At 47.2% G+C, this 288,358-nt stretch overlaps 5 protein-coding genes, 1 non-coding gene and 1 pseudogene across 13 annotated transcripts; 2 read left to right on the plus strand and 5 right to left on the minus strand.

The window, feature by feature from the left end:
- Nucleotides 1-58,802: 58,802 nt before the first annotated feature.
- Nucleotides 58,803-66,324, minus strand: RRM2 (ribonucleotide reductase regulatory subunit M2). Its single transcript, XM_043469366.1, has 10 exons — nt 66,085-66,324; nt 65,913-65,987; nt 65,416-65,559; nt 65,014-65,130; nt 64,244-64,377; nt 62,535-62,629; nt 62,292-62,425; nt 61,124-61,228; nt 60,926-61,039; nt 58,803-60,847 (listed from the first exon to the last, which is right to left on the minus strand). The coding sequence occupies exons 1-10, from the start codon at nt 66,181-66,183 to the stop codon at nt 60,695-60,697; spliced, it is 1,170 nt and encodes a 389-aa protein (XP_043325301.1). The 5' UTR covers nt 66,184-66,324; the 3' UTR covers nt 58,803-60,694.
- A 29,053-nt stretch (nt 66,325-95,377) lies between these two features.
- On the plus strand, nt 95,378-113,538 carry CYS1 (cystin 1). Its single transcript, XM_043469367.1, has 3 exons — nt 95,378-95,756; nt 108,134-108,186; nt 111,443-113,538. The coding sequence occupies exons 1-3, from the start codon at nt 95,436-95,438 to the stop codon at nt 111,546-111,548; spliced, it is 480 nt and encodes a 159-aa protein (XP_043325302.1). The 5' UTR covers nt 95,378-95,435; the 3' UTR covers nt 111,549-113,538.
- Nucleotides 113,539-116,923: 3,385 nt separating this feature from the next.
- KLF11 (Kruppel like factor 11) lies at nt 116,924-129,902 on the minus strand. 2 transcript variants are annotated; one of them, XM_043469368.1, is made up of 4 exons: nt 129,684-129,902; nt 127,207-127,476; nt 124,674-125,643; nt 116,924-119,573 (listed from the first exon to the last, which is right to left on the minus strand). In XM_043469368.1, exons 1-4 carry the CDS (start codon nt 129,726-129,728, stop codon nt 119,293-119,295), a joined length of 1,566 nt encoding a protein of 521 aa, XP_043325303.1. In that variant the 5' UTR covers nt 129,729-129,902; the 3' UTR covers nt 116,924-119,292. The 2 variants fall into 2 exon arrangements, with proteins under 2 accessions (XP_043325303.1, XP_043325304.1); XM_043469369.1 differs by lacking the exon at nt 129,684-129,902 and adding an exon at nt 129,385-129,417.
- Nucleotides 129,903-158,029: 28,127 nt separating this feature from the next.
- On the minus strand, nt 158,030-158,102 carry TRNAE-CUC. The gene has a single exon. It is a non-coding gene; the product is annotated as a tRNA-Glu (tRNA).
- A 342-nt stretch (nt 158,103-158,444) lies between these two features.
- Nucleotides 158,445-211,004, minus strand: GRHL1 (grainyhead like transcription factor 1). Of its 4 annotated transcripts, none has more exons than XM_043469373.1 (16): nt 210,933-211,004; nt 206,883-207,069; nt 204,312-204,382; nt 201,519-201,906; nt 200,389-200,465; nt 198,819-198,975; nt 197,986-198,097; nt 196,899-196,993; nt 177,610-177,768; nt 173,641-173,728; nt 172,230-172,369; nt 171,141-171,178; nt 168,125-168,216; nt 167,702-167,787; nt 164,036-164,100; nt 158,445-160,056 (listed from the first exon to the last, which is right to left on the minus strand). In XM_043469373.1, exons 2-16 carry the CDS (start codon nt 206,946-206,948, stop codon nt 159,942-159,944), a joined length of 1,749 nt encoding a protein of 582 aa, XP_043325308.1. In that variant the 5' UTR covers nt 206,949-207,069; nt 210,933-211,004; the 3' UTR covers nt 158,445-159,941. The 4 variants fall into 4 exon arrangements, with proteins under 4 accessions (XP_043325308.1, XP_043325306.1, XP_043325305.1 ...); XM_043469371.1 differs by lacking the exon at nt 210,933-211,004 and adding an exon at nt 210,184-210,348 and having other exon boundaries at nt 173,677-173,728; XM_043469370.1 differs by lacking the exon at nt 210,933-211,004 and adding an exon at nt 210,184-210,348.
- Nucleotides 211,005-228,140: 17,136 nt separating this feature from the next.
- TAF1B (TATA-box binding protein associated factor, RNA polymerase I subunit B) lies at nt 228,141-280,464 on the minus strand. 4 transcript variants are annotated; one of them, XM_043469374.1, is made up of 15 exons: nt 280,135-280,464; nt 278,337-278,435; nt 274,679-274,766; nt 272,443-272,540; nt 270,646-270,741; nt 268,337-268,490; nt 262,266-262,422; nt 257,826-257,925; nt 242,019-242,166; nt 238,286-238,463; nt 237,690-237,736; nt 236,863-236,953; nt 232,556-232,626; nt 231,803-232,025; nt 228,141-228,576 (listed from the first exon to the last, which is right to left on the minus strand). In XM_043469374.1, the coding sequence occupies exons 1-15, from the start codon at nt 280,447-280,449 to the stop codon at nt 228,372-228,374; spliced, it is 2,070 nt and encodes a 689-aa protein (XP_043325309.1). In that variant the 5' UTR covers nt 280,450-280,464; the 3' UTR covers nt 228,141-228,371. The 4 variants fall into 4 exon arrangements, with proteins under 4 accessions (XP_043325309.1, XP_043325310.1, XP_043325311.1 ...); XM_043469375.1 differs by having other exon boundaries at nt 280,236-280,372; XM_043469376.1 differs by having other exon boundaries at nt 280,118-280,235.
- Nucleotides 244,453-244,793, plus strand: LOC122442082 (annotated as a pseudogene).
- Nucleotides 280,465-288,358: the final 7,894 nt, after the last annotated feature.

A 288,358-nucleotide genomic window follows, 5' to 3' on the forward strand; every position in this document is an offset into this window, starting at 1 on the left:
TGGTGATGGACAGGGAGGCCTGGCGTGCTGCAGCCCATGGCTGAACACGACTGAACAACTGAAATGAACTATATGTATTACTTCATTCACTCTTCAGAAACAATCTGTGAATAGATACCACTGTTGCCCCCCATGGTTCAGTTGGGGAAACTGAGGCAAGAGTCAAGGATGGCCATTAGGAAAGGAGAGTGGCCAGGCTGGCCCCGGGCCCCAGGCTTATGGAATAAGTATGTGTGTGTTGAGTGAGTGAGTGAATACTCCAGAAAACCTTGTGGAGCTGGCTTCTCCGGAGGCAGCGTGCTTCCAGAGCCAGGTGTGGGCGGGTGTTTGGCTCTTCCTGATGGATGGGTGACATTTCCCGGGGCAGCGACAGGAAGCACACCTGTCACTACTTGGGTAATTACTGCTCCCTCGCTGGCCTTTCAGCCAAGCTGCAGCCCTGAAGAGTCATCGCGCTTTCTCCCGCGTTCTCAGCAAGAGGCAAAGGAAAGCTTAGGAACAGAGGGGGTGAAAATCTGGGTCGTTTTGCATCGTCCGGAAGAGAGATCACAGCTTCAGAAAATGGACCAGAGACCGAGTGAGGACAGAGACTGTGTTACGGGGACGTGGATCCCAGAGGCCCTGAGGCGTGGTGCTGGGTCTGGAGCACAGGTCAGGCCGACCTGGAGCAGAGCCAGAATGGATGGCAGATGTCCCTGGGCGGGGAGGAGGGGGTCACTCCTTCCCCATCTTCTCTCTTTTGGGAGGCCAGTTGAACTGTTCCTCCTGATCCTGATCTTCCTCTCAGGCAGCCAGAAGGTCGGTGGCAGTGTCAGCGCTGGACAGTGATGGGGGGTGGGGGGTAGTGTCCCGGGGGCGTGTGGTCATAGAGCATGTGCTCTCCTGGGGCCCCTGTCAGTACCCCTCTCTCGCACCCCATGATCTCCGTGGGATCCTGACCTTGCATCCCATCTGGCCCCAGCCCTGGTTCACCCTCCCTGGTGCTGGCATCTTTCACTCCCCCCACCCCCTGGCCCTGAAGTCCAGCCCCGGTCCCAGTGGGCTCAGCCCCCTCTGTGGTTGTTGCCTGGTACTTGTCTGCCCCCCACCGCACAGCAGACCAAGGCTGCAGTCTGTTCATTCTTGGACCCTCAGCACTCACATGGGCTCAGCCCCGTCAGGCCATGCTGGGTGGAATAACGGATAGTTCTGGATTCCTTAAACCCCACCTGACAGCCAGGGTACCATGGTGGGGGCCCTGGGCAAGCTGTCTTATGTATGATCACGGTTTCCTAATTTTCTACCCCCAGGAACACTCCAGGTCCCTCTCTTCCGGTGGCTGGTTGCCACAGAAACTCTCTCACACAGGGGGTCTGGGTTCCTATGGGTCTGTGCTCATCATTGACATGGTTGCTTCCTGGGAATAAACCTAGCTCTCTGCAAGGAGCCAGGAGAGACATGGAAGGAAGGAGAGACCCCCCACCTTACTGCTCTGAGACCCCCACCTTACTACCAATGCCTGGGGTTTGCCATCCACTGGGGACCATGGATCACCCAGGCCCCTCCTGGCTGCCTTTCTGCCCCCAGCCCTCTGCCCCTCCAAGGGTCTGTCCACAGGCCCTATTGTTTGAGTCTCACATGAGGACACAGGTCCAGACGCAGCATTGCCCAGGCAATGTGGTGTCAGAGGAGAGGCCCCCAGTGGTGCCCCCAGCAGGAATCAGCAATTTAGAAGAGAATTTTGAAAGTTGAAAAGAACTTAAAAGTTACAAGAAATTCATTTCTAGGGATTACCTTCCAGGGAGTGGGAGCAGGAGCAGGGCCCCCAGCTCCTCTAAGAGCACAACCCTTTCTGTCTTGTCCCTCCCTGAGTTTGTTCCAGTCCACACCTCACCAGCTGCTGGTCACCAGTGTAGCCTGCACACAGTCGTGGCCACTGGTGTCCTCTGACCTGCCGCTCCCCCACTGACCCCGGCTCTTGAAGGGCACCTCTGATCTCTCAAGGCAAGAAGCAGGCCCCAAGGTGTGTGCCATCCTGAACTTCTCCCTCTCCTTGGCTCTGCAGGCCCTCCACCCCCACGTCCTGTTGACCTCGTCTCCAGTGTCTCTCAGATCCGCCCTTTACTCTCCCGTGTCCACTCCCAGCACGGCCATCCTGGGCCACACGCACCTTCAGCTCTCAGCCGGACTTCTTTCCTGGACTCCTCACACCCTCTCTGCCCCGTTCCGATCTGTTCTCCAGGCTCCAGCTACAGCAGTGTCAACTGGAATCATGCTGAATTCACAGATCCCTGCAGAGAGAATGGACACTACAAATTTTATTGGGTTTTCCAATGAACGCAGTATGGTTCTCTATTTATTTAGGTCCTCTTTCATTTTGTTCGTGAGCGATCTATAGTTTCCAACACACAAATCCTACACGTGCTTTGTTAGATTTGCACCCAAGTATTTCATGTCTTGGGAAACTATTGTAAATAGCATTTTATTCAATTTTTTATTATTCATGGCTAGTACATTGAAATAGAAATGATTTAATTTTTCTTTTAAAATAATTATAGATTCACAAAAATTTGCAATGATAGTACAGAGGCCCTCTGAACCCTTCACCCAGTTTTCTCCAATACTTGTATCTTATACACCTTGTATCTTATATTTCCCTGGTGGCTCAGACGGTAAAGCATCTGCCTACAATTCGGGAGACCCTGGTTCGATCCCCGGGTCAGGAAGATCCTCTGGAGAAGGAAATGGTAACCCACTCCAGTATTCTTGCCTAGAAAATCCCATGGACGGAGAAGCGTGGTAGGCTACAGTCCAAGGGGTCGCAAAGAGTCCGACACGACTGAGCTCCTTCGCTTCACTTCTTACGTAACCAGAGTGCACTATCAAAACTAGGAAGCTGACATTGGTACAACTTGTGTGTACAGGTCTACGTCATTTTATCATATGTGTAGATTCACTCTCAAGATACAGTGAAAGTGAAAGTGTTAGTCACTCAGTGGTGTCTGACTCTTTGCGACCCCGTGGACTGTAGCCTGCTAGGCTCCTCTGTCCACAGGATTCTCCAGGCAAGAATACTGGAGTGGGTTGCCATACCCTTCTCCAGGGGACCTTCCAGACCCAGGGACTGAACCTGAGTCTCCCACATTGCAGACAGATTCTTTACTGTCTAAGCCACCAGGGAAGCCCCCTCAAGATACAGAATGAAATACAATTGATTTTTGTATATTGACTTTCTATCCTGCAATTTTGTTAAACTCATTTTTTAGTTCTAGTGAGATATCTTTTGTAGATTACTTGGGATTTTTTACAAAGATAATCATGTCATCTATGAATAGAGGCAGTTTTCTTTTGTCCTTTTCCAGCATGGATGATTTTTTTCTCTTGCCCTATTGCACTAGCTAAGACTCACCCTCCAGGGCTTATCTAAGGTATCTTTGCTCCCCTTGACTCCCCAGCTGGGTCACGTTCTCCCCCCAGATCACCGTGGGCAGCCCTCCTCTGCTCACAGCACCCACAAAGGCCAGGACTCAGCATTCCCCAGGACTCCTCCTGCCTATCCTCTCTCAGAGTCGCTGCTCACTCTCTTCTTTCACCCCATATCCAGCCTTCCATCTCTGAATCCCTCCCAGCCTTCTAGGACCATCTGCGGGCTCTCTCCTCCATGCAGACCTCCTCGACACTCAGCAGCTACAATTCCTATCTTCTTCCTCCATGCCTACCTGACAAACGTCCCTTGAATTGCAGCTATTTCAGATCATAGGCTATCACACCTGGCAAGCTCCCTGGGAGCCCAAACCACGTCTCATTCTTCTCTGTAGCCCCCACCATTGCCACAGGGGCCTTTCTCACTGCCAGCCTCGGCAGATGTTTGGAGGCTGAAGGATTAGAAATAGATGGCAGGTTGAAACGGCAACCACCACTGCCATCACCCTGGGAGGAGTTTTGGGGGGCCACTGGCCTCAGAGTCTTCAGCTCTAATTCTCTCCATGGACCACGGTGTAAGAGGCAATGTTACGTGCGTTCCCATTGAAGACAGACACCAAGAGGTTAAATAAATAACTTGTTCAAAGTCATATCCGGGGTAGAACCAGAACATGAACTCAGGCTTTTGGTTTTTTTGTTTTTTTTTTTTTTTCTTTTTTTTTTGCTTTTGGTTTTTTTGATTTTTGTTTTCTGATTCTAAAACTTGGGTTTTTCCCACCACACCAGGGAGGCTGGGAGGAGAGTGAGAATGCGGGTCTATGATGGAGACAGATGGAGGAGGGCAAGACGGGGGGTGCTGGGGGACGCAACAAGGACCAGAGTCTGGACACCAGCCTCAGCCCCTGAGCAGGAGTCCTGCTGACTTTGCACCAGGTGGAGGTGATCAGAAGAGAAAGCATTTAGGCCACAAGGATGAGCTCGGGCCAGGGCCACGCTGGGCACTGGGAGAAAGCCGTGCTCCTCACCCGCCAGGGCTCATGGTTGGATGGGGACATGGCCACGTGCATCCAAAACCACCAACAATGCAGCAGGATGCAGAGATGTGCTGCTCGCTCCAGGAGCTGCAGGGGGACCTGACACCAGCGTCCGCCCTCATCCACACACACGTGCCAACCCAGGCTCACAGCAACCGAAAGCAAGAATCATCATTTCCATCCCACAGATGACCAAGCTGCGGTCCAGGCAGGATGAGGTCTTTGCCCCAAGACATGGAACTGAATCAGATTTGCCTTTCCTTCGGAGACCTTTCCGCACCTGTCCGGGTGGACTCTCTCCAGGACCAGTTCTCCAGGACCGACTCTCCAGGACCGATAGCCCTGGGGCCGGGTCCATCCTGGAGGCTCGCAGCCTCCTCTTCACAGCTTTCCCCACTCTCTTGGTTACAATCCCAAGGGATTTGTTGCCCTACATCTCTCTCGTCTTTTCCTTTCAAAGATGAGTCATAAGATGAAATGAGGTGTTTTGGAGTAAATGATGATGGGCTTGAATTATTCAAACTCCTCCAGATTCTGAAATGAGCATAATGTGTTTGTGTTTGGCATTAAGCATTGAAATGGGCTGAGGGTTCACAGGATTTATCTTAATTTGTGAAATGCCTCTTGGTTGCATAATCCAGCCCAGGGCCTGCGTGAGATAAATGTTTAGGGGACATCAAAAGCAGTGCCCACTTCCCTGCTAATCCCCTGTGCATCTTTTTCCCCATCAGTTTGACAGCCCTGGCTTGGTTGTTGGCAGTTTCCCATTCGCCCTGATAAAGTGCGGCTCCATCCCTCGGGTGCAAAGTGGGGACTTTGTTGCCCGCTTTGCTGAGATCATGGTCTCAGCTGCTGCCAGGTCTGCTGCTGCCCATGAAGAACTTAAAGTTTAAAGTGAGGGTGGACAGTTGTCTCTTGTGTAACCTGAACGTGGGTTTAAAGAAGGAGATAGAGCCCCGCTGTGTCTGTGGCTCACAGGGCCTGCGAGGTCCCCCGACGTGAAGTGGGCACCAAGTAATATCGGCTAGGATTGGCTTGGTGCTGGACAGAATTTCCTGGCCCCAAGCAGAAAAGCCAGGCTCCTGAAGGTGCACTCAGCCTGCATCCTGAAGAGCCCGCTTGAGGGGAGCAGCGAAGGACAGGGAGCCATGAGGCAGGTTGAAGCCCCCCGCGTCCAGCCCTGTGAGGAGCTGGCGCCATCCCAGGCCAACGGGAGGCGGACCCCCCTTCCTGGACACAGCTCTGAGGCAGGAAGGAACACGGGACTTTCTAGCCTCATCTCCTGCACTTGCATCTCTGGCCAAGGCTTCCTAAACAGCCCAACCCAATGGGCCCTGGGGGACAAGAGAGTCATTGCCAAGTTCATCCAGGCTAGCCCCCAGGACCCAGATGGACAGAGAAGAGCACAGAATGGACAGGGGGTGAGGGCTGGCTGAAGAAGGAAGGGGCCTGGGCAAGTCCAAAACCAACACCCCTGCTTGGGCTTCCTTTGGAGCCCTCAGAAGTCTAGCAGCTGTCAGAGCAGAGAGGGGAGGCTGGGGCAGGTCTGCATGAGAGGGTAGTACTCTGTGTGTGTGTGGGGGGGGGCAGTGCGGAGGGCTGGGCAGGGACAGAGGTCGAGAGGTGGTTACCCCTCATGCAGGTTGTCAGAAGGAGGGGTCTTTAAGTTGGATGCAAGTCAAAGAGGAAGGACCAGGAACTATGAAGTTGGGTCCAGGGTCTGAATGCACCACCTCCGGGCACTTCCTGCCAGGATGGAAGCAGGTCCCCCAGGACTCACCCCAGACAGGCTCAACCACCTCTCAGGCTTCCCCTGCTAAGTGGGTGGAACTGCAGAGACCAGCCCCCGGGGGCCCAGAAGAGGGTGCCCAACTCTTTGGGTAGCTCTCCGACTTCGGTTCTAACTTCCTGAGGTTGCCTCTACACCGGAAGGATTAAAAACCCTGGCCACAAGTGGGCAAGCCTAGGAGCCAGACAAGGAGCCCTTCACCCCAAGCCAGGGTGTTTCCCAAAGCATGTTCCCCAGACCTGCAGTACCACAAGCTGCTGTGGGAAGACAGGGTTCTGCAGTCACATAAGTTTGAGAAGCACTGACAACTGCTGCCTGTCACAAATTTCCTAGCCTTCTAAAGGTTCTGATAAGTCCTGAATGGAGGCAGGGAGGACTATTAAGCTCTGTTGAGCTCAGCCTTCCACAGCCACGTTTGACCACAGAACCCTTTCATCACAGAGCATCTGTGGATACTTTGGACACTGCTGCTGTAAGAAGCCCTCTGCTAAAGAGCAGCTGCTATGCCTTTGAGCCATCGAAACCCTTGTCACCGTGGCCTTTATCTCCCTCATGCCATCCCTGAGCCTTCAGAGAGACCCGCTTACAGAATCTGGCCCCACTTGGCTGCACAGTGAGGCTTATGGGGAGGCGCCGTCTCTGCGTACAGGCTAAAGGGCTCCTGAGGCACGATAACAGGCGGCAGCATTTGTCCAGGCCACAAGGAAGGTGAATCTCCAGGGAATGATTAGAACGGAGACAAGAAACCAGCAGCCCTTCCCACATGGACAGCCTCCCTCCTCTGCAAGCTGGTGTCTGGGCTACTCGCACCACGCGCACAAGGCAGCTGCTATCCTGGAGGGTGGTCCGGGGTTCGATCGGAGGGAGTGTAGCACTGGCTTCTTCTAGGGTCCTGCTCCCCCATTTTCATCAAGGAGTCCTCCTGCTCTGGCCCACTATCATGGGCCTGGGCAGGACAAGAGGTCAGTCCCTGAGCCAGACCCGGTCCAGGACTTGAGACCAGGACCCCAAGGCCCTCTTATGGTTTCTGCCTCTTTGCCCCCCAGGCAGGCAGGTGGGCCAGAGTGGGCTGCAAAGAGGCCCCTGGGTCCTGGTAAGGAGCAGTGACTTGGGGCCTGGACTCTGGCCCCTGAGATTGCTGAGAAAGGGGGCGCCTTCACCCACTCTGCAATTCCCAGCCTCCCTTCCCCCTACAGTAGGAATGGCACCAACTCTGTGCCTCTCACTCCTTCCTCCCAATGACCCCCACTACAGATGAAGGGAACATGTACCAAGTGACATGTTGGTTCCAGCTCAGGTGCGTGTGGCTCCAAAAATGGGGTTCTCCTCCATGGCCCCCCCACCCCTCCATCAAGGCCTCCATCAGCCCACCGCCCCCCACTCTGCCTGGGGCAGCCACAGAATGGGACAAACCAGAGAAGCTCAGTGGAACAGCTTCAGCCCAGCCTCCCACCCTCCCCGCTTCTGAGCAGTTTCGGGGAGCTGCAGCCTCAGGGAGTTCAAGTTCACTCAGACGCCCGCCCACCCCTACCCGGCTCCCTTGGGGTCCACCTCCAGGTGTGTCCACTCTGGCCTTAATGAGATCCTCCGAGGATGCAATTTTCAGGCCTGACACCAGATGGCAAGAAAGCCAAAAGTGCATGCAGAGTCCTCAGGGGTCAGTGGTCATCAAAGGTCATTTCTGCCATTCTCCTGCCTCTACATTGGTGGGCCTCCACGCTAAGGGTGTTCCACCTGCCGCCACCTGCTGTCAGTACCATGGCCGCCCTTCCACCTGCAGTCCAAGGCAGAGAATAACAGGAGTCCCCCACCCCAGCAGTAAGCGGGCCCTGGAGGTTTGGGAGCTCCCACACCCAGGCCTGGGGACAGCCATGGCCTTCTGTTTATTTCCCAGTGTCCTGGCTTCCTGTTTGTCCTCCAGACCCACGAGGGAAGCCTGATCAGTGGGACCAGGCCTGGACGCTGCATCTAAGCCTCAGCTGTGGCTGATCCCTGCACAGTGTAAGTGAACTGGGTCTCCCCAGTGCTCAGAAACCCTGTAGCCAAGAAGGCCTCATCTTTTCTCTCCTGGCCCCCTTCACAGTGCTGAGAATCAGCCTTCCCTTTGTGGGCAGAGACCCCACCTCCCTCCAGGCACCCAGCCAACAGCGCCCCGCCCTGCTCCGCTCAGTCTGTCTGGGTCTAGCTCACTGTCTACCCAATGCCGCCAGCATGTCATAGGCCACGGCACTAAACCCCCAACACTGACAGAGATTGCTATGGCACTGTGACCTCTAACAGATACGATCTTATTAATCTTCCACAGCAGCATGGGAGGTTCAGAGAGGTTAAGGAACATGCCTGAGGTCATGCAGCTTGTAAATGGCAGAGCCAAAGTTTCAGCCTTGAACAAGGCCACTCTGCCCCTGGAGAGTCTCAGCGCTCTGTTCATCTTATCCCACAGAGCTGACAAGCACAGGCAATGGCTGAACTTCTGGAAATCAATCTGTGTTACTTTGACCTGAAGCATAGCTGGGAAGGAATTCAGAGGGCAAAGCCAGGGTCCTGTGAGGCAGACTGCTCTTCTCACAATACCCTTGTGTACCAGGAAAACCCAGCAGTGTGTTCTTTGTAAGGAAATGTTGGGTTACTTTCCCTCTACAGTTAGCAATGGTCCTCTTGGTCATGAGTGAGTGGCCACAGTGTTGCTCTGGCAAGAGCAGGTGAGAGATAGGACCACAGAGAACAGGAAGTGTGCTTGGAGATGTGTATCATCATCACCATCTCCAGCAGCACCATCTCCATCATCATCACAACCATCTCCATTAGCATCACCACATCTCTATCACCACTGTCTCCAGCATCACCATCTCCATCACCACCATCTCCATCACCACCATCTCCATCATCATCACAACCATCACCACATCTCTATCACCACTGTCCCCAGCATCACCATCTCCATCATCATCACAATCATCTCCATTACCATCATTCCCTCTGTCACTGACCTTCAGCTTTCATTGACTCCACTGAATCCCTCAGGCCCCAGCATTCACAAAAGACAATAGCGAGGAGAATGTATGGAGCTCAGATCTAGACATCAAGATACAGTTCCAGAAGACTCAGGGCCCTTTGTCCCTCTGGCCCCATAGTTCTTCATGGCCACGGGCTTCCTGTGATCCCAGTAACTTTCATGGGCTCCAGTGGGTGAGACCCTGTGCTTCCACTGCAAGGACTACAGGTTGGATCCCCGGTCGGGGAACTAAGATCCTGCAAGCTGTGCAGCACGGCCGAAAAAATAGAACTTCACAAGTCCCCCACATGAGGAGAGAAAAGCCAGCCTCTGCCTCCCACCTGCCCTGGTCCTTCCCCTGGCTTCCACAACAACCAGTCCTACTTCTGGAAGCTAATTTGTTATATGACCAGTGCCGGCCCCCTCTCATGTGCATGAATTCATATAAACTTGACAGAAACCCTGCAAAGTCTTGGGCCCAATGTATTAATACTTAAGGCACTTATGCACAGGGAGTTTGGGTAAAGCGTTCATGGCCACCCCACGAGTGAACGCTGCAGTCACAGCCTTCATCACAGTACTCAGCCAACACCGCTTCCTACAGTGACCTTTGTGGCCCAACCGGCCCCGCACCCATCCAGCTTCCCAGTGGCTCTGGGGATCCCACTTTGAGAACAGGTCCAGCCGGAAGTGATGAGCCAAAAGGTCAGAGGCACGGAGCAGGGGGCTCCCTCCCCCTCTCCATCCCTAAATGTCCTCACGGAGCCGGGCTAGCAATGAGGACGGAACGGGGCTGACATTTGTCAAGCCCCTGTGTTGTGGCCAGGGCATCAACCCATTTAATCTTCTGGACAAACTGAGGAGGTGGGAGATACCATCCCATTTTATAGAGAGAAATCCGGCTCAGAGAGGTGAAATGACTCACCCGGGGTGACACAGATACACACGCGCCAGAGCCCCTGCCTTTCCAGCTGTCTTGGTGACCCTCCACCCCTGCAACCTGGGATGCACAGACACACCCTAAGAGCACCCTGTCTCCCCAGATGCAGAGAGACTTTCTCTCTGTTGTTTCCTGCTGGTTTGGAATGACTGAGATTGAGAGGACCCTGGGGCTGCATTTTACCCTCTCCTTCAAACTCCTCCCGAAACTTGTCAAGACCCTGGAAGGAGGGGGATGGTGTCATCCCCGCTGCGGCTGTCAGGTCAAGGAGCGGCAGTCCCACAGACAGAGCCGGGTGCAATGGGTTTCTATGACAACCGAGCTGCAGTTGTCCATAATTATAATTAACTTGAGAGTTGCTCATTCTCCTGGACCCTTCCTGGAAGGGAGGAGGCTGCAGTGGGAAGCAGGGGCCGGTGATTCTCTGAGCCTCCAGGTCACTCCTGGGTTGGGAGCCTTCAGGGCGTGGGCCATCCAAGGTTGGGGGGCACCACTGAGCTGGGCAAAGACCCCCCCAGGGGTGACCCTGCCACCCAGCACCACATCGACCTCCTCCAAGCTCTCCTTGGGGAGCTCTGGGGGCCAGGGGCTGAGTTGTGGGCACTGGGCCGGCCTGACCTGGTGTCAGAGCACAGCCTCGCTGGACCTGAGAACACAGAGCCCTGAGGCTTTCCTGAGACCCTGTGGAGGCAGGAGTGGACCAAGGGGAGAGAGCGGTAATGGCCGAGACAGCCAAGCCTCCTGACCCCATCCTGCCTCATCCAGGGCGCAAGGAATAAAACTGAAGGCTGGTGTTCACTGAGCCGGGCCCAGGCGGAGCCCTTTGTCTGATCCCAGGAAACGTCTCCGCCACCTCTCAACTGTCATCAGACCTGTTGGGTAGGCGAGCCACTGAGGCACAGAGGGTTGGGATGCACCAGGCAGCCTGATCTCTGCCTGCACCATGGGACCTGACCCCCTTTAACTGTCGTCCATGTTGGGGTTCATGGAGGCTTTAGTTAGAAACAGAGAAAAGACTCTGCTTCCAAAGACAGGAAAATCAACATCATGGTTCAACATCCCCACTCTACAAATAAGGAAACTGAGGCTGTGGGAGAGGTGAAGTGACCTGTCTGAGATCACACAGCTCTGGTCAACACATCAAAAGGTCAATTCAGTCATCCATTCTAACCACTTATACCTGTACAGTGATTCATAGAAATAGGATTTTTAAATTTAGTTTTTTATGGAAGTATAGTTGCTATACGTTATAAGTTACAGGTGCAAAATACAGTGATTCACCATTTTTAAAGGTTATACTCCATTTATAGCTATTATAAAATATCAGCTATATTCTCTATGTAGTACAATATATCCTTGAAGTATATACCTAATAGTTTGTAGTCTTAATCCTCTACCTCTCCGTAGCGCCCCTTTCCCTCTTCCCACTGATAACCACTAGTTTGTTCTCTGTGTCTATGTTTGCTTTTTGTTTGTTACATTCATCAGTTTGTTGTGTTTTTAATTGTGGGGTTTTTACATGTAAAGTTATGAAGATTTCTGCCAAGGTTAGGCCAACTCTTCTTGACTTCATAACAACGGTCAGGCTGTGCTGAACTTGTCTCTGTCCAGCACCCACTGCTTCAGCTCAAGGGAACTTCATCGAAGACAGGGGATGGGAGGAGAGTCAGCTGAGCTGCCTGCTCCCCAGAAGATGAGACTGAGGGTCAGGGTGGAGAAAGGCAGGTTAGGGGAGGCTGGGGAGCACAGGGAGACAAAGGGACAGAGAGACGAGGTTGAAAGGCAAAAAAAAAGGCAGGCTCTGGGACCTGGAAACTTGTATTTGCAGGAATTTCTCATCCTCAAAAAAATATTCAAGGTTATTTTTTTAAAAATGTATCCAGGCTATTCAAGAATATCGTCAATCATATTCTTAGATGAAATGATAGCTCTGGAATGGCGTCACGGTGATCCAGATTTGGGATAGAAGACGATGGAAGGGGCAGGACCAGTCACCGCTGAAAGTGAAAGTGAAGTCGCTCAGTCACATCTAACTCTTTGCGACCCCATGGACCGTAGTCTACCAGGCTCCTCCGTCCATGGGATTTTCCAGGCAAGAATACTGGAGTGGGTTGCTGTTTCCTTCTCCAGGGGATATTCCCGACCCAGGGATCAAACCCGGGTCTCCCACACTGTAGGCAGACGCTTAACCATCTGAACCACCAGAGAAGCCCCAGTCATACTGAGCCCCATCGAAAAGAAAGTGGGGCATGGGGCTCACCGCACCATACTCTCTATTGGCACATGTGTTTGAAATTTACCCCATGATTTAAAAAAAAAATCCTTTTAACAGTATGTAGTCAGTAAAGTCCAGATGTTTTTAACAAATAGATTTTTGTATCTAGTTTTCTTTATAAGAAGAGTAGATTAGTAAAATGAATGCTGTCAACTGTCCCTTCTCAGCTTCTCCTTCTTTGCCCCTCCGCAGTTTTTCCCTTGTCTCTCTCTCTCTCTTCCTCTCTGAGTCTGCCCTCGCTCTCTGCTCTCCATCTCCTGCCTCCTCTCTCTTTGTCTCCCCTCCCTGCCGCCCCCCACTGCCTCCATCCGGGAGTCAGCAGCCAAATTCAGCAGCTGCATACTGATTCTCCTCTGTCTCTCCTCCAAAATACTCCTTAAAATACTGGCACAAAAGAAAAATAAAAATTAGTGAAACAAACATCACAAGAACCTTCCAAATCCACCCTGTCCTGGCCGATTTGCTATGAACATTAAGCTTGATGACTTGGCCGTTTGTCCACTGGTGAGTCCCTTGTGGGTACACTGGCTGCTGCTGGGCTGGTTCTCACGGCAGAGACAGGGCTGACCCTGAGCTCCTGTCTGGAGACCTGTGCTGTCCTGACACCTACAAATGCTACGAAGCAAAACTGAGTTCCATTAATATGACCTGGGAACATGCCCTCCTTTCCTGGCTTAGTTTTCGCATCTGTAAAGGAAGTGGGAGCCTGAGATGGTCACTAAGCCCCTCCCTGCCCTGGGAGGTAATGTCCCCCGTGCTAACCTTGTTGCAGGGATGGTTGCACTTACAGGGCTGATGGTGTGTTCTGGGAGACTCCTGGGAGAGCTCAGAGCTCCCCTCGGGCCCTTCCCCAGCCCACTACACGGAGTCATGGAGAGAAATGGGAGGCCAGGAGGGGCTGCACAGAGGTTTCAGCTCTCGCCAGGCTGGTGCTGCAAGATGAAACCTCCTTTCTTTTTTTCTTTTTTTAAAAGTCAGTTCATTTATTTTTGTCTGTGCTGGGTCTTCCTTGCTGCGTGAGAGCTTTCTCTAGTCATGGTGAGCAGGGCTACTCTTCACTGTGGTGCACGGGCTTCTCATTGCTGTTGCTTCTCACCGACTCAATGGACATGAGTTTGAGCAAGCTCCGGGAGTTGGTGATGGACAGGGAGGCCTGTCGTGCTGCAGTCCATGAGGTTTCAAAGAGTCAGACGCGACTGAGCGACTAAATTGAACTGAAAGCACAGGCTCGGTAGTTGTGGCACACAGGCTCAACTGCTCCGTGGCATATGGGATCTTCCCAGACCAGGGATCAAACCTGTGTCCCCTGCATTGGCAGGCAGATTCTCATCCACTATACCCCCAGGAAAGCCCCCCCAAACCTCCTTTCAACTTAGCCCTTCTGTCTGGGTCCCTTTCACCCACGCCAGTCTCAGGTCACAGGAGCAGCAGAATATTCCCAAGTGTGAGCCTCCCAGGTGGGTGACCAGCTGTCCCAGTTGGCTCAGACAGAGGGTTTCCCACAATGCTGGATTTTTGGGGCTAAAACCAGGACAGTCCTGATCAGCCTGGGCAAGCTGGTTATGGAATTGTTGGTAAAGAGGCATAACAGAAGGGAAATAAGTTTAAGCTTATCATGATTGCCCAGCTTAGGGAGATGAGGAAAGCGAAGGGTGTTTATGAACTGCAAGTCCTGTGATTAAAATAGCAAAACCCCAGGCCTGTGCCGGTCAGTGAGACCCGATCGCAAGAAGGTTTGCATTCCTGATGATACTAGATGTTGTCTGAGCCAGAAAAGGCAGCGGCACCAATAGAAAGAATCCTGCTTCTCTGAGTCAAGCAGCCAGTGAGAAACAAGATTTTTCTCTGCCTGTGGGACAAGGAAAGTGGCTTACCCAGGGAGGGTGGGGGCCAGGGGATCCTGGCCCCAAGGGATCTGCCGCAATCAATGCTGCCTGGATGCCTGCCTGAACTCCTCCAACTTTCAGGGGTCACAGCCTGAGGCCACATTAGCGCTTCCAGCCCTAGGGCACCTGTAGAACCTGAAATCCTTGGACCCATACACAGAATGACAGGGTGGTGGGGAGCTGATAACTGCACCTGTTTCTGCCTACTGTACTCAAAACACAGACCTCCCCTACTTTTGAAAGAGCCCGCATTTTACTGGTTGTTGTTCAGTCGTTCAGTCGTGTCTGACTTTTTGTGACCCCACTGACTGCAGCATGCTAGGATTCCCTGTCCTTCACCATCTCCCAGAGTTTGCTCAAATTCATGTCCATTGAGTCAATGATGCCATCCAACCATCTCATCCTCTGCCACCCTCTTCTCCTCCTGCCTTTAATCTTTCTCAGCATCAGGGTCTTTTCCAACAAATCGACTTTTCACATCAGGTGCCCAAAGTATTGGGCTTCAGCTTCAACATCAGTCCTTCCAAAGAATATTCAGGGTTTATTTTCTTTAGAATGGAATGGTTTGATCTCCTTGCAGTTCAAGGGACTCTCAAGAGTCTTCTCCAATGCCAGAGTTCAAAAGCATCAATTCTTCAGTGCTCAGCTTTCTTTATGGTCCAGCTCCCACATCCACACATGACTACTGGAAAAACCAAAGCTTTGACTATATGAATCTTTGTCGGCAAAGTGATGTCTTGCTTTATTAATATGATGTTTAAATTTGCCATAGTTTTCATTCTAAGGAGCAAGCGTCTTTTAATTTCATGGCTGCAGTCATTGTCCAAAGTGATTTTGGAGCCCAAGAAAATAGTCTGTCACTGCTTCCACTCTTTCCCCTTCTATTTGCCATGAAGTGATGGGATCGGATACCATGATCTTAGTTTTTTGAACGCTGAGTTTTAAGCCAGCTTTTTGACTTTCATCTTTCACTGTCATCAAGAGGCTCTTTAGTTCCTCTTCACTTTCTGCCACTTTTTTTCTGAGTGGTTATGTGAAATCAAATCTTCTGTCATAAAGACCAGATAAATTCATAAAATTCCCTCCAGTTCTTTGTTATCACCACTTCCTTTTTTCCCTGGAAAATGGGAATGCATAGGTGGTGAGCTGCTTGATCTTCTCAAATTAAGTGGACCTTAGTCAAAATGTAGGACCAATTATGGTCAAAGCACCAAACTTATGAACTGCTATTTTTGTGGTAGATTAAAACAGACTCTATGGTATTCAATAACCCTGCTCACCCAGTTGTCATCATGACCCCAGGGTGGGGAAGACGTTGCAGGTGGCACAGAGGCACGTAACCTGAGCCCACCAACACATACCTATAAGGGTGGAGTCGCCCCTGCGGTGGGACTGGGAGAATCCAGAGGGAGGGACTGATATGAAAACGAGTTATTTGATGCTGAAAAAAAGATTTCATGAAAAGCAAGGTGTGATGTCCATCAAACATGAATCCAGAGGGAGGGACTGACATGAAATGAGTTATTTGATGCTGAAAAAAAGATTTCATGAAAAGCAAGGTGTGATGTCCATCAAACATGAGCACAATCTTAACTCGAGATCACCCTGAAAATTAGAAAATATTTTGAATGGAATAATAAACTCCTCCAGCTCAAAACATATATAATGCAATTACAGCAGCACTTGGAGGGACATCCCTAGCCTTAAATGCAGAGAGGCAAAAGGAGTGCAAAGTAATGAACTCAGATCCATCCCCAGAAATTACAAAAGGAACAGAAAAATAAATCCAAAAAAAGTAGAAGGAATAAATAAGATAAATAACACAAACTAAGAAACAGAATCACCAAAACCTGAGGTTGGTTTTCTAGAAAGACTGAACAAATGAAGAGACTCCTGCAGGCACTGATTGAGAAGAAAAGCAATGAAAGTTTCTGCAGGCAATTGCAACTCTGCCTCTTACGAGTTATGTGTCTTTGGGTGAGTGAATTAACCTCTCCAAGCCTGCTTCCCCATCTTAAAATGGAGAAATATAATATCTGCCTCACCAGCTATTATGAGAATTCAACGCAGTAATGTGTCTAGGTCTGGCAGGTATTAGAAACTAAATAAATCATAATAGCTATTGTTATGGTGGTGTTGGTAGTCCCACATGTTCTGTCAGAGACCCTAAGTGCTACAGGAAGACAGCAGATGGAGCACCACTTCCTGTCAAGGAGGAGTCCTGGAGGAAGGACTTCCAGGCTAAGCCTCTAAGATTAGGATTTAGTAAAGGAAGGAGAACTATGCAGGCTAACAGCATAGTGGGCAGGATGCAAGAGACTTCAAGACCTCAATTGGTCACTTACCCATAAAATCCAGCTTGAGGGGAAGAAGGGCCAAACCAGAGGGCCAAATTCATCCTGGGTGGTGGTGGGGGGGCGGTGGTATGCTCTGTGAAGCACTGGGCTGACATTTGAGGCCAGTGTTGAAAATACAAATGGGTCTGGCTCATGGGTTTCATGCATTATGCAGCCAGGGTAAATAATGAATGACTTGGAAATTTTCTTATTAACCATTTGGTTACGGATGTCTCGCAGGATGTTGAAAATGCAATGGTCTTATTCAGCCTGTCTCTAGGGTTAAGAGAATGATTTAATCATAATTCTCTGAGGCTGAGACATTCTCATGTCTCATGTCTCCACTGAAACATTTTCTGCTGGAGACAAGTGAGCAAGTTTTCAACAGATGAGGTCAGTTTTTCCCAGAAGAAAGTTCTTACCAGATTCTGTTCACTTTCTTGAAGGACTCCATCCATACAAGAGGTGACACATACTCTGTGTTTCCCAGATAAAGAGAACTAGGTGAGTCTAGAGTTGGATTGTTAACCTGTAAATTCCCAGGTCCTGCCTCTGCAGAAAAAGAAAATTAATCCATTATGTCCTCTGCCCAAGGAAGGTCAGCAAATGGGGACCCTCTTGGAGGGAGGCTGGCGGAGTGAAGCACCTCCCTTGCCTGAAGGGATATCTTCAGACCTGGGTTAGACAGAGGGGGGCTCTAATCTCCAACACAAAGAATTAGGAGTGCTCCCCCTGGAGAAGGGCATGGCAAACCACTCCAGTATTCTTGCCTGGAAAATCCCATGGACAGAGGAGCCTGGTGGGCTGCAGTCAGTAGGGTCGCACAAAGTCGGACACCACTGAAGCAACCTAGCACGCACATAAGCACCAGAGGGCTCATAGGAAAGTCTTCCAGGTCACAGGAAAAGTTCTCGTTAAAATATGTTATCAGCAGTCACCTATGACTTGGGCTCCTTTAAAAATAGTCAGGAGGGGACTGCCATCCCACCCAGTAACTGCACTCCTGTGTGAATTTATATTCACACAAAAATCAGCACCCGGATGTCCAGAGAAGCTTTATTTGCAACAGGCGAACACTGGAAATAACCAGATGCCCTTTAAAGGGTGAACGGTAAGCTCACCCAGAAGATCTGTGCCTCCAACACTCGTCGGACCCAGCCACCTGGTGGAGCTCCAGGAAGCCACACTAAGTGCAAAAAGCCGATCCCAGAGGGTTACACACTGCTTCGGTCCATTTACCTCCAGCCGTGATGACACAAGAGGAAAGATGGAGAACAGAGTCGTGGTTGTCAGACAGGTGGGGGTGGGGATTGGGTGGCGCTACGAAAGAACAGCGGGAAGGAACCTTATGACATTAGAACCCTCCATGGTGTTGGAGCCACTGACATACCCAGGTGATAAAAGTATATAGAACTAAATAAACACACATGCAAATACAAACAAAACTGGGGAAATCTGAATGAGATGGGTAGACTCTACGGATTGTCCTATTGTACCCATAATGTGTTACACTTCAGTGCTATGGTATGCGTACTAAGTCGGTTCAGTTGTCTCTGACTGTTTGTGACCCCATGGACTGCAGCTCGCCAGGCTCCTTTGTCCATGGGATTCTCCAGGCAGGAATACTGGAGTGGGGTGCCATACACTCCTCTTCAGTAAAGACCTTTAAATAAGAGAAAAAGCACTTCTGCCTCAATAAAGGAACAGAAAGCCGCACAATGCCATGCTAGCAGGGTTTTCTGTTTATATTTGGATTATGAGCATATTTTCCTCTGTATGTATGTCTCCCTCCTCCCACGGAGACGTCAGGCATCTCCATCTCCTCCCGGCCTTGCTCTCCTTCTCTACCTGAGATTCCAGGTGAAACTCCAAGGTGCCCCAGAGCCTGAGTGCAGCGGTGCTGAGAGGGGCTGCTCTCTCCAGGGAGGGGTCTGCACTAGGCGTGGCCTCTGCCCAAAGGAGGGAGGGAGGGCGTGGGCTTCAGAGTAGACCGTGGAGAAGGGCCGCCCATCGCACCGAGGGAAGGACCCAAGTGATAGGCTGACCCGAGGACCAGTTTCTGCAGCAAGAACAGCTCAGCATCAGCCACTGGCGAGCCTGTTGGGGATGCAGTGGGGAGAAGGGGACCCCAGAGAAAAGGAGGGAAGTAAAGGAAGGGGATCAAAGGAGAGGGAGAGAGAAGGGGAGAAAGAATCGGAGCCACACTCAGCTACACCCCCAAAGTCCAGGTGGCTCTCCCTGCGGCCCTGGAGGGGGAGGGGCTAATGCTACCGTTCTCCCCATTTCACAGATGAGGAAGCTGAGCACAGAGTTGAAATCACCGCACTCAGGACATAACTCTAGTAAGTGGCAGAGCTGGCTTTATACCCAGGCAGCCAGAAGGGCTCTGCACCTGCTTTAACCCTCTGCTGTTGCCATCTTGAATCCTTAAGCATGTTTGAGCCAAGGGCTCCACGTTTCATCTGGCAAGCTATGTCTCCAGTCCCGGGTGCGTTCATGAAGCAAACACCCCAGGGTCTCCCCGCAGCAGGAGGACATTCTAGAGGCCGTGCCAGCAGCTCAGAAGAAAGAAGTGAGGATCTTGACCACAGCACAGGGAATGAGCATCCGCTGGACTGGCTGGAGGGCTGGGGAAAAAGTCACCAGTTTTTCTTTAAAGCTTGAGAAGCATAACTCAATTCCTTTTACAATTTTATTACAGAAAAAGTCTATTGGCCCCAGGAGCACCCTGCTCACAGAATTGAACTAAAAACAGAAGGATGCTCGCTGTGTCTTCCTCAAGCTCCAAGCTGCTCTGTGTTCCCATCGGTCACTGCCAAGCAGAGGGTGGAGAGAAAGCCCTCCTCTCCTGCTGTGGCCGGCCTGGCTGCCCTGAGGCTGGAGACACTGGGGGAGGCCCCCGCGGGGGCCAGCATGGTTGCAGCCTCAGCTCCATGACCTCTCATCCCCAAGAGTGCTGTGGGGGACAGATCGGCTCTCCCACTCTGAGCCAAGAGGCTGTGCGCAAACTCGTCCGAGGCAAGCGAGTATCCAATCAGGGTCTAACCCAGGTTCACCTGACTCTAGAACTCAGGCCTTGTTAATGCACCTTGCCCCTCTCTCAATATAGTCATGCTCAGACACATCAATAGGGACTTCCCTGGTAGTCAGTGGCTAAGATTCCATGCTCCCAAGGCAGGTTCGATCCCTGGTCGGGGAACTAGATCCCGCTTGCCCCACAACTAAGACCTGGGCAGCCAAATAAATAAATATTTTTAAAAATGAATAAATAAACTACAATTCCTCAAAGGAGCTGTGGTGACTCTCTAGGCCTTGGCAGATGGGGGCGCCCCGTCTGGAGGGGTGTGGGCCCCACACCCCCTGCCACCCACGGCGTTCCTCTGGGTCTCCTTCCAAGACGGTGATCACCCTGCAACAGGACTTTCTCCCGAGTCCTCCCAGGTCCTGCCAGGCTGGGGACACCCTCACAGCCTGCTGCACTTTCCTTTCATCCAAAGTCCTCAGGGCCAGAGCTTCTGTCTGTTTTGTTCACCACCAAGAGTCTGTGTCCACTTGGAGCCTCACACACAGTTCAGTTCAGTTCAGTCTCTCAGTCGTGTCCGACTCTTTGTGACCCCATGGACTGCAGCACACCAGGCCTCCCTGTCCATCACCAACTCCCAGAGTTTACTCAAACTCATGTCCATTGAGGCAGTGATGCCATCCAACCATCTCATCCTCTGTCGTCCCCTTCTCCTGCCTTCAACCTTTCCCAGCATCAGGGTCTTTTCAAATGAGTCAGTTCTCTGCATCAGGTGGCCAAAGTATGGGAGTTTCAGCTTCAACATCAGTCCTTCCAAGGAATATTCAGGACTGATTTCCTTGAGGATGAACTGGTTGGATCTCCTTGCAGTCCAAGGGCCTCTCTCAAGAGTCTTCTCCAACACCACAGTTCAAAAGCATCAATTCTCTGGCGCTCAGCTTTCTTTATAGTCCAACTCTCACATCCATACATGACTACTGGAAGAACCATAACCTTGACTAGATGGACATTTAGGCAAAGTAATGTCTCTGTTTTTTAATGTGCTGTCTAGGTTGGTCATAACTTTTCTTCCAAGGAGCAAGCATCTTTTAATTCCATGGCTGCAGCCACCATCTGCAGAGATTTTGGAGCCCAAAAAAATAAAGTTGCTTTTTGTTTCCACTGTTTCCCCATCTATTTGCCATGGAGTGATGGGACTGTACAACACGATCTTAGTTTTCTGAATGTTGAGTTTTAAGCCAACTTTTTCACTGTCCTCTTTCACTTTCATCAAGAGGCTCTTTAGTTCTTCTTCACTTTCTGCCACAAGGGTGGTGTCATCTGCATATCTGAGGTTATTGATATTTCTCCCAGCAATCTTGATTCCAATTTGTGCTTCATCCAGCCACAGGTGACACTTAATTTTTTTTTTTTAAATGAGAAAAACTAGTTGAGTGATGGTAGCCCTGGGGAAGTGTCCATGACCACTCCTGCCTCTGACTAGCTGACCGGCTGACCTGCTCTGATGCCCAGGTGAGGAGGACACTCCTCCAGGGACCCAGGACGTCACTGCGCTAGTCCTGACACAAGGCCCAGGACCGCTCCTCCATGGCTCCCATTACCCTTCTGCTCAGGCCGGTCCAGCATCACAGGCCACATCTGAACAGTCAGGGTGCCAGCCCGTGCCCAGCAGCCTGCCCAGCCCCGGCCCCCTTCACGGACAGCCTCCTCTTTAACAGCATTTACGGAAATGCCCTAACCCGGCAAGAGAGGTTTGGGGACTGGACTGGAAGCAAGACCTCAGAGGCCACCCAGCACACGAATCACAGCTTCCCCATTCAGAGCCACCCAGCAGCCAATTTCTTTTCTCCCTCTGGAGCATCTTCCCTACTTTTCCACGAAGCTCCATGAGAGGGTTGGTTTTTATTCTTTCCTTTATTTCCAGACAGAGCATGAGATGGTTGAATGGCATCACTGACTCAACGGACATGGGTTTGAGCCAACTCTGGGAGATGGTGAAGGACAGGGAAGCCTGGCGTGCTGCAGTCCATGGGGTCACAAACAGACACGACCAAGCGACTGAACAACAATGCCTTCCACAGCCCTGGGGACAGAGGCTGTCTGTGTGGAAGGCAGATCAAGCCACTTGTGAGCCATGGAAGGGTTGGGCCTTGATAGCCTGGAAGCCCCATCCTCCCCCCGTCCCCGGTGTGGGTGCTGAGCCCAGTGGAGGCCAGCACACATCCGCTCGGGGCAGACAGTGCCCTGGGGTGACCTCTCCCACCCCTCATCAGGCCTGGGCCTGGCCCACTTCTCAGAGCAGCCTGTGGCCCCGAGGTACAGCCCCTGGTTCGCAGGCTCTTTAATGGATGCTGTCTCTCCAGGCCTCCCACTTTGCACTGGCTTTTTATTTTTATTTTTTTGCACTGGCTTTTTAGAACAGCATCTGATTTCTAATCAGGCGTTCATCTCCCGGGCTTTCAAGGGGCCGAGTCTGGGAGGGTGCGGAGCCTGAGTCTCGCACTCTCTCTGCTGCCCAGAGGCTTTTGGGCGCCTCTCAATTCCTTCCAGTAGGAAGGCAGGTTGGAGGGAAGGAGCCGGCAGGGGAGAGGGAGGCCCAGACCTTAAATGACCCATCTCACAGCGGGGCCTGTGTCTGTCCCTGATAACAGGCCCAAACTGACTGCAGCCACCCAGGGAAGCTGGGCTAATCAGCCACGCAGACTTCACCAGGGGCATCTCCCCCTGCCACACACACCCCAGACAGGGAAACCAGACTGACAACACAGTCCGTCCAGCCACCTCTTCCAGCATCAGTAGCTCGGACTGAAAGCCCCACTCTGATTCCAGCACCCAGGGGCTGAGGAGGGGCTGCCTGGTTCCCCCACCGGCTGAGATCCGAGCCAGTCAGGGGATTGTTCAGCAGCCTGGCCACAGGAACTGTTCTTGGGAGGGAAGCATGTGTTACCACGATCTACCAGCCGACTCCCCGATCATGATATATTCATGCTTTGTGTCTCAGCCACGTGTTCAGCCTCAACAACAAATTCCTAGTTCCAGCCAAGGAGGAAAGGTGACAGATAGTTGGGAGAGCTGCAAATGGATCATTCTGGAAGATGGGTAGGGTGACAAGGGGTTCCAGCAGGCGCAAAAGCTCCTAGACAGGGAGTCTGGGGTTTCCTGAGCCCTCCTAAGAGCGGGAAGCCTGCAGAGAGGCAGACCTTGTTACCGAGTACAGGTTTGCTCTGCTTACTGCATGAAAGAAAACAAAGTGAAGTCGCTCAGTTGTATCTGACCCTTTGCGATCCCACAGACTGTGGCCTACCAGGCTCCTCCATCCATGGGATTTTCCAGGCAAGAAGATTGGAGTGGGTTGCCATTTCCTTCTCCAGGAAATCTTCCCGACCCAGGGATCAGACCCGGGTCCCCCGTGTCGTAGGCAGACGCTTTACCGTCTGAGCCACCAGGGAAGTCGCTTACTGCATGAGAGGCCAATAAATCCGAGATGAGGTGTTAAGACAAGGAAGGGGCTTTATTCGGCTAACCAAGAAGATGGCAGGCTAGTGCCTCAAAATAACCATTTTGTTGGGGTTCTTTTATGGATCAGAGATGGCAGGTGAGGGAACAAAGTAAAAAGACTTTTCAGTCCGTGCACATTTCCCCTAGAATGGCAAGCCTCAGACAGGGGGATGTGTTAGTTTCACTTCCTTACCGTCCTTCAAAGGGTGGGCATACAGGGTTACTGCTGGGGTCAGGTTATCTTCCTGAGGCAGGCCATTATGTCTGCCTACAATAACAAAAGCAGCAAGATGAGGGTTAAAATCACCTGTAAAAGAATGAAACTAGAACACTTTCTAACACCCGTACACAAAAATAAACTCAAAATGGATTAAAGATCTAAATGTAAGACCAGAAACTATAAAACTCCTAGAGGAAAACATAGGCAGAACACTCTCTGACATAAATCACAGCAAGATCCTCTATGACCCACCTCCCAGAGTAATGGACATAAAAGCAAAAATAAACAAATGGGACCTAATTAAACTTAAAAGCTTTTGCACAATGAAGGAAACTATAAGCAAGGTGAAAAGACAGCCTTCAGAATGGGAGAAAATAATAGCAAATGAAACAACTGACAAATAATTAATCTCAAAAATACACAAGCAGCTCATGCAGCTCAATACCAGAAAAATAAATGACCTAATCAAAAAATAGGCCAAAGAACTAAACCGACATTTCTCCAAAGAAGACATACAGATGGCTAACAAACACATGAAAAGATGCTCAACATCACTCATTATCAGAGAAATGCAAATCAAAGCCACAATTAGGTACCATCTCACGCCGGTCAGAATGGCTGCTATCAAAAAGTCTACAAACAATAAATGCTGGAGAGGGTGGGGAGAAAAAGGAAGCCTCTTACACTGTTGGTGGGAATGCAAACTAGTACAGCCACTACGGAGAACAGTGTGGAGATTCCTTAAAAAACTGGAACTAGAACTGCCATATGACCCAGCAATCCCACTGCTGGGCATACACACCTAGGAAACCAGAATTGAAAGAGATACATGTACCCCAATGTTCATCGCAGCACTGTTTACAATACCTAGGACATGGAAGCTAGGACTGTTTATAATAGTTAGGACTAGATGTCCATCGGCAGACAAATGGATAAGAAAGTTGTGGTACATATACACAATGGAATATTACTCAGCTATTAAGAATGCATTTGAGTCAGTTCTAATGAGGTGGATGAAACTGGAGCCTATTATACAGAGTGAAGAAAGTAAAAAAGAAAAACACCAATACAGTGTATTAATGCATATATATGGAATCTAAAAAGATGGTAACAACTATCCTATATGTGAGACAGCAAAAGAGACACAGATATTAAGAACAGACTTTTGGACTCTGTGGGAGAAGGCAAGGATGGGATGATTTGAGAGAATAGTATTGAAACATGTATATTACCATATGTGAAACGATCACCAGTCCAAGTTCGATGCATGAAACAGGACACTCAAAGCCGGTGCACTGGGACAACCAGAGGGATGGGATGGGGAGGGAGGCGGGGGGGGGGGGGTTCGGATGAGGGACACATGTACACCCATGGCTGATTCATGTCAGTGTATGGCAAAAACCACCACAATATTGTAAAGGAATTAGCCTCCAATTATAATAAATAAATTGATTTTAAAAAGAAAGATGAGGGTTAAAATCACAGAAGCAGATCCAGCATGAATTCAAAATTAACCTTTCCTAATTGCCTCCTCACCCCGTCCCTCCAGGACAAATTCCCTCTAGGAACAGACTTCATCTGAGCCTGGGACACACAGGGCGCTCTCCTGAGGAGCCTTATCGGCAGGAGGAGTAGGTGGGTTTCCCTGTCCAGTGGGAGAGTGATCGGCAGGCCGCCTGCAAGGCGGGACTGAAGCTGCTCCCCTGGGTTCACTCACTTTGGGTTACTCTCAGTGGGGAGGGGGCAAGACCCAAGCTCAAACTGGGTGTCAGCCAAGGCCATTAGGGCCCTCGGGAGCTGGGAAAACCTGACTCCCATCTCTCTTTGGTCCTGAAGTCAAATTCGTTTCAAGAATTTAGACCCCCTGGGGCCTCCAGGATCCTGCTTCCATATCTCAGGGGTCCAGGAGTGAAAAGCAGCTCAGAGAACCTGAACTTCCAGTTTATTTACACAGCCTTCAGGAGCCAGTGGTCTTCAAGAGGAGTCTGGAAAGGGCATTTGTTCCCTGGTGGCTCAGTGGTCAAGGATACACCTGCAATGCAGAAGACACAAGTTCAATCCCTGGGTCTGGAAGATCCCATGGAGAACGGAATGGCAACCCACTCCAGAATTCTTGCCTGGAGAATCCCATGGACAGAGGAGCCTGGTGGGCTACAGTCCGTGGGGTTGCAAAGAATCAGACATGACTGAGCAGGGCCTTTCTTTTTTGTTCTCATGCCAGCAAGCCTCCAAGTAGCAGCAGGCCCTGCCAGTCTCAGAATGTCCTCTGCTGGGAGGGCCTTGGTCTCCCCCAACAGCCCCCCAGCCCCCGACCCCCCACATGCTCGCCTTCTCATCTTTTACCGTCTCTGCCACAGAATGCAGACTTGTCTCATACAGAGCATCTTTCCATCTTCTCTGTTGAGTTGGTACCAAGGACATCTAGGCCTCAACAGGGCATACGAGGGCCCTGTTGGAAACAAAGACAGTCCTTTTCTTAACAGCAGTATTGGAACCAGTAGTTAATTCAATACGTCTTTCCTTCTTGTCCCACGTGTATGTATGTGCATCAGTTAGTCTCTCAGTCATGTCCGACTCTTTGTGACTCCATGGACTATTAGCCCTCCAGGCTCCTCTGTCCATGGGATTCTCCAGGGAAGAATACTGGAGTGGGTTGCCATTTCCTTCTCCAGTGGATCTTCCCGATCTGGGAATCGAAACCTCGTCTCCTTTGTTGGCAGATGGATTCTTTACCACTGTGTCACCTGCAAAGCCCACATGTGTATAACTGTACCTAAAAAGGGGGCTCCAACCTGAGAAATTATAAAAAGAATCCAGTAGTCAGGGCGTAAAAGGCTGACTGCTTACTGATGAATGAAATAGATAAATAAACAGGTACAGAAAGAAGACTTTTGGGAGTTTCCATTATCAGACTAAAGACAGATGCTTCTGGGAGGGGAGCTGCCATAAATCTCCTCCCTGGGCGGGTGGGGATTCCCTCCAGGAAAAGACACAGGACCACTTGTATAAACAAAGTGGTAAGTCATCAAGCTGTCTTATCTCTTAAAGCCTGTAGGTCTTCCCTAAATAAACTCATTTTTTTCTTTCTGTCCCTCCCCTCCCCCTACTGTTGAGTGTACAATCGCCTGTCTCCAGTTATTAAGCCACTTCTTTTGTGCTCGCATCTGTATGTGAATCTTTTCTCTTGTTCATCTGTCCCCTTGTCAGTTAAAGTCACAGGCCCCCCTCCTCTGAAGCCAGATCTATAGAATGAAAGTTTTTCCTCCTGACAATTTGATGTGTCACTTTGGGAGCTGTCTCCAAGAAAGCCCTGGAGACAGTTCCTCTGGGCAAGCAGACATTTGGCCAAAGGGCTTAGCAAATGCAAGGAGACAGAGACAGGGCCTTGCGTGGGAAGAAAAATCAGAACAGCCACAGTCATCTTCAATTTGGAAAATGGGAATGGGCAGGCCATAAACAAGGGCCATGAACTACACTGGGGGCACACTGCCCCTGGAGCCAGGGACACCGGCCCCGAGCCCATCTCTCCCATCTCTGTCCAGCCAGCCTGCCTCCTGCTGTCCCCTGCCCTCCCCTGTGATGGACAAGCAGGCTCCAGCTGCTCTGATCCATCCAGGAGAGCTCTGGCTGCAGCCTTGACCCCATGGACACCCTGCCTTGCTCCCCAGGCCTCCTGCCCAGGCGCTCAGCTCCTGTTTTGCTCCAGTTCCTCCTGGCCCAGAGAGGAGAGGGGCAGAGACAGGAGGCAGGAGACCCAAGGGAAAGAGGACCTTCACGACTGCTGTGTCTTGGGCCCGCACCTGCCCAGGACAAGGCATGGCCTGTCGGTGGGGAAGATCAGCAAGACAGGATCATCACCTTTGAGCCCCGAGGGCCCCCTGAAAGCAAGCCCACAGACATACACCCACCTTGCACTGCCCAAGAGGGTGGCCGCCTTTGGAGGAACTCCAGACTCTGGCCTGCCCTTGCTCTCACCTGTGTAGGACATGGGCACTTCCTTTCTGGGCCTGCGTACAGAGCAGATATCTGTCCATCCTCATAGCCTGCAAGGCCAAAAGGTGTCTGGGAGCTGAGCAGTGAGGTCCAGGAGAGAGGGGAGGGCGCGATGCCTAGGGACGCCTCCTCCCAACCCACGTAAGGGATCTGCTCACAGGCTCTCATTCCTTTCTCACCCACTTGCTAATTCATGCCTTAATCTGCCCATTGCTTCCTCTAACAACCATTTGCCGGGTGTCTACCAGGCGGCAGATCTGGGGAAACCGAGGCAAGTAAGACTCAGTGGCGAAGGGCATAGTGGAGGGACGTGCTGGCAACCAAGTTCACAGCTGAGAGATGCTCCAGGGGAGCTGAAGGCAAGGCCGGAGACCTCACAGGGGAGGTGGCATCTGAGCCCGGTTCGAGAGAAGCTGGGGCAGGCCTCTGTGACAGGTGTCAACACACGTGCCTCGGACAGAATTGTACATCTGGCTCTTAAGGCACAAGTTCTCATTCCCACTGCCATCTGCCCCCAGCGAACAGAGGGATGCTCTGTGAGAGACACACTCGGGTCTTTACAGGGCGAGTGGACCCCTCCAGGCCTCACAGGTGGGGAAGGCTTGCCCCAGGAGAGATGGTGGGCACACCGGCTCCTCCTGACCGAGTCCACCTGGCAGAATGTTCAAACACTGCAGGGTGCAGCAGGCATGGCAATGGGGCCTGGAGGGTGTCTCTCCCAGCCCCACAGGGTGGCGGACATGCTTGGGCTCCAGAGTCAACAGAGCCAGCCTGAGGCCCCAGCACCACCCAGCAGGCCTCAGTTTCTCCAGCTGTAAAATGGGATCATAAAGAATCGTCTTCCTCTTGGAGCAGTTTGGAGGATTAATGGAGACCAAACGTTTCACCCACTTGCCATGCAGGGTGCCCTTGACCCTTGCCTACCCCAAGACAGAGGCCCTGGTCTCAGGCTGCGGGGGTCCAGGGAGGACAGAGGCTGTTAGGAGCCAGTGGCTGATATACGTCGCCAGGTTCGCAGGAACCTGGGGTATGGGGGGGGGAGGGGGGCGGCGGTTGGTCTGAAGGAAGGAGTGCAGGATCTAGAAGACGGATCGCAGCCTGCATTGTGGGGATCCAAGGAGCTCCCCCCACCCCGTCCCCCGCCACTGTTGCCCCCCACCCCCTGGGCAAGCCACTCTGTCTGCCTGGCTCTCTACCCCACCCTTGGCTCTGCAAGGCCTAGTTAATTTAGAGGAGTCATTCTAATCAATTAGATGAAGTGTAAAATAACTGCTCTCTGCTCTACTCAGGAAATGGGGTCTGTCATCTTTAAGGCTTTATTGAAAAGGCATTAGGATGGAATTGTGTGTTCCTGGCAGGTAGGCAGCGGAGAGGGCTGGGGGAGGCCGACGGACAGAGATCCCCTGGCAGGGAGCTGCCACAGGCCACCCTCCTACTCGGCCCCACGGGTAGAAGGACCGCTGGGCCAGCAAGCCCACCGGCAAACTCCCTCGTGCCTCCCACCGCCCTTTCCACCTTCAGACACCGTGGGCTGTGGGAGGGCCGCTGTACTCGAACTCAGCAAAGTGAGCAGAGAGAAGTCAGCAAAAAGAAGCCCCAGGGAGCCACAGGGCACACGACACACACCCACAGTGAACAGGGTGAACAGGGACCCAGCCGAACCCCAAGTCCAATCAGCCGCGTGTCCTTTCCCGTCTCTTCAGGGGGAGCATCCTCCCTGACCTCTTCACCTCCTTCATCTGTTGTGGTTTGCCTCCACTCCTACCACGGGTCACCCAGGAGAGGATGCTAGTCACATAACCCTGAGTGCCTGTTGGCATGATGCTGTTTACAGACCTTGTTTCAAACCATTTTATATCATGTAGGCGTTACACTCCTTATCTCTCGTGTCCAAAAGGAGCGGCTGGGGTCAGGAACAGTGGGTCCCCTCTGTGGTGCTGGCAGCCCAGTTAACTTCGCCCAGCCTCCTCCCCGCGTGGAACGGGGCCCTGGGGACATCAGCTACCTGGCCACGTGTCCTCAGGGGCCACCGTTGCTCTCAGCCATGCCACCCTCTGGAAACTTCATCGCTCAGGATTCCACAAAGGTGCTCAGTGGGAAACGCGTATGGCGGCTCCAAAATTTCCTTAAGAGTCAAGATTAAAAAGTTAAAGTTAGTTGCTCAGTCGTGTCTGACTCTTTGTGACCCCATGGACTAACGCCCGCCAGGAGCCTCCGTCCATGGAATTTTCCAGGCAAGAATACCAGAGTGGGTTGCTATTTCCTTTTCCAGGGGATCTTCCCAACCCAGGGATTGAACCCAGGTCTTCAGCATTGCAGGCAGACTCTTTACCATCTGAGCCACCAGGGAAGCCCCACGTCGAGATTAAGATAACCAAAAGATGAGACTTCCCTCCGGGTCCGGTGGCTAAGACTCCGGGCTCCCATTGCAGGGAACTGGAGTTCGATCCCTGATCAGGGAACTGAATCCCACATGCTGCAGTGAAGATAAGACCCCGAGTACCACAGCTAAGACCAGGTGCAGGCAAATAAATAAATATATGTAAAGATAACCGAAAGAATAGAGTGGCTGTCTTCTGAACGGGAAGAATGCAAAGCCTCTAGTTCGAGAAACAGCCAAAGGATAAAGGACAAGGACAAAGACAAGGAAGATTCCTCTTGTGGCCCAGGTAGCCTGTTCCCACGTGCGTGCCGAAAATGCTGGGGCTGGTGTAGCAGCTGCATCTCACCCCTGGGGACCAGAGGAGTGGCTATGGGGACCGGGAGACCCCTGCAGGGCCCTGGGCTCCCCACAGCAGACCTGGGTCACCTCTAGGACCAGTTTGCTAGCCACACCCACACCTAGCCCCTCAGTTTCTGCACTGGAAGAAGAGGGTCTATCTCTTCTATCCAGGTGTAAGTATTCAAAATAGTTAACAACTGACATGATCCAGCACAGACCAATAGCCCAGATGTCAGCCTGGCAGCCTCGCCGTGAACACTGGCTGGACCTGAGCCCTGACTCTCTCATTCAGACGTGTGGGAATAGAGTCATCCCCCTGTCGCCTGCTGGCACACGTGTGGCTCAGCGTGACCCTGAGCCATCATATAATAAAGATGATGATGTTAAACTCTGTTGAGTACTTACAAAGTGCCAGTCCCTGTGCTGAGTATAGTAGTTCCCATCACTTACCCATTACTTACTTAAGTGGGTGTGATCGTTATCTCTACTGAGAAATAAGGAAACTGGGGATCAAAGTGATTATCACACAGCCGCTGAGAGGTGGAGCCCTGATGCAGGCTCAGGCATCCAACTTCAAGGCTGGGGCCCTGACACTTGTTTGCTTCTCTTTATTTTATTTTTTTTAAATAAGTATTTATGTATTGGCTATTGCTGGGTCTTAGTTGAGGCATGTGGAATCTAGTTCCCTGACTAGGGATTGAACCCAGGACCCCTGCATTGGGAGCATGGAGTCTTAGCCACTGGACTATCAGGGAAGTCCCTGTTTCTCTTTAAAAGAAAATAAAAAATGAAATATGCACCCTGGACTCCATTCAAAAAAGGTAGGAAGGCACATCCTCTATTTTGAAAATGCCGTCTAAACAGCCACACACTCACCCAAGCTTTCATTATGGGAAGAATGAGCTTGCGTGGACCCTAGTTTCCAGATGCTGCAGCAGTAATAACAAGCATTCATGACCCACCGGGAGTCAGGCCACTGTGTACCACAATGTACCTAGCTAAGAAAAGGTTTGGGAGAGGTTAGGGAGCATCCCTAATGCCACAGAGCTAAGAGGAGACACAGCTGAGATTTGAACTGCTACCTCTCTGAACTGGAAGCCCAACAAGGCACTCAAGTTAGAATTAGAAATTTTCAGGACTTCCCTGGTGGTCCAGTGGCTAAGACTCTCCGCTCCCAACGCAGGGAGCTCGGGGGTTCGATCCCTGGTCAGGGAACTAGATCCCACATGCTGAAACTAAAGATCCTGAATGCTGCAACTAAGACTTAGCACAGCCAAACAAGTAACTTTTGGGGGAAAAAAAAAATTAGAAACTTTCCTCCGGTCCAGGCAGAGAACTGGGAGGGGAAGGAGGAGGGTGCAGCCATGGCTGAGAAATGGCCAGAGGACCGGGCCCGTGCTCTCCTCCAGCCCTTCCAGCACCATCTGCTCTGGACCCCTCGGCTCCCACCTTTCGTTTCCGTGATGGATGGTTCCATCCGGTCCTTTGGCACAGCCCTCATTCTGCAGACTCAGGGAAACCGAGACTCCACTGAAACCCTCAGCGACTGGCCCACGGTCACACCACCCACCCCTGCAGTCTGAGTGAGCAAAGCCCTCCCTGGTCCAGCCCGGGCTCTGCTCCCACCTGATGGCTGAACCCAGCCACCCCCCAAAGGCAGGCCCAGCAGACGCCCCACTTTTTTCTTGCTGTCTTTTCTCCCAGTTCTGTGCCCTTTGGTTCTCCTGGGAACAGGCTGTCATTCACCATGATTAGCTCGCTTCCCCTCTCGCTGCAGCCAAGAGCTAATCGTCCTGATTTCCTTCCAAGAACGGTCTCTCTGAATAGCCTTCACAGGCACAATTAGGCAGGTTCAGCCTGGCTTTCACACTCCAACTCTGTAAAAAAAAAAAAAATCAAATCAGCCAGGAAGCGGGGCCTCTCGGAAGTTCTCTGAGAGCTCCTTTGTGCAGGGAACAAAGAGCACACATAATTACCTGCTTAGCTGATGAGCACTGGACCCCAGAGCCACGCTTGCAGCAGAGCGGGGGCCGCCAGCCCGCCCCCACCAAGACCCGGTCTCTCGCCCGCCCCATCAGCAGCTGTTCCTGGGGGCAGGCGGCCGAGCGCACCTGCCGGGACGTGCCGTGGGGATGGCGGTGCCCTCAAGGGCCCCTCCCCGGTCAGGCCTGGCCAGCTGCGACTGCAGGCCATTAGTCAGGGCCTGGAGAACCCCTGATAGTTCAGTTGGTAAAGAATCCACCTGCGATGCAGGAGACCCCAATGCAGGAGGTTCGATTCCTGCATCAGGAAGATCCACTGGAGAAGGGATAGACTACCCACTCCAGTATTCTTGGGCTTCCCTGGTGGCTGGTAAAGAATCCACCTGCAACATGGGAGACCTGGCTTCTACCCCTGGGTTGGGAAGATCCCCTGGAGAAGGGAAAGGCTACCCACTCCAGTATTCTGGCCTGGAGAATTCCATGGACTGTATAGTTCATGGGGTCACAAAGAGTCAGAAACAACTGAGTGACTTTCCCTTTCCCTTTGGGAGAAACCCAGTCATGCAATGCTGGAGCTGCAAGGCTAATCGCCTCATTGTCATGATGGAGGACCCGAGGTCAGAGAGGAGAGATGTCCTTCCCAAGGTCATGAGGCCAGTCCAGGCCGAGCCCCTGCTCGGAACCCAATCTTCCTACAGGTGTGCTTGCTGTGCTGACCATACAGCGGGTTTGAGACGCACAGTCATCTTGGCCAGAAAAAAGCAAAGGCTTCCAGCCAAGTAAAGAAGATCGCCTTCCCCACCAGACTGGCACATGCCTCAAATTGTCGACAGGCCGAGTAAACTGTTGCCAGTACTTTGCATGGAGACAGAGAAGGGGGTCCTTTATCTCCATGTGGAGAAACCAAGATCCAGAAGGAACTGGTTCAACTCAGATAGCCAATAAACGGCAGAGCCAAGACTGCTCCTACGTCCCCTGCTCCCTGGACCAGGGCTCCCATCAGATATCCGTCACTGCCAACTCCCAACGCTGCACCTGCTGTCCTAACGAGACAGCATCTTGGGTGACTCAGACAGCCCATGCCATTGACAGGTGGTTCCAGACCGTCTAAACAGATTTGGAGACTCAGAAGCTTGGGAGAGACCAGTACAGGCGAGAGACCCCTGGCGATCACTCAGCTCCTCACTGAACTGTGTACCTGGGCGAGTTCCTCACCTCTTCACACCCCTGCGTGCATGCAGGGAGGGTCATACCCTCATGTGTTTGGGAAATGCCACATCGTATTCTTCTCCTAAACCAGTAAAGGCTCTGAGCAGTCCTGCAGGAAGGAAGCCTGATGAACTGTTTCAGTCCAGTGATCCCTAAATCTCATGCCTCCTGGACCTGTGGTTTTTTTTTTTTTTTTTTCCCTGCCTGCACTAGTAGAATACTGATTTGGAAAACATCATTGCAAGCCCACCTGTCCATGAGGTCCTCATGGAAAGACCCTGCATCCCATCTCAGGATTCCCAGCACAGAGGCCCCAGGGTTGTGAGTGGGACTGAAGGGGAGAAAAGTCTCAAGGAGGGTAGCCCCAATCTTGTGAGAATCAGAGGAGCAGACCCTAAGCAAACACTGCCAGCTGAGGGGAAGGAAGAAACAAGGAACTCGGAGTGCATCCCTGACGCCGAAGGGCAGGGAGCAAGGAAGAGCGAGATGCTGTGGCCCTGGGGTCCCCTGGCTGTTGCTGTGGCCCCCTGGGGTCCCTTGGGTGTCGCAGTGGCCCCCTGGGGTCCCTTGGGTATTGCTGTGGCCCCCCGGGGTCCCTTGGGTATTGCTGTGGCCCCTTGGGGTCCCGTGGGAGTTGCTGTGACCCCCTGGGGTCCTTCGGGGCTGAGCAAGAGACACCCAAGGAGCATGTGGTGACCACTGTTCACAGCTCCTCCACCACTCAAGCTTGAACTAAGGCCATCTCCGCTCACTGGAGAAGTGTTGCTGTCTTATTCGGAGCCACAGATCCCTTTGAGAATGTCACCCGCCCCCTCTCACCTCTTAGCACCAGCTGTGACTAAAAGCAGGACCAGCTTGATCCCCATTTGAAACTGACATCTGTCTCTTGGCCAAAGAGTGCGATATAAGTGACCAATTAATGGAAGAAGACAAGAGAGTTTCATCCAGAGGGCTGAGGCCCTGCCAGCCCCAGGGGCACCACTTTTTATGGGGCACTGTTCTAATCACAAGCGGGTCCTCCGGAGGTGAAGGAGCGGGGCGTGCCCAGGGTGGGTCCACGAGGCCTCAGCTTGGGAGGCCAGAAGTACCTGCCATGCCCTCTGCCGGGAGCAGCCGGCCAAGCTCAGGGCAGAGAGCTCAGAGCTCTGGTCACACACTAGGCTGGTTGTTATTCAAATTTAAATCGGCCTGAGAGTTCAAGAGGCCTTACTACTCCGGACACAGAAAATGAAATTAGTGAGCAGAGCCCACGGTTGCAAGCTATTTTCATTCTCTGGATAAGGAATTTTGGAGGTGGGAGGGTGTCAGATCCCAGGGCAGAGTCTAAACTGATCTGCTTAATCATAGGCTGATTATGTGCAGTGAGGAGGGTGGGGGGAGACACAGAGGTGGCTCAGGCACAAGCCCCCTCACATCCCAGAGTTCAAGAGAGAAAAGGACAGGCTGGGGCTGGAAAGATACAGCCACAACCCCTCCTTCACACTCCCATATCCCCAGGGGTGGAAATGATGTAGTGAGATGATGTCAGGTTCACAGGTTCAAATCCTGGGTCGGCCACTTACAAGCCACATGAATTTAAAACATAAAGAGGATGAGCCAGAGATTATTAAGCACTCGTCTGTGCCAGGATTGTGCTGACTGCTTTAGGTAGATCATGCAACTGTTCTCCCAACCACCTGCTGAGACCTACTGTTGCCATTTCATAGATGCGGAAACTGAGTCCAGAAGTTAAATGACCTGAATGTCCTGGTCCTTGAATCTTTTTTTTCTTCTATAAAGTCAAGGGAGTCACCCCATCTCCAAGGCTTAAATACAATAACATTTACAAAAATGGCCAGCACCGTATTTGACACGCAATAATGTTCTTTTCTGAAATGCATTCATGTGTTCATTCATTTATCTCTTTATTAATTCATGCAACCTCTTATTTAAAATAAAAGGGCCAGCAATGGTGCCAAGATGCCGACAGCAGGCCCTCCATTAGGCAAGGGCATTACAAGTCCCATTAGAATGTACGCGTGTCCCCCTCACCTCCACCCCACCACGTCAAGCTGGTCCTTACTCCTGAGTAAGGAGTAAGACTGAGCATCAATCCCTCTCCCAGGATTATTCATAATTCTAAAAATGGGAACACCAAAAATGCCAATCAAAGGTAGAATGAATAAACTGTGGTGCATTTGGTGGGATACTCCCTACAGCAACAAAAAGGATATACCACAGCTACATGGAAATGTGGATGAGTCCCACACATGTGACACTGAGCCAAAGAAGCCAGATGCCAGAGCAGATGTCATGATTCCGCTCGTGTTCAGCACCAGGCCAGGTGAGACCCACCTCAGGTGATAAGAGTCGGGACCTGGCCATGCCGGTGTGGTGGGGTCACGCCCGTGTGGTGGGGCCACAGGGCCCGGGAGGGTCTTCCTCGAGCTGTAGCATTCTCTTTCCTAATTCTGGAGCTGACATCCCAATGCATTCACGTTGTGGAAAGGCAATGAGCTGGGCTCTTATGCGGGTGCATTTTTCTGTATCATGAAACCTGGTTTTAAAAACGTGTATTAGACACCGCACGGTGGCACTGTTATAGACTGTGAGATGCCTGTGTGTGATGATCAGAGGGGTCAGGACTGGTCAGTGAGTGTCCAGGACATCAGGGGAGCTGGGAGGTGGGGGAGAGAGGAGAGGAAGGCTCAGTCCAGGGCCCGCAGGTGTTCAGAGGTCAGAGGACCCAGCAGAGGAGACAGAGAAGGGGGCTGGCGATGCTGGTGGGAACCCCGGAGTCCGTGGAAGCCCCTCGGAGCACTTGCTCTGGGAGTCAGGGAAGACAAGGACGGATCAAGGGCCCATGTTTGGGTCTCACAATGTGAAGGTCACCTGATAAGAGCATTTCAGAGGTGAAGAGGGGACAAGAGCCAGACTACAGCCTGCTGCAGAGAAAAAGAAAGTGAGGAGGGGGACAAGACCCAGCAGATGCTGTCTTCCCAGGCTCACCTCAATGCTGCCGCCTCCAGGAAGCCTTCCATATGGTCCTTTTCCTTTCAAGGCCACACCACTTTACAGTCACTCATGGCTGTCCCCACCATGGGAGCTGGGTGCTCCCCCAGAGCAAGGACTGTCTCTTTGATCCCCCCGCATCCTAGCACACAGCAAGCACTTCAGAAACCTTAGTGCCTCTCTCTCCCTCCTCAGATCACAGAAGGAAGCTCTGAGACTTATCCAAAACTGTTCTCCCATGTTATGAGTCACCCCTCCCCAAACAATTGTTTTTGTACTGCTGTGCGAAGATTATTAGTATAATGATGAGACCTAATATTGCATTAATTTGGTGGTGAATCATATTGTCACAGTCATTAACTCAGCGATGGCAATTTTGTTTTAATTTAATCCAGCTCCTTGCGCATTCTGTCAAAACCTCCAAAAATCACGTAACCCAGAACCTCGTTTCAGAACAGACCGAATATCAAATTTATGGAATTCATGGAAATCTGCCTGCAGTGATCATTCTCTGGAGTGAGGAAACCCAAAGACAGCAGGCAGACAGGTGAGCCCAGGGCAGGGCTAACAAACTCTCCCACCTCCCACACGAGACCCCCTCCACTTCCTCTAGACCCCAAGGGCCTCAAGGGCAAGAACTGGTTGGGATTCTCCTCTCTGCTCCTCGCCAGGCTCAGGGCAACAGCCTGCAGACAGCACGTCCGTGCTCCAAAAGCAGTGGGAGAGCAGCCAGGGAATGGAGGAAGGAAGGGCCCAGTGCCAGCAGCACAATTTTTAGTCCACAGGAGGGACAGACGAGATAACGTGGTTCTCTCTCCAGCTCACATCAGGACCCTGGCCCTACTCCAGGCTGCAAAGGCTGGGGAAAAGCTGACCAAGAGCCTGGGGTGACAGGAATTCATCTGGCTTTTCACTACTGGGCTTCACAGTCTCCATGCTTGAACCAGGCATGACCTCTTGCTTACTAAGTCACTAGTGGCTGAAACTGGTTGGCTGTCCTTCAGGAGCCTCTCAAGATGGCACTTACCCCTCGACTGACCCTACTCACTGCTGCGCTAGAATCAGAGTGAAGATTCGCTTTCAGGGAAGACTCACATTAGCCAGACTCGTGTAACTGATGTATAAACCAGAGCCATGTTTTGTTGTTGTTGTTGTTTTTAAACGGACAATGAGCAACTGAGGTGTGACAAGGATTGGGCTACTTTCTCCCAGAGATGCAGTCCTCCCTGTCCTCTCTCTGGACAGGGTCACAGGGCCTGGGAGGTCACAGGGTCACAGGACCCGGGAGGTCACAGGGTCACAGGGCCTGGGAGGTCACAGGGTCACAGGGCTCGGGAGGTCACAGGTCACCCAGCACAGCACCTTCCCCTGGCCCCTGCCCTGCTCTCCTCTCTTGCTCCCTGAAATGGAGAGGGCTTCCAGGCCCTCTAAGCTGCTGAAGCTCCAGTTCCACTTTCTGCTGAGACCACTGCCTTTCTTTTTCATTGTAGCTCCTCACCCTGGGGCTTTGGGGGAGAAAGTCCCAGCCCAAGCAATGGGCTGAGCTCAGCAACTGCCCTCCCTTCATCCCATCCTTGTGTCCAGAACCCAGAACAGTCAAGGCTCAGTAAACACAACTGAATGAGTGGATGAATGAACTGGCGAGGTTCCTTTCTCCCTTCCGGCAGGTGAGCACTTCTCAGGAGTCAAACAGACCTGGGGTGGGGGGTGGGGGGCTGTCTGCCTGCCCTCCAGACGACCAAGATGTGCCTCATCTGAAGAAACACAGCTGGACACCCACCACCAAGCTGCACGCAGCACAGCCTGCCCCTTTCTTCGTTCACAGCGCTCACTCAGCTTCCTTTAGGTCCTCCAGGCCTGTGAGCTGTTCCCCTCTAAAACGACTGTGAAGTCTGTCCCATAACAGACTGACTTGAATTTAAGAGTACCTATCCTTCCAAGGTTTAGATGGGCTCCTTAGGGTGCCCTCAGGGCTCTTCCCAGGCAGACCTCAGCCAGTGGAATCCAGTCCTTGGACAGCGGGGTGGGACAGGGGCTTTGGATTCAGATGGTCTGGTTTAGAAGATGACCTGTGTGACTTTCTACAAGTTGAACAACCTCTCTGGGCTAAAACTTCCTCATTCTTAAAGCAGAGCCAGTGAAAATGTGATGGCATAATTACACCTCCCTGGGGGCACAATACACTTCCCTGGTGGCCCAGTAGGAAAGAACCCGCCTGCCAATGCGGGAGACCTGGGTTCAATCCCTGGGTCAGGAAGATTCCCTGGAGATGGAAATGGCAACCCATCCCGGTATTCTTGCCTGGGAAATTCCATGAGCAGAGGAGCCTGGAGGGCTACAGTCCATGCGGCCTCAAAGAGTTAGACATGACATAGTGACTAAACAACAGTGAGGGCACAGTGGAGGGTCATGTAACCCTGGCTCAGCATCACTCCCCCACTGGGGGCACTCTGGCTCTCGGCGGACTCTGCAGTGTCCTGGAGGAATCCCATGCACTGGGGAGGACTGGAAAGAAGAGGGAGGCGTCACCCAGGGAAGGCCCAGTGGCTCCTGTTTCCCGGGCTGCTGCCGGTCAACTGAAAATCAGAGGCATTGAGGCAGAAAGAAAACACCTTGGGCTGAAACAAAAGAGGGGAGAGAATCAGAAAAACTGGAGGAAAACTCCAAAAGCCAACCGCAGCGTGGGGTGGGAGACAAGATATTCTGCACTACTCTTGCCTTTCAGTGAGGAAACTGAGGCCAGGGAATAAGCTGGAGACACACCCAGGGCTAGCCCGTTTCCAGCCCGTGTCCCTCCACTCCTCTGGGTTGACTCATAGCTGACCGGCTGGATGGACGGAACAACTGAGGGACTGAGTTCCTTCTGCTGCCGGACAAAGGCTCCGAGAGAAGAAAACCCAGCCTAGGAAGTCTCACGTGGCCAGGTTGCAATTTAACACATGATACTCAGATATGCCAAATATTTAGCTTATTTATTTCTCTGCAGTTTATCTTACCATTTTCACCAAACTCCACCCATCTGGAGAATGTAAACTTACCAATTAAAGAAACCCCAGCGGAATGGGGCCTTGCAGCTCAAATATAGCAGAGGAACAGGAATATCTTTTCAAAAACTGTCTCAAAGATGAGTACATGCGTGCTCAGTTATGTCCGACTCTTTGCGACCCCCGTGGACTGTAGCCCGCCAGGCTCCTCTGTCCATGGGATTCTCCAGGCGAGAATACTGGAGTGGGTTGCCATTCCCTTCTCTAGGAGATCTTACCGACCCAGGGATTGAACCCACATCTCCTGTGTCTCCTCCATTGGTGGGCAGATTCTTTATCATGGTGCCATCTGGGAAGCCCCATCTCAAAGACAGCCATATGCAAAAACAAAACAAAACAAAAAACCCTACCTTATACCATATTCAAAATTTAACTAAAAAATGGATCATAAGGCTATATGTAAAGACCAAGTTTCTTTTGTTTTGTCAAAGAAGATGCCCACACTCAAACTGCAGAATATGTAGAAATAATAATAAAACACCCCAAACCAGACCCTACAAGATTCAGCTAAAACAGTCCTCATAGGAAAACCTGTGCTCTTAAAAACTTATATTTAAATTAGGAGAACAACAACAACAAAAAAAGAAAGAAATTATAAATCCAAAGCTGGAAGTAAGAAAAAAAACAAAATCAACCTACGTGAAAGGAAAGAATACAAACAAAAGTGAACATAATGGGTTAGAATAGCAAGGCCCAGGAATGTCCTTCCTGCACTAGTGGGCATAAAGCATTACCTTCCCCTCCTCCTCCTCCCTCCCCTCTGGGCTCACCAGCACCTCAGGGCCTGCTCCACCCCTCCAGCCCACCAAAGCTGGCCCATCTGAGGAGGAGGGGATGAACACACACCTGGATGGGGGCAGGGTCTGGGCTGCCAGGCCCCCAGCAGAGGATCCACCCAGTGCACCGGCTGAATGGACCACCCAGCAGAGAGTAGACAGAGTCCACTCACTCCCCTCCCCACCCTCTAGAGCAGTGGTCCCCAGTCCTTATCGCACATCAGGTCTGCCAGGGAGCTTTAAACATGCCCAAGTCCTTCCCTCAGAAGCTTGAATTTCATCTAGTTGCAAAGTGAAAGTCGCTCAGTTGTGTCCAACTCTTTGCAGCCCCATGGACTCGTCCATGGAATTCTCCAAGCCAGAATACTGGAGTGGGTAGCCTTTCCCTTCTCCAGGGGATCTTCCCAACCCAGGGATTGAACCCAGGTCTCCCATCCTGCAGGCAGATTCTTTACCAGCTGAGCCACGGGGAAGCAGGGAAGCCCAAGACACTGGAGTGAGTAGCCTATCCCTTCACCAGGAGATCTTCCCAACCCAGGGATCGAACACAGGTCTCCCATATTGCAGGCAGATTCTTTACCAGCTGAGCCAGAAGGGAAGCCCAGTTGCAAAAGCCAGGAGCAAGTGGGGAGAGGCAGCCCAGGACACAGAAAGGAAGGTGGGTGTGGGAGCCGCCCTGGAGCTCAAACCCCTTCTGCCTTTATGAGCTGTGTGACCTCAGGCCAATACGTTGCCCTCCCTGAGCCTCGGTGTTCTCAAGTGGAAGAAGCGTCCCAGATGATTTGGGAGGAGATCAGCAATAACACAGGTAACTGTTTAGCTCAGCACAGGTACCTAGGAGCATATGACAAGGCAAGCTGGCATCACTGGCCCCACCTGGGCAGCCTCCAATTCCAGCAAGGCAGCGGGGCTCCAGGACCACCTGCCACAGCTGGGGAGTCACAGAAGCCCCAGGGGGAGATGCTGGCCTGCAGACATGGCTGCCATGGACCCACAGTCCCAGCCTCCAGGAGACTATTCTGGTTCCAATTCAGAATGCCTGGCTCCTGGCTCAATGGGCTTTGTCCCAAAGATGTAATTTCTATTTTGATTCCACTCGACATTTAATGAAATGACTTTCAGACACCACGCAGCGTGTCTGAGTTATGAAACCACATCTTCTGGATCCCGTACTCAGCCCAATCACAAGGCCCTTCTTGTTGCTTCAGGAGCTGCCCCACATCACCCGAGGGGGCTGAGAACACCCTGGGGGGGCCAAAGCCTGCGGCGCGGAACCTTCGTTCTGTCTGATCAGGGCCCGGGCCCGCGTCCCCGCCGGCTAGACCATGACAACAGCCTCCATCCTGCCTCCTGCCCCCATCTCCCTCTCTCCAATCCATCGCTGTTCAAACTGAAGATTAAAAACATCCAAGGAGACAGGAAATCAATTGGGAGGGTTGCAAACAGCACTGTCAGAAAAACAGATCAGAGAGAATAGGGTAGAAAACACTGGAATGTATCGGGCATGGCAAGAGTGATGGCTGATGCCAGGACACCCTGCCTGTGGGGTAGACACCAGGCCCCCGTGAATTGAGAAAACTGAAAGACACAGCTCTCATCCATGACCCTTGATCTTTCTGAAATGCACACCTGAGCATGTCACTCCCCAGCTAGAATTCAGTGGGTTTAGTGACAGAGTTGAGATTCCTCAGCATGACATCAAAAGCCCCCCAAGACCCTCATCCCACCCCCATCCCCATTAGAGAGCAGGGGTATCCAGGCCACCCAGCTCCCAACCCCAGAGGACTCAAGGGCAGGACCTAGTGAGCAGGGCATGACGTCATAGGTCATCTCCTAGGTGATCCCAGTCCACCTGCTGACCTCCTCTGGGCTAAGACCACTTTCTGGATTCTACAGAAGCAAAGATATGAATATTTCTGGAAGCTTTCTATTCAAAACAAAGTGGTGATGGTGGCAGTGGTTCAGTCACTAAGTCATGTCCAACTTTTACAACCCCATGGACTGCAGCCCACCAGGCTCCTCCATCCATGGGATTTCCCAGGTAAGAATACTGGAGTGGGTTGCCATTTCCTCCTCCGGGGGATCTTCCTGACCCAGGGATCAAACCTGGGTCTCCTGCATTGCAGGCAGATTCCTTACCACTGAGCCACCAGGGAAGCTCCCCCAAAGAAGTAGAGGCCTTAAAATTTCTCCATGACTTGGCTATTAAAAGGGCTTCCCTTGTGGCTCAGCTGGTAAAGAATCCGCCTGCAATGCTGGAGACCTTGGTTCGATCCCTGGGTTGGGAAGATCCCCTGGAGAAGGGATAGGCTACCCACTCCAGTATTCTGGCCTGCAGAATTCCATGGACTATACAGTCCATGGGGTCGCAAAGAGTTGGACATGACTGAGCAACTTTCACTTCACTGGCTATTAAAAATAGGAAGGCAGGCAGCTGTCTGTAGCTGGAGCCCTGCCCCAAGGCCCTGGAAACCTCTAGAACCACAGGGATGCCAAATGCTACTCTGCCAGCAGCTTCATAAAGCCTAGTTGCCACCATATCACGTGAACATCTGGACAAGCCCAGGTTCCAAGAGAAACTGAAAAAGAAATAAACTGAGGACTTCCCTGGTGGTACAGTGGACAGGAATCCACCTGCCAATGCAGGGGACACGGTTGGATCCCTGATCTGGGAAGATCCCACGTGCTAAGGAGCAACTGTGCACCTCAACCACTAAGCCTGTGCTCCAGAGCCTGGGAACTGCGACTACTGAACCCGCCTGTGTTTTGCAACTACTGAAGCCTGCACATCCTACCGAGAGAAGCCACCTCAACGAGAAACCCCAGGACGGCAACTAGAGAGTAGTCCCTGCTCACCAGTCCTAGAGAAAAGCCCCCACAGCAATGAAGGCCCAGCACAACTAAAAATAAATAAATTTATTCTAAAAATGAAAGAAATTGAACGTTAACCACGGGTCACTGACCCCTAAGGAACCCGAGGTCTCAGGCGCTGGCTGGTCTGCATTCTCTCTGAGTCCTCAGAAGGGTGCATGGCCAAGGAGCTTGAGGACACCTGCGGAAGGAAGTTCAGGTCCCCGGCTCTAAAGGCTTGAAGCTCTGCTCACAGGACAGTCTCCAGAAGGCCCTGCGAGTGCAGGGGAGGGATGGCAGAGACATCTACAGCTTGTGAGGATGCAGGTTAGCCCTGAGAGTAAGCAGGGAGACTGGCTTGCCAGGTGGCGCTAGTGGTACAGAACCCACCTGCCAATGCAGGAGACATAAGAGACACAGGTTCGATCCCTGGGTCGGGAAGATCCCCTGGAGGAGGGCCTGGCAACCCACTCCAGTATTCTGGCCTGGAGAATCCCGTGGACAGAGGAGCCTGGCGGGCTACAGTCCATGGGGTCGCACAGAGTTGGACACGACTGAAGCGACTTAGCACTCAGCACTCATGAGGGGGGACGGTGCGGAGAAAGAGGCCCAACCATTATCTCACTTAACCCCTACCATGTGCCCCCGAACTCTGGCCCGCTACTGAGTCACAGACAGCAGTTCCTCCAGGTCAGTCACTAACTCTCTCATTCATTCATTCAACAAACACTCGAGAGAATCCAGAACGCCAGGCCTGTGCCCGATGATGTCTGGCGGTACTAGGGCACGTGGCCCCATCCCTGCCCTCAGGGCACTCACTACCCGAGGGACTGGGGAGTGGTCAGGAAAGGGACCGACAAGTACCATTCTGTATTATAACCACTCAGAGCCATAGGCACACATAGGTGGCCCCGAGCCCAGGCCCACGGTGTCTGAGTAGCACCATGGGAAAGAGACCTGCTGGACAGGTGCTGAGGTCCAGAAGCCCTGAGGCTCGGTGCTGGTCAGATGGGGTGAAGCCAGCGGGTGCCTGGGCTACAGTAGTGCAAGCGTGAGGGAGGCCCATCCTTTGATCAGCTTTCTAAGAGATCACCTGGAGGCTACATGGAAAACAGATTGGAGGAGGGCAGAGTGGGGGAAGACTATTTTTTGGGCAGCTCCAGAATCACTGCAGATGGTGACTGCAGCCATGAAATAAAAATATGCTTACTCCTTGGAAGAAAAGTTATGACCAACCTAGACAGCATATTAAAAAGCAGAGACATTACTTTGCCAACAAAGGTCCATCTAGTCAAGGCTATGGTTTTTCCAGTGGTCATGTATGGGTGTGAGATTTGGACTATAAAGAAAGCTGAGTGCTGAAGAATTGATGCTTTTGAACTGTGGTGTTGGAGAAGACTCTTGAGAGTCCCTTGAACTGAAAGGAGATCCAACCAGTCCATCCTAAAGGAAATCATCCCTGAATATTCATTGGAAGGACTGATGCTGAAGCTGAAGCTCCAATATTTTGGCCACCTGATGTGAAGAACTGACACATTTGAAAAGACCTTGATGTTGGGAAAGATTGAAGGCAGGAGGAGAAGGGGACGACAGAGGATGAGATGGTTGGATGGCATCACCAATTCAATGGACATGGGTTTGGGTAGACTCCGGGAGTTGGTGATGGACAAGGAGGCCTGGCATGCTGTGGTTCATGGGGTCGCAAAGGGTCGGACACGACTGAGGGACTGAACTGAACTGCACTGAGAGTGGGGGAACTGTGAGCATGAGTGCGGCCATAACCAGGAGGGATGGCTGGGATCTCCACTAGGAGGGGCTGCCTGGGAGCCTCCAGGATGATTCGCCAGGATGGTGCGGAAGAGGGTGCAGATGAGGGAGACGGTGGCGGGGAAGGCTCCCCCTCCTGGCCACAGCAGGAAGAGCCACTCCACCAGCTTGGATCTCTGACCTGGAGAGTTGGGGGCGCGTGGAGTGAGGAAGCTGCGGATGGTGAGCATCTTGGGGATGTAACTTGGGGAGTGGCAGTGGAACGCCCAAGTGGAGGTGTCTGCTTGCGTGTTAGGTCTGGAACTCGAGAACCTGCGTCAAGGTGAGAGTTACGACTCCACAGACAGGCGTGTAGAAGGCCTGGGGAAAAACCCTGCAGGAGAGACAGGAGAGGGCACCGGGAGGGGTGGGGTGGGGGAGGCAAAGGGCACGGAGGAGGGGCCCCCACAGCAGAGCCCAGAGGACACAGGTGAGAACTGAAGGGGCCACAAGGGGGCAGAACACGACAGACCTGAAAGTTCAGAGCCACTGCGCTGGGTTACCCCAGGCTCAAATGCCAGCTCCTCCCCTTGCTGGCTGTGTGACCTCCCGGAAAAAGCTGGCTTAAAGCTCAACATTCAGAAAACCAGGATCTCTGCATCCGGTCCCATCACTCCATGGCAAGTAGATGGGGAAACAGTGGCAGATTTTATTTCTGGGGGCTCCAAAATCACTGCAGATGGTGACTGCAGCCATGAAATTAAAAGACGCTTTTACTCCTTGGAAGGAAAGTTATGACGGACTGAACTGACCTTCAGGAAGCGACTTAACCTTTCTGGGCCTCCAGTCCCTCGCTTGTAAAGGGATGGTGTGAGGAGCGAGTGAGTCAGTATATGAAAAGTACTTGGAATAGTGCGTGAAAGTCACTCAGTCGTGTCCAACTCTTTGCGACCCCATGGACTTACAGTCCAAGGAATTCTCCAGGCCAGAATACTGGAGTGGGTAGCCTATCCCTGCTCCAGGGGATCTTCCCAACCCAGGGATCGAACCCAGGTCTCCCGCATTGCAGGCGGATTCTTTACTAGCTGAGCCACCAGGAAAGCCCAAGGATACTGGAGTGGGTGGCCTATGCCTTCTCCAGCATATCTTCCCATCCCAGAAATTGAGCCCAGGTCTCCGGTATTGCGGGCAGATTCTTCACCAGCTGAGTGACGTGACGTATCAATGTTAGGGAAAAGAAAGCAAAGGCCCAGTGTCTCAGGGACATAGTGTCAGGGGATGAGGTGGGGAAGAAGCCAGACTGCGGGGGAAACAGGCAGGGATGGGGGGACGGGAAAGGTGGTGGAAACTGCAGAGGGCTGGATGGGCGGAGCAGGGAGAGATGAGCTGGCAGACAGGAAGGGATGTCGCCCCTCCAAGGACAAAACCCAGGAAGGACAAAGAAACCCAGCCCAGCGCCTGGGAAACCTCCTGGGGGCCCAAGCCCTGACCCGACCCCTGCCTGGTGCCCTGGCAACGCAGGCTGATGGGTCACGAAGGCTGATCCTGCCTGCCCTCCCTCCGTCCTCCCCACAGCCCTCCTGCCCCAGGTGAGACCACTCGGGCCCAAACCGCTCGCTTCCTAGGAACACGGATTCTTGAGTCCCCAGACAAGCAGGGGCCCATGGGGCTGGGGGGAAATGCTTGGAGATCCACGGTGTCCACGAGCCACGTGGCCCCACTGACCACACTTCGAATAGCAGAGGCTGGTGGGACCTGGAGGGCTGGGCCAGGGCCAGGTCGGGGCAGAGGTGCCCTGTGAGGGGGACAGACTCACCGCTGCCCCCCAGCAATAGTGGGGGCACCCACAGAGAGGGGGAGCAGGAAAGCACCCCGGGGAGCAGGTGCAGGCCTACAATGCCTGCAGCCGCCCGCCCCTGTGCCCTCTGGACCTGGCACGTCCCCCTCGCCCTCCGCCAACCACATCCCCCCTCCTGCAACCTGCTGTATCCCTTTTCCCCCTGGCCTCCCCTGGCTGCCCTCCTCCTTTGCCCCCTTCTCCAGCCTCATGGGGCAGCGCTCAGCCTCCTCTCCCCTTGTCTACACCTGTTTCCTGACTTCAGATCCCACCTACCCATCAAAGCCCCCGAAAGGGCTGTCTCCAGCTTAGTCAGGCCTCCTCCCTGAGCTCCTGTCCCACCTTCTCACCTGCCTGTCCAGCTCCTGCTTGTTCACGTGCTAAGTCACTTGCAACCCCATGGACTCTAGCCCACCAGGCTCCTCTGTCCGTGGGGATTCTCCAGGCAAGAATACTGGAGTGGGTTGCCGTTTCCTCCTCCAAGGGATCTTCCTGACCCAGGGATTGAACCTGTCTCTCCTGCATTGCAGGCAGACTTTTTACCACTAAGCCATGGGGGAAGCCCACCTGCTTGTGTACCCAGCAGGCACCTCAAAGGGAACCTGCCCAGGACAGGCCTCTCGTGTGTCCCTCCGGGCACCCTGCTCTGGCTACGTCCTCTGACTCTCAGCTCACACCACAGGCGGCCCTGGAGCTAATCCCATCCGCTTTGTCTTAAAAATCCAGACAGGACGTGGCCGCACCCGCCACCCCTCCGTTGCCCTCCCCATCTGAGCAGATCACATCATGTCACCTGGGCACCTGCAACTGCCTCTGAGCGGATCTCTGGCCTCCACCAGGGCATCCCGGCCAATGGCTGACACGTGGAGAAACAAGAGTGCTCCTTTGACAATGGAAGACTGATCCCAAACTCCCCACGTTCCTCATCCCATAACAGAGAACAAAAGCCAAACTCTCTCCCTGGGGTTGCAAGGCCCCACGCAACCCTCCACGCACAGACACCGCCCCCCACCCCGCCCACTGACCTGATCCTGTCTCCCACCCCTCGTTCTGCTCTGACCGCACAAAGACAACGGCGGTTCCTGCCACAGGGCCTTGGCACTTGTCTGGCGGCCGCCAGAAACGTGCTTCCTTCCTTTAATCGTGTGCTGTGTCCCCCAGTTCCTCCTCCCATTCCTGGGAGAGAGCCCTTCACTGACCACACACCGCAAAGAGCCCATGGCCTTCCTGGCGCCCCCCTCCTGCCCTGGTCTTGTCCAGAGCGAGGCCACCGCCTGATGTACCGCAGAGAGGTGAGTCCCGGGTCAGCGGGCTTTCTGTCTCACCAGCACATGCTCTGCGCCAGGGCCTGGTCTCCCCGGAGCCTGGACCAGCAAGGGTACACAGCAGGGCTGGGATTAATGGCCTCCCGGCCCCAGGCCTCACCCCTCCTCCAGACGGCTAGGTCTGCCTTGCCTGGGCTCAGTGTTTTTGACCCTGGACAAGCTCCCCGACTCCCTCCTGCTCTATCCTTCCCAGGTGCATGGAGGGGGCTCCTCCCCAGCCCCCTACTCCCCCCTCTCCGGAGACAATCACACTTCCTCTCTGTGACCTTGGAACACAGGACCCTAACTCTGTGCTCCCGGACCCCGGGCTCCCCCCATTCAGTCACGCCATGATCTGTCTTCTAGCTACCTCTGCTGGCAGCAACCAGGGATGAGGAGTTGGGTCCTGCCCAGAAGGGGCTGGCAGTGTCCCCGGAGAGGGCCTATGAGCAAAGGGACACCATCCTAGCACAGCCCACAAAGGGCATCGCAGAGCATGGCTGGCTGGCACCAGCTGTCTGAAGCCCTGAGGGGCACCCAGTGGGGGTGGTGGGGGCAGAGGGCGCCGCCTGAAGTCAGGCTCCACCATCTGCAGACTGAACTCCTGTGAGCTTGGGTTGTACACAGCGGAGAGGGACTTGGCTGGGCTCAATCCTCTCAACTGAAAGAGGCTTCAGAGCATCCCCAACCCTCCCCCAGCCAGCCCTTGTGACAGAAGCAGCAGGCTCCCGGGTCCCAGCTAGATCCAGAACCTTCTGAGCAGCATTGAGACGCCACAACAGAGGAGAAGGTGCACATAGGAGTCACCAACGCAGCTTAGCAAGCGGCAGCCTGGGGTCCTCAGCCTCCATGTGGCCAGCACTTCCCGCCGCAGCTCCAGGGCTGGGCCCTCTGCCCTGAGCTCCTCAGGGGCCAGGACGGCCATCTACCTGGTAGATGCAACTGCTCTTCAATCGAAATTAAAACAGAAACGCAGAATAGAAAGCCAAACGGCTCTCCCTCCCACCACTCTGATTTCACTTCTGCATTTGTGATACCCTGTCTTTATCCAGATGGACCCATATTTCTAGATCACTTATGTCACTGTAACCACCGAGCACATATAATTTTCTGTTTGGCTCTTTCATTTCCCATTACTCTGGAACCAGCTTCCCGTGTTGCGACACAGCCTGCATATTTACCATGTGTAATGACTAGTTAGTACTCCACTGGGTCCATACCCCGTGATTTATTTTAACCATTCCCCTTCTGCTTGACATTTAGGCAATTCCCAGCTCTAGCTCGACTTGGAGATGGAAGGCTGAGTCCCCTGTTAAGAGATTTTGGAAAGAATGGGAGGATGCAGCCTGTCAGCTGGCGTCCGGGGAGACATTCCACCTGCAGGGGACATGGAGGAAGCAAGTCACGGAGGCCTGCGTCCACATGTCACTCACAGGCACAACCACAAACCCGACAGACAGCAACCCCCTCGCCACCCTGGTCCGTCCCCCTCCGGCTGGCTCCATATCTTTCCATGGCTCCCCGTGACCTGACCGCTGGGGCAAGTAGACCCCCCTGAGCCTGGCGCTCCAGGGCCTGCCCCAGCCCTTCAGACTCCTCTCTTCTCTCCCACCAGGTGGTTCACGCACCATCTCTGCCATCACCCCCCACCCCCAGACCCACACAAGGCCCGGGCTGACCTCTGCCTCGGCGCGTAGTGTCTTGTCATTGCTGTGCCGGCAGAGGTCACTGGCTCTATGGGAGGGGACCCTGAATTGCAGCATGTATCAATTTCCATGGTGTAAATACCAAAAGCTGATTCTGAGCTACCAAAGCGATGTCACTGGATGTCATGGAATTGCAAAGAGATGCCCAGTAACATGCAACAAATGTAGAGAGCCCCAGACGCACGGAAAATGATAGCAACATGTAATAAGATAGACTTTTGAGTATTGATCATGCTTCTCTTTAATATAATTTATTAAATGGCAAGTTTATGTAATTTAATTTTTAGTAGAAAGGCAAAAGGGCAAAGTGGTTGTCTGAGGAGGCCTTACAAATAGCTGAGAAAAGAAGAGAAGCAAAAGGCAAAGGAGAAAGGGTAAGATATACCCATCTGAATGCAGAGTTCCAAAGAATAGCAAGGAGAGATAAGAAAGCCATCTTAAGGGAACAATGCAAAGAAATAGAGAAAACTGAAGATACTAAGGGAAACTTTTTTGTAAAGATGGGCACAATAAAGGACAGAAATGGCAAGGACCTAACAGAAGCAGAAGAATTAAGAAAAGGTGGCAAGAATACACAGAACTGTACAAAAAAGGTCTTAATGACCCAGATAATCACAATGGTGTGGTCACTCATCTAGAGTCAGACATCCTGGAGTGTGAAGTCAAGTGGGACTTAGTAACCATCACTAGGAACAAAGCTAGTGGAGGTGATGGAATTCCAGCTGAGCTATTTCAAATTCTAAAAGATGATACTGTTAAAGTGCTGTACTCAATATGCCAGCAAATTGGGAAAACTCAGCAATGGCCACAGGACTGGAAAAGGTCAGTTTTCATTCCAATCTGAAAGAAGTGAAGTGAAGTCGCTCAGTCGTGTCCGACTCTTTGCAACCCCATGGACTGTAGCCTACCAGGATCCTCAGTCCATGGGATTTTCCAGGCAAGAATACTGGAGTGGGTTGCCATTTCCTTCTCCAGGGAATCTGAAAGAAAGGCAATGCCAAAGAACGCTCAAACTACCATACAATTGTGCTCATTTCACAAACTAGCAAGGTAATGCTCAAAATTCTTCAAGCTAGGCTTCAATAGTACGTGAACCATGAACTTCCAGATGTTCAAGCTGGATTTAGAAAGGGCAGAGGAATCAGAAACCAAATTGTAACCACCCACTGGATCATAGAAAAGGCAAGGGAATTCCAGAAAAACACATACTTCTGCTTCACTGACTATGCTAAAGCCTTTGACCATGTGAATCACAACCAACTGTGGAAAATTCTTAAAGAGATGGGAATACCAGACCACCTTACCTGCCTCCTGAGAAACCTGTATGCAGATTAAGAAGCAACAGTTAGAACCAAACATGGAACAACAGACTGGTTCAAAATTGAGAAAAAAGTATGTCAAGGCTGTATGTATACTGTTACCCTGCTTACTTAACTTATATGCAGAATGCATGAGTGCATGCTAAGTCACTTCAATTGTACCAACTCTGCAACCCTATGAACTGTAGCCCACCAGGCTCCTCTGTCCATATGATTTTCCAGGCAAGAATACTGGAGTGGTTGGCATGACCTCCTCCAGGGGATCTTCCTGACCCTGGGATTGAACCTGAGTCTCTTATGCCTCCTGCACTGGCAGATGGGATTTTTATCACTAGCACCTCCTAGGAGCCCCCATATGCAGAGTGTATCATTCAAAATGCTGGGCTGGATGAATCACAATAGAATCAAGATTGCCTGGAGAAATATCAACAACCTCAGATATGCAGATGATACCACTCTAATGGCAGAAAGCAAAGAGGAACTGAAGAGCCTCTTGATGAAGGTGAAAAAGGAGAATTACAAAGCTGGCTGAAAACTCAACATTAAAAAAACTAAATCATATCATCTGGTCCCATCCCTTCATGGCAAATAGATGGAGAAAAAGTGGAAACAGTGGCAGATTTTATTTTCTTGGGCTCCAAAATTACTGCAGATGGTGACTGCAGCCATGAAATTAAAAGATGCTTGCTCCTTGGAAGAAAAGCTATGACAGACTTAGTGCATTAAAAAGTAGAGACATTACTTTGCCAACAAAGGTCAAACTGTGATGCCGGAGAAGACTCTTGAGAATCACTTGGGTGGCAAGGAGATCAAACCAGTCAATCCTAAAGGACATCAACCTTGAATATTCATTGGATGGACTGATGCTGAAGCTGAAGCTCCAATACTTTGGCCACCTGATGTGAAGAGCCGACTCATTGGAAAAGACCCCGATGCTGGGAAAGATTGAAGGCAGAAGGAGAAGGGGGTGACAGAGGATGAGATGGTTGGATGGCATCACCAACTCAATGGACATGAGTTTGAGCAAACTCCAGGAGATAGTGGCAGACAGGGAAACCTGGCATGCTGCAGTCCATGGGGTCGCAAAGAGGTGGCCATGAATTAGCAACTGAACAACAACATCAATAATTGTTAACAATGGCTGTAATTAACAATGCTCAGTGCTATGGGTTGCATTGAGCCCCCTTGCCCAAAATTCATATGCTGAAGTCCCAATCCCCATTACCTCAGGAGTGATGAAGGCTACATGAGATCTTAAGGGCGGACCCTGATCCAATCTGACTGGTGTCCTTTTAAGAAGAGAATAACACACACATAGATCGAGGGACAACCACAGGACCACACTGTGGGAAGGTAGTCATCTGCCAGCTAAGGAGAGAGATCCCAGGAGAAACCAAACCTGCCAAGAACCTGATCTTGGACTTCCAGCCTCCAAAACTGTGAGAGAGCAAGCGTCTGTGTGCAAGCCATCCACTCCGGGGTGCTTTGTTGCGGTGGCCCTAGCAAGTGAAGACACTCAAAAAATTCCTGAAAATGTACTAACCGACTCCCAAGTGGGTACTTGCTGGCTCCAGCTGACCATTACTGACCATCTACCACTTTCCTGTTTCCTGACTTGATCATGGATCCCTCAAGAGTAAGGTCCTGCCTCACTCAGAGGTCATCAAAACACTTTTTAGAAAGAGCCAGAGAGAAAACATCTCAGCTGCACACACAGCACAACCTCTGTCGCAATACATAAACAAGCCACGTGGCCATGTGCCGGAGGAAGCATCCAGTGGGTGCTGAAATGTAGATTTCATATCATTTCTGTGTATCATGAAATTTTATTCTTTTGATACATTTTTAAACATTCTTAGCTCAGAGTCTGTAAAAAATAGGCATCGGACCAGATCTGGCCCCGGGGGCTGGTGTTCTGACCCCTGACCTTCAGTACGTCCCTCCCCCAGCAGAGGGAGGAGGGCTCGGTTAATGTTTGATGAACCAGGGAGGGATGGAATGAAGGTCCACCAGCCTGCCTGGCATTTCAGTCAGCCAAGTCCCCTTCCGGGCAATGTCAGGAATCTTTTTTTAATGCAAAATGTTTTTCTAATGTGCCAAGGGAAAAAGAGCTTTCTGAAATATAAATCAAATCTCTCTCTGCAAGGCAGACCCATCCCCTCCTTGCTGCCTCTAACATTCTAAGTGATATGTCGTAGAAATAAAATCCAGTAACTCTTCCATTAATAACTTCTGTTTACCGAGCGCCTCAAAACTATGTCACATCAAACCTAAGGAGACAGAACTGCTGATCACTGGTTCCCGGGGGGTGGCTGGGGCAGAGGGGATGAGGGGAGGGGCTGCTGATGGGTGACGAGGTCTCTTTCTAAAGTGGGTTGTGTTACCCAACTCTGTGACTATCCCAAAAACCACTGAAATTGTATCTCTGTAAAGCTGTTTGAAAAACACACCAGGACTGGAGTCGCCTAATTCTCACGGTGACAGTTTCTAAATCCAGTCTTTGCTGCTGCTGTCCCTGCAGGGGACAGGAGGGAGGCCCCCTGGCGCCCATCTGCAGGCCTTCCCAAGAGGAGTGCATCGTTGCGGGGGCGGGGGGGGTCCCTGGGGTCCCACAGGAGAGGCTGCCCACCCCAAGGGGAGCGAGGGGAGGCACAGCGAGATCTCACACAGGCAGCCAGGCTTCGAGGCACCTTCTGGAAACAGCTGGAGCCTTCCCATTTTCCACCCCTGAGGGCGGGGCACTGCGCCCATTACTAAACCTGGGATTCAACCTTCCTGGTGCTTCATTGAGAGCTTATTTGTGGGACTCAGGCAGAAGCCAGCCAAGAATGGCTCCCAAGCCTGGGCCAGTGATGACTTTCTCTGATTTACATACAGGGAAGCAGGCCACAGGCTCACGGTGGCAGGGACAGGGCAGAGTGCAGCCCGCCCACCGCACCAGGTACACAGGGAAGGCAGGACGAGGACACGGGCCCCCGGACAAGGTCCCTGAGCAGCAGGAGCAGCTCCAGAAATGCTTCTTGGGACCAGCATGGCGGCCTGGGTGCCCGGCCTCCCAAAAAGGAGAACCATCACTCCCAAGGGGTAAAGGGATGGAGCGTGGCCATGGGGCCAGGACACGTGAGTTCCAGTCCTGGTCGGCCACTGTTTTATCTAAGTCCGGTTCCCAGCAAGGCAGGTGACCTGCCTGTGCCTCAAGGCTGTGTCTGTAAAATGGATCTAATTCTCCCTGCCCCAGGGTGATTGTGGATGACAGGAACTCAGGGCTGTTGTGAACTCATTGGCTTACTTAAGGGAATAGTTTGGGTGTGGACTTCAGGCATGGCTGGATCCAGAAAATGAAGTCTCAACACTCTGTTTCTCTGAAAATCAGCTCTTCTCCCGTGTGTGGGGTGCACTGTCAATACAGGCCTGCTTCATGGTTGCAAGGTGGCTGCAGCAGCCCCAAACCCTCTGTACCCTAAACCCCAAGGCCTGGGGGAAAAACAGGGCCTCCGCTAGTTCAAATCAAATGCAAGCCCTAAGCCTGGCCCTGGCTGGCAGTAAACCAGATCCTCTTTTCAAACCATCTGCCCACGGTGACTGTGGTCACAGGACTTTGACTGTGAGCAACCAGGGTCATCAGTGGCCTCTGGTGGGAGGAGGGGGTAACCAGCCTTCCAAGGCTCTACCCACCCCTAAAGCAGATTCCATCTTGCAGAGCCAGGAGGGACAGCAACACCGCCCGCCACGTCACAGAGGGTGCAGAGTTAGAGGTCTTCTCTGGGTCACGGGAAGCCTCAGGCAGGGCTTAAACTCTCCGGTCAAGGGCCACACCCAGGAAGCCTCAGCTCCAACCCCCAAACTTGGAGGGCCCTGCTGTCTCCACACCGGCCTGCTACCAGCCTGGCCTCAACCCCTCACCTGGCTTGTCCCCAGGTGAGTGTGGCCAAACTGCAAATTTGCCCTGCTCACGTCACGAGCAGTGATGGGTCACACCTGGCCAGCCTACACTTGCCCCAGAACGCTGCTCTGATGGTACCATCTGGATGTGGGAGGATGGGCATCCTTGGACTCTGATTATGAGGACAAGCCAATTCTGGAAAGTTACATGACTACCTCGCCATTGACCCCCCTATGACTCCCTTTAGACATAAGGTGTCCTTCCATCCTGCCCTCCACGCCTGCTGTCCCTCCCAACTTCATACCTACTTTCAGGTGATTCCTTACAGCTACATCCCTGAGGGTCACTAATTCACCAGCCATGTCTAATCGTACTAAGCAGGTTATTTTTTAAAGCTGTAAGAGCTTGAATCCCAGTAGTATTGTATTCTTAGAAATTCTAGCTGGTTCTTTAAAAATCGGCCTGTTATTTCTTTATAGTTCTGTTCTTTGCGGTTTGATTCACTTTTGCCTTTGATCACGTGTGTGTCAGTCGTTCAGTCATGTCCAACTCTGCAACCCCGTGGACTGTAGCTCACCGGGCTCCTCTGTACAAGGGATTCTCCAGGCAAGAGTACTTGTTATCTTATTAATCCACATTCTTGAGATGCTTATACCCATTGTTCCTACAGTCATGTGGCTTGTTTCTTTGAATGTTTTTTTAAAAATAGTATTTTATTTAACTTTATTTTATTTGACTCCATCGGGTCTTAATTGCAGTACCCCAGCTTCTCTCTAGCTGTGGCGCACAGGCTTAGTTGCCTTGCCACATATGGGATCTTAGTTCCCCAGACCAGCGATCGAACTCACATCCTCTGTATTGGAAGGCGGATTCTTGACCACTGGACTGCCAGGGAAGCCCTTCCTTGTACGTTGTTATGTGGGAACCACGCACAGCTGGGTTGGGGGTATGCATCTCCAAGTTTCTAGACCACGCAGGCCTACCTAGGGTTTTGCCTTTTTCAGAGTCCAGAAAGATCAACACCCTCATCCTCTCCCCAGGGCTAGTGGGATTATTAGACTCTATTTCTGTTCAACTTCCTGCTTTGTGCAGATGTTTTGGTTCTAACTCCTCCTATGGTGCAGATCAACCCCTCCCAGCTAACCCAAGGGTGTTTGGTCCTTTACCCTGATTTCTCTAAGGAACCAACAAGAGAAATTGTTGGTTCCTTAGAGAAACCAACAGGGCTTTTCCAAGCAGTCTCCCAGGGTCACTGTCTTTGTTCCCAGCATCTGAGAATCTTCCTTTCTTAGGAAGTCAGCAGCCATTTAACTTTTGTTTATCACTGGGAGGTGTCTGAAGCAGGAGGGTTTTCAGGCACCATCTTGCTGGAGCCACACTTTAATCTTTAGAGCCAAACTATGGTTTATCCAGTAGTCATGTACAGATGTGAGCACTGGACCATAAAGGGTGTGCGCCGAAGAATTGCTGCTTTCGAACTACAGTGTTGGAGAAAACTCTTGAGAGTCCCTTGGACAGCAAGATCAAACCAGTCAATCCTAAAGGAAATCAACCTTGAATATTCATTGGAAAGTCTGACGTTGAAGCTGAAGTTCCAATACTATGGCCACCTGATGTGAAGAGCCAACTCATTGGAAAAGACACTGATGCTGGGAAAGATTGAAGGCAGGAGAAGAGGGCGACAGAGGATGAGATGGTTGGAAGGCATCATTGACGCAAAACTCACGGACATGAATTTTGAGCAAACTCTGAGAGCTAGTGAAGGCCAGGGAAGCCCAGTGTGCTGCAGTCCATGGGATCGCACACAACTGAACAAGGTGGTTGTAGTTACTGAATCCACTCCAAGGAATGACTGCCCAGAGAGTACAGCAGGAGGCGGAGCCCCCTCTACAGAAGGGGATGGAGTAGATAGGGTCCAAGCAGAGTCTTTGCTGGTCTGAATGGGCCAAGCCATGCAATTGTGTGGCCTCAAAGCTGCGGTCACTCACTGAGGGGCTGGGATTGTCTTGCTCTGCAGTTAAGACATTATCAGGATCTTGATCCTACTGAACAGCACCCTGGCCAGAAAGGGAAAGTGAAAGTCGCTCAGTCGTGTGACTCTTTGCGACCCCATGGACTGTATAGTCCTTGGAATTCTCCAGGCCAGAATACTGGAGTGGGTAGCCTTTCTCTTCTTCAGGGGATCTTCCTGACCAAGGGATTGAACCCAGGTCTCCCGCATTGCAGGTGGATTCTTTACCAGCTGAGCAACCAGGGAAGCCCAAGAATACTGGAGTGGGTACCCTACCCCTTCTCTAGCATATCTTCCCGACCCAGGAATCAAACCCAGGTCTCCCACATTGCAGGCAGATTCTTTACAACTGAGCTATCAGGGAAGCCCCTCCCTGGCCAGAGGGCACTTATAAATACCATCTCTGCAAGGAGCCAGTCCTCAGGCTGGATCAAAGGCCAGGCAATGCCTGGCAGGCAAGGGGGGGCTCCCACCACTGTTATGGCAGCCAGGCTGGGCCACACCAAGGGAGCAGAACCCCAGGGATCAGGAGTGATTAAATGTGCCTCCTATGTAAGTGTTGGGGCTCAGTACATCTGGAGCCCAATCAGAAAGCACATCCAGGGAAACCGGAAAGTGGGATCCAGGCTACTAGGTTTTTTAAAGCCCATGGGTGATTATAATGTCCACCAGAGTTGAAAACCACTGGTTTGAACCATATAAAGTCCATCCCAATGTCAAATGTTTCAGAATCTCCCAAGGTAAACTCATTAAAACTGTGGGCTCCCTAGTTTCACCACCAAGATCAATGCAGCAAAGGCAGTTCAGGCCCAGTGGTCTGACTACACTGATGCAGGTCCTCCAAGTGAAGTATGGGGGCTGTATCTGAGGGCTCCGGCAGCCAGCATAGGTGGATCGCAAGAAAAAACATGACCTTGGGCTGCCCGCGTGGAGGCTAATAGTTGATGGTCCTTAGAGCACAGCTGCCTGGAAGTATCTGATGGTGTTTTGGGGATAAAAGGCAAAGCTCCCCAAAGAGACTCCTCCAGGACATAGAACACACTTCTAACCACTCCAAACGCCAGCACAAATTCAATGGCATCCACCAGCCACTCCAAGGGCATAATCCTTGGAGGTTGTATGATAAGATAGTTGTGTCTCTTGTGACTTTGTGGACTATAGCTCACCGGGCTCCTCTGTCCATGGGATTCCCCACCCAGGGACTGAACGTACTACTTCTGCACTGGCAGGCAGATTCTTTACCACCGAGCTACGAGGGAAGCCCAAACTCCAAGACAGAAGTGGCTAAAATGTGTGCCTTCTAAGTGAACATTCTTCATAGGAGTACAGGGAAGGAATCTCAGTGCAATGAAGCAGAAGAAAAGCAGTTGGGAAGACTCATCTGTAACCCCACCTCCAGCAGGGAAAGCAGTATCTCCACACTCCTAAATGCTCCCCCGCAACCAGCATCCCCATCGCTGTCTCCCCTGGTTTGGCTCCAGAACTGCATCCTCATCTAATTGGGATTTACTTAGGCACCCAGCTTCGGCCTGAGGGGTAAACCTAAACCTCACAGGGAGGGCTTTGCCCTCAGCCCCACCTCCGACACCCGGCGGGGAGCCTGCCATTTGCTCAATGAATAACTGTACATCACCAGTGGGGATACAATGAGTAATTCATTAGTTTAAGAATGCACAGGTGAAGGGAAGTGGGATTGCCCCAGGAAAGGGCATTTACAGACAAGAGGGACAGTCTGATGAGGGCCAGCAAAGCAAAACCTAGTCCAGGAGACCCAGGCCCTGAGGTGGCTCACCCGAGGCTGTGAGCCAAGTTCAACTCCCTTGTTCCTGGTTTCACAAACCCATGTGCAGTTCGGCAGATGCTTCGGGGCATCACCCTTCAAGTGAACCTGTTTCCCACAACTTGTGCTAGAACAGCCACGACAAAGCCCCCTCCCCAGAACTGCAGAAAGCAAACGAACCCCTACACAATATTTATGAAATACTTTCTAGTTTTTTCTTCCTAGATTGAAACACAAGTGTTAACAAGGAACTGACACAAGAACAGTTTTATTGAAATCACTGAACACTTGTGCAGTACTCAATATTAGGATTTTGAGACGTTTTAGACAAAATCTGTTTTCCCTTGAAACAGATGAAGAAACCGGATCCTAATTGGTGGAAGTTAATGCTTGTATCACACAGCTAATGGGAGGTAGAATCCTAAAATTTGCTTCCAACTTCCACCTGTACCTAACCATGCCAGCTAAAGTGTTTATTTTTGTGTTGCCTACGTTTAAGGACCATATAATCTGGATTAACTTTACAACAATAATTTAAAAGATAGAGAAGGATCCCATATTACAGAAAATTTTAAATCGACTATTTTACCATTTATACAAGGAAGAAAACTGACAATAGGACAGGCCAGTGGTCAGCCAACACACAACACAATGTGTTAACAAACAGCCGAGAGATTGATGGGTGTCACTTATTTCCTTCCATATTACATCTTGCCTTTTTTGGAGGGAGGAAGGAATAAAAAGGCAGATTGATTCAAACCAGCCCTATTAAATATACCAATTAAGTTTATAGTTTCTTTTCTGAAATTAATATTTGAGTGGAACATGTACTAATTATTCACATAACACTAGTTTTCTACTGCAGTTTAAGAATCCAGCAGATGATGCTAAGGTTTACGCAAATCCTAGAAGTCATTGCACTGAATGGTAACTACTCAATTATGAACTGGAAAATAATACTGGGTAATTATTTCAAAGTATAAACTACAGATATAATATTAAAAAAACATAGATAGTAGAAAACTTTTCTAACTTATAAGTATAAATGGTTAAGTCAACAGTACCTACTTACAAATTTCACAAAATCAGAATAAACACTCAACTTTTAGGAGGGGACATTTCAGTCCTGCCTTTACCACTTAATAGGCCAAAGATATTATATAGGTGGGTCCTATCATTCAAGGGTGATTTCAAAACCAACTTACAATGTTAATATTATATCTTGGATCCCTGCTAAGAAGACTCTTCAAGGATCTTTCATACTAACTTGAAGTTGAGGAACATACAATTTGAGAAACTAAATGATACAGCCCCTCCCGCACACCCAGGTAACCTACAGTGAGCCTGGATCTGAACTTTAGTTCCTAGAGATCTCTCATCTCTTATCCTGGGATACTCAACCTGGGCTCTACAACAGGACACCAACCTGTGTTCAAGGGGGCACCACCTGGCTGATACTAATACCTAGGCGTGCACAGGATTGAGTCAAAAAAGCGCTTCAATTTAATTCATTCAAGAAAAGAAGAAAAATAACATGCTTAGTTTACATAGGCTTAACCTACTCTGGTCACCTAGTAAATCTTGAATTGGCTCCCACTATTGGTAAATAGAATACTTTTGCATTTGGTGCAGAAACCAACAAATTTAGGTAAAATCAAGCCTTTACCCTGACAGTTCAAACTATGTTTATTTGTGTGTAAAGTGCCAGTTTTATATACAAATCATAAGTAAACTTTAAAATCTGCTCAGAAGCAGTGAGTCTGATGTCTTCCTACAGTCTTGTGGCAGTTACTCTTTAATCTTTCCGGATCAAACTCGCTGGAGTCCCTACACTTGGAGGCCAAGAAAGCGGCTGTTAAGAGGCAAAGTAAGTCCTGTTCAGCTAGCCTGCTTGCAAAAGCCAAACACGGACCAAGATCTTTCAAGAACTTGAGTAGCTTTTGACTACTTTCCATCTAGGTGACCCCACTAGCATTAACAGGATTGATTTTGAGGTAGCTACACAGTGCTAAAGATGCCATTAGTGAACATGATGGACAATTCATGGTGTAGCTCGTTGATATGGTTCAAGTAGCTGATTTTTTTCTTTTTTGATGAGAAGGAAAAAAAAAAATCAGCAAGGTAAGAGCACATCTTCAGGTCACTTAGAAGTCGGCATCCAAGGTAAAGGAATTCTCCGTCGGACTTGACATCACTCCCATCCTCTGATACTCGCCTACTCTCTTCTCAAAGAAGTTAGTCTTCCCCTCCAGTGAAATATTTTCCATAAAGTCAAATGGATTTTCTACTCTGAAAACCTGAAAAGGTTCATAGCAAAACGTAAGCACAGAACACCGGTTTCAGAAAGAACCAGAGGGCTACCCACAATACTTTACCTTGTTAAAGCCCAGCTCCAGCATAAGTCTATCTGCCACGAACTCGATGTACTGCTTCATCAAAGTGCAATTCATCCCAATGAGCTTCACAGGCAGGGCCTCCGTGAGGAACTCCTAGGGGCCAGAGCACAGCTTCTCAATAAAACGGAAGCATTAAGAGGTCTTCTAGCAAGCACAAGGCCTCCCCGTGTTACCCACCTGTTCTATCCTAACTGCATTGACGATTATTTCTTTTACTCTCTGTTCTGAAGGTTTGTGCAACAGGTGTTTGAACATAAGGCAGGCAAAGTCACAGTGCAAACCCTAGAAGAAAAAGGTTTAAGGTCACCAACAGAGCAGTAGACTTCTATCATTAATATGGAAGAGGAAACTGTTAGGCTGGCATTCTTGTTAGACATCCTATGTGGTCAGACTAAAGCATTTCAAATGTCAAGGGGAAGATGACTCAACAGCTGTGTCACCTAGGCAGGCTTGGCCCCCCAGGGCCCCCTAGAGGACAGTGAGACAGGTCTGGTCCTCACTCCTCTGTGGTTGCCAAGGAGTGGGAGGAACTTTTTCTCAGCATTCTTCCTTCCTACAGCCCTGAGCTCTAACATTCACCACCACTACTTTCAACAGGAAAGGCAAAACTCCGAATAGCCTGGTTAGTTTTTAGATTTATAACCTAATGTCTGGGAAATCAGTAATAGTAATGCAATTTCAAGTGAATCAAGTCTGCAAAAGTCTTAGTGCATTAAATCCCAAGTAAAGTTGATGGGAGTGGTTTCCCTGATAGCTCAAGGGTAAAGAATTCACCTGCCAATGCAGGAGATACAGGTTCGATCCCTGGGTTAGGAAGATCCCCTGGAGAAGGGAATGGCAACACTCTAGTATCTCTTGCCTGCAAAATTTCACGGACAGAGAAGCCTGGCAGGCTACACAGTCCACAGGGTCGCAGAGTCAGACATGACTGAGAACACACACACCCAGACAACGCTGATGGGAGTTATACAGAACATCTGGGCACCTTTACTTTCCTCTTTGGCATTTTAATCCAAGTGCATTCAAAGACATACTGGACCAGAATGGATTCACTGAGATGTTCTCTAACTAGTTGAAGTACAGAAGGATCACACAGAAGACCAGGTAGAAATAATATTACTTCCCCTAAAAAAAAAATTCCATACATAGAGAAATACCTATGTATACTGAGAATATGAGTAAAATAATTTCAGCAAATTATTTCATTCTCTGCCAAGATGCCTATGGTTGAACCCACAAGTTAAATGTGCATTTAAGGCAATCTCACATCTTGGGTTCCCTTCAGTGAACACGGGGTTGTAGGTGTTTGGGGTGCAGGTCAGCCTGTTTTCTGAATTAGACCCACCTCATCTCTGCTAATAAGTTCATTGGAAAATGTGAGGCCAGGCATCAGTCCTCGTTTCTTGAGCCAGAATATCGATGCAAAAGAACCGGAAAAGAAGATGCCTTCCACTGCGGCAAAGGCTACCACACGTTCTCCTACAGTTAAAAACAAAATATTTCTGTATCTGTCTGTGTTCATAGGAACAAACCAGTAACATCACTTAGAAAATGAAGCTCAGGGGTAAGTAGGGCCAAGGTCCCTTACCATACGTAGCTTCTTTGTCCCCAATCCAGCGCAAGGCCCAATCTGCCTTCTTCTTCACACAAGGCATCGTCTCAATGGCGTTGAAGAGAAATTCCCTGGTAGGCACACACAGATGATCAGCCATTCTAGCAAAGACTTCTAGTATCAGCTTCTAGGTAAGAGCACTGGGACCAAGACCAATTTGGGATTCAAACTGAAATGTTTTCTTTTTACTGGCTTGCTTTTTCCTCCAGTGTTTTAGAAAAAATATCAAAAATCCATTTGGTTTATGTGAATAAAATTTAGGTACCATTAGTTCATACTGAGCCCCACAACCTCAGTCTGTTACATCAAGAGCATTGATTGGTTTCATTATTTCAAGTTCAGGTGATAACAAGGTCCACAGGCCCTATCTTTAAATTCAAAGAACTGCAAAAGCTTAACTGCTAGGACTACTTAAGCTATGTTGACCATTGTCTCCCTAAACTGATGCCCTAACCGCCTACACAATATCACTGTGCCAATTATTTGGGCCCCAAATGCCGTAAGTATATAATAAAATAATTGAAGTCAATAAACTAAACAACCTGTGATTGCTTTCACTTTATAACTCTGCTACATCCTTGATCCCAGGTCAGAAGAGCAAACCAACTGGCCCTACACTCACCCAGGTCTTCCTCATTACCCTCTTCCTCCCTGCGCCTACTTCAGGAGTCCAGAGATTCCCCAGCCTGTCCCAGTGAGCTTGTTTCCATCAGACCTTGGGCTCCTTTTATTCTCTTTCCTTGCCTCTCCCTAGCTTTCAAAGCCCAACCATCAGGCCATTCTGATCCCTCCCTTCTGGTAATCTATTCCAATCATGCCCTACCTTTACTTTCTTTTCTCATTTCTGTCTGCAAACATGTTCAAATCATTTTACAACCGCCCCCCAGCCCCCACAAAGAGTTTCCTCCATCCTGCCGGCCTTTCAAGTCACCACTCATTTATTTTCCCTCTTTACTTTCTTCCACATCATCTACAAAAGGCTACTCCTCAGCTTCACCAGTTCTGTGCTACACAGGCTCTTGTCCTGAAGCTGACCTTAGTATCCAAGCTACTCAAACGCCTATTTCTAGTGCTCCCTTCCTCTCCAGTCAATCCTGACAATGTAAAATAGGCCCTAAGCTACTTACATTTGTTCTCTGTTATCCCAATATATACTATCATTTCAGGCAAATTGCTGTGTGCCTGAATTAATTTCATGGTTCACTGCTGCCTCTGTGCTATTTATTACGTAATTCCTCCACTTATATTCCTAGGTCTTATTTTCTATATTATGTTGCAAGCCCCTTAAGAGGCTGGTTTTATCTTCAACTTTGCATCCTCCACCCACTCCACCCTGCGCCAGCCTCACACTGTAAGTTGACAGATTTGCCAGACATGAAAACTATCAAATCTAAGTTTTTGCTCATCAGACAGCCTCATGGAATGTTTTCTCAGAAGGCATTAGATTGGATGTTCACTAGTATGTTTCCAGCTCTCAAAGGATGGAGTAACCTTATAACTGTTTTTAGCAATTGACTAGTAAAGTGAATTTAGGCCTGTTCTTAAGAGTAGACATGACCATGGGTGCTAGGAGTTTCTTTGACTTACTCATTTTAGAGTCATTTTTCTATCCCTATACGATTTCAAAAAGTAACAACTAGTAATCCTAAATAAATATGTTGGCATATCACCACCCAAATACTCACCTTTCTTTGGAATCTTTAATGTAAGTGTCAATGAGGAGACTATACATTTCAGAATGTATGTTTTCCATGGCAATTTGGAAGCCATAGAAACAACGTGCTTCGGTAATCTGAACTTCTTGGCTAAACCGCTCCACCTAGTGGTAAAACACAAAGATCATTTTATGGAAAATCTACCAGCAGCAATTCAGTCAAAGAACACTGGTTGCCTCACACTTCCGTTTTTGTATCATTATAAGCTAGACATAGTAATTCATTTTCATTCATTGCAAGGAGGATGCACTCAAGACATATATGCGACCAGTTATTAAAAAAAACAGCAAAGCCACAAAAAGGAGAGCAAATAGATAGTTACTAAGGTTCTGGATCTATTACTATCACTTAGTTAAGTCGCTCAGTCGTGTCTGACTCTTTGTGACCCCGTGGACTGTAGCCCATCAGGCTCCTCCGTCCATAGGATTCTCCAGGCAAGAATACTGGAGTGGGTTGCCATTTCCTTCACTTAACATTGTCTTAACATTGTTTCTGTACAGTTGGGGAAAAAAATACCATAAGGAAGAAAATAACTGCAAAGTACACTATAGAACAGAAAATGCCATAGAATATAAAACCCTGGTTTACAGATATAGATATATACATATTCAGTGTGCAAAATTTTAAAAGACAAAAAAGAGAATTGTTAGTTCTCACATAAATCTTGAGTAAAGGTACTTTTTCCGGGGGGGGGCGGGGGGCGGGGGGGCGGGGAGGGGAGGGAGACAGGGGGAACTCACCAAATTTTCATTTACTATGCCATCACTTGCTGCAAAGAAAGCCAGCACATGGGAAATAAAATATCTCTCCTCAGGCTTCAGGGCTTCCCAGTGCTGAATGTCCTTGGAAAGGTCCACCTGAAATACAGAAGTTCACAAAGGGTTTAAGCCGGCAGGACCTTCACACATATGCCTAATGGTTCAACTTTAATAAGTCTACTAGCACCACCTGATTTATATACCCCTCCCATATTCTGTCAATTTGAACATCTCACATCCTGAGTGGACAACCATTCCAAATAGGGACAGGGAGGACAGCAAAGCATATTTTAAACATGTTATAGCCGGCCCGGCTGGGGTCTTCCTCTAGAGAGGCAATGGGCAAAGGGTCTTTTAAGTCTCCTAGTTGCTGCATCTGATTACCTCCTCAGCTGTCCAAAAGGAAGCCTCAGCTTTCTTATACATCTGCCAAATATCATGGTATTCGATAGGAAAGATGACAAAGCGGCGGGGGTTTTCTCTCAGAAGTGGTTCGTCCTCCACACTGGGGGCAGATAGCTTAGGGTTCTGTTGGGAAAGGAAAATGTAAGGGGAAAAAAATGTTAAGTATAGGGCGAATCATGAAACTGTCATTTCTTTTTCAAGCAGAATACCTCCAATGATCAGAAATCCCATGGGCCTGAAGGTAAGTCGGTTGTCATACTTGGATTCTATAGGAATATAGAGAAATAGGAAATGTCCAGATGTGCAATGGTGCTGGGGAGGGAGCAGACTTTGGCGGGAAGGCAGCGCGGGCCCAGGAAAGGTGGGTAGGGTTTGAGAGCAGACAATGAGGCTTTGGCGCCAAGCAGGCTCCGCCCGCACCGCCTTGCGTGCAGCGCCCCCTCGCCGCGCGCCCCCGCCGCAGCCCACCTACTCACCGGCTCTGAGGGCTCCTGGAAGATCCTCCTCGCGGTCTTGCTGGCCAGCACGCGGGTCCCGCTGAGGGAAGGGGGCTGCAGGGAGGTGCATGGTCAGAGGCCTGCCCGCGCCCCCACCCACCCACAGGACCCCGCCGCCCTGCCCCCGACCCCCGCCCCCCGGGGCGCTCACAGTGTTCTCCTTGTCCGCTAGGCTGAGCCCCTTCAGGGGCGAGAGCTGCTGCTGCTGCGGGTCAGCGATGGTGGCGAGCGGGACGCGGACGGAGAGCATGGTGGCGAGAAGGTCAGTGCGGTGGCGCTGCGCGCGAGTCCCGAGAGCCCCTGCACGGCCCCGCGGGGGAATATTTAAAGCCCCAGGCGCCGGCCCAGTGGGCGAGGCCACTTCCCCATTGGCTGGATCCCGGCTGGCCCCGCCCACCCCACACAGATTCAAGCGCTGCGCGGGAGCTCAGTCTGGCCCCCAGGCCCTGCCCTCCCGGGACCCCCGGGCACCTGCCCCTCCCAGGCCTCTGGGGGGCCGCGAGCGCCGCCGCCCGCCTCCCCGAGGACCTCCTCGGACAAAGGCTGCAGCCCCTGCGCGCTCCGTGCGCCCTGGCGGGCTCGCGGGCTCTCTCGCGCGTCCCCGGAACGGTTTGGGATTGAATGAAGCAACGCGATTGGAGCCCGCCGGCCCGCGAGCGGGAGCGAATTCCCCACCCCCGCGGAGCCCCACCTTTCTGAAGACGTCCCTGGAACCCGGCTCTCGGTTCCGCGTAAATAGTTTTTGCAGATGAGCTTGGTACGGAGGCCCGTAAAACGCCCCTGGCTGCGAGGGAGATGTGGCTGCGGCGATCTGGATACGTGTGTGTACCCGGGTGGGGGTTCCAGGTCCCTGAGGTCCGGCAAAGGTGGGGGCTGGCCGGTGGTGACCGCCTAACGGTTAGAGCCGCGGAACTACAGGGTCCCCGGGGTGCAGTGGCTGTGTCCCTTGGACACGTCATCTGTTGTCCCCTCGCTGGTAAAACGGGCTTGTAGCCATATCTAAGCTGCGGGCTTTCTAATAAAACGAGAAGACTAAATGAGGTAATTCATGAACAATACGAAGTCCATTGTAAACCTTCAAGCTGATAACAGAGAGAGAGGGTCTTTGGTGAAGTTTCCCCCTGAAATCTCGTCCTCAACGTCGACAGTGTTTTTAAAATTGCAAACTGAGCGAAGATTCAGAGAAAAAGTTCAGAGAATGATTTAATAACTAGGACTTCATATACTGCTGTAAAAGTGAAAAGTGAAGTCCACTCAGTCGTGTCCGACTCTTTGCGACCCCATGAACTATAGCCTGCCAGACTTCTCTGTCCATGGAATTTTCCAGGCAAGGATACTGGAGTGGGTTGCCATTCCTTCTCTAGGGGATATTCCCAAACCAGGGATCGAACCCCCGGTCTCCCGCACTGCAGGCAGACCTTTTACGTCTGAGCCACCATGGAAGCCCAAATAAGCCCATTTACTGCTTACTGGGCCTCAAAGAGCTTGAAGAGGAGGTTGAAAACCTCCATTGGGGTGATGGTGGAGACATAAACTTAGTAACATTTTAATTTTACTTTACACTTGGTCTTTCAAATTTGCCATAGATTTTTGCCCTGCATGTGGCAAAACGCCAGAAATGACTGATGAGACAGAAGTGTTAGGATCCAGGAAAGAAATGATTAACCAGGATAAGCTCTAACAGCGCACACACTCAGGGCTGTCACTGAGTGAGGCTTGGACTTTGTACAATGTCTTTTCTAGATACAATACTTTAAAGAGGTGAGGGTAGGGAAGATACCCTCCCCACAGAGGTCTATTTCTTAGAGTACTGTATACTGTGTTTAAAGTATTCTCTAAGCCTGAGAAGAAAGATCAGCGACCATCACATCTCTTAGACAAAGCAACAACTAAAACTTTGGTCTCAATCATGTGTTTGAAAGCAACTCACAGACATTGTCAATTTCCCCGTTGGCATGTACCTCCAGAAAATGGGTATTTTTATTGACAGATGTGATCATAGCTTTATCAGCCATAAAACTAACAAAACTATCGAGAAGTCCTTGGTATCCTCTAATACATGACTCACATTCCGACTTCGGGTAATTCATATCCGACCTGCTCCTTTTGGTGGCTGCCCCAGACACCATGTGCTTTTTTATAAGCTCCTGCTATATAGTCTGTGCACGGGTACCATAAAGGATCACTCTGAGAGCCAGAAGCTGCGACTTCATTTTCGGCTGAACAGCCACGAGGCAGTGGGGGTGGGGGGCGGTAAGCCGCCTGCCTTACCGTCGCCTCCTCCCACCTCTGAGTCATTCCGGCATGTCCCGACTTCCCCCTACATCGGGTTTTTACTGCTCTCACTTTATAAAGGAGGAAGCAAGGGCCGAAGGCTACGTGGCCCCGCCGAGGGGTCACACAACCGAGTCAAGGTTCTGGTCTGCAGTGGCCCCGTCCGTCTCTTTGCCTGGGTACTGTAGAGAGAAAGGGCCCCGGCGGGACCAGGTCCGGCCCAGTCCCCGGAAGAGAGAATGTTCCCGGCAGCCGCCAAGCGCTGAGATCCGCCTGGGATCTTGCCCCTTTTCCCTTCCGCGCCAGTTTTGACAGCTACTCGGCGACTGGTCCACACACGGAGGCTCCGCCCCCAACTTCCGGGAGACCGTGCTCATTCATAGCTTTGGGATCCCACGCCGGCCACCGCAAGCCGCACCCCGCTTCCGCCGCCCGCCCCCCAGTGGCCACGCCCCCCGAAGTCGCACTTTTTTTTCCGCCTGGAGGCGCGTGAGATGAGGCGCAGTAACATCTACCCGGCCCCTCGCTCGCTCCACCCCCAGGCAGCAGCGTTAAGCGTCAGCCCACCCAGGGAGCTCAAGTGAGTTTCAGGGAGCTCAAGTGAGTTTCCCGATGCCGCTCATGCCTCCATATATACCTGACATCGTGCTGGAGACTGTCATAATAATACTAATGACGATGACCCTATAGCCGCTGGACCAGGCGATTTACACTTTAATCCAGAGACAGTGGGAAAATAGGTGTTTTCAGCCCTGTTCTTAGGTTGAGACTAAGGCCCGAGAGGCAAGGAGGCTGCCAAGGTCACACAGCTCCTTTCACTGCACAGCTGCAACTTTTCTTTCCCAACTTTTTATTAACAGTATTTTCAACAGGGATTTCCCTGGTGGTGGCCCAGTGGATAAGAATCTGCCTCCCAATGCAGGGGACTCGGGTTCCATCCCTGGTCCAGGAAGATCCCACATGCCTTGTAGCAACAGAGCCTGTGGGCCACAGCTACAGAGCCCACGTGCCCTGGAACCCAGAGCTCCAGAACAAGAGAAGCAGTGGCAATGAGAAGCCCCTGCTCCCAGCAACTAGAGAAAGCCCCCGCACAGCAACCAAGACCTAGTACAGCCAAAACATAAAACAATAATAAATAAATGTGTTTTTTTTAAGGAATGTATTCTACAGGGATTTCCCTCATAGTCCAGTGGCTAAGACTCCAGGCTCCCAATGTAGGGGTCCTAGGTTCAATCCCCAGTCAGGGAAGTAAATCCCACATGCCGCATCTAAGACCTCACACAGCCAGATATATATATATATTTAATATTTTCAACATACAGAAAAATGGGATGAAGTCTACAGTGTTCACCCATCATCTAGGATTCAACAGTTGTTTCTCTTTTGCCCTATTTGCTCCATCCCGCTCTACAGGTATGTGACACTTTGTTTTTTTCTGGATCATTTGATGTGGGTTATAGATATGACACTTCACACCTAGATATTTCAGCATACTGCAGCATGTAGCTCCTAAAAGTATCCACATTTTCTAACATAACCACAATACCATATTCAGACCTAAGAAAACTAACATCAATTCTCTATATCACTTAATATCTAGTCCATAAGTCTCTTAATTTGGTTTGTTCATTTTTGGTGCAGGATCCTATTAAACGCATGCATTATAGTTGGTTATTGTGTCTTTTTAGTCTCTTTTGATTCGAACAACTCCTCCACCTTTTTCCCCCATGACACTGACTTTTCAAAGTCCAGGCTAGTTTTCCTGTAGACTGTCCCACATTCTACATTTACCTCGTGTGTCTTCACATTATCATTTAACTTGTTCTGCTAATCCTGTATTTAAACTGAAAAATATAAAGGCTTTATTAGATTAATTTATCTTTTTTGCATGTGGTAAAATATACATAAACTAAAATTCACTATTTGAACCATTTTCAAGTGCACATTTACAGCATTATACAAACATTGTCACCATCCATTTCCAGAACTTTTTATCATCTCATTAAACACTAGCTCCCCATTCCTCCCTCCCAGCAATCTCTTGTAAAAACCATTCTATTTTCTGGACTTCCATGGTGGTGTAGTGGTTGGGAGTCCGCCTGCCAGTGCAGGAGCCACAGGTTCAGTCCCTGGTTCAGGAAGATCCCATGTACCACCGAGCAACTAAGCCCATGCACCACAACTGCTGAAGCCCTATGCACCCTAGAGCTCTTGTTTCCCAACAAGAGAAGTCACTGCAATGAGAAGTCCACTCACTACAATTGCCACAATTAGAGAAAGCCCTCACAAAGCAACAAAGACCCAGTGCAGCCAAATAGAAATAAAATTATTTTTAAAAATTCTACTTTCCATATGAATATAAGTGCCTCATGTGATTGCATTCTTACAATATTTGTCCTTTTGTGTCTAGCTTTTTAAATTTAACATAATGTCTTCTTTTTTTTTAATAAGAGAAAATAGTCTTAGGTATTGCCTTATTTTACAGCTTTTTAAAATTGAGGTACAGTTAACATATAATGTTATATTAGTTTCAGGTGCACAGCATAATGATTTAGTATTTGTATGCATTGCAAAATTATCTCCACAATAAACTAGTTAACATCTGTTACCATCAGTTCAGTTCAGTTCAGTTACTCAGTTGTGTCTGACTCTGCAACCCCATGGACTGCAGCACACCAGGCCTCCCTGCCCATCACCAACTCCCAGAGCTCAGTCAAACTCATGTCCATTGAGTCATTGATGCCATCCAACCATCTCATCCTCTGTCATCCCCTTCTCCTCCTGCCTTCAGTCTCTCCCAGCATCAGTTCAGTTCAGTTCAGTTCAGTCGTTCAGTTGTGTCTGACTCTTTGCAACCCCATGAACCGCAGCATGCCAGGCCTCCCTGTCCATCACCAACTTCCAGACTCCACCCAAACCCATGTCCATCGAGTCAGTGATGCCATCTAACCATCTCATCCTCTGTCGTCCCCTTCTCCTCGTGCCCTCAATCTTTCCCAGCATCAGGGTCTTTTCAAATGAGTCAGCTCTTTGCATCAGGTGGCCAAAGTACTGGAGTTTCAGCTTCAGCATCAGTCCTTCCAATGAATATTCAGGACTGATTTCCTTTAGGATGGACTGGTTGGATCTCCTTGCAGTCCAGGGGACTCTCAAGAGTCTTCTCCAACACCACAGTTCAAAAGCGTCAATTTTTCGGCGCTCAGCTTTCTTCACAGTCCAACTCTCACATCCATACATGACCACTGGAAAAACCATAGATTTGACTAGACAGACCTTTGTTGCAAAGTAATGTCTCTGCTTTTTAATATGCTGTCTAGGTTGGTCATAACTTTTCTTCCAAGGAGCAAGCGTCTTTTAATTCCATGGCTGCAGTCACCATCTGCAGAGATTTTGGAGCCCCCCAAAACAAAGTCTGTCAGTGTTTCCATTGTTTCCCCATCTATTTCCCTACATAGTTACAAATTTTTTTTCTTGGGTTGAAGACTTTTAGGATCTACTCTCTTAGCAATTTTCAAATATGCAATACAGTATTATTAACTGGATATGCATTACACCCTATGACTTGTAGCATAATGTCTTCAGCATTCAGCCATGTTGTAGCCTGTGTCAGAACTTCATTCTTTTTAAGGCTGGACAATATTCCCCTGTGTGGGTATCCCACAGTTTGTTGCTGAGATTTCCTTTCTGCAGTCATCGGGCCCTCCCCTCCATGGAGTTCTTTTGTTTCCCAACTGCTAGGAAGCAAGTCAACCTTCCTCTAAACCGAGCTACATATGTGGCTCTAGAGCACCTCCTTTCTCTTCCTGAACTTGCCACCCCCCTTTCAGACCTTCTGGATGCTCAGACTCCTCTGTTGAAAACACATCGTTGGGAAGCAGGAAGATGGAATACTCTATTCCAGGCATGACTGTGGGCTGTGGAATTTCGAGAGCGAGGCAGTAGCCTGAGGGGTGGGGTTGGGTCCACCTCCTTCTGCCCTCCAGTCTTTCTGCCTGATGCCAGAAAACTTGCCAAGGGATGTCCCCCTCCATATGTCTATCTCCTTTGAAAATGCACCCCCCATCTTACCCCGGGGGGGACCCCATGTTTCCCTCCCTCCTCCAGGCTGGGCCTTTGCTTGCTCTCCTGGCTCCAGAGCCCTGCTCTGGTCTTCCTGGGCCCAGGTCAAGGCCCTTCTCCAAAGGCTGTGGGCTTGCCCCTTCCAGGCTATGTCTGAAAGACTGACTTGAAAAAGAAAGAAAAATAAGTGTCAGGCCATGATTGTGCAGGTCTAAGGTTAGTTTATTTCTCTCCCCAATTCAGCTTCCTGTTGGCTTATTACTGAATAATTTCTTCTCTAATGGCCTCCTTCCCTGAATAAGGAGGCCATCATATTGACTTTTTTCTAAGTACAATGGTGTGTGTGTGTGTGTGTGTGTGTGTGTGTGTGTGTGTGTGTTTGGGAGGATGGGGGTGCAGCCAGCTTAATGTTATTCTGAACTGGTAGACTGAGAGCAACCTAAGCAAATAGGATTCAATTCCTGCTTTTAGCGAGCGTGTAGGAGGCTGGGGGCTTGCTTCCCTGATGGCTCAGTTTGGTGAAGAATCCGCCTGCCAATATAGTAGACTCAGTTTGATCCCTGGGTTGGGAATATCCCCTAAAGAGGAAAATGGCAATCCACTCCACTATTGTTGCCTAGAAAACCCTGTGGACAGAGGAGCCTGGTGGGCTACAGTCCATGGGGTTGCAAAAGAGTCAGACATGACTTAGGGACTAAAAAATAAGGGGGCTAGGGAGGGGAGGGGGAAACAGCAGGGTCAGCTGCAGCACAGAAATAAAATATCCTAGGCCACTGCGCACCGTCTTAGCTAAATAACAACTTCAAAAGAGAGAGAAGAAAAGCCCAGGAGAATCCACCCAGCAAAACCCTGACAATTCACTTCCTGGAAGTTCAGATGCTTTTAGACCAGATCAGTATAGTGGAATAAAGGGCCCAACACTGGATTCAGGTCTGCATTTGTGTCACTTCTTATTCACTCGATGACCTTGGACCAATCACTTGACATTTCTGAGCCTGTTGCTCTACTGATAAAATGGGCATGGTGATTTCTACACCACAGGGTGCAGGGTGAGCCTAAGGACTAAATGGGGTAAGATATTTAGTTCAATCCTTGCCATTTAGCCAGTCTCGCTGACCACTCTTAGCTCCTTGGAACACAAAACTCAAGTTATTACAATGTGTTTTTCTTAGGTTCCTAGTTCAGTTCATCTCTGGGTCATCAGTTAACCACACCCCTGGATTTTCTATTCCAGCTCCTCTGTCCCCATATTCTTTTGTCTCCTCCCTGTCACCACCACAGTATTCTTCATGCCGGTGAGCAAAGCAGAAGCAGCCCCTGTCACCCAAGCCAGAGGGCCCTGATGTACCTGCTAGCCATCACAAGTGGGGGCCAAGTTTCCTCCAAGGAAACGAAAGGGTAACTCATTAGGAAGAGGGAACCAGGCCCAAGTGTCTCAACTCCACAAAGCCCCTATGCCTCCTCACCTAATTCTTACTCTCCTGAACGTATCCACCCCCTGACATTCCGACCTGAGTCCTGTCCTAACTAGCCAGGTCTGATGACATCCATGCTAAAGGGTGTCACCTCTGGACATCCCAGCTACAGTGCGTGCCCGGTCTGGGCAGCAACTTGACTGCTCTCTGCAGGCCTGATGTCTGTGTTATGGGGCTGCCCCATCCCTCCTCAGCTTGTCATTGTCTGCTGTGCCCTCTTAGGTCATCAGGTTGAGCATGGGGATGGGGATGAAGGAGGCAGTGCCCATGAGTGGGCACACAATGGTTGAATTAAAAGAATGAGGAAGAAGAGGCATCATGGCGTAGAGATCTTGAACCTAGACTGTGAATCCCAGCTGCACCAGGAAGCACTTCCAGCCTGCAAGAACCTTGCACTGGACCGAATTCAAGCACAGCCTTGATCCCGAAGAACAAAGAGATACATGAAGGGACTTGGGTCAAAAGCCCAGGAAAAATTGTGTGCTTCTTCGTGTCTAACTCTTCACAACCCTATGGACTGTAGCCTGCCAGGCTCCTCTGTCCATGGAATTTCTCAGGTAAGAATACTGGAGTAAGTTGCCATTTCCTGCTCCAAGGGATCTTTCCGACCCAAGGACTGAACCCATGTCTCTTGAGTGTCCTGCATTGGGAGGCAGATTCTTTACCACTAGCACCACCTGGGAAGCCCACTCAAAAGCCCAGATTTTCTCCTATTTAATGAGCAGGAGGACCTCTTTGAAATTCACCTTTTCATTGTTCGAAGAGAACTAGCATTTGCTAAAGAGAATATCTCTTCTTGGAAGAAATGCTGCCCACAGGCTTTCTCTAGTTGCGTCTAGCAGGGGCTACTCTCTAATTGTGGCAGGCAGGCTCCTTGGGGCAGTGGCTGCTCTCCTTACAGAGCACAGGTTCTAGGGTACCGGCTTCAGTAGTTGTGGCTCGAGGATTACTTATCCTCATGGCATGTGGGATCTTCCTGGACCAGGGATCGAACCCATGTCCCCTGCACTGGCTGGCAAATTCTTAACCACTGGACCACCTGGGAAGCCCTGGCCCTACCCTTTTAGTTAAAACTTTGAAATTAATTTATGTGCAGCTCACCAGAAGTGGGCAGGAAATGGTTAAGCAGGAAGAGCCCCACCCCTCCTCACCCCAAACAGTTGGAGCCTTTGATGTGGGCCTCAACCACACCAAAGATGGGAGAAGAATTTAGGCAGTTCTTGCCCCCACAACCTGGCGGAACCCTAAATTTCAGACAAGCAGGGCATCAGCCATCCAGACAGAATCAGGCAGCAAGCACAGCACAGGGCTGAGAACAGGGCTTTTCTCTTTGCTGGGGTAGCCCCTAAAAAATGAAAGTAGCATGGAAATTGGAATTGGAAAGTAGCATGCTCCTTTGTACACATGTAAGCTGATCTTAAAAATTCTTCGTGGTAAGTTAAAGTAGTTGCAGGGAATGTCATTGCCACCATGTGGCACAAATATCAGCATCTCAGAAACAGACAATGTGTTTCTTAAAATCCCAAATCCACAGACTTCTGTAGGCTTCTCATGTTTAAATTCTTGATCTTTTCCTTCTAATCTCCAGTGTTGGTGGTATGACTTCCATTCCAGGTGGCTCAGGGGTAGAGAATTGCCTGCCAATGGCAGTAGATGTAGGAGATGCTGGTTTGATCCCTGGGTTGGCAAGATCCCCTGGAGAAGGAAATGACAACCCGCTCCAGTATTCTTGCCTGGGAAACCCCATGGACAGAAGAGCCTGGTGGGCTATTGTCTGTCAGGTCGCAAAGAGTTGGACACGACTGAGCAGGTATGCGCATGTAATCCAGTGTATTGTTTTTCTTTTGAAGTTAGTTTACTTTGTTCACCTGGGAAGGGTATCAGCTCCCTGGGGTAGAGCCAGCCTTGGAGAGCTCTGAAGTGGGTGGGTCCCCCTACATAAGTCAGCACCTTCTGCATCCTCCTGGAAGCTTCACCTTCACCTCCAGGGAAAAAGGAGCCCCAGCCAGAGGAAGAGCTTTGCAAGACACACGTCCCCTGGCTGGGGTGGGGTGGAGGGGCTAAGGGCGGCGCCCCAGGCTATGCAGTTCCTATGTATGCTTTTTTCTTCCAGTTTCACTGAGATATAGTTGACATACCGCACTGTGTATGTGTAGAGCACAATGAATTTTTTTTTTTTTTTGCTTATGAAAACATGTATTTCATGGAACAAAACATAATTTAGGAAATGCTGATATAAAAACACAGTATAGGCTCTAGAATCAGGCTTGGTGGGGACACACCACAGCTGTGTGACCCTGGGAAAGTTACAAAATTTCCCTGGGTCTCAGGTTTCAACCTCAAGGAGTTAGGAAGACTGATCCTGCCTATCTCAGCATCTCCAAGTTGTGCATGCTCCGTCATGTCCACCTCTTTGCCACCCCATGGACTGTAGCCACCCTGCCCCCACCAGGCTCCTCTGTCCAGGGGATTTTCCAGGCAGAAGACTGGAGCGGGTAGCCATTTCCTACTCCAGGAGCAGAATGATTTTTGAAACCATTTGATGTCATTTCAGGGGCTCTGAAGAGCTCCTGTATCCCAGTTCTTTATGTCTCAGAGACAAAAAGAATTCAGTGAGAGGCAAAGTGATAGATAAGAAGTGGCTTATTAGAATAAGGTGCTTGTAAGGTTTACAGTCGGGTGGGCAAAGGAATGCCACGCCCCCAAGTAAAACCTACAGTTTTTGTTTTTTTTTTTTTTTTTTTTTTTTTTTTTTTTTTTTTTTTTTTTTTTTTTTTTTTTTTTTTTTTTTTTTTTTTTTTGTTTTTTTATTTATATTTTTTCTTAAAACCTACAGTTTTATAATCAAAGGAAAAGTGGGGAGAGTAAGAACTTCTTTGTCTTTCTTGAGTAGACGTCATGCTTCCATCATCAGCTCCTCACTGGCCCGTCTCCCCAGTGGTAAAACAGGCATAATAACAGTGTTTAGAACCTACCTCATAGGATGGTTGTGAGGATTAACCTGAGTTACTACATATAAAATACTCAGGACTAAGTTCCTGGAACATTGAAAGCAACAAGTGAGTAGTAGTTGCCATTATTGCAGTTTGTCTAACCAGCCCCCTGTAACAAGTATGCAAGCCATCTCCAGTTTTTTACGATTATAAATGATGCTGCAACGTGTATCTTTGTGTTTCCTAGAAGCAGAATTACTGGATCCAGTGAGGTAAACGTTTAAAATTTGGATAGGTGCCACCAAGTTGCCGGTTAGACTGTTGGCCAATCCCTACTCTCACTGGCAGTGCCTGGGAGTGGCTCTTGCTCTGTATCCATCAGTCTTTATGGATGGAGACTCAGATTTCCTTGTCTTAATCTGAATGTATTTGATTATTAGTGAGGTTGAATGTAGACATATGGACATTTATATTTCTTCTCTGAACTTTCTGATATTTATCCACATATAGATTGAGCTATTTATTTTCATGGTGATTTATAGGAGCTCTATAAGTTTTGAATGCCACTTCTTTTTCATGTAATATATGTTGCAGTTATATTTCATGACTTTTCATTTACATCTTTTTTCTCTTCTTTTCCTAAATGATAAGTTTCTATTTTGAAAGAATTCAAGACACACAAGAAACTGCAAAATTAGAACAGGGTTCTTGTGTATTTCACCCAGGTTCCCTTCACACCTTACACAACTATGGTGCATGTTAAAACCAGGAAGCTGATCCTACCTTACACAACCATCGTACATTGTTAAAACCAGGAAGCTGGCACTGGTGCAATCCTCTTGAGTAAATTATCAACCTTGTTTGATAATTTCACCAGTTACCACATGCACATTTTACCAGTTACTACATGCATTTGTATATGTGTGTGTGTACATGGTTCTTGGAAGTATTATTGCATGTGTAGATTTGAATAAGCATCACCAAATCAGGATGCAGAACTGTTCTGTCACCAGAAGGAAACTCCCTGGGCTAGTCCTTAATAGTTGTCTTTTATTTTTTAATATATTATTTATTTATTTATTTTTGATTGCACTCAGTCTTCGTTGCTGCCTGCAGGCTTTTTCTAGTTGCAGCAAGCGGGGACTACTCTTGGTTTTGGTGTGTGGGCTTTCATTACAGTGGTTTCTCTTGTTGCAGAACACCGGCTCTGGGCGCGTGGGCTTCAGCACTTGGAATGCGTGAGCTCAGTCCTAGTGGCATAGGGGCTCAGTTGCTCCACAGCACGTGGAATCTTCCCGGACCAGGGATCAGACCCGTGTCCTCTGCTTTGGCACTGGGTATCACCAGTGTTTTATTATTTCAGCTGTTCTAGTAGGCCTGTAGCATTGTCTCATCAATGCTACATGCCTATTTGAACACGTTGATCTGAGTTACTTAGAAGGTCAAAAATGTTAATTATCCATATTGGTTTGATTTCAGCTTGGAATATGTTTTAGTTTCCACTCTCTGTTTTTATTGGAGTAGTTTGGACATTCTTTGGCATTGTGATCAGAAGACGTGGCATATTTTTCTTCCTCATTTAAAAAAATGTCTTTGGGGGACTTCCCTGGCAGTCCAGTGGTTAAGACTTCCAGCTTATGATGCAAGGGCCACACGTTCTATCCCTGGTAGGGGAACTGAGATCACATGTGTCACACAGCCAAAAAAAAAAAGTGTTCTCAAGTACAGAGAATAATCTAATTTTTTATTTTTTGAACAATTGCCATATTGTTTTCCACAGTGGCTGCATCATTTTATATTCCCACCAAGAGTGCACAAGGGTTCCAACTTCTTTATCTCCTCGTCAACACATTATTTCACTTTTTTTTTTTTTAAAAAAAGAGGGACTTCCCTGGTGATCCAGTGACTGGGACTCTGAGCTCCCAATGCAGGGGTCTTGAGTTAGATCCCTGGTTGGAAAACAGGATCCCACATGCCGCCTCCTGAATGTGACAGCTAAGACCCATCACAGACAAACAGACAAATATTAAAAAAAAAAAAAGTTGTGGTTTTTATGTACATTTCCAGCATTAACTTTTATAGGAGTATTTTAATAAGTGGACCATGTAGAGTTTGGAACAAAATTGATACTATTATCTGTTGCATATCACATGACACCATTCAGTGAAAAATGTTGACAAGAGACCAGATTCATGTGAGGTGGACATGGAAACGGTGGGGGCCTTTGGAGCCAGACACCCTGAGGCAGATCTTCCCTGCCACCTCCTGGCTGTGTAACTGGACAAGCTGCTTTTCCATTGTGTTTTAGCTCCCTCATTTGTGAAATGGGTATCCGCACTGCAGTAGGATGTTGTGAGGCTTAAGTGAGGATCCACGGCAGGTCTGACACAATGCCTGGTGTGCTGCGATCCTCACAAAATGGTAGCTCTTACAATGCTTGTGAATTTGCTCCAGGAGTTTCCAAGGCCCCAGCCCCGTACCCCTCACCCAAAAGGCCCACTGCCGCGTTGCCCAAGGAGACCGGGGAGGCGTTGCTCTGCTCTCTCTGCCTGCGTCTGATGGGAGGCTTATCTGGGCTCAGCCCCAGGCAGCAGGGGGGAGATTAGACAGGTGATGACTGGGCCTGACTGATGCACATTTTCAGAAACCTGCAGAATCACACTTAGGGTGGGTAGACATAACCCAAAGGGGCCAGAAAATGTCCCAGGAAGTAGAAGGATGAGGATGAGGTCATGGAGAGAGTGCGGACGGGGGCCAGGATGCCAGGGTCCCACACTCTGTGGGGATTCTGATGCCCTTTGTCTTCACCTGTCTCATCCTGCGCAGGGCAGAAGTGCGAGTCCTTACAAGGCCCACAAGGCTCGTGAGATTTAACATACAGCTCATTCCAAACAGTGGCTTTCCAAAGAGCATCAGTCAAGGTCCACAGTCACTCCCACTCCCTCAGTTTAGGGGCAGGTGACAGCCCCTCCGCCTCTCCCATGTGGAGGTTCTGGGAGCCCCCTTGTTGTTCTTCAGTCCCTAAGCCATGTCTGACTTTGTGACCCCACGGACTGCATCACGCCAGGCTTCCCTGTCCATCACCATCTCTCGGAGTTTGCTCAAACTCATGTCCATTGAGTCGATGATGCCATCCAACCATCTCATACTCTGTCGCCCCCTTCTCCTCCCACCTTCAATCTTTCCCAGCATCAGTGTCTTTTCCAATGAGTTGGCTCTTCACATCAGGTGGCCAAAGTATTGGAACTTCAGCATCAATCCTTCCAATGACTATTCAAGGCTGATTTCCTGTAGGATTGACTGGTTGGCTCTCCTTGCTGTTCAAGGAACTCCCAAGAGTCTTCTCCAGAACCACAGTTCAAAAGCATCAGTTCTTCAACACTCAGCTTTCTTTATAGTCCAACTCTCACATCCATACATGACTATTGGAAAAACCACAGCTTTGACTAGATGGACCTTTCTCAGCAAAGTAATGTCTCTGGTTTTTAATATGCTATCTATGTTTGTCATAGATTTTCTTCCAAGGAGCAAGCATCTTTTAATTTCATGGCTGCAGTCACCGTGCGCAGTGATTTTGGAGCCCCCCCAAAATAAAATCTGCCACTGTTTCCATTTCCCCCCCATCTATGTGCCTTACTCAGCTCCAACAGGGATTCTTGTCCTGGAGAAAGTATCCCACTAGTGGTCAGCAGGGGGCGTGCTTGGCCTTTGGGACGCAAACAAGTTTTTTCCGCTCAAGGCTGGGAGCCAAACAGAAGGCAGCCTTGCTGCTCTCCAGAAGCTGTGAGAGTGACTATGATATGAAACATGACAGAAAGAATAAGACGTGGAAGAAGGAAGCTCAGGCCTCACGTGCCGAGGCCGAGAGCAGTGGCATAGTCGTTCATTGTATAGAAGACACCAGGCCATGTGTGTATTACAAAGGAGACATTTTAATCCATGCATAGTCAGTTATGGGCTTCCCTGATAGCTCAGTTGGTAAAGAATCCGTCTGCAGTGCAGGAGACCCCAGTTCGATTCCCAGGTCAAGAAGATCCGCTGGAGAAAGGATAGGCTACCCATTCCAATATTGTTGGGTTTCCCTTGTGGCTCAGCTGGTAAAGAATCTGTCTGCAATGCAGGAGACCTGGGTTCGATCCCTGGGTTGGGAAGATTCCCTGGAGAAGGGAAAGGCTACCCACTCCAGTATTCTGGCCTGGAGAATTCCATGAACTGTATAGTCCATGGGGTCGCAAAGAGTCGGACATGACTGAGTGACTTTCACTTTCACTATAGTCAGTTATTAATGTGGTTGAGGTCAAGAGCATCAAAGAGATGATTCTGGAAGCAGACAGACCTGTGTTGAATTCCTCTCCCTCACCAGCTGGTGACGCTGGGAAGCTGTGCACTCAGTGTAACAGGCACCTGGTTAAGATGCTTCATCCGTGGGCTTCATTCAGTCCTTACAGCAGGACATGGAGCGTGGAGGAGGGAAGCGGTGTGAGGCATATGCCAGTTGTGTGACCCTGGGCATGGCATTTGCACCTTCTCCAGGCCTCAGCTTGATCATGCCGAAGGGTGGCATTTAGACCGTCATTGCTAAGGGTAAGCTTCCTTGGTGGTGCTAGGGGTAGAGAACCTGCTTCCCAGTTCAGGAGGCATAGGGAACACTGGTTTGATCCCTGGGTAGGGAAGATCCCCCAGAGGAGGGCATGGCAACCCACTCCAGTATTCTTGCCTGGGGAGTCCTGTGGACAGAGGAGCCTGGAGGGCTACAGTCCACGGGGTTCACAAAGAGTCGAACATGAATGAAGTGACTTAGCACGCACGCATGCTAAAGGTTCTTTGAGTTCTGCCCTACTTTGCTTTCTGATCCTATTGATACGATGAGTCTGGAGCCAGCAGGCAAAACCAAGTTGTCCAGTGGTTAAGAAGTAAGAACAGCCTGTCATGGCTGCACTGACCAGCGTGTCCCCAGTGAATGTTCACAGAACTGGGATCAGCCTTAGGCTGATTATACATCCTCAGTTCAATTACCAAACTCTTCTCATGAGCTCTAAGGAATAATTAGCTTTTTCTATTCATTCTCCGGGAAAATGTACTTTGGATTTTAAACAGTCACCTTTTACAAATGCATTTGAGCTCACATTCTTTGAGTGCTTGTTATGGGCTAGACGCTCTTCTGTGCTGATGGCTTGGTATGCATGACCACATTTAATTTTATTCACTTCTCACAGAGGCTTGATGAGGTAAGTACTATTAATGCCCATTTGATGGATGAAGAGACTGAGGCACCATGAGATTAAGCCACAGAGATGGTGTCAGAGTCACACCTGAGTGTCTCCATTTCCAAGGTGCCACTGTTCCATAATGCTGACACTTGAGAACAGACCCCATTTCTGGGTTGGGCTTGGCAGAACCGTGTGCATGTGACATATTTCTGCTCTGGAGAGACAAACACCTACAACAGAACAGTTCTGTGAACAGTTTGCCCATGCTTGTCCCTGGAGAGAACAAGTGACTCTTCTCATACTAATTGCTGACTTGGCAAATAGTTACCAAGGGCCAACCACTATTCTAGATGCTGGGGTCACTGCCAGGGACAACACAGAAAAAATCCTGGCCCTGGGAGCTTGTATTCTAGCAGGAGAAAAACAGAAGCAAATTATCAACATAATTAATAAGTATATCAAATTGTATGTTAGAAGGAGAATGGGCTATGGAAGGAAAATAGAGCCAAATAAAGAGGATCTAAAGTGTAGGAGGGGAGATTTAATTTAGAATAAGCTTCCTTGTGATAACGAAATGGGAGGGGATACTGCAGGGAGTGAGATATGGATGGATATGAGCTGTACAGTTTTCTGGAAGAGTGAGGCAGACACAGTCAGTGCAAAGGCCCTGAGGTGTGTGTGTTTGGCATGGCTGAGGATGAGCAAGGAGTCCAGGGAGGCTGGAGAGAAGTGAGAGAGGGCAATGGAGGTGGTGAGAAGGGGCCAGATTCTAGATATGAAGTCAGAAGGCAGCACTAAGGGAATTGCTGGTGGTTTAAAGGGGGGTTGTGAGAGAAGAGGAGTCAAGGAGGACCCCCAAGTAACTGAGTAACTGGAATAATAGGGAATTTGGAACGATGCTGTAGCATTAAGAAGAGGCCAGTTCTCCGAACTTACGGTTGCTAGGGGGAAGGGATAGTTAGAGAGTTTGGGATGGACATGTACACACTGCTCTATTTTAACTGGACAACCAAGAAGGACCTACTGTATAGCACAGGGAACCCTGCTCAATGTTATGTGGCAGCCAAGATGAGGAGGGAAGTTTGGGGGAGAATGGATACATGTGTATGTTTGGCTGAATCCCTTTACCTGAAACTGTCACAACATTGTTAACTGGCTATACCCCAAACAAAATCAAAAGTTGTATTTTTTTTTTAAAGAAGAGGCCAGTTCTCGTCTCTGTTGTCCATGGTCTCTCTAGACCTCTGCCCAGTGGTCTGGATGGCATGGCTGCGCCAGAATTAGAAGGGCAAACACACAGGCAGTATGACAAAATTATTTCACACTGTGCCAAGATACTGAAGCCAGCACCTCCTTTTATTTCCATGAAGAAAAATACACAATTTTAGAACCTTTTTATTTTGAAATAATTTCAGGCTGATAGAAGATATGAATTGTACAGTTTCTATACTGCACCCAGCTCCCCCTACTGTTGACATGTGGCATAACCACAGAAAAGTTTCAAAAATAAGACATCAACTTTGGTGCAACACTGCTAACTACACTGCAGACTTTACGCAAATTTCCAGAGTTTTGCCCCTTCTGTCCTTTTTTTTTTAACTTTTTACTTTATATAGGAGTATAGCCGATTAACAGTATTGTGATAGTTTCAGGTGGACAGTAGAAGGACTCAGCCATACATATACATGTGTCGAGGGAGTGTGTAATTTCCTTGGTTCTGTCTCACCACAGCAAAAATTTGAAGCGGCAGACGTGTTACAGTTCGGTTACAGCTCAGTTTTATTTGGCAAGCAAAGGAAAATACATCCTCGAGCCGGGAGGGCGGGCTGACCCAAAGGAGAGAGCGGTTCAATTTTGGCTCTTCTTTTTATATGTTTTTTTCTCCTTCCCCTGAGCCTGGCCTATGTAAATTGGGCTAGCCAGGAGGGCTGTGTGTTTCACCTGAGGTTCTTACTCGGGTCCTCGGACCATCCTTTTTCTATTTTGGGGGGCTTTTCCCTCTCTTTGTCTTTTAGCAACTGCTATTTTGGATTCCTTCTTCCTATTCTAACTACCTAACACATGGATTCCTTCTCCCCTCCCCTCCAGGCTGCCACGTAACATTGAGCAGAATTCCCTGTTCCCTGCTGTACTGCCATTTTTATGATACAGGGTTCCTCCCTGAGTTTTCTGTCACGTCTCCTTACTCTCCTTCAAATCGAGATGGTTTCTCTGTCTCCTTGGCAGTTGCCTGGCACCTCTGTCCTTTCTCCTTGGGCCCCAGGTCTGGACAGGAGTCTGGGGCCAGGGTGGAGCTCCAGTCAACCACCAAGGGAGCCCACCCACCCTCCAAGAGAGGAGCAACCCCAAACTGGGTGTCTCCCTGCCCCGGGCCACCACCCCGGTCCCCACCTCACACCCGAGGACCACCAACCCCCCTGGTCACCACGGCCACTTCCAATCCACAGAGCTGGGTCTAAGAGGCAGAGAAACATCCCCCCACCCCTTGTGTTTCCCCAGCAAAACACAGATGGTTAAGGAAAGGGAGGGTTCCTCGCTCAGGATCAAAGCACTGACTCTGAAATTTTCCCTGAGGCTGAAGAACATGGCCAGTGAGGAGAGGCCCTCCTGCACCTCCTCCTTAGCCCCCACCCTCCTCACTCCCCTCACCTCATCTCACCCTGACCACGGGAGTCCCGCCCCCGCTGTGCCCAGCCAGACAGTAAGCTGCTGCAGGCGCCTTTTGGAGCTGAGACACAGGGGTGTTGCTGGCACTGTTGAAGCCAGGAAGAGGCTGATGGCCCGGTTACCATGGCAACCAAAGTTTGCTTTCAGAGCAGCTGGTGTTCAACTCTTGCTTGGACCTAGAGAGGCATGAGGTCACGGCAGTGGTCGTGGCGACTCCAGGCACAGTCAGATGAAGCTCTCGGGGTGGGGGGCGGGTGCTGGAGTGGGTATTCGGGTGCCAGGTCGAAGCTAAAAGATGGACTGGGATCTCACCAGGGTCTGGAAGATGCTGATACACCCTGGTCTAGGAAAGAGGCTCCTCAGAGGACAGAAGCACATGCTTTAAAACTGTCACCAAAGCCGTTTGTGTCACCGTCTGCTGCTCTGCTAGTTAGGGTGGCTCGTTGGTAACGGAGGGACAGCCAGGGCCCAGGTGCCTGGGTTCAGCGTTAGGACAGGTGTTGGGGGCCAGTAGGGATTTGTAATGCAAGACCACCGGAGGCTCCAGCACTGATTAACTGTGTGACTGTGGGCAAGTGTCTTGGACTCTCTGAGCCTCAGTGCCCCATCCATCAAACGGAGGACCACAGAATCTACCCCATGATGCTCCCAAGGGTCAAACCATCAGAACCTCACAGAGTGCCCAGGGCATCGTAGCTCTCAGTAAACAATAGCTCTGGAATCTTTTCCTGGGGACCCCGCAGGAGCCACTTTTCCTTCTTCAGGACTCCGTTCTGAGCATGCCCTACCCGAGGCTCCCTCAGGGCCGACCCCACACCCCAGCCTTTGCTGTGTGCTCCTCCTCACCGTGGCTGCCACACGTGGAGGACCGCGTGCTCCGAGTGGCAGAATGACATCTGTCTGTCCCGGGAGCGGGTGACGGTCTGGAGCTGGAGAAGCCATCATTTAATTTAGGATTTCATTTTGTACCAAACGCAGGATTCTTTTTAAAAAATCAGGGTGCTGCCTTCCCCACTATAGCAGTAAGCTAAGGACCAGGAGGGCATTGGACCAGAGGGCACCAACTCTCATTTCCCTCCTTACGCCCCGGCATAGCATAGGGAGCATCCATATGTCCTTCCACATCTTGATCCTTTCTCATCTGCATTTTGGAAACTCTCCTTCTTTTAACACCCAGCTCTAGTGCTTTCTCCATGATGCTTTATTGACCTCTCCTAGACTTATTAACTCATTTATGTTGTCTTTCCTCAGTATTTATACCTGTTATGTCACATTTCTATCCTTATTTTAATTTTTGAACACGGCTGTCTCCCTCACTGGTCTCTGAGTTCCTGAAGCCAGGGACTATGAATCATTTATTTATATATTCCCCAAGTTTATCACATGGTAAAAGCTTTACAAGTGCTTATAGAGTTGAGTCAAACTGCATTTCTGTGCGATATATACTTGTTCAAACAGACTGAGTTTCTTTTCTGGTGATTTCATTTTGGTGTAAGTTTGCTTTCAGTTTAAATAATCAAAACATATTTGGATAAGTATTCCTGAGTAGATTAAAAATAACTCTTAACATATTCCTAGGGTAGATACTTGCAAAAACTTGGAAGACTTTTTTTTTGTATAAAAAGATTTTTATTTGTCTCTAAATAAGAGAAAGGACAGGAAGGGAAATGCTGATAACATTTTATCTGTAGAGAAAAAATAAAATCTAGAAATAGAAAAAAAGAGGTGACTTTCAGATCTCATTTCTGGTTCACACACAAGAAGGAATTTAAATCTTAAGATGGTTTATTTGTCTACAAGAACCTTTTCCCTTGGGTTTCATAACTCTACAATCTCACCTGGGGCCCCAAGTGAGCACGCTGAGTTAGGTATGAAGGCAGAAATAAGTTACTAAAAACTGTAGGTGGTTAATATTAACTTCCTTTTCTTTCATGAATAAACTCTATCATCTGGGACGAAACTCAGAGCACTTTCAACTAAACCAGGGCTCCACGCACTTTGTGTAAAGGGCCAGATGGACATATTTCAGGCTTCATAAGACAAATGATCTACAAGTCTTGAACCTATGCCCTCCATAGTGAAACCACAGAGTCCTAACCACTGGCCCACCAGGGAACTCCTTTTTTTTTTTTTTTACAAATGGTCTTTGAAGCAAACTTTCATACATTAGAAGTGTTAACCCTTTGAGAAATGTAGGAAGCGTTAATCGCCCAGTCGTGTCCGACTCTTTGCAACCCCATCGACTGTAACCCGCCAGGCTCCTCTGTCCATGGAATTCTCTAGGCAAGAATACTGGAGTGGATTCCTCCTCCAGGGAGGAATGCAGGAAAGGAATCACTAAAAAGATACATGTGCGTGCAGTGCTAAGTCACTTCAATCATGTCCAACTCTTTGTCACCTCATGGACTGTATGTAGCCTGCCAGGCTCCTCTGTCCGTGAAATTCTCCAGGCAAGAATACTGGAGTGGGTTGCCAACACAATAAACTGTTAACAGTGATTATCTTTGGAGACCTGGATGGCCTGTGGTGTAGAGCATGCTTTATTTATACATTTATCTTTCTGCACTCATTGTCCTTTTTTTCCTCTGCCATGAGCATGCATGCTTTGTAGTCTAAAACACTAGTTAATAAAAAGCTATGTTAAAAAGTGAGAAAAAAAATGTAGGAAAGGAAATCTGCCTCTTTTATTACTCAGAGATTTTATGTGACTTATTGTATTAGTCAGGCCTCTCAGAGTAACAGAACCAACAGGATACTTGTGCTCCGTCGTGTCCCACTCTCTGAGGCCCCATGGACTGTAGTCCGCCAGGCTTTTCTGTCCATGGAATTTTTCAGGCAAGAATACTGGAGTGGGTTGCCATTTTCTCTTCCAGGGGATCTTCCCGACCCAGAGATTGAACCCATGTCTCCTGCGTCTCCTGCATTGCCAGGTAGGTTCTTTACCACTGATCCACCTGGGAAGCCCAAAAGAATACATAAAGAGATGTATATAAGAGGACACAGTACAGGAATTGGCTCACAGGGTTATAGAGAACAAGAAGCCCCACAATCTGCCATCTGCAAGCTGGAGACCCAGAAAAGCCAGTGATGTCAGTGAGTCTGGCTCTGAAGGCCTAAGGATAAGGACGGCTGGTGTCCACGGGCAGAAGACAATGCCCCAGCTCAGGCAGAGAGCGAGAATCTTCCCTTCTCCCACTTTCTGTTCCCTGCAGGCCTTCAACTGCATTGGTGAAGGCCTCGGCTATATTGAGTCCACTGACTCTTCTTGAAACACCCTCCCAGGCACAACCAGAAATAATGTTTTGCCAGCTATCTGGGCATCCCTTAGATCTGTCAAGTTGGCACATAAGATTAACCATCACAACTACCATTAAAGTAACTTTTACTAAAAATATATATATATACATATATATATATATATATATATTTAAGACTAACTTGATTATTAAACATATTCATGTTTTAAATCCCCAGGGAAATAGTGGTCTGTGAAAACTACAAACCTGACTTTTTTACTCTCTAGGACACCACCTCATTCACAGAATTGAGTGTCAATACTTTTATATTTGGGGAGATTTTTTTTTTATTTTAAAATTATATATTTATTTATTTGGCTGCACTGGGTCTTAGTTGTGGCACATGGGATCTTCCATCTTTGTTGCAGCATGCAGGATCTTTAAGTTGGGCCATGTGAGATCTAGGTCCCTTATCAGGGAACGAATCCCCTGCCCTCAGCATTGGGAGCTCGGAGTTTTAGCCACTGGACCACCATGGAAGCCCCAAGTGTCAATGTCTTTACTTTAGAGTATCATTGATGGTAGGCTGGATTATGTCACAGGAAGAAACAGCCCCAGTGGAACTGGCTTGGGACAACCAAGATTTAGTTCTTAGAACTCAAGATGAGTTCTTTAGCTCATCCATCATGAGCAGGATGCTCCAGAACGCTGACTGACAGAGCTGCCACCAACTTGAACCAGGTCCGTCTCCACGGTGGAGAAAGAGAATTTGAGGGGCTATTTCAGCAGAATTGACTGCTCTAGTACATAAGTGACACACTCACTTTTTCTCACACGAGATTGTCCCAGGACCATCCAGTCCCATGAGGGGAAGTCATCCCACTCCTACATCCAGGAGGAAGCGTTTGCAGAGCAGTACTGGGGACCACCAGATACTGCATTCTAGATCTACTATAATTCTCCAGCTTTCTTTCCTATCTGTGACCAGACTAGTTTGTGAGAACATGACTGGGACTTTGTGTTTTGATGCTGTGTGAGTGTGTGTATAGGGATTGGGAGAAATTCTTTGACAAGACAGGGTAAAAAGCTTAGTTTAAAATGAAGTCATTACCTTCATCACTGAACTACTTGAAGTTCTGGGTCAACAGTGTCAGAGGAACTGGTGCAGCCTTGATGAGCCCATGCTGCCCTTGTCTAGGGGGATGCAACTCTGCTCCCCGGGGGACAGCTTGGCAAATGGAACGTCGCTGGATTGCAGCCTCGACATGCTGCTTGGTCTGGTATTTTTGTTCCATGAGCAACCTGTGCAACCCTACATGGAGGGTGATCTACTTATCTGCTTGAAAATTCTATGACCTGGAAATACCCCAAGACCCAGGCAGGCAGGGATGGTTGGTCACCATCCCTGCACGGTAGCCCTGGGTACCAGAGTAGTAGTTCCTTCTACTCAGAGGTCAACTTGTCTATTCTGCCAGGTTTCTCATTTATTTGGGCATAGTTAGCATAATGAAAAGACCTTGTGGACTAGAGAGACCTGGGTTCAAGTCCCAGCTCTGCTATTTACTAGCTTTGAGAACTTAGGCATCCTGCTCTTTTAAGCCTCAGCTTTGCATCCATAAAACAGAGGACCTCAGAAGGTTATTGAGAGGCTCCTTCAGTGAGTTACAACCTGGAAGGGAACTGGGGCAGCCTCTTAGGAAGGGGCGGTCGATGGCCTAGAGGAGGAAGTTGTGTTCCTGAGAGCCTTCTCAGCAGGAGGACTTGTGCAAACAGCTCACCGGTGTTCATCAGGAACAGTTGTGAGCAGGCTAGGACTTCAGCTCCACTTGACAAGTTAAAGAGCTATGAACAAAAAAGTCAAGAGATGTAATGTTTAACCTGAGCTTTAAGCAGAGACCTCTGTCCCTTCAGCTTATTAACCCACTACTTCATTCTCAGGTCTCCAGTGGGAAGTGGGGAACTGTATGTTTTTCCAACTCTCTGGGACCATAGGCTGTTTCTGTTCAGAATGGACCATCCAAATAGGACAACTTCCACGTTGCAGAATCGCCATTATTGGTGACAACGTTTGAGCTTAAAGTGGGACATTTCAAGTATGTTACTCTTTTTAAAAATGTGTTGGAAAAAAAAATGTGTTGATTTACTGGCTGCATCAGGTCTAGTGGCAGCACACTGGGTCTTCATTGTGTCATGCGGGATCTTGGGTTGGGCGCATGGACTCTCTAATTGTTGTGTATGGGCTCAGGAGTTGTAGCACAGGCTTAGTTGCCCTGCACATATGGGATCTTAGGTCCCCGAGCAGGGATCGAACCCACATCCACTGCATTGCAAGGCGGTTCTTAATTACTGGACCACCAGGGATGTCCCATGTTACACCCTCCTTTTAGCCAGTGGTATTGCAAAGGTTGACTTCTGTGATAAGCAGAGCATGTCAATGGCCACGTTTGCACAGGCTTCCTTGCCCCCTCCCCACCTCCCCTCCTGCTACACAATTTCCTCAGGGTGATCAGTTTAGTTCAGTTCAGCCGTTCAGTCGCCTCCGACTCTTTGCAACCCCATGGACTGCAGCACGCCAGGCCTCCCTGTCCCTCACCAACTCCTGGAGTTTGCTCAGACTCATGTCCATCGAGTCGGTGATGCCATCCAACCATCTCATCCTCTGTCGTCCCCTTCTCCTCCTGCCTTCTATCTTTCCCAGCATCAGGATCTTTTCCAATGAGTCAGGGTGATAAATAACCCTACCAAAGCCTGGAACCTGAGTGTGCTTTGAGTGGCCTCCAAATCTCCAACTCAAAACGATGAGTTCATGGAAAGGAGAGTCAGCCTGTGGCCTCTGGGCAGCGGCTCTGCTAGGAGAGGGGACCGGGCGCACCAAGGCCAGCAGACACCGAACTACGCAGTCAGGAGTCCGCCGCCCCGGGGAAGGACGGCCCTTCCGCAGGAGCCATCACCACAGTTCAGTGGGCAGGTGTGGGCACCTGAACCTGGGGGAGCCCGACTCTAGAGTGACCATCAAACACCCACCCCCGACACACAGCTCCACACTCCAAGTAAAAGCTCAGCAGGAAGAGAGTCTTCCTCACACAGAAGCAGAGTGAGCCATGCCGGCCACCTGGTCCCCTTTCTTTATGCATGAAGGGGTTTGGGGGTGATGCACCATCCACAGGAGGAGTCCCAAGCCTCGTCTGTTAGAAGGCCGACCCCCGTTTCCCCTCCAGCCCCAGACAGCATATCTTAGGTTGTCACTTCTCTTCCTGTTTCATCTGGCAGCTCTCTACCGTCAGCTTTCCATCTTCCAAAAGGGTGTGGAAATCTCTCATTTGTGGATTTCTCTCCCTTTTTCAATTCCTTCCCCAACTCCCCCTCCTTTTTATTCTTTTTCTGAACTTCCTTTTTTAAAACTTCAATATCTTAATTTTAGAGTCACAAAGAACAAGAGAAGCAAATTCTGCCTGCTCTGTCCTTTTGAACTAGAAGCCCGGAGATGTCTCTTTAAGCAGTGAGACCTGGTCAACTAATGGAAAAATCTGCATCAGGAATCCTATTTCCCACCTTTTGTTCAAAAGGATGTAAGTCACCCAGGTTTTACTGCAGGGGGTCAGAATCTTTTACAGTGTTATAGAATGGGCCAAAGCAATCGTGATGCTAACATGCCAGTTCTGAGGACTTAAGATATGTGTTTTTTTTCTATTTTTTAATTTAAATATATGTTTTAAAAATTTTTATAATGTTGTGTCGGTTTCTGCCATACAACAATGCAAATCAGCCATCATTATACACACATCCCCTCTCCCCCTCCCCTCCCCTCTACCCCCTCCCCACCCCTCCAAGGACATCGCAAAATGCAACTGGGCTCCCCAGCTGGTGTTGCACAGCAACCTCTCACCAGCAAGATATGTTATTTCTGAGTAAATATTGCAAAAGGGTTCTGTAACTCATTAATAGTCCTTAATGAACGGTGTTGACCCTCCTTACAACTTTTCCTACCCCTCTCTGTGGGGAAGCCATGAAACAGGATGCAAATCCTTGGAGCTTTGCAAGAAGACAATAGCAATTATATGAGATGCTGCCCATTGAAAGGTATCAGCAATAATTGATAGCACTGTGGCTCTCTCAAGTTACTGATTAAGCATTAAAAACTGAAATCTGGCTTGCCTGTGTTTCAAATGCTGTCTCATTTCTCATCTGAATACAAACATTATCCTTCTGCATATTCATAATGACCTGCACCCACACAATATCTCTCTCCTATGTAATAGCTTGGGATGGGCAGGAATGGTGGGAAATTGTACTGGTTCTCAGGAGGGAGAAGAGATCTGGAAGGTCCTGGAAAAAGGGAACTTGAGTGTGGCTTTGAAAAGGGGGCAGGTTTTGGCAGCCTACTGCAATGAGGGTGGTCCCCAGGCTGCAGTAAGGAGGGGACCTCCTTCATCTCCAGATGCCAGGCTAGTCCCGTTGCCAAGAGAAACATCACTCAGGAAACATCTCCTGCAGAAAGTATCAAGAACTGCAGTTCTCTCCGGAAGTTTACTTTGTTCATTGCAGGAAGTTCTTATTTTCCAGGAGTTTAAGCAGACAGCTCCCAAGCCGGGCCTCATCTTCCACCCCCTCACCAGCCACCACTTCAGTCACTACATAAAGAAGTCATAAAGTAGTGACTGATACATAAAGTATCATACATACATAAAGTATCATACATAAAGTAGTGACTGATGAACCTACATGCTGGGCAGCAATGGAGACACAGACATAGAGAACAGACTGGACACGGCAGGGGGTAGGGGTGGGGGGTGGAGGGAGGAAGGAGAGGGTGGGATGTATGGAGAGAGTAACATGGAAACATACACTTTACTGTATGTAAAACAGATAGCCAATAGGCATTTGCTCTGTGACTCAGGAAACTCCAATGGGACCTCCGTAACAACCTAGAGGGGTGGGATGGGGAGGGAGGTGGGAGGGAGGTTCCACAAGGAGAGGACATCGGTATACCTATGGTTAATTCATGTTGATATTTGGCAGAAACCAACATGATATTGTAAAGCAATGATCCTTCAATTAAAAATAAATTGATTTAATTATATAATTATAAAAAAGAAGGTCTTTAGCTGGAGGAGTGTGGCTGCCAGGATGCTTCCCTAAGAGGGATCAGACCCATTTTCAATGTCCCAATATTCCTTTGTCTCTTTGGGACAGAGAGATTCTTGTTTATTTCTAAATATGATCTTAGACAGCCTTGGTCATGTGGGAAAATTCAGGCTGTTTGCTTGTTATGGGAAGGTGCTAATAAAATCAATCTGGGTTTTAAGCATGAATAAATGGAAGCCAGTCCTGGAATGTGGCTGATTTTAAATGCACTCTCAGAGTGGAAAGAATACAGGCTTTGGCAGTTATGCTCACTGAAGCCCAGTGAGCCAGAGAAGTCTGGGGAAACAGGGTTGGGATCAAGAGCCATCAGAAAAATCAATTGCCCTGGGAGGTGAACACAGGGAGCTCTGGATATATTTAAACTATGAGTCACATGACTAGATGCTACTTAGGCAGAAGTAAAACATGTTTTCCTTTAAATGATTAAACTTAGTTGAACTTAGTACAAGAAAAATTTCTTTTCCCTGTGAATGTTTTTTTCCCCAGGCTTAAAGAACTTCAAGATGAGATTTGTTTTCTTAAAGAGAAAGCTTATATCTATAGCTTCAAACTAGATACATCTGTGGACTCAGAACACCCAAATGACACCAGATAAGGTAGCCCATCTCCTGCATCTGGATGGTTAAGACAGTACATTTTAAAAAAAGAAAAAAAAAGGGGGGAAGAGGAGTTACAAATACTTCCTTAGTCTCTTGATAGTAAAACATGGATATGGACTTGACTCTCCTGTTTATTCCATTTTCTTGGGCATAAAGTTTGCAATGCATACTCCTGAAGTGATAGAATAATAAAAGTTCAAGACTGCGACAAGGAGAGGTTAGCCAAAATTCACCTTAACAGTTATTCTGCAGTCCCATCTGGATTCAGATTAATGTCAAGATGGGAGTTAAAACTCACCATGTTGGAGCTGTCTTGCTTTGGAGAGGTTAGATTTTTTTTTTTTTAAATAAGTGACAAAGGGAGAGAAAGAAGTCTTAAATAAAATGCAAGCACAACCAACAATTACACCATCAGGTTTCGGTTTGAACTGGACACGTCTGGCCTGTTTGCTGTTCTTATTTTGGGGTTGGTTCACTTAAAAAGAATAAACGTTTTTGTTCTTTCTTTTTTACTATCCAGTGACCAAAAGCTAGAATTAATTATGATCAGTACCTACTGGCTTTTTACCTGAGGGAAGAGAGAATGCTTTCTGTGTCTCCTTTTAAATGTTTTCTTTCTCAAAAGTGGTTACGTTTCTGATCATGGTTTCTAATGAGGCTCGGCATTCAGGTACCAGATCGCCTTTGGGGCAGGAGCCAAGGGGCAGGAAGCCCAGGGCACCACTGCCTGCTACTCGCGCCCTTGCTGAAAGGCTTGAGGGGATAGTCGGTCCGAGAGAGTCGCCCCCTTCCCTCCTGTCCTGTCTTAGGTCTGTCCGTGCGCGCGAGGGAGAAGGGCAGAAATGGAAGGGTGTGAGGCCCTGCACCTGTGTCGTCTTACCCCATCCTCAGAGGCATCTTTACCGTCCGCCCCCCACCCCTCAACTCAACCTTTGAGGAACAGGAGGCTGGGAGAGGTGACGTCCCCATGCGCTCCACACTGGAGCTGGGCCGGAGCGTGGAGTCACCTCCGCGCGCATCACCACCGCAGGCAGGCCGGGTTGGCCTCTGCAGTGCTTTCCAAAAAGGAACGAAAAAGGCGGCCGAGTTAGCCGGAGCGCCGGTAGGAGCCCCAGGGTGATCAGTTCTTAACTGGTTGCGGGGACTAGGAGGGTCCCTAGTCCCCAGGAGCCAGGGACTGGAGGGCAGGCCCCCGCAAGGAAGCGGAGGACCCAAGGTGGGGAGGGGCGAGGAGGAAGGAGTCGGAGGAGGAGAGGACGCCGCGCACCAGTGTCCTCGTCCCCCAGCCAGTGCCCCCAGACCCGGCCCTCGCTCCCAGCCCCCGGCCGCCGGCTCCCCCAGAGTGCACACCACCCCGGGTCTCGGCCCCCACCACCAGGCCCAGGCCAGCATCCCGCTCTCAGCCGCCCCCGGCCGCCTCTTCGCCGCGGGATCTCGTCCCCAGCTCGGCCCCTCCTCCCGCCCCCGGCCCGGCTCAGCACCCCTGCCCCAGTCGCGCCCACTCGCACGTTCCCCCCGGTCCCGGGCTCTGGTTGCCCCGCCGCGACACCAGGCCCCGCTCTCCCCGCACCGGCGGCTTCGCCCCGCCCCAGGCCTGGCTCGCATCCCCGCCCCCAACCGCGTCCCAGACCCGGGATCACCTCCACCCCCGGAGCCCCGGCCCGGCGCGCCCCCCGCACCTCCCCGCCCCCGGTCCGGCTCGCATCCCCTCCCCCAATCGCGTCCCGGAACCGGGATCACCTCCATCCCCCACTCTCGGCCCGGCGCGCCCCCTCCCCTCTCCCCCGGCCGTCCCGCTCCCAATCGCGTCCCGGGCCCGGGATCTCCTCCCCCCCGCCCCCGGCCGGGCGGCGCGCCCCCGGGCCTCCTCCCGCCCCGCCGCCGGTCCGCTCCGCCCGCGCGCCATGGGCAGCGGCAGCAGCCGGAGCGGCCGCGCCCTGCGGCGTCTGCGCAGCCCCGACAGCCGGCCGGCGGGGCCCGGCGGGGCAGCCCCGGAGGGCGGGACGGGGCCGCCGGTTTCTGCGCCGGCGGTGGCAGCGGCCGGGGAGGAGGCCCCGGAGGCGGCGGCCGGGACCGATCCCGGCCCCGCGGCGCCCCCCGACGGCGGGGACGAGACCCTGCGTCTGCTGGACCAGCTGTTGGCCGAGTCGGCGGGCTGGGGCCCCGCGGAGCTGGCCCCGCGGGGCCCGGCGCTGCCCAAACCCGCAGCCGGCGCCGGGAGCCCGGTGAGTGTGGGGGCCGCGGCGCCCGTTCCCGCCCGGGGGGGGGTGTCCTCCCCGCCGGCCCGCACCCCGCGCTCTGTCCCCCAGCCCCTGGCGCCGTCCCGCCTTGCGCTCCCTACTCGCCCCCCTTACTCCCACCGCCCCCGGTCCCTGCCAGACTCCCTGGGCTTGCGCGGTGCCCTGTCCCCGCTGCCCTGTGTCACCCACCGTCTGGCCGTCCCCGAATCCCACCGGGGTCTCTTGCTGATCGCACGGCCTCTCCTTCCCAAACATCCCCTCTGAGTCTCTCTGCCTCCTCTGGGTGCTGGTTTAACTGCCTCCACCTTGGGGGTTGACAGGCAGCAGGACAGGGACCCAGACATCTCTTAGCAGAAAAGCATCTCCTGGGCTTTCTTCTGGCCAGAGGTCACCTTTTGTTGTTGTTGTTGTAGTTTTTGTTTTTTAAACTGTGGCTCCTTCCAGCCTAGGTAGGAGCTGGCCAGGGGGCTGCTTGTCTCTTCAGTACCTCCCTCCTCAGCCAGCCTCCAGGGCACTGTCAGAGAAGGATCCTAGGAAGTGGGACCAGGAGCCAAACAGTGGTAGCAAAACCCCGCACCGCACCCGACAGGCACATCAGGATCTTTGCCACTTTGCAAGTTGTCAAGCACCTCGCACCCTGCTGGCTATTTTAAGATGCTGTGCAATTTCTTTTTGGCTTCCCTCTTCTTTCTTCCAGAACACTTGTAATAACATCCCTGCTGTTCTAGAAAAAAGACAATACAAATGAGCACTCTCTTTTGGCAATAGTCACCACTCCCGCAGAACTGAATGAAGGACACCGGTATAGCATCAGCGCTCGGGCTTGAGGAGGATGTACAAGACGGCCCCCTGCCCTGGAGTCCCACAGGCTCTGCTTAAGACTGTTGGGGATGGGAGGGAAGTATCTTGGGGGCAGCCACCAAGCAGGAGAAAGTGGGAAGCTCCTCCCCGAGGTGGAGGTGGGGAGAGGTGGAAAGGACCGAGCCAACCTGGACGGTGCAGGGTCTTCCTCCCCTGATCCCCTCCTGCCCAAGCCCTGCTACCCTCCCAAAGTGAGCTGCAGCAAGAGGGACCGAATTATATAACAAGATTCCTTTAGGATTACATCAGCGTTCCGTTATATAACCCTCAAAAGGGATAAACGGTTGAGAAATTTGGGGGAAATTCTGAGGTGGCATGGAAGCAATCTTTGTGTTCAATTTTCAAGTACTTTGGAAGTTTCAGAAGTGAAAATGAAAACAGAAAGAGAGTTTCCCATCCCACCCCCTGTCCCACCCTCATTGGCTGAGTACTGTAACAACTCCTAGGGTGCTGGGGCTGCCTTATTCACCCTTTCAGTCACTTCTCAGGTATTCTTTGAGCATCTGCTGTGTGCCAGGCATCACTCTGGGTGCTAGAGATGAACACAGATGGCACACAGTCTTTGCCCTAAAGAAGTTCACAGTGTAATGGGCGAGAAAGATCCACAAACAGAGTGGAACACCCGTGGGCAGTCCGTCTAGAGAGTCCCCTGGAAAAGTCACATCAGCATCCCAGCAGGACAGGGCTTGACCTGGATCTGGAAGGATCTATGGCACTAGCTGCGCAAACAAGAAGAGCATTTGGGCAAAGAGAATCCTGAGTACAAGGGCAATGGTGGTCGGGTCACATGGTACCCAGGGTGTGGGTGCTAACAGTGGAGTTGAAGAGGGTGGGAAGGATGAATGCCAGGCTATAGACATGTCATGCTAGAAGTGTTCTGGGCTGAGGAGTTTGGACTTGATCATAAAAACCTTGGGTATTTTGAAGGGCTAAGAGTGGTATTTTGTGTCTTAAGAAGGTTAGGCCAACAGCCATGGGGAGGACAAACTGGGCCTAGTAAGACAAAGGGCAAGATGGCTAATGGGACTGCTGCAGCAGTCCACAGGAGCAGGTCCTGAGTGAAGCAGGGCAGTTAGAGGGCTGAAGGGGAGATGGAGTCAAGAGACATTAGGAGGTGAAGTCCCCAGCCATGTTGCTCTTTTGTGTGTGGATAGTATGTATCTTCTGTGCCATAGATATTTCTTGAATAAATCCAGGAGTCCTAGATTACTATAGCTGAATGGATGCTCCCGAGTCCTATCCATTCTTTTCAGTTCTGGGGAGACTGAGTAAAAAGGCTGAAGGTTCTTCATGTCCTGGCTCTAGAGGTCTCAGGTAGAAAGTTAACTACCTGTATGGCCAAGTGTAGGGGCTTCCCAGGTGGCGTTAGTGGTCAAGAACCCTCCTGCCATTGCAGGAGACATAAGAGACTCAGGTTTGATCCCCGGGTCAGAAAGATACCCTGGAGAAGGAAATGGCAACCCACTGCAGTATTCTCACCTGGAGAGTCCCATGGACAGAGGAGCGTGGTGGGCTGCAGTCCATGGGGTTGCAAAGAGTTGGACACAAATGAAGTGACTTAGCATGCACACATGCATATATGGCCAGGTGTGGAGCCTTAGCCTTTCTGCTTTCTAGTTTATGCCCTTTAATTGGGTCTCTGGCAACTGCACATTTTCTAAGAGTCTGAGTTATTAATAAATAGGTAAATAATGCTTTCTCTGTTTTATAAACAAAGCCATTTCAGTCCCAGAGAATCATCATGCTCCCAAAACCACACTGCCAGTAAGTGGAGGGAGCAGAGTTTGTAGCAAGTCTGCCGGGCTCCATCAACAGACAACCTGGAATGTTCCATGCCTTTTTCGTTTTCCAGGTGTCTAGCACTTCCGATGCTCTACTTACAGCGACTCTAATGCCTGGCCCATTTTTCTTTACCAGATGACTTTTTTTTTAAACATTCAGTAATCCCGAGTGTTCCTCAAGCAATCTCATCAGAACCTTTATTTTGTCTGATAAAGGTTCTCCACCTTGCGCTCATAATATGCCCTGAATATCATTTTTTGCAGCCTCCTTGTTCATTCAGATGTTTATGTGCTTAGGGGTCATACCATTTTTACTAAAAGTTGTGAGACTCCCAATTATTTACTTAATACATCTGTCACCAGTGTCCTTTTCTTTGAGCGTTTTCATGAGCCTGTGCATGTAAGCATATTGCTGGTCATCCAGGGGCAGAGGCAGAAGAACAAAGAGAAAAAAGACCCAGAATGAGGTCTGGTCCCTGTCCTGTACCAGTTTTGATTTCTGCTAAACAGAGGGTTCTGCGATTCACTTATAGTTGCTCAGAAACTGTTCATATATTGTAATACAGCCACTATTTACTGGGGCTATTCAGAGAGCCTGCTCCTAACATCCAGTGTTTTACTTAATCCTTGTCAGAATAGGTCCTTGCCGAATTGCTGTCACTTTCCCCTAACTTCATGTCATAGGAGAGGGGAGAAGCCCCAGAGAGGCAGTTAACTTGGCCAAGGCCATGTAGCTGGAAAGAGCGAGTCCGAGTCTTTCTGAACACACTCTCTGCAGAGCCCTAATTGTATATTAGAATTTTTTTCCAGCACTCAGGATCTTTAGTTGCAGCATGTGAACTCTTAGTTGCGGCACATAAGATCTAGTTCCCAAACCAAGGATGGAACCCGGGCCCCCTGCAATGAAAGCACAGTACTTAACCACTGAACCACCAGGGAAGTTCAATTAGAGTTTTGACTGAGCCAATTTGCCATCAGGAGGGATTATCACTTGTTCCCCAACTCCTCTGGGGCTCAGTTTTTCTCTGAAATAAGTCTCCATTCCCTGGGTCTAGGAGCCTTCCCCCATTTCCCTGACTGCATAAAATGTGTCCCAGTCACTGAATATGAGTCCAGCCCAGCAAAGGTTATGCTTACTTGTAAGTGTTTGTTTTTGAAGTTAGAATAGGTAATATACATGTGTGTGAGAAAAATTTTGTTCTTGGCTGTTCTCTCCAATAAAAGAAAACAAAAATTTTAATGACCTTACTTATGAAAGGATTTCAATAAAGAGGTGAGCCCTATAATTAGCTTCACTTTACAATTGTAAAAGAATGTTTGCTCATTGTAGAAAAGTGAGAAAACTATATATATATATATATATATATATATATATATATATATATAAAATATATAAAGGAGATAAAGATTTCAGAATAGACTCTGCAGATATTACTGATAATATTTTGATGTAGTTCCTTCCAGTTTTCTCTGTCCCGTTTGTACATATCTTTTATGTCAGTAAGAACATAGTGTGTGTGTGCTCATTCCCTTAGTTGTATCTGACTCTTCGTAGCCCCATGGACTATAGCCCACAAAGCTCCTCTGTCCATGGAATTTTCCAGGCAAGAATACTGGAGTGGGTTGCCATGTCCCATACGCATGTCAAAACCTATCAAATTGTATTATTTAAATGTCTACAGCTTGTCCCATGTTAATTATATATATTATTGATATGTGTACATATATGCGTATAAAACTGTTAAAACCTAAGAGTTAAGAACAAGAGAAGCAGGATATAAAGGTAGTGGTTTAGTCACTCAATGGTGTCGCACTCTTTGCAACCCCATGGACTGTAGCCTACAAGGCTCCTCTGTCCATGGAATTTCCACATATTGTTAAATAAAATATGCACTGGATTTTCTACAGATACTTCACTTTTTTTCCAAAACCCCTAGTTGTAAGAGTCAGGGGAGGCTTTAAGAAATCATCTTATTCATTTCTTCCACATATGCTTCCTGCTTCTCATTCTGCTGTGGTGTGGTGTGGTTCAGCCTCCCCAAGACCTGGAGTGATGACACATCCCACACTCACACTGAACTCAGTCCGGTTCCCGTGGCCCCAGCCCAGGTGCCACAGCCTCCCTGGGGTGGGACAGAAGTCTGTCCTACCGACCAGGAGAGGCAGGCAGGCAGGCAGCTGGCTGGAGGCGGCAGCTTGCTTCTGCACTCGGCCTGGAGCAGCCACCAGGGGCTGCTGTGTCTTTGCTCTTCATCCAAGCTCCTGCGAAGCTTCCACCAGCTGCATCTTCTGGGAGATCCAGGGTGGGTCAAGCTGGGAGGGTGTGTAACGCGTTTTGCATCTGAGTCAAGTTACAGACACATTAACAAGAGAAAGAACCACACATGCAAACCACAAGCACAGAAAGAAACACAGGTGAAAAAGTGAAAGAACAGAGGTGAACTGTCAGGAAAGTTATAAAAGAAAGAGTATGGTCTTCCGTTTGAGTGCAGCTTCAGGGTGTCCAGTCCTCGTACACAATAGACCTCATACGTCATTGCCATCTTGGTTGGCCAGCAGCATATCCTCCTTAGTATTGAGTAGAACAGCTCAGAGAAGTGGAAACAGGCTGATGATGCAAATGTTTGATTCCAATCTGAGCAGTCTTTCACTCAGTTGCCTTTTTTTTTTTTTTTTGCTGCACTAGTAGCTTATGGGATCTTAGTTGCCCAACCAGGGATTGAACCCAGGCCCTCATCAGTGAACGTGTGGAGCTCTAACCACTGAACCACCAGGGAAGTCCCTCAGCTGTCCTCCTGAGGGCAGAAACTATATCTGAACAACCCTTACAAAATCTGGTGATGAAACGGAAAGCTCCATCTGGTGATGACAAAAGCTGGTTCCAGCAGAAATGGTCAGGAAAGAACTAGGGTCCCTACTGGATGACTTCATGAAAAAGATCGCTGAAGAATGGTTGGGTAAAAAGCATTACTTTTCTTCTGTGTTGTCCCTGAGACTATAACTAAGCTCAGAGACTGAAAACTGCAGGGAGGCAGATTGGTGTCAGTAAAAGAGAGCTTTCTTATATGCCTGAGAGAACTGAAGGTAGGATCTCAAAGAGGCTTCATATTCATAAGAGCATTATTCACAATAACCAAAAAGTAGAAGCCACCCAAGTGTCCCTTGATGGATGAATGGATAAACAAAACATGGTATATGCGTACAGGGGAATATTACTCCACCCTAAAAAGGAAGTAAGTCCTGGCATAGGCTACAACATGGATGAACCTTGAGGACATTATGCTAAGTGAAGTGAGCCAGTCACCAGATGACAAATATTGCATGTTTCCACTCAGGTCGGGTGTCCAGAGGAGTCATACTTGTAGGACAGAAAGCAGGATGGTGATTGCTGGGGGTTGGGGGGTGAGAGTTGTTTAGTGGGGACAGGTTTCAGTTTTGCAAGATGAAAAATTTGGGAGGTTGGTTGTAAAACAATGTAAATGCACCTAGTACTGAAACGTACATTTAAAAATGGTTAAGATGGTACATTTTAGGTTCTGTGTATTGCACCACAATTAATTTTTTATTAAAAATAAATTTAAAAGAATTTTCAGACAGTCTGAGCTGCCTGAGCTGAAATGGTCTGTTTCAGGAGGCAGAGGAGGTGAGCATGTGTGTGTGTGTGCAAGTGTGTGTGTGCGCAAGTGTGTGTGTGTGCAAGTGTGTGTGTACAAGTGTGTGTGCATGCAAGTGATTTCCTCTGCTTGCTCTCGTGTTCATCACCCCCTCTTCCCACTGTGAATTCCTTGCTGATGTGGGAAACATCTGCTCTTCATCTTTGCACTCCCCAGAGGCACAGTGAATTTTCAAAGGAATCTTTGGGGAACACTGACTCCCCCTGGCAGGTCTCCAGCGTCCAGCAGATCCCGCGGCCCCTCAGGTGTCCCTGGATCGAGTCTTTGCACCTTTGCTGGGTAGCCCGACTCCACGTGGAAAGAAGACCAGGCGGGCAGGGCAGGCTCTTCTAGCCAGGGCATGGGACCCCTGCAGTAGCGGGTTGACCACCATGGACCACGCCACGGGGCCTGTGTGGCCGGATATACCCAGGGTCAGCTCGCTTCTGTTCACCACCTTGGGTAACAGTTCCCAAGAAACACTAGTTTCTCAGGGAAGAAAGTGCTGTCCTGAACCTCTCAGGCCTCGAACACAAGATCTCCCCTGGGCTCTCCTCCTCTCATGCCTTCAGGTTCTCTTCTCGCTGGGCTGGGTCAGAGGCTACTCTGGGCTGGGTACGGGGTCAGATGTTTGTCATGGTGTTTGCAGGTATTATACTAAGGATGAGACAGACAATCTGCCTTCTCTCTGTGGCCCTCAAGGCTATGTACCTGTTACACAGATGAGTAAACTGAGGCTCACAGAGCCTCACAGTCCACCCAAAGGCACATCATGATTAAATGGCAAAACTGGGCCTTGAACCCTTTTCTGCATTGTGCTATTTTTACTCTTATGCCAACTGCTATAGAGACAAACCCAGGATTATGACTACCCATCAAAGTGACATTCAATCCGATTCAGGAACTATTTTATGTGTATTGTGTGCCCTGCTTAGAGATCTGTAAACTTTAGGAGAAATGATATTCTTGTTGAGGAGGATTAACTGATGTTAATGATAATGGCGCTGGGTTTTTCTCTAGTTGTATCCTCATGTTAGTTTTTCCTGCCCAGCTGTGGGCTGCTCTGGGCAAGGATATCATATCCTGTATGGGCAATAGAACCTGCGCCCAGCAGGGAGTTAATGAATGAAGACTTATTCACGGCCTTTGATGACTCCACGTATTTGCATATGCTGTTCCTCATCCAGGGTACCCTTCCCTTCCTTTCCATCTGGTAAACTCCTAATCTTTCAAAACTCCAGCTAAAATGTTATTCTTGCCACTCTTCTCGGAAGAGTTTTTCCCATTCAAAGTTGGTTTTCCCTCCTGTTGCAGAGTGTAGGCTTTCCCAGCACCTCCCAGCACCTTATAACTTGGCTATAGAATTCATCACGTGGCATCACATTGCATCTTTATGAGACTCGCCCCATGCGCTATGGGCTCCTGGAAGACTGGGTTCTTGACAGCCACAGTCTGTATTAAGGATGCTGCTTGTGGCAACGGGGATCTGTTGCACAAAGCAGGCTGATGTCTGGATGGGCCGTGGCCTTGCTCAGCTTCACGGGTCAAAGGCTGGATTCCATAGTGCCGAGTGCCTTATACTGGGGAACACGGTGAAGAAGCTTATTCAGACAAGCCCCTCTGCTGAAGACAGTTTAATATTCTGGGTATAATTAATGTGGTAAGAATGTCTTTGAAGCATAAAGTGGCTCATGAGACAGTGAGGAATTACCAGCCCAGATCTAAGGAAGGCAGAATCCAGAGAGGCAGGTGACAGACCCATTGGGCTGTGCTTGCCTCAGGTGAACGTGGGCTTTGGGGCTGACAGTGTCCAACAGTAAAGGGGACAGAGTTTAGGGCCCAATGACAATAGAGACTAAGAGTAGATCCTTCGCTCGTACGTTCAGGACCCTCACGGGACTACAAGGCAAGTGTCACAGCACAGAACAGTGCAGGAGGGTACAAAAGCCACAATCTAGCTGTCCCTTAGGTCTGCAGCCCCAATTCCCATCACCTGGCTGGTCCAAATACCTGAATCTGTCCAGTGCAGTTCAGTTGCTCAGTCGTGTTTGACTCTTTGAGATCCCATGGACTGCAGTACACCAGGCCTCCCTGTCCATCACCAACTCCTAGAGTCTACTCAAACTCATGTCCATTGAGTCGGTGATGCCATCCAACCATCTCATCCTCTGTCATCCCCTTCTCCTCCTGACCTCAATCTTTCCCAGCATCAGGATCTTTTCAAATGAGTCAGTTCTTTGCATCAGGTGGCCAAAGTACTGGAGCTTCAGCTTAAGCATCAGTCCTTCCAATGAATATTCAGAACTGATTTCCTTTAGGATGGGCTGGTTGGATCTCCTTGCAGTCCAAGGGACTCTCAAGAGTCTTCTCCAACACCACAGTTCAGAAGCGTCAATTCTTCGGCACTCAGCTTTCTTTATAGTCCAAATCTCACATCCATCCATAACTACTGGAAAAACCATAGCTTTGACTAGACAGACCTTTGTTGGCAAAGTAACGTCTCTGCTTTGTAATATGCTGTCTAGGTTGGACATAACTTTTCTTCCAAGGAGCAAGCATCTTTTAATTTCATGGCTGCAGTCACCATCTGCAGTAATTTTGGAGCCCAAAAAGATAGTCTGTCACTGTTTCCACTGTTTCCCAATCTACTTGCCATGAAGTGATGAGACCAGATGCCATGATCTTAGTTTTCTTAATGTTGAGTTTTAAGCCAACTTTTTCACTCTCCTCTTTCACTTTCATCAAGAGGCTCTTTAGTTCTTCATTTTCTGCCACAAGGGTGGTGTCATCTGCACATCTGAGGTTACTGATATTTCTCCCTGCAGTCTTTTTTTAAAATTTATTTGTTTTAATTGGAGGCTAATTAGTTCACAATATTGTGGTGGTTTTTGCCATACATTCATATGAATCAGCCATGGGTGTACGTGTGTTTCCTATCCTGAACCCCACTCCCACCTCCCTCCCCATCCCATCCCTCAGGGTCATCCCAGTGCACCAGCCCTGAGCACCCTGTCTCATGCTTCGAACCTGGACTGGTGATCTATTTCACATATGATAATATACATGTTTCAATGCTATTCTCTCAAATCATCCCACCCTCGCCTTCTCCAGCTTGCTGGATTTAATTTCAAGTGGGCCCAGATTGAGAGTGCCCCCTAGTGCCTGAACAGAGCAAGTGTAAGTCCTCCCTGGAGGAAGGTATCTTCCTGTCAGGCCTCAGAGAACACCCACAAAGGATTTTCAAGGATAATGAGCATCAGACAAGAAAAAATAATCAACCACCCAGAGAGTTGTTCCTGGTGGCTCAGACGGTAAAGAATCTGCCTGCAATGTGGGAGACCCAGGCTCGATCCCTGGGTCAGGAAGATCCCCTGGAGAAGGGAATGACAACCCACTCCAGTGTTCTTTGCCGGAGAATTCCATGGACAAAGGAGTCTGGCAGGCTACAGTCCGTGGGGTTGCAAAGAGTCAGCCATGACTGAGCAACTAACACTTTCAGAGAGCCAAGTGAAAATCAGAAGAAACAAAAACAACAAAAATAGACTTGTGAGGGCCTCAGTTATTTATTTGGATTACCAAAGATTATTGGCCAACAAAGGTCTGTAAAATCAAGCTATGGTTTTTCCAGTAGTTGTGTACGGATGTGAGAGTTGGACCATAATGAAGGCTGAGTGCCAAAACATTGATGTTTTCAAACTGTGGTGCTGGAGAAGACTCTTGAGAGTCCCTCAGACTGCAGGGAGACCAAACCAGTAAATCCTACAGGAAATCAACCCTGAATATTCATTGGAAGGACTGATGCTGAAGCTGAAGCTCCAGTACTTTGGCCACCTGATGCGAAGAACTGACTCATTGCAAAAAACCCTCATGTTGGGAAAGATTGAAGGTGGGAGGAGAAGGGGACGACAGAGGATGAGATGGTTGAATGGCATCACCAACTCAATGGACATGATTTTGAGCAAACTCGGGGAGATGGTGATGGACAGAGAAGCCTGGCAAGCTGCGGTCCATAGCATCAAAAAGAGTCGGACACAACTGAACAAAAATAACAATGTTAAACAATCCACCTGCACTGCAGGGGATGCAGGAGACACAGGTGCCATCCCTGGGATGGGACGATCCCCTGAGGAGGGCATGACAACCCACTCCAGTATTCTTGCCTGGAGAATACCATGGATAGAGGAACCTGGCAGGCTGCAGTCCATGGGGTTGCAAAAGAGTCAGACACGATTGAAACGACTGAGCACACATGCATGATTTGTGAAGAAGGACCTATTGAAAGTGACCTAGCATATTTGAAAAACAACCAAATAGAGCTTGTAGAAATAAAAGATACAATAAACAAAATTAAAGATTCTGATGGTTTGGGTGAACAGGAAATTAGAGATTTAGAGAAGATCAGTGCCCTGGAAGACAGAGCTGAAGAAATGACCAGCACAGAGAGACTGGGATCTGATGAAAGACAGCTTGAGGAAAAGCCACAGCAAAACTAATACTATATTTGAAATAATTAAATCTTTCCCTTTCACTACAGGAACAAGGCAGAGATGCCTATTATCATGACTTGTTTTCAAGGTAGTACTGGATGTCCTAGCCAGTGCAGGAAGGCTAGGGGCAAAATATGTAAGGATCAGAAAGGAAAAAAACTGAATGGCCATAATTCCCACATAACGTGAATGGGAAGAAATTAAGTCCAAAAGAATCTACAAATAAATTATTAGGGCTAATTAAGAGAGCTTAGTAAAACTGCTAAACATGAAATGTATGTGTTTCAATCGTATCTCTGCACAAACAAGCAGGTAGAAGATAAAATTTTATTTGAAAAAAGATATTATCTAAGTATCTAGAAATTGGTTTAAAAAGAGGTGTCTATGACTTCTCCAGGGAAAATGATTAAGATTTCTTAAAAGACATTAAAGAAATCCTAAATAAATGGAGAGATGTTCCTTGTTTATGAACTGGAAGGCTTGTTATTATAGAGATTATGACACAGGGAAGGGGGAAGGAGAGGGCAGGGTGAATTGAGAGAGTGGCATTGATATATTTACACACTGTGTGCTTCTGTGCTTAGTCGCTCAGTCGTATCCGCCTCTTTGCGACCCCATGGACTGTAGCCCACTAGGCTCCTCTGTGCATGGGATTCCCCAGGAAAGAGAATACTGCAGTGGGCTGCCATGCCTTCCTCCAGGGGATCTTCCCAACCCATGGATCGCACCCAGGTTTCCCGCGTTGCAGGCAGATTCTTTGCCATCTGACCCACCAGGGAAGCCCATATCTATGCACTGCCATGTATAAAACAGATGGCTCGTGGGAAGCTGCTATATAGCACAGGGAGCTCAGCTCGGTGCTCTGTGATGACATAGACAGGGGGTGGGAGGGAGGGAGGCTCAAGAGGCAGAGGATATATGTATACTTATAGCGGATTCACTTCATTGTACAGCAGAATCCAACACCACACTATAAAGCAATTATACTCCAATTTTTAAAAAAAGATATCAAGTCTGCCTGAAATGATTTGCATATTGATTCAACCCCAACAAAACCCCCAAGGGGGAGAAGCTGACTACAACACACATGTTTGGAAGTGCAAAGAACCAGGACCAGTCCAGCTTCATCTGAAGCTGTGGTCATTGAGACGGGGCGGTGCTAGCGACAGGACAGGCATAAATCATTGGTAGAATTTGCAGACAGACGTGTGCAACGCCCGTGCACTCCTGACTCCGGACAGACAAGGTGTAGCAGAGCAGCAGGGCAGGCTGCCAGGCAAGGGCTTGGATGGAGGTCAGGACCTCCACTCCCAGAGTGAGAAGTGGGGGCTTGCTAGATGGTAGCTCCCAGGGAGGAAGGTCTCTTAGTGTGAGCTGTGTAGGTCACTCCCCTCAGCCTCAGCTTCCTACCTACAGAACAGGCAGTTGGAGTTAGACACCAGGGGAGACCTTCCACTTTCCAGTGCTCGTTTATTAGCTGTGGGTTGAACGCAGTGGCTCTCTGTCAGCAGGAAGCCAGTGCAAAGGCAGGCTGCAGCACCGACAACCTTCTGATGCCTCTTCGGTTTGTCCTTCTCAAGGTGTCCCCAAAGCAGAGAGCTGAAGACCACCCAGAGGGCAGCCATGTCTCTGAGTAAGTATGGGGCAGGGAGGTGCATCTCTGCAAGAAATCACAGCTCCCCTCCCCTGCCACCCCCCAGGCACCTGCATCTCTGCGCCTGCCATCACTCATTCACTCGGAAACTGTGTGCAGTGCTCATCCGTGAATGAGGTGCCGTCCTGGCCTTCAGGACTTTCCAGCCTAGAGGGATGACGGGTGGGTCCCCAGTCACCTGGGGACCAGGTCACATGTAATCCTATTACATGTTAGCAGGAAAACACATTTAAACCCCCTGGAAAGTGTCAGCTGAGGACTCCAGGCTTCTGGTGTCGGCATGGCCCTGGGCTGTGTGAGGATTCCCAGGGCCCCCAGAGCACCCTGCACCCGGAGGCTGGGCTGGGCTGACCTGGGCCCCGGCCCATCTGCCCTTGCTTTCTCATCTCTAAGGAGTCACCGTGATGGCCCTTGTCCCTGGGACGCAGGGGATGGTGGTGCTCAAGACCATGGATGTGAAAAGCTGTGAAAACGCTGGCTCAACAGCTATTTTTATTACCAATTCCAAATGGTTGCGGGGCCAGAACCTTGCTGGTTTCCCTTATTTAACAAACATTTGCAAAAGCCTTTCCCAGAAGAGTGGGGTCTCTTCAGATGGGCTCAAGGGAAGTCCAAGAGAGGACAGAAGCAGCCGGAGGGCTCATGGAGGAGCTGAGGCTTCAATGGCTTGGAGGACGAGTGGTTTCACCAAGGAGGGCAGGAGCGCGCCAGATGGCCGGAGCCACAAGCAAGGTGTGGAGGTGTGAACAGGACCCCGATCACAGGCTGATGGCATTTAGAACAGGGTCTAGGGGAGAAGGAGGGCTGAAACCAAGAGCTGTGGGTGGCCTGGCCTGCAACAGCTTGGAGCGGGGTTGGGTTCCCAGCCAGAGATGGGCTGGGTCACGGCGTTGAGAGCACCAGTTCCTGGCCACTAGACAAGTGGTCAGTGACAAGGACCCTGGCCCTTCAGCTTTGCAGGAAAAAATATCCACAAAGACGAAAAGTAGTGAAGCAAGTCAAGTATTTATTAGCAGGGAAAAGAGTACAGTCCGTGGATAGATACAGGCGGACTCAGCGGGATAGTCCCTGAGTTCCTGAGCAGTGCTCTCATAGTAGTTTGAATTACTTTTATGGGATGGTGGTGGTGGTGGTTTAGTCGCTCAGTTGTGTCTGACTCTTCGGGACCCCATGGACTGTAGCCCATTAGGTTCCTCTGTCCATGGGGTTCTCCAGGCAAGAATACTGGAGTGGGTTGCCATTTCCTTCTCCACATAATAGTAGTAATAGTGTAGTGTTAGTCGCTTAGTTGCATCTGACTCTTTGCGACCCCTGGACTGCAGCCTGCCAGACTCCTCTGTCCATAGGACTCTCCAGGCAAGAATACTGGAGTGGATCGCCAATGTTTTCTCCACTTTTATGGGATATTTTCTTCCAATTTTCCTTTGGCCAATCATGCTGATTTGCCTGGTTCACAGTCCATATTTTGTATATCTCAGGATCCTCCCATATGTGCACAGGTTTCTCTTAGCCAAGATGGATCCTACCAGAAAGGTGTCTGGGTAGAGCATCCCTTGACATTGCTCCTCTTTTGACCTCCAAGGAGCCTTTTCTATGCACGTATGGTTGGGGAGGTCTCCTGACTTTGGGAATGAGAAATACGTGGTTTGTGCAAGGTCCAGCCTCCCCCCTTAATTGCCCTGCTATTCTCGTCTTGGAGTTTCAGAACATAGAGAATGTATCTCAATTGCTTTACCATGGGGAGGGGGCCCATCTGTTTCCTGCCTCAGGGCCACTGCTGTTAAGTAGGAGGCTAGGTGCGCACAGGGCCTCCATCGTGGCCCTGGAGGTGGAGCGGTGAGAGCCTGTACACTGACTCAGCCTCCCGCCAAGGCCAGAGCCTCCCTCGGCAGAGTGGAGCATCCCTACCCATCCTCCCTGGCAGCCCCCTGCCCCTCACGCGTTCTGCAGACAGCACTGGCAGCGCCTCACACACCAGCTCCAGGGGGGCTCGGCCCCGTGGGCTCACATACGGGACCGGGCGCCGGGTCCCACTGCAGTGACCAGCTACCAGCGGCCAGCTCTGCTCAGCTGACCCGGAAACCCGTGCCTATGGCGATGCTGAGGACACGGGCCCATCCTGGTGCCCACACTGCTCAGTCCCAGCTGCGTATTTTTACTGATTGTAAAGATAACTGGCAGTGAATTTCAGTGAATTTCATCAACCCAAGGACGTTAGGAGGATTAAATTCCGCCTTGAAAGAATTAGCTATTTATTCTTATTTTGAAACAAATAGGTCCCGTCCCCTCACATGCACATTCCAGGATGTCCTTCACCAGGAGTACTTCATTCATTCATTCAGTCCCTCAATAGACTTCGGTGGGAGCGTGCTGAGTACTGCCCTAGGCCCTGGGCTCAGGGCTGGGTGACTCCCAGGCAGGTCCTGGCACAGTGACTGGAAGGGGAGAGTTTTGCAGGTGTGGTCAGGGCTGTGCCCTCGGGGAGCAGGCTCTGAAGCCACACAGGCCCTCCCCAGGGTCTGGACTGCCGGCCCCTTCCCTCCTCAGGGGAGTCTGGGGTCACAGCGAAGTCCAGAAAGCCAGAGAGGGCATGGGCTGTGGGTCGAGGCTGGTGGGAACCAGAGTCCAAGCAGTGGGACGAGGAGCCAGGACTTGGTCACTTAATACACTGCCCAGTGGGTGGGGGGCCTGGTCACGATCCAGAGGACCCCAACGCCGAATGCTGTCCTGTAGGCGCAGCTCCTGAGAGAGCCCCTGAGGGTGCAGACACAAGGAGTGAGTCAGCCGATAGAGAATCTCAACACAGCTCACCTTTCTGAGGGCTCTGCAGGGTGCAAGATTCAGGGTCACATGCCGTCCATGCATGGTCTCATTTATGCCTCAGAATGAACTTAGGAATGCAGTTCCATTTTAGAGAAAACTGTCACTAAGCTAGTAAGTGGTGGAGCTGCGATGCAAACCAGGTCTTTCGACCCCCAGGCCCTCACCCTGAAGCACTGCAGTCACTGGCTTCCTCACAGGGTAAGGCCTTGGGTTACACAGCAGGAGATGAAACCGAAGAATGAGTCAGGAGCTGCTCATGGAAGAGATTGAGGATGTGTCCCCAGGGCAGAGGTTTTCAGTCTGAGTTTGAGGATGGATCAGAATTCCATCCACGGCAACTGCAGCTGTCCAGTAGAGATGTGGAGTTTGAAGGTAACATCTTGCTTTCCGTGTCTGTGTTTCTCACCCACAGGGCCCCAGGCAGCTGCCACAAGAAGCCCGAGAGGCAGTCGGCTATCACATATGACTACTCCGAGGAGGAGCTGATGGCCAGCATTGAGCGGGAGTACTGCTGCTGAGGCCGGTGCAGCAGCCGCCTCACTGTCACCCAGCAACCAACCAACGTGCCATTCCTCCCAGACCCAGCCCCATCTGACCAGAACTGGCTGGGGGCGCACGTTCCAAGATCTTTCACAACTGGCCTCTTCAAATCCACATTCAGACAGTTCTGAACATGGCTGGCTGCTGGTCATTGTGCTTGCTGGCAAGAGATGATCAGCCGTGCAGACCCAGGCAGAAGGAAGGTGCGAGTGCCGGGGAGAGCCATCTACAAGGGTCTCTCGAATCCTGAAACACTTTCCCTTTCTGATGCCCACTCGCCACGTGCTCCAAGGGAGGCTCATTAGCTGAGTGTGGCTCAGACACGAGGCTACAGGGCCTCACACGTGTCCCACAGCGCCCCGGGGAGGTCTCCCACTGGAGGGCACATCTAGGAGGTATGCCTTGCGGAGCTGGAGGGAGTCACCCTCAGGTTTGTGAATGAGTCTCATGGAGATGTTGCAGATTCTGATTCCATGGGTCTGGGGCACGGCCTATGAGTCTGCAGGTCTCAGCAGTTCCCAGGTGAGACCCAGGCTGCTGGGTCCCAGCTGCGCCCAGAGCGGCAGGGACTGAGCCCAAGCCTTCTGCCTGGCTGGATCTTCCTTCCCTGGTGCCGGAGGCCGCTCAGAGCCACAGCCCAGCCCCCTCCCCAGAGAGAGGCATGTGCGCCTGCAGTGTGTGTGTTGTGGGGGGACCAGAGCCAGAGTCCCCAGTTCTGATCCTTGCCCTCGAACTAACCTGCAGTCACTTCCCCACTCTGGGCCTCGGGGTCCCTCTCTAGAAAGTGAGTCCCAGAGGTGTGTCCCCCACCCCCCTGCTCTGACCATCTGGGATTACACATCCCAGGCGTCCTTGGTCTCCTTGTTCCCCTGGGGGCACGGGACTGCCTCCCCTGCTGGGGGTGAGCCCCAGTCCCACGTGCTCAGGGCCACCTGCCCTTCCACCTGGTAGAAGGAAGAAAATCACAGCAGTGAGGCCAGAAGAGCCTTAGAACATCTCCAGTGGACAAATGAGGAAGCCAGTGCCTTGTGAACCAGGGGGCCCTTGGGGGAGACCCGCAGCCTGACTGGAAGGGAGGCCCCTGCTGTGGGCCCAGCGTGGCTGCTGTCTGAAAGTTCAGGGTAGCAGGCGATAAAGAGCCCAGGAGGGGGGAGACCTGGGAGGCAGGCCCTCCAGAGCAGCTGGCCAGGACGTGGGTAAAAAAAGAAGGGCACGTAGAGGGTACCTGTTCGCCTCCTGAAGCCAGAACGGGTCTCAGCTTGTCCAGTGTTCCCCACCCACGTACAGGTGATTCCTCCACAGCGTCACCTGCAAGAGCATCTCAGGGCTCGAGGAACGGCCACCTGGCACCGTGCCCAGGCCACAGGCCTGCTGCCCAAATGGGCAAACAGGCATTTCCACAAACCTCTGTGACTTGGCAAGGGTGCCTTTGATCAGATGTTTCATGGCAGGGAGATTTTAAACTTCGAGGCTTTGATGGAACCATGGATCCTTCCAGCAAATGCCCCAGAGGGTTGGCTCAGAACCTCCCCCAAACCAGAGCTATTTCTCATCCAAGCCCAAACCATTTGTTTTGATATGAAGATTAAACCTGTTATTATCATAATAATACAGATACTTCTTTTTGAAGTTAAAATTTTGTTTCTCCCTACTAGACAGATCAGGCCTTGACTTTAACAATGTAAATGTTTAGTTTTATATCATTCATTTGGTGAATTAATTCAGCCAGAAAGTTGACACCCTGTACTTTCCCATGGAAACCTCATAAAACCCTTCACGAAACAAAAGCATTAAGGAAAAGAATTCCTCATGACATTTGATGTCACCAATGGGGTGAATACACCTCATCAAAGCTGAGAAGTCACAGCGGTCATTCTCAGGTCTTCATATTTTTTTTATTCCCCCAATTCAGGAAAAAAATGTGTCTTCTGGATGGTGTTTGACAATAAAGCGGCGTGTCCCAGCTTTGAGGTGTTGCCACCCTGTGTCCAGGGGAGGCAGGCCGATCACGCTTGGTGGTGGGGAATCGGGTGCCAGCCTGGTAGCAAGTGCTTCTTGCACTAGGCATGTGGAAAGGGCCGCCTGGGTGCCCCGCGCTGCTCCGGGCTTTCTCTTGGTCGCTTGGTGTTGCCTCTGAGCTGCAGCTTTCTGCCGTGGAGCTGAGTGTGGGATCTTCTCATGGACACAGGGAATGTGGCTGAAACAGAGGCAGGAAGAAAAACGTCTCTGTGTTGAAAGTGACAATGACACTTTGATGTCCAGAAAAGTCTCAGTGCCACAGACGTGCCTCCTGCTTTGTGTGGTGGCGGGTTCCTCTAAGAGGCTCCCAAGCGCAGGAATTTAAAAAATGCACCCTGTCCCCGGCTCTGAGAAATGTCGTGTCCTTCCTCCTGGGGAGGGAGCCATGGCCCTCATTCTGCCAGCCACAGGCCTTCTCAAAGGGGCCCTGCCCAGCTCAGGCTCCCCATCCTCACCTAAAATAAATTTTTCCCAGGACACGCCCCTTGATGTGCCAAAGTCTCAGGTCTGATTCTCACTGGGCTGCCATTCTGGGTGGGCTGAGATTGCAGGGGAGGGTGGATGTTCCCATGAGCATCTGTTCAACCCACATTCATTCTCATTTTCTGAGCCCCTGCTGCTTTGAGTCCGGCCCTCTACGAGATGCCGGGGTTCCGGTAGCAGTATCTGGTCCCCACCAGTGAGGACGCACTGATTCTAGTGAGCAGAGGCACACTCATCAGTGCTCCAGAAAAGCTTGTTGTTCTTCAGTAGCTCAGCTGTCTCTAACTCTTTGCGACCCCACGGACTGCAGCCCTCCAGGCTCCTCTGTCCATGGGATTTCCCAGGCAGGAATACTGGAGTGGGTTACCATTCCCTTCTCCAGGGGATCTTCCCAACCCAGGGATTGAACCTGGTTTTCCCGCATCTTCTGCATTGGCAGGCAGGTTCTTGACCTCTGTGCCACCTGGGAAGACCCCCCTTGGTAGGGATGTCCCTCAGCAAAACCGTCTGGGCACCTCCTGTCCCAGCTCTCGTGGTCCACACACACATAGCCATCTGCCCGGGTTCCAATACCGAGCAGGGGCCGCGAGGGGTCAGGTACCCAGCACACCAAGCCCGAGGCCCAGCCACTGCCCTGGCCCAGCGCCCGCACCCTGTGGGCTTCTCCACGCAGCCTTAGCCTTGAGCCCCGATCCAACCACATTGGGTCGCGCTTTGAGAAGTGATGCAAGTAATGACTCCTCAGCCCAGAGGATGGACACGCGCCCCTGTGCACACGATTTGCCTTCGGTGTCAAGGTGTTCTCCCCGCTAGACACACCCTCTGTAGATCTCCTGGGTTTTCTGGGCTGTTTCTCTACCTTGGCACCCTGCCCCACACCCCATCACCTTGGCATCCCTGGACCCTCAGCTCCATCTGCTCAGCTTGGGGACTCTGCTGGGTCTCTCCTGAGTTCCCGTCCCTGCATCACAGTCTGGCAATTTCCTCAAAGCCGCAAATCTGGGCAGTTACAGGGTGCACCCCATTTACATCCTGTCTCTCAGGGTCACTGTCTTTCATGAATGACCTAAGGTCTAGTTCCTAGAAAACTCTCGTTTGATAACTTTATTTTGGTTATGTTGGGTGTGAGAGTATATTTGGCTTTTCCTGTAACTCCATCTTGGGTAGAAGTGTGAAATTCTTATTACTATTACGTTCATCTTTAAACTGTCACAGCCTGGCCAGTGGGAGCCCTATGCCATTTAGCAGTCCCTGACACCCTTGATGGCAGATGGCAACAGAATACTTTAAGCCCATTCTGTTATATCTATGCTCCAAGCAGTTACCCTTCAAGGATCCCTGGTTGCTTTTGGTAAACAACTAGGGCTTTTTCTTCTATGTGCAAAATACAAGTGCCAGACCCTGAGACAGGCCCCTGCTCTCTACCTAGTCTTCACTTTATAAATAAAGAAACTAAAGGTCCAGTATCTTTCTCAGCCAAACACAGCTAGATGGAGTCAGATCTGCACCCAGGCCTGTCTCAGGTGCTCCAAGGTTTTGCACCTGAACAGCTAGGACAGACTCCCTATTATTTTTAAAGACAGTGGGGTCAACTGTTAGAAAAGCAAGTGTCTGGGCAGGGGGAGTTGAGGAGTTTGATCATTTATAGGTTGGGATGCTGGTTAGACAGGTATCAAGCAGACAGCTGGATATAGGAATTTGAAGCCAGGTGCGTAAGTGTAAAGGAGACAAAAATGCAGGGGTCTTTATGGTACAGAGATCATTTTGATCTAAATCACAAGGTTGGAAAAGCTCACCAAGGTTGTGAAGAGAGTACAAGAGGGGTCAGGGAGAGGAACGAAGACAGAGAAGGAGCGGTGAGATTAACAGGACAATAGGGTGGTGTGGTTTGCAGGGGAGCCATCGACCTTGTTCAGGGCTGCTGACAGACGAGCCTGAGGACCAGGAACCGAGGCCACTGGGCCGCCTCTGGTGGGGTGTGGACACACAGCCCCAGCACAGTGGCTTAGCAAGAACGTACTCACATTACTTTGCCAACAAAGGTCCGTCTGGTCAAGGATATGGTTTTCCCAGTAGTGATGTATGGATGTGAGAGTTGGACCATAAAGCTGAGTGCCAAAGAATTGATGCTTTTGAACTGTGGTGTTGGAGAAGACTCTTGAGAGAGTCCCTTGAACTCCAAGGAGATCCAACCAGTACATCCTAAAGGAAATCAGTCCTGAATATTCATTGGAAGATGGACTGATGCTGAAGCTGAAACTCCAACCCTTTGGCCACCTGATGTGAAGAACTAACTCATTTGAAAAGACCCTGATGCTGGGAAAGATTGAAGGGGGGAAGAGAAGGGGACGACAGAGGTTGAGATGGTTGGATGGCATCACCGACTCAATGGACATGAGATTGAGTAAACTCCGGGAGTTGGTGATGGACAGGGAGGCCTGGCGTGCTGCAGTCCATGGGGTCGCAGAGTCGGACACGACTGAGCGACTGAACTGCACTGACTCCAGTAGCAGGCGTGAAGGCTGTGGCTCCTGGATGTTCTTTGGAAGCCTGGGCTGGGGGTGGGGGGAGGGCGGGAAGCGACTGCCTCCCATCCCCTCTTGGCACACAGAGCGCCTGAGGACAAGGCTCGCGGGTTATCCGGCACCCATGGTCCTGTTCTGCCAAGACCAGTCCCGACGTCAGAGCGGCCAACACGGAAACTGCCTCTTCACATGATTTCTTTCAGAAAGAATCCTCCGAAGAACCCGAAGGCCGAACAGAATCCCAGAAAACAAAGATGGAGGGTGGTAGTCAGGCACTGGGTACATCACAGTACAGTGAAACAGTACATCACAGTTCAGGACACAGGTCCAGTTTGCAAATCCAAAGAGTTTTATATGATTCAAAGAAAAGAGTTACATCACACATATTCATTTAAATAATATGTCAAAGTCTGTTACATAAAACATAATTCTGAAACATTTAAAATTTTATCATTGAAACTACTTTAAAAGGCTCAAAGTCAAAAAAAGAACAAGCAAAACTGCTTGGGCAGTAAAGTGCACTAGGGGCCGTGCCTCCCGCGTGCTCCTCCGACGCCATGGCGCACGGAGGGACCTCATGCTGAACACGCCCTGCGAGGCTCTGGTTCTCACGTTGTGTTTTTCAGGTGAAGCTGTTTCCCAACTTACAATCTTTCCATCAACAACAGAGGGCCCAAAATGTTTACAGAAGGTATTTCAAAGTCTCATCAGGAAATGGAAGTGTAAATCAAAACCTTTTTTCCTTTTTAGCACATCTATTCTTCAAAAACGACACTGTTCAGAGAATGAACTTCATTCAGTGTGACAAGCAACCACTCAGAGACGTATTATGCACCAGAACCTTAGTCGGACCAATATTATTTTGTGTTAGCTATGAAAAATATCCGAATTTAATGCCATTTACAGCATACACATAGCAATGTTTATGCTGATCTAGGGCATGAGTGGGAGAAAGGATGGGGTGGTGGGGAAACAAGAGCTATGTACATTGAATTCTGGTTCTCTTGTAACTACAGTATGTCTCATGACCAGTAGGAATACTTAGCTATAGAAGTGACCAAAGACACGGAAGCCTCTGAAACACAGCCAGCACTTACAGACCTGTATGTCAATCAGCAGTTGATACTAAAGAGTAACTTAATGGGTATCAAGTGACATACAATGAATGACTGGGTGAGGGCTATCAAGACTAAAAAAGACCTGAACACAAAGCCTAATGGTACTTACTCAATATTTCACCTTACCATCATTTTAATAAAGGCAAATGCAAATAAATAAGCAGCAAAGACAGAATCTGATTACATACAGCATGATAAAAACCATTCCCAGGCTCAAAGGGCAGAGCGACATTGCCATGGTCCTTAGACATCTTCTCTTGCCTGAGTTCCCAAGGCTGCCCAGTGGAGGCAGTCTCAGTAGCTTCCTGGACACCGGGGTGCAGTCTCTACAATGCTGGGACCTGTGCTCTGGCTTCAGTGAGGCCCGTGGTCTCTTCTCTAAGCAAAATACCCCATTCCAAGTACTGTTCTGTTTGATCAAAACAACTCCTTTCCAACGATGTGAATGAAAGGACAGCTTGGTAGGATTATTGCTGTTTGGTGTTACTGACATTCCTCATCACCAATACTTAATAAACAAAGGAATTGGAACACGGCAGCTGGACCGCACACACAGCTACTTCACCTCACATAAGCTTTCCTTCAATGAAAAGTTCCTCCAACCACTAAGGACATCTTTTTCTCTAAGAAGTGATTCTACCCACAAAACACTTGTGTAAGGCCACAGCAAAGGAAGTCAAGGGGACAGAGCAGCTGGGTCTGACTGCTTAAGTCATCTTTTCTTGGTGTCTGAGGTACAGACAGGAGACTGTGAATTGACCACAGACACTAAGATGCTACAGCAGCTCTCTGCTCACTGTATATCTACCGATTATTTTAAGCTCATCTCTGGGGCACAATCTTCACAAGTCACACCACAGACACAGGTGACTAAGTTCTACTTAAAGAAAATTCTAATTCCTTGGGCTACATAAAGCCTTAAAAGAAACTCTTGTCTGGAATTTCCCTTGAGAGTATTAGGAAGAAGCTGCCTGCAAAGGTTTTCCCCCGCACCCATTTCTTTAAGAGGCCCCTATTCAACTAGTTCTGATTTTAAAACCTCGTAGATCTAAAAGGCCTGATTGAAGAGCTATAAATTTTTTTTTTTGCCTGAATAATGTGCCAACTTTACCAAAAGCAGGGTTATTATAAAAATGTTAAACACTGAAAAGACTGTAAAATCATCTATATAGAAATCAGTGATCTGAGAACCAACAATATAAGTATCTTTTTTATAAAAAACAGTATAAAAATTAGTACCCTGTCTCAATCCTACAAAACAGGAATAGGAAGGTTGTAAAAATCCAAATTTTGCAAAATTTATTGCCAAACTGTGTGTCTAAATGCTGGTGATTTAGATTACCAAATTTTCTTCCATTTCCTTAAAAGAACTTCTGAAACTACAAAAGATACTTAACAGGGTCCCAACCTAAAAAAAAGACAAGTTAACATAACGTTCATCAGAACCAGCTCCCCTGGCCCTCAAGACAACTTTTTGTTGTTGTTTTTGGAGAGAAAACCATCACTTCCATGATTCCTGAAAAAAAAAAAAAGGCTTTGGAAAATTCCCGTCCATCACCCACCCCTCTGCGGCCCTTTCAGGCGGAGGCCGGCGCATGCTCCGGCGGGCCCCCAGGGTCCTCCGCGGAGGCCACTCTGTTCAGCCTGCCGACCGCCGCCTGCCAGCCGGGGACCCTCTTGGTGGCCACGTGGCGCCGGGCGTGTTTCGTCAGGTGGTCGCTGCGCATGAAACGCCGGTCGCACACTGGGCACACGAACTTCTTCTCCCCAGTGTGAGTTCTGCGGTGGCGAGAGAGTTCATCCGAACGAGCAAATTTCTTGTCGCAGCCGTCCCAGCTGCAGCTGAAAGGCTTCTCTCCTGAGGGGCGAGAAAACACATGAGAAACGTAAATGCCCAGCACCTTAATGGACACGTTAGGTCATGTCGTTTTAAAATTCTGTTCATGAAAACCTAAGAGACAAGTAATCCCTATTATTCCGGTAACAGGTTATTTGGAAGTCAAGAAATTGTCCAAGACGTGTTTCTTCCTGCCACACCTAAGACGCAACATGTCACGGCCCCAGGATGTTGAATTAATCTAATCTTTATTGTTATCTTTGAACATTTATTTTGCATTGGGGTGCAGCCGATTAACAATGCTGTGATGGTTTCAGGTGAACAGCAAAGGGACTCAGCCACACTTATACATTTATCCATTCTCCCCCAAACCACCCTCCCATCCAGGCTGTCACATAACTGAGCAGAGTTCCCTGTGCTGTCCAGTAGGACCCTGGTGCTCATGCATTCTGAACAGAGCAGTGTGTACATGTCCATCCCAAACTCCCTAACCATTCTGCCCCCCTGGCAACCACAAGTTCTTTTTCTACGTCTCTTTCTGTTTCGTAAGTAAGTTCATTTGTATCATTTCTTTTCAGATTCCACATATAAGGGACGCCACACCATGTTTTCAAATTAAAATCTTTGACTGTGAACTTGGGGTAGGAGGAAGATTCTTGAAAACAATTCCTAAAAAAAATAAAAGAAGAATTCCTTTGCTCTCTGAAGCTGCACATCTTTAAAAAAAACCCTCCCAGGACCTTCACGACTTCTCAGAATCATTAAATCCATCTTCATGTCTGTTATTACACTGATGATGAGGTTAATTACAAGACTGGTTAGAATTCTAATAGCTAACTTCTTGTTGTCACAAGCCTCATGCTTCTGTCATTCACTTCATTTCAGAGCACCTGGCAGGTGTCCCACCTATACTGTGTCTCCCTGGAGGTACAGAGGCGAGCCAGGGAGCACCTGTCTGCAAAGTCCTTCTGGGCCTTTCCAGCCAGCAGGAGTGCGCCCTTTCCTGCCTCCCGAAGCCCTCACCTTGACCAGGCTGTGACCATCATACACTGCTTGTGCAACCTTGTGAACGGATATGTTAAATGCTGTTGGGGTGCTGTCATGACCTTTCCTCCTAGAAGGTTTACGACTTGTCTAGTGCATCCATCTATGTAGTTTAGCCCCCCGGCACAGCAGTTTGTATGATAGGTGGTGAATAAATGGTTCTGAGTTAATGAGTGCTGAAGAGACATCAACTAAATATTTGGTATTTTCAAAGCAGATTTAACAGGAAAATTCGGCATCCCAGTGGTTTTTATGAACCACTCTAAAAAAAGGGCTCACACTTGTTGGATTTCAAAGACCCCATGTTGAAAACATAAATAAAGTTACCCGTTTCCAGGAAACCACCACCGGTGGCAGCGTATCAGGTGGCCAGATGTTGGAGAGAGACAACCCTTTGGTGTGGGATTTATAAAGTGTCCCATGTTTTCAACTTAGCAAAAATGTAGCCTTTGCCCACTCTACTTTATCCTAGGAAAACATTTTCAGGTTGGTACAGTGAAAAATCATCTTATCTAACGTAAACTTAGCCAAGGTTTCTATTTCTTACAAAAACTCCAATTCAGTGTGTACAAAGTAGCACCGGAACTTGATTCTTCAGAACCTTTATGGTTACTGACACTTAAGAACTTTGGGAAACCTGAAGACAGCTTGCTTGATCACCTTATTTCATGCCATCCTGTCAGTATTTCTACCAAGGGAAGCTGACCGAATGAACAGTAAGACATAATCCCACTGCATCCCCAGATGTGGAATCTGTGTTTGGACGTGATCTGAAGCTCACCTCAGTAGTGTCAGTGAGAAGTAGAGCTTGCCAAGTCAAGGAGCCCCTTAGAGATACCTGTTCACACTGACCCTGCAGCACCAATAATCAATCATGACTTACTAGAGTCAGGCTCCTGTGACAGACACCGAGTGTATATTCAGTGAGATCAGACAAGTATACAAATAACTAAAACACAAAGGAAGAACGTAGTGAAAAACAGAGCAAACCACTAGGGGCAAAGAAAGGAGGAGAGATGAGGAGATACTTTAAGAACTGGCTCTTACAGGGTTTTCAGTAAGTAGAGATGGGCAGAGGGTGAACAGGGGCATTGTGGGGCTGGGGAGAGAAGGTGAAGCCAGAGAGGCAAATTCTTCATGGGCCAGGTGTGGGGCTCATCCCTGAAGCACACAGCCCCTCCACAGCGGGGAGGGTGGTAGAGCTCCTATAAGGCCTGTGTTCCAGATGCAACTTCATTCTGCAAGTGGGAGCTACCACGGTTCGACTTTTAATGTGCGAATTACAAACCGCTCTACCTCAAATGCATCTCAGAGTAAACTGCCATAACCACTCTCTTCAGTTCAGCTTTTCCTCAGCTGTATTCCATAATTCACTGCCGTCCCCCAGGCCACCAGCAGACACCTGGGTTCCATGATCAAGAGCGCTTATGAAACACATCTTGACTACAGAACCTGTGACCTCTTACTGTGCTTTCATGTATGAATGTATGTGAATCTTTGTAAGCTGAGTTTAGTGAGCAGACTATTTAGCCACAGGACCCTTGAAAACAGAACTGACACTAACTCAAAGAGTAAGAGAGCCACCGAGACACTCAGGCCAAATCAATCAAAAAACAGAAGTTCCATCTACCAGCAACCTCACACCCCAGATAAACAACATGGTAGCCACCAGCGCCATGCTGCTACTGCTGCTGCTGAGTCACTTCAGTCGTGTCCGGCTCTGTGCGACCCCACAGACGGCAGCCCACCAGGCTCCTCCATCCCTGGGATTCTCCAGGCAAGAACACTGGAGTGGGTTGCCATTTCCTTCTCCGATGCATGAAAGTGAAAAGTGAAAGTTAAGTTGCTCAGTCGTGTTGGACTCTTCGTGACCCCATGGACTGTAGCCCACCAGGCTCCTCCATCCATGGGATTTTCCAGGCAAGAGTACTGGAGTGGGTTGCCATTTCCTTCTCCACACCAGCGCCATGTAGCTATATAAATGCAAACTCCATGAAAACGTAAAACTAGGTTCCTCAGACTGTTCACATTTCAAGTGTGTGTCACTGGTAGCTACCCTCCTAATGACCAGAAAACTTTCCATCACTGCCGAAAATCCTTCTGGACGGAATGAACAGGACTGTAGAGGTAAGAATATACAATGGAAAAAAGACAATCTCTTTAACAAGTGGTGCTGGGAAAACTGGTCAACCACTTGTAAAAGAATGAAACTAGAATACTTTCTAACACCATACACAAAAAATAAACCCAAAATGGATTAAGGATCTAAATGTAAGACCAGAAACTATAAAACTCCTAGAGGAGAACATAGGCAAAACACTCTCCAACATAAATCACAGCAGGATCCTCTATGACCCACCTCCCAGAATATTGGAAATAAAAGCAAAAATAAACAAATGGGACCTAATTAAACTTAAATGCTTTTGCACAACAAAGGAAACTATAAGTAAGGTGAAAAGACAGCCCTCAGACTGGGAGAAAATAATAGCAAACGAAGTAACAGACAAAGGATTAATCTCAAAAATATACAAGCAACTCCTGCAGTTCAATTCCAGAAAAATAAATGACCCAATCAAAAAATGGGCCAAAGAACTAAACAGACATTTCTCCAAAGAAGACATACAGATGGCTAACAAACACATGAAAAGATGCTCAACATCACTCATTATCAGAGAAACACAAATCAAAACCACAATGAGGTACCATTACACGCCAGTCAGAATGGCTGCTATCCAAAAGTCTACAAGCAATAAATGCTGGAGAGGGTGTGGAGAAAAGGGAACCCTCTTACACTGTTGGTGGGAATGCAAACTAGTACAGCCAATATGGAGAACAGTGTGGAGATTCCTCAAAAAACTGGAAATAGAATTTCCATATGACCCAGCAATCCCACTGCTAGGCATACACACTGAGGAGACCAGAATTGAAAGAGACATCTATACCCCAATATTCATCACAGCACTGTTTATAATAGCCAGGACATGGAAGCAACCTAGATGCCCATCAGCAGACGAATGGATAAGGAAGCTATGGTACATATACACAATGGAATATTACCAAGCCATTAAAAAAATTCATTTGAATCAGTTCTAATGAGATGGATGAAACTGGAGCCCATTATACAGAGTGAAGTAAGCCAGAAAGATTAAAGACCAATACAGTATACTAACGCATATATATGGAATTTAAAAAGATGGTAACGATAACCCAATATGCAAAACAGAGACACAGATGTACAGAACAGACTTTCGGACTCTGTGGGAGAAGTCGAGGGTGGGATGTTCTGAGAGAACAGCACTGAAACAGGTATACTATCAAGGGTGAAACAGATCACCAGCCCAGGTTGGATGCATGAGACAAGTGCTCAGGGCTGGTGCACTGGGAAGACCCAGAGGGATGGGATGGGGAGGGAGGTGGGAGGGGGGATCGGGATGGGGAACACATGTAAATCCATGGCTGATTCATGTCAATGTATGGCAAAAACCACTACAATATTGTAATTATCCTCCAATTAATAAAAATAAATGGAAAAAAAATAAAATAAAAATTACCAGAAAATGAAAAAAAAAATAATAGGACTGTAGAGAGATCACTAGGTCACTACAGTTAGTTTTCTTCTGTGACTTCTGAGTTAAAGCTATGAATTTTCAAAAATAAAAAAACGAAATTTCTTTAAAGTTCAAATATTCTAGAATTTTCCACACTTTGGAGAGCTCTTTCCCCACAGTAAGCCTAAGTCGCACTGATAAGTGTTTAGTGAACGTGAACAGACATTTTCTAAAATGCAAAGAAAAGCGTCCATTGCAATATGAAGAGAAAGAGAGTGCGTGAGCCTCACCCTAAAAGCCTATCGATCACAGGTTCAGAGAATGACACTACAAATGGAAGGTTCTAGAAAAACCACTGACAGATGTACTAACTTTCACCGTAAGACGAAGAAGGCTTTTCAAAACCAAAGAAAAATGGTTACCTCCTCCAATGGGTTCCAGCTTTGCTCCCACTAAGAGAAGGCTGGATGTGTGTTTCCTAACCACAGGATCTGACCTCCCCACACCCTACCTACCCTGCAGTACTCACCTGTGTGAGTGCGGAGATGAGCCTTGAGGTGGGAACTTTTGAAGTAGGTTTTCCGGCAGCCTGGGAAGTGGCAAACATAGTTCCTCCTTCGGGAAAAGTCTACCTGAGGGGCACAGCTCTGACTGGATGCAATGAACACTGGAGCAGGCGCAAGGGGCAGGAACCTGGAGTTCCCAACAGGCATGCTGCCGGCTGAGCACGTGGCAGGCTGGGGGAGGGGCCCCTGGGGCAGAAGCAGCATCACGGTTCCCTGAGGCACAGACGGTCCCACGAACACAGGTGGGGGCGCGGGAGCCACGTGGGGCAAGACGGGCTTGACGAGCCCCGCAGACACCTGGGGAGGTGGCTTTAGAACAGCTGGTAACAGGCCACTGGGTCCAGTCACAGGGATCATTTGGCAGAGGACAGGGGGACTAGGAATGGGGACGGAAATCAGAGGGGTGGCTTTCCTTGCCAAGTCGTTTTCATAACTCTTTGGTGAGCAGGTCTGAACTGCAATGGGCCACCCTGCCTGCTGGCCTTTATCAGTGGGGATCAGGCCACTGGACTTGTGCGAGCAAGGTTGACAGGACACTGAGTTCATGCTAAGTAAACTGTCTGTGAGGTGCATGTCCTGCAAAGTTTCAACGTGCCCCAGGAACTGTGCTTCTCCTTCTGTGCAAGCTGGAAGCTGGTGTTCTTGAGTTTGGGCGGTGGGACAGGAGTGGTGGGCAGGAGCAGGACTCCCGCCAGCGTGGCCAGTGATACCCGTCACCATGGCCCTGCAGGGCGGGCTGGCAGCTGACTCCAGCAACTCTGGTTTTGGACCAGGCAGGCCCCCCTCCGCCGTCCTGCTCAGCACTCTGGCAGCCCCAGCAGAAGCTGGGGGGACCACCATGACCATGGGGGCTTTGGAAGCAGTTACTTGGGAAGGAACAACTGTCCCTGTCAATGGTTCCAGGAGGTCAGGGCTCTGAGGAGGAGTCATGCACTTAAAAACAAACAAACAAACAAAATTACCACGTGAAAAGGTTGTTCTGGTTAAATTTTAAGAAACTTACTTTGATCATGTTGTCTCCCCAAGGCCTTTACAAAGAAGTATCTAGAAAAGACTGGTCGAGGCCTGCTCACAGTAGCACCCAGTGGATACAAAGGCTGCATCAGCTGCTCTACTTCCTAGCTTTCTCCCCTTTTCCTGCCCTCTCTCTCAAAGGCATCCATTTGCTCAGTTGTAAGATAACCAATGCCATGCTTGGCCTTGCATATCAACAGAAATGGACAATTTAAATATTAGGACTACAAATGAGAGAGAAAAATCTATGTTCAAGATGAGTGCTTTACATGATAATTCTAGATTCTCAAAAAACTTTTAAAAATTCTAGTGGAAATCATCACACTTATCCATCAATCACACATGTATCCTGTGCCTACTGAATGCAAAGTAAAACCTAACTGAATGATCCCTAAAAGGTCATGTTCCAATCAGGGGTTCTGTCTAAACCAAGCCTCTCTTTGTGTGACAGACCCCCTGCTGCAACAATTCCCACTTATTTTCAGCCTCCGAGTGGAAAATTCCAATGCCAAATAACTTAGAGAGCATGAGGCAGGGCACTTCAACCCAGGTGGGTGGGGGCGTGTGTGTGTGGTATGGTGTGTGTGTGTGTAGAAAGGCTTGATGGAGAAGTGGTATCTGGGTAGAGGTGGAGGAGAAAGGAGAAGGAACCAGCATAAGCTAAGACCTGTATGTCTGTCATGTGGACACACATGGAAAGGACAAGAAAGTGGACACAGGGGTGACCAGGCATTGGGGGCTGAGCCAGAGGAACTGTGTGGGGAGTGGGGGGCCCAAGGCAGACCGGCACTTCACCCTAGAGTCAGACCTGTCTGGGTAGTGAGGCCCACTACCTGGACAACCCTCTCTACTACCCACAAGTTCCTTCTCATCCCTCCATGTCAGTTTTCCACACTCCTTTCAATACAAGCTTCCAGCCCAGGACAATCAGATTATAATCTTCAGTTTTGTTGGCAAGTGACAGCTCCCAATGTCTCCAAGTTGACAAGCAAGTTTTCTCCGGGAACTTCATAGCTGTAGCAAGTTAAGAAAACCAAAACCAGTGCCTGACTGCACCCAACTCACCCAAGAAAGAAGCTGGCTGCCACAGAGAGGCCAAGCTTTCAATCCAGCTAACAAAGGCCACCCGGCACCAGAGCACAGGCCTTCCCCAGCTGCAGCAGTCAATCCTGATCCTGGACTGGGGTTATCTGCGGGAACCGAAGCCCTGCCCTGCAGTTTCCCAGGAAAATCAGTACACTTCGCTTTCTCCCATGAAACTGCAGGTTTCAGTCGCTGGACATTTTCACCCCATGGCTACAAACTACCATCAACAGAAAGCTATTTTCAAGAGAAAAAGGAAGTTTTCACCCTCTGGACCCACACAGCGGGAAGACATGAACTTGCTAGCCAGCATCAGGCAAATCTACCTAGGATCTCTTCAGCACATTTAATAAACGTACTTCAGTCATTGCAATAATTGCTCCTCTCCTTCCGTCTTACCAGAGTTGATAGAGAATGGAAGTCCTTTGGTAGCTCGGGTGGGGCCGTGTCCATGTGCACTGACGTGGTGACATCCCCAGAGTCAGAGACAGGTGTGAGGGGTCTGATCTTCAACAGGTCGGCTTTCTGGGATCTCTGACCCCAGGAACTCATGCAAACAAGAGCCTCCACAGCTTCCATATCATTCTGCTCCAAGATACTGCATGTGGACCTCTCGCTGTCGTGTCGCTTCCTCTCCAGGATTGACTCACATATGTCCATGATGTCAACCTAAAGGCAGAACAACAGGATGGCTCCTCAGTCCCTGGAAACACAGGGAGGGGCACCCCGACAGACAGGATGGGGACGCGCAAGGCAGCCCGGCAAGCACCATGGGCAGCATGTGGACGCACACTGGCTTTCAGGAAGGATGCCCACAGAACACCCGAGGACCACCGAGCCCCAAGATAGCATTCTGCCGAAGGGAGGAGGAGGAATGAACTCAGCTGGCCAGTGGCTTCCACAGGAAACTCTGACGCTTAACAAAGTTAAGCTTTGTTCCTGTCTTCCGTCAGTAAAATGAATAATAAGACTTATTTCTAGAGGTGTGAGCCTGTCTAGTACCTAACTATCCCCGGCCAAGAAGAAAAGACACCCATGGCTCAGGTTGGCTGAGATGAGAGCGCCACGGCTGGCGAAGCCACCCGAGTATCCCCGCAGACGCATCTGTGACAACCCTGGAGGATCCACACCAGGCAGGGCATCCATTGCTCAGCAGAGCTCGGGGCAGGAGAGCCTGTGCTGTTCGGCTTGGGTCCCCACACCCGGGGGCACCAAGTCACTTCTGAGGCCACCAGGCCAGCGAGGGGACGAAAGAAAGTGTAAGATCCGCCACCAGCCCGGGGCCTGAGGGCTTTCCAGCGCAGCACCCTGTCTTTTTAAGCAAGAGAGGGGCAGGAAGAGACTGGAACGGATCTCTTCCCAAAGAAACTTTATATCTATGAAGATACACACTTCTAGTCATTTCAGTTGCTCAGTCATGTCCGACTCTTCGAGACCCCATGGAATGCAGGACGCCAGGCCTCCCTGTCCATCACCAACTCCCCGAGCTTGCTCAAACTCATGTCCATCACACTGGTGATGTCTTCCAACCATCTCATCCTCTGTCGTCCCCTTCTCCTCCCGCCTTCAATCTTTGCCAGTACCAGAGTCTTTTCCAATGAGTCAGTTCTTCGCATCAGGTGGCCAAAATATTGGAGTTTCTTTCTTTCTTTCTTTCTTTTTTTTATAATATTGGAGTTTCTAGTCAGTTTGCCTCAATATCCCACCTGTCCTGCCCAGGTTGCCCCCCACCCGACCGCCAGGACCCAGGTAACGCTGCTGCCTTTTACAAAGCTTCGACCCGCCGCTCCGGGCCTCCTCGGAAGGAGCTGCAAACTCACAGACGTGGGGCCTGTCGCCTGCTTGGCGAGGAGGAACAGGGCGGTGCGGGGCCCCCGGACCTCTCTCTCGGCTCCTCAGCGGCCCGCGCGGTTCGACGACTAGGCCCCAGGTGCAGCCAGCGAACTCCGTGCGACCCTCAAGCCTGGACCGGAGCACCCCCGGGGTAGAGGCGCGGCGCCCCGCCCCCCGCGTGCTGCCTTCCCACCAGCCCTCGCCCCGCCTCCACCTTCCCGCCAGCTGTTGCCCCGCCCCCTCGGCCTTCTCACCGCCCCAGGGCCGCCTTCCCAGTCCCCGCCCCTCCCCCGGCACCCCGCCCCCTCAGCCCTCGCCCCGCCTCCACCTTCCCGCCAGCTGTTGCCCCGCCCCCTCGGCCTTCTCACCGCCCCAGGGCCGCCTTCCCCCAGTCCCCGCCCCTCCTCCGGCACCCCGCCCCCTCAGCCCTCGCCCCGCCTCCACCTTCCCGCCAGCTGTTGCCCCGCCCCATCGGCCTTTTCACCGCCGGCGGGCCGCGTTCCCAGTCCCCGCCCCTCGGATAGCACCCAGCCCCGCTCATGCCTTGCCCCGCCCCCTCGGTATTGCCCCGCCCCCTCGGCCTTTTCACCACCTGCGGGCCGCGTTCCCACAGTCCCAGCCCCTCCGCCGGCGCCCCGCCCCCGCAGCCCTCGCCCCGCCCCGCCCCTCGGCATTGCCCCGCCCCCCGCAGCCCTTGCCTCGCGTTCCCGCCGGTCGCGCCCTGCCCAACGGCCCCCTCCTCACCGGATCTGGTGACGTCATGGCTGGAAATAGCCCCGCACCCGGGGGCTGGCAGGGCCGGGCCGCTGCGGCAGCGCCGGACAAAGCTGTGCGTGGAGCGGCACGAGACACACGCCCCCTTCCCGCCCCTCCCGCCGCGGCCTCACACGGCCGCCGCCCCTCCCGGCAGCCGAACCCGCCGGGGTTCCTAGCTGTGCGCGCGCGGCGGCGGCGGCGAGGCCCCGGGCCCTCCTCCACTCGGCGGGCCCCCACAAGGCCTCGCGTCCCCGCCTCGCCCCTCGCGCCGATGGGCGGCCACTCACCACGCGCGGCGCGTCGCCCGGGCCCGCGGAGCCCGGCGTGTGCATCGTGCTGGCGGCCCGGAGGCAACAAAGCGCCCGCGAGGCAGGAGCTCGGGGGCTCGGCAGCTGCCGCACGTGCGCGGCGGGCGGCGGCGGCGACCACCCGGAGCACCGGCGGCCGGCGCGCGCCTCCGCCCGCCCGCGCGTCTCTGCCCTGGCGCGGCCCTCGCGGCGCGGGCGGGGCGGGGCCGGGGCCGGGGCCGGGGCCGGAGCGGCGCGGGGGCGGAGCGCGGAGGCGAACCAAAACACGCCCCGCCCTGGAGGGGGCGGGGCCTCAAGGGCGGCAGCCAATCCTCGCCCGGCCCGTTCGCCGCCGGCCAATCGGCGCCGCGCCGGGCCGCGTGATCAGAGCCTGGCCGCGGCGTGATCGGGCAGGGCGGGACGCGGCACGTGTTTTGGTCGCGGCGACGGGGCGGGGCCTGAGGCCCTGGAAAGTAGGGGAAAGGTCCCGGCGGCGGCGGCGGCGGCGGCGGCGGCGGCGGCGGCGCTGGCCCTGGGGTGCGATGTGACTGCCACGGCTGCGGCGGCCCGCCGGGCGGCCAGGCGCTGGGGACTGACCGCGCAGCTGGGGCCGGGGCAGTCCCTGAGCCTAAGGAGCTGGCTAGGGAGAAGGTCTGCGCTTAAAGGCGTGGGAGGGGGGGCACTGCCCGCAGCCTGCTAGAGCGCAGGTCCCCACCGAGTGAATCCGCACAGTGGAGGCGGCTCACCTAGAGGCCTCTACCCAGATTTTGCTTTCTTGAGCCCCAGGTTACGTTTCCTGCATCTGCTCTTTGCAGCAGATGTCCAGAGCCCAAGCTTCTAGACTTGTGTCTGCTGGACGCGCCACCCTCCCCCCATCCCCCGTCTCCAGGCAGCTCCGTGCTGCAGCTTCCGCTTAGTTCAGGGAGAGTGGGGAATTGAGGGCAAGACGGATGCCCACCCAAAAGTCACCTGGTGAAACCCATTCTCCCCAGACCAGGTGTGAGCGTCACTCCCCTCTGGGACGTCTTCAGGCCTGAATGAGAAATGCCAATGCCCCACCCCCACCCCCGCTCCCTTCGCCTACCCCACCTCCCACCAGCATTTCGGTTTCCTGTATCTCTTTGGGTGTGGTTTAGCCATTCGGCAGCTCAAAGTTCGTAAAGAACAGGCTCAGTTTATTTGTACTCCCCCCGCAGCCTGCAGCGAGGCATGAGACCACCTTTCATCCACTCACGTGACCCATGCTTGCTGAGCTCGGATATGGGTTGGCACAGTTCACGGTCCAGAGGCCACGGTCAGAAAACCTCGGCCCTAAAAGCTGAGAGCAGGTGAAAGGAAAGGAAAGGAAACCTTCCCTGTTGGGACTGGCTCCTAGGAAAAGAATCCCGGAGCCTAAGGAACAGGCCACCAGAGCACCAGGCCCTCCGACTTGTACGGATAAGTAAGCAGATGGGGCCCAGGGCTCTGGCCAGCTTGTTCCGCGACAGGCCTGCTCTGTTGGGCAGAGGGATGATAAGCTGGCCTCCGGCTTCTGTCCATTTCATCTTCAGGTCATTCCCAGTACCTTTCATGGCCTGTAACCTTTCTGTTTCTTTAGTTATTTGTTGACTGTCTCTCGACCAGAAGGAACCCTCCTCCCAAGTAGTTAGGGACCCTTGTCTGATTCACCGTGAACCTCCGGTGCCAGGTTCAGTGCAAGCACAGTAACCATTGGTTGAATGAGTGAATGAAGGCCAGCACCATCTCCCCCACACCCACTCGAACCTTGGACATCCTGCAGACACCTCTAATTCAATGTCCTTGAAACAGAATTTCCGTCTACCACAGTCTGGATTTCTCATCTCCGGAAGGAAACCCACCAGGTACCTCATCCCTTCATCCAGAAATCTGAGTCACCTTTGACCCTTCCCTTACCTACACTTGCTTTCTTCTGCCAGTTACTTTGTGTTGTTGTTCTTCCTAAATACCCCTCAAACTCTTAACTTCTCTCCATTGCCTACTCCTGCTGTGCTTCAAGCCACCATCTTTTCTCCTTTTCTCACCTGAATTATTCCACTGCTTCCCAATGGGTCTCTCTGCCCTTAGCTTCATCGCCTGCAGCCTGCCTCTCATCTCACTGCCAGAATGATCTTCCAGAAGTAGAGATGTTATGAAACCCTCAGTTTGGAATCCAAAGAGCTATGGGACTGAGGCTTACTCCTTAGGTGGGACTCCATGACTCTGCGTAACCAGGCCCTTGCCAGAGCTTCCTGCACCATTCAAACCAGTTCCCCAAATCCTTTTCCCTCCTGACCCATAGCCCCAGCACAGAGTCCCGTGTCCCCTACACCACATGAAGTCACTCTCTTCTACTTTGTAAGTGGCATTCCCTCTGCCTGGAACACCCCTTCCCTTCTCCACTTTTACTCTCTAAGACTTCAGTGTGACTCCTCAGTGAAGCCCTTCTTGACCCCTGAATGGCAAGTCAGCTCAGCCAGGTGCTAAGTGCAGGATTTTGAGGTCAAACCTGGATGCAAACGCCAGCTCTGCCAGTGTGGCCAGGCCACATGGCTGGCTTTGTCGCTGTAGAAGAGGTGGCTGCCGCCCTCTGGAAATCTACAGTAGCAGCTCCTCTCACCAGCAGCTCAGTGCCTGCTCCCTGGACAGCAGGCTGGCTCAGGGCTCTGCAGGCATAAGGCATTGTCCTTCCTATATGTGTCCATGTGACGGACGGACAGGTCTTATGGTCGTCCCTCCTCCTTTCTCCACCACTTTTACCCAGTTGCTGCTTTTCCATGACGCCTTTGTATTCATCCCCGCACACACATGCACAAGCACGCGCGTGCACACACACACACACACACACTCACCCCAAGCTGAGGTTGCTGCCAGACCCCACATTCTGGTCCTTCTTATAGTCAGTGAGATATTGACATGCTTATAAACTGAAGACAGGCACAAGTCATTCACTCTGAGCCATCACCAAATCCCTCATTGGCACCAGGCCCCACAGTGTCTAGGGGAGGGCGCAGTCCAGCAGGCAGACTGGGCCTCCTGTATACAACGGAGCATGTTGCCACCAGCTAGACTCCCACCACTTCTCTTGGGTCCTCCCAGAATCTGTGTATATACAGAAATACTTTTACACAGAGGATAATGATCTATGCACCTGCTGAATCTTGCTGGCTGATTTCACAATGCGTCTTGGAGGCTGTTGCATGTCTGTAAACAAAGATCACTCTTGTGTTTTATCATGGTTAAGTAACTATTCCGTTATGTGGCTGTTGTACTTAACCACTCCTGCTTTAATCACCAGGGAATTTAGGCTATTTCCAGTTTTCCAGGACATCATCCACATGCAAGAATAATTTCCTAGAATTGGAATTGCTGAACATGCCCTTGGATTTCTTTTTTAAAATAATTATTTGGCTGCACTGGGTCTTAGTTGCAGCACATGGGATCTTTAGTTGAGGCATGCTAACTCTTAGCTGCGGCTTGTGGGATCTAGTTCCCTGACCAAATATTGGACCTGGGCCCGCTGCATTGGGAGCGTGGACCCAGCCAGTGGACCACCAGGAAAGTCCCTTGCATTTCTTTTCCCATTTTTTTCCCCTTTTGATAAATTTTGTCAAAGTATAGCTTAGATATCAGAAAATGCAAAAACTTAGATGTATGAGGCAAACACACATGTGTCATGGCATGAAGCTCAAGAAACAGAGTGTTAGCAGAGTTGTAGATGCCACCCAGGATAATGCCTGTCTTGACTTCTAACACCATCGGATGCCTTTGCCTGTATTGAAACTTGTATCAAGTGAATCATAACAGTTTGTTCTCTTTGAGGTCTGGCATGGAGTTGTGTGTAGTTGAGATCATTTATTATTCTTGCTGTAAAATACAGCACGATCTATCCACCTGTTCTTCTTCTTTTTTTTTTTTTTTTTGTTATGTAGGAATTTTATTACTGACTTGACTTGAAGGCAGTTGTTTTATAGAAGACTTTTTCTTTGTAAGATCCCACTTCCCACATCTTCCTTTCTTGGCTGCATACTTTCTCATGTTCTTGATGATGTATTCTTTTTTTTTTATTATTTATTTTTATTAGTTGGAGGCTAATTACTTTACAATATTGTAGTGGTTTTTGCCATACATTGACATGAATCAGCCATGGATTTACATGTGTTCCCCATCCCGATCCCCCCTCCCACCTCCCTCCCCATCCCATCCCTCTGGGTCTTCCCAGTGAACCAGCCCTGAGCACTTGTCTCATGCATCCAACCTGGGCTGGTGATCTGTTTCACCCTTGATAGTATACCTGTTTCAGTGCTGTTCTCTCAGAACATCCCACCCTCGACTTCTCCCACAGAGTCCGAAAGTCTGTTCTGTACATCTGTGTCTCTTTTTTTCTGTTTTGCATATTGGGTTATCGTTACCATCTTTTTAAATTCCATATATATGCGTTAGTATACTGTATTGGTCTTTATCTTTCTGGCTTACTTCACTCTGTATAATGGGCTCCAGTTTCATCCATCTCATTAGAACTGATTCAAATGAATTCTTTTTAATGGATGAGTAATATTCCATTGTGTATATGTACCATAGCTTCCTTATCCATTCGTCTGCTGATGGGCATCTAGGTTGCTTCCATGTCCTGGCTATTATAAACAGTGCTGTGATGAACATTGGGGTGCACATGTCTCTTTCAGATCTAGTTTCCTCGGTGTGTATGCCCAGCCACCTGTTCTTCTGTCCATTGGCATCAGGACTGTTTCCAGTCTGGGGCTGTTAGGACTAAAGCGGCTTTGAGAATTCTGATACCTCAGTTTAGTTCAGTTGCTCAGTCGTGTCTGACTCTTTGCAACCCCATGAACCGCAGCACACCAGGCCTCCCTGTCCATCACCAACTCCCAGAGTTTACCCAAATTCATGTCCATTGAGTCAGTGATGCCATCTAACCATCTCATCCTCTGTCGTCCCCTTCTCCTCCTGCCTTCAATCTTTCCCAACATCAGGGTCTTTCCAAATGAGTCAGCTCTTGCATCAAGTGGCCAAAATATTGGAGTTTCAGCTTCAACATCAGTCCTTCCAATGAACACCCAGGACTGATCTCCTTTAGAATGAACTAGTTGAATCTCCTTGCAGTCCAAGGGACTCTCAAGAGTCTTCTCCAACACCACAGTTCAAAAGCATCAATTCTGCACTCAGCTTTCTTCATAGTCCAACTCTCACATCCATACATAACTACTGGAAAGACCATAGCCTTGACTAGACGGACCTTTGTCGACAAAGTAATGTCTCTGCTTTTTAATATGCTGTCTAGGTTGGTCATAACTTCCCTTCCAAGGAGTAAGCGTCTTTTAATTTCATGGCTGCAGTCACCATCTGCAGTGATTTTGGAGCCCCCAAAAATAAAGTCAGCCACTGTTTCCACTGTCTCCCCATCTATTTCCCATGAGGTGATGGGACCAGATGCCATGATCTTAGTTTTCTGAATGTTGAGCTTTAAGCCAAGTTTTTCACTCTCCTCTTTCACTTTCATCAAGAAGCTTTTTAGTTCCTCTTCACTTTCTGCCATAAGGGTGGTGTCATCTGCATATCTGACGTTATTGATATTTCTCCCGGCAATCTTGATTCCAGCTTGTGCTTCTTCCAGCCCAGCGTTTCTCATATGTACTCTGCATATAAGTTGAATAAGCAGGGTGACAATATACAGCCTTGGCATACTCCTTTTCCTATTTGGAACCAGTCTGTTGTTCCATGTCCAGTTCTAACTGTTGCTTCCTGACCTGCATACAGATTTCTCAAGAGGGAAGTTAGGTGGTCTGGTATTCCCATCTCTTTCAGAATTTTCCACAGTTTATTGTGATCTACACAGTCAACGGCTTTGGCAGAGTCAATAAAGCAGAAATAGATGTTTTTCTGGAACTCTGTTGCTTTTTCGATGATCCAGCGAATGTTGGCAGTTTGATCTCTGGTTCCTCTGCCTTTTCTAAAACCAGCTTGAACATCTGGAAGGTCATGGTTCATGTATTGCTGAAGCCTGGCTTGGAGAATTTTGAGCATTACTTTACTAGCATGGGTAGGTGCATTTTTAATTGAGGGAAATTGTCAAATTGCCCTAGCAAACATGCTTTTGTGTCCATTGACCCTGTCAAAAATAAGCTGGAAAGACGTTCCCCTATGCTTCACTAATAATGTGCCTTCTCAAATATTCTGACTTCTACCAAGCTAAGTCGAAAAAATGACAGCTTGTAACAGTTGATTGCATTTCTTTGGTGGAGTTTTCTTGAGGGTTTTTCATGTATTTAAAAGCCATCATGGACTTCCCTGGTGGCACAGTGGATAAGAAAACGCCGGCCAGTGCAAGGGTTCCATCGCTAGTCCGGGAAGATCCCACATGCCGCAAAGCAGCAGCCCATGGATCACAACTGCTGAGCCCCATGCTCAAGGGCCTAGTAGCTACAACTGATGAGCCCCTGAGCCGCAAGTGCTGAAGCCTGAGCACCTTTGAGTGTGTGCTCCACAACAAGAAAAGCCACCATAATGAGAAGCCTGCGCACCGCAACAAAGAGTAGCCCTCACTAGCCACATCTCGAGACAAGCTCGCACACAGCAAAGAAGACCCAGAACAACCAAAAGTTAATGAATTTTTAAAAAGAGTCTAAAACAAGATATTATATTAAAAAAGCCATCTTGATTTCAAAAAGCTCTTTGATTCTAATCAGCCGTGAATTGTGATCAAGTTAGTTTTCATTGTTTGGTTATGAATGAGAAAAATAAGTGCAAGGAATGCATTTTTTTCATATAGTCAAGTACAGAAGGACTATCATTTATTCAGACTATCATTAATTTGTTATTAAACCTGTTTTTTTTCTTGTGAGATGTCATGTCTTTTAGGAAGAGCTGGTGATAGTAGATGGTACGTCATACTCTAACTTGTGAGAACAAAGCACTGGCAACCCTAAGACAGCGCCCTCAAAATTGTTCTGAAATTTTATGGTCAGTGAAATGCCCACATCTGGGAATTTCTGGACTAGATGCTTCCGAAGCGCCATTCCACCTTGGATTACCATGGTTCTACAAGGGCTGGCCCTCTTTTCATGTTGAAATGGAAGGAGCTGATTTGAAGGCCTAGTCAGAAACAGATGGTTGGCACTTCACCCTGCTCTGGGCCTGGCAGCCACGAAGAGTCAAGGACCCACAGCAGAGGCGGTGGGGGCGTGGACTCTTTCTTTCTCCTGACCCTCAGCATCCCCTCCTTGGGTTGCAGACTGGCTGGCCCAGGCTCTGCCAGCCCTTGAGTATTTCAGTCTTTGGCCTGAGCCCAGCTGCAGAGCCAAGAGGAACAAAGCGAGTCTGGAGACTGCTCTCCCTGCCCGCAGTGCGGCAGGGTGGGTGGGAGGACAGGGAAGAGCAGACTTGGGAGGGGAGAGCTGGCCGCCTGTGAGGCCTGAGTCCAGCCCATCCTTCCTGCTTTTCGTCCTGGCTGAGCCCACTGGCTGGAAGCCACACAAGGACCAGAACATGCTATAAACCGACCAGTCGCTTTACCCGCAAGCTGGTTGACCAAATGACCTCATCGATGATTGACTAGTGGATGATTCATGAATCACTGACCCACCAATCTCCCACCTGTTGAGTGACTGACCCACCAACCTGACAGCAGGCATCTAACACCTTTGGTTTCTTCATCTATAAAATGGGGCAGAAACTGAGGACTAGGGACGTGAAGCAGCCGTGGCTGGCATAGGTGGAGCCAGGCTCATGTCTCAGACTCATGGCCCCTGCTTCTTTCTCCCAACCATCTCCTCCTGCAAACGGGCCCTAAGAGCACTTGTGAGTTCGAGTGGACTTGGGAGGGGGCCTCTGTGGCTCCCAGCAGACAAAGGGGACAGTCAGCTCCTTCTGTACGTGCTTGTGTGCACACGCACACACACGCACACACACACACACACACACACTCCTTCATGCTGTGCTCTGTCGTCTCTGTGTGTCCCCAGGAGGCCAGGATACACATCTGTGTATTGCATCTTCAAACCTAAGAGGGAGAACTGGGCTCTGTGTATGTCAGGCCCCTGGTCCTGGGGTAGAGTGGCCACGTAGTCTACAACCTGCACCATTTGCCAAAGGAGAGCTCCAGGGTGGGACTGTGGGCACACTGGGCCCTTGGAGGCTTCCCTTAGGGGACGATGGTGGGGTCTTGAGAGAGCGGGCTGGGCAGCCTGTGGAGCCGTGGGGAAGGAGGGCCCTGCTGTCTGCCTGGTGCAGGGGGACCGTCGGGGGGACCAGACCCACCCCTGCTCTTTGGTCCCACCATTTGGCAGGAAAGACTGACCCATGAATGAGGACCGTGTGGGGAGCGGGGGAGCGGGCAGGCAGAGGGGACCTTGCAGGCTCTGCCTGCGAGCTGGCGGGAGGGCTGTTTCCGTAAGAGGTTATCGGAGCTGGTGTTAAGGGACACGGGGGAGGTAGCTGTCCAGGGAATGGAGGTGCCGTCTCACTGCTGATGACACACCTCACCTGTGCATATGCAGAGGGTGCTAAAGGTGGAAATAGGCTTGGCAGAAGACCTGAGACCTGGGGAGAGTAGCCAGTCCAGCGGCTCTCACACGTGAGCAGCACCGGTATGCCCTGGGGGCTGTGTCAAAACAGAGTGCTGGGTCCACCCCGTGTGTCTGATACAGCAGGTCTCCAATGGTGTCGGAGAACCAGCATTTCTGATAAGTTCCCGGATGTTGTTGCTGTCACTGCTCCAGGGACCCAGCTGCGAGAAGCAGTCCTCTTGTCCACCCTCCTCATTTTGTAGGAAGAGAAACAGACCCAGAGAATGGAAACCACTCATCCAGATCACTCTCAAATGACCAGAACCCACACATCCCGGCTCCATGCCCTCCACCACCTTACAAGGCCCCCTGCATGGATGCCACAGGGCCACTGTCCTGAGAACAGCCAGCCCCAGAAAAAAGCCCTCGGAGGTCAGTGCAGCATTAGGCAACAGCACAACAAACCTGCTGGCCGGGCGGGCAGTCTCCCAAGTGTCCTGTGGCCGCCCAGCCTGTCTGCCTGGCCAGCGGCCTGTACCTGGGTGTGCTGCCAGCCCGGCTTCCCCAATGGTCCAGTGTGATGCTGGCAACAGCCCAGGCGGGCAGCAGGGTCAGCTGGACAGCAGCTCGACACATTGGCAGAGTGGCCAGTTGAGAAGTGTCTCGCAGGGGGCTTGTGTTGGCCCTGCAGGGGTCCTGCCCGGATGCCCGCTTCTGACTGCTGCCCTCCAACAGTGCCAGATCCAGCCTCAGTTGCATTATATCACCTCAGTGGTCCCAAGCTGGCATGACTCAACATAGGAATGGATTTTAATCCTCGAAGGAGCTGTCAGCTTCCAGCTCAGAGCTGAGTACAGCGGCACCAGGGGGTTTGCCGCCATCCCTCAGGTGGGCTGGCCCTACTGCCAGCCGCTTCCTGGGAAACCAGGGGACCCCTGGGCGGCAGCTCCTGCTCCCCATGGCTTCTTCTCTGCCCTGAAGCCCCTCGTCTCCCCCATGAAGCCCCTGACCCAGGTTCAGGCAGTGCCCCTCCCCCTCAGTGTCCCGTGTGGCATCTCTTTGGTGACAGTTGCTGTGTTTACCACTTCCCGTCTATCTCTTTCCTGAACCCAGACCTCTGACCTCACAGCAGGCCCATGTGGACGGGGCCAAGACAGGAGTAAACTGCTTATCCAGGATGAGTTAGAAAATGCCTTGTGCTTGGTTTGCCTGGAGCCCCTGCCCCGACGCCTTTCCAGTTCCGTGTCACTGTCGGATCCCCCGGCTCCCTTGCGTCCCTGCCCATCGTGGGCTCTGAGGGACACACTGGCTCAGGCTCACAGTGTGCGAGCCGTCTTCACTGCCTTTCTATCTCCCTCCTGCTGGGCAGGGATGCTGAGTGATGGGAGCCTTCTCTCCCGGAACCCTGACTCTGCTGGGGCCAGCACCATGGGAGCCTCCAGAGACCCAGGGCGGGGAGATGGGAGGACTTGACCCCTGCGCTCAGCTCCCCGGGGCAGGGACAACAACAGGCTCAGAGTTTTGCTGTTTCTGTTGAAGTGCAAGCAAGTTCACATTGAAGCCTGATGCTCTGTCAGCCACTGGGAAGAGATGAGTGTGACACACTTCCAGCTCTCATGGACTTAGCTCAGTACCTGTGTGACCTTAGGCAGGTTGCTTAGCCTCTCTGAGCCCCAGGTTGCTCTTCTGTAAAATTGGGATGGTAAAATATTTACTTCTAGGAATGTCTTGGGGCTTACATGAGCTGATGCTTATGTAACTATTCGTCAAAGATGCCTGCCACATGACTATTCATAAATGGTGATTAAAAAGCTGTCTTGTGTCCAACCAGTCCATCCTAAAGGAAATCAGTTCTAAGTATTCATTAGAAGGACTGATGCTGAAGCTGAAACTCCAATCCTTTGGCCACCTGATGTGAAGAACTGACTCATTTGAAAAGACCCTGATACTGGGAAAGATTGAAGGCAGGAGGAGAAGGGGACGACAGAGGATGAAATGGTTGGATGGCATCACCGACTCAATGGACATGAGTTTGAGTAAACTCCGGCAATTGGAGATGGACAGGGAGGCCTGGCATGCTGTAGTCCGTGGGGTCGCAAGCAGTCAGACACGACTGAGTGACTGAACTGAACTGAACTGATAAAGGAGGCTCACAAGGAAAGTGGTGATAACGGTGTTGCTGTTCAGTCGCTAAGTCGTGTCTGACTCTTTGTGACCCCTGAACTGCATCATGCCAGGCGTCCCTGTCCTTCACCATCGCCCAGAGTTTGCTCAAACTCATGTCCATTGAGTCGGTGATGCCATCCAGCCATCTCGTCCTCCGTCGTCCCCTTCCCCTGCCTTTCTACAGCGAATGGGAATATGTGTTAGGATTGTAACAAATCGCAGGAACTGCCCTGCGAAGGGTGAGCTCCCCAACTTGAGATGCGCCCACACCAGACAGGGCAGAAATCCACTGGGGTGTGGATTCCCGCCGACAGTGGGCTGGCTGCTGGGGCCCCAGGGCCAGTCCTGAGATTCTAGGGGCTCAGGGCCACACTGACTCCACAGCCTTGGGTGGTTCCTCCCAAGGACCCCTCGGTGCCTACAGACTGTCTTACTGCCCACGGCAGCCCTTCCTCACAGGGAGCAGCAGCCTCTGCATCGGCGTGTCTTTACCAAGCTCTTGCCTAAGTGGCCACACTGTCTGCTGTTAGCAGGTACCACAAGTCCTCGAGAGGCAGGCTTAGCTTGGCACCCCGACTCCAGCATACGTGCCAACCGGGTAAGTGCAGAGCCTGCCAGGGAGTCATTCTGAAGATCATGCATGGCCTCACTTCAGGGGTCTACCAAGTTGGTGGCCCCACTGGCTGGCCAAGGATTCTGGGAGAAACTCAAGTTCCTCCTCTGCATTACTTTGACCGGCTCATGCAGGGGTTAACCCCCAGGGCAGTGAGCCTCAGCAGGAAATCCTAACTCACCAGCCCAGCCAAGCCCTCCGGGGCCTTGCTTGCCTTCACACTTCCGGACTGCATCCATGTGGTCCACTCCGCTCGTTTCCTCCCGGGCTCCTTTACGGGGCTTCCTGAGGGCTCGGGCCCTCCCCACCTGGACACCTTAGCTGTTGGGCTCAGGAGGAAATTTGAGGAGCCATGGTGTCTGCCAGGTGACATAGCTCCTCCAACCCTGTGGGAGGATGGCTTGCCAGGGTCTGGGCCCCCGGCCTGGGCAGTGATCACAGACCTAAGGAGGCCTGAGTCTCTCCTGAGAAGGGACCTCTTGACCTCTGCTTTGTATGATCTCCAGGCCTGACCCCAGATCTTAGGCTGCCTGAGTCAAGAGTGGGGCATGTGGGCTGTAGCGATGATCTCTTACACACACACATTTACAAACGCTTTCCCCTCGTTTTCGCCTCATGATCCCCTAGGCAGGGACCACTGTCTTTAGGAGGTCAATTTCTTCAACTAAAATGGGAGCAGTCACACTTCCCTAGCAGGGTTGTGTTAGGTATTAGAGGTGATGCTCACAAAGCATGGTCCTTACAGGGTGTCAGATGAGCCCCCATCCAGAGAGGTGATTTCTCTGGTTTGGCTGGGCCCAAACTCCCCCTCATGTCAGACCCATTTATGATGCTGGGGGAGAGGGGGAACTTTTTATTCTATGTCTGGGGGAGAGGGGGCAGCTGGGATCCCCACACTGGGACAGCACCCATCACCCTGGACGTGGGACCCCCAGAAACCCTGGCAGGGGCAGGGGCCAGAGTCCCCAGGAATAGAGGAAGGCACCCAGATCCCTGGTGTAGGGCAGGAGGCCACTGAGCTTGCACCCCCAGGGTGGGCAGCCAGGTGAGGAGGCCAGGGTGTCAGGCCGGCCTCAGCTGGGATGGTCCCAGGGCACTCTCGGAGGGCACCCCATCCTACAGCCAGGCCTTTGAGCTGTTTTGGACACACACGCACTTCATTGCTCAGCCATTTCAATTTCTTTTTGGCAGTGCCATGCAGCATGTGGGATCTTAGTTCCCCGACCAAGGATCAAACCCACGCCCTGTGCACTGGGAGTGTGGAGTCTTAGCTGCTGGACTGCCAGGGAAGGCCCTTAGCTGTCTCAGAGCAAAGCTGGGAGATCATGCAAGCTCCCCACCCTCCGGCTTCCTGGCTCCCTTCACAGTTCCGGGCCGGGAAGGAAGGGAGGAACAAGGGTGTCACAGGCCCAGAGCATTACTCAAGGCGCAGGCAGGTGGGAAGGGGCCCTGGAAGCCTCTGTTCCCGCAGGGCCCTCCGAGGGCTTTGTCTGGTACCCCGAAAGCAGGAAGCGCCCCACCCTGGGCAATCCCTCCGCAGCCTCTGGGTGGGCCTGGCCCACTTCCCCTGCCGAGGGACACACCCGGGCTGTTGGGCTCTGCAGCCACTGGGGAGAGGTTAGCGAGGCAGGCTCCTTTTGGCCCCAGCCTCTGGGGTTTCCCTCTCTGGGGTAGGAGAGGACTGGGTTGGTATGGTGGTAGTAGACTGGCAGAAGCACAGATAAAATAGTCCAGCCAGCCTCTGTGGATTCCAGCAAGCATCAGCTGAACCCCAGATGCTCTGGCAGTCCAAACTGGAGAGGAGGGTTGGGAAGCATTTGTTCCCAAGATCACACTCCATTCACATGGAGATGCTGTTCTTCCTTCAGAAGACACAGAAGGGTTCAACGACCCCCACTCCCATCCGGAAAGTGACATTCATTCATTCATTTCAACAGACCCTTGCTGATGGCCAGCCCGGAGCTGGTCTCAGGGTTCCAGAGAGTAAGCCTTGCTGGTGTCCCAGAGTCCACAGTCCGGAGGACATGGGGTGACCAGGTGTTGGAGGCTGGGCCAGAGGAACTGTGTGGGGAGTGTGGAGCCCAAGGCAGACCAGCACTTCATCCTGGGGTCAGAACCCTGCCTCTTGGCCATGTTTGAGCTGAGCCTCAAAGAGGAAAGAGAAAAGGAAGCCTAAAGGAGTGTGTGTGTGTGTGTGTGTGTGGTTGGGTGTGGGTGTGTTGGTGTGGGAGGGAGGGGTGGGAGGCAGACAATAATTTGGGCTTTTTTTTTGTTTTCTGCTGAAAAGTATACCAACATAAGGGCTTTCCAGGTGGCACTAGTGGTAAAGAACCCGCCTGCCAATGCAGGAGACATAAGAGACATGAGTTCAGTCTCAGATCTGGGAAGATCCCCTGGAGGAGGAAATGGCAACCCACTCCAGTATTCTTGCCTGGAGCATCCCATGGACAGAGGAGCCTGGCGGGCTGCAGTCCATGGGGTGGCAAAGAGTCGGACGACTTAGCAGCTAAAACAACAACGAGTGTGAGATTTCCACATACAGTATATTATTATTAATATGTATTATCATGTATGATATATGTTGTGTAATATTACATATATATATGGAGAGAGAGAGAACATGAAAGATACTTATTACAAGGAGGTGACTTGCACAATTGTGGGAGCTGGTTAAGTGAGTTAGAAATTCACAGGACAGGTGGCAGGCTGGACCCTCTTGTGCATGACCTACCACTGCAGACACAGGTGGAATTTCTTCTTCTTCAGGGTGACCTCAGCTTTGCTATAAGGCCTTTCGCTGGTTGGAAGAGACCCACTCATATTACGGAGAGCAACCTCCTTTGCTTGAAGCCACCTGACTGTGGACATTAACCACATGGACAAAATCCCTTCCCAGCAACCCTCTAGGTTAGCGTTGATGGACTAACTGGTGATGAGAGTCTGGTCAAGTTGACAGGGAAGACGAACCATCACACCCAGAGGCCGAGAGCTGCTGAGGATCTGGTGGCGAGAGGCAAGGGGCAGTCTCAGCCTCAGTGATCGCAGCTTTCAGGGGCCACCAGCCTCCCCCAGACCGTTGCCCTGGTTCAGTCCTCCCTGCTCCTGTCCCTCTCCCTTTAGGCCTCTGTGCGTGTGTGTTGGGCAGTGGTGGTGGGGTCTGGGGGGCAAGGCAGGCTCCCCCGTCTCCAGGGCTTCACACAGATGTGTGCCTTTTGCTCCTGCAGACCCCATGGAACCCAGGGGCTGAGCTAACAGCTGGTGCTCAGAGCTGCCTCCTCTGGGCAGCCCTGGCACCCTGGCCTTAGAGACAGCCTATCTGCTGCTCCCGAAGCATCTGCCTGCCCACAGGGGGAGAAGAGGAGCCCCAGTTCTCACGCTGAGGGCCCTGCTTCCACACCACAGAGGGCAAGAAGCAGCTGATGCAGGGCATAGCCCAAGTTCTTTCCCCATGTGCAACAAAGAAGCACAGCAAACAGACAATACATGCCAAGACATGTGGGCTCCACTAAGGTAAGGCTGAGCTGGAACTCTGAGTGCCTGTGAAAAAAGGGCTCCTGGCCACACACGTCACCTGCCTGGAGCCCACTCACCTCCAACCTCTGTGGTTGTCGCCTGCCAGAAGGAGGAGAGCCACGGTGGCCTGAGCCGGCTGGCACCCCGAGTGTGCACACCCCCTCCAGCCCACGTTTGGTGGTGTCATATCGTAGCTTGAGGTCAGCCCTCATGAGAATACTTACACCACAGAAACTGGAAAAGTGAAAAAAGTGTTAGTCACTCAGTTGTGTCCGACTCTTTGTGACCCCATGGACTGTATAGCCTGCCAGGCTCTTGTGTCCATGGGATCCTCCAGGCAAGAATACCGGAGTGGGTTGTCATTTCCTTCTCCAGGGGATCTTCCCGACCCAGAGATTGAATTTGCATCTCCTGCATTGGCAGGTGGATTCTTTACCACTGAGCCACCTGGGAAGTCCTTAAGCTAGATTTACGAGAAAATAAAAAGAGAATTCAAAAGTCAGAAATTGACTAGAACATCAGTCGTGATAGCATTTGGGTAATGGGATTGACGGTTTTATGAGTGACTGAAAAAACTATTCTTAAAACTTTATTCATAAAAACAAGTAGTGGGCTGACCTTGGCTCTTAGGCTGTAACTTGCTGACCCCCGGTCAAATGGGCATTATTGTAGCTGGATCACGGTTACATAGGAGTTCACCACACTGTTCTGTCTACTTTTGCGTATGTTTAGTGTCTTCCTCAATAAAGTATTTAAATCAACAACAATTAACAAAAACGACTTTCCTTCCCAACTATCTTTAAGTTTAATTATATATTTTTTATCCAATTTTATGGAGGTGTAAGAGAGTTGGGACCAAATCCATCCCGAATCCCCGACTCCTGCCCTGTGCTTCAGGGTCTAAGCGGGTGTGGGGCTGCGGTCACCAGGCTCAGGCTCTCTGGCCCCTGCTTACCTCTATATGCCTCGGTTTCTCCATCTGCATCTCAGGCTGTGGCTGGGGCTATGTTTTCACCTGGCCCTGCCACCTGGTCGTGGCTCTCTGGCAAAGCCCCCCATCCCTGAGGGGTCACGGGCCTGACGGGAAGAGAAGCACTATTTCTGTCTGTCTCAGGGACAGGGTCTGGACAGTGAGGATTTGGGGAGCCCTGTGGCGCTGTGACCCTGGATGAGGAGCCGAGAGTTGGGCCTGGGAGTGTTCAGGGAACTCCAAGCAGATGACAGAGGCTCGAGCCGCCAGGAGGGTCCTGGGAGGAGGACCACCCACAGCGTGGGCAGCGTGAGAACATGGGTCACTGAGCCTGCCCTCAGGACTGACGCCTGAGAGAGGAGGACATCAGGGGCCGAAGGAGCCCAACGGTGGCGGGGCAGGTGCTGGATGGAGGGGGGCACCGGGGTGGTCCAAATCCTGCAGGCCTGCGACCAGGCCCTCCCTGCTCACTCGTGCCGCCGTCAGGCCCAAGCCTGAGAGGGGAGGCAGGAGCCGGCCGCACGTGATTCCTGTTGGCTTCGGGGACCTGGAAGCATCTGGAGGCTGGATCGGGAAGTGGGGGAAAGGTCAGAGCGTCGCGCCGGCGGTGGCCTCGCTCCAGGGCCGGTGGGCGGAGGATGGCTGGCGGCCAGCTGGGCCAGACACCCACAGGCCGGCCCTGGGCTGGCTGTCAGCCACCCAGGGGAGGCCGCACGACCTCGAGGAGGCCAGGGCTGCATCTGCTGTGCTGGCGGGCGGGTGGGCGGAGGCCCCGGGGCTGCTGCTGTCTCTGACCCAGGCTTCTGCAGCCTCGGGGACTGACTTCACAATGGGAGGGCTTTCTGGGGACAGAGACTCAGGTGGATGGGGGTGCGATAGGGGATCCATGGATGTGAGGCCCCTCAGAGCTAACCGTCCATCCCTCCATGCAAAGGGCAGAGGCTCTTGGAGGAGATACGGGACAGAAAGGAGAGGTGGGTCAGGGCTCAGTTTGAGAGTTTCCCCCCAGTGGGTCTGTCCACCTCTGTTTCCCTGCTAATGGGCCTGTCCACCCCTTCCAGGCTACTGCGTGCAAGGAGAGGAAGCTGATTGCCCAAGGAACCAAGTTTTATTATCGAAAATACTCAGTTTCAGCAACAAAATAAATTGTAAGACATGAGAAGAAATAAGAAAGTATGGCTCATACAGAGGCCCCAAAAAAAGAAAACCCATTCGATAGAAACTGTCTCTGGGGAATCCCAGTCTTCCCAGGTGGCACTCGTGGTAAAGAACCCGCCTGCCAATTCAGGAGATGAAGGAGACACAGGTAAGATCCCTCGTCAGGGAGATCCCCCAGAGGAGGAAATGGCAGCCCACTCCAGTATTGTTGCCTGGAGAATGCCATGGACAGAGGAGACTAGGGGTCTGCAGTCCACAGGGTCGCAAAGAGTCGGACACGACGCATATAATCAACTGAGGAATCCCAGACGTTGGCCTGACTAGATGGAGACTTTCGCTCAGCTATTTCAAATACAATCACAGACCTTCAGGAAACCCTGTCTAAAGAGTAAAGGCACTTGGATCATGTCTCCCCAGACAGTACCCTCCTGGGGTGGGCCGGCCCGGGGCCACCTGCTCCTCCTGCCGACCCGCACCTTCTGTGGGCTACCCAGAGATGGTTGCCATTGGAAATCAGAGCTGGGGGTCACTAGATACCCCTCACGGCCCCCACGCAACCCAGAGGGAGTGGGAAGGGAAGCAGCTGGTTTAGACTGAAGGGGCGTCCAGCCCGCTTCTGCCGAGCTGGGCCCACCCAGGTTGGAGGACAGGCTCCATGAGAATAGAAATGGAAAACGGGAGTCAGCTATGGGGAGCAGGGTGGAAACTGGAGAGGAGGGTCACAGCCATCTTCAGAAACCCGGTGCCTTGTGGCTCTGGGGAAGGCCACAGGCTGGCCAGCCGTGTCCACTGCTGTATGGTGGGGCCTGGCCGCTGAGCCTCTCTGAGCCTGTTGGTTCCTCTGTGAAGTGGATGAGGACGCCCGCCCTCCCATATCACAGCATGGCCTGTGAGAATCAAAGGCAGAACCGACCCTAAGGGCGGTTCCTCCTCTCCCATGGCTTCTCCCCCGGGGAACCCTCCTGGAGGGGAGGAGCCTCTGTCCCTGGGGCACCTTCTCCCTTGGGAGCCGCAGCCTCCAGCCGTCGTGGCCTGCAGGATGTTTGCCTACTCTTATCACAACCCACATGCACACAGCAGTGGAGAGTTCCGTGTGGGCGCCTGGTAACTGGGCCATCCGTACTGGCTGCCAGGCTTGGGCTGGCCACTGCCCCTGTCTGGCCCAGCAGGATGTGGACATGGCAGGGTGAGGTTCGGGGGACCATCTGGCTTGCTGAGAGGTCCGGAACTGCAACAGAGAGCTGACTTAGCCTCAAAATCTCAGGAGGCCAAGAGGTTTGTCCACCTGGACCACCTGAACTGCTGAGCCCAAGATCTGGGTGCACAGGCCGCCCGCAGTGCCCACCCTGGGGACAGGGTCACTCCCGACACCACCCAGGGTGGGGGCCCAGGACAGGCGGTCAGCACAGCCCCAGAGGAGCGTTCTTTGGCTTTGGCTGCAGGTCTGTGCATTTTTTGGGTGAACAAAAGTTTTTTATCATTTAAGAGCAATTTTGGGTTTGTAGCAAAACTGAGAGGAAGGTACAGAGATTTTCCATATATTCGCCCACCCGGCTCACATATGCCCAGTCAACCCCTCACCCCCATGATTAGTGGGACGTTTGTCACCATAGATGAGCCTCTATGCTACATCATTGTCCCCCTGCGAGTCTATATGATGATTCACACTCGGCGATGCGCATTCCACAGGCTTGGACAGCCTATAATAGCATGTCAACATGTATCCATCATTACTGTATCACACAGAATATTTTTGCGTCCCAAGCATCCTCCGTGTTCTGGTTTTTCATCCATCCCCCAGAAACCCTGGGAACCACTGCTATTTTTACTGTCCCTATTGCTTTTTTGCTTTCCAGAATGTCATACAGGTAATGTAGCATTTTCAGGTTGACACCTTTCCCTTAGTAATGCATTGATTTTTAGCACCGAGTAACACTCCATTGACTGGATGTATCACAGCTGATTTATTCATTCATTTGCTGAAGGACATGTGGGTTGCTCCAAGTTTTGGAAGTAATGAATAGAGCTGCTGTAAACATCTATGCACGGGGCTTTGTGTGGGTATGTTTTCAGCTCTTTTGGGTAAATACCAAGGAGCGTGATTGCTGGATCATATCTATGGTAAGGGTACGGTTTTGTAAGAAACTGCCGAACTGTCTTCCCAAGTCGCCGTGCCACTTTGCATCCCCGCCAGCAACATCTGGGGGTTCCTGTTGCCCTGCATCCTTGCCGGCATTTGGTGCCATCTGTGTTTTTCTGGATTTTGGGCATTCTCATGGGTGTGTGATGGCATTTCTCGGTTGTTTTAATTTGCACTCCCTTAATGTCAGATGATGTGAAGCATCTTTTCCTATGTGTATTTGCTGTTGACATGTCCTTTTTTGGTGAGGTGCCTGTAAAGGTCTTTGACCTGTTTCTTAGTTTGGTAGTTTGTTTTCTTATTATTGAGTTTTTAAAGCCCTCTGTGTATTTTAGATAGCAGTCCTTTATCAGACATGCTTTTTGCAACTGTTTTTTCCCCCAGCCAATGACTTGTCTTCTCATTCTCATGACATTGTCTTTTGCAAAGTCAGCGTTTTAAAATTGAATGAAGTCTAGCTGATTAATTATTTCTCTCGTGGTTCATACCTAAAAATTCATCATCATATCTGAAGTCATCTAGATTTTCTCCTGTGTTGTCGTCTATGGATGTTAGGGGTTTTTTTGTATTTATATTTAGGCCTGTGATCCAGTTTTAGCTAAATTTTGTGAAAGATTTACAGTCTGTGTATAGATTCATCTTGGGGAAAAGATTCTGTATCTGTTCCAGGGGGCAAAATCCACTTTCCTGCCCTCCTTTAAAGTGGCCTAGACAGAGCAGTCTGCGTGCTAAACATCCTGGTGAATTTTGAGCTTCTGGGATCAGAAAGGTTCATGCCTTGCCCCTGCAGAAGGTTATTTCCAGGGAGAGACCTCTCTTCCCGCTTAGGTAGCAGGTCAGCTGGACTCTCAAGCGTTTTCTCTTCCTATAACTAACCCCCTGGTCAGCAGTTGAGTTCTTAACATATGGGATGGAATGAAGGAAAGAAAGAAGGAAGGAAGGAAAGAATGAAGGCAGTGGGGAGGGAGGAGGAGAGGGGAGAGAGATAGGAAGGAAGAAAATCCTCAAAAGAAATCAAGAGTAAAAAAAAATTTTTTTTGTATTACTTTAGTTTTTATCTTCTATGCTTTTCCTGAAAAATAAGTGAAAGTGAAGTGAAAGTCACTCAGTCGTGTCAGACTCTTTGTGACCCCGTGGACTATACAGTCCATGGAATTTTCCAGGCCAGAATACTGGAGTGGGTAACCTTTCCCTTCTCCAGGGGACTTTCCCAACCCAGGGATAGAACCCACTGGGTCTCCCCCATTGCAGGCGGATTCTTTACCAGCTGAGTCACCAGGGAAGCCCTAAGTAAATGTGTGGGTGCTTTTTTTTTCAGAGGAGAGACGTGACCAGGAGTGTCTGTGTCATTTGCTGTCTGGCCTCAGAGACTTCTGATCGCAGGGGCTGGTGTACGCATGAGTGTGAGGCAGCTCCCCAGGGCCCTGGACTTAATTTTCCACAAAAAGCAACAGGAGAATCACACATGGAAAGGAGTAGAGGCCAGAAGTAAAAACCCACTCAGATCCTTGAAATGATCTTCTTTCAAGTACATAATGAAACCTGAACACAGGCATGCTGGCTGGGAATATTTCTGGGAAAGAAAGTCAAACTTTCTTTTCTAATCCCTACAAGAATCGCACCCCACCCCAGGCCCCAACCCCAGGTGCATGACTCTCCAAAAAACCTGCCTAGCCTTCCTCAGCATTTCATACTAGAGATCGCGAGGGAGCACCTCTTCAGTAGTATCATACAGGAGAACATGCAAAGGAAGAACAGTCGGAGGACTTCCCTGGCTGTCCAGTGGTTATGAATCTGCCTGTCAATGCAGGGAATATGGGTTCGCTCTCTGGTTGGGAAACTAAGATTCCCTCATGCCTTGGAGCAATTAAGACCAAGTGCCACAACTACTGCTGGAATCAAGATTGCTGGGAGAAATACCAATAACCTCAGATATGCAGATGACACCACCCTTATGGCAGAAAGTGAAGAAGAACTAAAGAGACTCTTGATCAAAGTGAGAGAGGAGAGTGAAAAAGTTGGCTTAAACCTCAACATTCAGGAAACTAAGATCATGGCATCTGGTCCCATCACTTCAGGACAAATAGATGGAGAAACAGTGGAAACAGTGGCAGACTTTATTTTTTGGGGCTCCAAAATCACTGCAGATGTTGATTGCAGCCATGAAATCAAAAGACACTTAATCCTTGGAAGAAAAGTTATGACCAACCTAGACACGCAAAGAGTCAGACACGACTGAGCGATTTCACTTTCACTTTCACTTTTCAGACAGCATATTAAAAAGCAGAGACATTACTTTGCCAGCAAAGGTCCATCTAGTTAAGCCTATGGTTTTTGCAGTAGTCATGTATGGATGTGAGAGTTGGACTATAAAGAAAGCTGAGCGCTGAAGAATTGATGCTTTTGAACTGTGGTGTTGGAAAAGACTCTTGAGAGTCCCTTGGACTGCAAGGAGATCCAACCAGTCCATCCTAAAGGAAATCAGTCCTGAATATTCATTGGAAGGACTGATGTTGAAGCTGAAACTCCATTACTTTGGCCACCTCATGCAAAGAGATGACTCATTTGAAAAGACCCTGATGCTGGGAAACATTGAAGGCAGGAGAAGAGGTTGACAGAGGATGAGATGGTCAGATGGCATCACCAACTCAATGGACATGAGTTTGAGTAAACTCTGGGAGTTGGTGATGGACAGGGAGACCTGGCGTGTTGCAGTCCATGGGCTCGCAGAGTCGACTGAGCAACTGAACTGAACTGAACTGCCACAAATAAGGAAGCCCGCATGCTGTAAGTAGGACCCGTCACAGCCAAATAAATAAAAATTTTTAAAAAGGAAAAAAAGAAAGAACAGTCAGGATCACAAAGTCCCGTGGTCTGTGATCCAGTTATCTTACGGCAGTGGAGCCTTTCAGTCATTCAGTGGAAGTGTATTGATCATTGTATCAATCGGGGTCTCAAGAGGAATCAGATGACACATTCAAAATAGTGCTATTCAAAGACAGACAGTGAAAAAAAAAAAAAAAAAAGACAGACAGTGGCAGCCTGGAGGGGTAGGGAGTTTGGAGGAGAGTGGATACATGTAGATGTATGACTGAGTCCCTGAGCTGATCACCTGAAACTGTCACTGCATTGTTAATCAGCTATATTTCAGTGTAAAATAAAAAGTTAAAAAAAAAAGGGATTGTTTATCAAGATGGAATGTAAGCGGTCCTGGGGGACAGTTTGTGACCTGCAGTGAGTAGCAGCTTACCCATGAAGGAACAAGGAAGTGATCCCATCCTTGAGGGAAAGAGCATGTGGAGGAGACCACGTGCTTGGGGGTCAGCCTGCTTGAGGTGGCTTGTGGGGAGTCAGAAATCAGTCCCCGACCTTAAGGTTCCTGCCCGAGGCTCTTCTCCCTGACCATACAGGCTGCGTGGTCCCACAGGTGTGTCCCCGGGAAGAGAGCTGGGCGGAGGTGAAGGATGGGTCTCAGATGGCTGATACAAGACCCCCGCGTAAGGGTCCACAAGGCACCAGCATTCCTAGAGGCTCTTGGAACTCATTAGGGACCAAGTCAGACAAAACCCTTGTTCCGATGGAGGGGACATTCTAGTGAAGGAGGTGAACGACAAACAATAAGCATAATAATCAAGTAGAATATATGGTAGGTTAGGTTACTTCCCGGGTGGTCCAGTGGCTAAGATTTGGCACTCCCAGTGCAGGGGGCCTGGGTTTGATCCCAGGTCAGGAAACTAGATCCCGCATGCCACAACTAAGGTCCTGTAGGCCAGACTTTCCTGGTGGTCCAGTGGTTAAGAATCCGCCTGTCACTGCAGGCGCCACAGGTTCGATCCTGCTCTGGGAAGATTCCACTTGCCTGAAATGTTGAATTTCCCCAGTGGCTCAGTGCTAAAGAATCTGCCTGCAGTGAGGAGGCACAGGCAACTCAGGTTCGATCCCTGGGTCAGGAAGATCCCCTGGATCAGGAAGATCCCCTGGGTTGCATGGCAACCCACTCCAGTATTCTTGCCTGGAGAATCCCCATGGACAGAGGAGTCTGGTGGGCTATGATCCATGGGGCTAGAGAGTCAAACACTACTGAAGCAAATGAACACAGCACCTGGTAGGTTAGAAAGCAACAAGTGCTATGAAGAAAGAAACAGAGAAGGAGACTGGGGGGCAGGGGATGAGGGGTGGGGAGCATGAACGGGGAGGACCTTCACCCTGGAGGGGTGTCTTGATACTGGATCACTGGACCCCCAGGAATTTTAGAGACAGACCCCTGAATTCCTGTGGTTTTCTCCCCTTTGCACACAGGTACTCACCAGTTTTCCGGAGAAGCTATTTCCTGCCATTTCTATTTCATCAATGGAATGGCAAGGTGAGCGAGGTCCCCGCAGACTAGACCTGACTGAGGGCTGGAGACTCAGGATACCCCTGAGCTCCGCAGCAAAGGTGTGATGTTGGTCCTGGCAGCTGGAAGTAAAGCGCTTCTGATGGTCTTTTCTAACAGTTATGGAGAAAAAAATACTTGCTGAGAAGGGCAAGCCTGACACTCAGCCTGCACTCATTTTATTAATGCCATGACATCCCTTCGGGCTCATAAATAGGTCTTTCTTCCTGAGACTGAGATTGGGCAGGTATCTCCAGTGGAGATGGGCGGAATTTCAGCAGTGGAAAACTGGTGGTTTATTATCTGTGTGCTGCTGACATCATGTAACCTTGTGAGACATTGCCGAGCAGTATCTTCGGCAAGAGGGCCAGGATGGCTGAAGAGGAATGGGGGGCAGGGAGTAGTGAGAAGTGAGGTCAGAGTGTGAGGGCCGTGGACCCCATCCACATTTAGGGACCTTGGCTTTTCCTCTGAGTGGGACAGGGAGCCGCTGTAGGGTTTTAAGCAGAAGAAGCTTAATCTAGATTCATATTTTAGAAGAATCATTTCCTTCTAGATTGAAAATAAAATGAATGTGGAAACAATGAGTCTAGTTGTGTTGCACTGTGCTAAGTCATTTCAGTCGTATCCAACTCTTTGTGACGCTATGGACTGTAGCCCACCAGGCTCCTCTGTCCATGGGATTCTCTGGGCAAGGATACTGGAGTGGGTTGCCATGCTCTCCTCCAGGGGATCTTCCTGAGCTAGGGATCGAACCTGCATCTCTTACGTCTTCATTGGCAGGCTGGTTCTTTGCTACTAGCACCACCTGGGAAGCCCCGATGAGTCTAGTTAGGCTACTGCAAAGACACAGGTGAGAGTTGAGGTGGTGAGAGATGATTGGACTCTGGATATATTTTGAAGAATATAACAACAGGGTTTGGGGAAGAGACTGGATACAGGATGCGAAAGAAAGGGAAACTGATGATGACTTCAAGGCTTTTGTTCAGGGCAACTAAAAGCATGAATTAGCATCACTGTTTGCTAGTGAACTTCTTTATGCCAAGCACCGTGCTAGACTTCAGAGCGGGGTAAGAAAGCATGGTGTGTACCCCTATCCTGCCCCCCTGCCCCTTGCCCCCTGCACTCCTGTGCTCTGGAACAGGGCCAGAGAGGAGAACGGACAGACATCTCAACAGGTAACTACATAGGATGCTGGAGAGGCCAAAGGAGGGTGTCCACACTTCAGCGGGGAAAGTGGAATGCCAAGGAAAGGTCTGAGTTGGTGATGGGTGAGCTGAGTCTCAGAGAATGGGTGAACATGCTCAGCCAAGGCAGAGAGGAGGTCTCCAGGAAACGGGACAGGGAAGGACTCATTTGCTTGCAGATATGCAGATAGCGTGGACTCACGAGCCAGTCTGGACAAGCCGTCCGTTGTTTATCCTGACAACTCTGCACTGTTGAAGAGTGGCTGAGGGGTGGGTGGGCTACATACCGGTGAGCAGGAAGCTGTTTCAGCAGTGGAGAAGTGGAAGAAGACAAGCCAGGCCCAAAGGTCTGGAGTGGATGCGGGGACGAGAGAGGTGGCAGAGTCAAAGGTGACCCTGCTTTCCGGCTTGGGTGCCATGTACAACAGGAACCATGATGAGGAGAGGAGCTCAGTTTGGGGTACGAGCCGGGCAGAGAATGTCCAATACAGTTTGGATCTGGAGCAAAAGGGGGAGGCTGGATTAGAGAAAGAAATCCGGGAGTAGTCTGTGCTCAAGACATTAGAATCTGAGGATGGAGAGGAGATAACAACAGCACTTCCAGGGCAGGTGTGAGGTCATAGAGAGTCAGCCAGATGTAGGAGAATCAGAGGATGCTGCCTGGTAAGCGTGTCTTATTCTTTTTCTGACCCGTGTCCCCTCTCCAGTCTCCCCAAAGCCCTGATTTCAATTTTCCAAGCTGTGTGGTTGAGGGGAGGAGACTTTTTTTGGGGGACCTAATGACAGTTCACCAGTGGATGGATAAACTGAGATGTTCTGATCCAAATGAATTTCAGGACATTTGCTGGGAGTCCTGCACCTCTGGACTTGAACCAGGAGACACATGGATTTAGGAATTGTTGGCAGTCATCTCGAGACCACACAGGGAGAGTAAAAGTTAGGATGGAGCCCCTAAAGGAGGCAAGAAATTAGGCTGCCAGTGACATCAAGGTCCAGGACTAACCTGGGCCACCTTCAGTTTCAGCGTTAGGAAAGCAACACATTTCCTTTATTGTTTAACCAGCTTGTTGTTTCTGATTTTGCAACCGAAACTTTCTAGCTGATATACCCGTCACGAAAGCCAAAGAAATTGAGAAGGTTTTCTTTATGGTCAAATATCCGAGAGAGAAAGAAAAGATGAGCAGCTAGGTCATCCGCAGCCTTGGCTGGAGCATTTGCAGTGGACGCAGCCATGACAGTGGACAGAACTGGTGGTTTGGAGTTGGACACACTGCTTCTCTCCCTAGCAGTGCGATCTCCTGGGCCGCAGCTGTGAAATGGGGCGACGCCCACTCACTGGCCCCGGGAGGATTCAAGGAGACCATCCAGCATCCGGCACTGAGCTCATTGCACGGTGTGGCAGGGACGGACGTCAGGCTGCCCCGGGCTGAGCGCGTAAGAAATGAGGAAGCGGGACCATAAACAGACTAGTCCTTCAAGGAGGTAAACACAGTTCACAAAGAACAAAGAACAAACAGCCCCCAAACAAGAAGTTACACTCCACTGCCCTCCAACAGACACAACGAATCAAAGCACTGAGACGTCAAGAGAGACTCGTACTCAGCCGTCAAGAGAGACTCATACTCAGTGGGCAGGAATGAAAGCGATTCTCTCTGGATAGCAGTTTCATAGTCTCTACAGAATGTTTACTGACCACTGTCTCTGACTCGGTACTCCTCTGCTAAGAATTCACTGTGCAGTTCTACTTCACAGGTATGGAAGGACAGACCTGTCCACACTTTTTTGTAGCAATGTTTGCAATGGCAAAATCTTGGTCTAAATGTCTGTCGGTAGGTACTGATTTATTGTTCAGCCACTCAGTCGTGTTCCACTCTATGTGACCCCATGGACGGTAGCCCACCAGGCTCCTCTGTCCATGGGATTCTCCAGGCAAGAATACTGGAATCTCCTCTAGGGAATCTTCCCGACCCAGGGATCAAACCCACATCTCCTGCATTGCAGGCAGATTCTTTACCATTTGAGCCATCAGGGAAGCCCTGGGTACTGATTAGATGGCGGTCATTTCTATAATGGAATACAATGCAGTCACTAAAAAGAATTCATGTCTAAAGAATAGTGATAAATGAAAACACCTGCAAAGAATAGCATGACCCTACCTGCAAAATAATATGCACAGTGCACCTGAGTTTGCTGGAGGACTCTGGTGTGGCCTTGGAGAAATGGATGGCTGGTTCTCTCTGGGGCGTCGGACTGGGTGTCAGAAAACTCACCTCTCAGAGAGATGCTCTCATGGAGCTCTTCTCATTCCTTCTCATGGCATGTGTTTTTTTTTCTTGGCATGTGTTACATTTATAAAATTTTCTAAAATTTGACTAAAAGATTTGAAGGGGGTGATGGCTAAAGGAGTTCAGGATCAAAGGTGTGTGTGTAAGACAGGAGTGATCGGAGCAGAGAAGGGACTGTGGCCTGTTGGTGAACACCTGCTGTGACACCCTTGGGGCAGCGAAGGTGTGGGTTCAAGGCCTGGCCACACCGCTCACCAGCCCATGCTTGTACACTGGTGGCAGTGCTTGCAGGTGAGACACAGATGTTGCTGATACCAGATGACAGTAATATGCCAGCTCCACAGGGTGGACAGAGGACAGTGACCTTGAACGACTGCACACCTGGTTGGTGGGAGCAGGCATGGTGACCCCACCTCTGCACCTGCGGGCCGCATGCACCCCCTGCGACTCCATCCCCATGACGTCCAGTCAGCTCCTTGAGACCCCCCCCCCCCATGATGTCCAGTCAACTCCTTGAGACCCCTGCTTCTCGGGCGCTGCTTTGCTGACTGTCACCAGGTGAGGCAGACCATCCCCACTGTGTGCCGTGGGGCCAGGTCCAGCCACGCTCACTTCTGAGCTTCTGACTTCTAACCCGTCTCCCTGCTGATGTCCTGCAAGGGGCGGGGCTTGTCAAGGGCACCAGCTTGTCACCTCATCATCGCAGGATCATTGACTGAGCACCTGCCACGTGACCAGCACCAGGCGGGGTGCCAGCGATCCAGGGAGACAAGAGGCTGGGGAGGGCGGCGGGCAAGTTAGGGTCACCAGGTGCGGGGGGTGTGTGTGTGCAGGGTCAGGGGACCTGGGCTGGGGGGGTGTGTGTGTGCAGGGTCAGGGGACCTGGGCTCTCCACTGGGGAGACGGGAGAAGCCCCTTGCCTCCAGGGCAAAGCCAAGCTCTGAGACAAAAGGCAAAAGCTAAGTGACCGAGGGAGAAAGAAAAAAAGATGGAGGGAAGGCAGGAAGTGTGAGGGGCCGGGGCAGCAGAGTCCAGGAAGGGTCCCCTGGGAAAGGACACACAGGCCCCACCCCACAGGCTCTGGGGCCTCAGGGGACCATGGGCGGGGTCTCCCCCTCAGGAGTTCTGACCTGTGGCCCCAGGATTAAACCTCTTAGGGAGGTTTCCTGTAACGCCTGTGGACCTCTCGCTCTAATCCTGGGGCCACAGGTGTTGCAGGAAACCTCCCTGGGAGTTACTTCATTTGTGCGATCATGTGTTCACTAGGAATATACTTCAGTGTCTATCACATTTAGGCCCTGGATTACTGGCGTGTACTTAACAACAGCCGTTTGATTTAGAAATTCTGATGATCTGAAACATTACTGGTAGATTTTTGTTCCTTGTTTTTGGCCAAGCTACACAGCTTACAGTTTCTTACTTCCCTGACCAGGAATGGAACCTGGGCCCTCGGCAGTGAGAGCGCAGAGTCCCAACCACTGGACCACCAGGGAAGTCCCTGGTAGATTTTTAAACCAAATGTTTTCTGTTAAGCTTTAAACTAAGAACCCTGAGATGTCAGGTCTGAAAGCATTTACCTCAAGCTTTGGTGGTTAAATTTTGGTAGTAGTTAAAAACTCAGTTGGGTCTCCCTCGGTTAACAATTACTCAGATCGTTTCAGACCCTCTAAGGCAAGACTAAGAAGGAAGGAAGCGAGTTTTCCCAAGTTTACATGCTGGGAAACAAGGAGAAAACACGAAGGTGATTCTTTTCAGGTCTGCTTTTTAAGATCACAGATTCTGCTTTTACTGACTAATGAAAGGAAAAGCCAAGCTAAATAACAGGAAAGGACGTATTACGAAATAGACATATAAAATTTAATCCCTTTGGTTTAAAATACATCTTCAATTATACAATTAAAAACAAGACAAAATCAATTTCATAAAACAAAATACAAAATATTGTTATATGACCCGTGTCCCATAACATCTTATCTTAGAAAGCCAGCAATTTAGTTCACATACTTCATTAGAATATTTTAATGGAAAATGTAACTATCAATCCTATGTATACAAATAGCCTATTCTACTTCCCTGAACCTAGAGATACCTGCGATTTTTATTTCCATTACAAAATTACACTCTTTAGTATTTGTATATATTTAAACACGTATAAAAATGTTCCCCATAGTAATACAGTCTCATAAACTCATGAATGCTTTTTAGAGATGTTAGCATACAAGACCATCAAAGCCTGGAGGTTCTGAAACGTGATAAAACAGAAGTCATTTCCTGTAGCACAGAGATCTGGAAGCACTCCATCCCGAGTTGCACCTCCTGGTTCACGGTGACGACAGTGTGTGCCGTGATCACTGTGTTTATTCCCGCTCGTATCAGTCGGGGACACCTGACTAATAGGAGCAGACACAGCAGACGTGAGCTGCAGCAGTGCTTTTTCCTTTACTTCATTTGTTAAACAGTGCAGACATCCAAATAACAACCTTCTCAAGAGTGTGCAGCATCTCTGTCATCTGAGGTTTTGCTATGCTACGGAATGGTGGCTGTGTTTGGGAAAACCCAGAGAAAGCGTATGAGCGGGGTTCACGAAGCACAGCATGCTACCTGCTGGGTGTAGGTGGTCAGAAATAACTTATCCTCTCGTCTCGAGAAAGTCCTTAGGGTAGACCTCATCGCATCTCTTCGCTGTATGTACAGACACCACATGTATATATTATCTATTTATATAAGACAGGTATGTACACATTTACAGACACAGGCCTTCAAGACGTATTGCACTTACATACACGCAGCTTTAGCCTGACGGAGGCACACTGTCACCGTTCGGGTTCTTCATAAGAGAGGCAGTTGATATGTTCAAGACAGTCGCAAAGGAAGATGTCGGTAACCTGCCCTGTTGGAGTAAACACTTACTGGGGAATGAGAGGCCGAGGAGAGAAGCGCCCCTGTCCGTTGGGGGCACCCCACCCGTGACCTGAGGCAGTCAGAGTCACATCGAGTCTGACGTGCACCCGTGCTGAAGAGACAGTTCCATAAATAATGTAGCAGATATCCTAAAGGTACCCAGGTAACCTAGCAAATCTTGGAACAAAGTTCCACTTTTAATCCTAAGTATTTATAGCAGAAAATTCAAATATGCTTTCTGGGGTCATCTGAAAAACGCCAATGCAATACATTCAATGCTATCTCCAAGCCAAAAGCAGCGCCACCTCCAACATCCACTGACATCCACCCACATTTGGAAGGTGGCTGACTGGCGAACCTGTGGCCTGCCAACCCCAAAGGCCCAGGTGACAGCTTCGCTGAGCTTGCTGGGAGTCGTGGACGTGGCGTCCTCAGATCTCAGTGAGGGTGAGCTTGAACGATCCCCCAGACTCTTCCATCTGCAGCTGGAAGGTGTCTTCGTTGGAATAATGCTTCACGATATTGTCGTCCATGTTCACCAGGATCCTGGAAAAGGCAGATGAGACAGGCTTGCTCACTCCTGCCCGCTCTGCAGTCACACCCAAACTTCACAGCTAGCGCTGCCACTTGCTAACTGTACCACGTGAAGCCAACTAGTTACACTCTCTACGCCTCACTTTCCTCATCTGTGAAATGGGTATAATAGTAGGGTCAATCTTATATGGTTGTTGAAGGGGTGAAATGAGCAGCTCGGGTAAAGCACCTCACGTGCAGGGTGTATGATAAAGAAAACACGCTAGCTGGGTTATTATTTCCGTGTGCAGTAATCATTCAATAAACAGTACTTATTACAGTGAACAAAGTCAGTCTACAGAAGAAGCACATGGTCCAGCTACAGAAGGCACATCAGTCAAGTCAACCTATGCTATTAGAAGCCATAGCTCCCTGACGACTATTTTCCCCAGCAAGTTACCCTCAAAGTTTAGTCGATCTACTATCAAGGCCAACCCTTCCCACTAGACCCATCGAAGACATTCCACATGCTTTAGAATTAAGCCAAAGAATGCTTACTCTGTACCCTGCTTACCCAGGCCAAACAGTACTGACACTTAAGTAACACAGTTCTAAAAATATTAACTTCTGAACAAAGAAGCAACATTCCATGATTGAAAACATGACTCTGGGCAGGAGGGTGGAGGGAGATGGAGCAAAGGCTTTGATGTTGGTCAAAACAGAACCTGAAGCTTGGCCTTGGCACTAAGATGCCCCCTGATCCTGGAAAAGCCTCCTAGGCTCTCTGGGCCTCAGCTGCCTCATCCAGAAACTGAGTAGTAATCCCTGTCTTAGAGTAATGGTAACATGGGAATTAAGTAACACACGTGTGCCTGGTCCAGCACCCAACTCATGATGGGGGCTCAATAAATGGGACAGCGACTGTTGTCACCCTTGGTAAATTTTATCATGCGCTCTAGAATTCGGAGCCACTGCACTGCTGCCAAGCATGGGAGAAGCAAAGATTCTACTTGGAAAAAATCCACAAAGATGCCCTAGAAAAGTAAATCAACTTTATGTGGATAATCTAGTAAGAAAAACTGTAGTTTTGCACTGATATTTCTATAACTCGTTCTTGACTGGGCACAAATTCAGGTGGACAAAATTAATTTTCTATGACACTGACATTACTCAGAGGTTCTGTTCTATGACACTGACATCACTCACAGAGGTTGTTCTACAACACTAACATCACTCAGAGGGGCTGTTCTGTGAGACTGACATCACTCAGAGGGGCTCTTCTGTGACACTGACATCCCTCAGAGGGGCTGTTCTGTGACACTGACATCACTCCTAGTCTCTGTTCTATGACACTGACATCACTCAGAGAGGTTGTTCTGTGACACCGACATCACTCAGACGGGCTGTTCTGTGACACTGACATCACTCATAGTCTCTGTTCCATGACACTGACATCACTCCTAGTCTCTGTTCTATGACACTGACATCACTCAGAGGGGCTGCTCTATGACACTGACATCACTCATAGTCTCTGTTCTATGACACTGACATCACGCAGAGGGGCTGTTCTGTGACACTGACATCACGCAGAGGGGCTGTTCTGTGACACTGACATCACTCAGAGGGGCTGTTCTGTGACACTGACATCACTCAGAGGGGCTGTTCTGTGACACTGACATCACGCAGAGGGGCTGTTCTGTGACACTGACATCACTTAGAGGGGCTCTTCTGTGACACTGACATCACGCAGAGGGGCTCTTCTGTGACACTGACATCACGCAGAGGGGCTCTTCTGTGACACTGACATCACTCAGAGGGGCTGTTCTGTGACACTGACATCACGCAGAGGGGCTCTTCTGTGACACTGACATCACTCATAGTCTCTGTTCTATGACACTGACATCACGCAGAGGGGCTGTTCTGTGACACTGACATCACTCAGAGGGGCTCTTCTGTGACACTGACATCACTCCTAGTCTCTGTTCTGTGACACTGACATCACTCATAGTCTCTGTTCTATGACACTGACATCACTCAGTCTCTGTTCTATGACACTGACATCACTCATAGTCTCTGTTCTATGACACTGACATCACTCATAGTCTCTGTTCTATGACACTGACATCACGCAGAGGGGCTCTTCTGTGACACTGACATCACTCAGAGGGGCTCTTCTGTGACACTGACATCACGCAGAGGGGCTGTTCTGTGACACTGACATCACTCAGAGGGGCTCTTCTGTGACACTGACATCACTCCTAGTCTCTGTTCCATGACACTGACATCACTCCTAGTCTCTGTTCTATGACACTGACATCACTCAGTCTCTGTTCTATGACACTGACATCACTCATAGTCTCTGTTCTATGACACTGACATCACGCAGAGGGGCTCTTCTGTGACACTGACATCACTCAGAGGGGCTCTTCTGTGACACTGACATCACTCCTAGTCTCTGTTCCATGACACTGACATCACTCAGAGGGGCTGCTCTATGACACTGACATCACTCAGTCTCTGTTCTGTGACACTGACATCACTCATAGTCTCTGTTCTATGACACTGACATCACTCATAGTCTCTGTTCTATGACACTGACATCACGCAGAGGGGCTGTTCTGTGACACTGACATCACTCAGAGGGGCTCTTCTGTGACACTGACATCACGCAGAGGGGCTCTTCTGTGACACTGACATCACTCAGAGGGGCTCTTCTGTGACACTGACATCACTCCTAGTCTCTGTTCCATGACACTGACATCACTCATAGTCTCTGTTCTATGACACTGACATCACACAGAGGGGCTGTTCTGTGACACTGACATCACTCAGAGGGGCTCTTCTGTGACACTGACATCACGCAGAGGGGCTCTTCTGTGACACTGATATCACTCAGAGGGGCTCTTCTGTGACACTGACATCACTCAGAGGGGCTCTTCTTTGACACTGACATCACGCAGAGGGGCTCTTCTGTGACACTGACATCACTCAGAGGGGCTCTTCTGTGACACTGACATCACTCATAGTCTCTGTTCTGTGACACTGACATCACTCATAGTCTCTGTTCTATAACACTGACATCACTCATAATCTCTGTTCTATGACACTGACATCACTCAGAGGGGCTGTTCTGTGAGACTGACATCACGCAGAGGGGCTGTTCTGTGACACTGACATCACGCAGAGGGGCTGTTCTGTGACACTGACATCACTCAGAGGGGCTGTTCTGTGAGACTGACATCACGCAGAGGGGCTGTTCTGTGAGACTGACATCACGCAGAGGGGCTGTTCTATGACACTGACATCACTCAGAGGGGCTGTTCTGTGAGACTGACATCACGCAGAGGGGCTGTTCTGTGACACTGACATCACGCAGAGGGGCTGTTCTGTGACACTGATATCACTCAGAGGGGCTCTTCTGTGACACTGACATCACTCAGAGGGGCTGTTCTGTGAGACTGACATCACTCAGAGGGGCTGTTCTGTGAGACTGACATCACTCAGAGGGGCTCTTCTGTGACACTGACATCACTCAGAGGGGCTGTTCTGTGACACTGACATCACTCCTAGTCTCTGTTCTGTGACACTGACATCACTCAGAGAGGTTGTTCTATGACACTGACATCACTCCTAGTCTCTGTTCTATGACACTGACATCACTCAGAGAGGTTGTTCTGTGACACTGACATCACTCAGAGGGGCTATTCTGTGACACTGACATCACTCAGAGGGATTGTTTATAACACTGACATCACTCAGAGGGGATGTTCTATGACACTGACATCACTCAGAGAAGCTCTTCTGTGACACTGACATCACTCAGAGGGGCTGTTCTGTGACACTGACATCACTTACAGAAGGTATTCTATGACACTGACATCACTCAGAGGGGCTGCTCTATGACACTGACATCACTCCTAGTCTCTGTTCTGTGACCCTGACATCACTCAGAGGGGCTGTTCTGTGACACTGACATCACTCAGAGGCTCTAAGGCTGCCAGTCAGCACTCACCCTTTTTTACATTTCTTGAAGATTTTCCCAATCTTTTCTTGGGGAACATCATATTTGTCAGAGATCTAAAAGAACAAAAAAAATAATATTACAAAGTTCTATGTTCATGACTTGACAAAACAATACATTCACACAGTGGTACAGACACTCAGCTTTCTGTTTCTCACATATGCACACACAAAGACACCGATGAGGACCTGTCTATCCTGGGGAAGGGGGGCTACCTGCCTTTGGAGAGAGCTGGAATCAGGGGTCTGTTGCTTCCCAAAGTCACAGGTGTCACAGCTCTATTATATGGCCATGGTTTTTTGAAATTAATACCTTACAGAGCAGTGTTAGGTTTACAGAGAAAGTACAGAGCTGCTCTCTCCACCCAACATCCGTGCACTGCACTTGTCCTGTCTGCTGAGCAGATGCTGTTGCAACAAGAAAACTAAAGTCCTCTGCCCACCTCTCTGAGCTGAGCGCTGCATGCGTGTTGACATCCATGTGTGCCCCTCTCTTGAGCTGGGAGCTCCATGCGTGTTGACATTCATGTTGGCCCCTCTCTGAGCTGTGTGCTCCAAGTGTGCTGACGTCCACGTGGGCCCCTCTCTGAGCTGGGAGCTCCAAGTGTGCTGACGTCCACGTGGGCCCCTCTCTGAGCTGTGCGCTCCAAGTGTGCTGACGTCCACGTGGGCCCCTCTCCGAGCTGCAGGCTCCATGCTTATTGACAAGCATCCTGTCCAGGCACTTTACTCAGCACACAAAGGCCTCACTCTGGAGTCAGACACGCCTAAACGGCGTCAGTTTTGACTCAGTTTCCACTGGCAGGTGACCGTTCTAACCCTTGGCCTCCTCTCAACAGGAAAGAGAGACCCTCACCTCACATACCCCATGACTATCGTGGGATTAAGGCGTGTCCAGCACAAAGCAGGAGTTCATTTCAGATATGGAATCACCGGAAGGAAGGAACTGTGATTCTACAGCTCAGAAGGAACATCCAAGGGCCCTGGCCACAGCCAGGCCGGCGCCTCGCCAAGGGCAGAGCCTCTTTGGAGGGCAGTGGGCTCTGGCTGAGGCGTGGCTGCGGGCCCCAGTGCCAGCCCACCTCCCCTCCTGACCAGGGGCGCGGGGTCCACACAGTGCAGTGAGCTCTGGAGGTTTCCTCTCGGACATGGAGCTGGTCTGCACAGGGAGGGGACAGCTACTCCAAGGACCAAGGGCTGATCCAGTCTAGGTCAGACGCTGTTATCTGAGCAGCTATCTAGACTGCTCCCACCCAGGGGTTGCCGCCCTGCCTACCCTCAATCTGAAGAGCACGCCTCTGGGCGGCCCTGAAATCAGGGCCTCAGAAGACCAGCCTGTAGATCACTTTCAATCTAACAAAGATATACCATACACATCGAACCACATCCAAGATGCCATCATACACATGCACCTCTTTTCGGTACCACTGGACGATCACTGTGTTTATGAAACCCCCAGCCCAGGAAATGGGAGGCTGGGATGAATTCCTTAAGCGCTGTGAATGAGTTATATTTGGCACAGTGAGTCCCAGTCTTTTCCACACTCTCCTCTCTCTCCATCATCAGGAAGTGAGGAAGGGCTGTCAGGAGACAAGGAAGTCGGAGGAACTGGGATAAGTCACAGGAAGCCGAATGACCCAGAGCAGAGGGCGACAGGTGGCGCTGGGGGCCGCTGGGCACCGTTGGCTGAGGTGTAAGCGAGGAGCCGCCGTGGCGCCTGGTTCCCTGAGACTGAGCAACAGCACCCCCTGGCGGCCATCCCCTGCACTGCCTCAGTTCTCCCCACAGCGTCCGTGAGTTCAGTCCAGTTCAGTCGCTCAGTCGCATCCGACTTTGTGACCCCAAGGACTGCAGCACGCCAGGCCTCCCTGTCCATCACCAACTCCTGAAGCTTACTCAAACTCATGCCCATCAAGTCGGTGATGCCATCCAACCATCTCATCCTCTGTTGTCCCCTTTTCCTCCTGCCTTCAATCTTTCCCAGCTTCAGGGTCTTTTCAAATGAGTCTGTTCTTTGCATCAGGTGGCCAAAGTGTTGGAGTTTCATCTTCAGCATCAGTCCTTCCAATGAACACCCAGGACTGATCTCCTTTAGGATAGACTGGTTGGATCTCCTTGCAGTCCAAGGGACTCTCAAGAGTCTTCTCCAACACCACAGTTCAAAAGCATCAATTCTTTGGCGCTCAGCTTTCTTGATAGTCCAACTCTCACATCCATACGTGACCACTGGGAAAACCATAGCCTTGACTAGATGTACCTTTGTTGGCAAAGTAATGTCTCTGCTTTTTAATATGCTGTCTAGGTTGGTCATAACTTTTCTTCAAAGGAGCAAGCGTCTTTTAATTTCATGGCTGCCGTCACCACATGCAGTGATTTTGGAGCCTCAAAAAATAAAGTCTCTCACTGTTTCCACTGTTTCCCCATCTATTTGCCATGAAGTGATGGGACCAGATGCCATGATCTTAGTTTTCTGAATGTTGAGCTTTAAGCCTACTTTTCCACTCTCCTTTTTCACTTTCATCAACAGTTTCTTTAGTTATTCTTCGCTTTCTGCCATAAGGGTGGTTTCATCTGCATATCTGAGGTTACGGATATTTCTCCCGGCATCCATCAGTGCTACCTGGCAAATTACACAGTGGCCTCTGCCGATTTCACTGTAGCCATCTTCCTAACCAGAACCTAAACTCCATTCAGCACTGGGTCACATACTCCTGTACCTCCACTGCCAAGAACAGTGCCTGGCACAAAGTAAGCCCTTCAGAAACATTTGTTAAATGAATTCAACATTTGGCAGTAATCAGGGGAAACCTGCTTCCAGCCAAGTTACAGACTCACTTTGAGCTCAAAGATTCTGATGATTTATAGGGGCCCGAGGTGGATAGGTATCAAGACACAGTGCTGATCCCTTGAATTTCACTCTGGGGCAAAGCCAAAACAGGGATCAGCCTGGCACCCTTCTCGTGTCTTTCTATGGTGTCCCCAAGGGCAGGCTGGGGTCAGTGTGCTCTTGGGCCATTTGCTGAGATGCTGCAGCAAAAGGATCTCCAAGCCACCAAAGTCGTATGGGCCCCTTCTCAAGCTAGACATGCAGGTGATCAGAAGTGTGCAACTAGTGACTTCACTTTAAATCACCTGGCTGTGGTCACCTCTGGTCACAACTCTGACTTTTCACAAATAGGCTTCGGGTAAGATCTGACACGAATTCAGTCATTCCCCAAGATCAGGAGTTCCAAAGGCCGATGGAGGAGCCACTGTTTTATGTGTGGAAGTTTTTAAGATTTTGATAGAAATAATTTTTGTTGGCTTCTAAGTAGTCTGTTAAGTGACAATCTCCCTTTAACCAAGCAAAGGAAAGTTAAACCATTCCAAGGGTCATCACAAATCCACTCAGTTCGGTGGACTAGACACTGCTGGGTGATTACTATCTACCAATGGGTGTGCTGGGCACAGCGGTGTGAGGTAGGCACAGCCCTGCAGCTGCTGAAGACTAAGTTGGGGGGTGGGGTCGGGGTGAAACGTGGCACGTGCCTCGGCCACAGACAAGGTGCTGGGACTCAGGAAAGGCTTCAGCACCACCAAGGAACCCGGACAGGCTGGTAAAATTTGTTCTGATCGAATTCTATGCAAGTAAAAGGATTACAAAGCTCCCACTACTTACAGCTTCCATCAGGCCTTTCAAGGATGGAGTCTTGAGCATCAGGGCATCGAAGACTTCTTCTGACTCCTTCCGCACATAGAGAAGCACTGATCCCCAATGGGGAAGAAGGAGGGGAAAGTGTAATTCATTGATGGGAGCAAAACAAGAAAACAGATTGTGGGTATTGGGAAAAATAAAAAGAGACATCCACATTAAGGACGGCAAACATGAACCAATATAAAAATCTGTCTCAAGGAATACAGCTTTCAGCTTCTTTTTAACTCTGCTGGAAGTCCCAGCTCAAGTCAGGAGGAGCTGCTCTGATGGAGGAACACTCAAGGGAAGTCAACACCAATGAGGTCTGTTTGAGGAATTCATGCTTTGGCTGGATTCAGAGCTCACTTCCCACTGAAAACTCCCACTATGAAACGTAAACCAACACACCTCTCTTTGGTTCTTCTACCCGGGTCAACTTAGCAGGAGGCGGGATCACAAAGTCGTCTTCCGAGCTGTACGGCCCCCTCTTCAGGCTGGACCTGCAGGCGATCCGAGGTGTGCAATTAGTGACTTCACTTTCAATCACTTGCAGAAACAAAAGGAGTTTCGGGGTGTTATCACTGGATTTTACATTTAAAATGCCCTTCGTCCTTTACCTGGGCCAGCTGCCTTTATTTTGTGGATGAAAATCTGGGGCTCAAGGGAAGAAGCTGACTGACCCGGGCTCGTGCGACTGAATGGCAGAGGGCGAGCACACTCAGGAGCCTGCCAGACACCCCTGCTGCTCCCACACAGCTCCAGCTGCCCTCCCGGGAAGGCGGTTTCTCTTCAGGAAAAAAAACTTACGAAGGAGGTGGGATGTGAGATACGCGTGAGGGTGGTAACAGAGGAGAGAGCATGTCAAAAGAGGGAGGACGTGTGAGCAGGAAAATGCTAAGCCAGGCTGGCTGAGACAGAAAGTCCCGGAAGAAGATGAATCTAATCCGGAAAACCTCCATCACTCAGCTCTCAGGAAGTTTAGACTTTTATGTTGCAGAAGAAGATGAATCTAATCCGGAAAACCTCCATCACTCAGCTCTCAGGAAGTTTAGACTTTTATGTTGCAGTGATCAGGCAGTCGACCGTTCTGAGCATCAAGAAGGCTACAATTTGGGTATGGCAGAGACTAGAGTGGACACCAGGACCTACGAGCAGATGAGCGGGATGACTCTGGAGACAATCACAGCATCAAACCTCAGAGGATCGGAAAAAATACGGCAGTGTCGGCGGAAATACAAAGGGAGGGGAAACATTTCCAGTTGCATATGAAGAAAGAAGGGCTTCCCTGATAACTCAGTTGGTAAAGAATCCACCTGCAATGCAGAAGACCTGGGTTCGATTACTGGGTCGGGAAGATCCCCTGGAGAAGGGAAAGGCTACCCGCTCCAGTATTCTGGTTTGGAGAATTACATGAACTACAGTCCATGGGGTCGCAAACAGCTGGACATGACTGAGCGACTTTCACTTTCCTGAAGAAAGAAGTGAAGAGAGCGGCGGGACTGGCTGTCAAAGGCTAAGTCACAGTGAGCTCACTGTTGTGAGGTTCAGTGAGTAAGCAAGAAAATAGTAAAAAACAAACAAACAAACAAACTAAAAAACTGAAAATGAAGTGAGTGCGAACTTCTGAGCAGAACCATCACTTTAAGAAAAGCAGCTGGACCTTAAAAAGTCTCAGCTTCCAGCACAGAACAGGCCTCCAGTAAAAGCACCTGCAGAACTCAGGTCTGAGAACACGAGTTAGAGAGGCTGTGGAGAGCCCGCCTTCTGCGAGGCCCGTGGCTCATGCGGGTCAGCGTGGGGAGCCAGGATGGCCCACAGAAGGTGACCGGACCGTCGCCTGGTGGAGCGCTGGGCGGGAGGGCTGCCGGCGAGGCTGAGACGGGTGCCTCTGGGGGCAGGGGGCATCGACACCATCACAGCAACCAGCACACGGAGGCCTCCTCCAGCGTTCTAAAGCCTGATCTCTACAAGGAACCTGGGCTTCTTAGAGCAGAGGCTGATTTCGGGGCCGGAGCAGGGGAGAAAAACAAGTGCCTGGAACATGCCATGCCTGAAGGTGAGGAAGTGCTGGAGTGGTGAGGGCAGGATGGTCGTGCTGTGCCAGGGAGATCCAGGAGCAGGCGAGAGGGACCCCGCTGGCCCTGGGACCAGGTGAGCAGAGTAACTGACGATGGCGAATCACAGTGTATTGAATCCAGTGGGAAACCACAAGCCCATGCTGATGTAATGCAAATGAGAAATTAAAAGCTTGACAAGGAGTGAGATGTTTACAAAGCACCTCCCCTCAAAACACCTACTATAAGTGGAGAAAGAGTTTCACCCCACAGCGGAGAAGCCTGGTAGAGCATGCCTGAATCAAGTGACCAGAGCGAACATCACCAGCGGGGGTGCCCTGAAAACACGTACCCCTGACAGGATACGCTGAGAGCAGGGCCTCGTCCGTGCCAGTCCTGCCCAGACTCATCATCCACCTCAAGAGAAAACCACGGCCAGACCCAGACAGAGGGACAGCCTACACAATGGCGGGAGTGTGACCTGCAGAAGCATTAGCTCAGGAAAGCCAAGGAGAGGCGGAGGTTGTTCCCAATGGAAGGAGATTCAGGAGCCAAGACAACAAAAGACCCTGTGTGAGTCTGAAAGGGACCCTTTTTTGCCATAAAGGATGTTTTTGGAACAATTAGCAAAGCCTGGACTGGCTGGTACTGTGCTAAGGCCTTGATGTCAACATTCTGACTGTGTTATGCAGGGGAACATCCTCATTTGTGGAAACATACAAACCTAGACAGAGTATTAAAAAGCAGAGACATCACTTTGCCTACAGAGGTTCGTCTAGTCAAAGCTATGGTTTTTCCAGTAGTCATGTATGGGTATGAGAGTTGGACTATAAATAAGGCTGAGGGCCAAAGAATTGATGCCTTTGAACTGTGGTGTTGGAGAAGACTCTTAAGAGTCCCTTGGACTGCAAGGAGATCAAACCAGTCTATCCTAAAGGAAATCAGTCCTGAATATTCACTGGAAGGACTGATGCTGAAGCTGAAGCTCCAACACTTTGACCACCGGATTTGAAGAATGGACTCACTGGAAAAGACCCTGATGCTGGGAAAAGATTGAAGGCAGGAGGAGAAGGGGATGACAGAGGATGAGATGGCTGGATGGCATCACTGACTCAATGCACATGAGTTTGAACAAGTTCCGGGAGTTGGTGATGGACAGGAAGGCCTGGCGTGCTGCAGTCCACGGGGTCGCAAAGAGTCGGACACGGCTGAGCGACTGAACAACCACCACCACCAAGGACTCGGGGGTGTTGGGTCACTTACTCTCCAGTGGCTCAGGAAAAAGCGAGTTCTTTGCACTGGAATTATTCTAGAGGTTTGAGAACGTTTCAAAATAAAAAGAATTTAGTAAAACAAAACATAAACCTTACCCTTCACCCTCCAGTTCTTCTGAGGCAATGGGAAGGACCTAAGACCAAGGGGAAAAAAAAAAAGATTGCTTTTCAAGCATATGCTAAAATATTTCAGACTTTAAACAAATTATTCCTAAAACGAAAGTAATTTGGAATGTGACCAATCTCACACAATGACCAGATTCTTAAAGATGTCTTGAACTCCTCCAGTTCAGGAGCTGGCAAACAACAGCCCATGAACTAAGTCTGGCCTGATGCCCGTTTATGTAAATACAGTATTTACTGGGGCACAGCCACGCCCATTCCTGGCGCAGTGTGTACAGTGATTTTGGCCCCACAACAGCAGAGGCGAGTCACAACAGAGAGCCCTCAACCCCAAAAGCCTAAGATGTTTATTCTTGGGCCCTTTACAGCACAAGATTACCGAGCCCTGCTCACCCTAGACTCGTGAGAAACTGAATACCCTGATAGTGCCTTTCCTGAAGAACGCTGCAAACACATCTGTCTGTCAGAATCTGTGTACAAAGCTCCTGGCGTACATCTCTGGGGCATCTACCTGAACTCAGGCGGAGGGCATGCTTTACTCTGCCCGAGTCCAACCTCCAATGAGCTTCTACTCCAAGAAGAGTGTGACTGCAGCTTTGATAAATTTCAGATTAGTGGCCGAGATTCGACCAAACACGTGCCTGTGACGGTCCCCTAACTGAAACTGTGAGGAGAGCGCTCAGACATCCTTCATCCTATTAAGGCTCCCACGCCTGGTATTCCTTTGGCTTTTCCCTCCTGTCCAGACCCATGGAAGTGAAATTCACATGATCACAGACTCAACTCCACATGTTATTATTCCAGTGTCTTTTAAAGAGCTGAAGACACCAACAGATAACATCCATACAGAATTAAGTCAGCAGGTCTGGGGCTACGGTTCCACGGCAGTGATGCTTACACACAGCTGACTGTGAGGACGTCACGTCACCCGAACCAGACACTCCAAAGAGCTGACCCCTAACCCTGGCCAGACCTCATCAAGCTCTGGCTTCTGTTTGCCAAAGACTCTCCTTCTGTGGCCTGTCACCTCCTAGCAGCCACTCTGGGATCCGGGTTACCTACGTGAGCACCCCGCTGAAGGCCTGCAAAGTGCACATCGGGGATGAAGAGGACAGGCTGGGTGTCGAGATCAATGAAGGGCTTGAAAACCGTGATGTCCATGCGCTTGTGAGATGGAAGAAGCGGCACTTTGACGTCGGAAACTGAAAAAAAAAAAAAAAAAACACAAAGACACCATAGTCAGCAGCTTCCATTCCCAGACTGCAGGCAGGCTACAGAGCATCTTCCTTGTTTAAGAAACTTAAACTATAGCAGAACAGCAGATACAGGTCATGCTGCCTAAACTGCGAAAAATTACACTTAATGTATTTGCATTCGCACTAAAATCAATCGCACCAAAGGCAGGAGAGAAAAAGCCATGTTTAAACACAAAGACACACATACACAGAAAGATCCAGAACAGAGGCAAAGCACGTGAAGTTTCTGCCTGAAAGGCTAAAACTTAACGATTGTATAAACATAATTTTTAGAGGTAATTTCACCCTGGCTCTCCTCATTAGATAATCTGTTCTGATAGTGGTGTACTCTTGACATCAGAACAGGCACCTCAACTCCAGACCTTCGTCTTCAGAATCGAACCCCAGGGAGGCGGAGAGACAACGTGACTGTCTAACTCTTTATTTACTGAATTACAGACTCCACCGTCCCCCAGCCCCTGGCCCTGAGGTGCTTAGCGATGAGCTGTCCGAGCCGCTGAGTGGCTCTCTGAAGGGGACATCTCCCGAGCTGCAGTGTGAGGCCAGCAGCAGAGCCCGGATGGGCATGCTCAGGCCACGTCTGCTGGGCGCCGGCCGTGCAGAGAGCAGGTGCGGCTGTCCGAGCTCCAGCCGCGCAGAGCGTGTGCCCCAGCTCCAGCTGTGCCGAGCGCGGGCTTTTTTCCTTCCTTTTAGCTGAGAGCTATGGGATTCTGTGAATATGAATGCTGGCCATATTAAAAAGGAAAAAGAAAAAAAAAAAGCTTTCCCGGCGCAACATCCAAACAGAAGCCCTATAGATTCTGCATATGTTAAGAATATCTGATAGAAGAACACCACGCTTATTTCAAATTGAGACAACCTGAATTCCAAAGGGTGTTACTATTACTCTTAAAAATCTAGGCCAGTTCCAATCTCATCATCAGCTATTCGGGTGGAACATGTGTTATTTGTCAGGAACGGGAGCCAGCAACCTGAACCAGAACTGAGGGCCAAAAATCGTCTGACCTCTGGAAAAACTCAGGACTCCTTCCTGGAGTTCCCTGAGCACGACTTAGTTCAGGCCCTCGTGGGGTCTTTGCTTCCTGGTTAAAGGAAGCAAAGCTATCACTTCACAGCAATAACAAGAAAATATCCACTACGCTAGCTTCTGTTTACAAACTTGAGTTACTGTTGGAACGAAAAGGTCTAAAACGCTTGGCAGAAACACTTCTACTTACAGGCGTTCAACTGGGAGCTGGGGTCAGTGCACTTGCCTTTTCTTTTGCTTTGTTTTCGTTCTTCATCTCTGATCTTCCGTTCGGCTCCCTGGGTGGAGAGAAGACAAGACGTGGCTCTGTTTACTGACCCTCTTGAAAATGCTTAGCTCTTATCCTGACCTTCGGTGGGAAAATACCTCCTCTTTGGAGGTGACTGCTTTTTATACTCGTGGAGCTTATCATGGTAGTTTCCTCTAAAAAAGCCCTTTCTTAAAACTATTTTTAAACTAGAAAAGAATCACAGGGAAACACTCGTTTAAAAAACTAAGAGAGCAGAATTCCCCTCAACAATGGATGAGGCCAGGTCAAATGGAAGCCAAGAAAATCAGCTAACGTACTGCACACTGGCTTCCAAGACACAAGTGACTTTTCTTGTCGTCTAATAACAAGAAAATTGAGAGAAAAAAATACAAGCTGATCTCACTTTGAGTATACTGTCCTGTACAGTCAATGTGGTTATTACTGAAAACTGTGATTCTGTCCAAGGTCTTGGCATTGACTAAGTGATAGATCCAACCAACTATGACTCACAAGAGCAAATATTTAGCTAGAAATCTGTAGTCACTTAAAAGGAAAACTTTACTCCCAGGCCTACAAAGAGGATATACACACACGGTGCACGGAACTACACAAAGAACAGCAGTGCTGCACAAGTGGACCCACGTAGGAACAAACACAACCTGAAATCAAGCAAGTAAGCAAAACGAAAACAAAATTATTCATTAGCTATTTTGCTTGACTTACTTGCATTTATTTCTAGATGGTGCAGATTTGTTTACAATGTTATTCAGGTTCCCTGGTAGCTCCACGGTAAAGAATCTGCCTGCAATGCAGGAGATCTGGGTTTGATCCCTGGGTTGGGAAGATCCCCTGGAGAAGGGAATGGCAATCCACTCCAGTATTTTTGCCTGGAGAATCCCACAGACAGAGGAGCCAAGCAAGCAATAGTCCATGGAGTTGCAAGTGAGACACGACTGAGTGAGTAGCACTTTTATTTGTTAAAGAACTGGTTATTCACTCTTCAGTAAATACCTTCCCTGACAGCAAATAGTGGCGATAAAAATCATCCAGTTGATTTGGCACGATTATACAATAAAACCACATTTTAAAATATGGAATGAAAAACCACCTTCTACATTTATCGATACATCACTAATGTATCAGTACACACAAACTTGCCCATCACCACTGCTACGTGACACTGATGCAAACACTACATCCCTGACGGAAAAGAACAGGCGATGGTCACCAGGCTCCTCGCCGTTACCGTCTGGGGTTATTCTGGGTCTTGCTCAGTTCCTTCTGATGGTCTAAAAATAACTCCATGTCAAAGTCTTTGTACCCCAAGGATGGGAGCCCGCCAGGCTCCTCTCTCTGTGGGATGTCCCAGGCAAGACTACTGGAGTGGGTTGCCATTTCCTTCTCCAGGGGGATCTTCACAACCCAGGTATCAAACCTGAGACTCCTGCCATTAGCAGGAGGGTTCTTTACCACTGGGCCATCAGGGAAGCCCCCAGACCTGCCTAGCAGACCTGGAAGATCCAAGAGAAGACCTGGAAGATCCAACTGTTTCCAAGAAGGTTCGCCAGATCTCAGGATAAGGCTCAGGAAGACTGACGGCTGACAGGCACACCTGATAGCCAGCAAGGTCAAGGTCACAGCCTTTGGTGTCCTCTGAGATCCCAGGAGCCAGGAAACCCCGAGTGTGGAGGAGGATGGAACCACTGCAACAACCCAGAACTGACACGGGAATCCATGGCTAGGCTACCAAAGCCACGGTCCATGTGCTAAGAAAGCCTGTGGGAAAAACTGAACGTGGTAAGCAGAGTCTTGGAAGACATAAAATAGATCCAAACTGACCTTCCAGAGATGAAAACTACACAGGCGGGACTGCAGCAGTGTGGGCAAGACACAGGGAAAGATGGTTAGCACAAGTGAAAAAAAAATTTTTTTTAATTAAATGGATAAAACTTTAACCTCTCCCTACAATTTTTAGGAAAAGGACATGATAACGATCATTTTTCTTTGGGCTCTAAGGAAGAATGTGGCATGAAGAAAGAAAATCTGAGTCAGGGTCAGAGACCTCTGCTCCAGAGCAGATGTGACTTGCCACCAGTTAAGATGCAGCATGTGAGAACGCGGGGGGCAGGAGCGGGGGAAAGGAGGAGGAATGAGGCCCCTAAGAGATGCCCACGTCTGATGCCCAGAGCTTGGGCCTCCATTGCTTCTACAGCAAGAGGAGGAGGCTGGGCTGACTGCAAGACAGGGAGAGTCACAAGTGTCCACACAGCGGAAGAGCCAGAGGAGGAGGAGGCAGGATGGCTCACAAGGCAGGCGGGGCCACGAGCCAAGAACTGCGGGCAGCCCTAGACAGAGGAAAGGCAGGGGAACGGGTTCTCCATGAGACTCCAGATGGAATCAGGCTTCTGGCACCCTAACTTTTGCCCAGTAATACTTGGGTCAGACTCCCTGACCTACAGAACTGGAAGATGACAGACGCGTGTCGTTTCAAGCCACTAAGTCTGTGGTCATTTGTCAACAGCAAATTAGAAGACTAATACAAATGATACAACATGACAAGTCACACGGCAGGTACTCGATAAACATCACTGGACCTGCCCTCTGGACCTAGAAGGTCTCAGGCTCACCCCCTGGAGCCGACGCAGTGCTCCATGCACCCAAAGCACATGTCAGGACACCAGGCCTCTGATGGCAAATTCACTTCCGGGTTCTTAGCACCTTCTAAAAAAATCTTCGTAACACAGAGGTTCAAACAGGATGAAAAGAGGAGACTGGCAAGAAAAAAATACAACCCAGGATTTCTGAGTGGGAAAAGTCAGAGTCATCTTCAATCTTAGTTCAGTGGACAGTTCTGCCCCATTCTGGAGGACACTACTGTCTCCAATCCCCAGGGCACCAGGGACTACCAGCTTCTTTCTGGATTTAATCCAGCTGAGCGCTGCACCCGGCAAAAGTGCCCATCGATCTCCAGAAAACAAGGAGTCACAGCAGAGGAAAGGAATGACACTGACATCATGTGGGCCCGTGCTCTTGCTTCCCACCCACCTGCTGCTGTCAGCAAGAATCTGAAGCTCACCTTCCCCTGCCTCAGTGAGCTGCCGGACAACCTGCCAAACAGCCTGGAAGGAGGTGTGCCAGTGACGACGCAGACCGGGGGGCCTCGGACACAGAACTCGGGAAGAGCTCCACCTCCAGGCCACTGCCCGCAGGCCCCTGCAAGCTGAGGGCCCGCCTGGGACTGGGCGCAACGTCCCTGCATCCCACCTGTCAGGCACGCCCGACAGAACGCGCTTATCCTCCCTTCTGGTTTTTCAGTCAAAAGGAGATTAGTTTTCTCTCCTCTATAATGTGACTTTGCATGGCTAAAACATGAACTGCTAATTTAAGATCAGCTTTTTTATATTATCAGCAATACATGCTTCAGTTCTGTTAGTTGCTCAGTCGTGTCAGACTCTGCAACCCCATGGACTGCAGCACGCCAGGCCTCCCTGTCCATCACTAACTCCCGGAGCTCGCTCAAACTCATGTCCATCGAGTCGGTGATGCCATCCAACCATCTCATCTTCTGTTGTCCCCTTCTCCTCCTGCCTTCCATCTTTCCCAGCTTCAGGGTCTTTTCAAATGAGTCAGTTCTTCCCATCAAGTGGCCAAAGTGTTGGAGTTTCAGCATCGGCATCAGTCCTTCCAATGAATATTCAGGACTGATCTCCTTTAGGATGGACTGGTTGGATCTCCTTGCAGTCCAAGGGACTCTCAAGAGTCTTCTCCAACACCACAGTTCAAAAGCATCACCACTTCTCCAACACCACAGTTCAAAGTCCTCACTGGACTTAAGTACAAGGAAGGCCCTGGTCTTTTCCTATGAGGAAGGGTGTATTCTAAATGTCCACATCCAGTCGATGGCCTTACCTTGTCACAGAAGACCTTTATCTGGCAGTATGCCCGATGCACAGGCTTGTTGCTGCGGTTGTTATAGCTATAGGTGTCAATCTGGATGTTCAGAGGCAACCCCTTCACACCCTTCTGAGAAGAGAAGTCTGTGCTCAAGCAGTTCACAGAGATGAAAACCTGCAAACCGAAGAAAAGGTTCCGTAAGCAACAGGCACCAGCAGTAACCCTTTGCACAGCTGGTAAAAATACTAATGCCATGGAAATGATTCAGATTATGCTTGAAACGAGAGTTCGTCTTCCCATTTAAAAGAAGTTTGTTTTTTTTTTTTTAAGGGGTAATAAGGGGTTAATTTAAAACCACTTTGGTCATAGGAATGACAGCTTTGACCCCTGTCAATTCTCCTCCCAGAACACTTATTTAATAATCGGAAGGTGGATGAGGCCGGTTGTCCTTCTTGACGTCATCTTTAAATGTTCCAAGGGGCACAGGTGCTCTTTGCAGCTTTTTGAGAGCCTGTTGCAAACTCTTTGGGGATCTGCCTGCATTTGTGTCTATACTGTCTCCTAGGATAACCTGTAAAACCTATGTTCCAACATCCTGGAGTTTATGAAATCAGTGAGTCACATGATTGAAGTGGCACTGAAGGATGTTACTCAGAGAGACTCAGGTCTACCCTGTACACAAGCATGAACATGCTCAGGCCCCCCCCACCCCCAATGTCTGTGAGTCTGGATTTTAACCCCCCCATAGCCGGTCCACAGGTGTTTGAGCTCCCAGTCAATGCTTTTGTTTTAGAATTTATTTCTGATGCATAAGCACCACATGGTGGGTATTACTGGAACTACAGTTTTTAAAACAGCCTGGCACATTTCGAAGGCCCCACACCCTTATTCTAGATTCCGGCCGGTCCATGAGGTGACAACCTAGCAGCCCTAACAACTAAACCCAGCCCTAACTACTACACTGGTGCAGGCTGCTTCTGGCTAAAGCAAGACCCAGAAAGAGAGAAGTTTAAGTCACAAGACAGGGAAAACCTATAAGACGGTAATAAGAGAGTAGGGAGTGTGGACAGAGTGCAAGGAGAAAAGACAGTCACGAGGACAAACAGCGCTCTCCAGAAGGTATGCAGGACACCGAAGCAGGGTGTCTACGCCTGCTCTCGTCCACGTACTGCTTACAAGTAGAAGAGACCAAGACACCCTGAAAAGACTGAGGACTTGTCCATGTAAACAGGTGGAGCGGTCGTCACTCCCCTCACCCCTCCGCTCGGCCTCGCCCACTGCCCGCACCAAGGATGCGCCGGCGGCGTGGCCCTGCCCCAGCTCCATGCTGGCCCCTCGTCCTCCCGCTGACCCGTCCAGGCCCCCCACGGCTCCTCTCTGCTGCTCTGCATCTGAAAGTCCAACCCCAGGCCCCGCTCCTGGAGTGTCTGCATTCGGCCCGCACTGTGACACAGATCCCGCAGCACGGAGCTTTACACACGGGCGTGTAAGCAAGCCTCACGCACAGGGTCTCGTGTCCCCACCACTACCTGGAGGGACTGCTGTCCTCCGCTTACAGGTGAGGCCTGGACAGACCTTTAAACTGTCCCCCGCATAGAGAGCAAAGGGCTGGGAGTCATTTCCAGGTCTTTCTGCCTCTATTCCCTACGGCTTCTCTTTCCCAAAGCAGCTTCCCCCCTCACCCCAAATTCAGGAAACTTCTAAATTGACACAAGACGATTATACAAGTAATATTCCATTTTAGCCAGTTACCTCGATAATATCCATTAAGGCAATTCCCCCCACCGGCCCACTTGTGATGGTGTATTGCAGTTTTTTTTTAAGTGTGTAAGTTTTTTTTTGTTTTTTTTTAAGGAGGACCACTGCTCTACAATATTGTGCTGGCCTCTGCCACACATCAACATGAATCAGCCACAGGTACACATATGTCCCCTCCCTCCCGAACCCCCCTCCCATCCCCCACTCTTGGTTGTCAGAGAGCACTGGGTCAAGCTCCCTGGGTCACCCAGCACACTCTCACTTGCTGTCTCTTTTACATATGGTAACGTGTATGTTTGCACGCTGTGTTCTCAATTCATCTCACTCTCTCCTTCCCCTATTGTGTCCACCAGTCTCTTCTCTGTGCCTGCGTCTCCACGGCTGCCCTGCAAATAGTTCCATCAGTACCATCTTTCTAGATTCCATATGCATCCAAACCAGCTATTTATCCTAGACGATCCCCTGGATTTTCTTTACGACCTGGAACGGTCTGCCATTTTTAGATATGTATGTTTTGTGTCCCAAGTGAAAGTGAAAGTCGCTCAGTCGTGTCCAACTCTTTGCGACCACAAGGGCTGTCCACGGAATTCTCCAGGCCAGAATACTGGAGTGGGTAGCCTTTCCCTTCTCCAGGGGATCTTCCCAACCCAGGAATCAAACTGGGGTGTCCCACACTGGAGGCGGATTCTTGACCAACTGAGCTATCAGGGAAGCCCCAAACTAGATAGTAAATACTCAGTAGGCTAGGTCCATTTTCTCCATTTGGCACCTTTTTAAATAAAAACTTTCTACTTTGTGTTGGGGTCTAGCTGATTAACAATGCTGTGACAGTTTCAGGTGACAGTGAAGGGACTCAGCCACACATACACACGTGTCCATCCTCCCCCAAGCCCCTTCCCACCCAGTCTGCCACAGAACGTCGAGGAGAGCTCCATGAGCTGCTGGCACCTTTCTTAACTCTTGGCACGGTTTCTGATCTAGTACTGCCTTATCCTGCCTATCGTATTTTTCTTTCTGTTTACCTAATTTTCAGTATATGAGCAAATTGCTCTAATTTCTTAAATACATACATCTAGATACACAGGCAAAAGTAGCACATGTGAATTTCAGATCTACAGAAACTCAAGGCTTTGACTTCATATCTTTTCATATATGTTTTTTTAAGAAAACATTTCACATGCAACCTGTAAGTCCAACTTGAAAAGTTAGTCTATGGAATAGATGAAACAAGGACAAATAGAATCGCAGACAGAAAGACAACAGTTCATTCAAACAACAGAACACATACAGTAACCAAACAGTCACATTTTTTATTTTACAACTCGGTAGAAAATCTAAGCTTTTCTCTATCACTCTAGGCTGCAAGGCTCAATTCCTAACTCAGAAACAGCTGCCTGGGAAAACTACACTTTACCCTCCACAATTCCAGGAAGTCTTTGCCCCAAAGTGATATTCCCTTTAAAAGAGGATTTCACGGTAATCCAGCCTAAAACCTAACCTCCCCTGGCTTCCCAGCATCAAGTTTCTATTCAGAGCAGAAGTAAGCAGGCGCCAAATCCCAGGGTCAGTATAAACACGGAGGCTTCAGAGAGACACCACTCTCCCTGCCGTTCATGACCACTTGCGATCACTTTCTTGTGTATGTTCTTCTATCTTTTATCACCGACTCTTTCCAAACCTGGCAGTTTTCTACATGGAATCAGAGAGAGTGGACAGCATCCCTAACTCAGCATTAAAAAATGCTACCTTGTCTCGACAGATATGCAGACATACTGGTAAAAGGTGAACAGCATGTGCAGTGTCTGATCCAAGAACACAAAGTTCAGAGTCAGTGGGCTGAAGGCCCGCAGGAGAAAGACGAGGGCGGCATGGGAACACGCCGGACAGTCACGGGGACAGCCGGCCCTCAGAGGGGCATGCATGCTGTGTCTAAGCCTCAACCCAAGGCTGACAAGGGGGCAAGATGCAGTATGTACGTCCTAGCAGGCGGTAACGTGGTCAACAGGAAAGGCTCTGGTCTGAAAATCAAAGCATCCAGTGTTGGTTCCAGCTCCGTCACTAACTGTGCTGTGACATGGGCCAGGGTCCACTGGTCAAGCACAGGGTTGTTGAGACCACCCCTAGCTGACTCTTCACTGCAGTGCCAGGTTGGTATTTACACTGAAAGACGATGAACCCTACATTCCTACTCTGTGAGTCTAGTAACAACAATTTTGTGTAACATGTTGATCAATCAACTTTTACATACCATACTCTTAAAAGAGTACCATGTAAGGTTGCCACTTCAAGCAATCATACTAACTACTTGTATAAAATTAAGAATCTTGTACAACACTGTTTCTCAAAGTGTGGCCAGAACATCAGCCTGCCTGAAATATGAGCGCTGGACACCCTGACTCGCCTGGAAGTCCAGGCCATCAGCCTGTACCGGAGACCGTGGGGCCGCCCCTGTTGTTCCTGCTCCCACCGGCCCGGGGTGGGTTTTGGGCTTGAGGACGGTTTCAGGTCCTCTCTGGTCATTCTTGTGATTGGCCAAGACAAAACCACTGCTGTCAAGTAATTAACTGTTTACAAACTTACACACTTTGAGCCCTAAAAGAGCTCCTTAGGCTCCAAAACTCTGAGGTTAGTAAAACAAGTTCCAATGTATGATTTCCTTTCTTTAAGAAGTTCAGATGTGCTTACATGTGTTTATATGTATCCCATTAGGCATTTTTATATATAAAAAAAATTTTTTTACAGAGATACAGTCCTATCAAATAATAATATTCATTTAATCAATAGAAAGATAAAGATTAAAGCATCTGCTCAACCTTACTATTCAACAAGGTCATGCAAATCCTCAAGAATTCCTAGTTTAGAAGATAAATAGATCAGAGAAGAGTGTCTGTCAGACTGTACTTCTTATGTTTATGTGTGATGTTTGGTTTTCACAGGGGCTGACGTGTGGGGATGGGTTGTGTGTCTGGATGGGGGTGTCAGGCTGACTGCTGGTGTAGTCCCCAAGGAGGACAGAGACCAGCCTTTCTGTTCCTGGGGCTGGGATAGAGCACACGCTCAGCATGCAGGTTTTTAACAAGAGAAGGAAAATGTAGAGAGAGGAGTGAATAAACACAACCAAGATACATGAAGGCGTTCTCAAGTATTCATCTAAACCAGGAGTGGGCTAACTTTTTCTGCTGAAGGGTCTGATAAGAGTTTTTGCCTTTGGGCCAAATGCAACCATGCAGCTCTGCAGTGATGGTGCTAAAGCCGCCGCCACAAACAACATGTGAGCAGAGGAGGGCGGTGGTATCTTGAAAAAACTACTCATGTGAACAGGCTGCTGGATGGCCAGGGCCTGAGGGGCAGTCTCCAAGCCGCTGGGACGTAACTGACCTTCACCTCACCACAATGTGGGAAACAGTGAGGAAATGTCAGGCCCTTTTGTGACTCAGCATTTCCACTTTCCACACAAGTGGCCTCCTGAGAAGACAGGCGCTAGGGACGTCTCGCCAGTGTGACCTCTCCCGGGGACCCACCCCCTCTATCAACGCAGCCCAGGCTCGCCGAGGGGACTCCACCAAATCCTGAGGGAGAAGCACGGTGTCAGGGAACCTTTACTTAGGAAGGTGACACTCTTTCATCAGTGGCACCCACGACAGGGAGATGGCAAATGTACGAGACAAGACAGAGCTCTGCCCTGGGTCCTGGGGCAGCAACGAGACGGTGCGTTCTGTTCCTCACCCGCGTCAACCCCAGGGGCCGGTTCTACCTGGCGGTTTGGCCTTAATTTGACCTTGGACAACAGGCCAAGTTACCCACGTCTGGATAAGACAGACTGTTCAGACCATTCTCACTGTGTAGAGAAACACTTTCTATAATGAGATTACAGGAAAACACCAATATCTGCTAAAGAAGGTGGGAAAGAGATAGAAAGATGATCTATTACACATCCAATCCCTCCTCTATAAAACACAAGTATGTGTGCATGCACACAGATACACACAGATACACACACTTTAAAAAGTCTTAAATCTAAAATCTGAGAGTAGGCTGAATGATACACAACCTCCCTTCTTCAGAATGATGTAAAGATCTTTAAGAACTCAAACAATGACCCTTTCTCTATTTTCATATTTCCTTACCACTGATTTAGAGGAAAAGTTAGATTTTATTCAAATAATTGGAACATAAATCTTAAAAGATGAACAATCAATGTCCCCATCCAAAATCACTAGAGAAAAAGAAGAAAAAAACCTAACCACACACACACACACACACACACACACACACACACACACCCCTGCTAAATTAGGTGGAAGATGCTTGGCAAGATTCCTCTTTCAATGTCCAGCCCATTTTTCTAAGACAGTTCCTCATTAGAGGCTGAGAATTCATGAATTTAGAACTTCTCAAACAATCTAATTTTGTTTTCATGTACTTAGAATTTTTCAAAAGATTTAATCTTGTCCTCAAAACGCAGTTGGAAAATGAAAACAAGAGAATAAAGAATTGCATCATCAAAAAAAAAAAAAAGAATTGCATCATCGAAGAAGTAACTTGCATAGGTTTTTTTTCGTTCCAAATGTTGACAAGCACAGAACCAACAAGCAATCAGACCCTGAGCTAGTTTACGATGATTTTCCCAGGAAGCGCTATGGCAGCCACACAATAGAGCTCACCAGCCAGCTGCCGTGCCCACAGCCAGCCCTCAGATGAAAGAAAGAGAGGAGGGAGGAAGAGGGAACCAGTGTGCTCAGAAGACAGCTGCAGTCAGCACTACACGTTCCAGTAGGTGGAGAGAGTGCGGCTGAGAACAGATTTTATAAACTCCCAACTCGCCTGCTCTTCGGGAGCTTCATCATCTATACCACCAAGTGAGACATAATTCCAGAAAACTTACTGACTCTCTAGTCTAAAGGGAGTAGTCAGATGTGTGAGCTGAAACAAGTGAATTTCATTTGTAGGGAGAAGTTCTAGAAATATTGTTCATCTACCTAATTCACAGAAAGAAAGCACTAACAAAGTAATTAGAATTCATAAGGCGAAAGTTACAAAAATTATAAGCAGTTTAGTCAAAAGCTGAGTGATGAGACTAACTTCATACTCACTCCATATTACTCTTCACATACAAGGAAAGAAACTGAGAGCCAGATAATATAGTTTCAATTTTTTCCCCACTGATTTAGGTGAAATTTTACCCACTATCGTATGACAATGACATTGCTGCTACGCTGGTGAAGATCATTTCCTCTGACTTTCATAGTATGGTTTTCTTAATGAGAGGAAAGAAAAATTTCAACATGTGAACCTTTAGATTCAGTGAGAACATTCTGAACCACCCTTATGACAGCTTGGATCAAGTTTTCTTAATTAAACTTTTTTTTTAAGGAATAAACTTTTCATTTTAAGGGCTCCAATTTTTACATTATGATAAAGTATCAAAGCAACGCTCATAAGTGAGAGGTGAGAGGTGAGCCACGTGACGTCACCTCGGTGACGGGGACAACTAAGAGCTTAGAGAAAAAGCTTGAAGGAACGGACCTGAGTTCTCAAGGCCTCCAGTATGCCAGCTCCACACTATTCTAGCTCCGCACCTCCTTCACAGGACTTTTTATGCACACTTTGGCAGGGGGGCGGGGGGTCTTATTTTTGTGGCTCAGCTGGTAAAGAATCCACCTGCAATGCAGGAGACCTAGGTTCGATCCCTGGGCTGGGAAGAGCCCCTGGAGAAGGGAAAGGCTACCCACTCCAGTATTCTGGCCTGGAGAATTCCATGGACTGTATAGTCCATGGGGTTGCAAAGAGTCGGACACGATTGAACGACTTTCACTCACTCAATTTATGATAACCTTTATTTCATTCTCTACTGACATCTCTCTTATGACTAAAGACCTAGTAACAACTGAAAGGGCTTCTCTGAGATGCGTTTCCCCAGCTGCCCCCAGAGAATCGCAGCTCCATTTTAGTATCTATCACATGGTAGTTAAGTAGCCTCCCTGGACCCCTGGGGCCTTTTTCAGGCCAAGGGCCTCTGCACCCATCACTGAGGTCATGGAAAGGAAGGGACAAGAGCACCAAACAGGCCACCTTTACCGAATCCCTTGTCACTCTGTCACCCTGTGAGCGCTATAAGCCAATGGTCCCCTACTGCTCGACGATCTGAGATGGAGCTGATGTAATCACAATAGAGAGAACATGCATAGTAAGTGTCATGTGCCTGAATCACCCTATCCGTGGAAAACCCTCGGAACTGGCCCCTGCTGCCAAAGGGCCCAGGGACCGCTGCTGTAAGCCCCTTGATGGCAGGGATTATGTGTGATCCATTAAAAACAATTTTTTTCCCAGTGTTTAGTATATTTTTTGCATTTCTCCTAACTGGTGCTGAATTAAAAACTGTTAATAAGAGACAGAAAAAACATAGGTAGATACAAAATCCACTAGATACAAAATCCACCTATTAGCTCCAAATTTTAACAAGTTTCAAATCCTAACAAAACTTTAAATACATGTAACAGTGCCCTGCCCTGTGTTTTTGTCTACACACAACCAAAAAAAAAAAAAGCTAATATAAATTTACATAAATTAACCCACCTTTCTTCCAATCCCTAGGAGAGGACTGTCTAAACAATAAAATGGACACAAATCAGGAAATGAAGAGACAGCCTGCTTCCCTGACATTAGGCAACCACCGAACACCAGGATCACTACAGAACCTTAATCATTTATTCTTACTCAATGGCATTCAATCACTCACCTCTGCCTATGTGATAGACTAAATTCCTCAGCAGTCAAAAGCTGCCTGTGATGCAACCCCCCTGTCCAGCTGTGTTTCCTACCACCTACAGCATGTTTCTCAAACATGAATAATACATACATCCTTTCTGATAGAGAAAAAAAAGTTCCTTGCCCCCTAAGAACATATCCAATCCTAGTCTGAGAAATAACTACTCTATTCAAACAGCTGAATGCATAATGTTTGACCACACAGTGCCCCCAGGGACTCACCTGGCCTGTGTCTGGCTCTAACTTAACATCTAAGCACAAACACTAGCGATGAAACCTCCTGGCAGCAACTGGCCACCAGAGTATACCTGTGAATTTAAAAAGTCTTATCACTGAATTAAAAATGCAAAGAAACTCCAACCCTGATCTCCTCAGTCCATAGCCCCCAAGGGTTTGAGACAGCTTGCTTAAAGGGTGACTCCAAGGTCCTCACTCGGGCAGGACAGGGCCTTCAGGGTCTGGACTCACCGCCTCACCCCACCCCTCACTCGCCTTGGGTGTCAGGTTCTGATTTGAGCTCTGCACTCACTCACATCACAGTCACAGGCTCATTCTGGGCTCTGAACACTTGGCTCATTCCTAACTGATCTTTAGGACTCACTCAAGCGTCGCCTAAGGGAACCTTCTCTCATCTTTGTAAGTTCTACTCTTTTGGGTTTACTTCTATGACTGCACATGCTAGAGTAGCAACCTTCTCCACTAAATTCTGAATTTCCTGAGAACTGGGCCATGTTCTACTCAGCTTTACACTCCCAAAGCATCCTGGCAGTGCCTGGCCAATAAGAAAAAAAAGCATTCACTGAATGGATGACCCCCAGATTCCTAAAGTCCAGCCAAACAAAACTACATGCTGCTATGATATGTGAGTTACATTTGCTGTACTCTGACAATGTAGCTCACTCTGGCCCTCAAAACAACCTCTGAAACTGGCTCTCTTCTGCCCCCAGTGCACAGATGAGACTTTGCAAGGTTAGGTAACTTGTTGCCCAAGTTCACAGGTTATTCACATTCACATCTTTTTTCCAAGCACAGGTGAACACTGAGGTCATCTTTTGAATCCAGGACATCAAGCGGTCTTTCATACACACTGGATATTAGATAACCATAAAATGAATGACTACATATACCCCTCAATCTGGAAAAAGATCATGGAATTTCGAGGCTTAATCATACACAGAGAGGGACAGATATGGTTAAGTTCTAGGGCAGGGGTAAACCCACAAAGTGAGCTGTGAGGTGACTGTCTACTGTACTGATTTGCTTTTACACTTTAAAGTATTATGTACAGTGACATCTTTCCTTTATAGCAACTGCAGGTACCTAACAGTGGGGTGTGATAATTAGGCATGTGATCCCCTCACACGGAGCTTCGTGTCATACTGACAGGGTGGTAACGTCTACGACTTTCTTACAAGATTCGAGCATCGCAGCAGCTAAGTCCTGGGGCTGCTTCCCGTGCTATAATACATCAGAGCACCTCTGCAGACTGAGCCGTTGCAGGTGCCTCTGAAATTAACAGGAGCTACTCTGGGGGCAGGAATAAGGGAGAAGAAAGGTCCCATCAGATGGCCTTTGCACAAACACTCCGCAGCCACCATCTCTCAAAGCACAGTGCCCGGTGCTGTCTCTTTCATAAAGCCTTCGCCTCCCTTAGCTGAAGGGACCCCCTTAACCTGGAAACCTTGGGAGCATTTTTTAAACCTCATTTATGACCTGTACATCACATAGAGAGTGTCCCCTCTTTTGAGGACAGGCTTTCTGCTTACACTGTTTTCCCCTCCCTCAGAGTGATCCTAGAGAGAAAAGCACAAGGAATAATTTGCTGAATGAATGGACCACACCGTCCACACAGTAGCAACAGATTAACTACCTTGCGTAGAATTTCCTAGAAGGCTGTTAGAAATGAGTTAAAGGGATTGATAATAACATAAACAATTTGTCAAGGGAGAATGGTGCTTTCATCTTTGAAGTTAAGACTGTACACAGTAAGAATTTTGGAAAAGCATCAGCCTGCTGGGCTGAGAGCATGCCTGATCAGAATTCCATGTGGGTCACTGTGAATTAAGTGCTCATTCAGACAGTGCAATGGAGGTCTAACTGCCTGATAAATACACGCAAGAAAAGAGAAGAGATCTAATAGAAGAAGGAAAAGAAAAAGAGAAAAATGGGCTGATTTAACTATGGAAGATGCTTCAGAAAGCTGATAACCAAAAAATGTCTTATATCCCAAGAATGCACTTCTCCTTGTTGCGCTCCCCAGAAATATTTACCTTGAACATGAGCATCACCTGGCTCAGAATCTGGCTACTCAACACCTTAACTCAAGAGAGACACAGCATCCAGTTGTGGCTCAGGCTCTGAAGAGTCAGGCAGTAAAAGACACACGGGACACAGATGACAAAGCCAGAGCCAAGACCTACGCCTCCTGCACAAATCTGTGCTCTTGAAATCACAAGGACACAGGGAACACAGAAAGCCTGAAGAAGTTCCTAATAGAAAACTGTGTGTTGCAGCAGAAAAACAGGGGAAAGAGTGACCCTCAAGGGGCTGCGAGCAGAAGGTTCTTTTTTGATCAGGTGGCATGAAATCAAAGGTTCCTATATTCCAAATCAAACAGGGCTTCTATGCCCAATTTCCATGTGACTTCCTGTTAACTCATGAGACTTAGCTGATGCCTCGGCCCCGCTAGGCAGTGGCAGCCCTTGTGGGTATTGTCCCAGCTGCCTCTAGGAGTCATTACTGCTTTAACTCATTCTAGTATTAAATTCAACTCATTCTAGTATTAAATTCAACTTAGTCAAAGAGATCATATTCATAATCTCATTCCTGGGATGTAACTGATCTGCTAAGTTGAAAGCAGGAATCCTAGAACAAGCTTTCATTTAACACATTTCCATATCAGTCAAAAAAAAATCACCTGAAAATATTTCTACGTCGCTTTTCTTAGTTAGAAACCTCCTGACAAATTAAATTACAACGTGAGATCAACAACATAGGTTTATTCTCACCCCAAATCTAACAGCACTACTTCAAGATAACAAAATCCCCAGTTTTCCAATATGTGTATAGGGAAGTTACGCCAGCTGAAACCAATGGAGTAGGAAACGGTTTAAAGGAAGGAATCAAAGTCCAAGTCTAATCAGACAGGAACATCTATTGAGTATTCTACAGCAGACACTTAATCTTCAACATTCCCTCTCCCACAACTGGGTGGGGGAGCCGGTGGGAAACCCAAACCCAACAAACTCTGATTATCTTAGTTCTGCAGGAGCCTAGTTGCTCCCCTGCTTACTCCCGATGCACAGGCCTAATTAATTAATTACACCCCAGAAGGTCTCAGAGGCTGAGTCACAGCCCGAGATGCAGAGTCCCGCTCCACCACTGATTCATCAGCTAATCCCAGGAAAGTCACACCTCCCCACTATGCTGATGACACGTGGGGAGTAAAAAGTCCCACTACAGAATTAACATCAGCATGAAACAGGAGCCTGCAAACATGCGACCAGTGTGTGTGTGTGTTCTTTCTCAGACGATCAGACGGCCATCAGGAGAGGAGAGAAAGAACAGGAAGGCTGGGCCGTGAGGGGAGGGGTGTGGGGAGAGCAAAGCACTGACTTGCAATCTTCTGCCAGCAACGTGGGGCGTCTCCCCAAAGACAACACAAGGGTCTAGTCATCGCCCCGACTGCAGCCACAGCGCTGCCTTCCCACGCCGCCCACATGTCAGCTTTGGTCTCTGCAACAGATTGCAGAGAGCTGGGAAAAGTTCCAAAGACAAAGAAAGAGAAGGAGAGAGAGAGAAGCTCCCTGGAGGCGCCGGCAGGCCGTCTTCCCTCTGTCACGTCCTACAAGCAGGGGCTGGTGAACCTAAGGACACTTGGCAGAAACAGAGGCTGGGCACCTGTTGTCCCAAATAAACAGAATGATTGTTTGAAATGCGAAGATCTGGATGTAGGTGCGAAGCAAGGCAATCACGGACTACAAGCCAGCATCTCTAGTACAGAGCTCAGGACCGGAAGCAGATGGCCACAAGGGCAGGCTTGGCCAGCAAGCTGACTTCCAGTCAAAATCTAGAATTAGACACTGGAACTTTTCTTTAAAAAGCTAAAGAAAAAGGGCCTAACTGGGTAATTAACATAGAGTCCACTTATATTTACTAGCAGATCTGGAGTCTCGCATGAAGAAGACCTGCCTTATAAAAAAGAAAAAAAGAAAACTTTAACTCCCATGTCCTACACTGCCCCCAAATCTCTATTCCAGGTAAATTCAGTTACGACTAATAATGTCCGGGCAGAGTCAATCCTCTCTGGCTGAAGTGACAGACTCAGAATACCACTTGAGATGGAATTTCCAGGAAGGACCCAGGAGCAGGCGGGTTAAGGTGATAAAGTGTCAGAGAAGAAAGCTCGAGAGACAAGTTCACAGATCGTGACCGCGGCAGGGCGGAGGGAGGGGGAAACTCTGACCCGCCTCGCTCCAGAGAGACGGAAAAACAAGTTCAAGTGACAGCACTTTTTCATAGCGGCTGACACGGTGCCTCAAACCCGTTTCACAAGAGGCAGGTTTCACTACCAAACCGAGGCTTTCTTCAGCTGCCAAGTGTCTCCCTCGTCCAACCAAAACCATCACGGCCTGGCCCTCACCCGCAGGCGTGTGTGGCGATGAACGTGTGCTTTTGTTACCTGCAGGTTCGGAAGGCCCACTGGGAATCGGCGCATTTGGTCTCACCATGGGGCTGACCTCCTGCCCAGACACTAGGATAACACGTGAAACGCTTCCAGCCCAGGTCCAACAACCCTCGCTCTAAAAAGAGAAACCTCCCTCATAGTCAGACCCAGGGCGGTCTCTTCAGAGTCAGCTTTCCAACTGCAAAGTCAAGAATTCATCCCGTATCAGCTAGTGAAAGGCATTCCCCACACATTTCCATTTCGGGAAAATTTCTCATCACTTTCAGTTCTGATCAAACCACAGCTCAAAGACTATTCATTCCCTGTAGAGGAGAGTGACTTTCTGGGACCAACATTTTTTATCTTTCACTTTAATAAACCAGTACTTTCCAACTGCACGGAGTAGAAAGAGGGTCAGCTCAGAAGCCCCCAGGCTCCCTTGGTTCCTCTAGGGTCTAAAGACAGGATGCTCGGAGAGTCCAGCCGCATCTGGCTAGACTCCGAAAGTCTCGGTACCTTCATTTAAAAAGTAACAATGCTTCCTGGCTTCCTCCAGTATTTAGGCCAGGGAAGATACACTTGTTTGAAATCTCCTGCCTACACTTAATTGCAATCGCAAGTAAGACATCTGACTCACCTCTCCCGCCTCCCGCCCATTCACACTGGAAATTTCAAGTTGAGAAACAAACCAAACCTGCCCCATGCTTAATGCAACCAGGGGTGGCAACACCTTCTTTTACTGGAGCGCTTGCTGGGTGCCTCACCAGGATGGAATCTCTCTAAATGCAAGCAGTAGGCTCAGTCCAAACAAACTAAAGACTACTCTCATGATGAATTCCAAATATTATGCTTAGATGAAACAACAAACTGTTATTACACTCATAAACCTGCATCCCACAAGCACACACAGAAAGCCTTAAGTTCAAGTCACCAGCACGGGTCCACCCCTCTGTCATCCCGCGGCAGGAATGCCGTAGCCCTCTGCTGAGACAGGGCACAAAGGGAAAGACCTCCGTGCTCCAGCCCAACCCAGGCTCTCGGTGCTCCTGGGGGGCTCTGTGCTCCACTCCAGTCCTCTTTACTTCATAACACGAGCCTCTTGGTGACATAGAATACATTTAGCTCAGAAGGACAACCCAGCAGAACGCCTTGGCGTTTCTCCTGAGAGCTGGCCCATTAGAATTCAAAGCACACAGCGCTCTCCCACGAGGGAAAGGATGCTCCGATCTGGTCCTGTCTCTTATCTGCGGGCCCCGGCCCTGCCCTGAAGGTGAACCGGGCAAGGGAACTGAACCAGGAGGAGACGAATGGCATGTTGAAACAGGCTCTGACCACCCCTCTCCCAGAGATGAGATCCTGCCACGAGGAGAGGAAGGCGCAGCTCCATCTGCCCGTGAGAGCCCTCCTCCCACCCGACCCCGAGCGCCTCCTCCTGCGGGTCCGATGAAGACATCAGGAAGCATGGCCCACAGGACGGACTCTTCCGAGTCTTCGGGTGGTTTTCAGCCATGAAGGCAAAATCCAGGAAAGAAACCCGGACTCCACACCTACTCCTCCTCTGATGGTGCTCACTCCAGCAGGAGCTGAGGTGTGTGTCTGATGGCAAACTCTTCACTGTTAGCGTTTAGAAGATGAAATTGTGTGATCGGCAGCTGCACCCCAACCCACCTGGCAGTAAGGCTTTAGAAGTCACCTCTGGAAAAAAACATGTGAGATAGTCCACCTCCCTGGAGTTTCATCACATCTTTAAAAGCTATGCTCCATACCCAGGAGCTCAGAGCACATATAGACGATCAAAGCAACCCTGAGCTCTGTTTGCAGTGTCTCCTGCGTTCTTTCCCACTTCCTACACTGTCCAGTTAACTATAACCCAAGTATGTCCTGTCCCACCAGCACGACCCCTTCCTGCCAGTGGGGCTCCGCTGGACGCCAGGCTCCCTCAGAACTGGCTGTCCTGTGTCACTTAATTCCATATGGGGGATTTTTGGTTTATAATTTCCACTCCTCTGGAGGCAGACACCACTCATCCAACAATCAGTATAAACTGTTTCCTTGTAGCAAAAGTGCTCTACTTACCAAGGCAATCTGTATTAGTGAATCCATAACGCCTCTCTATTAATAATTAGGGTTGACACTTTTAGATGTCTCCCCCTGCCAGGACCACTTCCTGTCCATTTCAAGGTGGAGATGCCTGCCTCCTTGGGTGATCTCACCTGGATGACAAGGAGCAAACGTCTTCCCACCTGGAGGAATGAGCGCCTTTTCCTGGGTACTGGGCAGGTGGCAATGCCCGCTAGGTGCCAACACAGGGAAGGCCCCTCAGCACAGTGCCGGGCCTAAAACTGATACTTAGACAAGTTAATTCTCTCCCCCTAACTTCTTTTTCCCTCTATTTATTTTAGATCTTCAGGCTTTGAGAGGCCCTTACTTCGTATCACTATCCAAATCTCAATGCTCTTATAAACTCCTAGATCTATAGTCCAAGCAAAAAAATTAAACCTTGTTCCAGGACATGAAGGCTATCCAGAACGACTCACTTGACTGGAAACACGGAAACTGGTGCAGAACAGATAACCCCAGCCAATAAGTTATCTGTGTCTCCAAAGTTCATTGGTGAAGTTTCATTTCCTTAGAAACATGATGCTATATTTAGGATCTCAGGCCACAAAAGCCCATTTAACCCCAATACACCTGAACTACAACACCAGTGTTTTCAGCCAGGATGGAGCACTGGGCCATGGGCACAGCAGGTGGCTGATATTTGGAGGATAAAGTTATGAATTCTTGGAACTAGGGGCAAGGGGCACAGTTGGCTTTGGATGAAATCTTTACAGAGCCCAAGTCTGTGTTTATCTTCCTCCCACATTCCTTTACATCTCCCCCCGACCCCTGCAGCAATCTCCTAATCCTCCAGGGACCAGTGCCCTCCTACCTGACAAATTCTAAACTCCACCAGAGCGCCCTGTTTTAATGTTTTGCAGGGAACCTCTTCTCCCTACCAAAATTACCTCAAGCATATGATCTCAGTCATAAATCAGGAAGGAAGAAATCTGATGAAGTCATTTCTCAATGAAGTGTGAATGCCAGACAAACTTTGTCTGGGTACTCCTGACTCTTGAGAAGATGCATGGCTACCTAAACAGACCTAACTTTGTGTGGAGTACAGAAAAATGAACGAACTGGGTCTAGACACAGGAGAGACCAGGGCTGCCACGGGGGCTCGTTTCTAAGACATTTCTGCTTTTCCAAGCAACTTCCTTTTCCCCTGCTGTTTTGAAGTCTAATAAAACTTTTTTTAAACATAAATTTCATCATTTCTTTGCATTTCCATGGTAACAGCAAGTACATGCTTACATTGGTAAGCGAAGTTTGGACAGGGACAGGAGAAGATGAGTCTAGCTTAGACAGGGCTTTCCCCAAACTAGAACCTAAGCCAAGGTGCTCAAGATTAAACCGGATGAGTCCTAAAAACAATCATCCCTGAAGAGCAGTGGAATCTACAGAGAAGATGCTCATGTTGACCCTGGGCTAGAACTCTGGTCTTACTCCTCCTGGCGTGGCAAAAAGGGTATATGTTAGGTATCTTTTTTTAAAAAAGTCAGGGGAGAAAGGAATGCCACATGTCTCCAAGAAACCCTATGTTTGTGGGGGAGAATGAACTGGAATTAAGCAACAAACATGCATCCTAAATCAGAACAAGAAAGTGGGATGATTTCAGAAACTGAAGTTCAAAAAAAGCCACCTGTACAGAATTCTGCATGTCCATCTGTTCACGCTAGTTACCCTGGGGCATCCATTACTTCAAGTGTAAAGACAGAAAATATTAACTTGGCCAGGGGAAGCAAAACATCTACAGACTTCATTCCAACAAACGCTTGAAACTGATGCCTGATACCGCTTCAAAAGGCAGCAGCCTCATTAAGAAATGACACCAGCACCATCCAGGAGCTGGCAAAGGCTGAAAAAAATCAAGTCCACGAGGGGGTCTGGAAGGGGAAATGAAACTGAATTTACCTACATCAATTAACAACGCTATTAAGACTACTTAGGGACACGCCTCCGACAATACTCCTCTTTAATACAAACATGCTGAAGGCCTTCAGAATGAAACCAGCCATTATCCCCACCCGTCAGCTGGGCTTTCACTACTCCCACCCTGAAGAGTGACACCGAACAAACAAGCCGCCCTGCCCACACGCGGGGCCTTTCCATCAAGAGCTCCCTGCACCCCGACAAGCGCCTGCTGAGTCCCGATGACACCCCAACGAGCTGGCCACCGCGAGGTTTTCATTCTCCAAGGGGAATGGGGTGGGGGGGAAACTGAGCCGGTGAATCAAGGGACCAACCCGAGATCACAGATAAGTCAGAAAAGTGAGTTCAGGACTTAGGGGTGCTTGATCAGCTCTTCCGCAATTTCCTCACAGTCCTTCGTGGTGATCAGGACGGACTTCCCTGGTTCAACGACAGAAGCACCCGGGGGTGGGTGGGCAGGGGCACAGGGCCCACTCTTCCTATAGGCTGCCTGCACACCGAGCCCTATTATGGCATCTCATTTCAGAATAACTGCAATAACTATATAAAGTGGAAAGTTCATTTTCCCTTCTACTAGCTTCTCTGCAGTGTTTGTTCCAAACTCTGGGATAAGCAGCCTAAAGACGTTTGCATAGGCTGGAGGTGGTCAGCGGGAAAACCTTGGGGCAACTACAAGAACTTAAGCTTCCTAACAGACTGGGGGACCCCACTGACTATACCTTGCACTCTTAAGACGCACCTTTACTTTAGACAATAAGAAAGGAAAGCAATTGTAGTACAAACTTAAAACGGGTCTCAAGAATCCAGTCAGAGGATTTTTTACAAGCAATAGGGCGGGAAAAATTAAACTCTATCATATTTAGTACTTACTGTAGTGTCTTACTCCGCAACTGCTAAAGTCTTGTTGAATAAATAAAAGAGAAGTTGAGAAAAAACAGGAAGGTGAGGATAACTTTGAAGATGGACCTTGATAGAGAAAAGTATTCTTACTACTGCCACAAATACTAAGATCAATCTTACGTTAACAACTGCCCCAAAATTCATGTTTCCACTATGTTACCTGAGCTCCCAAACTTTAAAGCAATGAAAAGAAATAGCGGAACACTGTTCAGTTCAGATGCTCAGTCACATCCGACACTTTGCAACCCCATGGACTGCAGCACATCAGGCTTCCCTGTCTGTCACCATCTCCCAAAGCTTGCTCAAACTCACGTCCATCGAGTTCATGATACCATCCAACCATCTCATCCTCTGTCGTCCCCTTCTCCTCCTGCCTTCAATCTTTCCCAACGTCAGGGTCTTTTGCAATGAGTAATGATTAATATTTTATACTAAAAGAAAAGAAGACTGTGGGAAGGGCAGGAATCATTTTAAAATATACTTAGTTTTTCACAAAAGGTACTAAAACTTCCAAATGACCATCTGAATTGGAGGCAGTTCTTCACTTGTCAAAGCCCAAGAGAGAAGAACCGTAACTAACCAAGTTGCCTTCACAAGGCATCAACATGAGACAGAACCTGCTGATGACAACCTATAGAAACTCCCCCAGCTTCATAGCCCTGTTCCGACAACCCTTACAACATGCCTGGAGGAGGGAGCAGAAATGGATTAACTCCACTTCACAAAGGAGGAAGCAATGCCCAGGCTGAGGAGTCCAAACTGAAGCCGGGTGGTGGCTGCCAGCCCTGCCAGGGCCCCGCTACCCAGGACACGGAGGGTCCACCAAGACTGTATTTTGGGGAGGAAGAAAGAACAGAAAGGGGAGAGGGATGGTTTTAGAACATCTGGGAAGATGCTGTGCTTCCAGAAAATGTGCACTAACGAAAAGGCAGAAAGTGAGACCCAGCTGGCTAAGGAACAGGACGCGGGGACAAGTCAAGGAGGGGACTGTTTATTCTCCTGGAGTCCCGTCCTGCTCCAAGCCCCTCAGGACCACGGCTGTGACCTGCCTTCCTAGCCCCGCCTGGTCTCCCTCCTCCATAGCAAAGGAGTGAAAACGAGAAAAACTGCGCAAAAAAAAAAAAAAAACAGCTGTGAAATCACCAGGCCCCTCCCACTCCTCCAGGAGCTGGTAACCTACCTTTGCTTCATCGTTAATGTCCCAAGTGAAAGAAATGGCATTATAAGCGATCTCCTCAATGTTGCTGATGGTATTGAAGCTTTCTTTGTAGTCAGCTGGGTGAGCGATGAGAGAGAGAAGTCATGACTTCCAGTTTCCAACGTGAGATTATACAGTTATTATACAGTGAGATTATACAGTTCACTGTAAGGTTCAGCTTTTCATATAATCATTGTTGGATAATTTAAATTAATATTTTGTTGGGTTGAAAGAAGTTCAAAGAAGGTAGAAAAAGAATCACAGAATCTTTTTCACAGAGGCAAGCTTAGATGTATTTAATTTTATCCCATTCTGTCAAAATTAGGACATTTAGGTCTAAAAGGTTTAAATAACTGTCCCAAGGCCACAGAACTAGTCCAGAGAATCAAGACTGGAACTTGATTCTTTTTATACTTCTGAAAGAGAACATGAACACTTCCAAAGGCAAAGAAAAGAAGTAACTCAAAGATTAAGAGCTGTTCTGTGACCTAGACAGTGGTTTCACATGAAGGTCACGCTCACATCAAGAACAGGATTTTCACTAAGCTACTTGACAAAATACAACGTGCGTGGATCTGCTGTTGTACCGCGAGTGATGATGAATCTCTGGGTGTATTTACAGACAGAAGAGACTTGCAATGCAGCTCAGCGTGCACTAGCGAAGACAGTATGTGTTACTGCACAAGAGCAGTATTTTCTTTTACTTGTTGGTTCTTTACCTCCACCTTACAATTATCTCCAAAAACTTCAGAATGTCTTAAAGACATCATCCCTCAAAAAGAATTTGTAGGCTGGAAAGCAAGACGCTCTTCTGTGAGCCAGGCTCCGCAGCTCCGGGCCCCGGCATCACGTGGGAAGCCTCTGCACGGGGCACCTGTCCTCATGAAGGAAGTAACGTTAAGAGCACCGATTCCAGGAGGCCAAGGACAGGGTTTGGAAGGGAGCAGTGGCTGGCAGAAAAATTCAAATGCGTTCGGCAGGAAGCTGATCACTGCCAAAAATAACTGGATTTAAAAAAGTCTGGACTCGAGCGCCTCTGGGAATGGAAGCGAGCTCCGGGGCTCCTTACCTATGTCAATACACCTTTGTTTTGCCGTGTGCTGCCGTGAGTGCCAATATTTCCAGTGCCTCAGCTGGTCTTCTCTGCTCTTGTCCTCAGCAAAAACCACCATGATCACACTCTGGGAGAGAGGAAACGTTACCAGGTAAAGACACTATGGGCTGAGTATCTTTCGGAAAACCTAGTTTTTTGATTTTGCAGTGAATTGAGACGGCAATTTTATGATACAAATGAACTTACAAAACAGAATGAGACTCATAGACTTAGAAAACAAACTTCTGGGTGCCAGGGTGGAAGGGCGGACGGATAGTTATGGAGTTTGGGAAGGTCATGTACACACTGCTATATTTAAAATGGAAAACCAACGAAGACCTACTGGAATTCTGCTCAGTGTTATGTGTCAGCCTGGATGGGAGTGGGTTTTTGGGAAGAATGGATACATGCATATATATATGGCTGAGTCCCTTCTCTGTTCACCTGAAACTACTACAACATTGTTTTGTTTTCACCACAACATTTTTATTTGGTTATGCCCTAATACAAAATAAAAAGTTTAAAATAAAAAAAATTTTTTTAATTAAAAAAAATTTCATTATTTTGAAACTGAAATTTTTTGAAATGAAATTTCATTATTTTGAAATGAAAATGCAATTTCATTATTTTTAAAATTTATTTAATTTTTTGGCCACCCTGTGCGGCATGCAGGATCCCTGTTCCCTGAGCCTGGATGGATCCCAATCCCCCTGTAGTGGGAGCATGGAGTCTCAACCACGGGGATCTTAATTTAGATCCGCCTCAGACCTGAAAATAATGAGCTCCAACTGGCCCAGGGCAGGACTCACGCGGACTTTGCTGATGGGGTGGTGGACGCCCTCGTTGCCGCTCACTTCCTTCAGCGTGACGGGGTAGAACTGGCCTTTGTTCAGGTACGTCATGGTGCTGTCTCCTGGCTTCTGTCGGAGCGATTTGGAGGCTTCCAGGGTGTATTCAAAGTTGTTCCTAGAATACAATAAAAGTCACAGACCTCTAATCTACCCCCTCGGAAGCTTTCCCTATGTCTGAGCTCAGACGTGAGATGCTGCAGTGTGGATGCATGCACACAGCAGGTGAAACATCCCAACTGACAGCGTCATGTCACCACCGGCATTTGCTGCTCTTCCCCAGATCACCTCAAGCAGCCCAGAGGTCCTCCTAGATGTGGGACTACAGACCACCTCTAGAGAACCTATGAAGCCATGTTAACAAACTAGGGGTTTGGAGGCTGAGGATACTAAAGCTACGAATGAGTGACAAGCACTCTGGAAGATCTCACAGGACATGCTGCCACCCTGGTGCTTACCCAGCAAGGGTTGCAAACAGGAGGCTGGCAGGCCTCTGACGAAATCTGACTTGGCCCGTGTAGCACTTTTTTGTTGTTTTTACCTATAATTTAAATGTCCTCGGATGGTACTCCATGGTCCTCTACATTTTCTATTGTTTTCTAGCCCCACCTATATATCCCCCTGAAGCTGTTTAACAACCCAGTCAGGCCGGGGGTTGGCACATTTTCCCTATCTTTATAAATAAAGTTTTACTGGAATGTTGCCATGCCCTTTGATTCTGTATTACAACTACTTCTGTGATACAGCCCAGAGCTGGGCAGAGCTGGGCAATTTCGACAGAGGCCGTATGGCCCACGTTGCCTGAATTATTTGTTATATGATCCTTCAAAGAAAACGCCTGCTGACCCCTGCATCTCAGGTCCTGAAGGGACCAGAGTTTGTGACTTCTGGACCTTGAGGCAGGTGTGCCTTACAGACTCCTGTAAAATCCTAGACTTTTAAATAAAACTTTTATTTTAAAATACAGCACTCATAAAAATGCATAAAATGAAATTACAAAATGAAATCCTAGACTCCTAAAAAAACCTGAAGATGTTTTTATATAAAGTTGAAAATATTCATATTTGCAGAGTGAAATGCAATTACGTGATGCATAAAAGAGGTTGTCAGCCCAGTAAACAGTTGGCTTATAGTGAGACTAATAAAAATACAAAAGCCTTTATCCACTTGATGCTATCCCTAAATTCTCACAGGATTATATACTTTTGGAAACAGAAGGGACCTCAGATCTGATTTAATCTTTCATGTCTTCTCTGAGATTCCACTCCACTACATCACATAAAGAAACCAAAGGGAAGGAAAAGCACCAACACCAAGCATTAGGGAAATGAGAAACACAGTCAGAGATCAAAACCGAGTGCACTAAAACAAAGCAAATGTCCTCCAGCGAAGATGTCACCACACTAACTGCAAGAAGGTAGAGTTGAAAGCCGCCAAAAGCCACCTCTGATTTTTCAAGATCAAATTAATAATAGAAAGTTAAGTTGCACAAGTTGAAAGTTAAAAAATCAAATTGAAAGACAACTATTACCCAGAAACACTGTCAAAAACATAGTCCTCTGAATTCATGCCAGGCATCCGCAGACTGAGATCCGAGGGGAAGAAAACCTGAAATACCAATGTGATAAGCCACAAGGATGTAACTGGTGATCAGGCTCACCGAAGACCGACGTCGGGCACAGCAGCAGAGCCTGTGGCTTAAGGCAACCCACCGCGCTTTTAAAACTTGTCTAAGACAAAAATTTTAACTCTACAAAAAATTTAAAGAGAAAATTAGAAAGAAAATAATGTCTATTTTATACGCCACTTGGTCAAACTAAGACAATCTATGTAGGTGCTCCCACTAAGCGCTGCCTTCTATCTTCTCCCACCCTTCCCACACATCCCACTTCTGCCCAAACTCTGGGGTCTGCACCCCAGATCTCATGACCCTTAGGAGTCAGCTCCACCACTGCACCAAGTTCAGACAACAGTACCAGGCTGGCACTGTGGCTGGCTAGAGCGGGGCGCCTTCTCAGGAAAGGCTACTGTTCTATTCACTCTGTAAGCGGGGAGGGACTCTCTGACCCCACCATGAGTCATTAAACACAGTTCCAAACATCCTCAGTCCCTGACTTTGACCTGAGTGATGTGTTTATCACCCTGAAACCCTCGGAAGTATTGGAAGTGATGGGTGAATGTCACACGGTGCATTTGTCATTGAGATCTACCTGCTCCCCGACAATACTGCCAACCAAGAAATACGAGGCAAATACATGATAACACCTTTTATATTAAGACCGGTTGCGGGGAGGTTGTTTTGGCTGAGGACCAAAGCCAAAAACAGACTGTGAGGCTGTGTCTGTTGTCTGTGGAAGATTATGTATTCGGCTTTCCTTCTTACTCTCCAGCAAAGCGCTTGGTTGAAATCATAATTGTTAACTTAGCTGCTGGTAAGATTAGCCATGTGCCCTTGATAATAATTTCTGGTTTTATAGGTTTAGTTTACAAATTATACCTGTGGATCTTTTCTCTTAAAAAAGAAAAAAAAAAGAGAAACCTGTTTTGTTCCCAATCCACTCACTTCAGGCTGAGTTTCAAGCTTACATAACAAGGAAGAGGTGGAACCCAATACTTAAACAAACACGCAGCGTCTTAGGAAGATGCTTGCGTTTCCTGTACCTCCTGAACGCCTTCCTTGAAGGTCTCTGAGAAGGTAGAGTCTGGAGTGCGCCTTTGCGCGTTGGGGGGTTGAGCGCCGGAGCCAAACTGGTCAGCGTTCAGATTCCGGTCGAAAACCACTACACGCTCCGTGGGCTCGGGGTGATACACTGCTGGGGGGATGCCCACAGCGAAGCCGTGGGGCTGGCTTTCTGTCTTGATGGAGTGGGTGGGCATCGCCGCGATGGAGACGGTGACCGTGGTGTCGGGGGCTGTCAGATGTCCTCTCTTGTCGATGCCCAGCTGGTTGCCGTGGGGAAGGACGATGTTGAACGGCACGTTCTTCAGCACCTGCACTCTGTTTTCGCCAGCAGAGATGAGGGGCTGCTCCGTCACGTTTGGTATGTTTCTTTAAGGAGAGAGAAGCGTGTTTTCAAACTCAGAGCTGATACAATTCCGGGACAATTTTAATTTTCCAAATGGCACTGGGCTGTTGGGTCCTGGTTAATAATAATAACCACACACTTGGTAGAAGCCAAATGAATAGGCAATGGCATGATAACCCATCACAAGAGAAAGGAAAAGGCCCTCTAGTTACAGGTCAAAGCACTGAGTAAAACTTCATTTGGAATGCTGAGAACTCAGAGCTTTCCTCTATTATATTTCATTTCCAATAACCCCCATGAAATTGTCATATTTTACTTGCAGCCTGAAGCTACACTCGTGATTAACTGCAGCAGTATAGGCTGGAGGTTAAAGTATAGATGCCAGAGTCAGACAAGGTAGATTCAAGATCTCTCAGTAACTACATGCTCATCTATAAATGAGGATAATGACGGTACCTATCCTCACAAAGTTGTGATGGGGATGAAAGGAGAGTATGCTGAAAAGTGTGCAGTGATGCCTGGCACACGGGGGCCCACACCCGTCAGTTTTCCTGGGGGCTTCCGGGATGGCTCAGTGCTTGTAAAGAATCTGCCTGCAGTGCGGGAGACCTGGGTTCGATACCTAGGTGGGGAAGATCCGCTGGAGAAGGGAATGGCTACCCACTCCAGTATTCTGGCCTGGACAATTCCATGGATAGAGGAGTCTGGTGGGCTACAGTCCATGGGGTTACTAAGAATCAGACATGGACTGAGCGAATAACACTTTCGCTTTCACCAACCCCACCCCCCCACCCGATGATTATATTAAACCATCATATACATCAACATAGAGTTACTTTTGGCTCGACAAATATCCTGGGCAATATAAGATGATATTTAGTTTAGGGTAAAATTCATACATTTTCAAAGTTCCCTCAAATCATACAGGCTGATACTTACAAGGAAAAAACAATTTGGTAAATTGGCAGATTTCAAGATCAATAACATATTCAAACTTAAAACCATAAATTCACTCCCATGACTATTTTAAAGAAATTTCCTTAGAGAAAAAGAAGAAAAAAGAAAAACCTATCTAGAAAGTTGTTCATTAAGGCTTTGTAACAGCAAAAATCAGATATAGCCCTGATACTAAGGATAGCTAGGGTCTGATTTAAAATACTTCAGCAAAAATAAATAAAATTTAAATATTAACTAATTAGAAAGTTGGAGAAAGGGAAGAGTAGATCAAACAGATACCAGTCGATCCTAAAGGAAATCAACTTAACTATTCATTGGAAGAACTGATGCTGAAGCTGAAGCTCCAATACTTTGACCACCTGATGCAAAGTGCCAGCTCACTGGAAAAGACACCAATGCTGGGAAAGATTGAGGGCAGCAGGAGAAGGGGGCAAGAGAGGATGAAATGGTTAAATAGCATCACTGACTCAATGGACATGAGTTTGAGCAAACTCCGGGAGACAGTGGAGGACAGGGGAGTCTGGTGTGCTGCAGTCCATGGGGTCACAAGAATCGGACATGCCTTAGGGGCTGGACAACAACAGCAGCAACCAGGGTCAAACAGCAGGAATTAAGCTGATAACAGTTGAAGCTGAGTATCTATTGGCTTATGCTACTTCTCTACTTTTGTTATGTTTGAAAGTGCCTATAACAAAAAGTAAAAGATAAAAGCTATAAGCCCTTTTCCAAATTATGAAGACTAAAACAGCAATGTAGAAAAACTTATGTAACATATTAAGTAGAAGAAAATCCTACCTGTGAATACAACCACAACCACATAAAATGCACCTGCCTGCCCAAACAATAAACAAATAAACTGTCAGCAGAGTGGGATTCCAAGTGATCATTCTTTCTTCAAAAATGTTTCATTCTTGTACTACTAATAGAACTCAGAACAATTTAAAAGATATATTTAGCTTTTTTCCCAGGTCTATAAAGTCAAACCTTAATTTTCTGAAAGTTTTAACTTAAAATATTTCAAAAATAACCTCGATAGGCATTTGGAATACAGCTGAACATACTCTATTAAGTTTCACATGGGTACTTATTTAAGGTCATTGGTGATGACTTTTTTAAATGGACCCCTGCCATTGCCTTAAGCCACACTGTTCTTAAGAGAACCTAAAAGACAAATAAGGAAACAGTGCAGTCATGTTGTTAATAATGAAAAAAAAAATTCCTTTGGATGAGGAGACAGTTAATTGTTTTTGTTTTCGAGAAAAGAGAAGTTCTCCTACAGAAACTGGTGACTTTTCAGTAACAGAATCAGAGTAAGGGGCAGATCAGTAATGAAATCTGTGTTCAGATATAAAGAGTCCAAATTATCCATGTCTTCCTCTAGTTCCTGTTCACTTAAACAAGCTCTTGCTTTAACTTTCACAGAAACCGGGAATTTGTAGCATACTGTTCCACGCTCTGTCTTAAACCTTACCTTTTGCTATGGTCCGGCTCAGGATGCTCAACATCTGCCTTTGCTGCTGATGACCTTCTCTCTCGCGGAACCTGAGATATCAACACACAGGACCACAATTTAGTTTTCACTCCCAAAGTAGAGACACAATCCCTACTTTTCAGTAAGTGCAACCCTTCAGGTGACTATGGACTGCCTACCGAACCCCAGGCTCCAAGGAAGCACAATGAATAAGAGAGTGTCTGCTCTCCAGGAGTCCACAATCTGGTCACTGGGTTGATATGCAAAAACCAGCTTCTATTCAGTTGCCAAAGAAACTCAGAACATCACAAATCTACTTTGTCATGAAGTGTGGGTTTCATCTCTTAAGAGAAATACCTCTGGTCGGGCTTTGCCCATTTATCTATGTAACATGACAGAGAAAAAGTTACTGAAAAGACAACCAGGCTCTTTGAGCATTCTCCCTGCTCTTCTCTGCTACCCTTCCTTTCGGATCAAATGCAAAATCAAAGGCATCAGCCACATTAACAATTCACTCCAAGATCCAAAAGGTGGCTCCAAATGATACATTTTGTCAGAGACGCTGGGATTCACAATGTCTATCACTCAAAGGACAAAGCAGACTCTGTTGGGTCTATTCCTTTTTCGAGTCTGCTTCTCTGCACAGGGGAGAGCAGGCCAACATTAGTGGATGTCCTGCAGACATCAACCCAACTGAGACTTCTCTGCAACACATACTCCAAAAACTAAGACGTTTGAAACTAGTTTTCAATGTAAAAGTAGAAACTCTATTTCTACATTCTTATTTTACCCTTACAGGCAGAATGAATTATTGTTTCTGGTAGTAACAACGTGTTTTTTAAGCTTTACCAAGGTTATTATGGAAAAATGACTGAGGGGTACATCCAAAGAATTGAAACAAGTAAGTCAGTTTTTAAAAAAGGAAAATAAGTAACGGGACATCTGTTGCAAGAAGGCTGACATATAGTACTACTAAGACTGCCACCCTTGATGGGCAGACATGAGGATTTATTTCCTCCTAAGATGTATAATACTTTCAGGACCCTTTATTTAAAACACATGCACATAAAATCACTGCAACTAGTGTTATTCCACAGGTTTTTCTGGCACTAAACTTGTTGGTTTCCTCCCATTCTCAAAAGTTTCAGTTAAAAATATCTAACTTCAAACTTCATAATTAATACTTAAGAACTTACAGTTTCTATACTGAGTCAATAAAACAAGCCACAAGAAGAACAGATATATGAGTTCTACTTCAAAGGAAACTTTTGTGGCTACACTTCCCAGGCAAAGTTTCTTCTAGCATCCTTGGTTACTATGTAAGTTTCCGTTCCTATCTAAGGGGGAAAAAAAACCTTATCTCATTCCCTCAAACACAACAAGCTGGACACATGGCCTTATATCAGAAAACAGAGCTTTGGTTTAGGTTCCCCCTCCCCACCCAATTTTGATAATCAAGCTATCTTCTTTGCTTTTTACCCTGTGCCTTTTTTGTATTCCACAAAGAATACAGTGTCAGAAGGTAACAAAGAGCTGGAAACTGGTGAATTTGGGTGAAAGTATCTGAGAATTAGCTATCTTTTTATTTTAAGTTTTCTACAGGTATGGAAGTTTTAAAGACAAAAAGATGGTGAAAATAAACTGTAATATATAGCCATCCCTGCATGTGGGTTACTGGTTAAAAAGGACGCCACAGTGAACACAGCAAGCAAAGCCCCGCCCCCAGGAGGCAGCATGGCATACAGAAGAGGGGGCCTGGCATAACCCGAAGTCCTGGCTGCACATACTAGTCATGTGACCTGAGAACCTTATTTTTTATCACCCGCAAAATGGGGATAATGGCAGAGATCTTGCAGGGTTCCTAGAGGGATCAGAAACAACATGCATTCTGGTAACACGTCTAGCACATCTAGTATAGGTAATCGGTAGGTGGTAGCTAGTATCACTGGGCTAATGATGACGACACAGACCAGGGGTGTCAATCCAGACACAAACACCAGGTAAAGCCTCAGGCAGAGGACAGACTGCACTGAATTAAAACTAATCCAAACCTCAAGGAACAGACAGTAAAACACATCCTGAACCTTAAACTAGAAAATCTAGAAAATATGAGTTGTTTTTTTTTCCCCCAAGAAATCTCACAATCAAATCAAATCAGATGCCCGCAATACCATTTAAAGGAAAGGAAACCACGCAGACTACCTAGGAAGAAAGGGCTAGCACACGGGCAAAGGGAACCCCTGTCCACTCTAGATGGTGCTAAGAGCTACCTCTGAAGAAATGATCGACCTCATTAAGGCACAGAGAATTTCTTCTTTCGCAGTAACTTCACCTTTCAGATAGAGCTAGAACAGTTGGCTACTTCATACATTTTAGAAACCACCTTTTGATTCTGTGATTGTAGATTTTCAGCTTTGAACCACAGTACGTCAAAGCACTCATTAAACGATTTATAGTCACTACAGAAGCAACTTGCATTACAGTCTACCAGCAAATTACTGTTTTATATGCTATTGGATCAAGTGCACCTTGGACAGTAGTTACGGGGTTCTGAAGAGCAAGCAAACCCACCTTGTAGTAGTCATAGAGCAAGCCCAGCGCGGCAGCACTGTCCTCATCACCATTGATACTCATCATCGCTTTGGTTGCTGCAGTGAGCGGGTTTTCCAGGAAAGACTTCCAGGCTTCATCCTCACTAGTATAGGAACGCCGCTGTGAATAAAGTGCTTCATTCTGAAGAACCAACACTGGCCGTTTGCTTGGGAGAGATTTTTTTAAAAAGAAAAGAAAAAAACAACATATATGTGTGTGTGTGTGTGTGTGTATATATATATATATATATATGTATATATATGTATATATATATATCACATCTTCTTCTATGGCAAATCATCATAAGCTAATTTTTGAAAAAGCAAACAGCCAATTCTTGATTTTGCAATAAAAGAGTCCACTGTTTCATCATTTCATCATTAGTAAAGTAAGTTAAGACACGATCAGAAGACAACCCACTTAAATGTAGCCCAATGGGTCACCCAGGAAGATGTACAATATTTAGACAGCCAGGGAACCTGCAGTTAACCTTCACGTGGAACCCAGGACACACAAAAAAAACCCACTAAAACCAAAAGTCAAAAACTCACTCCAAGAAAATGTGAAGCTATTCAAACGCTTTACATAAACAAACACAAGGACAAAGTAAGGCCAAGAACATGCACTCTCCTCAAACACAGGCACTCAGGACTGTCCCCTCTTCAACAGTACATCCGGTTCCATCCTCAAGCTCCTATACTGCTATTTCCCTCCTTCTCTGGGTGATGCCATGCCTCAAACTACCAACAAGGGGGAGAGAAGGGGGGATGGAAGGAAGAAGGGATAACTTGGTTTAATCCTCGGGGGTATATGAGAAACTTAGAATATTCTACTGATTACCAGCAGATTGAGCATGGAATGTGGCCAAAGGGGACTGTAAACCAATAAGGAGACACAATTTTCTGGCTTGGGAGTTCACTGTTTATCTTAGAGATAAACACTTAAGAATCTACAATAATAAATGAAGCCACTGGACAAAAAGAGATTTTTTTTTTTTAAGGAAATAAGATTTTTTTTTTTTAGGTTGGGGAATCTGTCCTCAAAAATCTTTCCTGGTTTTTCACATGGGGCAAGAACTGCTTCATATTAATGCTGTAGTTTGGTGGGAAAAATCCAGAACATCAACAGAGAACTTTAGTAGAGTCTTATAGAAGATTTAACTTAAAAGAGTAAAGCAAACATGACTGATTCCAAAAACCTGAAATGTAAACAGCCTCAACAACTGTTCAGTTGGCTCTGTTGAGTAAGTCAATAAAAAGAAAAAAGTGGAAAACTACCTCCAGCAAAATTAAGCACTTTTTTCCTTGAAAAAAAAAAGTTTAAATATTCAGAACTACTCCGAATTATCACTATTCTAACAAGCAAATTAAAAGAGCTATTCTCATTGCAACACACAAATGAAATATGTAAATTGCCTAAAGGTGACCTACCTACTCTAAAAGTGAATGTAGAAAGACTGATTATCTTCTCAAGTAATCAACAAGGTTAGGGTTTGGCAGTCACCTAGGCCCTTTAAAAACAGAGATTCTGAAAAAGGAGGGGGGGAGGAAATCCAACAACTTAATTCATCCTCAGTCAAAATTAAATCTTATTTCAAGGAGTGCACATTTGGTAGGAAAAGAAATCTTGAAGGTGGTATACTATTTTAACACAAAACAAACACAATGGGTTGTTCAAAGTGCATGTTCAGTTTAAAAATGAAGACTTCCTACAAATCTCAAATTTTAAAAAAAATTAAGAATATACAAAGGGGCATTCCTTGTGCCACCAGGAGGACAGAACAAGAGCTGCTGAGCCAGTGGTACCCCGGGATGACTCTCTGGGGTCTTGCTAAGCTGTAATATTAAGAGTGTAACAGCTACTTCCAGAAGACTATATGACAGCACTTGGCTCATTCAGTTCCCCTCATGCTAGTTCTTCAGCTTCCCTTCTTCTCCCACCCCCATCCCAAATCTGCACAAGCAACAGAAAATAAATATTTCTTTGCAAATGATTTTGTGTGTGATCACCCTGAAGGTGTCTTAAACTATTTCCAAACTGTGCCTCAGGCCAAAATTTTAGCTCTGGAAATATGCCTTATCTAAACTATAAGTCAAGAAATAAACACGAAACCAGCTGCCTTTTTTAGTCTACTTCCTCATGACAGTCCCTAAAGGCTCATCACTGCCCTCTCCTTGAATTATATATTTTCAAGCAATAATTTATCTGCATACTGTACAACACAAGGTTAAGTTATTCCACTTAAGCTGTTCCATACATAATACTATCTAAACCTCTCCTCCAGAAAAATAGCACCCTTACACAAAATGATTCTCAGCAAATAATTACAAAACTGGGGGAAGTACTGCTGTGCCCCGGATTCACTGATCTCAAATATAACTGATTGGTTGGGTGCGACTTGCATTTTTTTCTGAACGATTTTATATTTACAGAAAAGCTGCAAAGGATATACAGAAGCGTTCCTCGCCGGGTGTCTCCTAATGTTAACGGCTTACATTACTGCCTTACAGTTTATGAAAACATTTCTTCAATCACGAGCTCCATGAAAGCATTATTAGTAAGGACAAAGCTTCCTAGTTTACCACCCTGATTTCAAAGTCTCATCCTTCTTGATATTTCTGAGCATTTTTAATTACAGCAATCTGTAATTACCACCAATGATGCAAGCGGCAAAAGAACTCCAACAGCAATTTTCTCACTCACACAGTCAGCCAGGGGAAAAAAAGAGAAAACGCCAGGACACCCGAGCACTTCAACTTTTCCCTAGATCTCTCGGTTCCGAGGTTCTAGCAGGCGGCCGAACGACACGGTTGAGCGACGAGAGACTTGATTACCTGAGAAGGCTCCCCTTTTGCAGCCGCGAAGCGCGTCCCGAAGAGCAAAGCCGCCCGGGTTGGGGGCGCGGGGGCGCGAGGCCTCCGCGCCCCCCTACCCCGGGGAGCAGAATCGGGGCGCGCCCGAGGGGTGGACCACCCACCCCAGACCAGGACCCCGAAGCTGCGGGCGGGGTGGGGGGGTTCCACTCCGGAGAGCAGGCCCGCACCCCCCAAGGCAGGGGTCTCCCCCTAGGTGGGGGGAGGGGGGGCTTTGGAGGAACAAAGGCAGGGCGGGGGTGCGGAGAAGCGGAGTCCGCGGACGGCGAGCCGAGCGCCCCCTCCCGCCGCCGGGCCCCTCGCCCCCCGCCCGGCCTCCCGGCAGGTGCGGCCGGCCGACCGGCCGGCCGGGCAGCAGCGGCCCCGGCTGCACGGCCGGCCTCGCGGACGCCGGCGCCCTCACTCACTTGTCGTACTCCTGTGTCATCGCGCTCGCTCGCCGCTGCCGGGCCGCAGAACTGGACTTTCGGGTTGGGACAGTACACCCGATCCGGGGGGGAGGAGGTGGCGGCGGCGGCGCGGCGGCGGCGGGTCCGGAGCAGCGGCCCCGACGGGTTGGGTCGGCTTTTCTCGCTCGGAGCCGGCCGGGCACGGGCAGCGCGCACAGGGCGCCCCGCCTCGGCCGCCCATTGGCTGGCGGCGCCAGCACAGGGCGGGGCCTCGGGGCTAGGGGGGGCGGGCACCGCGGTCTGATTGGCCGGCGGGCCGGGCCGCGGGGCGGGGCCGACGGGCCCCGGGGGGCGGGGCGGGACCCGGCCGCTCCGCGTGGCCGCGTCCGTGCGGCGCGCCCGGAGCTCCGGGGCCCAGCTCCGGCCCAGACTCCGGTCAAGCCGCGAGGCCCACGGGCGCGCACTTGCAGCCGCTCGGCGGTCCCTGGCACGCCCGCGGCTGGGGAGGCCGGGCGCTGCGTACCCGCTGTGCCCCGCGGTCACCGTGCTCGGCTGCCGCACCCGCCGGACGGGCCGGGCCCCGGTGCCTCCTTCCCGGGTCCCTGGGCGCTCTTCCAAGCCCACCGCCGCTCCAGTGGTGGAGCCTCCCCTCCCAACCTAGCGGCTGCATCTTCACGGCGCCCCGCGGTCCGCTGCTCTGCCGCCTCGGGCATCTCCCGGCCTGGGGCCGGTGGAGCCGGGGCCCTGCACCCTCTCGTCCCTCTCACCTCTCCGAGCGCGTCCCCCTTCCTTACGAGGCTCCTTTGCCTTTTACCCGAGGAAGCGCAGACGTGTCCCTCCTCGCCTTTCCCGCCCCCACCCCCCGCCGCCCGAAACTGTCCGGCTTTAGAACCACACCCCCCACCCCGTTCATCCACTTTAGATTGTTCGCTTCCTGACAGTAGCCGCAAAGCTGCCACGACCTCATAAGACGGCGCTTCTCTCCAGCTTCCCCGCCTTTCCCCCCCGCGGCCAGGGTGGGGTGGGTGTCCGCCGAGTGGTCACCCCAGCAGCACCCCAGCCGCCCGCATCCCAAGTGCCTGTCCCTTCCCCCTCTTCTGTGGGCCCCCCCACAACTCCGGACGCCCCCACCAGCCTCGAACTTCCATCCCTGCCCACCTCTTTAGCCCTCTGGGAAGCGCATCTGGACGTCCCCGGCCACCCTGTATTCTTCCTCCCCCACCACCACTGCCGCCCCTCCCAGCACCCCCAAGCCGCATCACTCCTCTGTCACTCCTTTGCCCGGCCAGCTTCTATGCATTTCCACCCCTGCCTGCCCCTGGCCCCAGCTGGCCTTTCCGAGTGGAAGCTCCCTTCTCCAGGGTCTGCCCTTCCTTCCGCAAGTATTTATTGAGAGACTGGCCTCTATGCCAGGCACTGCTCTAGGTGCTGGGGATACCTGCAGTGAACACAGGGGACAATATTCCCTGCCTTCTTCTAGCATCCGACTTGGGGGTACCAGGCCATAACAAAATTAATTAATTGTACTGATAGGTTAGAAAGCTATGCGGGAGGGAAAGTAGAGCAGCTGGGAGCAGAGGGTGGGATCCACTTGAAGACTTGAAGGAGGTGAGGCCTTCAGGAGGTGGGGAGGGGTGGTCCAGGCAGAGGCACCTCACGGCAGAAGTTGGGGATACCTGGTGTGTTCAGTAATCCCACACTGAAGGGCTGGGGTGCTGAAGGACAGGGGAGATGGGGACAGGGAACACTGCGGGCCTTGTGGGCCTTTGTGCAGACTTGGGTTTCACTGAGTGAGGTGGGGAAGCATCGAAAGAGTTGGAGTATGGCAGGCACGTGACTCAATGGACATGAGTTTGAGCAAGATCTGGGGGATGTTGAAGGACAGGGAAGCCTGGTGTGCTGCCGTCTGTGGAGTTGCAAAGAGTCCTACAGGACTGAGCGACTGAACAGCAACAAAGGCACGTGTTGTTTTGCCTTTGTTGTTTTAAAGTGATGAAGCTGGCTGTTGGGTGGTAGGGGACAGATCTGGGAGCAGGAAGACCAGGCCAAAGAAAACAGTTGCTCGGCTTAGGGTGGTGGGATAGAGTAGTGAGAAATGGTCAAATGCTGGATCTATTCTGGAGGTAAAACCAACAAGATTTCCTGAAAACCAGATGTGAGGTGTGAGGAAAAAAAAAAAGAAAGAGTCAAGGACTACAAGGTTTGCAGCCAAAAACTAAGAAGAATGCTCAGACATCGCTGAGACGGGGAAGACTGCAGGCAGAAGAGGTCTGGGGGAGGTCAGGAGTTGCATTTTGAACATGTTTGTTTCAAGGCTTTTGTTGGAGACCCAAGTAGACGTATCAGGAGATGGTTGGATATGAGTCTGGAGTCGTGGGGAGACGTCTGGGTTGAAAAGACATCTGGGAACCATCAGCACAGAGATGGTGTTGAGAGCCTGGAGATGGGGTGAATCACAATGGCCGTGGGGAGGAAAGAACAGGACCAACACTGGATCCTGGAACCTCCAACACAGAGAGGGAGAGGATTCTGCAGAGAAGACAGGACAGGGGGATGGGTGGCGGTCCCTGAGGGAGGAGGAAAATGGAACCAAGGAGGAAACCGTGGTCAACCAGGTCACATGCTGCCAGGATGTCAAGGAAGATGAGGATTTAGCAACATGGAAGCCATCAGGACCTCTACTTAGCCCCAACCCCTCATCCACTCCCACCATCTTCCTGCTCCCTGATCTCCAGGTCTCCTGGGGCCTAAACAGCAGCCACAGACACGTCTCACTGTCTCCTTCCTGGTGGCTAAGACGGTAGAGAGTCTGCCTGCAGTGCCAGAGCCCTGGGCTCAATTCCTGGATTGTGAAGATCCCCTGGAGAAGAAAATGACAACCCACTCCAGTATCCTTGCCTAGAAAATGCCATGGACAGAGGAGCCTGGCAGGCTATGTACGGTTCATGGGGTTGCAGTCAGACATGACTGAAGTGACTTCACCCTCACTTTTTTCACTTTTCTGCCATTGTCAGCTTCTGTCCTCTAGCCCTGAGTACCATGCTAAAGCCAGAGAGTCTCTTCTTTTTTCTTACTCACTAACTCATTTAAGAAGGCAATGGCAACCCACTCCAGTACTCTTGCCTGGAAAATCCCATGGATGTGGACGGAGGAGCCTGGTAGGCTACAGTCCATGGGGTCTCAAAGAGTCGGACACAACTGATCGACTTCACTCATGCAATGGAGAAGGAAATGGCAACCCACTCCAGTATTATTGCCTGGAGAATCCCAGGGACAGAGGAGCCTGGTGGGCTGCCGTCTATGGGGTCGCACAGCGTGGGACACGACTCATGCGACTTAGCAGCAGCAGTAGAAGCAACTCGTTTAAAGAAATTTTATTTTTTTAAAGTGGTCTAACTTTTAAAAGAAATTAAGTAATAGTACAGGTGGTTCCCAGGAATGGTGCAGCTCTGCAGAGTTGTGCTGTAGATGAGACTCAACTTGAGAAACAGTGTCTCTGTACGTAGTCCTTCCCTCTTCTTCCTCTGATCCATCTCCAGATATGGCCAGAGGGACCTATACAAAGCACAGATTTTAGATCACATCATCTTACTACACTCAGGATATAAGTCCCAATGCCTTTGCATGGAGTGTGTCTGATCAGCTTGCCTGCCCTTTTGCAACTCTGCTCCTGGCGGTGGTCCATTTCCCTGGGAACCTCCCCTGCCCCACCCCACCCCCAGCCCCTACTCATCTTGCTGCTTGGGAGATGCCACTCCACCTTCCAGACTGGGCTAGGACTCCCTCCCCTTCCTTCAGGTGGCCTCCACAGCCTTCTGGGCTGGGTTAAGTGTCCCACGTGCACACATAGTACTTAAGCATCACCCCTTTACCACACTTACCACTTTCTGTCTGTAGCAATTGATTCTCTACTTGTGTCTATCTCCACCATAGTGGGAGCTTTACAAGAGAGGGCAGAGATTGTACTGCTTCCATTTTCCTGTCCCCAGCCTCCTGGTATCCACACAGAAGATGTCCAGGAAGTGATCCCTGAAGAGATAATGTTCCTCTGCAGGCATCCATTCTGCTCCTCAGCCTCCTCCCATCAGTACCACATCTGCGACTGGTTTAAATGACCGTCCTATTGCAGGAGATGCACAGTCTCATGCTTCCATTCCCCTGTCTGATACATCAGTTCAGTTCAGTCACTCAGTTGTGTCCGACTCTTTGCAACCCCATGGACTGCAGCACGCCAGGCCTCCCTGTCTATCACCAACTCCCAGAGTTTACTCAAACTCATGTCCATCGAGTTGGTGATGCCATCCAACCATCTCATCCTCTGTTGTCCCCTTCTCCTCCTGCCTTCAATCTTTCCCAGCATCAGGGTCTTTTCAGATGAGTCAGTTATTCACATCAAGTGGCCAAAGTAGTGGAGTTTCAGCTTCAGCATCAGTCCTTCCAATGAATATTCAGGACTGATGTCCTTTAGGATGGACTGGTTGGATCTCCTTGCAGTCCAAGGGACTCTCAAGAGTCTCCTCCAGCACCACAGTCTGATATGTAATAGGCGCAAGAATGAATGAACACCAAACCACAAAACCAGAAACAAGAACAGTAAAGGCCAGAGGTTGTTATAAAACTGGTGTATTAATAAAAAACATTGGGTCCATTTTATAAATCTGAATGCCAGCTTGTTTCATTTGTCTTTAAGTGCTCTCTAAAATGGAAGTTAAAATCCATATCTGTATAGCCAGTTGGAATTTGCTGTGTGAATCAGGGAGCTCAAACTGGGGCTCTGTAACAACCTAGGGGCGGGGAGGGGGGAGGGAGGTAGGAATGGGGCAGGGAGGGGGGAGGGAGGGAGGAATGGGGCAGGGAGGGGGGAGGGAGGGAGGAATGGGGCAGGGAGGGGGGAGGAAGGGAGGAATGGGGCAGGGAGGGGGGAGGGAGGTTCAAGAGGGAGGGGACATATGTGTGCCTATGACTGATTCATGATCCATGGCAGAAACCAATTCGATATTGTCAAGTGATTATCCTTCAATTAAAAACAAATAGTTGTTTTAAATGTAAAAAAAAATCTGTATTTGTAAGATGTTGACAATATCTTTTTTAATTTAAATTTTTCTACTGTTCTTGAATTATAAAAATAATACATATTTATAGTTTAAAAAAAGGAGACGTAAGCAATACAGAGGGTTTAGAGCACAGAGCTGCTCCCTTCTCCATCCTGTCCCTCCCCCCGAGAGATAACCACTGCTACCAGTTTTCCTATAACTTTCCAGATATTTCCTGTGTATCCACAAGTAATATACATATGGTATATTTTCTTATACAATGGAGTCCATACTGTGTACGGCCCTCCTCAGCTTGCTCACTTTCACTTACTATAGAGTCTTACACGTTTTCCATGTCAACACATATACATCGCCTGTATTTTAAAAAATGGCTGTTGTGGGGTCGGTTGAATTGGGAGATGGCGACTGACATATATATGTATATATATATACATATATATATATATATACTATTGAGACTATGCATCAGCTTCCCTGGTGGCTCAGTCATTAAAGAATCCGCCTGCAATGCAGGAGACCCACCTGAGTGCAGAAGATCTGACTTCGATCTCTGGTTTGGGAAGATCCCCTGGAGAAGGAAATGGCAACCCACTCCAGTATTCTTGCCTGGGAAATGCCATGGACAGAGGAGCCTGGTGGGCCTACAGTCCATGCGGTCGCAAGAGTCAGACAAGACTTGCCTATAATTAAGGTGTGATTAAATTCTATGCAAAATGTGAAATTCTTTACTTGAAATAGAACAGTATTAAATGTTTCAATAAAGAATCTCTCTCTCTCTGAAAAAAAATGGCTGCAGATTATTTCTTTGTATTGATGTGTGATAACTAGACCCTACCTGCAAGCAATTAGTGTTTTTATCTCCAGTTTTCCACAATTACATTCTGTAATACACATCCCTCTATCTACACACTCTGTACACTTGGTCAAGTACAGACATAGAATAAATCTCCAGAATTGCTGGTGCTGTGAAAAAGGCGTGCACAGTTCCAGTCTGTATAGATCTTACCCAACTGTTTTCCAAAAGGCTGCCCCCATTGGACTGCTACCAATGGGTCATGGGACCTCCCCAGACAGGAGCATGCTCAGACTTTGCTAGCCTTTAGATGAAAACTAGTATCTAATTTTTTTTTAATTTGCATTTTAAAAAATCACGAGTGAGATTTAGTGTCCTTTCAGTTGTTTGGCAATGACATTTTTAATGTCATTAAATTTTAAAGGGTAGGGTCATTTTTTTTTAAGAGAAGGCAGATTTCTGAGGTAGCTTTCCAAGTCTTGGGCTTCAGAGTAGCAAATGAATTTGGGGCCACATTCCCATAGGAGACCCCTGGGTTCTAACAGCCCCGTGGAAGTAGAGAGACAGACTGGAAGGTGGATTGGGAATGTCACAGGCCTAGGTACTAGCCCAGATCCTACTGACCTGCTGGGTGACTTCGCTCTGGGCCTCTGGGAAAGGACGAGGTTGGATGGGTCATCCGGTCCCTTCCAGCTTCAATGTCTCCTGATTCTAATAGCAGTTGCTAAGAATAGTTCTGATCTTACCTGCCCACAGTTTACAGATGGCAGTCCAAGCTCCTAAGCCTGGTATTCAAGTTCCCCAACACACAGTCACAAATGTTTGTCCCAGTAAAGAGCGCCCTGCACCCTGGACCCCATCACAGAGTCCCCTGAAAGCGTCCGGCAATTTCAGGCCCCTGGTTGCTTGTGCTCTTTCTTCTCTCCACCTCATCTCTTCCAGTCCCTATTCTTCTTTCAAGGCCAGCCTCCAATGTCATCTCCTCCAGGACCCCTTTCCCTCCCATACAAATTTCTCCCCCACCTCCTCAGCTACCCTTCATTTAACACTCATCAAAAGCATCTCCACCTTTTAGGTAATTAAATTTTGCAAGAGTTTGAGGGGATGATTTCGAGTCCATCAGATCTGGATTCCAAGCTCAGATCTGCCTCCTGTTCTTACCTTAAGCAGTCTACCTCACTGCCAGTCCTCAATTTCCTCATCTGTAAAATGAGGAAAACAGTATCAAGTTTTGAGGAATTGAAAAAACATAATACAATTAAAGAATCTCATGCGATGCCTGGCTCAAAGACCCTGGACGGGCGGCTTCCATCTTCTCTAGAGACCAGCAGGCCTGAGCCCTGTCCAGTCCCTCCAAGTGCTTGTTTGTTGGCTGTTTGACCTAGCTGTAGCCTGACCAACCATTCACAGGTAGGCTCATCAGAGGCAGCCCCTATTGAAGGGACAGCGGAAGTAGTTGCAAGACAAGGGCACAGCCTCCATGCCTGACTTCCAGGAATCTGTACCAGCCAGTTCACCAGAGCCACTGTGTCTTGCCCTGTTTGCTAGTGCCTCCTGTGAGATGAAAGTCATCCACTCTGTACAAACGAGGTGTGGAAGGGAGAGTTTGACATCTCCACCCTTGTCTCCCAGCTCTATGACTTGGGAAATTATGGAACCCCTGGAGAATATGGGCTAATGACCCCTATCGCCCAGGGCTGATTGGTTTGTTACGTTTCATGATTCCCTTCTCCAGGGGATCATCCCAATCCAGGGATCAAATTCACACTTCCTACATTGGCAGGCAGATTCTTTACCGCTGAGCCACCTAGGAAACCCCACCAGATCTTCTAGAACTCAATAAATATTAAATCTTCCATCTCCTCATTTTCCTAACTGTACTATAAACTGCTTAAGGAACAGAAACTATGTATCATATTTTTAAAAATCCCTCATCATCTAGTGTGGGGATAAGCATATTATAGAGGTGCTTCCTTTGTAGCTCAGTTGGTAAAGAGTCTGCCTGCAACGCAGGAGACCCGGGTTCATTTCTTGGGCTGGGAAGATCCCCTGGAGAAGGAAATGGCAACCCCCTCCAGTATTCTTGACTGGAGAATCCCCTGGACAGAGAAGCCGGGCAAGCTACAGTCTATGGGTTCGCAAGAGTTGGACACAACTGAGCAACTAAAAACACACACACAGAGTCGGACACAACTGAGCAACTAAAAACACACACACAGAGGATCAACGATCATTGTTATTCAGGATGGTAATGACAGTCACCTTCTGGAGGCGTTTCAGATTCAAAGCATACCTGAGTCATTCGATTCTTAAAGCAACCCTGTGAGACAGGGTTACGCCCATCTTGTAGATGGATAAACAAGGTCCAGAGAAATCAAACATTTTCAAAGTCTCATAGCCAGTGAATTTGGGGTATGAAGCCAGGCGTCTTGTTTCCAAATCCCACACTTTCTCCCCAGGCTTTGGCGCTGCTGGTACGTATTTCTGCATGATACCTGGTGTTTCTCCTGTGCCCCCACCATGGAGCAGCCTGGACACTCGAAGAGATGTGGCGGAGTCATGGCTGGGGGTTTCTTGTGACGACATGTCTTGGGAGATGGCGTTTGTTCATTCTCTAAGGAAGGAGAAGGAAATGGCAACCCACTCCAATATTCTTGCCTGGAGAAGCCCATGAACAGAGAAGCCTGGTGGGCTACAGTCTATGGGGTGGTGAAGAGTCAGACATGACTTAGCGATGAAACAAGCATAGTTAATTCCCAAGCTTGGAGAACACGCCAACCCCGAGGACTCTCCGTGGTTTGGTCTCCATGCCCTCGCTTCTCAAATATCCTCAGTGGCATCACTTGCTCCTGGAGCCTCTGCCCCTCCCCTGCCTGCCCACCTGTCGGGCCAGGACAGCTGCAGTCTCAGGTGAGTCTTGTCAGGTACCTGGTACTTGACGCAGACGCATTTCTAATGGAGGCTGAAGAGCCATGTCAAGCTGGGTGTCACCCTCTTTCTGGCAACTTGAACCCAGATAGCTCACATTCTTTTCTCATGGCTTCACTGTAGATCAATCATTCCGGTGAAGGCTCAGTAGTTGCAACAGAGCTGTCAGAGCACTCTCAGCTTAGGAACACTGGCCTTCACCCCCGGGAAACCTCTCTGGCCTGTGACTAACGTTCTTCGAGGTGGAGCCATGATGCTTCCTGTCATTTCATGAAAACGCCCTGATCAGGGGAACTGGGAGGCCCTGACTCTGCCTGCTGGCTCACATTTGCATATTCTCCTCTTTGAAGAAAAGGGTTCGAGTGGTAAAACACCCTCAGCTAAGATCCATTTAAAGGTGTTGTTGCATCTCATCAAATTTTTTAAAAATTTATTTCTTAATTGAAGCTTAATTGCCTTACAAAATGTTGTTTTCTGTCAAACATTGACAAGAATCAGCCATAGGTACACCATGTTCCCTCCCTCCCAAACCTCTCTCCCATTTCCCTCCCCATCCAACCCTTCTAGATTGTCACAGAGCCCCTGTTTGAGTTCCCTGAGACACACAGCAATTTCCTGTTGGCTGTCTATTTTACATATGGTAATGTAAGTTTCCGTGTTACTCTCTTCATACATCTCACCCTCTCCTCCCACCTGCCATGTCCATAGTTCTGTTCTCTATGTCTGTTTCTCCTTTGCTGCCCTGCAAATAATTTAATCAGTACCATCTTTCTAGATTGCATATATTTGCATTAGTATACGATATTTATCTTTCTCTTTCTGACTTACTTCACTCTGAATAATAGGCTCTAGGGTCATCAATTTTTACTGTAAGAGAAGAATTACCTCACGTATAGGTAGGAAACTGGGAACGTGATTAAGTCACTTGCCCAAAGTTGACAGTTCATGAACTCTGTTTTTATGTGTAGATACACTCACTTCTGTGTATCTTCTTTCAGCCATGACGCTATCCATTCCAGTCTCTGGAATTTTGAGTTACGTCTTTGGTGATAATTAGAGAAGGGAAGATGTAGAGGTTGAAACAAGAAGAAGGGGAAAAAAGCCAGGAGAACTTTGCGACAAGCATCAAGAGAGAAAAAGAAGTAGAAGCAGGTCCTGGAGTTTCATAACTGATGTGCGTTTGGTCTGAAATTATCGTGGGCATCACTATGACTGTATTACTTGGAGATTGGGAAATAGCTGAGGATTACTTACGTAGGTATCCTTTAATCCTTTTAATAAAGGTTCCTCAAAGCATCACAAAAAATCCATAAGTCTCTACTCTGGGGCTATAGTGGGAATCAGAGGATGGAGATGCTAATTCAGAGACATGAAACCAGAGGGCTGCTGACAAGTAGAGGGAAGGACCAGGCAAAGCACCACAAAATGCTTCTTAGTTGACATACAATCCTTAGTAAAGCAAAACCGATGTGCAGGCATCACCTCGAAAATGCGTAGAGGAAAAGTCCTGCAAAGTTTCTGATGAGCTCTGGTAGGAAGTGGACATTAGCTGCATAAACCTCATTGTCACCAATTAGATGTGTGAAATCTCCTAAACATGCTTTTTCTTTCACATGTTACTTTTACCTTTGTCAACTCTGTTCTTCACACAAGTTCTCAAGTGTCTTCCCCCAGCCCTTACTCACAGTCTGGCAGTCAAATAGCTCAATCTAGAGACCCGGGCACCTTAGTACAAATGGTATAAATACCCTAACAAGAAACAAATCTCCCTGAGTTGGGAAGGATGGATCCTGCCAGGAACCGAGGCGGGGAAAGTGGAGGAAGTAGTATTTGAGCAGGGTCATCACAGAAAAATAAACGTCCTCCTGAGACAAGGGAGGAAGCTCCTGAGAGAGAATACAGCAGGGGCAAAGGTACTGAGTGTGTGGGTCACGGCTCACCCAGGAGCCCCTTGCCCTCGATGCAGGGAGTGGGGGCAGGCCTGTGGCAGGGCTGGTTGTGTGGGAGCCACAGTCTAATGGACCCCAGGCCAAGCCATTGGCTTGCAGGCAGCAGAAAGCCATCAAAGGGTTTTGAGCCTCAAAGTGTTTTGGCCTACTTTTGGAAAATAACTGTTGGCAGAGGGAATGAGAAATTGTCAAGGTGAGAGGTTTTGAGACTTTCCTGTAGCTCAAATGGTGAAGAATCTGCCTACGAGGCAGGAGACCACGGTTTGATCGCAGGGTCGGGAAGACTCTCTGGAGAAGGGAATGACAATCCACTCCAATATTCCTGCCTGGAGAATCCCATGGACATAGAAGCTCGGCGGGCTACTGTGTTCGTGGGGTCGCAAAGAGTTGGATAGAACTGAGTAACTAACACACACAGAAGCGAGACGATGAGGGCCTGATTTGGGCAGTCACTGTGTCACGGAAGACGGGAAACAGACCAGAGAGGTACTTGGTGATGGGACTGCCAAAGCTGAGTGATGGATGAGATGTTGGGGGTGACAGTAAGGGGGGACGACTTATAGCTTAGGGGTTAGTTGAATGGAGCTAGTGATTGAGAGATGAGGAGCAGAGAGTACAGGCAGGGTTAGGGTGGCGGTTAGGAGTGAGTGTCCGTGAGGGTGCACTCCACTCATGCAGGCTGATGTTGTCTCCTTCTGGGTAGCACTGGGGTTCCTTAGCTTCCACACTTAGCTTCCACACTGTGTCTTTGAGACACAGCGCTGCAAGCTGGCAAAGCCTACAGATTCTGGAGCTAGGCTACCTGGGATCAGAATGTCTCAACATCCTTATTTGTAAGATAATCATAGCACCACGTCATCTGAGATGAGATGAAAGGATCGAAAGAGGTGATTTGTGTCAAGTGCTGAGGACAGTGCCTGGCACCTTGTGAGCATCATATAGTTACGGGGTGAGGCCACACGTATACTTGGGCAAAAGCTATGTCCATTTTTTCCCCTTCTGTCTTAAAAGTACTTCAGTTGGTTTCACAACCAGTGTCTGGAAGGCAGACAACTAAGTTCATCCATTAAGTGGTGACCATTGCACTATGGTAAACTGATAAGAAGGCAGGATGCTTTTTGTAATTTTGCTTTTTTAAAAAAGTAATCATTACTTTCATCAAAGACATTTATTAAACAAATATTGGAGGTAGGGTTCTGTATGAAGTCATGAGAAATGGCCCCCAGCCTCAAAGGACAATAAAGCCTAGTCAGGACAACAGTACACACGCAGAATCAGGTGACAATAAATGCCAAACATAGGAGGTGCTGTGGGTGCAGAGGTACCAAAAGAAAGGAGCTCTTCTTGACACCTTTTCAGACAGAGGGAAGATGAAGACAGTTGAGGTCAGGGGGTGGGAGGTGGGTGGTAGGGGGTAGTCCCTACCCTCTGTGCCTGGGGATGGGCAGTGGGGTGCCAGGTGATGAAATGCAGACTCTGAGGCCAACCCCCGCCCCCAATTCTGATCATCAGGCAGTGGTGAGGAGTGGGCAGGCAGGGGAGCCCCTGGTCTGGTCTGCACGAGCCCTGGCGTGAGCAGATTCGGATCCCTGGGCTGTGCTTTGAGAAAGAAAGTGTGTCTAGATGGGCGTGGAGAGGGCTTGGCAGGAACACACTGCATTTGGGGTGGCTGGGTGGGGGGTGGGAGAGGAGGTCCCTGCCTTCGGGCCCCAGTAGGGTGACTGCTTAGGGCACCTGGGACCCCAAGCAGAGACCTTTCCAGGGAGACTGTTCATTCTGGTGTGAATTTCTAAGGAGGGAAAGGTGAAAATAAGTAAACACATTTTATAATATTTCTCTGATCCTTTCACATGGTAAAGAACACATTTTTCCTACTTTAACCTTGGGAGTTTTAAAATTCAGAGACCACCATTTTCATTTTAGGTAATATTTAACTTAATCACTTCATCTGAATTAACATGGACAACAATGGTGACACAAAGATAATTACATTTAAGTGGTATTCTAACTTAAAATTTTCTTTGGGAATATCTGTGAGTCACCCTGTTCAACTCAAATATCCATAAAACGTGTACTAATTGTTCCAGAAGGAAATCATTGTTGCAGAGGGCAAAAGGCCAAGTGAGCTGAAATAGCAGGTTCTTAATTTATAGTCAATAAAAGGACTCTTTTGTAAGTTCTTCTCAAGTCACAGCGTATTATCAGGCAAGTCTGGCACTAAAGTCACTTCATGCTTAAATACTTCACAAGGGCCCCAAACAAGGGAGCTCCGTGAAACATTCTGTGAGATTTGATACTGTGAATTCACTCAGCTTTCAAGATTGCAGAGGCATTTTAAATTTTATAAAGTTACCAGCAAAAAAAAAAGTTACCAGCTACATATTCAAGATAAAAACATACATTTTAAAACACTTTTAACTACCTACAGTATATAACAGGGGCTTCCCTGGAGGCTCAGATGGTACAGAATCTGCCTGCAATGCAGGAGACCGGGGTTCGATTCCTGGGTTGGGAAGAACCCTCAGGGTTACCTGCTCCAGTATTCTTGCCTGGAGAATCCCATGGACAGAGAAGCCTGGCAGACTACGGTCCATGGGGTCGAAGAGTCGTACACGACTGAGTGACTAACACAATAATAATACTCGCAGAACTCTTTACAGCTGCCACACTTTGGAGATTCTGCTTGAGGTTTTCTTTGAGACTCAGAAATAATGGTCCTTCTTTCCTTCTGAGAAGTATAGCTTCCTGTGTCAATCCAGGATTGAATTAATACTGCTTTTTTTTTTTTTTTAATTTCCTTAGGTGGCTTTGTGCCAATACGGGGAAGGGGGGCACCCAAAGAGATAACAAAGAACTACAGATACTCTGCTGTCAGTGCTAGGCCTCCTTCCTTTGGGCTGTAGAAGTGCCACTTCGGAATGTCAGTGACAGGTCTGCTGCTTTTAGGCCGGAGGAAAAAGCCACGCTTCAGTAGGATAAGGCACCCAGGGCTCCCCACTGCATGGCTCCCCGCTGTGAGCCATCATTATGTCCTCATGACAATGATGATTGATCTGTTGCAAGAGGAGCCTCGGCTGGCAGGGAGGAGACAGTCCCGTTGCTTTTAAGTCTAACAGAATCTCAAACTGCCTAAAGAAACCTGCATTTTTTTTTTTTTTTTGGCAGGGGAAGGATTGAAAAAAAAAAGAAACAAGAACCTGAACTAACAAAACTATGTTCAAAATGTATGAACGCTCCCTGTAGACTAATGAACTGTTTGGGCCAATGTTCTGTGTTCTGGTAGGAACACACGCTCATTGTACTTTCACCAGATTTAAATTTTTAAAGAAACATGTTTAACAAGTTTAAAGTTTTTACTTTAGTCAGTTCAGTTGCTCATTCATGTCCAACTCTTTGTGACCCCAAGGACTGCAGCATGCCAGGCCTCGCTGTCCATCACCAACTCCCAGAGTTTACTCAAACTCATGTCGGTTGAGTTGGTGATGCCATCCAATCTTTTCATCCTTTGTTGTCCCCTTCTCCTCCTGCCTTCAACATTTCCCAACATCAGGGTCTTTTCAAAGGCTTTTCAAAGGTCTTTTCATCAGGCTCTTCACATCAGGTGGCCAAGGTATTGGAGTTTAGCTTCAGCATCAGTCCCTTCAATGAATATTCAGGACTGATTTCCTTTAGGATGGACTGGTTGGATCTCCTTGCAGTCCAAGGGACTCTCAAGAGTCTTCTCCAACACCACAGTTCAAAAGCATCAATTCTTCAACGCTCAGCTTTCTGTATAGTCCAATTCTCACATCCATACATGACCACTGGAAAAACCATAGCCTTGACTAGATGGACCTTTGTTGGCCAAGTATTGTCTCTGCTTTTTAATATGCTATCTAAGTTGCTCATAACTTTCCTTCCAAGGAGCAAGTATCTTTTAATATCATGGCTGCAGTCACTATCTGCAGTGATTTTGGAGCCCCCCAAAATAAAGTCTGTCACTGTTTCCACCAGATGCCATGATCTTAGTTTTCGAATGTTGAGTTTTAAGCCAGCTTTTTCTTTCTCCTCTTTCACTTTCATCAAGAGGCTCTGTAGTTCTTTGCTTTCTGCCATAAGGGTGGTGTCATCTGCATATCTGAGGTTATTGATATTTCTCCTGGAAATCTTGATTCCAGCTGTGCTTCATCCAGCCCAGCGTTTCTCATGATGTACGCTGCATATAAGTTAAATAAGCAGTGACAATATACAGCCTTGATGTATTCCTTTCCCGATTTGGAACCAGTCTGTTGTTCCTTGTCCAGTTCTAACTGTTGCTTCCTGACCTGCATACAGATTTCTTACTTTAGTCTACTGTGAGCAAAACTTTGTTGCTATAGTTATACCAGATAGATTTATCTAGATATATTAAATGAGAAATCTTATATTAAAGTGTTCAGTAAGTAGATAGGCAGATGCATATTTAATACATGTTACACAGCTGTGCTTTTCACAATGTTTTGATGATCTGCAACTAAAAACTTGAAATTTTTAGCATTTTCAGCACATGTGTGCACTATTTACACAACCATCAGCTGAGACTGATCATTCAAAGACACAAAATGATTTCAGGACTCTTTTTTCCCCAGAAATATCTGGTGTATTCTATTTTCATCTCCTAGAAGTCTCTGGTTTCACACTATTACAATATTTTCCAGATCTGAGACCATGTGAAATCCTACTTGGTTCTATCATACTTCCTTTTAGGTGTATGCGCTCAGTCGCTCAGTCACGTCTGACTTGCAATCCCATAGGCTGTAGCCTGGCAGGCTCCTCTGTCCAGGAGATTCTGCAGGCAAGAATACTGGAGTGGGTTGCCATTTCCTTCTCCAGAGGATCTTCCCAACCCAAGAAACAAACCCAGGTCTCCTGCATTGCAAGCAGACTCTTTGCCGACTTAGCTGCAACTGAGCTACCATGGTGACCTAAATTATAAAATTGTTTCCCTGCAGCGCTGATTTAATTTAAAAACTAAGTAAGATTTGTTCAAAATACACAGTCCATCCAAATCAACAAGTATAAGTCACTCTAGTGGCAAAATAGTTTATCACTTCCCCTGAACGGGCATGTTCATTAGAAGGACTGATGCTGAAGCTGAAATTCCAATCCTTTGGTCACCTCATGGGACGAGTTGACTCATTGGAAAAGACCCTGATGCTGGGAGGGATTGGGGGCAGGAGAAGAAGGGGACAACAGAGGATGAGATGGCTGGATGGCATCACCGACTCAATGGACATGAGTTTGAATAAACTCCGGGAGTTGATGATGGACAGGGAGGCCTGGCGTGCTGCGATTCATGGATTCACAAAGAGTCGGACACGACTGAGCGGCTGAACTGAATTGAACTGAACGGGCAATCAGTTTGAAAAAATTTGATTCCTCAGGGGCAGCCTGCTGGGGAACAAAGGACCTCCTCCACCCGGCGGTGTGGGTCTCTTCCCCTTCTATGCTCCTATTGGGCGCTGTTTGTACATCCATCGTGGCACTGTGCCTGCTTCTGCCGTATTTCCTAATCATATCTCTTTGTCCTTTAGAAATAGCTGAGGCAAGTGTTTAGGCAGAGAAGGCTTGAGGAGACCACCTACAGGGCGCCCTGTGTGAACACGGGCAGGGTGACGCCAGCACAGAAGAAATGACTGCCCAGCCACTAAGGCCCTCCGGGGGTTGAAGGGCTCCAGAAGTACTTCCCTGCTCCAGGGGAGGATATGGAGGGCGGCAGGTAGAGCTGAGTGCTGTGTGGATGGCCCTGCGGCCAGTGGTTGTCACTCTATTGTGTATCAGAATCACCCTGGAGGGCTTGTTAGCAAATTCAGCTCTTTACTCCACTCAAGTACCACAGCACTTCAGATCATGCTGTTGATTCCATAAAGCTCATATACAAATAATTTTCCGGTTCAGGTCTTTGGAAGGCAATTTTTTAAGTCTTAGAAAGATATGTTTCTTATATAGCCCCCTCAATCTCTTGCCCCACTCCCTAGCAGGTGTTGTGACTTGTTTCAACAGTGTGTTTCTTTTTATAGCTAAGTAGTATTCCCTTGTATGGATATACCATATCCATTCACCTGTTGATGGCCATTTGGGCTGTTTATCTGTTAGCGATCTCAGATAAAGTTGCTGTGAATATTTGTGTGTAAGTCTTTGTGTGGAAAGATGCTTTTATTTTTCCTGGGTAGACACCGAGTAGGGTGTCCTGTGCCTAAAATGATCTCCGCCTGGATGGCCACATGGCCTGCCCCCTCAACTGGATTTCACACAGGTTGGTTTCAGCTCAAATGTCACCTCCCAGACTGTCCTTTTCATTTACTTTGTACTAAAGGGCCCACCTGACCACACATCCCTTACCTTACCTTTTCCTCATTGCACTTCATTGCCCCCAATATTATTTATTTGTATACTAACTGTCCCTGCCTTGTTCAGTACTGTACCTCCAGGGTCTAGCGTGTGTCTGGAACACAGAAGCTGCTCAATAAGTATTTATTGCACAAATAAACGAATGATGAACCAGAACGGCTTTTTCCAATATCCACACCAGGTATTAAGACACCTGTATAATCTTTGCCTACCTAATATGTGGGAAACAACATCTCTGTAACTTGCATTTAATATGAGTGACATTGACTACCCTGTTTTTAGCTTGGCCTTTGTATTTTGTTTTTTCAGAAAGCTATCTTTTCATATGCCTTGTTCAGCTATCTTTTTCCTATTGCTTTGCAAGCACTATTGATATATTAAAGGGCTTATCCCTTTGTTCATTGTACACTATTAATGATATTTTCCCAGCTTTTCAGTTGCCTTTTACTTTGTAGTCATATTATTAACCTTTTCCTTTTGCTTTCTGGTTTTGAGACATTTTAGAAAGTCCTTCCCATTCCAAGATCATCACAGCATTCACAGTTGTTTTCTTCTAAGACTTTATACATGTATATATAAAATATCATAATGTTTAGATCTTTGATCCATCTGGGATTTACTTTGGGGTGTAAAGAGTAAGTAAGTGATCTAGTTTTAAAAGAAAATTTAGCTTTAAAATACAATGAAGCAACTTCCCTGCTGGTCCAATGGTTAAGACTCTGAGCTTCCAATTTGGGGGCCCAGGTTCCATCCCTGGTTGGGGAACTAGATCCCACATGCCATAACTAAGAGTTCGAATGCCACAACTAAAGATCCCACGTGCTGTAACTAAGACCTGGTGCAACCAAATAAATATTTTTTTAAAAATACAATAAATACAAATTTCTGGATACCATTTACTTAACATTTTAACAATGAGAACATTCATAATTTAAAACTAAATTCAAATAAATTTCACCTGTTTTCCAACATACATTTTTGATATAGGTATTTGTATGTGTGTACATGTATGCAATAAAACACTATTTTTCACCATTCTCTAGAATTTTATATTACAATGACATTACTTTCATTATTAAAATATTTTCCCTGACAAGTTTCCACTTATTTCTTTCAGTATTTTCTTGCTTTCCTGGATCTTGAAGATTTCTTGTTTGTTTTATTATATTTTGCTTTAAAAAGTCTCTTTTCTATTAAGCTCACTTCTTCATGGAGAAAGGAAGTCTTTATTCTCAGCAAGAAGGAGAAGAGATTTAGTATAAACTGGTAACTCAGAGAAAAATTGGATTCTTCATAGGTTGTCACATGCTTACAATGGCTAGAAGGGGAAGAAAAAAGACACCACGTTTAAATTAGGGTCATTTAGAAAGGTATGTGCTGGTCCCTTGAATATCCCCCAAATAACCTAAAAACTGTATATGGTTAGGCTGAAGATAGTACTCTGAGCTGGAAGGAAATGGAACAATCTGGAAGGAATCCTACATTTTATAAAGGAAAAAAATGCTAGCACTGTCTGTGGCCATCAGGCGTGGGACACAGGTGGTCCACAGCCAGTTCTCACAGCTCCTCCTCCACTCCAGGTGGGCCCTCCTCTTACCATGGTCAAGGCAAACAAAAGCACACAGGGAGAGATTCTGGACATACTGAAAACACAAGAACAAAATAATCCCCAGCTCCCAACCAAAATAAGATACCAGGCTTAATAATGTATGCTGCAGTTCTGTATGTGTTATAGAAGGAAGAGTTAACAAAGCAATTTTGCTTATTTTAAAGTAGTAAGTAGAACCGGAACCTGATCAAATCTCTAAAACACTAATGAAAACTGCTAAGTAACTCTGCCAATCTTTACCTATACCAAGGTGGAAGCAGGGGAAAGGGGAACACGTTAAAAGGTGTCATGGGCTGTAATCAGCAAAATCTAGACTACAGGAAATTGTACAGGACACATGACCTGGGTTACTCAATAAGTAAACTGCAAGGGGGAAATAAAAGAGATAAAGGGGGAATTTATGAACTAAAGTATTTAAGGGCTATCTCTACCACCGGCAATGTAAGGACTTTATGTGGATTCTGAGTTATTTAAAAACTTACTGTTGACAATCAGGTAAATCTAGACATTGACTGCATGTTTGATGAGATTAAGGAATTACTATTAGTTTTTAATGTCAGATTAATGGTATTATGGCTTTGTTTGAGAAAATTATGATGTTTGGACTTGCTTCCAAATAATCTGGGAGTAGACAGGTAAAGCAGTGAGCTGGCTGGGGCATGGGGAAAACAAGTCTAGCCACATGGAAAGTTGTTAATGTGTGGGGGTGACTATGGGTAGGGGGCATTAATTATACTGCGCTCTCTACCTTTGAATATACTTGAAGTTTTCCATAATAAATAGTTTTAAAAACAAGTGAACATTATATAGATGGTATAAACATTTAGACAATGATTTATGTAACAAATATGGCCCTAAATTCCTGAAAGAATGTTTGTATTTGCACCATAGAACTCAGACACCCATCAGTTGTGACTATGGATAAATACTCTTGGTTCTTTCATCTGCAAAACAGAAAAAAAATAACCACCTCATAAGATGAAAAGAGGAATGAATGAGAATATATATTAAGCACTTATCCAACAGCTGGCACAAAGTAAGGGCTCAAAAATGTTCACTTTCCCTATATTCCTTTAAAACTGATTTTAAAATTTTCACTTAAAATCTTAAGCCTATTTTAATAATATACCCTACTATGTTCACTAGTAGGAAATTTAAAAGCCTCAACTGCTTGTGCATTGATTGGAAATAGAATATAAGCCATTTATATGAATTCTCACAAATATGGTGCCCTCTTTTCTTCTTTTCTAATTTTTAATTTTAGCTCTATGAAGAGAGACTCAGACAAAATATTATCACAAAAAGGGTGCAAATATTGTTTTCCTTGCCTAAGGACCATAAAGAAAGCTCTATTTCTACAACAAAAAGATAATAAAATGTGTACAGTAGGATTTTATTTTTATTTTTTTTTAATTTATCTATTTTAGTTGGAGGCTAAGTACTTTACAATATTGTAGTGAGAACTTTTTATTTCTAAGTTGAATCAACAACAGTATCTTTTAAGGATTACATCCCTTATCATAAATTCAGAAAATTTAAATTTTCCTAAAGTTTTAAGTGATAAAACCAAATATAACTTACAATCATTTAAATTCATCCAGGTTGTTAGCTCCGCCTCAGACAAGAAGGATAAACACCCTCATGATCTGAAGGGCTCTCAGCCTTTCTCTGCTTAGTTCTCAAGGCCTGAGTGTTATCAAAATTATTTCCCAGTACAAAGCTTGTCTCTTCTGAACCCTCAAAACTGAGTCCTCCTGTGTAATAAAATTCTCCATGTTGCTGAAGATCTGCTCTTTTAAGCATCAAAACATTTCATTTTAACCATTTTGGATAGACATATTTTAAAATTGAGTTATATATTATTTGGTTATTATTAATCAGAGAACATTCAGCCTATTTTCAAAAGCCTTTAGCCACCAGGGAAGCCCTCCTTTAAAATTATATGGTGACAAGTTGTCCACTTTTATTGTGGAAATATTAGAAAATACAGGTAAGAAAAACAAACCCAAAGAGAATGCACATAATTTGGGGACATGCTAAAGCAGAGACATGGTCAAGTTTATTCAGTTCTGTGGTGCTATTGTGTGTCATGAATGAACTTCAGACCACTGTAATTTGAGTTCTTTTGTCTGCTTCTGTGGCTGGTTCCTCTATTGTTTGTCAAATGAGTACAACTTATATTTGCTGTCAAGACATTCAGCAGCAGACACCTCTCAGTCTCCTGCCTACTCTGCATCTTCTGATGGCGAGGAATCTGGAAATCAGACAACTTAGCCTGATGGACACATACCTCCCGGCAGAGTGAGGGACTAGAGGGCTTCCTGAGAGGAGTGTATATGCGTTAGTTATGGACTCAGTGGCCATTTTATTGGTGAGCTGGACCCTTTTTTGCTTACTATGTGGTTCTAGGCTATGATCTGAATAGGCAAGGTAATTTGACAGATGATTTTGGTACATAAAACCATGGTGATAACCATGCTTGATGCACAGAGTGTATTGCTTAGCCTTAGAACTCACGCAGAGAAAAAAATCTTGGTTATTTCACCTCTGATTATACCAAGGTCTATTTGTAACTAACTGTCTTACGTTACAGGATTACACCCATGAAGAACATCCAAAAATGCACTGATCGTGCCAAGTGAAGAGCACAAAGGTGTAGGTTCCCCACTAACCCCCAAGGACCGACTATGCAGGCAGACAAGGCAGATGGTACTAACGCATCAGGTCCTAACTTCCTGTCCCATGTGTGGGTCTTGACTATAAGCTCACCATCTTCTAAAGTCCAACCAATAACACATCTGCCCCTCATTATGACCAACTCCTTTAAATCATAGGTGGCCTTTTTTTTTTTTTAATGAGAAAAGACTACTACTTCAGGCCAAACTAGAGGTTTCAGGGTGGTTTTTATCCCATGATTTCTAAGAGCATCGCATACCTTTTACAGAACTTCTGAGTACTCAGCCAGTAGAGGGAATTCTTGGTTGTCAGGGACTGGCCTTTCTGCTGCAGGACTCCCTGGAGGCTATGACCATGGAAACAAGGCCTCTCGCTGTCCTCTTCAGTCCAGTTGAACTGAAAACTTGAAGGCTTTTTTTTTTCAATGTTTGGTGCTGAATCCACCAGTGTGCTAAACTGTTTCTGTAGACTCACCACCATTTCTGGAAATGAAGGGAAAAGAAATGAAATAAAAACTCACATTAAATGGCAAATAAAGTCTGTATTTACTTGATAGTAATGCACCAACGGTGGTTTTGTAGTTTTGTAAGTGCTCCACGGTGATGGAAGAGCATAACTAGGGGAAACTGACACTGGAAGAGGGATGGCGAGGAACAACTTGAAAAGGCTAAAAAGGTAAATTTTATGTTATCTATATTTTACCACAGAAACAAAACAAACAAAAAAAAAAACAACCTAAAAAAGCAGTTCTCCAAATAAAGAGTTCTGAAAGTATAGATATATAGCATTTAAGATTTTGGCGAGAACTTAAGTTCTGTTTGAATATCGCAGTGCTCCTGAAATAGATTTCTACTGACATTTTTAACAGAGAAGGACGTTTCTCTGGATGTGCAATGGGACACTTGTTAAACAACTGAGAAAAGAACTTATGCGTTCACTTTTCAATTGAAAACACTTAGCTTTTCTATAGCTGGGCTGTTACTTGGTGTTAACGAGAAGAAACCCCACTCACCTCTTCTTTTATACACCACTGGCCTGTCAATGGCTGAGTAGTAGAGTGGCTTTTCACCTTTCCACAGAAACCTGCCAAGATAAAGACGCACTTGGAGCAGGATGGAGATGAAATGGGCCTCAACACACTTCAGAGAAGTTTCTCAATGGCAGTATCTGAAATTCCCGATCCTCATATAATAGCTCTGGCTTAGAAAGACCTGCTGACACGCGTCTCTATAGCACTCATGACCTAGACGTGAGTGAGTGGCACTGCAGGAGGCAAGAAGTCAAGGGAAGGTTAAGTTCCACCCCAAACCTCCCAGATGCCGTAAGATGACAAAGAAACGACTGACTATACCTTCATCATAAAATTCGCATGCTGTATGTTCTCATAAAGTGAGGCCACCTAAGAAAAAAGCTGTTCCTCCTTGTCTTTGGCCAAACACCCTTCTGCTGCAGATAAAGCAGTGGTGCTTCTGACTCTGACAACTCGTACAAAGTGAACAGTAAGTGCCCGCCTTCTAATGCAGAGGTGTAATCACTGTGAACAGGTCATGGTCTTCCTGAAAATTACGTGTGAACTAAATCATACCACATTTAAATATTCAGAAAGCTTGTCATCTGTGATTCTTTCAAATATCTTTTTGTTATTCATCAAATAATAAAAGTGACAATATATTCAAGATGAAAAAAAATCTCTTAATAATACAGAAGTTCCCTAAACAGTTTAATCCCACTCCCTAGATAAACCCACTGTTAAAAACGCCTTGTGACTGCCTCATTTAGATGGATTTTCTTACGCATTTATAGTAAATGCCCACACAGGCGGCAATTATGCTGCAGTCAAAGAGGTGTCATTACTTCCTTGAGGTCACAGGCACAGAAGACGGGAAAGGTGGGCTATCGAAAATGATTAACAATCGTCAGACAGTCCTTCTTTAAACATTTACTTTACTTTGTTTACCTCTTTTCAAAACTACAAAAAATAGAGGCCCACCACGAAGTCTCGATATTTTCTCCAGGAAGCCACAGGGTCCTCTATGCTCTGTCTGTCCAGCCTTCCCTCGGGATTTGGTTCCCCACTGCTGTATATTACATGTATAATTTATATGTAGCAAAACCGACCCTGTTCAGTGTATAGCTGCACTAGTTTAGATAAACACATACAGTTGTGTAATCACCACCATGATTAGTCCACGCAACAGTTCCACACTCCCAAATCTCCCATGCCTTTTGAAGGTCAACTCCTGCCCTGACCCTCAGCTAAACTTGGTCTCAACCACCAATCTGTTTCTCTATTCTTACAGCTTAGCCTTTTCCAGAAAGTCATATAAATGAAATTAGACTGTATATAACCTTTTGAATCTTTCATTAGCATAATGTATTTATGATTCATTCACATTTCTGGATGTATCAGAAACTTATTCCTTTCTAGTACTGAAGAGTATTTCATTTTACAGATATGCTACAGTTTGTTTATCCATTACCACCTGAAGGGCATCTGGGTTGTTGCGTTTTTGGCCACAACGTTTCATTCGTTTACTTGTGAATGACGTATAAAATCTATATATATTCATATATAGGTTTTCTGTGTGAACTTACTTTTGGCCCATTTAAAAAACTGAGTTGTTTTCTTATATGAAAATTCTTCATATATTCTGGATACAAACCTTCTATCAGATATGTGATTTGAACATATTTTCTCCTAGCCTGTATCTTCTCTTAACAGTGTTTTTAGAAGAGAAGTTCTTTCTTTTGATGAAGTCTATCTTTTTTTTTTCTTTTATGGATCATGCCTTTGGTATCATATCTGAGAAAATTTTTGTCTAACCTGAAAGGCTGCAAAGATCTTCTGCACATGCTTTTAAATTTTCTTCCATGAAAACTGGAAGTCAAAGCACTCTCTAAAGTTATTTTTAGGTTTTCAACTACAGTTTATTAGTGTTTCTCATAATCCCATGCATAGAGACCTATGCTGAGCTGTAGAAAATACTTAACAACTTTTACCTGACAATATGGAAGATGATGTCTAGAAGAATAGAGAGAAAAATTAGAAATTTATGTCAACAACAGAGATGGGGAAGGGTAGAACAGGTGATGTGCATACATAGGAGCTCTGTGCCCACAGAGCAGTCAGCATTGACTTACAAGTCATCTCACTCATCCCAAAACACAGACTCTATGAAGGATCTTGGTAACAGGTCCCTTGGACAAGCTCTTCCCAGAGGCCTGGTGTCCGTCTGGAAAATGCCACTTTGAAACCAGACATACGTTTTTTGGTCACTAAATTCTTCCTTAAAGTAGCTAAAAGTCAGTGAGCCTTTTGATGCACAGCTGACTGAGGCACTGCAGGAAGAATCTGGGCTCTAACAGGTATGTCTGAAGTGTAAGCTGGTGCCTGGTTTGGGTTCACGAATGGGCACCTATTCAACCCTGAGATGCCCAAGTGGCATGGCCCCTGAATAACTAGCCTTTCAGTATTGGTCGGGACCACCACAGCGGCACCAGAAAAGGAAGGTCCGATGGCTGGTTCTCCAAGATTACCTAAGAACTCAGGAGAGCCTTCTGTTCTCGCTGCTACTCTTGTGCCTGCTGAGAGCCAATGACTAAAGACATTCCTTCTCCAACAGAAAAGAGGAAGGCCTCCATTCCCCGGGTGCCCACAGCTGTCAGAAGCTCACTCTCACTATCTGTTCAACCTGAACAGGAAGAAACTGCCCATCTCCTCCCCTCTTCAGCAAGGATCCTTTCTCCCACAGCGCTTTATTCATCCCTGGAAGTCTGTTTCTTGATTTAAAAGCTCTCTTAAATTTAGAGGAGAAATAATCTAATTCTATCTGCAAACACTGAAATTTAGTTTGTGATTAAGAATATCAAGAAGGCATCATTAGCCTTCCTTTATTGATGAGGAAACTGGAGTTATCATTTTAACTAATTTGAGGAATCTTGATTTTTCTCAGAGGATATAAAATGACTTGATCAAATGAGTACTGTTGCAAAATTACATACACTACAGAAATGTTAACCTTTTCTTCAAAGTCTCACAGAGACTCAAAGTTCCAAGAATAGATATAAAACCCATTCAAATCAGAAACCTATAGCAATGTACCCTCTACCACATAAGACAGTATCTCCGAAAATTTATGAGCTGACTACATTTCAGTGCACTGAGGCTAAGTTAAGTAACTGGGCCACAGTTAAACAGCTGGTTTTAACAATCAGGATGCACCCCTGCATTCTCTAATGCTATGCTCTTTCCACTCTGCCACAGTGGACCTGGGTGGGCTTCCCTGTTGCTCAGTGGTAAAGAACCTGCCTGCCAATTCAGGAGATGCGGATTTGATCCCTAGTCGGGAAGATCCCCTGGAGAAGGAAACAGCAACCCCCTCCAGTATTCTTGCCTGGGAAACCACATGGACAGAGGAATCTGGCGTGCTGCAGTCCATGGGATCACGAAGAGTTGGACACAACTTAGCAACTAAACAACAACAATGGACCTACATGAGAAGAACTCGAGGTCAAACAGTGAGAATGAATGAATTAAATATCTACTCTCTTTCTGCTTTGCTTTGTTTGGATTTTTATAGGGAACTTTATTTTGGAGGAACAGTCCAGTTATAAATGACACAGGCTGATGTTTGCAGTCTTTTGTAATAGTGGGAAGCACAGATGGGAACTGATCCACTGTGGGAAACGAAAGAGGAAGGAATACCAGAAATGCAGAGGAGAGTCATGCAGATTACGAAAAGATGAGTACTGAGTACAATACAGCTCCCTGGACTGGATTCTGGATCAGGAGGAGGACACTAATATTACTATTTTTTAAATCTTCTGGCCACACCGTGTGGCATGTGGGATCTTAGTTCCCTGACCAGGGATGGATCTCACCTCCCTTGCATTGGCAGTGTGGAGTTTTAACCATTAGACCACCAGGGACGTCCCTAAAAGGACATTATGGGGCTTCCCTGATAGCTCAGTTGGTAAAGAATCCGCCTGCAATGCAGGAGACCCCGGTTTGACTCTTGGGTTGGGAAGATCCCCTGGAGAAGGGAAAGGCTACCCACTCCAGTATTCTGGCCTGGAGAATTCCATGGACTATATGGCTTATGGGGTCGCAAAGAGTCGGACACGACTGAGCGACTTTTACTCACTCACTAATAGTTAATAGAAATATTTTTAAAAGTTAGGTTAGGCAGAGGGGTTAATTCTAGAAAAAAGGGTCATAATGCTGGTGAGTCTGAACTGATGAAACTTGAGCTTTCAGATGTAAAGCAATAGACTTAAAAAATAAAGTAGGTGAATCTAAAGCTAGAAGAGGTAACATACTTTGCCCTGGCTTCCTCCCACTTTTGTTTTTTCTCATCAATAGCTTTCTTCATAACTTGGTACCATTTTCTGAAATCAAACCATGGTTTATCTGAAAGAAATGAAATCCATAATTACTAACCAAATATGTCACATTATTATAACACATGTTGCTCATTTGAGTCTTTATTCACTGATCTGACTAAACATTTATGTGCCAGCCCTTGGAGGGGCTGACTATCTCCACGCTCTAATATGACTTGTGAGCACTCTGCTGTCACCCCCTTCCATTCTGAACTCTCACCTGTACTGTGGCCCTGTATTACACCAAAACTACCTTAAAAAAAAATTGGAATATAGTTGCTTTACACTGTGGGGTCAGTTTCTGCTGAACCAGCCACACATACACACGTGTCCCCCCTCTTCTGGACTTTCTTCCAGTTAAAGCCACCACAGAGCACTGAGCAGGGCTCCCGCAGCTCTAAGCAGGTTCTCATTAGTGACCTATTCATACACAGTCGTGTAGATATGCAATCCCAATCTCCCAACTCACCCCATCCCCCTGCCTTTTCCCCTTTGGTAAGCATACGTTTCTTCTCTACAGCTGTGTTTCTATTTCTGCTTTGCAAATAAGATCATCTTTACTATTTTTCTAGATTACACATATTGAAACCATCTTTTTACATGTCTGTTTCTCTTAGATTTGACTATTATCTCCTCAAGAATAGAAGATATATTAATTACACATATAAACAGTCTGATACAAGGTACAATTTATATATTTCTCAGAGTTTCTTCTTCTAATTCACCTTTTACAATCACTTGATTGACTAAAAAAAAAAAGGTACCTTCTTTGTTCTTTTCATTATATTTCTCTGCAATATTAGACAAAGACCTGGAGATACAAATAAACAAATCAATTTATTTGGAAATCATTCATTTGAAGACAGTTAAATTTTGAATTCTTCTGAAAGAAAAGTATAGAACAGTACTTGAAACTGATGCCAACTTTTAATGCAGAAGCAAGTACTGAAATAGGGAAGAAGACACTGCCACTCTTTGTTGGCATTTTACGATTCTTTCACTTTCCAGATGATCTTTGAAGATACATAGTGCCAGAAATCAAAAGGTACACAGATGAAGTGCTAAGTGACTGTTTAGAATTTGTGTATGATGCTTTAAAACTCAGGAGAATGAGACACATGTGTAGCTTCCTAAAAATGGAAGAAAACATGATCCAAACAACTTACTAAAGGAGAATGAAATCTCTAACAAATACCTGAGCCAAAACATTAGGTAAGGAGTAGTTGCTGCTACAAGTCAGTGTTCTATAACAACTGAGAGTCTCTACTTTCTACTGAGATATAACATGTGGAGTCCTTTACTCTGAATAATTAGTGGAAAATGATACAATTTTTTCCTCCTAAGGCAGACATACACTTACCATTCTAAATTGTCATCTAATAAAAAGAGCAGTTTCAATGCCACTACAATGACAGCTACAGCTTGCACATCATATTTAACAGTTTTTGCCTTTTTAGCTATAGGATCAAATCTTAGAAAATCCACTTCTCCTATTCCAGTCGCTTTTACCACTAGGCAGGTTAAATTATGCATTTCATCTGTTGAAGAATAAAACAGAAAAATGTGAAATTAAACTCTTTTGTTAATGAGACCATACTAATGTATATATCCACGAGATAAGCTTTATCTTAAAATATGATACAATGCCAGAACTCTGAGACATACCATTTTGTGTATAAATAAACCAAAAAATGAAATGTGTATAGAAAAACAAATGGTTGAATCCTGGCAAGGTCTATCTTCTATTCTGACTTCCCAAAACGCCTGCTATCTACGGGACACATCTTGGCACTGAATACACAGGCACACATCCATCTTCTATTGCTTCATCCATGCTCCTTGTCTATGTTTCTACGGCAATTTGCATTTACCTGAAACTAACTTTCCTGTAAGACCAAGGGCTTCTCTAAAAATATGCACTCGGGAAGCTAGGGAGCCTGGCTAGCACACTGGAAGGCCCAGTGTGCATCTCACCCGCTGCACTGCTTTCCCAAAGAAATTACACGCTCAGCACAGACTCATCTATTATTCAAGGCTGAGTAACTTGGGACTTGGAGCCAGAACACCTACAGCCTATATATTTAGGCTTTCTAATCATGAGCTTTGTGACTCCAGACTAGAGCCACTCAACCTCAGTTTCTTCATTTGTAAAAGGCATTACGGTGAGGATAAACATTAAAAAGATAGGACAAGTGAATTATACTTTGAAAACACTGAATTACTAAGCGAATTTCTTTACTTACTAACTGAAGTACCTATATTTTGATTAAATTCAAGTAGAACAGTTGTTATTTACAAGAGCATAATAAGTTGTATTGCATTTCCTATATACTGTCAGTCATTATGTTCTATTGATTCTATTCTCTTAATGTAGTATACAATACTTTTGTAACAGTACAAATAATATTACACACAGTATATATATGTCTCTATATATAGTATTAAATACAGAATTTTATTACTATAAAAATGGTATTTCTTGAAAAATGTCTCCCCTATTTATTTAAAATTAATATCTTGAATTGCTTCTCTTATACTAAAAGTACACACTAATAAAAAGCAAATGGAAGAAATTATGAGGAAGGAAGCCAGGACAGGAGAGAAAAACTAAGATTCTGACCTGGAGTATTATGTGACCTGGAGTATTATATGACGCCCTGGCCGTCAGCAGCCAGGCGTCACTCAGCTTGCCCACGTTTCATCTGAGATGAGAACACCCACCCGTCCTCCCTTTCCACCTTCAACAGATGAGGTAATACAGATGAAGGCACTTTGGAAACTCTACAGGGTTCCCCACAAATTAAACAGACATGACTATGAAAGCTGCCAGGAGTTCTCTCTGGCCGGCTCCTCAGCCCCAGAATGAGGGACGAAACTAAGAGACGCATTTGGAGTTCAGTCAGAGCCACCAAAGAGGCAGAGCTTACTCAGCAAGGGTGTGTGTGTGACACGCTCGCTGGAAGCTGCTTTCTGCCCAGTTCCAGAGACGACACTGTCACACATAAAGGCACTGAGGAGGGGCCTTCGTTGCCCCAGCATGCTTAAAACCACTTTTAGCTTTCTGGGAACCCGAAAACCTCTCTTTGAAAAAGGGCCAAGTACACAGATCTCTTCTTTTTGATCAATAGCACAAGAGAACTGTAGAGTGCAAACTTTCAGCTTTGAAAATGGCAATATTCTAGAAGTCTTCTTATAATCTCATGGGTAGGAGCCCAATCAACGTCACATTTTAGAATGTAATTTTGAAGGGATCACCACATCTTAGTTTGTAGATCTATTTTGTTTACTGTTTCCTCCCAATAATACAAACTCAGTATAGGACATTTATAAGATACATAAAGTGGGAAGAAAGAAAAAATGCATTACTATAACTTAGAAATAGCACTTAAATATTTGGGTAAATTTATTTCCAATATTTTCATGAATATTTTAATTTTATATAGCTATGATTATATTATATATAATTTATAATTTGGCCTATTTCCTTTTCTATTATGACATAAACATTTCCCATACTTTTATATACTCTTCACAAACATGATTTTAAAAGATGCACATGGTTCCACTGAATATACAAAATATTTACTTAAACATTACCTTTCCATTGGATATTTATTTCTGGTTTCTCAGTACTACAAATAAGGTCAATAACATTTGTGTATAGTTTTTTATCTATATTCCAAATTATTTCTATTGAACACTTTGTGGGAAGTAAAATTTCTCTATCCTGGCTCTTTTTAATATGGTCTCTAAAACAGCACTTTAAAACATCAGATGATAGCAGTCTCTCTCTGTATATTATAGTGGCTTTAATTCTACTTGTTACTCTCAGGAAGAGTTAGGTGAGAAATACTATTAAGTTACACACACTGGTCAGAAAACACTGCCACCATCACTTCTGTCCAATAGCGACTATGTGAGCTAGACACTTGCCATAACCCAGCCCGAGCCAGTTATATTTTGGTAATTCCTTGCATTCTTTCCATATCTTAAGAGTTCCCCATTATGAGCTTAGGATTTTGAAGTATATAACAGAACACAGGAACTGGCCATATTTTAAAAAAACCACTCCGAAAGTAAATCAAAAAACCAAAATCCAAAACAATAAACTGATATATGTAACATGCCAAAGTGCAGAAATCAGACTTCCCAAATTCTGGAATCTTAATCAAAGAGCCAGTGACTTCTGAAGTTACAGCAAGACGCATACATTCCTTAGCTTAATAAATGATACATTTGAGAAGCTTATTTTTTCCTCTTTAAAAAATATTTTAGAAGACTTAATATTTACATTTGTGTATATATGTTACTCCAATTTATGTTTATTTTTATAGCTAAAATTATATTATACATGCAGTTTTGTATATTGTTTTTTTCATATAACATGTCTTTTCCTTTCCTATTAAAAATAAATTCAATCACATTTTTTTATATTGCATAAGCAATAATATAGTCACGCCATGTTTGTATTTTCTGTTAAGAATAGAAACCCTGCATTTCTCACATTTCTAGTTTAGCAAGAAATTCAGGAATAGATTCCATCAGCGAATTCCGCTGGGGTGACCTGTGTCTTGGTGTATTGTGAACAAGGGCTAGTGAGGCTGCCTTTGCATCCTACCAGACCTTCATCTCCATTTGTCTCAGGGACTGGAAATAGAAATATGTTACTAAACAATAAAAATATCACTGCAGATTAACTTCTGGGATTTTAAAAATTAGAATTCTTTATTTACTAATCACGCTTCATGCAAATGAAGGAGTGCTGCCCTTTTTCAGCGGAGGTGCCTAAGTAATTAATAATACATACTGAATCATGTGTTACTTGTATTCAGCAAAAACTTACTGTAAAAACCAAACATTATCTCTCAAGCTTATCCCTCTCACCCAAAATAGAGCTCATTACTTCTGAATAGTGTCCTTTTAACCATTTTAAATGGTCCAAAACATTTTAAGAAAGAATTTTGAAATTAAGCATCATGTTACTATGGACCCTGTCAGGTGACTCTAATAGTCTCTGATTGAGAGGATTTGATACATTTTTCATAATAATTCAATAAGTCAAGGCTTACTCACCATATATACCTCACACTTACCAGGGAGATTGACCTCCATCAAGTATTTCATACACAAGATGTTTGGATGAAGATAGCAGTTTTCAGTTATGTCTGGAAAACGCGGCAAATCTAAAAATGTGGCAACTTCAATTATTTTTTTAAAGATAACTTCATAGTTAGGCCAAGACTGGAATGAAAGAGATAGTCAAGGTAGTGATTTCTGCAACATAAATTATTTTAAAAACTACTTTCTGATTTTAAAAATAACATGTATTCACTGAATAAAACTTGGAGTATAGATTAAAAACATTAAGGAGAAACACCCATAAACCCCAAATATCCTCACTGAACTATTTTAAACAGTAATAGTTATAAATTTAAAAGCCACTAAAATTCTATCTGGCTCAAACAATTCTTACTGGCCTTACCCATGATATAGTAAAACCATTACTTCTTGCCAATCATGGAAGAATCTGGGATAAAGCTGTAATCCTACTGGAATTACGATGTCGTCATAATCCCAGCAAAGCAGGACTTCCCTCTCGCCTTCCCTAACCAGAACCCTCTCGCCAACCTTCCAATTCACAGCTAACAGATTCAATTCAGTGTTACATAACATTCACACGCTTCTGTGTTGGAGATGACACCAGGGCTTAAGTCTTATAGTTAAAAACGTGCAATTCAGCTTTCTATTTTCTCATATGTTAGTCTATAAGAAAGAGTACCTTACAGAATTCAGGAAAATGTATGAGCCAATATTAATAAATTAATTCTGTTCATTTTACGAGCACCCTTGTAGCTAATTTGGTATGCTATTTATATTTTTGCAATTTCCAAACATTCTTCTCATTGATACTACATATAATTTTTCCTTATTTACTTATCCATTCACATAAAAATGTTAAATTTAGAGTCTATTCTATGTAAGATACTTCGGGAAATATAAAGTCATCTCTTCAAGGAATATATACTCTAGAAAAGGAGGTCAGTGTTCAAAGATAACTATAGGATAAGATAGCTGTTGAGTGCTACAACCAACATTTTTTTTTTAAGATCTATGGGATTTCAGAAAAACTGACATTTCTGACATGGTTGGACCTCGTTAAAATTAGGCCAGAATACAAACATTCTGGAAATCTGTTTGGCAATATTTATTAAAGTTGACTGGAAGTCAAGAGTGAGATTACTCTCAGGGTGCAGGTGATCACGACTGGAAGTGGGGATAGGATGGAGCTTCTGGGGTGCAGAGATGGTTGTTTTTTGATCTAGGGGGCTGGTTCAGGTAATGAAAGTTCATCAGGTTGGGTACATTTGTGATATGTTCACTTTTCTGTATGTATGTCTCGCTTAAAAAAACATGCTAAGAGGGAAAGTTTAGTAAACTATTTTGTGTAACAATCACTTCATATATCACCCTATAGGAAAAATCATCCAACCAGCAAATTCAGAGTTGGCAAGACCTTTAAAGGTATCTGGTCTAAATTTACAAAACCCCTAGCAGGTGTATGTCTAGCTCTTGTAAATCTCCAGTGATGGGAACTCAATACCTTTCCTGAAGGTAGTCTATTCAATTTTTAATGCATTTAATCATTACAAAGTTCTTCCTTATTCTAAGTGAAAATCTGTTTCCCAACAATTTGTACCAATAATATTACTATGTCAAGTCTTGCCCATTTTCTAAATGTATGAAGGTGTTTGGGAACCAAGTGAAGGAACAAATACTTCTCTGTTCAATGTTACTTTGGCACATTCAGCTTACATGCAATTATAAAGCACAAGGGAATACTTTATAATGGTACTGGCTCAGATGGTACAGTGTCTGCCTGCAATGCTGGAGACCCGGGTTCAACCCCTGGGTTGGGAAGATCCCTTGGAGAAGGAAATAGCAACCTGCTCCAGTACTCTCGCCTGGAAAATTCCACGGACAGAAATTCCATGGCGGGCGATAGTCCATGGGGTCGCAAAGAGTTGGACATGACTGAGTGACTTTACTTAAATTACAGAAAACAAACTGCAAATTTCCAGAATTTATAACTATGTCCAATTTTACTTTGCCTGAGGTTACAACCTTCTTTGTATTGTATTTATTTTGATACCAGTATTTCAGTATCTAAACTTTTTTGAGTTTTATTAGGGAGGAAAGGCTTTTAGTTTATGCTATATTATTAACATATGATCAACCTGTAGCTGAAGAATACAAAGTAAATTTCTGTCTAACCAAATAGCAGTGTGGCCTTTTAAGTCTGTTCTAAATGATGAGGTACAGTAATTCTACTTGTATACAAAAATACTATTAACAACTGTATTTTAATCTGTAAATTTAAAAAGGAAAAAAATGACCCAGTCACTGAGCTGCTGCCAGGGACTCAGCGGCCTCCCCTCGCTTCCTGATGGAGGCTCTGTCCCCTAACCCGCTTTCTCCCGCCGCCACCTTCCGCAGGCCATTTCCACCGAGGAAAAGGAATCATATTGTATGTCCCCTATCCAGAACCTCCACTCTTCCGACCCTTTGCTGATGTAAGTGAGGGTGATGATCTGCTTCCTGCCGGCACTGAGGATTATATCCATACAAGAATTCAATAGAGAAACAGCAGGAAGACCCTTACTACCGTCTAAGAGATCGCTGATGATGATGATAAAAAGAAACTAGTGAAGGCATTTAAGAAGAAATTTGCCTGCAAAGGTACTGCAATTGAGCATCCAGAATATGGAGAAGGAATTCAGTTACAGGGTGACCAGCACAAGAACATATGCCAGTTCCTGGTGGAGACTGGACTGGCTAAGGATGACCAGCTGAAGGTTCACGGATTTTAAGTGCTTTTGGCTCACTGAAGCTTAAGTGAGGATTTCCCTGCAATGAGTAGAATTTCCCTTCTGTTCCTACTCACAAGTTTAAAAACCTCACAGCCTGTATAATGTAACCATAATTTTGGGTTTGCTTTTTAACTTGGACTAGTGTAACTCCTACATGCAATAAACCAAAAAGAGCCACACAAAAAAAGTTAAAAATGAAAACATACACTCTATCTAAGTGACCTTTGGGAAAAGCTGTCTTTTTATCTTTATAAAATCAACTCATTTAGACATCTGCATCAAGTTGCTCAGAATTTGAAGAATCTTCTCAAGTTAACAATTAATGTTACTGACAAGATTTATGGTAACCCTAATCCTGCTCCCCTCTGGTGGCTTAAACGGTAAAGACTCTGCCTGTAATGCAGGAGATTGGGGTTTAATCCCTGGATCGGGAAGATCCCCTGGAGAAGGAAATGGCAACCCACTCCAGTATTCTTGCCTGGAGAATTCCATGGACACAGGAATTCTAGTCATGGAGCTGCAAAGAGTCGGACATGACTAAAGTGACTTAGCATACAATCCTTTTAAATAATGCAGGTAGGAGATGAAATTAAGTACTTTTATCTGCAAACAAACACTAGAGCAGTGAATGTTCCTCTTTGAAAAATAATTATCTCAGAAAATCAACTTAATGGATAATAAATTCTTGACAAGTAATAGTAAGATCATTAATGAAAAGGAATCTAGTAAGCAAAAAAGAATTAATGCTTTCGAACTGTGGTGCTGGAGAAGACTCTTGAGAGTCGCTTGAATTGCAAGGAGATCAAACCAGTCCATCCTAAAGGAAATCAGTCCTGAATATTCCTTGGAAGGACTGCTGTTGATGCTGAAGCTCCAATACTTTGGCCACCTGATGCAAAGAGCTGACTCATTGGAAAAGACCCTGATATTGGGAAAGACTGAAGGCAAAAGGAGAAGAGGGCGGCAGAGGATGAGATGGTTAGATGGCATCACTGACTTAATGGAAATGAATTTGAGCGAACTCTGGGAAATAGTGAAGGACAGAGGAGCCTGGTGTGCTGCAGTCCATGAGGTCGCAAAGAGTCGGACATGACTTAGCGACTGAACACATACACACAAAATATCCACACTGACATCCGCTACCTTCTGCCTCCAACATCACGTGAAATGGTGGCCCAACTGGCTCTACAGGGCTTGGCTACGGACTAACCCCACCACACATCTGCTCCTATTCCACCCAAGTCAGGCCACTCTAGGGGCCTGCACCACCAGCTCAGCAAAGCATCCAACCTGGGGCAGGAGACTGGCAGGACTATGACACGACACTGTTGTAGAGAATGTGATCACAGGATCACATTTTTGTTTTCGTGCCATTGTCCTTAGCCCGGAGAATGGTAGAAGGCTCTAATTTTGACAAGATTCCAAAACATGGATATATAAAATAATTACAGTAAACATTTAACGACTGTGTTGAAGTGAAGTCGCTCAGTCGTGTCCGACTCTTTGCGACCCCATGGACTGTAGCCTAACTGGATCCTCCGTCCATGGGATTCTCCAGGCAACAGTACTAGAGTGGGTTGCCATTTCCTTCTCCAGGGGATCTTCCTGATCCAGGGATTGAACCCGGGTCTCCCGCATTGTAGGCAGACGCTTTATCGTCTAAGCCACCAAGAAATAGTGTTATTTTGACTTTCAGAAAAATGTATGCATGTATAGAATACACCTAAAGGAAGGATGTAATAAAAGTTGCTGGGCATTTGTACTATATTTCATTTGGAATCTGTGTGTTAAGTAGAATAAGAGCACTACTAGAATACTGTTTAAAACTTGGCATGTTTAGTTTAGGTATAATAGTACTTTGTTTGTTTTTTTTTAGTCCTACCACTTTACTGCTACCAACCCATCTCCCTCCACCCTCGTGCACACATGCTCAGTCATGTAACCCCATGGACTGCAGCCCGCCAGGCTCCTCTGTCCATGGACTTTTCCAGGCAAGAATACTGGAGTGGGTTGCCATTTCCTTCTCCATAGTACTTTGTTTTATATTGGTCTTTGGTTATCCCCGAATTAATTTACTTTTCCCTCTAAGTTTTTTTTGTGGAACAAGATGCAATAGCATAAGACAGACAGAGGCAGAGATGAAAAGACTAGTCTGTATTGTTCAGAGCATATTTCTATCAGAACCACTTGTAAGACGCTGATTTAAAAGTCCTCAATCCCACACCAGACTTCATAAATCCATCCCTAACACTAGGTCTAGGAAGTTGTAGTTTAAACAAACTCTCCACAATATTCTTGTGCAAGATAATAATAAAATAAAATGAAGCGGCTCTCCACTCCTTCCTGGAGCCTGGAAGAGACGCTCTGACGGTTTTAGTTCACAAGCCTGATGAGAGAAGTGTACCCACACATTCCAGCGATGGCTAAGATGCTGCGGAAAGCCAGGAACAAAAGAGCACGTCAGCTGGTTTCTATTCACACTGCCTAGCAGTAGTAATCCTGGAAGGGAGTGGGAGTGAGGGAACCTGAGAACACCTGTTATCATTACACTCCTCTCAGTTTCCCTCAGGTAGATTTCAAACCTGCTAGATGATTACTCTAACAGAGGTTGCACAAACAATCCCAAGAGTGACATGCGGCCTACAGAGGAAGAGGGTGAAAAAATCTGGAGTAAAGTTTGAAAACTCAGAGTGTATTAAAGCTTGATCCAGCGAGATAGTCATCTGGAGGGGCTCAGAGAGTGACTGACAGCTCTGGAGGAGTCTTTTTCTTCCTTAAACCAACAGGGACCTAGTTTCACAAAGGGCGTAAGATTGCTCCGAGGCAAAATGAATCATCATGGCAAAGTGCCACTCAGTGGGTTTGGCTGAACCAGCACTGCATCTTTTCTTTTCACTCATTCAGAGAGATCAGAATGTTGTTGATCAACATTCACAAAGCTGGAGATGTACTTCAGAATGGATTTCCAGGTTCCTCTTTATTGCTTCTTGCTGAGTCTAGTGAGGGATGACGAAATGACTAATTCTTGAGAGGCCTTAGAATCACTGTCAAGGACCGTGGTACAATAATATGTATGTTACATACTAACTGTTTAGAAATTGGTCTGTGGGTTTAAAACACATAAAGATTAAAAAAAAAAAAAAGAAAACAAGGCTGAAAATACACAAGTAGCTCCACTGTCTGCTAAGTCACTGGCAGAATAAATTCCACCTGTAAGAGAAAAGTCTGTTTAGGCCCAATTTTGGCTTAAGCAGCAATTTGCTTATCTGCTACTCTATACAGAGATGGTGTCTCTGAAAAGGAATAGATTTTTAGTTTATTCTACCAGATGAACTGAAAGATTTTTGCTAGAAATAAATGAAGCTTCAGATCAGCACCACACTTCAGAAATTTGACTCAAAAATAAAGCAGCAGAAGAGACAGAGGCAGAAAAAAAGAGGAGGAGGTTATCTTTAAATTTAAAGAAAATGAAACAGTTTACCTCCCAGGAGTTGGGAATCACAACTCAGAAAAAGGAGATGGTTGGAAATTCTAAAACTTAATTTTCACACCTGTTTCCTCTCCTGAACTTGACTCAAGTCAGAGTAATGGCAGAAAGACAAACCCATGGCCCGCTTGGAAGAAGAAACAAACCACATCAATACTCTCTACTCTGGATTCCACTCCCCTATGTTATAAAGTGAGTTTTGTCAGATTTGTTGTTATTGGGGCCCATTTGAATATTAACAGAACAATTTAATGGAAAGAAATAGTTCACACAGGATAAAGGTTTAAGGGTCTTTAAAGCCTTTTTTTTCCCTCCTCCCTTTGGTTTTTTTTTTTTTCTTTTAAGGTGTGCTCAACTTTCTGGAATAACAAAAACAAAACAAAACCAAACACAGAAGAAAAACAGTCCCAAGCAGCCCACACACACAAAACTCCACTGGCATTATCTTCATCACCATCTCCCAGAACAATCGCACCTTTTGTCATTTCTGGTGGAGGTACAGCTGCTGAAGAAGCCAAGACTTAGTAGAGAAAGCTAAGACATGAAGGGAGGGAAGAAAATGCTTCCTTTGTTAACCAAAAGCTGTTTCCATTTAAAAGTTTCAACATACTATGGAATAGTGAATGCACTTTTGTGAGCAAATGCAAAGCGTACAATGAAGAAAAGCTGCCTGTCAACTAAATAAACAGTCATCTGAAGGCATCCCAAACCTTCTCCACTTTTCTTGAAAAATGTGGGGGAGAGGGGGGAGGGAGTATGTACTATTAGTAGACACAGTGGAGGATGAGTCTAAAACGTATAGTAAATATGACACATGGGGCTTCTAGAGGGCTATAGATTCATTTAATTACAATATTAAGAAATCCCAAGGCGAATATGTTTTTTAAAAGACCACAAGGCTATAATCAATTGTTCTAGCATGCATTAAAAATGGCGTGCTTGGGAAAGCATTTTATTGAATTTCACAAATATTCCACTGAGTTTATTTTCCTTCATGAAGCAATGCCTGAAGACAGGTAAGGACAAGCTAGAGTTTCTGTTACACAACAGCAGGCTCTTGTGATAAACCTGATTACAATACCCTGTCAGAGGTGAACTTCCTGCTTTGCTATTAAAAAAAGGCACAGTGCCGCACCCTTACTTATTGTTGTTTCGAAGCAAAAATTCAGCTGAGAAAAAGCTAATGCTACATGCACCTGTTAACCCAAACCTAAAATAAGACTTTCTATGGCAAAGGGAAATTAATAAAGAATAAAACTATGTCAGAAGAGATGACAAAGCACTGTAATGTATTATTTATGGAGGAAGGATAAAATGAATTCCACACGCATTATAATTCATAAAACAGTTCAATTCGCATTTCTGGTATGCTAGAATTATCTTAATTGTTGTAAATCTATCAGAATTAACAAGAAATATACTTTTTTATATTCAAAATCTAGTCTTCTGAAAGGCTATGGTGAATACATTACTTTATGTGAAATATAGTCTTGGTCCTGGGGATAAGACCATTTCAGAAACATGCTGTCGACTTGCCCAGACCAAGATAAACCTTATGAACAAATACAAATTTATGAATCGATGACCAACTGAACAGGAGACGCTCATTTGGTTTGGCCTCAGGATAAGAGTTGGGAAAAACCTACCGACATTCTCCTCCAAACATTCTGCTTATTGTGGAATACCTACATTTAAATTCACCTATCTGTACTAAAGCATATTAGAAGCTGGTATCCAGAAGAGCAGACAATCCCCAAATAATTTCCATTTGATCTTGGCAGGGTTACATGATCATTTTTGCAGCAGGCTAACCTTTGTCATTGGGCTTCCCTGGTGGCTCAGTCGGTAAAGAATCCAACTGCAATGCAGGAGACCTGGGTTCGATCCCTGGGTTGGGAAGATCTCCTGGAGGAGGGCATGGCAACCCACTCTAGTGTTCTTGCCTGGAGAATTCCATAGACAGAGGAGCCTGGCGGGCTGCAGTCCATGGAGTCACAAAGAGTCAGACACGACTGAGCAGCTAAGCACAGCATAACCTTTGTCATTACTCGGTTTTCCTTAGGCGAGTACAGAACTTGGTTCTCATTCCTTCTCCTGGGAAGTAGAGTTTGGGGGAGGCCTGGGCTGAACACGCTGGGTACCAGGGGTGGGTACTGACACAGGATCGAACTAAGTCACAGACAGTTCACATGAAATCACTGGCTTCACTTTGCAAATATCAGGTATTATTTTTCTAAAAAAAAGTCATCCATGTAGCCTCAAACATACACTTTCTGACTGGGGTAATTAACTACTGGTTTCGGTACATGGGTGAGCAGTACGAAGAACTGATAAGATTATTAATCTCACAAGCGGTTTTCATGAGTGATACTGACACACCCATGAATCGAGTTTGTAAATGTCCTTACTTATAAGCAGAAATTACATCCCTTATGCATTTACCACTAAAATGTCAGTGGAATGCTTTTTTATTTTTTCAGCCAAATGCCACTATTTAATAGCCCCCTGATACATAATAAATACAAAAGCAGCAGACTGTAAGCTTACTACTTAGGTAGAAAAAAATCCCCAACAAATGTATTTGAAATCTTCTCTAAATAAAGTATTTAATTCTGTTTTTCAGCTATTTCAAATCATTTAATCAACAAACAGAGTTCTTTTCCACGTATACAGAATTGTACTATATATGAGGTCTTACGTGTGTGTGTGTGTGTGCGCGCGCGCACCTGCTCAATCATGTCTGACTTTGTGACCCTGTGGACTAAAGCTCACCAGGCTCCTCAGTCCATGGAATTCTCCAGGCAAGAATACTGGAGTGGGTAGCCATTTCCTACTCCAGGGGATCTTCCCGACCCAGTGATCAAACATGAATCTCTTGCAGCTCCTGCATTACCAAGCAGATTTTTTACCACCGAGCCACCATGGAAGCCCATGAAGTCTTACGGATGACAAACAGAAGCACTGCATGATTCCTACTGTCAAAGAGTAGCTAGGGATGCAAAGAATATACAAACAAACCAACTGTTACATCTGCCCATGGACTCCTCCTTTAGTACTCCCTCTGTGGTTCTCCCTCCAGAGGTAACTAATATCCTGAATTTTGCTTACATGAACTTTTTTTAAAAATAGTTTTATCATACATATAAATATACCTATATATTTACTTTAACTTCTTTTTTGAGCTTAATAAAAATGGCATCATACTGTACATAGTTTCCTAAGATTTGCCTTTCACACTCGATATAATGTTAGATCCATTCCTGCTGCTTGTATCTATGGTTGTTTAATACACCATGTCTGACTGTGTCACATTTTATCCCTTTTTCTGGTGACAGACATTTAGATTGTTTCCAGTTCTATTTGTTTGCTTTTTTTCTCATCACGTAGCTTCCTTCTTTAGCCTTTTAGCCTTGTATCCTTAAACACTAATCTCCATCAACAGACAACTAGTGAGGTAATTGTGGCATATCTATTCTGTGCAGCTTCCAGAAAAATAAAAAGTTAAAGTTAGTAAGTTAATTGCAGTTATACAAGAGAGTAAAAGAAAACTAAGATCATGGCATCTGGTCCCATCACTTCATGGCAAATAGATGGGGAAACAGTGGAAACAGTGGCTGACTTTATCTTTCTGTGCTCCAAAATCACTGCAGATGGTGACTGCAGTCATGAAACTAAAAGATACTTGCTCCTTGGAAGGAAAGTTATGACCAACCTAGACAGCATATTAAAAAGCAGAGACATTACTTTGCCAACAAAGGTCCATCTAGTCAAAACTATGGTTTTTCCAGTAGTCATGTATGGATGTAAGAGTTGGACTATAAAGGAAGTTAAATGCTGAAGAACTGATGCTTCTGAACTGTGGTGCTGGAGAAGACTCTTGAGAGTCCCTTCGACTGTGAGGAGATCCAACCAGTCCATCCTAAAGGAAATCAGTCCTGAATATTCATTGGAAGGACTAATGCTGAAGCTGAAACTCCAATACTCTGGCCACCTGATGTGAAGAACTGACTCATTTGAAAAGACCCTGATGCTGGGAAAGATTGAGGGCAGGAGGAGAAGGGGACAACAGAAGATGAGATGGTTGGATAGCATCACCAACTCAATGGACATAAGTTTGAGTAAATTCCAGGAGCTGGTGATGGACAGGAGGCCTGGCATGATGCAGTCCACAGGATCGCAAAGAGTCAGACATGACTGAGTGACTGAACTCAACTGAACTGAAGAGATTATCCCTATTCTTTGAAAATATACACTAAAATATTTAGGGATGATGTGCTATGTAAATGTAACTTACCTCAATGATTCAGAAATAGAATTCCAGAGATAGATACAGTGATAAAATAGCACAAAGGATGAAACTGTAGGATAAAATAGTAATAAAATTTGAATCTGGGTAAAGGATACATTTTTATTTTTGCAGCTTTTTTATAAATCTAAAACTATTCCCAAATAAAAGTTTATTTAAAAAAAAAAAAAGCTCTCTAAAGATATACCATGTTCTTGGATTGAAAGAATCAATATTGTTAAAATGACTATACTACCTAAAGCAATCTACAGATTCAGTGCAATCCCTGTCAAATTACCAATGTCATTTTTCACAAAACTAGAACAAAAAATCTGATAATTTGTATGCAAACACAAAAGACTCTGAACAACCTAAGCAATCTTGAAAAAGTAAAATGGAGCTGAAGGACTCAACCTTCCTGATTTCAGACTATACTATAAAGCTACAGTCATCAAGAAAGTATGGTACTGGCACAAAAACAGAAATATGGACCAATGGAACTAGAAAGAAAGCCCAGAGATAAACCCACACACTTATGGTCATCTTATCTTTGACAAAGGAGGCAAGAATATACAATGGAGAAAAGACAATTTCTTCAATAAGTGGTGCTGGGAAAACTGGACAGCTACATGTAAAAGAATAAAATTAGAATACTTCCTTGTTAGGAAAATAAACTATACACAAAATAAAACTAAATACACAAAAATAAACTAAAAATGGATTAAACACCTAAATGTAATCATCAGAGACTATAAAACTCTTAGAGGAAAACATAGGCAGAACACTCTTTGATATAAATTGCAGCAAGATCTTCTATGACCCACCTCCTAGAGTAATGGAAATAAAAACAAATGGGACCTAACTAAACTTTAAAGCTTTCACACAGCAAAAGAAACCATAAACAAAACGAAAAGACAGCTCTCAGAATGGGAAAAATAATTGCAAATGAAGCAATCAATGGACAAAGGATTAATCTCCAAAATATACAAGCAGCTCAATATCAGAAGAACAAACAACCCAATCAAAAAATGGACAGAAGACCTAAACAGACATTTCTTCAAAGACATACAGATGACCAATAAATGCATGAAAAGGTGCTCAACATCTTTCATTATTAGAGAAATGCAAATCAAAACTACAATAAGGTATCACCTCACACTGGTCCGAATGGCCATAATCGAAAAATCTACAAACAGGATGTGGAGAAAAGGGAACCCTCCTGCACTGTTGGTAGGAATGTAAATTGATACAGCCACTATGCAGAACAGTATGGAGATTCCTTCAAAAACTACCATACAACCCAGCAATTCCACTACTGGGTATATACTCTGAGAAAACCATAATTGAAAAAGATAACATGTACCACAATGTTCACTGCAGCACTATTTATAATAGCTGGGACACAGAAGCAACCTAGATGTCCATCAAAAGATGAATGGATAAAGAAATTGTGGTACATACATACAAGGGAATATTACTCAGCCATAAAAAACGAACACATTTGAGTCAGTTCTAGTGAGGTGAATGAACCTAGAGCCTTTTAACAGAGTGAAGTAAGTCAGAAAGAGAAAAAAATTATTGTATATTAATGCATATATATGGAATCTAGAAAAATGGTACTGATGAGCCTCTTTGCAGGGCAGGAATAGAGATGCAGAGGTAAAGAACAGACCTGTAGACCCAGTGGGGGAAGGAGAGGGTGGGACAAATTGAGAAAGTAACACTGAAACATATACGTTACCATATGTAAAATAGATAGCCAGTGGGAAGCTGCTGTATAACACAGGGAGCTCAACCCAGTGCTCTGTAACAACCTAGAGGGGTGGGTGGGGTAGAGGGTGGGAAGGAGGTTCAAGAGAGAAGGGACACATGGATACTAATGGCTGATTCACACTGTTGTATGGCAGAAACCAACACAACATTGTAAAGCAATTGCCCTTCAATTAAAAATTATATATATATATAAAGGCTAATTCCTCCAAAAAAAAGCTCGCTAAGATACAAGTGAAAAAGGCAAAGTAAAATAGTTATTGTTATCCAGATATAGTCTCATATTATTTTAAACTTATACTTTCTATCAAAATCTCTATAAGAAATCATTCCCCTCTTTTACTCCTGCCCCTTCACTCAAGATTAATTTAAAACTAGTCAACAAAAGAGATTGTTATTAGGGCAAGAATTTTATATAAACAAAAGTTTATAACCACGATCCTCCAATAACATGGTCCAGCTGGTAGAAAATTCAGAAGCAAAGATTAGACAGTATTTGTGAATAGAGATTATAATTTTCAAAAAAATCCAGGAATAAATGAGCAGTTGGATATTTGCAGGCATTCAAGAAAGAACTGTTTAGGTAACAATTAGCTAAAAAGCATCTGAATATTGACTCTATTTCTAAATGTCTAAAAAGTAGTATTTGGAACACTTCTATTTCTGCCCTTAAAGCACTAACTACTATGGGAATTGACTTCCCATGATAAACAGAGAATTGGGGAAAATATATAAGGGGACTTCCCTCTGGTGGCCCAGTGGTTAAGAATCTGCCTTGCAATGTAGGGATGCAGGTTTGATTCCTATTTGGGGAACTAAGATCTCACACGCCCTGAGCGCTGCAACCACCGAAGCCGGCACCACTGAAGGGTCCACATGCTGCAACGACTGAGACCGTGTGCTCCGGCTCCTCGCCCCGGAACTAGAGAGACTACATGCCACTACTGAGTCCATGTGCCCCAATCAAAGTCCGTGTGCTGCAACAAAAGACCCCACAAGATGCAACTAAGACCCAATACAGTAAATAAATAATTTCTTTTTTTAAAGAAAAAATATATGAAACAATTTCAGGCATTAGAAAACAGGAAGCACAGGATGATTATGCCCTGAAAGAAGAGAAACAAACGGCTGCAGGATGCTGCCTGGAGGCAGTCTGCAACCTGCAGTGCAGGGAGCAGAGAGTGAAACAGAGCCCCATGGTCTCGCTGAGTTAGAGAGAGATTAGAGTTCCTGGAGGCTGGGGTGGCTATAATTTGCAGACACAGTATGAGTGAGAATGCAGATGCACAGAGAACTCTGGAGGTCTGCAAAGGGGTCCTCTCAGTCTTTGGCTGAGTACCAAACTCTGCATGCTTTAAAAAAAAAAAAGCAAAAAACTTGAGGCCAGGGGAGAAAAAAAAAAAAAATCTCTGGACCTTTCCCCCCAATGAATCCAGACAATTCTCAGAGCTCACATAAGGCACCAGCTGGAGTGGAGAGGCTTCATAATAGTGGGGGCACTAGGTGAAGTCTTTCAGAGGGACATCACTTAGTAGCAGGAGTTAAGTTAGTCCAAGAATAAAAGCTCTGGAACAGCCATAAAAAAGCTTGAAAACAAGCTTCTAAATGATCAAACTGATATCCAAGCTACCTAATCATACAGCAGAACAAAAATCCAGCATCCATCAACACAAAATTCACACTGTCTACATCCAATCAAAACCACCAGGCACGGAAAGCAGGAAAACACGACGCACAATCAGGAGAGAAACCAGTCAACAGACTCAGAGGTAACAGAATCAGTAGATGAGAACCTTAAAACATCTACTGTAAATATTGTCAATAAACTGGAGGATGAAAAAGAAAACATAAACATAATGAGCAAAATGAAAAGTAAGACTAAAATGGAATTTCTAGCAATGAAAAACATGGAATCTGAAATGAAAAAAATAGTGGAAAAAAAACAGTAGATTACAAATTCAAGAAGTAAAGATCAGTGAATTTGAAGACATCACCATAGAAACTATACAATACAAAACAAAATGAGGGAAAAAAAAAAGAACAGAAGGCTGTACTTCGAGTTCGAGACTACTGTGTACAATGACCTCGGCAAAAGGTTCCACCTTCTGAAGTGTTTGAGCTTCCCTGGTGGCTCAGACAGTAAGGAGTCTGCCTGCAATGCAGGAGAAAGTGAAGTCGCTCAGTCATGTCTGACTCTTTGTGACCCCATGGACCGCAGCCTACCAGGTTCCTCCGTCCATGGGATTTTCCAGGCAAGAATTCTTGGATAGGTTGCCGTTTCCTTCTCCAGGGGATCTTCCCGACCCAGGGATCGAACCTGGGTCTCCCACACGGTGGGCAGATGCTTTACCATCTGAGCCACCAGAGACCCAGGTTCAATCCCTGGGTCAGGAAGATCCCCTGGAGAAGGAAACGACAACCCACTCCGATATTCTTGCCTGGAGAATCCCATGGACAGAAGAGTCTGGTGAATCCCAGTCCATGGGGTCATAAAGAGTTGGACATGACTGAGTGACTAATACTTCACTTCACTCTGAGGTGTTTACTCACATGTATAATTGGGAAGATGGTGAACCATACTCATGCAGAGGTTTAGTTAGGATCACAAACGTCTCTTGAAACAAACTGAAAACAACGTAAAGGCTGTGAAGGTTAAGAAAGCCTATGAAAAGAATTCCTTAAGTGGGCAAATGCAGGATAATATTTAATATTAATATTAAGTACTCTGAAAACCTGATGAAGAGCAAAGGGCATATAACCTTTGAGTACTATAAATTGTGATAAAGGCTCATAATTAAAAGAACAGAAGATCTTCCACTGGAAACATGAAAAGAGAGCTAGAGGAGGACTGATGCAAACAAAGGTCTTAAAACAGTGCCTCTCAAAACAAAAGTGCCGATGCTCAGTACTATCTGACTCTCTGCAGTCCTGTGGACTACAGCCCGCCAGGCTCCTCTGTCCATGGGATTCTCCAGGCAAGAATACTCGAGTGGTTTGCCATTCTCTTCTCCAGGAGATCTTCCTGACCCAGGGATTGGACTCCGGTCTTCCACATTGCAGGCAGATTCTTTACCATCAGAGCCACCAGGAAGCCCTAACATAGTAACTTTCAGTTCCTTCCTCTAAAGCAACATAGTGAGCAAATAACAACAAAATACACTGTTTTTTAAAATTTGAAATTAGTTCAAGTTCTCTATATAAAACTTCTGAAATTTAGTCTCAACAATACATTTATCTGCAGTGCACACATCTCACACTAAAGCTATATTTTGAGAATAGCCTAGAGAATAAAGAAACCACAAAAAGAAAATATAAATAATAGTTCTACTCTTTATTAAGATATGATTAATGTTTCATATTTGAATAGAACAAAAAGTGGTTGACTTTTTTAAACTTCAACATGAAATAGTAAATCAGGAGATGAATATAAATCACCAAATTACTCTAATGTCTCATAAGTGACTACAAAGTAAAAAAGAAAATAATTTACCTCTATGGCAAAGATTCCTTTGTCACGTCCATATAATTTCATCTCTTCTGGAAAATGCTGAAAAGCATGTATGTAAGGAATATGTTCCTCTTCAACAAATCTGTGTTTTTGAAAAAGTTTCAATATAAGATATGTACTGATTTGGCAAAGTAAACAAAAGAGGGGAAAATGTTATATTTCAAAGACAAGGTAAGAAGCAGTTGAGTACATTGTATATCTCAAATAGATTTAAGGACAATTAACCTGAAAATATCTATATTTCTGTTCCCTTGTGCAGAGACAAGATTTAGTTGATTATCTAATAATCTCTTCTGTTTCTGCCCAAATAGATAAAATATTTCTAAAAGGTGTGTTTATCTTATTTGTCAATTTACCAGGCTTGTAGATATGGCATTCCTTCTGTCTATCCCTAGTTTCTCTGACGTGATTAGTTTCTACTCATCTTTTAAATGACTTCTTCAGGGAGACCTTTTTGGTCTCTGTGTTCCTTGTTAGACTACCTCCTTGCCCTCCAATTGGTCCCCAGTACCTATGACAGTACATGGTAGGTACCTGTCACTGGAAGAACAATTAAAGAAACACTTGTTTACCACTCTGTCTCAACGTCTGGTACATAGTAACTGGTCATAGTAAATTACTGAGTTTGAAGAAGTTAGCACATAAATGTAAATAAATATTCATACATACTTATCTACAATTCATTCATTCATTCGACAGAAATTTATCGAGTACTATATACCCAACATTATTCGAGGCTGGGAGACACAGCAGTGAAAAAAACAATAAAATATTTTTGTTCCCATGGAGTTTACATTGTACTGAGAAGACCAAGATGACAAAACAAGTAAGTGAAATACACAGTATGCTAGGTAGGAGGAAAGGGTAAAAAGAAAAACAGAGACAAAAGAAGAGCAGTGGGGTAGACTGACAGCGTCTCATTCGCCCCTCCTAACCAAGAAACCAATACTCCAGTCATGACCCCTGGAGATACTATCTCTACTTATAATACCACTGTACTTTCCAAAAGCTTCAATCTGTGACAGACTGAAATTTAACAAACTAGTTATTCATTACAGGTGGTTTAAGTAGCACTGCATTAGAGGTAAGTTGTGTCCACCCACAAAACATATCCTGAACCCCTTCACTTCATTCTAGTTCTATCACCACCACCCTAATCCAAGCCACTACTTCTTGCTCTAAGTATAGAAAAGACCACCCAGTCTCTCTGCTTCCATTCGTGTCTACCTAGAATCCACTTTCCTCACAGTTGCCTGAACAATCTTGAAAACATAAACCAGATCAGATCATGTCTCTCCTGTTAAACTCCTCGGTGGCTACTCATGTCTCTCCTGTTAAACTCTTCGGTGGCTTACTATCACACTTAAAGGCAAACTTCTGATGGCAATGGGTTTCCTCTTGGAGTGATAAATACATCCAGGAAATAGAGGTGATGGCTGCACACCCTGTGAATATACTGAAAACCACTGACTTGTATACTTTAAAAGGGTGAACTGTATTTAAACTATACTTTAAAAAAAAAAAATCCAAACTCCTAACTTGGTTTCCAAAGACCTATGTCTGGTCCTGTTTATTATCTCCTCGCCCTCATCTTCCTCCTACTCCTTCAAATTCACATTCCCATCACATCAGCCTCCTCTGCTCCTGGATCATACAGAGCTTGCAACTGCTTTAGGGCCTGGCACTAGCAACCTCTCTTTACCTGGAATGCTAGTACTTCTGATACTCAACAGCAGGTTTTATTTTCATTCAGAGTGCAGTTTAAATTCCACCTTCTCACTGAGGCCTTCCCTAATAACCTATCTAAAGTAGCCATCTAGTCATTCTCTATCACATCACCCTATTTCAATCTTCTGAACAGCATTTCCTTGTCTGATTTACTATATTTATGTATTTGCTTATCTGTCCTCTCCTCTAGTCTTAAACTTTAGGAGAGCAGGGACTATCTATATGGTTCACAAATGTATTTCAAGGGTCTGGACTCTAAAACAACACCTGCAAATAGCAGATATTCAACGAATATCTGTGGAATGAACATACGTTGGCTGTTTTTATTTATTATAATTGTTAATACAGGGTCCTTTAAAGGCTCCTCAAGGGTTATGAATTTATCCTAAGGAGGATGCTGTTAAAGGATTTAACAGAGAAGTGACATACAGGATCAGTATAAGATACATGGGTATTGTGGAAAGGCTAATAATGTAGGGCCTTCAAATCAATGTTCTTTAAATAGTTTATTCAGGGTGTAGCAATAGTAGTTCTCAAACTTTAGCATCCCTTAGAATCCCCAGAGGGCTTATTAAAACAGAGATTGATTACCAGGTCCTGTTCCCAGAGTTTCTGACTCAGGTTAGAATGGGTCCAAGAATTTGCCTTTCTAACAAATTCCCAGAAGCTGCTGATGCTGCTGGTCAGGACCACACTTTGAGAACTTGTGACTTACAGCTCTTTTCCAAGAAAAGCAGAGAGAGAGGACCAGTGGTAAAGTCTTTTCTTCTATTCCTTCAAACAATTAAACCAGGTCTCAAATTTGTATGGCCCACAGAGCAAAATAAAAGCCCTCCAGCTAACTAGATCTAATCTTCTTGAAGGCAGTTTACAATTCCCCTTGGAGTGGGAAGCAAGGAAAAAAGGAAGCAGGGAGACAGAGGGGTGAGGAGAGAGGCAGAAGAAGAGGGGGAGAGAGACAGACAAATGTGTAGGATCTTATCCCAACCCTCCAACCACATAAAATATTCTCCCTGAGAAGAATTTTGGGGCAAATAATTTTCTCTATTATTTCTGGGCAACTATTATTTCTTCCTTGTTAGATTTCTAGGGTAGTTTTGTTACCCCCTTACAGATTGCCTTGTGTAGAAAGAGCAGCTAGCCCTTTCATCCAGCTCCAGTGACACGATCCTTCCTGTAAGATCCTTCGGGTTACCAGGAGCAAATGGACAGGAGAAGCACAAGATTCACCTGGGAAGTGGCTAAGTAACCCAGGTGAAGACAGAGACAGAGGGAATGGGGGAAACATGGTTCTCAGAGTTATTCTGGAAGTATAATTGAGAGGACATATTGATTAAACTATACGCAGAGAGAGGAAAGAGTCAAGGATGGGTCTCAGGTGCCTGTATGAGATGGAACAGGGTATTAATGAAGAAGGGAATCAGTGGAGAAAGAGATGAACTGAGGAGAAAGATGATGAAGGAGTACCCAGCAGGCAGCTGAATATGTGAATATATGGGTCTGGCCCTCACTAGACAAGTCTGGGCTGGAAATCCAGATCTGGGAGTCGTCATCATACAGATGGTAATTAGAGCCGTGGGGAAGGGTGAGATCACCCAATGAGGGCGGACAGAACAAGATGAGGTTTTAACGTAACAGTAAAATTCACTGAATCATGGACTATCTGCATGTCAAGTTAATCACATCTGAGAAAAGCCTTGTTATTTGGTTGATGTGGCCAAATTCAAAGGCACTATTCTCATTTACTGGAGGCACTTTATTTAATCAAAGGGCCTAGTGCCAATGATGATGATGATGATAAAGAAAACATAAACAACAATAACTAGAACTGAGTTCTTGTTATGCACCAGGCACTGTGTGCTTTTCATGTAGTACTAAGTACTGAGAGTAGTTTCAACTCTCTGAGGTAGATATTACTAGCAACCTCATTTTACCAATGAGGAAACAGAGGCGGAAAGAAATTAAATAACTTACTCAAGGTCCTATAGCATATAAGTGATAGAACCAGGATTCGAATCCACGGTTCTGGTTCCAAATCTATGCTCTGAAAATCACTCCACACATTGAGAAACTCAAATGTTATCATTTAGAACACATAACGAGCAAGGAAAAATGAACACATTAATGATTGTGGTACATCTTCTATTTAATGAGATATTCTTACATACCATAATTTATTCATTACCTATAAAACCCTGCAGATAATCTTGAAAACTGTACATGCTGACTATCCATGTAACAGGTTCTTGTAATAGCTTTGTTTTCCATTTTAGCTTATAAACACAGACAACCTATCTTTTAGCTCTTAACAACACCAAGGTATGCTTTTGTATAACTTACTACTAATATTTGCCATGTGAAGGTCATCTGTTCATCTTCTCTCTTAAAAATGAAAAATACTTAATAATACTGTGCAGGTACTTAAATGTCACTTTTCACCTTCAAAGCATTTTATTCACAGTGGATGATAAATTCTCTAATACCCCATGTAAGATAAATAGTATTATTTCCACTATATAAATAAGGAAACCCAGGAGATGAATTCTTAGCCCAGGGAGAATTACATTTCAGAGTCAGAATTCAAACTACCTAATCTTTCCCTTCCTTAATTGAAGCCTCCTGGTAAAATCCAAAATATCCACAGGCTGTCACAAGATAATCAGCAAAATCATCATCGTAAGAGGCCCAGCTTACCTCAAAAGATCTGAAAGAGTAATTGTCTCTCTCTGCCAAAGTAACGACAGATAGCAGAAGGCTAGCGTCCGTGGTACGCTCATCTTCATGACCCCCTTCTCCTTCCGCAGGGAATATTCTACTCCATCAAGAGACCCGGAACAGACAGAGGTCGTTTCTTACGGGACAAATGGAGATTTTTTTTTTAAGTGTAAGCAACTATTTTGGACAAGAAAAGAAGAAAAACAGCAAAATCCAAAGAGGTATTTTAAATATCTTAAAATTAGTGATAGAATCTTTACACAGAGCAACTTGGCAATAAAGGGCAGTAATGATTTGGAAGAAAACTGGCCAAAATGTTAAGAGCTGGTTCTCTGTGGGAGTGGGGTGTGTGAGAGAGTCTAAGGAGCTATCTGTCTTTTCTGGATTTTTTTGTAGTGATCAGGAGCAAGTTTTCAAATAAATAAAAGGACAAACAACTACTAAGCAAAGCAAAAGTGTGTCATTCCTTTGAGTCACGCCTCAACTCCCTGTCCCCTTCTCCGACAGGCTCTCCAAACAATAGCTGAGGCAGTACCTCTCCCACTCCCATGCTCCGGGCGTCTTCCCCCAAAGCATTATTTCATCCTCATGCATTCATTCCACAAATACTTGTCCATCTTACTCTGTGCTTCTCTTCCAGGTCTGGGGAAATGACTGTGTACAGTATCTCATTTCTCCTTAAACTTACATACTAGTAGTGAGGGACAGTAAATGACCAAAAAAAAAAAAAACCTGACAGACAGTGGTTAAGAGCAACATGGAAAAACAGTAATGTAGGGGCCTACAGAGTAAGGCGAAGGGAGGAGACCTGTGCTTTCCCACATGGGTGGTCCCAGAAGCCCTGTGGGGAGCGTGACACCTGAGCAGAGACCTGGATGAAATCAGAGAGTAAGGCTGAAGGATCTGGGGAGTCTATCAGCAGAGTCAACTTGAAGGAACAACAAGGAAGCCAGTGTGGCTAGAGCACCACGGGTGAGAGGAAGAGTGGCAGGAGATGACCAGAGAGAATTGTTAGATGACAAGAAAATAAAATGTTAAAGGGCTTTGTTGGCCATGATCTGTCCTTCAGATTTTCAACTAAGCATAATAAGAGTTTTCTGGAGACTTTTAAACAGAAGAGCAACATAATCTCATTTCTGATTTTTAAAAGATTACTCTGGCTGCTATGAAGAATGGAATTAGGGGACGGCACACAGGAGACCATGATGCCAGGTCCACGGCAATGGGTCCTTGTGCTGGAGTGGCGATCCTGTAGATGGTGAGGGGCAGCTGGACCCTGGACACATGCTGAAGGCAGAATCAGAAAGATTTGCTGATAGACTGGATGTGAAGTATGAGAAAACAAGAGGAGATGAGTAGAAGTCTACGGTTTGGGGGCCTGAGCAACAAGAAGAATGGAGATGCTCCTACTGAGACAAGGGAGGTGGCAGAAGATCAGGCTTGACCAGAGAAATCAAGATATCAGACCTGCACATGTTAAGTGTAAGACTTTATTAAACATGCAAATGGAAATGCTGAGTAGGCAGCTGAATATAAAATTCTAGAGTTGAGAGGATAGGAATTTTAGAGTTGCTGGATATAGCTAGTGTTTAAAGCCAGGAGTGAGGGTAGATAGAAAAGCAGGACTAGGAATAACCCTGAGAGACTCCAAGTTTTCTTGGGCAAAAACTCTCCAAATTATCCCTCAAAATCCCCTTTTCTAAATCCTGAAGATCCTTTCTTCATAGCATTTATCAGGAACTGCGCTATTCTTTTTCACATGTGCATTTATTGTCCCTGGGAGTGTCTCCTCCCAGGACACTTTAGGCAGCTTGAAGACAGACAGTATTGCTCACCATGGCATCCACAGAGCTCAGAACAGGCTCCAGGTGGAGAAGGAACCCAATAAATATTTGGTGACCAATGGTCTAGCAGCTTTACTTCAAAGATTTCATCTTAGTGAAATGATTTTTAAAACATGCAAAGGTTCAGGGTCAAGACACGTTATGGCAACACTGTTTATAATAAGAAAACAATTTAAAACAACCTAAGTGACTAGAATAGAAATTTAATTAACTCCACGCAATGAAAACAGTGCATAACAATTTACACAATGCTTTGTGTAAAAGCATTGGACTGTTCTCCAAGTTCAGTTGTTGGACCAGGTATAGTAGCATCACCTGAGAACATGGTAGAGATGCAAATTATTGAGCTCACCAGCCCTCCATCCCTACCATCCCTCTGATGGATGCTAAAGGCTGAAGACTATGGTTTTAAAAGAATATACAAAGGCACAGATTTCTATAAAACATTATTTTTAAAACTTCTCTATATATTACATATATAAAAACATGTAGGAACTTCTAGTTAAGATGGCAGATTGAAAACACACATTAGCTTCTGTTTTGTCCCACTTTAATTATAAAGAAATTTTTAAAATATATACATATAAGAACAAATAACGTGGAAAAAGAGACAACAGCAATAAAATGTTAAAAGCTGAAAAGCAAATGGAGAGGTGATTATTGCTTAGCAGTGCGGAGAAAGCTGGATTCACAGCCAGCAATAGGGGAAGGCAAAATTCAATATAATTTTCCCTGGGGACCTCTAAGGAAGGCTCAGGAACTGGTTAAACCAGGTAGCCCTGGAAAGTGCATGATGTAGGACCAACACCAGGAGGACTGCTTGGAAGCCTGATTAAGAAGCTATACACCCAGACTCCTTCCCAAGCTCCATGCAGCCAAATGACTGCTCCTCCCCAGTCTTGCCCGAAAATTGGAAGTTTCTCCTCCAGAGACCCTCTCCTCCCCTGAGGCCTTCTTCCCACCCAGTTCCCAGGACAGCTGGGGTTATACCCTCCAAAAAAAAGACTCAGAGATGTTTCTGGAAAATCTGGTCAGCTGATGACAATGCTGGAGGTTCACCAAGAAAATAAACCAGAGCAGAAGTGACAAGACTTACTGTGGGTAGAAAGCTTTCAATCAACTTTTCAATGTCCATTCTTAAACAGGACTAGCCTCCTTAGGCTTGCTAAGCACTTGAAGAAACCCTTTATTATAAAAAGGCAAAGAAAGAAAGAAAGTGAAGTCGCTCAGTCATGTCCGACTCTTTGTGACCCCATAGACTGTAGCCTACTAGGCTTCTCCGTCCATGGGATTTTCCAGGCAAGAATACTGGAGTGGGTTGCCATTTCCTTCTCCAGGAGATCTTCCTGACCCAGGTATTGAACCCAGGTCTCCCTCATTGTAGGAAGACGCTTTACCGTCAAATCTTCAAATCAGTGGGAAATAACATTAATATCCTCAGCAAAATAAGAAAAGATGCTCCACAAATTGAGGGCGTGAACCAAGAAAGAAAATGAAGTGAGATAAAGAAATAAGAAATTTAACCACAGAGAGGTGACAGACTTCTCGGGATGGTGGTAAAGAGATCCCCAAGACAGAGGTCTGGAGATACATCATTCTAGATCAAAGCAGCTCAGAAGTTCTAGGATCTATTACCGAACATGAAATTGACAGAATAAGGAATTGAGAGATTGCCAGAACTGAGGGGAAGTGTGGAGATACATTAGTAATAGATTATAGATTCATGGATTATAGATTCATAATTTCACTAAGTCGTATTTGACTCTTTTGTGACCCCATGGACTGTAGCCCACCAGGCTCCTCTGTCCATGGGGTTCTCCAGGCAACAACAGTGGAATGGATTGCCATTTCCTTCTCGAGGGGATCTTCCCGACCCAGGGATCAAATCCGTGTCTTCTGCACTGGCGGGCAGATTCTTACCACTCAGCCACCTGGGAAGCCTAGATTACAGATTAGTAATAAATAAATAGAAAACTAAGCAAATTATCAACTCTGGAGAAACCAAAGCATATACAGAAAAAGTAATCATAGTAAACTATATGACTCAGCTCTGATGAATATTTATATACATTTACAATTTAAGCACAAAAAAATTGACCAAGCAAAAAATTACATTGAAAAGCTAGAGAAGGAGAAATTCATAATTATGTGCTGGTAACTACGTGGCAGGGGGTAAGGAGGGACAGTGAGGGATGAGTGAAAGAGCTAAGGCTTCGTCATCCATAGTGGGAATTTAATCGCTCAGGTGCAGAACGAGAAATTAAGATGTAGTAACAGAAGCATGTGATACAGCAATACAGCGTTTAAAAAAGAGTTGAAAATGAATGCCTCTGGGAAACGGGATATTTGAGGGAGATAGTGGACGGCAATTCATTTTTATTTGTGTAACAAGTCATGCATGTAGAATTTTGATCAAAAAAATTTTAAGAATCAAGTAGTTCACATTTTTGGAAAACAAAACTCGTGCTTTCTCTCTCTCTCTCTCTCTCTATATATATATATACATATATATGAATAAAAAACCTTCTAGAATGTAGAAGAATACAGTGATAGTGGTTATTTTGGGGTGGTACAATAACTCGTGATTTTATTTTCTTTATGAACATCTGTTTTTGTTTTTTTTTTTGGCCAGGCTACACAGCTTACAGGATCTTAGTTCCCTAACGAGGGATTAAACCTGGGCCCCAGTAGTGGAAGTGCCGAGTTCTAACCACTGGACTGTCAGAGAATTCCCATGAATATCTGAATTTTATGTTTTGCATTAATAATGAGTGTTTTAATAGTTACATTTAATAGGAAAATGAAAATAAAGCTCTAAAGATCATCATTTACTAAGAAACAAACACACAAACAAAAACCCCTAACATAGGTAAACAATCATGATGTCTTACTGAAAAGGCTTGGATGGTTTCAGAGTCCTAGTTCTCTGAGATTATTTGAGTCAGGTGGCCTGAGGCATGGAAAAGGAAACCCCACATGCCATGCTGCCCAATTATCCTACAATTCTAACTTCTTTGGACACAAAATGTTAACTTATTTGATAACTGTGTCATTGTGCAGTCCATCAAGAAAGGCAGATATGCTGAAGGAAAAAAAAAGGAAACGACAAAAGATAAAAAGAAACGTGGATATGCTGATAAAAGGAATTTTTAATCTCTGGAGGGTGAGGGGCTTGCAAAGCAGCAGTCCATACTAGAAATGTTTTGTTGAAAATTTTACTAATCACACGTAATGCAGACTTCAACAATTCCTAACACCAGGAGGTTTGAAGTCTATCTCCCAAATAACTCCAGTAGCACACATCAAGACCTTCACAATCTATAATAAAATCTTTCTCTGTTTTCCACCACGTTTCTTTGTTTTCATTTTTAAAAGTAATGTAGAAACAACTAAAATCATGAATAAATGCTCTGAGGAGAAGGTCTGTATCTGTAACCTTAAATACACTCCTTATCTATTTTAAATTACGGAATTAAACCAGAAAGTAAGACATACATGCACATGCACACACACACACACACACACACACACACACAATATGGTAATCTGATTCAGCCTGTGTTAGTCTATGCAGAGAAACTGGGCAGCTTATTTTTGACTCCTGTCTATCTTACCACATGGCTAAGTTCTATTAGTTCTCTGCTACAACTTTTCTCTAAAATTCTGAGCCCACAGCTATCTTACTTGAGCTAGCCTTCTTTTTGCAGTCAAATGCTCTACCCCTGAGCTGTAACCCCAGCTAGCCTCCTTTTTGGATCTGCTTATTGCTTGAAAAGTGAAAGTGTTAGTCATTCAGTCATGTCTGATTCTTTACACCCCAGGGACTGTAGCCCGCCAGGCTCCTCTGTCCATGGGATTCTCAAGAACAGCTCCTGGAGTAGGGAGAAATTCCCTTCTCCAAGGGATCTTCCCAACCCAGCAGAGATCGAACCCTGGTCTTCTGCAGATAGATTCTTTGCCATCTAAGCCACCTGGGAAGCCTCACTGTTTAGTTCCCTTTAAAAATCACACCTAAAAGCTCATGAGGAAACAATGTACCTTTTTAAAAACTGCCCTAATATTTCATTCAGTCTACCTTTCTCCTTGCCACATGAGTCAACAAATCATTCTTCCTTGCTAGGCCAAGTTCCCTTCCTTGGAATATGAAGAGACAGGACTACATTATTTCTAAGATGCATTGCCAGAGTGTTAGTTTGTCATCTTTACCTGAGTGTGATGCTTTGATGATGGGGAAAGGCTTTGGAGTGCGGACATCAGGCTGAGACTCTGCTCCACTCTCACCAAAAGACAGTCGACTCACGTCACTCAGCAGCTCAGGCTCACTCTCCCAGTCTGAATGGCTCGAATTATCTTCTAATACCTGTTTTATAAAAGAATATAAATTATGATTATATGGGAATTACAACATAATTCATTTCCACAAACTGTAAACAATGCTTGAGCATCACAAACACCAGAGAAGGAGCCACTCTAGAGATCTGCAGCCATCTGCCTGGTCCCTGAGACCAAGAGAGCCGGGCTTCTGCACGTGCTCGCTCCCCAGCAGCCCCTAGCCATGCTTCTCAGATAAGGACGCCAAACAGGCACGAGCAGAGAAACGCGCAGACGCAACAGGCCTAGTTCTCTCTGCAACTAACACCTCTCCTATAGCTCTAGCAGCAACACCAATAAAAACACCAAGTGTCAATAATGACTCCAGACACACTGAGGCTTGACAATCATACATTATCTCTTAGCATGATTTAATTTTTCACAAGTGTATCGCTGAAAAAGCGGTCAGAGTGTCCCTTAGAAAGGTCAGCTGGCTAGCTACCTAAAGGCCTCATTAACTGACATGACCTTGGGGAGCTGATCACAGTCAAAAAAGCCATGCTCTCAGTCATGTAGGCCAGAAACTGGATCTCACTGTGAGGAGATAAAGCTCATATTAAAGGAACTCACAGAGAATGAGACAGAAAAAAGAAACCAGGGACAGGATAACGCTTGTTTCTTCTGTCAAGCACGTACCCTCTGACAGGTGAGCCCACGAGGGGCCAGGCGACCATAAAGCTGGCTGATACATGGAGATCACTGAGAAAACTGGAGCAATCCTAAGGAAACTCCCACACCACACGTTCGGCCCTCTGTCGGCCTCTGCGCCCTTCCCTGCTCCCACCTACAGCAACGTCTCCCTCTGTGCACTCGCTTCCGCCTCTCACTGTTGTTCAGTCGCTAAGTTGTATCCGACTCTTTGCGACCCCAAGGACTGCAGCACGCCAGGCTTCCCGGTCCTTTACCATCTCCTGGAGTTTGCTCAGACTCATGTCCATTGAGTCACTGACGCCATCCAACCACCTCACCCTGTCGCCCCCTTCTCCTTTTGCCCTCAATCTTTCCCAGCATCAGGGTCCTCCCAGTGAATATGCAGAGCTCAGTTCTTGGTCCTCTTCTCTGTCTTTGCTCCTCAGGGATGTCATCGGTCTTGTAGTTTTAAATACCATCTACTATGTATACTGTTTTCAATTCTAATGTGCACTCCCCCATCTCTATATTTTAACATCCCTGAAATCAGGAATATCTTACAGTCAGCGTCATGGCACAATTTAATTTGCAGCATTTTCTTTTTTCTTGGGGGTATTTAAAAATAATGGTGCATCTTACAAACAATGGTATTTTAGATTTGATTATAGTGTGAGCTGACAGCTTCCAAATTTGTATCTCTAGTCCAGATCTCTCCCCTGAACTGAACACTTGTGTATCTGAGGACTCCACATTTCCTCCTGGATGTCCAACAGCTGTCTCAAACTTACGCGTAAAACTGAACTATCGTTTTTCCTGCTCTACCTGCTATTTCTAAACTTCTCATTCCTACAATTTCTAAACATCTCATTTCTTTCACTAAACTCTGCTAGTGGAACCTATGAGACCCTAACCAAACAAGGAAACACTGGGCCAAGTTTCCAAGCTCTTAACAAATGTGTGTCAAACAGAGTCAGAATCCCTTCTCAGTCCTAGAGAGTAAGAACCACACATAAAACACATCAAAGCTTATCAAACCTGCATTTCCCAGCAGTGGAATCCTCCCCTATTCCAAACAAAATGATCCATGGCACATTTAATAAGCAGTGAAAAGAAAACTGCTAAAAATATAACTGCTTTGATGGATGGGGGTGGGGTGGTGAAGCATCCAGATGACAACTGAGCTGAATCTTGAAATGCCAGGTAAAGCAAGCAGGTGTTCCAAACAAAAAGAATAACATTTGCAAAACAGTTTTTAATAGTACAATGGTAGAAACTCCTTTAAACTTCTATTTAGAAACTTAACCACAAATTTATTTATTTTTCAACTGGTCAAATAAGAAGTCAAAATTAATTTCAATGCCTACATCACTGACCCTGTCCTTCTGGACTATAAATGAAACCTCTTCACTGAAACTCCTCTGAAAACCATAACTGAGGTAAGGTTGAACCTCATCTTCATTTCTATCTCTCACCAGATATGTCTTTTGGTCCCACTTGTCAGACGTGTGACTTACCGTACTTTTCCTTCTGCTGGGATAAACTGGGTTTTTACAATATGCCTGCTTGCTCTTCTGAAGGTAGCGCTTCCAAAAATTATGCAAAACTTCATTCTAATGTGAAAGAGAAACAAGAATGCTTCAGGTTATGATGAAAATATACTGGCACATCCAGATCACAGAACCTCTATTCTCTTGTACTTTACATACTGTTTCCATCTAAATGTATTCTTACCTTTCTTACTTAAATTTCCTTGAAAGAATTATCATTTCAGTATCAGGTATATGAGAAGCACTGAATATAGTCTTCCTAATCTTAGATTTTAGGAAAGGAAGGAACTAGTTCCTTAAAATCACCTAGTTGAATCCCTTCTTTTTACAAGTTAAGTAAATTAAGATCCAGAGAAAGAAAGTCACTTACATGTGACTACACTTCTAGTTAGGAGCAAAGTTGCTATTGCATTTAGTGACCTACTGACACCCCCTTCCTCCTCCCACCCTCTGTCCAAGTGAAAGTAAAACAAAACAAAACAGCTTTTCCATTTATTTATCACCTACTGGGCACAAGGCATCCATAAGCTTTAACACAATCCTACAAAACAATTGTTAGCTCACATTTCACCACTGAAGACACTGAGTAACATGGCCAAAATGACCCATGAATAGGATCTAGAGTCAGTTCTGACTCTGGAGCCTGGGTTCTTATCATCACACCATTCCTGCACCACTTAGCTGGCCAGGTATAAACAGTCATACTTATTGGTTAATTTCAGAGAAACTGTTTTCAGGATTAATCTCGATGAAGTAGGTATCAACAGAAAGCTATACAGGTGTAAACCCTACTGAAGCTCTTTGGTGGAACCACCTGAAACCATTTATTAAAAAACACTCATACATCAGATGCCTCTGCCAGGAAAAACCAGATCCACAAACCTGCAGGCTACCAGCAGGCTTACCTAAGCAATGCCTGTCAGGGTTAAGGCTCACCACTCGGGCTGTGCACCGGCCTGTGGCCACTCTGCCTGCCTGCTGCGGACATCCATTGCTTTGAATAGCAAAGGCTGCTTTACCAATCTTTTCTTGGTGACTTCACTAGTTGATATTTCTTCCTTCGCTTTTTGCTCGTTTTCATTTATGAGCATAGTGCTATATGATGTCCTATTCACTCATTCCACATACACATGGAAACTTCTCTCCAACTAAGCTGACTCCAGTAGCATCAGTATCACCTGGCAACTGATTAGAAATGCAGATCCTTGGGCCCTACTCCAGACCTGCTTATCAGAAACTCTGGAATGGGGTCAAGCAATCTGTGTTTTAACAAGCCTTTCAAGTTGATTCTGATATACACTCAAGTTTGAAAACCACTGATTTAATGTATCACTGCACAAAGTGCATTTTCTAGAAGTCCTGATGGATGCTACTTCCCCCATCCCATCCTCCCACACACACCAGAGGATTTTACTCTCAAATTGTGAATACTGCACATTGCATCCCCTAGGAAATTAAAAAGCACATTAACACATAAAAGGCACTAATAAGTGGACAAAGTTATTTATTTTACTTTAACCTAATGTTTCCTAATTATCTGAAGACTAAAACCTTTCTTACTTTCTTTTGGATGTACTGCTTATTTACACATTTTGGGAATTGCTGGTCTTGCAAAAGGATTAAAGAAAAATCATCAGAAAAATGATTCTTTCTAATAAGCCAAATGCTATTACTGATAACCCTACTACTCTTAGTTCCACTCTAAGTCTACTGTTTTTCAAACAACAAAATGAAAGGTTAACATCTGAACTCAAACGGACTTACCTTTAACTCTGGGCCTACTCCAAGGCTCTGTAAGGCTTCTGCTTGTTGATAAAGTATGTGCTGAAAACCTTCACACACATACCAATCCCAGCCTTTCTCTAAATGACAAATGACAGATTTCAGACATCTGAGTTTCTTACTTACTAAATGTAATGCTACTGCACAATTACAATTGTGTTTCACACACTTCAACTGGAATTTTTTCATATCCCTGAGTAGAGCTTCCATTCTTATACTCTCACTTCTAGTCTGGCAAATCTGTACACAAATGCTAAAGTAAATTTAATTTTTCTGAAATATCAATGTAAGGGCAGAAAAATGGTTAGTCACCACATTGAAAAAAGAAAACAAGTTTTATAAATGTACTGAACAATGCCCAGCAGAAACCTAAATGAAAGGATACTCAACACTCAGCCACTGTTTCCCCTCCGACTCCTCTATCCCACCTCACACAGAAAGGGAACAATGAGTATTTGGAGAATGAATGAACTAAAAAGCAAAGAGGGGAAGTTCCAAGATTTGGAGAATGAATGAACTAAAAAGCAAAGAGGGGAAGTTCCAAGATCGCTGGAAACGGTGTACAAAAAGAACACACAAAGAAAACAAACTGCTCAACAGCTTTCTCCTTTCATCAAGATGGTTCTAGGTAAGAGTGTGAAACTGAAAGCAAGGAAACTTAAGATTTATTGAACTCGGTCCAGTCACCACGTATTTTAAGTATTAATAGGTTATTTTCTTGCAACCTCAAAACAGTCTTAAGAGATTTTGAAGGAATGGACAAAGCTACATGTTTAAATAAAACTACCAGTTAAAAGAAAATGCTCAAATCTGTTAAGACTCTTACGTTTTACCCCTCCCAGGTTGACAAATACTGCAACTCTTTGAAAAAATATGCTTCTGAAGTCTGTTGCTATGACTCCAAGATGCCCTCTCCCCTGCAGAAAGTCAGAGGATTCCTGTGCCCCTCCCGAACCTCAGGGTCACAAGGTCTCCCCACCTCTGCTGACTAACTCACTTTCTGGAAAGGGTCTTCGTTTGTACAGGAGTAAAATAAGAAGCCTGCAATTCTGACGCGTTCCAAAGGTGAGGGAGTTTAAACTCCCCACGCTATAGCCAGCCGTGCGTGCTCTCTCCTTCCTGCACCCTGTTCTGACAAACTAAAGTCGTATCTTAAATTCTAAGTCTGGGTTCCTACTCTCTATAATAAATGGTATTACTGTCTTACTTTACATATGAAGAAATTAAGGACAAAGCAGTTGAATATAAGACTCTCAACATTTAATTTGAAACACCTGATGTTCTTTCAGCAATTTAAGCTTAAACTATACAGTTTTTACTACCTAGATGCCAAGTCCAAATTAATCAGGTTTTACTCTAATTAAATTTAATTAAGATTAATCAGGTTTTAGCCTAATAAAAATAGTCACTACTAAAGTTTAAACAGGAACATGAGTTGGCATCTAGGCATTCTCTGTTATTTATCTAAGATCAGCAATGTATTTCATGCAGTTATTTCACCAACATTTATACATATTATATATTTCATGTGTGTATCCTTAAAGCTACCTCAGGTAGAAGAGTCCGCCATTATCATTAGTCTAATTTCAAACCTGAAACTAGGCAATCAGTCACAGAAATAAAAAGCATCAACTAAACTTCACCTCAGATTCTTCTCAATAATGGTTAATTATATGTACTCCCTGGATTAATGAAATAGATTGCCTTTCAAAGCACACCCATGCTGAGGTTATTTTAAAGGAAATTAATTTTCCCTATTATAAAAGGGTGTGTTCAAAATCACTGTGAGAAATGGATTTCTGAAAGCTGAGTATCATATTTAACTTGCCTAACCTGACAACTCCATAGCTGAAACATGTCAGAAAAGAAGCAATTTTCTTTAAAAGCACAGAAAATCATGAGAGATTATAGATACAGAATAGAGAAACATATGCCAACAGATACAAAGAAATACACTCCCTTGACTATTATTATTTTTTGCACAGTAGTTGTACCACTAAAAAAATCAAATCATCTACAATAAACAGAATAAAAATGGGTATGCTTTAAGAAGTTGTTTCCAATTTTACCAAAAATAATTATCGACTTTAACTCTATTTTGGCTTAAAATTCTGGCAACTTCGTTAGAATCTATTTAAAATTCCAATTGCACACACCCAAATTATGAAAATGAAAACATGATTGAAAAATACTAAGCACATATGAAGAAAGAGCTTACCAAGTTTTCGTTTTCTTTTAAGTCCCCGGTTGATGGCTTGTATTTTAGTATTAGGAATAGCCCCAGTGTCTATGACTTCCCTAGATCTCTGCAGGAAACAGAAGCAGACCATTAAAAAAGACCATACAAAGGTAGTTTCACATGTCCTTGACTATATTTCCAAGCATACTTTGGGGTGTATAATGAACCAGACCGTGGATGCCAGGACCAATGACGGTAGCATTTTGGGAAAATTAGATAAAGTGTAACACTCTGGTTAGCCTTTATGTTATTTTCTGCTTCAAAACTTCTTAGTACCTAAAACTGTGTGGAGAACAGTTTTTATTTTTTTTAATAATTTTCAATTTTTAATTCTGTTCATTTCCAAGTACGTTATTATCAGTCATTTTTTTTCACTTTTTTCCATTTCTTTATTTTCTTAATTTTTAAACATACATATTGTATGTATCTTTTTTTTTCATTTATTTTTATTAGTTGGAGGCTAATTACTTCACAACATTGCAGTGGGTTTTGTCATACATTGACATGAATCAGCCATGGAGTTACATGTATTCCCCATCCCGATCCCCCCTCCCACCTCCCTCTCCACCAGATTCCTCTGGGTCTTCCCAGTGCACCAGGCCCGAGCACTTGTCTCATGCATCCCACCTGGGCTGGTGATCTGTCTCACTATAGATAATATGCTGTCAGAGAACAGTTTTAAACATACTAAATAAATAACTGTCAAATGAATAACCTTTTATTTTCAATCAGTTTTTAACTGTTTGACACCCAATCCTAAAGTCAAATTTATTCACCTTTTTTCCCCACCCCAAACCACTTTGAAACTAAAATAATGTCTGTATTTATTGTAGTCAGCAATGCCTAAGCTACACACAGATTAGTTTCATCCAACTTTTCTACGTGTTTGAATCATACTCTAAAACAGCTTTATGAAATTATAAAAGTACTACTTTCATTCTTAATCAGACCGACAGGATTTTAGAATGACTTATTGCTGAGTACAGTTTACCCCAAAGTCTTCAATTCCAAATGCTCTCAAGGGCTGGGACCTAAGATTCTGGTTCTCTCACAACCAAAATATATTAATAAAAGCATCAGCCCTACGTGATGGGGGAAAGGTGAAGATTTTTAACCAACAGCGTACACTACCTATGTATTTGTCTAAAGTTAGAGATTTGGAATGAAATTTATCTTCAACTTTCATTAAAAATAAAAGAAATGCCTCTAACAACAGGATTTTTGGAATACATTCTCCCTGTATTCCACAGAAATCACATTCAAAGCCGTTCTGGTGGATGGGGTTGGCCACATTGAGGACGTAAGACATTTCAGAACACACAACAAAGCAATTACCCAACAAAAACAGGTAAAACCTATAAAGAGTGGGGGTGGGGGTGGGGGAGGGATGGCGGGGGAAGGCTTAAAACAAGAATTAGACAAAATGCGAAATAACTAAAAGCTAAAAAAAGCTAAATACCCTGACTGAAGCTGTAACTAATTAGAGAATGGTTATACTGTGGACTGTTTATGCAGTTAATTAACACATTCACACAAGATTGGGGGTACTCACCCATATCCCCTTGCCCCTTTCATATACAGACAGTCTCTCATATAAAAGACTAAATGGAAGCTACTGAAATGTATGTTGAGCTCACTGGTGATTGTAGCTTTCACCTTCATCATTTCTACATTTTCTACAGTAAATCTGCTCTTACGATCATATAAATCTGTTAAACTCACACTATCTTAACTTACACCTTTATTAAATATCCACAAAATACTTGCAAGAATGTCTATACATAGACCAGATTTAAGACCTCAAAATATTTTTCCTGTATGAAATCAATCAAGATAACATTCTAATTCCTTTATCAATTCAGAAGGCCTTCCTTCAGATGATGGCTATCTAGAAAATGAAAATTACATACAAGAGTAAGTTGAGGGGCAATGAAAGGAGCAGAAAAACACAGAAAGCTATACCGCAACCTCCACTCTGTAGGTGTAACCACAGCTCACCAGCCATTTCCCACCAGGTGGATTTAAACATTGGCATGCCAAGCCCACACCAGTCACATACTTTCCTATCTGAAGAACGTGCCATAAAGCCAAGAGAACCACTGAGGTTGTGCAACACACAGCTCTATCACACGGGAGGCACTGAGACAGGTTCTGGGCCTGTAGGAAGATGGTGCCCACCATCCAGAACGTTCCACTCTTGACAGGTTATTCCATACAAAGCTGGTATCTTTCAAATGTGGAAATACTGGTATTAGGATCTTTCAAGTTAAAAACTGACTGCAGCAGATTTTGTCAGACAGAAATAAATAGAAATACTATCAAAAGACAAATAAAAGAAAGCAATTAGTTAATGTATTAATAGTTTAATTTCTCCAAAACAAGTATATGCTGTCTTCATCTGCTAATGACAGTCCATTACAGACATCTTGCTTCATCGTGTTTACATTTGCACTGCTGGTACAAAACCAAAAACTGTTAATGCCTCAACAAACATCAAAGCAAAGGACCAAACTGAGCATATTTAAAGTGTATGATCTGATGTGTGTGTATGTATATCCATGAAACCATCACCACAAATGAGGTAATTAACATATCATCACCCCAACAATTTCATTGAGTGAGTTCATATCTTATGAATACTGTGGGTGACCAAGTGCGAAGCAGAATGAAGAACAATGACTGTCTCAATGATAGTTGCAAGCTAAGTTAATCACTTTTCTCAAACATCCCGGAGGACTACAGGGCAAAGGTAATAAATATATCTGCTCTTCCTGGCTCTGTAGACTTTGAGCAAATCCTCTTCCGGAGAGAAAAATCCTGGTGTGTTTAGCCCACTCAACAGCAGGCTGTCCACACTCTGATTATTTTGGTTATGTTGTCCTGTCCTGAGGGTGGTGGTGACCAGAAGAGGACCTCGCACTCCCTGTGTGAATGCAGTCTCATTTACCAAGGACCCACAGGACAGGATGTCAGCCTCTGTCCTAAGAGGCAGGTGTGGTGGTATAAAATGAACACGAGTCAGAAGCCTCAGGTTCAAATCCTGCCTCAACACTTTCTAGCCATGAGACTTTGGCAAACTCATTCACCTGATGAGGCCCACTTGCCCTACCAGTAGACAGGCATAATAGTGCATCTCACACATTGTTAAGAGTAGGAAATAAATGAATGGACATGAAAATACTCATAACGTGTAATGCACTGTGCAAAGACATAATGATAACAATGTATATTTCCAGTACTCCCAATAGTCCTCCAACATTCTATCTTCCAAACCTCCATGCTATCATGGCACATTAAAAACTCTTAAGTAAGTATTAACTAATGAAAAGAAATTTATCATCTTCCAAGTGCAAGTTTAATTATTTCCCCTTACAAATAAATATACCATACAGTCCGAACCAGGAAAACACTTATATTCATGGCCCAAGATAGTTTCAGAAGTTCATCCTAAATCTAATTAACGAAGTCTTTAACCCTTGTGTCAGTACTTGAGGATGACTTATATTCTTGGTATTTGGGCATTGCTTAGTAATAAAAATAGATCAATCTGGTGGGGGGGGGGTACTATGCCATATATTAGGCTGAAATTGCCATTTTTAAAGCACAAGCAAATTCATAAATGAGACCTGTTACTTACTTCTGTAACATTGTGGCAAGAAGTGCAATAATATTTGCCTTCATCAGTAAGACCCCAAGAAACAGCAGCACACTGAGAACAGCGCTCTCTGAACTCTCTCTGTGGGAGAAAAGGAACATCACATTTAACACACTGCACCTAAACCCTGCAGGTCTACGTACAGGCTTCCCTGCAATTCTACTCTATCAGTACAGAAACACTGAAAATAGAAAACATACCAAAGAGACTATTATCTACAAACAAGGAGAATAGCAGTTCAGTCTGAGCAGTTTGAAATGGAATTAAACTATTAAATGTTTCTAAAACACACAGTGTGTGGGAAGGGGAAGAAAAAAGATGGTAGGGGTAAAGTGGGGGGTGGGGGAAGATGAGTAAATAAAACTTGAAAATGCTGTGAGGAAAAAAGATGATGAGATTTAAGTATAGAGAAGACTTAAAAGAAACAGCATACCATTTGGAACTTCCTCCAGGACACTAAGAACATATAACCCACCACAAAGGAACCAGAATTTTATTAGGGTTGTTTCAAGTTTCCATTTGCTCATTCAGCAATCCAAGGAGTACCTACTATGTATGCTCTAGACACTTAACTAGGTGCTGGAGAGGTGACGTTGAGCAAAACAGACAAGATCCCTACTCATAACTCTACAGGCTCATGGTGAGTTCTAGTTGTTCATTTCATTAACCCAGCATCTACACACCGTTAACCATCATTCAAGAGACATTTATTGAGCACCTACAATGAGAAAAGCCTTCTATCACCATGATGCTTCTGTACATACATAGACTGGCACTGAATAATCAATTCTCAGCTCTTTGGTGTGTGAAATCATATTATCATTTATCTAATTACCCAATATTCCTCTAACACCATCAGTTCAGTTCAGTTCAGTCGCTCAGTCGTGTCTGACTTTGTGACCCCATGGACTGCAGCATGCCAGACCTCCCTGTCCATCACCAACTCTTGGAGTTTACTCAAACTCATGTCCATTGGGTTGGTGATGCCATCCAACCATCTCATCCTCTGTCCTCCACTTCTCCTCCAGCCTTGGATCTTTCCCAGCATCAGGGTCTTTTCAAATGAGTCAGTTCTTTGCATCAGGTGGCCAATGTATTGGAGTTTCAGCTTCAGCATCAGTCCTTCCAGTGAATATTCAGGACTGATTTCCGTTAGGATGGACTGGTTGGATCTCCGTGCAGTCCAAGGGATTCTCATCAAAGACTAGCAAAACGCACAGCCAATTTATTTCAAAAGCAGGTCAATGGCAACCCACTCCAATACTCTTGCCAGGAGAATCCCATGGATGGAGGAGCCTGGTGGGCTACAGTCCATGGGGTGGCAAAGACTCGGACACGACTGAGCGACTTCACTTGACTTCTTCCATACTGGTAACTAGTGAAATCTTGGTCGTGCCCTCACACCCGAATTTGGCCCTCCCTACACAAGGCCGAGACGAGGATTCCCAAAGGCTAGGTGCTGGGAGATGTGACGTTACTTGGGGTTACAGGGGTTACTTGGGGGGCATTCTGGTTCCAGCCCCCGGCCTCCCTCGCCCAACCTCCAACATCAAAGGGAACCTGCGGGTGGTCCAGTCTAGAGGAGGTGAGCCACGAGGGCGGCCACCTCACAAAACCTACAAATTCATCCTCCCCCTAAAACACACCCCTCTCGATCAACACCTCACCCCGTCTCCACTCATAACCTCAACAAGCCAGCAGCTCCAGCCTGTCTCCCCCACCACGCGGGTACCCGCGGCCCGCCAGCTCCATCCCTTTCTGACCCGCCCCACTTCGAGACCAGAGCGCCTCCACAGCCAGCTGGCGTCCTCCGGCGCCTTCTCCTCAGCCTCACGGCCCTCCCGCCCCGTCGCCTGGTCGCGCGGCAGCCGGACTTCTCACCGCCTCCTCCAGATCCATATGTGCAACTCAGCCGCTTCAGCCGCCGGGACCCGTTACCCGGGCAGCGAGCGCAGCTTCCGGGAGCGGCAGGAAGAGCCCTCCGGGCGGAAACCCAGACTCTTGACTGTGGATTTCCGTCTCCTACAGCCTCAGGGAAGCCTCCGCGAGCTGCGGGAGGAAGCTCCGCTAATCCGGCATCCCTCCCAGAAATCATCCCGTTCCTACTCTAGGAACCGAAGCTAATCAGTAAAAAAAAAAAAAAGAGGTGGGCGGTGCCTACTACTGAGCGGATTCAGTCTGTTCCGACAGCTGGTGGGAAATGCAAAAAATGAAAAGAAATGCATAAAGGCGAAACGGTTGTCTGAGGAGGCCTTCCTTACAAATAACTGAGAAAAGAAGAGAAGCTAAAGGCAAAGGAGAAAAGGAAAGCTGAATGCAGAGTTCAAAAGACTAGCAAGGAGACATAAGAAAGCCTTCCTCAGTGGTCAATGCAAACAAATACAGGAAAACAATAGAATGGGAAAGACTAAAGATCTCTTTAAGAAAATTAGAGATACCAAGGGAACATTTCATGCAAAGATGGACACAATAAAGGACAGAAATAGTATGGATAGCTAACAGAAGCAGAAGATATTAAGAAGAGGTGGCAAGAATACACAGAAGAACTATACAAAAGAGATCTTCATGACCCAGATAATCACAATGGTGTGATCACTCACCTAGAGCCAGACATCCTGGAATGTGAAGTCAAGTGGGCCTTAGGAAGCATCACTAGGAACAAAGCTAGTGGGGGTGATGGAATTCCAGTTGAGCTATTTCAAATCCTAAATGATGACACTGCGAAAGTGGTGCACTCAATATGCCAGCAAGTTTGGAAAATTCAGCAGTGGCCACAGGACTTGAAAAGGTCAGTTTTTCATTACAATCCCTAAGAAAGGCAGTGCCAAAGAATGTTCAAACTACTGCACAATTGCACTCATCTCACACGCTAGCAAAATAATGCTCAAAATTCTCCAGGCCATGCTTCAGCAATACGTGAACCGTGAACGTCCAGATGTTGAAGCTGGTTTTAGAAAAGGCAGAGGAACCAGAGATCAAATTGCCAACATCTGCTGGATCATCGAAAAGCAAGAGAGTTCCAGAAAAACATCTATTTCTGCTTTATTGACTATGCCAAAGCCTTTGACTGTGTGGATCACAGTAAACTGTGGAAAATTCTTAAAGAGATGGAAGTACCAGACTACCTGACCTGCTTCCTGAGAAACCTGTATGCACCTCAAGAAGCAACAGTTAGAACTGGACATGGAACACAAACTGGTTCCAAATTGGGAAAGGAATATGTCAAGGCTGTATATTGTCACTCTGCTTATTTAACTTATGTTTAGAGTACATCATGCAAAATGCCGGGCAGGAAGAAACACAAGCAGGAATCAAGATTGCCAGGAGAAATATCAATAACCTCAGATATGCAGATGACACCACCCTTATGGTAGAAAGTGAAGACGAACTAAAGAGCTGCTTGATGAAAGTAGAAGAGGAGAGTGAAAAAGTTGACTTAAAACTCAGCATTCAGAAAACTAGGATCATGGCATCCAGTTCCATCACTTCATGGCAAATAGGTGGGGAAACAATGGAAACAGTGAGAGACTTTATTTTGGGGGGGTCTCTAAAATCACTGCAGATGGTGACTGCAGCCATGAAATTAAAAGCTACTTGCTCCTTGGAAGAAAAGCTTTGACCAATCTAGACAGCATATGAGAAAGCAGAGACATTACTTTGCCAACAAAGGTCCATCCCATCAAAGCTATGGTTTTTCCAGTAGTCATGTATGGATGTGAGAGTTGGACTATAAAGAAAGCTGAGCACTGAAGAATTGATGCTTTTGAACTGTGGTGTTGGAGAAGACTCTTGAGAGTCCCTTGGACTGCAAGGAGATCCAACCAATCAATGTAAAGGAAATCAGTCCAAATATTTATTGGAAAGACTGATGTTGAAGCTGAAACTCCAATACTTTGGCTACCTGACGTGAAGAACTCACTCATTTGAAAAGACCCTGATGCTGGGAAAGATAGAAGGCAGGAGGAGAAGGGGATGACAGAGGATGAGATGGTTGGATGGCATCACCAACTCGATGGACATGAGTTTGAGTAAGCTCCGGGAGCTGGTGATGGACAGGGAAGCCTGGTGTGCTGCAGTCCATGGGTTCACAAGGAGTCGGACATGACTGAGTGACTGAACTGAACTGAACTGACAGCTGATCTCTCCTGGCCACACTTAAGTATGTGGGCTATGAGGGGTGCCATGGCTTGGACCCCGACCCCTCTGGACTCTCCACCTCCTTCTGGCTTTTCACAGCACAGGAGAGGTACCGGGTTCTGGAGAAAAGAACACATTGTTGAATTAGACCTAGGTTTCTAATCATGGCTTTTCTGTGCCTCCTCTGTAAAAATTAGCTACTACCCATGAGTCCCTTGCAAGGGATCCTCGCATGGTAAATAGTTATTGAATTAGTTTCATTGTTGTCCCTTCATTGAACACATTCATTTCATTAAACAGGTGCTGTTTTAGGTCTTGGGGATTCAGTAGTGAGCCCAGTAAAGAAAAATTCCTGCTTTTATAGAGATTATAATCTAGTGGGGAAAGAAAAAAGAAATAATGAAAATATATGGTATATTAAATGGGCATGATAGCCAAGGAGGGAAAAATAAAACAGGTAAAGGAAAATGGGAGCCATAATGTGTTTTCAATTTTAAATGGAGTGGTCCACAGTATGAATGGAGTAATCAACAGTATGAACTCCAAGGGGTGGGACAAAGAGGGGTGGGAAAATTGGGAGATTGGGGTTGACGTATATATGCACTATTGATACTAAGTCTAAGTGTAAATAATAACTAATGAGAACCTACTGTATAGATCAGGGAACCTTACTCAATGCTCTGTGGTGACCTAAATAGGAAGGAAATCCAAAAAGAAGAGGGATGGGATACACGTATGTGGGATACCTATAGCTGATTCACTTCACTGTACAATAGAAACTAACACAACACTGTAAGCAACCATACCAATAAAAGTTAATTTAAAAAAAAAATAAGTGAAGTGGTCAAGAAAGTTCTCACTGAGAAGGTGACCTATGAGGCAAGGAAGTAAGAACCATGCTGGGAATACCATTCCCAGCAGAGGGAACAGTGAGGACCAGAGCCCTAGTCCTGAGTTCATTTCAGGATCAGCAAGGAGGTCAGCCAGTGGCTGCAATGGTGAACTAAAGGGAGAGCAGAAAATGAGGTGGGGACAAAATCCAGTTGTAAGGGTTTAGAGAAACTGTATAAGCAGGTGAGGATTTACACAATCTGACATGTTTAAAAGATCAATCTGTCTATTGTGGGGCTTCCCCAGTGGCTCAGAGAGTAAAGAATCTTCCTGCAGTGCAGGAGACACGGATTCATTCTGTGGGTCAGGAATATCCCCTGGAGGAGGAAGTGGAAACCCACTCCAGTATTCTTGCCTGGAAAATTCCATGGACAGAGGAGCCTGGCGGGCTCCAGTGCATGGGGTCACAAACATTCAGACACGCCTAAGTAACCAACACTGGCTGTTGTGAGAATGGACTGCCAGGGGTAAAGGCAGAAGCTGGGAGGCAAGTCAGGAGACTACTGCAATAATCCTGGCCACTTGAGCCAGGTGAAAGCAGGGGAGACAGTGAAAAGTAGACATGGAACTGTGTATTTTGAAGGTAGAACCCTAGGGATAACTTGATGGACGAAAAGTCCATCAAGCAGCTATAGAGGAAGAAGGGAGTCAAGTATGACTTCAAGATTTTTGTCCTGAGCACCTGGAAGAGTGACGATATATTTGACAGAGTGGGGGCAGGCTATGGTTGGAAGAGTTTGGGAGGAGGTAGAGGAAGAATCGGGAATTTGATCTTTGGCATATGAAGTTAGAGATGCTTATAAGATGTGCAGGTAGGATGAGAAGGTGATTGGATGTAGGAGTCTAGCATTCAGAGGCAAGTTCTGGTCTGAAGATATATTCTTGGGTGTACTCTCTGCCTAGATGGTATTTAAAGTCGTGAGAGTAGTTAAGATCACCAAGGGAGTAGCTCTGTATTCGCTCACTCCTTCTTCACTTGTCAATTCATTTCTTTCCCAAAGTCATTAAACGCCACTGTGTGTCAGGGCACTGTGCCAGGAACTGGGAAATTACAGATAAACAGGACAAAGTTCCTGTCAAGAGGCAACCACTGCAGTGGAGTCTTCAGTCTTATTATTTTATCATGGTGCTAGTTAAATGCTCTTCTCCAGCTGTCATTTACCAGGCTTGGCTCTGAAACTTCAGACTCTTAGCTATCTTCAAAGCACCAAGACTTGTCATATGAACAGCTTGATTATAAGCCTCTAATTTTCAAGACTGGCCCTGATTTCAAATGTTGAAATATTATAATGGGCAGGGGACAGAATTGAATATCCAACTAAATAGCAGTTGTGTATTGAACTAAAAGTTCACCAGGGGCTTCCCTGGTGGCTCAGATGGTAAAGCGTCTGCCCAAAATGCGGGAGAACTGGGTTCAATTCCTGGGTCAGGAAAGTCCCCTGGAGGAGGAAATGGCAATCCCCTCCAGTAGTCTTGCCTGAAAAATCCCATGAACGGAGGAACCTGGTAGGCTACAGTTCATGGAGTTACATAGAGTTGGACATGACTGAGTGACTCTTAAGTAATTGAACTAGACTATGAGCACCATAGTTTATCAGGCACTCTGTCTATAAGATCTAGTCCCTTAAATCTATTTCTCACTTCCACTGTATAGTCATAAGGGATTTGATTTAGGTCACACCTGAGTGGTCTAGTGGTTTTCCCTACTTTCTTCAATTTAAGTCTGAATTTGTCAATAAGGAGTTCATGATCTGAGCCACAGTCAGCACCTGGTCTTGTTTTTGCTGACTGTATAGAGCTTCTCCATCTTTGGCTGCAAAGAATATAATCAATCTGATTTCGGTGTTGACCATCTGGTGATGTCCATGTGTAGAGTCTTCTCTTGTGTTGTTGGAAGAGGGTGTTTGCTATGACCAGTGCGTTCTCTTGGCAAAGCTCTATTAGCATTTGCCCTGCTTCATTCTGTACTCCAAGGCCAAATTTGCCTGTTACTCCAGGTGTTTCTTGACTTCCTACTTTTGCATTCCAGTCCCCTATAATGAAAAGGACGTCTTTTTGGGGTGTTAGTTCTAAAAGGTATTGTAGGTCTTCATGGAACCATTCAACTTCAGCTTCTTCAGCGTTACTGGTTGGGGCATAGGCTTGGATTACCATGATATTGAATGTTTTGCCTTGGAAACGAACAGAGATCATTCTGTCATTTTTGAGATTGCATCCAAGTACTGCATTTCGGACTGTTTTGTTGACCATGATGGCTACTCCATTTCTTCTAAGGGATTCCTGCCCACAGTAGTAGATATAGTGGTCATCTGAGTTAAATTCACCCATTCCAGTCCATTTTAGTTTGCTGATTCCTAGAATGTCGACATTCACTCTTGTCATCTCCTATTTGACCACTTCCAATTTGCCTTGATTCATGGACCTAACATTCCAGGTTCCTATGCAATATTGCTCTTTACGGCATCGGACCTTGCTTCTGTCACCAGTCACATCCACAACTGGGTGTTGTTTTTGCTTTGGATCCATCCCTTCATTCTTTCTGGAGTTATTTCTCCACTGACCTCCAGTAGCATATTGGGTACCTACCGACCTGGGGAGTTTCTCTTTCAGTATCCTATCATTTTGCCTTTTCATACTGTTCATGGGGTTCTCAAGGCAAGAGTACTGAAGTGTACTGATCAACTATGGATGGAGGTTCGTGACATTGTACAGGAGACAGGGATCAAGACCATCCCCATGGAAAAGAAATGCAAAAAGGCAAAATGGTTGTCTGAGGAGGCCTTACAAATAGCTGTGAAAAGAAGAGAAGCGAAAAGCAAAGGAGAAAAGGAAAGATATTCCCATTTGAATGCAGAGTTCCAAAGAATAGCAAGGAGAGATAAGAAAGCATTCCTCAGCGATCAATGCAAAGAAACAGAGGAAAACAACAGAATTGTAAAGACTAGAGATCTCTTCAAGAAAATTAGAGATACCAAGGGAACATTTCATGCAAAGGTGGACACAATAAAGGACAGAAATAGTATGGATAGCTAACAGAAGCAGAAGATATTAAGAAGAGGTGGCAAGAATACACAGAAGAACTATACAAAAGAGATCTTCATGACCCAGATAATCACAATGGTGTGATCACTCACCTAGAGCCAGACATCCTGGAATGTGAAGTCAAGTGGGCCTTAGGAAGCATCACTAGGAACAAAGCTAGTGGAGGTGATGGAATTCCAGTTGAGCTATTTCAAATCCTAAATGATGACACTGCGAAAGTGGTGCACTCAATATGCCAGCAAGTTTGGAAAATTCAGCAGTGGCCACAGGACTTGAAAAGGTCAGATTTCATTCCAATCCCAAAGAATGCTCAAACTACCGCACAATTGTACTCGTCTCACATGCTAGTAAAGTAATGCTCAAAATTCTCCAAGCCAGGCTTCAGCAATACATGAACCATGAACTTCCAGATGTTCAAGTTGGTTTTAGAAAAGGCAGAGGAACCAGAGATCAAATTGCCAACATCTGCTGGATCATCGAAAAAGCAAGAGAGTTCCAGAAAAACATCTATTTCTGCTTTATTGACTATGCCAAAGCCTTTGACTGTGTGGATCACAATAAACTGTGGAAAATTCTGAAAGAGATGGGAATACCGGACCGCCTGACCCACCTCTTGAGAAATTTGTATGCACCTCAGGAAGCAACAGTTAGAACTGGACATGGACCAACAGACTGGTTCCAAATAGGAAAAGGGGTATGTCAAGGTTGTATATTGTCACCCTGCTTATTTAGCTTATATGCAGAGTACATCATGAGAAACGCTGGGCTGGAAGAAGCACAAGCTGGAATCAAGATTGCCGGGAGAAATATTAATAACCTCAGATATGCAGATGACACCACCCTTATGGTAGAAAGTGAAGAAGAACTAAAGAGCCTCTTGATGAAAGTGAAAGAGGAGAGTCAAAAAGTTGGCTTAAAGCTTAACATTCGGAAAACTAAGATCATGGCATCTGGTCCCATCACTTCATGGGAAATAGATAGGGAAACAGTGGAAGCATTGTCAGACTTTATTTTTGGGGGCTCCAAAATCACTGCACGTGGTGACTGCAGCCATGAAATTAAAAGACGCTTACTCCTTGGAAGGAAAGTTATGACCAACCTAGATAGCATATTAAAAAGCAGAGATATTACTTTGCCAACAAAGGTCCATCTAGTCAAGGCTATGGTTTTTCCAGTGGTCATGTATGGATGTGAGAGTTGGACCATAAAGAAAGCTGAGCACCGAAAAATTGATGCTTTTGAACTGTGGTGTTGGAGAAGACTCTTGAGAGTCCCTTGGACTGCAAGGCGATCCAACCAGTCCATCCTAAAGGAGATCAGTCCTGGGTGTTCATTGGAAGGATTGATGCTGAAGCTGAAACTCCAGTACTTTGGCCACCTCATTTGAAGAGTTGACTCATTGGAAAAGACCCTGATGCTGGGAGGGATTGGGGACAGGAGGAGAAGGGGACGACAGAGGATGAGATGGCTGGGTGGCATCACCGACTCGATGGACATGAGTTTGAGTAAACTCCGGGAGTTGGTGATGGACAGGGAGGCCTGGCGTGCTGCGATTCATGGGGTCTCAAAGAGTCGGACACAACTGAGCGACTGAACTGAACTGAACTAATGAGCACCATGGCATTGGGGATTTTTGTCTTTTTGTTTATGGCTAAAGAGCCAGCCTGGTTTGAAACTCAACATTTAAAAAAACTAAGATAATGGTATCCAGTCCCATCACTTTATGACAATAGAAGAGGAAAAAGTGAAAACAGTGACAGATTTTATTTTCTTGGGTTCCAAAATCACTGTAGATGGTGACTGTAGCCATAAAATTAAAAGACACTTGTTCCTTGGAAGGAAAGCTATGACAAACCTAGTTCGTGCCTGCTAAATTGCTTCAGTTGTATCTGACTCTTTGTGACCCTATGGATTGAAGCCTGCCCAGATCCTCT

Source organism: Cervus canadensis, chromosome 5, assembly GCF_019320065.1.
Source record: "Cervus canadensis isolate Bull #8, Minnesota chromosome 5, ASM1932006v1, whole genome shotgun sequence".
NCBI lineage: Eukaryota > Metazoa > Chordata > Mammalia > Artiodactyla > Cervidae > Cervus > Cervus canadensis.

What these genes read in the sequence shown, in the direction of transcription:
- TAF1B (XM_043469374.1), bottom strand. Translation starts at nt 280,449, where the DNA reads ATGATTTCTGGGAGGGATGCCGGATTAGCGGAGCTTCCTCCCGCAGCT. An exon ending in TGGGAGGAAGCCAGGGCAAA is followed by an intron (nt 232,627 to 236,862) that starts GTATGTTACCTC and finishes TTATCTTGGCAG; the next exon opens with GTTTCTGTGGAAAGGTGAAA. An exon ending in ACTCAGAAGTTCTGTAAAAG is followed by an intron (nt 228,577 to 231,802) that starts GTATGCGATGCT and finishes TTCCCCTTCTAG; the next exon opens with CCATTGTAAGCATGTGACAA.
- KLF11 (XM_043469368.1), bottom strand. Translation starts at nt 129,728, where the DNA reads ATGCACACGCCGGGCTCCGCGGGCCCGGGCGACGCGCCGCGCGTG. An exon ending in CGGGCGACGCGCCGCGCGTG is followed by an intron (nt 127,477 to 129,683) that starts GTGAGTGGCCGC and finishes TTCTGCCTTTAG; the next exon opens with GTTGACATCATGGACATATG. An exon ending in TCATCTCCGCACTCACACAG is followed by an intron (nt 119,574 to 124,673) that starts GTGAGTACTGCA and finishes CTCGCCCCTCAG; the next exon opens with GAGAGAAGCCTTTCAGCTGC.
- GRHL1 (XM_043469370.1), bottom strand. Translation starts at nt 210,203, where the DNA reads ATGACACAGGAGTACGACAA. An exon ending in TGCTCTATGACTACTACAAG is followed by an intron (nt 204,383 to 206,882) that starts GTGGGTTTGCTT and finishes TTGATATCTCAG; the next exon opens with GTTCCGCGAGAGAGAAGGTC. An exon ending in ACATTAACGATGAAGCAAAG is followed by an intron (nt 177,769 to 196,898) that starts GTAGGTTACCAG and finishes TTCGGTTTGCAG; the next exon opens with GTTTTCATCTCTGTGAACTG.
- CYS1 (XM_043469367.1), top strand. Translation starts at nt 95,436, where the DNA reads ATGGGCAGCGGCAGCAGCCGGAGCGGCCGCGCCCTGCGGCGTCTGCGC. An exon ending in CAGCCGGCGCCGGGAGCCCG is followed by an intron (nt 95,757 to 108,133) that starts GTGAGTGTGGGG and finishes GTCCTTCTCAAG; the next exon opens with GTGTCCCCAAAGCAGAGAGC. An exon ending in GAGGGCAGCCATGTCTCTGA is followed by an intron (nt 108,187 to 111,442) that starts GTAAGTATGGGG and finishes TCTCACCCACAG; the next exon opens with GGCCCCAGGCAGCTGCCACA.
- RRM2 (XM_043469366.1), bottom strand. Translation starts at nt 66,183, where the DNA reads ATGCTCTCCGTCCGCGTCCCGCTCGCCACCATCGCTGACCCGCAGCAG. An exon ending in GCATAGTAAATGAAAATTTG is followed by an intron (nt 64,378 to 65,013) that starts GTGAGTTCCCCC and finishes TTTTACCACTAG; the next exon opens with GTGGAGCGGTTTAGCCAAGA. An exon ending in ATTAAAGATTCCAAAGAAAG is followed by an intron (nt 62,630 to 64,243) that starts GTGAGTATTTGG and finishes TGTGCCTACCAG; the next exon opens with GGAATTTCTCTTCAACGCCA.